This window comes from Phacochoerus africanus, chromosome 15, assembly GCF_016906955.1.
Source record: "Phacochoerus africanus isolate WHEZ1 chromosome 15, ROS_Pafr_v1, whole genome shotgun sequence".
NCBI classification, from domain to species: domain Eukaryota; kingdom Metazoa; phylum Chordata; class Mammalia; order Artiodactyla; family Suidae; genus Phacochoerus; species Phacochoerus africanus.
The window spans coordinates 20696492-20984849 of NC_062558.1; the positions used below are offsets into that span (position 1 = coordinate 20696492).

The 288358-nt window shown below is 46.5% G+C and overlaps 2 protein-coding genes and 1 pseudogene across 3 annotated transcripts in view; 2 read left to right on the plus strand and 1 right to left on the minus strand.

The window, feature by feature from the left end:
* The window catches only part of CBR4 (carbonyl reductase 4), a 20400-nt gene extending 15264 nt beyond the window's left edge, over window positions 1-5136 (plus strand). Inside the window, exon 5 of the mRNA XM_047761143.1 lies at window positions 3437-5136. Coding sequence (XP_047617099.1) covers window positions 3437-3615 — 179 coding nt within the window. The 3' untranslated portion in view covers window positions 3616-5136. The remainder of the gene's footprint in view (window positions 1-3436) is intronic.
* Window positions 5137-41151: 36015 nt separating this feature from the next.
* Window positions 41152-231800, minus strand: PALLD (palladin, cytoskeletal associated protein). Of its 2 annotated transcripts, XM_047761258.1 has the most exons (20): window positions 231734-231800; window positions 230353-230458; window positions 227205-227279; window positions 223097-223238; window positions 222579-222602; window positions 211964-212083; window positions 208544-208886; window positions 81256-81771; window positions 74019-74154; window positions 70361-70459; window positions 69289-69339; window positions 67944-68165; window positions 62283-62432; window positions 52938-53032; window positions 51371-51503; window positions 45797-46004; window positions 44737-44902; window positions 44237-44370; window positions 44038-44082; window positions 43060-43146 (listed from the first exon to the last, which is right to left on the minus strand). In XM_047761258.1, the coding sequence occupies exons 1-19, from the start codon at window positions 231739-231741 to the stop codon at window positions 44069-44071; spliced, it is 2742 nt and encodes a 913-aa protein (XP_047617214.1). In that variant the 5' UTR covers window positions 231742-231800; the 3' UTR covers window positions 43060-43146; window positions 44038-44068. The 2 variants fall into 2 exon arrangements, with proteins under 2 accessions (XP_047617215.1, XP_047617214.1); XM_047761259.1 differs by lacking the exons at window positions 44038-44082; window positions 208544-208886; window positions 211964-212083; ... (3 more) ...; window positions 230353-230458; window positions 231734-231800 and adding an exon at window positions 120022-120101 and having other exon boundaries at window positions 41152-43146.
* LOC125116229 (cytochrome c-like) lies at window positions 160509-160827 on the plus strand (annotated as a pseudogene).
* Window positions 231801-288358: the final 56558 nt, after the last annotated feature.

Below are 288358 nucleotides of genomic sequence, written 5' to 3' on the forward strand. Positions count from 1 at the left end.
GCTTGCAGAAGCTTGGCAGCTCCTCAGAGCAGATGTTACCCTGTGAGAGCAGGCAAATAGCTAGACATGAGCAGAGGCATGGACCACAAATGTGCACCAGGCTCTGGAGGGGGCTGGCTGAATGTCAAGCAGCAGACGCTGGCCACCAAAGTTGGCAGCCAGACGTGGTCCCACCACCGTGAGTCCAACGCAGTGACACAGGATCATTTCTTCCCTCGCCACCCTCAGGGGTATCTGAGCCCTATCCTCGACCCACACCACGGCTCAGGACAACTCTGGATACTTAACCCACCGAGTACGGCCAGGGATTGAACTCACATTCTCATAGATACTAGTTGGGCTCATTACTACTGAGCCACAATGGGAACTCCCTCTCTTTTTTTAATTGAAGTATAGTTGATTTACAATATTGTATTAGTTTCCAGTGTACCGCAAAGTGATTCAGTTATACATCATATATATATATAGTCTTTTCCATTATAGATTATTCCAAGATACTGAATATAGTTTCCTGTGCTCTATATTAGGTCCTGTTTGTTTTGTTATTTAAGGGTAAAATGCATCATTGATTTCCTGCTGAGAGTTGTTAGTGGGGAAATAAAATTTTTATGCCTATTTTGCTAGAATTCAAAATGAGCTTAGAGTAAACAATTGTATCATGAACCCTTTGAGAATATAACAATGAATATTTAAGTGTTAGACCCACAGTGTATTTATTCAACATTGCAAACCTGTGGGGTGAATTTTCTTCCTCATTTACTTTTTGAGGCGCCTTTGACAATTAAGTGTATGTGGAGGCTGGGAGTCTGGAGAGCCTGCGTGGTGCCTGTCCAGTACTGAGCCTGGGAGTGTTGCCATCTCTGGGTAGAGGGGGTCCCATTTGCAGCTTCTGGTGGCAAGGTTTCCTTGTGCGTGGGCTGTGCTGCTCCTTCCCATCATCCCTGTACTCCTTCCAGCCACCTCGCTGCTCCTGAGGATGGAAGGGAGTGAGGGGAATGTCGATGACTTGCTACATGATTGTGGCAGTATTTTACGGCAGGTGACACTGTATTTCAGAGTCTGAGCTCACAGTGGGACACAAGTGATCCCAGGTTGTTCTCTTGTTCTGGGCCCTCATTACAAACAGTCTGAACTTAGTACTGAGTCCTTTTTCTGTGACTTTTTATCTGAATACAAATATAATGTCTATCATAGACAGTTTGGAAATTACAGATAAGTGCAGAGAAGAGAGCAAACACCACATGTACTTCTTGAGTCTCATGATAATCACTGGTAGTATTTTGTGTGTATTTTTTTCAGTCATTGGTATGTATTCAGTTTTTTGTTTCCTTTTTGATAGTGGTATAATTCATTTGTAAGCTGCTTTTTGTATGCAAATATTATCTCTTTTAAGTGTCCTTCTGAAGCATCATTTTTTTCTTTTTTGGCTGCCCTGCAGCACATGGAGCTCCCAGGCTAGGGATCAGATCTAAACCCCAGTTGCACGTGCACAACAGCTGTGGCAAAGCTGGATCCTTTACCCACTGTGCTGGCCTGGGAATTGAACCTGCATCCCAGTGCTCCAGAGATGCCACCAATTCCATTGTGCCACAAGGGGAACTCCTGCAGCATCGTTTTTAATACTTGCCTGCCTGTTTTATCTATGGTGCGGATGTACCATGATTGATTGATTGGTTTTTGCTTTTTAGGGTCACACCTGTGGCATATGGAAGTTCCCAGCCTAGGGGTTGAATCGGAGCTACAGCTGCCAGCTTACACCACAGCCACAGCAACGCCAGATACTTAACCCAGGGGTTGAAAGCACATCCTCATGGATACTTACTAGTCGAGTTCATTACCACTGAGCCACAACAGGAACTCCCTATGATTTATTTATTTATTTAACTGTTCTTTATGAAAGACATTCCACTTGTTTCTCTCTCTCTCTCTTTTTTTTTTTTTGTTTTTTAGGGCTGCACCCACGGCATATGGAGGTTCCCAGGAGAGGGGTCTAATCCAAGCTGTAGCTGCCAGCCTACACCACAGCCACAGCAATGCCAGATCCAAGCCTCATCTGCAACCTACACCACAACTCATGGCAATCCCGGATCCTTAACCCACTGAGTGAGGCCAGGGATCAAACCTGCATCCTCATGGATACTAGTCAGATTCGTTTCCACTGAGCCATGGCAGGAACTCCTGTCTGCAATTTTTCCCTAATAGTTAAACTCTTACTGTCATAGAGGGAAAATTTATGATTATTTCTCATAAGACTTAAGAAACCAAAGATATGTATAAGTAAACCCCAAGGCAGAGAAAAAGGTAAACATTACACAGTATAGGACAATAAGCCAGGGGCCCAATGCTGATTCTTATCCAGTGTTCATCCTAGCGCTTTTAAAGACAGTGTATTGAGGTTGGTTTACAGTCTGAGTCATAAATGGTTTAACTGTGACATAAGCTATTTTGAAAGCTGTGTATTTGAGATCGTTTATTAAACTTTCACTTCGCAGGTCATGTCTAACTTTTAGTTCATGTGTTTTTCATGGCCTTAAAATTGTTCAAAATTTTCTTTTTGTAAACTTCTTGAGGATTAATTTGCCTTCTTTTTTTAAAGTCTAAGTAATTGAGTAGTATAGAGAATACTGATAGTAGATTTTATAGGTAGTATGTATATGTATGCTTCAGACTAACCTCATAAGATTTCCCTGGCATATATCTATGCTATGAATCCTTCAGCATGGCTGCCTAATTATTAGATAATTACTTTATAGGACAGGACCTCATTCTTGAGAACATGTTCTCTGCAAGCTTTATTCCATACCATTGCCGTGGTAATTCTTAATTTTCTCTGTATACTTGCATCGGGATTGGATAATTCTGTAGAATCTTTTTCCCTTATATGAATGTCAACACTGACCTTTCTAATCTTCAGCTATCTTAGCTACAGCAAAGGAAACTAATTTTTGTCAGAACTGCCAAATCAGGTCATGTGACCACATTGGTGATGGCTTCCTTCCCTGTGCCTCCTCCCCGCCCCCCACAAGTGCAACGGAATCTGTAGCTCTTTGTGTTTACAACCTCCATCAGGATATTCACCAGAATTCATTTTGTTGTAATTAGGGGTGCAAGTGAGGGTTTCCTCAGAACTTATAGGTTCCTTAAGGAATGGAATCTTTATTCATGTTTATATCTGCCCACTTATGTTGTCCTATGAGTTGGGCCAAATATTTGGGGGTTAAATATTTTAGAGTCTCATAAATGTTCATTGAGTTAAACTGAACAAGAAAATGAAGACTTGATTGCTAGTCACTTGATTGCTAGCAAAGCTCTGTATTTACTCAACAAAGCTTATTAATCACCTCAAAGTTTCAGGAGCAAATTCATTTTTATTTGAATTTGAGCAAGAGCCTTAGTGTCTGTTCTTTTCAACTAAAGACAAACATTTCTCTTTCAGGGTTTGTTCACACAGACATGACAAAAGACTTGAAGGAAGAACATTTAAAGTCAAATATCCCTCTTGGACGGTTCGGAGACCCCCTTGATGTGGCCCACGCGGTTCTGTTTCTCTTGGAGTCTCCGTACATCACGGGACATGCCCTAGTGGTGGATGGGGGGCTGCAGCTCACCATGTAGCCGGGGTCAAGGGCACACTCCGGCTGTGGATGGGACGGTCACACCTGCATGTGCTGATCAGACCTATTGATGTCCATCTTCCTGTGAGTATGTCTGTAGAGAGCCATGTCTGACCGCTTGTGCTTTCTTAATGATCTGTACCTTCTGGGCAGCAGTGTTAGTGTACTGTTGCCCTGGGTGTTGGCGGGGATTGGCTCTAGGATCCCCACAGTCATCACGTGATTCGGTCCTTATACAGAATGGCTACATAGTGTCTGAATATAACCTATGTATACTATAAATCATCAATAGATTACAGTGTAATACCTAATACGGTGTAAATGCTGTATAAGTAATTTTTGTTCAAATATTTTCTATCCATGGTTGGTTGAATCCATGGATGTGGAAGCCATGGATGCAGAGACTAACTGTGTAGACATTTGGCAAGTGATAAAACAGGTATTAATTTATGTATTTTGTTACAAAGTGGGAAAAATTATATGGTCTAGTTGTCATTAGTGTTTCACTGTATCAGATTGAAAACTGTAGAAGTTAAGCTTGACTTGAAAACTCTAGACGTTAAGTTAAACTTGTCAGAGTATTCACAGTTGAGAGTACCTTCACAACCCTGCTGGAGTTAAACACTCTTTCTTTTGCATTTACCTTGGATAGTCAGTTGTTAGACGGTTGAAAAAAAACCATTTCAGACGTTGGGTTGGGGGGGTGGTCTCGTGTCTTTGAGTGGCATTACTCCTCCTCAGTCATCTGGGCTGCATGATCTACAAATTCAAGTGTGAGCAGTTGACCCATCCTATAGTGTTTCTCAGAGATGGTAAGGATTAACCCTTAAGGCTTTACTGTCTGGTACAGTTACGAGCTGCATAGATTGCATCAACTTCAGAAGTAGAAGTGGTGGTGTTTTTTAAATGCACAAAACACTCAATTTAACAGGCAACTTAAAAATAGCATAACAAACAATTTTAAAAGTTAAGAGTATTTTGCAGTCATGGATAATGATTCTTACCTGAAATTTTAGAAAAATAATTACTTGTAAACATTCATAGATAAATATGCAATAACAAGGAGTTAAATGTCTTTACTTAGAAGGAACAATTAAAGCATTAGTCTTAAAAGAAAATGTTTGGGAATTCCTTTATGGCACAGTTAAGGGTCCGGCATTGTCACTGCTGTGGCATGGGTTCACTTCCTGGCCTGAGAACTTCCACTTGCTGAGGGTATAGCCAAAAAAGAAAAAAGAAAATGTTTCCCTCAGATTAGAGATAAAGATACAAACTGTGAATGAAACGACAAACGACATCTGTTTTGCATTGAACTCCTTGGTAGGGAATAGTGTGATATTTTAAGTGTCACTGGGTTCATGTTGATTTTTACCATTTAAAGATGTTTTAACTACTGCATTTTAAAAAGTAATCTTTTACAGTTTAATTGGAGCTGAACATGATTTTATATTGAAAGTGCAAAATTATGAATAGGTTATATTAAATATATGTAAAGTAATAAAAATGTAAAGTACTAAAGTCAGATCTGTGTTCTAACTCATGATTCCTGATTCCTTAAAGATCCTTTTAAATTTATCTTCAGAATAGTCTTTATTACCTAGAGAAGTCTTTAGGATGTGAGAAGGTCAAGTGTGAACAGATGAGTATTGTTAACCACTTGCCTACCAAGGGCACACATGGTGCTTCTTGAACGGGATCCATCAGCCGTCAGCAGCTCCAGCTGCTGGTGAGCAGGCAGCGGTGGGGATGGTTCCCAGTCCTGGCGTCCCGAGGGCGGGCAAGGAGGCCACTTCCCCAGCGCTGCCCCCCTGCGGGCCTTCGAGTGACCTTAACGTGCTGCCCCCACACCCCTGGTCTGCTGAAGTCATTCTGACGCTGACGGACTGGTGCTCAGAAGAAAGCAGGGCCTTCATGTGAACTTGTGATGCTGAGGTGGAGGTTCCAGGTGGGTTTAACCTTCAAGTGTAGGTATTTACGTGTTAAGAAACAACCCCCTTTTAAACCGCTCCACCCCCTGCAGCGTGGAATGTGGGGCAAAATCTAGACACAGGTCACCGCTCCCACTGCCTTCGTGGACTTGACACCCCCTGCTCTCATCCCAGTGCTGGAGCCACGTTGCCACTCCTGTTTGGAGAGTCAAGAAGGTAGGTGAATTTTTAGCAAGAAAACTCCCCAGCTGTTATCTGACTCTGAGGAGGCAATAGGCCAGCCTGTGTTGAGTACTTGGTTTACAGTTAAAGCCAGTGTGTTAACATTTTTCATGGAAAGTTTTTATATATTTCTTCCTTTCATAATTTTTCATGTTCAGTTTGTAAGAGGTTTGTGTTGTAAATTGGGGGGCAGTAATTTGTGCAGAGATGATTCCAGGGATACGCTTCTATTACCTAGAATAAGGAAGACCATTCTTGAGTTCTGGATACTCAAGAGTTAGGCCTTACTTTGCAGAAACATGTTCCAGGCTTTTAAGATGAAAATACGTGTAAGGTAGAAAGTCATACCACTGCCCCAACTTGACACACATTCTATACTTAATAATTTAAAAGTTTCTTTTATATTAATTTAATCTTCCAACTACATTGTAAGCTTCTGAGGGTAGAAACTGCTGTGCTTTCAATCCTGTAGTTAATTAACTCATCATACTGGTTGAATACCTAACCAGTGTCTTGTATTTCTTTTGACTCCTCCACCTTCCCCCCTCAGCTCAGCTCTGAAGGGGGGGTGGGGGACGACAGTCCAGAAATACGCCAATGAGTCATTGTGTGTGTTTAATTCAGGATCATCAGTCTGCATTTTGTTATAGTGTAGGGGGGGCATTGAAATATATCTGTTCTCAGTACATATCCTGGAATAGTCTGTGACTCACAGACTGGCCATTTATCTGTGACTTTGATGCTTGCTTTCATTCTGTAACTGAATTTGAAGTGCTAAGCCCGTCCACTATTTCCTCTTAGGCAACATGACTTACTGAGTAATTACCACCAGTTTAATTTGGAATCCTTGGACTAATCACCCAGACGGGGGTGGTATCTATCCCCTGTCTCTGGGCATTTTGTTGTGAGTCGGATGGGGTGAAGAAAATGTGGAGATGCTTTTAGGAAAAGCTTTCACCGATTGAGAGGGTTCATTACTTCATTAAGTATTTATTCATTCCTACTGAGGACCAGGTCGCGGGAGGCACAGTGGTGAGAAAAACAAGAAACGAAGCCAGGTTCCCTGGACTAATGGGGGCAGGCCGATTTTAAACCTGCGCCTCCGCGGAGGTGAGCACGGCAAGGAACGCTCCCTTACCATCGAATCCTCTCGCCGGGATTTGACCTGTTCTGGAAGGTTGGGAACGGCCCCTTGGAGGCAAGAAAGCTGAAGTCAAAGTGAAGCCTTCATTCAGAGGGAGTGGCTTGTGTGAAAACCTGGGGAGGGAGGATGATGGGTTCAGCTTTAAAAAGGCTGGACTGGGGTGTCTTAGAGATTCTTTAGAGGAGATCCCAAAGCAGTGAGTTAGGAACACCGGGGGCGGCCTGCGTCCTCTCCGTGGAGATGATAGCGGGTGGAGAACCCACCAGGTGAGGCTTTGCCAGGAGGAGCCGATGACGTCGGTGCAGATCCGGGCAGTTCTCGACAGTGCCAGGTGCCACCTGGGCGAGGGAGGCGGGGCTGGGGGCGCAGGCGAGCCCGGGAAGGGGCCTGAGAGCCGGCCCGCGGGTCAGGCTCGGCGGCAGGGAGGGAACCCGAGAGTCGGGTCCGGACGCCGCCGCCCAGATCTTTTCCTGGAGGCCTCGTCCTGACGTCCAGGAGGAGGACGCGCTGTGCGCGAGCACCTTCAGTCACTTAAACAGGAGTGGGTTCTGTGGGTTCAAGGGACAGACCCTTGAACAGCACGGGGGTTCACCCGCTTGTAACTGTGCCCCCAGTTCCTGCGAAATCGCGGATTCCAAGCACCGACCCGGTAGCGCTGGAGCATTTACTACTGAAAAGCACCTGTGCACAAGTGGGCCCGCCAAGTTCAACTGCGCTCTTCAAAGGTCCGCTAGAGACAAGTGGGGAATTTTCGGCCCTGGGATGTGACAGGGGTTCTTAAACATAACAAGAAAAGATTGGTTAAACTGACTATATTAAAATCAAGGCCCTTTATTCATCAGAAAACACCTTAAAATAGAAAAAAACTGATTATAAAGCTGATAATGGAGGGTTTTATGCAGCGTGGATAACTAATGAAGATGATCCAGAATATGTAATGAGCAATAAATCCGTAATAACCCCGTGGGAAAGTGGGCAAAAGATACAAAACCAGATATTTTAGAGAAGACAAAACAGCCAACGAATGCTGAACACCTGTTGAACCTAATTAGGAGAAGGCAAATCAAGACCACATTGAGATTTCATTTGACACTGGAGTGGCAAAAATCACCAAGTCTGGGAGTTCCAAGTGATTCAGGGCAGGGCTTCTCAAACTTCAATGTGAATCACTCAAAGAATTTCCAAAACTGCAGCTTCTGATATAGCAGATCCAGAGCTGGGCCTGGAGGCTGCATTTCTAATACATTGCTCAGTCGGCGCTGACTATCTGTGGACCACAGTTCCAGCTGCAGGTTGTGAGGGATGTAAATGAGCAGGCTCCCTTAGGCGTGGCATGGCAGTTGGGAGTAGAAATTGGTGCACAGATTGGAAAATAGGTAGAGAACGTGTACTGTTGAGCACACACCAGTAACCCTACCATTATCCCAAGTCCCTTCTTGCATGTGTACACCGGGAGACCTGTTAAGTCTTTGCCCAGGTCTTCTCCTTAGGGCCCGTGCCGTTTTTGCCTATTGGTCTTGCCCTGGCTGTGCTTTCATTCCCAGTTGCCAACCACTTTTTTCTCTTTGTTGACTGGCTGACCTAAGGCTGTGGGATACTCTCCCTGCCCAGAAGGCTAGATGTGCCTGGGAATTTATGTCTTCTGGGGGGGCACTCAGGGTCTGCCTAGTGTTGGGGGAGGGCATTACACTGGCACCCTTGTCCCTTGATGGGACAGCTTTGAGCTATGACCTACAGTTTCTCCAGAGTTCTCACAAAGGACTCAACCACAGTAACCTTTTTTTTCCCCCCCAGGTTGCTTAAATTTAATTAAAAAAAAAACAAAAACAGCAACATGATTTAATGCTTAATGTTTGCAAAGAAAATTTTACATGGATGCAAAACATAGTTATATGTGGGATCTTAATATTTACACAGATGTAACCCCTTTTCTGACTCCTGGCAGTTTACTACGTAGATTCCGCAGTAACCTTCTACAGGACTTTGCTTAGAATCACACCCTTGGTCTCCTTTATTGTCCCTTTCTGCCTCCCCACTCTGTACCTGGTGGTCCCTGGTCCCTCACTGGTCTGCCTGTCTTTCTCTTCCTCCCTTCCTCTCTCTTTTTTTCTCTCTCTCCCTCCTTCTCTTTTTCTGGAATACCGCTATTTATTGAGATGCTTCTTAAGCAAATTTTTGTAGTTTCATTGTACACGTCTTTCCACGTATTTGTTAATTCTGTCTCTAAGTATTGTGTGGGCTTTTTTGAGATTATAATCAATATGTGACATATTAGTTTGAGACTGCAACATATGGATTTGATATTGGTATATATTGCAAAAGATCACTTCAATAAGTCTAGTTAACCATCATCATCCAGTTGCAAAGTTTTTTTTTTTCTCATGAAGAAAACTTTTAAGATCTACTCTTTGGGCACCTCTTAAATATGCAACACAGGGTTATTAATTATAGCCACTACGCTGTGCATCACCTCTCCAGATTTTAATCATCAAGGAACTCTAAGTTTGTACCTTTGGCTCACATTCACCCATTTCATCTCTCCACCCCATGCGTCTGGCAACGACCAATCTGTTCCCTGTAGTAATGAGCTAGGGTGTTTGTTTTGTTTTAGGTTCAACATATAAGTGAGATCATATGGTGTGTGTCTTTTTCTAACTTAAATGATACACACATCACATTTTCTTTCTCTGTCACATCCGTCAACATCTTGGCTATTGTAAATAATGCTGCATTAGGCACAGGGTGCATATATCTTTTCAAGTTAGTGTTTTCATTTTCTTTAATACATATCCAGGAGTGGAATTGCTGGTCATATAGTAGTACTATTTTAGTTTTTTGAGGATCCTCCATACTGTTTTCTGTAGTGGCTGCACCAATTTGCACTCCCTTTAGCAATGCAAAAGGGATCTCTTTTCCCCACATCCTCACTGCTATTATTATTATTTTTTGATAATAGCCTTTCTAACAGGTGTGAGATGATATCATTTTGGTTTTGATTTATTTGCACTTTCCTGATGATTTGAGCAGTTTTTCATATACCTGCTGACCCTCTCTGTCTGTGCCTTCTTTGGAAAAATAACTATTCATATCCTCTGCCTGTTTTTAAATTACGTTGTTTGGGTTTTTTGGCTGTCGAGTTGTATGAATTCTTTATATTTTTTGGATATTAAGCCCTTACCAGATAGAAGGTTTGCAAAAATTTTACCCCATTTGGAAGGGTGCTTTTCCATTTTTGCTGATGGTTCCCTTTGCTGTGCAGAAGCTTCTTAGTTTGATGTTGTCCCACTTGGTTATTTCTGCTTTTGTTGCCATTTCCAAGAAAGCATCACCAAGACTAACATCAAGCAATTGCTGCCTATGTTTTCTTCTAGGAGTTTTTTTATTTCAGTTATTATTTTCAAGTCTTAAATCCATTTGGGGTTAGTTTTTGTGATTGGTATAAGACAGTGGTCCAGTTTGATTCTTTTGTGTGTGGCTGTCCACTTTTCCCAGCACCATGTTTTGAAGACATTGTCTTTTCCTCATTGCGTATTCTTGACTCTTTTGATGTAAATTAATTAACCATATATGTGTAGGTTTATTTATGGACTCTCTATTCTGTTCCATCATGCTATACGTATGTTTTTATGCCAACACCATACTGTTTTGACTACTATAGCTTTGCAACATAGTGTATAATAAGGGAGTATGATACCTCCAAGTTCTTCTTTTTCAGAGTTGCTTGGCTATTAATGGTCTTTTGTGGTTCCATACCAATTTTAGGATTTTTTGTTTTGTTTCTGTGAAAAATGCCATTACATTTTTTTTTTTTTTGGTCTTTTTAGGGCCACACCCGTGGCATATGGAGGCTCCCAGGCTATGGGTCCGATCAGAGCTGTAGCCACTGGCCTATGCCACAGCCACAGCAATGCCAGATCTGAGCCACATCTGAGAACTACACCACAGCTCACGGCAATGCTGGATCCTTAATCTACTGAGCGAGGCCAGGGATTGAACCTGCAACCTCATGGTTCCTAGTCCGATTTGTTTCTGCTGGGCCACAATGGGAACTCCCACCATTACAATTTTAACATGAATTGTACTGAATCTGTAGGTCACTTTGGGTAGTAATAGTAATTTTTGCTTTTTAAGGCCACACCCACAGCATATGGAGGTTCCCAGGCTAGGGGCCTAATTGGAGCTATAGCTGCTGACCTACACCACAGCCACAGCCATGCGAGATCCGAGCCACGTCTGTAACCTACACTATAGCTCATGGCAATGCTAGATCCTTAACACACTGAGTGAGGCCAGTATTGAACCTGCAACCTCATGGTTCCTAGTTGGATTCATTTCTGCTGGGCTATGCGGAAACTCCCAGGGTAGTAATTTTTAACAGTATTAATTCTTGGAGTTCCCATTGTGGCTCAGCAGGTTACACACCCGACTAGTATCCATGAAGATACAGGTTCTATCTCTGGATTCGCTTGGTGGGTTAAAGATTAAGCACTCTGTGGCTGTGGTGTGAGCCGGCAGCTGCAGCTCTAATTCGACCCCTAGCCTGGGAACTTCCATATGCCATGGGTACGGCCCTAAAGAGAAAAAAAAAAAAAAAAAACTAACTCTTAGAATATGCGATCATGGAATACTTTCCATTTATTTGTGTCTTATTTCTTTCATCAGTGTCTCATGGTTTTAAATATTCAGGTCTTTCACCTCCTTGGTTAAGTTTATTCTTAGGTATTTTATTATTTTGGTGCAATTGTAAATGGGAATGTTTTCTTAATTTCTCTTTTGGATAGTTCATTATTAGTGTGTAGAAATACAACAGATTTGTGTATATTAATTTTGTGCCCTGAAACTTTACCGAATTTGTTTATTAGTTCTAACAGTTTTTGGTGTGGTGGAGTCTTTAGGGTTTTCTCTATATAACATCATATCATCTTCAAATAGTCACCATTTTATTTCTTCCTTTATGATTTGAATACTTCTTATTTCTTTTTCTTAGTAATTCCTTTGGCTAGGGCTTCCAATACTGTGTTTAAGAAAGTGTTGAGAGTGGGCATCCTTGTCTTAATCCTGATCTTAGAGGGAAGGCTTTTCACCATTGAGTATGATGTTAACTGTGAGCTTTATTATATATTTGGCCTTTATTATGTTGAGATACCATCTCTCTGCACCCACTTTGTTGAATGCTTTTATCATAATAGGATGTTGAATGATTTTTCTGCATGTATTGAAATGGTCATAGAATTTTTATCCTTTGTTTTGTTAATGTAGTGTGTCACATTAATTTACTAGTGTCGAATTACCCTTGCATCCATGGATTATTCCTATTTGTTTTTGGTCATGCCCACAGGATGTAGAAGTTCTCAGGCCAAGGATCAAACCTGTGCCATAGCTATAATCAGAGCCACAGCAGTGACAATGCCAGATCCTTAACGCTGAGCCATGAGGGAACTCCTGGATTAAACCCCTTTGATCATGGTGTATGATCCTTGAAAAGGACAGCTGACCCTTCCTACTGTACTTTTTGAACTGTGTGTCCACTTACATGCAGATTTCTTTCAGTTAATACATGCACAGTCCTAGATTGGTTGAATCCATGGATGCAGAGGCACCAGTCAAGGGCCAAATGTAAAGTTAAACATGGGTTTTCAACTGCCTGGACAATCTGTGTTCTTATTCCCTGGGTTGTTAAAGTATCAACTGTGTTGCTGAATTTGGTTCACTAATATTTTGTTGAGGATTTCTGCATCAGTGTTCATCAGAGACATGAAGAATATTAGCCTGTAATTTTCCTTTCTTGTGGCATCCTTGTCTGGCTTTGATATCAGAGTAATGTGGGCAGTGATAAATGAGTTTGGAAGTATTCCCTCCTATCTTGTTTTTTGGAAGAGTTTGAGAAGGATTGGTACTATTTTTTTTAAATGTTTGGCAAAATTGACCAGTGAAATCATCTAGCCTTGACTTTTGTTGGAAGAGGTTTTAGATTACTGATTAAATCTCCTTACTAGTAATTGGTCTGTTCAGATTTTCTATTTCTTAATGATTCTGTCTTGACAGGTTATGTGTTTCCAGGAATTTATCCATTTCTTTTAGGTTGTCCAATTTGTTCCTGTATAATTGTTCCTAGTAATCTGTTATCCTGTGGTATCAGTTATAACATCTCTTTTATTTGTGATTTTATTTATATGAGTCCTCTCTGAGTCCTTTCTCCTGGTGAATCTAACTAAAGTTTGTCTATTTTGTTCATCTTTTCAAGTAACAAGCTCTTAGTTTCATTGATCTATAGTTGGCAGAACCATTGCATTGGTTCTTTGACCTATGGAATAAGAGCCATCATGATAGGAAAAGATGAGTGGAAACCAATGAAACTTCTACACAAGACCAGAGATCAGAAGGAATACTATATCTTGGTTAGCTGGTAGAGATTAATGTCAGTCTCAAAGACTGACTGGTAGAGGGTGGTGATTCCTATTGTATCTTTTTTTTAATTAGTGAGATTATCCCTGCAAAGGACTAATGAACTATGGTAGGGACTGGTGAGCTATTACGCAACAGTAGAACAAATAATTTCCTGGCCACAGCTGCTGTATCAGATGCTAAGTCTTTCCCGATTAGATCAGTACAGCCTATGACACTTCTATGCAACCTTTGACAAAGGAGTATGCCTTCTTTAAGTAAATGTCATGGAGGAGGATCAGAAGCAGTTCACACACACTGAGAAGGGACCAAGATGCACATCTATGGTCTTGCCCTAGGGCTGAATCACCTCTCCTTCCCTCTGACGCTGTGTAAACCAAAGGACCTTGACTGTCTGAACATTCAGCATCGCACTCTACTGCTTATCATTTAGTTGACAATGCACTGTACCCCCTTCCCCATTGTATTTTCATCACGTTGGTCAGTCTGGCAAAACTACAAATTAACGTCATCAGCTCTTGGATTTTCTCTGTGCTTGTACCAAAAAAGCTAAAGGCTGTGTTAAAGTAATATACAAGGGCAAACTGACTTTATGCTGAACATATGACTGTCATCCTCAAATGGTGACTTTATTTTCTCTGTAGAGGCTAAGGAATTGGCTCCTAGGGGGATGGCACTAGGGTTTGAGGAGAGTAGAGGAGGAGTGAATTTGTTGTTACGGAGGGTGAGGACGTGCGGTGAGTAGAGGAAGGTTGTAACTTTGCCAGATAGTATTGAGGGCCATCTCTGAAGACGAGCTACTATCACAGTTGAGGCGCGGAATAGCTATAATTATTTTCCCTCCAAATTTTCATTCTGGAGTTAATAAATGCTTTGTTTTATATGAACTTTTTTTTTTTTTTAGTTTGAAATGTGTCCATAGAGATTCTACCTCCAGGGAGTGCCCATCGTGGCTCAGTGGTTAACGAATCCGACTAGGAACCATGAGGTTTGGTCCCTGCTCTTGCTCAGTGGGTTAACGATCCGGCGTTACCGTGAGCAGTGGTGTAGGTTGCAGACGCAGCTCGGATCCCGCGTTGCTGTGGCTCTGGCTTAGGCCAGTGGCTATAGCTCCGATTAGACCCCTAGCCTGGGAACCTCCATATGCCGCGAGAGCGGCCCAAAGAAATGGCAAAAAGACGACAAAAAAAAAAAAAAAAGATTCTACCTCCAAACTCTTAGGTAGGACTCCAAAACTCCTCTGAATGGAGTAGAGCATGGTCTATCAACTTTTGTTTGTTTACATACCTTTCCTGTTCCTACCCCCCCAACCCCCGCAAATCCACCTGCTCCAATCTGGACTAGGTCCTTTTTAATGTGCTGTTCAACTTTCAAACTAAAACTTTACCTTACCACAATCCTAGACATTTTTGATTTATTCCTAGGTATCAGAGGTTTCTGGTTGTTCTCCAAAGTCCATTTCCCACCTTCTTTCATAATAATTTTTAGTTTGACTCATGAACTTCTACAATAAAAACTACATTTCCCCAAATGCCTTGCTGCTAGGTATGGCCATGTGATTAAATTCTGGCCAATAAAATGTAAGCTTAAGTGTCTAGTTCACTGTAACCCTGGTAACACAGTGATGGACTCAGATGCACAATAAATATTTGTTGACTTTCTAAATCACTATGTTTCTTATGCTTGGGAGCGCCTTCAGCTCCTGACAGCTTTTCCAGCTGATTGAAACTTTACTTTTCAAGGCTGCTCACCATTTCTTCCAAGAAGTTTCCTGTGTCCCCACTACTCTCTCATTAGCATCATTTCTTACTTTAATGTTTAATGTTTTATTTCTAAGTTTTGGGAGTTATAATTGATAATCATTTTCTTAATGACAGTGGTATCTGCTGTAATGGCTGGGTGGTTTGATAAGAAAAGCATCGGGTACTGTTCTATGACATTTTTAGCACCGCCTACAACAAAAAGCTGATAAAAGAAAGAAGATCCTCTGGCTTGCAGGAAGGAAAGTACTTGTATTAATTTAATCTTTACTTGTCTCTATTGGATTGCATGTTTAGATTAAGAGTTTTCTTAACTTTTTATTTCTCATTGCCTTGCCCAATATCTGTCATGAGAAAATTGATTGACTTAGACAAAACTGAATTCTATGGGTGATGATTAGGTTAGATGAGTATTGGGAATCTTTTCAATATTTAAGGTTACTGATTTCCTGGAAGAAAAAGCAATCAAAGATTAACAAAATTCCACAACTATGACTATCAGTGAAGGTTTTTGTGGAGGGTGAAATGAGATGTTCAAGTCATCTGATTTATTTTATTTTATTTTATTTTTGCTTTTTAGGGCCATACTTGTGGCATATGGAGGTTCCCAGGCTAGAGGTCTAATCAGAGCTACAGCTGCTGGCCCATGCCACAGCCATAGCAACACCAGATCTGAGTCGCATCTGTAGCCTACACCACAGCACACAGTAACGCTAGATCCTTAACCCAGTGAGCAAGGCCAGGGATCAAATCCGCAACCTCATGGTTCCTAGTCATATTCGTCTCCACTGCATCACGACAGGAACTCTCAAGTCATCTGCTTTAAAATTCACAAATGACAACAAATAGAAAAGTTTAGCAAAGGGCCACAGTAAAGTTGGAGTGAAGGAAAGAGAGAGAGAGTCTGAGATCACACATGTTGACCCCACCTAGTTCCCTTAGTAGCCTGAGTTTTCATCTTGATTGGAAACATACAGGTTATGAGCAGCATGATTTCTGTTTATTCACAAAATATTAACCCTGCTCTGTATCTCTGAGTGCATCTGAGTGTGAGGGCTTGTTCCACAGTGGGGCTGCTATGTGGATATTGTTATATGTATCACTCTACTCCCCTTGTGTGAGGGGTCATTCAGAGGCAAACATTTGTTGCACTTTTTTTTTTTTCGTCTTTTTAGGGCTGCACCTGTGGCATACGGAGCTTCCCAGGCTAGGGATCTAATTGGAGCTGCAGCTGCTGGCCTACACCAGAGCCACAGCAACCCCAGATTGAAGCTGTGACTGCGACCTACACCACAGCTCAGGGCAACACCGGATCCTTAACCCACTGAGTGAGGCCAGAGATTGAACCTGCAACCTCATGGTTCCTAGTCGGATTCATTTCCTCTGCGCCACGATGGGAACACCTAGAGGCAAATATTTGTGCCTTTAGGCCACCAAGAGAGCAATGAGCCAGCAGCAGCTTTCCCACAGTTTCCTAGAGTGATTCATGGCCATCATCCCCTTGCCTGTTGGTCTCTTGTGCTGAGCCCAGATGAACCCTTCGGTTATTTCAGTTCCACAGGTCTTGTGCCCTTGGCCTGGGCTTGTGGTCTGCCTTGACCAGTCACATGTAGACACGAGACGTCCTTCCGAGGCTGCCCCTGACCTTCGATACCTAGTGAGGGTGGCGGGGTCAGGGCTGGGGCTTGTCCCCACAGATCCTCCAGGTGCGGCCAGCCACGGCGGCCATGCTCTGCATTCCAGCTTCCACACCTGGAGAAACAGCACATCCATCCTGTGAGAAACACACCTGAGAGCCGCCAATGAGCAAACATAACCGTACAGATGCGTTCTCCATCCTGCAAAGAACATCTCCTGTTCAAAGCTCCAGAAATAGCGTTTTTATGCTTCAGTGTGTAAATCTAGTTTTCATCTGTATCATTTACATATCAACATGATTTGGAAAAGCACTTCCTGTTCCTTGGAGGGAAACACTGTAGTCCCAGATTCACTTGGTAGTAGCCTCCTTCTTTCTTTCTTTCTTTCTTTTTTTTTTTTTTCATTTCTGGCTGCCTTATTTCCAGTGAACATATCTTGTTTTTTTCAGAATTAGGCATTCTATGTCTGCTCCCCACCGAGGGAGAAGAGGATTTACCCCTCCTTGACCCGAACTCCACCCCCGTGACATGTGAGCACACTCCCCATCCCCCACCCCCAGTAGACTGAGGTCATGAGCAGCAATTACATCATTATAACTGTATGAACATGATTCTCAGCTGAGCTATGTCCTATCAATGGCCACTTTTCCTTTCCCACCCAACGTATTATTTTCCCTGGAATCGATAATGTTGTTTGTTCATTTGTTTAGTTTTCTTCGTCACCATCAGCACTCACTAACACCAAACCTTTCCCAGTCCTGTGAATATCCTTGGTATCTGCAGAAACACTGGGTAAGTTTATCAACTTCAAGTGTTCCATGAATTTTTCCAGATCTGATCTGTTTCAGTCTTGACTGCTTTTCTTTCAATCCACTGTTGTCCTGGGATCTTGCCTCAAGATCATCTTACAGATTCTCTTTGCCTCTCCTGACATGGATCTCATGTCACCCCTTTTTAATTGAATTTTTAAATTGAATTATAGTGGATTTACAAGGTTATGTTAATTTCTGCTGTACAGCAAAGTGACTCAAATATATATATAAATACATTCTTTTTAATGTTATTTTTCATTATGTTTTATCCCAGGATATTGAATATAGTTCCCTCTGCTGTGCGGTACGACTGTGTTGTTTATCCATCCTATATATACTAGTTTGTACCTGCTAATCCCAAACTCCTAGTCCATCCTCCCCACTCCCGCTTGGCAACAAGTCTGTTCTCTGTGTTTGTGAATCTTTTTTCTTAGATGAATTCATTTGTGCCATATTTTAGATTCCACATATAAGTGATATATGATATTTGTCCTTCTCTGACTTAATTCACTTAGGATTATGATAATCTCTAGTTGCTTTAATATTGTTGTAAATGCATTATTTTATTCTTTTTTATGGCTGAGTAGTATTCCATTATGTATATGTACCACCTCTTAATCCATTCATCTCTTGATAGACATTTAGGTTGTTTCCATGTCTTAGCTATTGTGGATAGTGCTGCAGTGTACATAGGAGTGTATGTATCTTTTTGAATTAAAGTTTTGTCTGGATATATGCCCTGGAGTTGGATTGCTGGATCACCTAGAACGTATGCACTATTTTTTGAGGAGCTTTTTCTTTTTTAATTTAATTTTTAATTAAGTATAGTTGATTTACAAGGTTCTGTTAATTACTGCTGTACAGCAAATTGATTCAGTTTTTAAAGAACTTCCATAATGTTGTCCATAATGGCTGCACCAATTTACATTCCTACCAACAGTATAGGAGAGTCCCCTTTCTCCACATCCTCTCTAGCATTTATTACTTGTTGTAGACTTTTTAATTAATTTTTTTGTTATTACTCAATAAATTTATCACACTTGTAGTTGTACAATGATCATCACAATCCAATTTCACAGGATTTCCATCCCACAACCCAAGCACAAACCCCAACCCCCCAAACTGCCTTCTCTAGAGACTATAAGTTTTTCAGTCTGTGAGTCAGTATGTATTCTGCAAAGAAGTTCTGTCTGTCCTTTTTTCAGATTCCACATGTCAGTGAAAGCATTGGATGTTGGTGTCTCATTGTATGGCTGACTTCACTTAGCATGATAGTTTCTAGCTCTATCCATGTTGCTAAAAATGCTGGTATTTCATTCCTTTTAATGGCTGAGTAATATTCTGTTGTGTATATGTACCACATCTTCTGGATCCACTCCTCTGTCGATGGACATTTAGGCTGTTTCCATGTCTTGGCTATTATAAATGGTGCTGCAATGAACATCGGAGTACGTGTGTCTTTGCGAGTCATGGTTTCTCTGGATAGATGCCCAGGAGTGGCATTGCTGGATCAAATGGTGGCTCTATTTTTAGTTTTCTAAGGAATCTCCATACTGCTTTCCACAGTGGTTGCACCAATTTACAACCCCACCAACAGTGTACTAGGGTTCCTTTTTCTCCACCCCCTCTCCAGCACTTATTGTTTGTAGACTTTTGGATGATGGCCATTCTGGCTGGTGTAAGGTGGTACCTCAGAGTGGTTTTGATTTACATTTCTCTAAGAATGAGTGACGCTGAACATCTTTTCATGTGTTTTTTGGCCATCTGTATGTCTTCTTTGGAGAACTGTCTGTTTAGATCTTCTGCCCATTTTTGGATGGGTTTTTTTTGTTTGTTTGTTTGTTTGTTTTGGTATGGAACTGCAGAAGTTCTTTATAAATTTTGGAGATGAATCCCTTGTCAGTCGATTCACTTGCAAAGATTTTCTCCCATTCTGTGGGTTGTCTTTTTGTGTTGTTGAGGGTTTCCTTTGCTGTGCAGAAACTTTGAAGTTTGAGTAGGTCCCATTTGTTTATTTTTCTTTTTATTTTCAATACTCTGATAGGTGGATCTGAGAAGATGTTGCCATTGTTTATGTCAGAGCATGTTTGGCCTATGCTTTCCTCTAGGAGTTTGATAGTGTCTGGTCTTATATCTAGGTCTTTCATCCATTTTCAGTTTATTTTTGTGTATGGTGTTAGGGAGTGTTCTAATTTCGTTATTTCCCATGTGGCTGTCCAGTTTTCCCAGCAGCACTTATTGAACAAGCTGTCTTTTCTCCATTGTATATTCTTGCCTCCTTTGTCATAGATGAGTTAGCTGTAGGTGCATGGGTTTAATTCTGGGCTTTCTATTCTGTTCCACTGATGTATATATCTGTCTTTGTGCCAGTACCATGCGGTTTTGATGATTGTTGCTTTGTAGTATAGTCTGAAGTGAGGGAGCCTGATTCCCCCAGCTCCATTTTTCTTTTTCAGGATGTCTTTGGATATTCTGGGTCTTTTGTGCTCCCAAAAAAACTTTAAAATATTGTTTTCCAGTTCTGTGAAAAATGTCCTTGATGATTTGATAGGGATTGCATTGAATCTGTAGATTGCCGTGGGTAGTATAGTCATTTTGATAATATTAACTCTTTCAATCCACGAGCATGGTATGTCTTTCCATCTATTTGTGTCATCTTTGATTTCTTTCATCAGTGTCTTACAGTTTTCAGAGTATAGGTCTTTTGTCTCTTAAGGTAGGTTTACTCCTAAGCATTTTATTCTGTTGGATGTGATGGCAAACAGGATTGCTTCCCTAATTTCTCTTTCTGATCTTTCATTGTTAGTATATAGAAATGCCATTGATTTCTGTGTATTAATTTTGTATCCTGCAACTTTGCCAAATTCATGGATGAGCTCTAACAGTTTTCTGATAGAGTCTTTTGGATTCTCTAGGTGTAGTGTCATGTCATCTGCAAATAGTGATAGTTTTACTTCTTCCTTTCCAATTTGGATTCCTTTTATCTCTTTTACTTCTCTGATTTCCACGGCTAGGACTTCCAAAACTATGTTGAAGAGTAGTGGTGAGAGTGGACATCCTTGTCTTGTTCCGGATCTCAGTGGGAATTCTTTCAGCTTTTCACCATTGAGAATGATGTTTGCTGTGGGTTTGTCATATATGGCCTTTATTATGTTGAGGTAGTTTTCCTCTGTGCCCACTTTCTGAAGGGTTTTTATCAGAAATGGGTGTTGGATTTTGTGAAAGGCTTTTTCTGCATCTATTGAGAGGATCGTATGGTTTTTCTTCTTCAGTTTGTTAATGTGGTGTATCATACTGATGGATTTGCAGATATTGAAGAACCCTTGCATCCCTGGGATAAATCCCACTTGATCATGATGTACACTCCTTTTAATATATTGTTGGATGTGGTTTGCTAGTATTTTGTTGAGGATTTTTGCATCGATGTTCTTCAGTGAAATTGGTGTGTAGTTTTCTTTTGTTGTGGTATCTTTGTCTGGTTTTGGTATCAGGGTGATGGTGGCCTCATGGAATGAGTTTGGGAGTATCCCTTCCTCTGCAGTTTTTTGAAGTAGTTTCAGAAGGAGAGGTGTTAGCTCTTCTCTAAATGTTTGATAGACTTCGCCTGTGAAGCCATCTGATCCTGGACTTTTGTTTGTTGGAAGTTTTTAAATCACAGTTTCAATTTCAGTTCTTGTGATGGGTCCATTCATCTTTTCTATTTCATCTTGGCTTAGTCTTGGAAGAGTGTACTTTTCTAAGAATTTGTCCATTTCTTCTAGGTTTTCCGTTTTATTGGCATATATTTGCATATGGTAGTCCCTTATGATCCTTTGTGTTTATATGATATTTTTTGTTACTTCTCCTTTTTCATTTCCAGTTTTATTGATTTGAGTCCTCTCTCTTTTTTTTCTTGATAAGTCTGGCTAAGGGTTTATCAATTTTATTGATCTTTTCAAAGAACAAGCTTTTCATTTCATTGATCTTTTCTATGGTTTTCTTTGTTCCTATTTCATTGATTTCTGCTCTGATCTTTATGATATCTTTCCTTCTACTAACTTTAGGTCTTGTCTGTTCTCTTCTCGAGCTACTTTGGATGTAAAGTTAGCTTGTTTATTTGAGCTTTTTCTTGTTTCCTGAGGTGGGCTTGTATTGCTATAAACTTTCCTCTCAGAATGGCTTTTGCTGCATCCCATAGGTTTTGGAGTGTGGTATCTTTGTTGTCATTTGCTTCTAGGTATTTTTTAATTTCCTCTTTGATTTCTTCAGTGATCCATTGGTTGTTTAGTAGCATGTTGTTGAGTCTCTATGTGTTTGTGTTTCTTGCAGTTTTTTTTCTTGTTATTGGTTTCCAGTCATATAGTGTTGTGGTCGGAAAAGATGCTTGATATGATTTCAATTTTCTTAAAGTTATCGAGGTTGGATTTGTAGCCCAGGATGTGATCAATCTTAGAGAATGTTCCATGTGCACTTGAGAAGAATGTGTATTCTGTTGCTTTTGGATGGAATGTCCTATAAATATCTATTAAGTCCATCTGGTTTAATGCTTCATTCATGGCCTGTCTTTCCTTATTGATTTTCTGTCTGGTTGATCTGTCCGTTGCTGTAAGTGGGGTGTTAAAGTCCCCCACTATGATTGTGTTATTGTCGATTTCTCCTTTTAAGGTTGTTAGCAGTTGCCTTATATATTGTGGTGAACCTGTGTTGGGTGCATAGATATTTAAAATTGTTATAACATCTTCTTGGATTGATCCTATGATCATTATGTAATGTCCTTCTTTGTCCCTGAAAATATTCTTCATTTTAAAGTCTATTTTGTCTGATAAGGGTATTACTACTCCAGCTTTCTTTTGATCCCTGCTTGCATGAAATATGTTCTTCCATCCTCTCACTTTAAATTTGTATGTGTCCCTAGAAGTGAAGTGGGTCTCTTGAAGACAGCATATATATGGGTCTTGCTTTTGTATCCATTCAACCAGTCTATGCCTTTTGGTTGGGGCATTTAGTCCATTAACATTTAAGGTAATTATTGATATGTATGTTCTTATTGCCATTTTATTAATGGCTTCGGATTTGTTTCTGTTGCTCTTTTCCCTTCTTTTCTTTTTCTCTCCTCTTGTGGTTTGATGACTATCTTTTGTGTTGTATTTGAGTTGATTTTTCTTATTTGTGTATCAATTGTAGATTTTTGGTTTGCAGGTATTCTGAAGTTTTGATATAAAGGTCTATATGTATATGAGATTGTTTTAAGTTGTTGTTCTCTTAACTGCAAGTTCATCTCCAGTGTCCTGCATTTGTACCCACCTCTTCTCATGATTTCTGATTTTGGTGGCATAATTGTGTATGGATGATTTCGTATCTTTATATATACCTTTACTGGTGAGCCTTGTCATTTGTGGTATTTTTGTTTCCTGTTGCTGTCTTTTCTTTTCTGCCTAGAGAAGTTCCTTTAGTATTTGTCATAAAGCTGGTTTAGTGTTGCTGAATTCTCTTAGCTTTTGCTTCTTTGTGAAGCTTTTGATTTCTCCTTCAAATCTGAATGAGAGCCTTGCTGGGTTCAGTAATCTTGGTTGGAGTTTTTTCCCCTTTATCACATTAAGTATATCATGCCACTCCCTTCTGGCCTGCAGAGTTTCTGCTGAAAAATCTGCTGATAACCTTATTGGGGTTCTCTCGTATGTTATTTGTTTCTTTTCCCTAGCTGCTTTCAAGATTTTCTCTTTGTCTTTAATTTTGGTCAATTTGATTAATATGTGTCTCAGTGTATTCCTCCTTGGGTTTATTTTTTATGGTTCTCATTGTGCTTCCTGGATTTGAGTGAGTGTTTCCTTTCCCATGTTGGGGAAGTTTTTGGCTATTATCTCTTGGAATGTTTTTTCTGTCCCCTTCTCTCTCTCTTCTCCTTCTGGAATCCCTATAATATGGATGTTGGTGCATTTAACGTTGTCACAGAGTTCTCTCAGACTCTCTTCATTTGCTTTCAATCTTTTTTTCTCTTTTCTGTTCTGCATCCATAATTTCTACTAATCTGTCCTCCACTTTGCTTATTCGTTCTTCTGCCTCCTGTATTCTGCTGTTAGCTGCTTCTAGTGAATTTTTTATTTCAGTTATTGTATTTTGCATCTCTTCTTGTTTAAGTTTTATATCTTTTATCTCTTTGCTCAGAGTTTCCTGTAAGTTATCCATCTTTGCCTCCAGTTTATTTCCAATGTCTTGCATCATCTTCAGCATCAACAGTCCAAAGTCTTTTTCCTGGAGGCTGAGAATCTCCAGATCACTTAGCTGTTTTTCTTTTCTTTCTCCCTCATCTGAGTTATAGTTCTCTGTCTTTTCATTTTTATAGGTTTTTGGTGTGGTGACCTTTTTACAGATAGTAGAGTTGAACCTCTCTTACTTCTGGTGTCTGCCCCCTTGTGGCTGAAGTTGGTATAGGGCTTGCTATAGGCTTCCTGATGGGAGGAGCTGATGCCTGCCTACTGGTAGGTAGAGCTGTTTCCTATCCCTCTGGTGGGTGGGGCTTTGTCTCTGGATAGGATTAGAGGCCGCTGTGTGCCTGAGGGGTCTTTAGGTAGCCTGTTTACTGAGGGGCAGGGCTGTGATCCCACCTGGATTGTTGTTTTCCCTGGGGCTTCTCAGGGCTGACTGATGGCTGGGGCCAGATTTTCCCGAAATGGCCCCCTCTAGAGAAAGGAACACTGCTGAATATTCCCGAGAGCTTTGCTTCCAATGTCCTTCCCTCACAACAAGGCACATTCACCCCTGTTTTCCTAGGATGTCCTCCAAGAACTGCAGTCAGGTTTGACCCAGATTCCTATGGAGACTTTGCTTTGCCCTGGGACCCAGTGCACATGAAAATCTGTGTGTGCCTTTTAAGAATGGGGTCTCCATTTCCCCCAGTCCCATGGAGCTTCTGTGCACAAGCCCCACTAGCATTCAATGCCAGATAGTCCAGGGGCTCTTTCTCCCAGTGCCAGATCACCACACATGAGAGTTTGATGTGGGGCTCAGAACTCTCATTCCTGTAGGTGAGTCTCTGTGAACCAGTTAGTTTCCAGTCTGTGGGGCTTCCCACCAGGGAGGTATGGGATGGCTTATGTCACATAATCGCCCCTCCTACCTCTTCATGTGGCCTCCTCTTTGTCTTCTGGAGTAGGATATCTTTTTTAAGGTTTCTGGTCCATTTGATTGAAGATTGCTCAGCCTTTAGTTGTGAATTTTGTTGTTTTTAGGAGAGAAGTTGAGCCCCAGTCTTTCTATTCTGCCATCTTAATCCCATCTCCTCTGTTGTAGACTTTGGATGATGGCCATTCTGACTGTATGAGTTTTGACTTGCATTTCTCTAATAATTAGTGATGATGAGCAATTTTTTTCTCATGTGCTTACTGACCATTTTTATGTCTTCTTTGGAGAAATGTCTGTTTAGGTCTTCTGCCCATTTTTTCGATTGGATTGTTTGTTTGTTTTGTTGTTGCTGAGTTGTATGAGATATTTGTATATTTTGGAGAGTAAGCCCTCATTGGTTGCATCATTTGCAACTATCTTCTCCCTTTCAATAGGTGTCTGATTTTTTTTGTCTTTTTAGGCATACACCTGCAGCATTAGGAAGTTCCAAGGCTAAGGGTCCAATTGGAGCTACAGCTGCCAGCCTATACCACAGCCACAGCAACACCAGATCCGAGCCGCATCTGTGGCCTACACCACAACTCATAGCAATGCCAGATCCTTAATACACTGAGCAAGGCCAGAGATTGAACCTGCATCCTCTCAGATGGGTTCATTACCACTGAGCCACAGTGGGAACTCCAGTCTTTTTTTTTTTTAAATGGTTTCCTTTGCTGTGAAAAACTTTATATTTGATGAGGCCCCTTGTATTTATTTTTGGTTTCATTTCTATTGCCTTGGGAGACTGACACAAGAAAGCGTTAATAATCATTTATATCAGAATGTTTTGCCTACTTTCTCTTCTAGAGTTTCATGGTGTCATGTCTTATATTTAGGTCTTTAAGTCTTTTTTTTTTCTTTTTATGGCTGCACCTGTGGCATATGGAAGTTTCTAGACTAGAGGCTGAATCAGAGCTGCACCTTTGGCCTATGTCACAGCCACAGCAGCACTGGATATCAGCTGTATCTGTGACCTACACCATAGCTTATGGACAGTGCCAGATCCTTAGCCCACTGAGTGAGGCCAGGGATCAAAACTGCATCCTCACAGAGACAACGTTGAGTCCTTAACCCACTGAGACACAATGGGAACGCTAATCTTTAAGTCATTTTGAGTTTATTTTTTGTATGGCATGAGGGTATGTTCTAGTTTCATTGATTTACATGCAGCTGTCCAGTTTTCCCAGCACCACTTGCTGAAGAAACTTTTTTCTTATATTATTGCTTCCTTTGTTGAAGATTAATTAATCTTCTATGTCTAGGCTTATTTCTGGGCTCTCCATTCTGTTTTATTGATCCAAATGTCTGTTTTTATACCAGAACCACACTGTCTTGATTACTGTAGCTTTGTAGTATTGTCTGAAGTCTACGAGAGTGATGCTTCTAGCTTTTGTTTTGTTTTGTTTTGTTTTGTTTTTTCCTTAGGATTGCTTTGGCAATTCTGGGTCTTATTTTGTTCCATATAAATTTTAGGATTACTTGTTCCAGTTCTGTGAAAAATGTCCTGGGTAATATGATAAGACTGGCATTAAATCTGTAGGTTGCTCTGAGTAGCATGGCCATTTTAACAGTAGTATTCTTCCAATCCAAGCGCATGGGATATCTTTTAATTTTTTGAATCATTAAATTTCCTTTATTAGCGTTTTACAGTTTTCAGCATTTAAGCCTTTTACCTTCTTGGTCAAGTTTATTTCCAAGTATTATTTTTTTTTAGATGCGATTTTAAAAAGGATTTATTTTACATTCCCTTCCTGATATTTCATTGCTAGTGTAAAAAATTTTTGTGAATTAACCCTGTATCCTGCTACCTTGCTGAATTCATTTATCAGTTCTAGTAGTTTTTGTGTGTCATCTGCATATAATGACAGTTTACCTCTTCCCTTTCAATCTGGATCGCTTTTATTTCTTTTTCTTGTCTGATTGCTGTGGCTAGGACTTCCAATACTGTGTTGAATAGAAGTGGTGAGAGCACCATCCTTGAATTATTCCAGAACTTAGTGGGAAGTTTTTCAGCTTTTCACCATTATTACATTGGCTAAGTTTGTCTTAAATGGCTTTTTACTATGTCGAAGTATATTCCCTCCATACCCACTTTGATAACAGTTTTTATCATGAATAGATGTTGAATTTTGTCAAATGCTTTTTCTCCATCTATTGAGATGATCATGTGGTTTTTGTCTTTTCTGTTTGTTAATGTGATTTATCATACCGATTGATTTGCATATGTTGAACCAGCCGTGTGAACTTGAGATGAGTCCCATTTGGTTGTGGTTTGTGATCTTTTTTGTGTAGTTGGATTTGGTTTGCTAGTATTTTCTTAAGAATTTTTGTGTCTACAAAGTCAGAAATATAGATCAGTGGAACAGGATAGAAAGCCCAGAATTAAACCCACTCACCTACAGGCAACTAATCTATGACAAAGGAGGCAAGAATATACAATGGAGAAAGGACAGCTTGTTCAATAAGTGCTGCTGGGAAAACTGGACAGCCACATGGGAAATAAAGAAATTAGAACACTCCCTAACACCATACACAAAAATAAACTGAAAATGGATGAAAGACCTAGATATAAGACCAGACACTATCAAACTCCTAGAGGAAAGCATAGGCCAAACATGCTCTGACATAAACAATGGCAACATCTTCTCAGATCCACCTATCAGAGTATTGAAAATAAAAAGAAAAATAAACAAATGGGACCTACTCAAACTTCAAAGTTTCTGCACAGCAAAGGAAACCCTCAACAACACAAAAAGACAACCCACAGAATGGGAGAAAATCTTTGCAAGTGAATCGACTGACAAGGGATTCATCTCCAAAATTTATAAAGAACTTCTGCAGTTCCATACCAAAACAAACAAACAAACAAACAAAAAAAAACCCATCCAAAAATGGGCAGAAGATCTAAACAGACAGTTCTCCAAAGAAGACATACAGATGGCCAAAAAACACATGAAAAGATGTTCAGCGTCACTCATTCTTAGAGAAATGTAAATCAAAACCACTCTGAGGTACCACCTTACACCAGCCAGAATGGCCATCATCCAAAAGTCTAAACAATAAGTGCTGGAGAGGGGGTGGAGAAAAAGGAACCCTAGTACACTGTTGGTGGGGTTGTAAATTGGTGCAACCACTGTGGAAAGCAGTATGGAGATTCCTTAGAAAACTAAAAATAGAGCCACCATTTGATCCAGCAATGCCACTCCTGGGCATCTACCCTGAGAAAACCATGACTCGCAAAGACACATGTACTCCAATGTTCATTGCAGCACCATTTATAATAGCCAAGACATGGAAACAGCCTAAATGTCCATCGACAGAGGAGTGGATCCAGAAGATGTGGTACATATACACAACGGAATATTACTCAGCCATTAAAAAGAACAAAATACCAGCATTTTTAGCAACATGGATAGACCTAGAAACTATCATGCTAAGTGAAGTCAGCCATACAATGAGACACCAACATCCAGTGCTTTCACTGACATGTGGAATCTGAAAAAAGGACAGACAGAACTTCTTTGCAGAACAGATACTAACTCACACACATTGAAAAACTTATGGTCTCTGGAGGAGATAGTTTGGGTGGTGGGGGGATGTGCCTGGGATCTTTATGATTTCCTTCCTTCTGCTGACTTTAGGTTTTGTTTGTTCTTTTTCTACTACTTTAGGTGGTGTCTTAGGTTGTATATTTGAGATTTTTCTTGTTTTTTTGAGAAAGGTTCACATCACTATGTACTTCCTTCTAAGAACTGCTTTTGCTACATCCCATAGATTTTGTATGGTTAAGTTTTCACTGTCGTTTGTCTATCTTTAAATTTCCTTTTTGATTTCCTCCTTGACCCATTGGCTTTTTAGTAGCATGTTGTTTTAGTCTTCATGTAATTGTTTTTGGTTTTTTTCTCATTTCTTTTCCTGTGGTTGTGGTCAGAAAAGATGCTTGAAGTAATTTTTATATTTTTAAATTTGTTGAGGTTAGTTTCGTGCCCTAGTATATAGTTAATACTAGAGGATGTTCCATGTGCACTGGAAATCAATGTGTATTCTGGGTTTTTTGGATGTACTGTCCTGAGAATATCAATTTAGCCTAATTTTATATCATATCATTTAGGATTCTGTTGCCTTATTGATTTTCTGTCTAGAAGATCTCCCCATTGATGTGAGTGAAGTATTTACAGTTTCCTACTACTATTTTATTCCCATCAGTTTCTCTCTTTATGTCTATAAGTATTTGTTTTTTGAGTGCTTTTCTGTCTAGAAGATCTCCCCATTGATGTGAGTGAAGTATTTACAGTTTCCTACTACTATTTTATTCCCATCAGTTTCTCTCTTTATGTCTATAAGTATTTGTTATTTTCTTTGAGTGCTCCTATATTAGGGGCATATATATTGATGAGTGTAAAAATCCTCCCCTTGTATTAATACTTTCATCATTATATAGTATTTTTCTTTATGGTTTTTGTTTTAAAGTATATTTTGTCTGATATGAGGATTGCACACCCACACTTTCTTGTTATTTTTGTTTTCATGAAATATTCTTTTTCTATGCTCTCACTTTCAATCTATGTGTGTCCTTTGCTCTACAGTGGGTCTCTTGTAGGCAGAATGATGTAGACTCTTGTTTTTTTTTAACCCAATCTGCCACTCTATGTCTTTTGCTTGGAGCATTTAGTCCATTGACATTTAACATATTTATTTAAAAATCTGTATTTAATGCCATTTTATTTCATTTTATTTTATTTTTATTTTTAAAATTATTTTTTCCACTGCACAGCATGAGGACCAAGTTACACATACATGTATACATATTTTTTCCTCCCACTGTTGTGTTGTGATGTAAATATCTAGACATAGTTCTCAATGCTACACAGCAGCATCTCATTGTAAATCTATTCCAAGAGCAATAGTTTGCATCCATTAACTCCAAGCTCCTGATCCCTCCCACTCCCTCCCTCTGCCCCCAGGCAGCCACAAGTCTATTCTCCAAGTCTATGATTTTCTTTTCTGTGGAAAAGTTCATTTGTGCTATATATTAGATTCCAGTTATAAGTGATATCATATGGTATTTGTCTTTGTCTTTCTGACTCATTTCACTCAGAATGAGAGTCTCTAGTTCCATCCATGTTGCTGAAAATGGCATTATGTCATTCTTTTTTATGGCTGAGTAGTATTCCATTGTGTATATATACCACATCTTCCGAATCCACTCATCTGTCGATGGACATTTGGGTTGTTTCCATGTCTTGGCTATTGTGAATAGTGCTGCAATGAACATGCGGGTGCATGTGTCTTTTTTAAGGAGAGTTTTGTCCAGATATATGCCCAAGAATGGGATTGCTGGGTGATATGGTAGTTCCATGTATAGATTTCTAAAGTGCCTCCATACTCTTCTCCATAGTGGCTGTACCAGCTTACATTCCCACCAACAGTGCAGGAGGGTTCCCTTTACTCCACAACCCCTCCAGCACTTATTTGTGGACTTATTAATGATGGGCATTCTGACTGGTGTGAGGTGGTATCTCATGGTAGTTTTGATTTGCATTTCTCTAATAATGAGGGATGTTGAGCATTTTTTCATTTGCTTGTTGGCCATCTGTATATCTTCCTTGGAGAAATGTTCTTTCAGGTCTTTTGCCCATTTTTCCACTGGGTGGTTGGCTTTTTTGCTTTTAAGTTGTTTAAGTTGCTTGTATATCCTAGAGATTAAGCCCTTGTCCATTGCATCATTTGAAACTATTTTCTCCCATTCTGTAAGTTGTCTTTTTGTTTTCTTTTTGGTTTCCTTTGCTGTGCAAAAGCTTGTCAGTTTGATTAGGTCCCTTTGATTTATTTTTGCTCTTATTTCTGTTGCCTTGGGAGAATGACCTGAGATGATATTCATGAGGTTGATGTCAGAGAATGTTTTGCCTATGTTCTCTTCCAGGAGTTTGATGGTGTCTTGCCTTATATTTAAGTCTTCAAGCCATTTTGAGTTTATTTTCATGCATGGTGTGAGGGTGCATTCTAGTTTCATTGCTTTGCATGCAGCTGTTCAGGTTTCCCAGCAATGCTTGCTGAAAAGACTGTGTTTTTCCCATTTTATGGTCTTGCCTCCTTTTGTCAAAGATTAATTGACCATAGGTGTCTGGGTTTATTTCTGGGTTTTCTATGCTGTTCCTTTGGTCTGTCTGTTTTGATACCAATACCACATTGTTTTGATGACTGTGGCTTTGTAATATTGCTTGAAGTCTGAGAGAGTTATGCCTCCTGCTTGGTTTTTTTCTCAGGATTGCTTTGGCGATTCTGGGTCTTTTGTTGTTCCATATAAATGTTTGGATTGTTTTTCCTAGTTCTGTGAAAAATGTCATGGGTAATTTGATAGGGATTGCATTGAATCTGTAGATTGCTTTGGATAGTATGTCAATTTTTACAATATTAATTTTTCCAATCTGTGAATGTGGAATATCTTTCCATTTCTTTACATCTTTAATTTCCTTTATGAATGTTTTATAGATCTTGGCATATAAGTTGTTTACCTCCTTGGTCAGGTGTATTCCCTGATTTTTCCAGTGCAATTTTAAAAGGTATTGTATTTTTGTATTCCTTTTCTAATATTTCATTGTTAGTCTACAGAAATGTGACTGATTTATGAATGTTAATCTTATATCCTGCTACTTTGCTGAATTTGTTAATCAGTTCAAGCAGTTTTTGGGTTGAGTCCTTAGGGTTTTCTATGTATAGTATGTCATCTGCATACAGTGACAGTTTTATCTCTTCTCTTCCTGTTTGGATGCCTTTCATTTCTTTTGTTTGTCTAATTGCTGTGGCTAGGACTTCCAAAACTATGTTGAATAGCAGTGGTGAGAGTGGGCATCCCTGTCTTTTTCCAGATTTGAGTGAGAAGGCTTTCAATTTTTCTTCATCGAGTATTATATTTATTGTGGGTTTTTCATAAGTGGCTTTGATTATGTTCAGGAATGTTCCCTCTATACCCACTTTGGTGAGAGTTTTGATCATGTATGGATGTTGGACTTTGTCAAGTGCTTTTTCTGCATCTATTGAGATGATCATATGGTTTTTGACATTTCTTTTGTTAATGTGGTGTATGACATTGATTGATTTGCATATGTCAAAACATCCTTGTGAACCTGGGATGAACCCCACCTGGTCATGGTGTATGATCTTTTTGATATGTTGTTGGAATTGGTTGGCTAAAATTTTGTTGAGAATTTTTGCATCGAAATTCATCAAAGATAATGGCTGATAGTTTTCTTTTTTGGTGGTATCTTTGTCTGGTTTTGGAATTAGGGCGATGGTGGTGTCATAAATGTCTTTGGGAGTGTTCCTCCTTCTTCAACCTTTTGAAAACGTTTAAGGAGGATGGGTATAAGTTCTTCTTTGTGTATTTGGTAGAATTCACCTGTGAAGCCATCTGGTCCTGGACTTTTATTTGTAGGGAGTGTTTTTATGATGCATTCAATTTCATTTCTAGTGATCATTCTGTTCAGTTGGTCTGTTTCTTCTTGATTTAGTTTTGACAGCCTGTAAGATTCTAGAAAGTTGTCCATTTCTTCCAGATTGTCAAATTTGTTGGCATATAGTTGTTCATAGTATTCTCTTATGGTTTTTTTTTTTTTTTTTCTGCAATGTCCATTGTGGTTTCTCCTTTTTCATTTCTAATTTTGTTTATTTGGGTTCTTTCTCTCCTCTTCTTAGTGAGTCTAACCAGGGATTTGTTTATTTTGTTTACCTTTTCAAAGAACCAGCTCTTGGTTTTATTAATTTTCTCTATTGTTTTTTGAATCTCTTTTATTGATTTCCTCTTTGATCTTTATAATTTCCTTCCTTCTGCTGACTTTAGGTCTTTTTTGTTCTTTTTCTAATTCATTTAGGTGGTGGGTTGTCAATTTGAGATCTCTCTTCTTTTTTGAGGAAGGCCTGTATTGCTATGAATTTCCCTCTGAGCACTGCTTTTGCAGCATTCCATAGATTTTGAGTGGTTGTTGTGCCTTCATTATCATTTGTCTCGAGGTATTTTTTGATTTCCTCCTTGATTTCCCCATTGACCCATTGGTTTTTTAGTAGCATGTTGTTTAGTCTCCATGTAGTAGGTTTTTCCTCATTTCTTTTCCTGTGGTTGATTTCTAGTCTCATACCATTGTGGTCAGAGAAGATACTTGAAATAATTTCTATGCTCCTAAATGTGTTGAGGTTAGCTTTATGCTCCAGTATGTGATCACTTCTTGAGAATGTTCCATGTCCACTCGAGAAGAATGTGTATTCTGATTTTTTTTGGATGTAGAGTCCTGAAGATGTCAATTAAGTCTAACTTTTCTATTGTTTCCTTTAGGATCTCTGTTGCTTTATTGGTTTTCTGTCTAGAGGATCTGTCCATTGATGTGAGTGGGGTGTTAAAATCTCCTACAATGATTGTATTCCCATCAATTTCTCCCTTTATGTCTGTTAATATCTGTTGTATGTATTTGGGTGCTCCTTATTTGGGGCATATATGTTGACGATAGCAATATACCCTTCTTGAATGGATCCTCTAATCATTAAGTAGTGTCCTTCTTTGTCTTTTGTTATGTCTTTTGTTTTAAAGTCTATTTGGTTTGATATGAATATTGCAACTCCTGCTTGCCTGTCATGTCCATTGGCATGAAATATTTTTTCCACCCCCTTACTTTCAATCTATATGTGTCCTTTGTCCTAAGATGAGTTTCTTGTAGGCTGCAGATTGAAGGTTTTTGCTTTTTTGTCCAATCATCTGCTCTATGTCTTTTGATTGGAGCATTCAGTCCATTGACATTTAAGGTGATAATTGATAGATGATTATTTATTGCCATTTTAAACCTCATTTTCCAGTTGATTCTATGATTCTCCATTTTTTCTTTTTTTGGTTGGATGATCTCCAATTATTTTCTGCTTGAGTGTTTTTCTTTTCATTTTTTGTGAATGTAATGTTTGGTTTTGATTTGTTGTTGCCCTGTTTTTTAAGTATGTTAACCCCTTCCTATAATTGTATGTTTTAGCCTTTTTTTAAAAAAAAGAAGAAAATTAAAAAAATAATCTATTGGGAGTTCCCGTTGCAGCTCAGTGGTTAGCAAATCCGACTAGGAACCATGAGGTTGTGGGTTCGATCACTGGCCTTGCTCAGTGGGTTAGGGATCTTATGTTGCCATGAGCTATGGTGTAAGTTGCAGATGTGGCTCGGATCCTGTGTTGCTATGTCTCTGGCATAGGCCGGTGGCTATAGCTCTGATTAGACCCCTAGCCTGGGAACCTCCACATGCTGCAGGAACAGCCCCAGAAAAGGCAAAAAAATAATAATAATAATAATCTATTTATTTCCTTACTTCCCTTGCCCACATTTTATGATTTTGATGTCTCTTTTTTTCTTTTTATTTTGTTTTAAACATGTTCATGATTAGATCTGTATGCTGGCTTATTTGGCTGCTCTGATTGTGGTTTCCTCCATCCTAGTTCTTCTTCTCCCTCCCCCCTTTTTTTTGATTTAGAGAAGTCCTTTCAATATTTCTTTTAGAATGGATTTTTAATTGCTTTATTCTTTTTGCTTTTGTTTGTTGGAAAAAAATTTTATTTTCTCTTCTATTTTAAATGATATTCTTGCTGGATAAAGTATTCTAGGTTGCATATTTTTTCCTCTCAGCACTTTAAATATCTCTTGCCATTCTCTCTTGGCCTGTAGTTTCTGTAGAGAAATTATCTGGTAGCCTTATGGGGGCTCCCGTATAAGTGATGCTTTGCTTTTCTCTTGCTGTCTTTAGGATCTTCTCCTTATATTTAATGCCATTTTAAACCTTGTTTTCCAGTCGATTCTACATTTTTTCTTTTTCTTTTTTTTTTTTTCTTTTTCTTTTTTTGGCTGTATGGCTGTACCTGTGATGTGTGGAAGTTCCTTGGCCAGGGACTGAATCCACACCATAGCAACCCAAGCTGCTACAGCAACAATGCCAGATCCTTAACCCACTGTGCCACTAGGGAATGCCTCTTTATCTTTTTGTGGTTTGATGATAACATTTTATGCTTCTCTTATTTTTTTTTAAAGTGAATCTGTTGTATGCTTTTGATTTTCGATTACCCTGTTTTTCAATATGTTAACCCCTTCCTATATCTTCTTGCTTTAGACTGATTGTCATAGAGGCTCAAACACAAGACTACATTTAAAAAAATAATCTGCATTTTCTTACTCTCCTCCACATTTTATGATTTTGATGTCCTCTTTCATATCTTTGTTTATCTTTTTGCTGTTCCTTGTGTTTATCATTGCTTTCACAATATACATATTCTTTTTGATCTGTATACTGGCTTATTTAAATGATTTACTTTCCAATTACAATTTCCTCTTTCTTATAGATTCTTATTTCTTTGCTTCTTTTCCATTTAGAGGAAAATTTTCAGTACTTCCCTTAGGGTAATTTTAGTATTGCTATATTCTTTTAGTTTTTGCTCCTCTAAGAAATTCTTTTTTTTTTTTCTTAATGACTACACCTGTGGCATATGGAAGTTCCCAGGCTAGGGGTTGAATTGGAGCTGCAACTGTGGACTATGCCATAACCATGGCCATACTTGATTTGAGCTGTATTTGTGACCTATGCCATAGCTCGCAACAACACCAGATCCTTAACCCACTAAATGAGGCCAGTGATCAAACCCACATCCTCACAGAGACAATGGTGTATCCTTAACCTGCTCAGCCACAATGGGAACTACAAGAAATTCTTTACCTCTCCTTCTATTCTAAATGATAATCTTGCTGAGTATTCTGGGCTACAGATTTTTTCCTTTGGAGACTTTGAAAATATTTTACCACTCCCTTCTGGCCTGTAGCATTTCTGTAGAGAAATCATCTGATAGCCTTATGAGGGTTCCTTTGTGATTAACTCTTATGATATTAGCTGTGGGCTTGTCATATATGGCTTTTATTTTGTTGAGGTACATTCTCTCTATACTCATTTAAAAAAAATAAGTCATGAATTGGAGTTCCCACTGTGGCACAGTGATTGAAAATCCAACAGCAGCAGCTTGGGTTGCTGTGGGGGCCTGGGTTTAGTCCCCAGCCCACCACAGTAGGTCAAAGGATATGGTGTTGCTGAAGCTGTGGCTCAGATTCAATCCCTGGCCTGGGAATTTCCATATGCCATGAGTGCGGCCATAAAAAAAAAATCATAAATAGATGTTGAATTCTTTCAAATGCTTTTTCTGCATCTATTGAGATAATCATATAACTTTAAATCTTCATTTTGTTAATGTAGTGTATTACATTGATTAACTTATGCATGTTGAACCACTTGCATCCCTGGAATAAATCCCACTTGATTATGTTCTATGATCATTTTAATGTATTGTTGAAATCATTTGCTAATATTTTGTTGAGAGTTTTTTCGTCTATGTTCACCAGGGATATTTTGCCTATAATTTTCTCTTCTTGTGGTGTCTTTGTCTGGTTTTGGTTGTGGATAATGCTGGCCTTGTAAAATGAGATGGAAATATTCCCTTCCCTTCTGTTTTTTGGGAAGAGTTGGAAACGAATTGTAGTAATTCTTTAAATGTTTGGTAGAATTCACCATTTAATCCACCTATTCCTGGAATTTTGTTTGTTGAGGGGTTTTTGATTACTGATTTAATCTCTTTACTAATAATTTTTCTGTTCAGGTCTTTGTGATTCAGTCCTGATAGATTGTACATTTCTAGGAATTTATCCATTTCTTCTAGGTTGTCCAATTTTTTGGGTGTATAATTGTTCCTAGTAATCTCTTATGATCCTTTGATTTTCTACAGCATTAGTTGTAATGTCTCCTCTTTAGTTTTATTTATTTATTTATTTATTTATTTATTTATTTTATTTATTTATGGCTGCACCCAAGGCATATGGAATTTCCAGGCTAGGGGTCGAATCGGAGCTGCAACTGCTGGCTTATGCCACAACCATAGCAACATTGGATCTACACTGCATCTGCAATGTACACCACAGCTTGCAGTAATGCCAGATCCTTAACCTATGGAGTGAGGTCAGGGATCAAACTCACATCTTCATGGAGATTATGTTGGATTCTTAACCCATTGAGCCCAAAGGGAACTCCTGTTTTTGGTTTTATTTATGAGTCCTCTTTCTTTTTTCCTTGGTGCGTCTAGCTAAAGTGTTTTTTTGTTTTGTTTATCTTTGCTTATCTTTCCAATAAAAAAAGCTGTTTCATTGATCTTTTCCATTTTCTTCTTAGGCTCTATTTCCTTTATTTCAGCTTGAATCTTTTGTTATTTCCTTCCTTTTCCTAACTTGGGGCTACATTTGGTCTTCTTTTTCTAGTCCCTTCAGGTGTAAAGTTAGGTTTTGGGGGGGAGCTGTTTCTTATTTCTTAATGTAGGCATTAATTGCTTTGAACTTCCCAGTTAGAACTGCTTTTGCTGTGTCCCATATATTTTGATATGTTGTGTTTCCATTTTCATTTATCCTAAAGTACATCTTGAATTCAGTATCATGTTGTTTAATCTACACATATTTGTGAATTTTCCAGTTTTCTTTTAATTGCTTTCTAATTTCATATGACTGTGGTCAGAAAAGATGCTTGATATGATTCCAGTCCTCTTAAATTTATGAAGATGTCTTTTGTCACCTAACATATGATCTACCCTGGAGAATTTTACAATGAACCTAAGAATGTGTATTCTGTTGCTTTTGGATAGAATGTTCTATATATAAGTTCAAGTGATCTAATGTGTCATTTAAGGCCAATATTTTCTTACTGATACTCTGGATGATCTATCCTTTGATATAGGTGGTTATTAAAGTCCCCTACTCTTATTGCTGCATATTTTTCCTTTATATCTGTTAATATTTGTTTTATATATTTGTGTACTTATGTTGCTGCATATATATTTACAAATGTTATATCTTGTTGGACTGACCCCTTTATTAGTATGTAATGACCTTCTTTGTCTCTTATTACAATCTTTGTCTTAAAATCTATTTTGTCTAATCAAAGTATAGCTATTCCAGCTTTCTTTTGTTTTTTCATATACATGAAATATCTTTTTCCATCCCTTCACTTTCAGTCTATGTGTGTCCTTACATCTGAAGTGAGTCTCTTAGAGCCAGCATATAGATGGGTCCTGTTATTTTCATTTGGTTATACCATGCCTTTTGATTGGAGAATTTAGCCTATTTACATTTAAAGTAATTATTGATATATATGTTCTTAACTACCATTTTGTTTGTTCTGGTTGTTTTAAATTGACCTGTTTTCTTCTTGCCCTCTTCTTTTGTGATTTGATGATTTCTGTATTGTTGTGCTTAGATTCTTTTCTCTTCATCTTTTGCATACTACTATAGGTTTTTGCTTTGTGGGTACCACAAGGCTTGCATAAGATGTTATATTTCTCATTCTGTTTTAAGTTGATAACACATTAAGTTTAAATTCATTTTAAAGCTCTAGATTTTTACTCTCTCTCACCTATTTTGTGTCTGCATTCTTATGGACACTATATTGGGTTCTTAACCTGCTAAGCTACAACAAGAACTCCTATTAGTTATTTTACTCTTTTTTGTCTTTTAATCTTTATACTAGCTTTATAAGTGATCGACTCACCAAGTTTACTATATACTTACCTTTACCAGTGAAATATGTACTTCATTATATTTCCTTACTAATTAGCATCCTTTGTTGTCACCCAAGGAAGTCCCCTTAGCATTTCTTGTAAGGCTGGCTTAGTGGTGATAAACTCCCATTAGCTTTTGCTTGTCTGGAAGACTCTCTCTCTCTCTCTCAATTCTGAATGGCACCTTTGCCAGGTAGAGTATTACTGACAGTTGTTGTTTTTAAATTTCCTTCAGCAATTTGTATATATCATGCCATTCCCTCTGGCTTGCACTTTCTGGTGAAAAACATACTAATAGTCTTACAGAGTTTCCCTTGCATGTAGCAAGTTGTTTTTCTGTTGCTGTGTTTAAGATTCTCTCCTTGTGTTTATTTTTTTGACATTTTATTCATCATGTGTCTTGTTGTGGGCGTTGGGGGGGTCATCTTATTTGGAAATCTCTGAGCTTCTTGGACCTAGATGTCACTTTCCTCCCCCAGGTTAGGGAAATTTTCAGCCATTATTGCTTCAAATAAATTTTCTGCCCATTTCTCTCTTCTCTTCCCTGTGATGTGAATGTTGGTTGACATGATGTTGTCCCATACATCCCTGAAGCTATTTCACTGTTATTTTTTTCTTTCTGTTGTTCAATTGGTGCTTTCTCTGCCCTGTCTTCAAGGGTACAGTCCTTTTCTCTGATTCATCTAGTCTGCTGTTGAATCCCTCTTTTGTATTTTTCAGTTCAATTTTTGGGTTCTTCAGCTCTATGACTTCTACTTGGCCCTTTTTTATTCTGTCTGTTGAAATTCTCCCTTCTTTCCTTCATTGTTCTGAGATGGTGAGTGTCCTTAAACTCTTTATCAGTTTAATCACTGGCCTCCATTTCATTAAGATCTTTTCCTGAGATTTTACTTTTTGTTTGAAATGGTTTCCTGTTTCATTTTCCTTGACATGCTGTTGGTTTCCGTGCATTACATGAAATAGTCCCCTCCCCCAGACTTGACGGAGTGACTTTGTTCAGCCCTGCCCTAGCTCTTGGCTGTCTCTCAAACCTTTGTGATAGGCAAGCAGCCTACTTTGTTTTCAGTGGCTCCTATGGATTGAGGATGTGCCAAAACCTGTCAGTATCTCAAAGGGGAGGATCTCAGCCCTCACCTGGATTCAGGCTGAGCTGCAGCCTCTAAAGTATGAAGATACACCTCTTCAGGGGAAGATGCATTAACGATATTTCTGTCTGCTAGCCCCTGCACTGAGCCCTGGGTTTATCTATTTAAGACCTGTTTGCACCTGTTCTATTGAGCCTGTGAATATAGGCTTGCTGACCACCAGGGCAAGGTTATCAAGGGATGTGTCCTGTGACTGGCAGCCACACAACTGGCTGCCAGCATGTGCCCAGCTCCTTAGAGACACCACTGACCTGGGCAGAGGGAGAGCTCCATGATGCTGCCTGCCAGCCTCCCTCTGGAGGACCCTGTAGTCAGCCCCCTGGATGTGTGTTTAACTGGAAGCCTGCCCCTAAGGCCACAGCTGTGAAGACACTCACCTTCTTTCTCAGAAGACTGGGGTTATTCCATCTACTTTCTCTGTGCTGTGCCCTTGGGGGTATCAGGTTAAGAACTGTTTGTCCATTACAGTGTTACAGGACTTGCACACATAAGCTCCAGTGGCCACCAAAGCCAGACCATCAAGGAATGTCCCTTGGGCAGCAGGTGCAAATCCTGGGCCCCAGACCAGTTCATAGACTTTTGGGAGACACTGGCAATCGAGAGTAAGAGGGAGAGTATGAAGATAGCACCTGCCCTTGGAGGATCCTGGAGAGCCTAGTGCACATTAAGCTAGGTATCTGTGCCTCTGGCTGAACACAAGGTTCTAATGTGAGTAAATAAATCTCTTTCACAGAGAGCCTGAGAGTGTCCAGTCAGCTGCCTCTGTGTGGGGCTCAGGGTGGACAAGCCCTTCAAATCTACTTCTCAGTGCCCTACACTGTGTGTCTCATGGATGGAAGCCCAATGGCTTTCAAGCTACATATTTTGGGGGCTGGTCTCAGAGGCAGGTCTTAAAAGTTGGGGTCCCAATGTGGGGTTCACACCCTCCACTCAACAGGGAGAAGTTTGGAGTTGTGTGTCCGTCCTGACTGTGGGTCGCCATGTTGGGCAGTGGGGTTAATGATGAGGCTGTTGCTCAACCCTCCTACCCATTTCAATGTGGGTTTTTTCTCATTTACCAGTCAAGTACAAGTCACACAACTAGTTGCTGGGTTACTTTCAGAGGAAATCCTTCTTTCTGTATGTAGTTGAGGATTTGGTGCATTTGTAGGACTTTGAGCTGAGCTGTGTCCAAGATCTCATATTGACATGTTGAGTCAGAACCCTGTACACCTAACTCCTAAAAGAAGGGATATGGTTTGTGATCACAGGACACTTTGTTGTGGAGATCACAGGAACCAGTTACTGCACACACACAATAAACTGATGTGGCAGGTGGAGACTTGAGACAGGTCTCGACAACCCCACCTCCTGGGGTGCACACATCTCCACTACATGCAGACCTAGGGTACGCATGGAAGGGACTGTGCTGATCCCGAAGCAGGACATCCCCTAAAAGGGATGAGGTTCTTCTTGACCAGCCAAAGCCTGAGAAGGATCTGTCCCCTTCTCAGAGACCCCATTGAGGGAGATCTCATTGCTGGTTTTGACAATGGAGGGGACAAAGTGGCAAGGGGTGCAGGTGGCCAGGAGGGGCACTCGGCTCCTACTGAGACCTCATCTGGCAGCTATGAGGAGCTGAGTTCTTTCCTGGGCACCTGTGCACAGGTGAGAACACACCAGTGGGCACAGTGGTTTTAGTCTGTACCAATTTATTACAGCAGCAATAGAAAACAAAAATGACTGAATACGCTGCTTCACAAATTTGCCACTATTCTGTTAAATATTTATTGATGTTAAATCCACATTACACCAGCACAACAATCCAAAGTAGTAAGATAATACTTTTTTTTATAAATATAACATGAAAGGTGGCAAAATGATGCTACTTAATCCCAAAACCAGCAAATTAGCAAAAAGTCACATTCAGAAAAATTTGGCAAGTAAGATAAATTCTACAATAGAGAAAGGTCCAGGAAAGAGTTGGCACGTGTCCAAAACCTCACGGAAGCAATGCACGCAGGTGTGGTTGGAGAACCTGGGCCCCTGTGGAGCCTGGGGCACCGGAGCTCAAGCCTGTCAGCTAAGGCGTGGTTGGTTGGTGCTCATACAAGTAGTCATATAGAATACACAGGGTGGCACACAGATACAAAAGCATTAAAAATACTACGTATCGAACTGAGTAACTGAGCTAAGAGAGTTCAACATTTTCATTATAAATAATGGAAGATTATGTGTTTTGCGTAAGGAATACAGTGTGTTCGCTTCGTAGCAAAGTACCATTAAAGACTCATGTTTTAGAATAGCAGGCCAAATTGCTTTTTCCCCTTTTTAAGTTTCTTGGTTCCGACTTAAAAACCCTCAAGTCTGGTCAGAATCCACTCCATGTGGCTGACGAAGAACCACAGGCATCGAAAAGCAGTCTTGGCCGAGATGCCTGCACCAAGTCCTTGGAACCCAGCACCTTAAGGCAAAGGTCTCATGGCAGCAGGGAAGTGAACCAGCTTTCCCCCTGTACCTTGACACCAACCTGCTTCTGTCTCCCTAAGTCTACATTCGCCCCAAGCAGACCAGAGCCCACCCGCTGTTTCTGATCCGTGACAACCTCACAGCTCAGCCTTATGTTCAACTTGCGCTTCGCACCTAAAACCTCCAGCGACAGCCCCAGCTCAGACGCTGCAGCGTCCGGAGCACAAGCTTCTTCCTGGCTGACCCTTGGTTCCCTGATTGGGGACCGGCAGTGGCGGCTCACCTGTGCTTTGATGAGTTTTGAAGAAAACCGAAGAAAAGCCTGGCCTTTACCACCTCCTGCTGTCCTGCTTTCATCTCAGCGAGCACAGTCTCAGTGCCGGTTGCATTTCCCTCCCCTCCTCTCTGCTCCTTCCAAACCCCTTTCCTCTGCACGCTACTCACCTTGGTCACTTGGGTGGTTTGGATGCGCTTTGTGGAATGGACTGTGATTTAGTTCTGCTCTGTACGGAGTACTTTGTAGGTGTATTTGTACTAGAATATGGTTTGTCAGTAAGCTTCCTACCAAGGTAACAGAAAAAGCAACTACTACACACAAAGAAAAAAAAGGTTAGGAACTAAGATGTTAACCTTGTTAGAAAACTCTCGACGTGAATAAAACTTGAAGGCAGGTGGGTGCTTCCGTCCGACTTAGTAGACAATGATTTGTAAAGATGAGGCGTCTGCTTGGAATTCTGGGTGGCGCCCTCCCCGCCTCCCATCCCACGTGGGAGCACCCGCTCTGCCGGCAGCACCTGCGCGAGTGGTGAAGGCACTTGTGACCAGGCAGCTGTGGTGACCTGTGTTCCTTCAGCACTCTGGCATCTCAGACCCTGTAATCACAGCAATCCCCAAAGTTTACACCTGGCTGCTCAGTGTGAGTTCTCTGTGCAAGAGTGCACTGCCTCTGTGCCGCCTGCGCCACCTCTTTGATTGGTTTACCGGGAAGAAAAGTGGGATTCGGGTGTTGTTTTATGTCTTAAGAGTCAAAGGTGCGTTTCTGCCTTTCCCGTAATAGGACGGAGGAGAACGCTGGTCAAGGCCACGGCTGGTGCAGTGTCTCGGCTCTGGTGAGAAACGGGGTTACAGGTCCTCACTCTCCACCAGGCCCGGGCTCAGCGTCAGGTGGGATGGGCTGGCTTCGGGCTGGAAGGCGGCTCTGATGTCCAGGCCCTGGTCCGAGAGCGCGGCGTAGCGGCTGGCCGAGGGCCGCACCCGCTTCGGCTTCGTACTTGGCGGTGGCTGCTGCCACTGGGCTGCAAGACACAAGGGGATGTCATTCGGTTAAGGTGACCTGAATCAGGATGTTACAGCAGCTGCCATGCACCAGTCCCCCAGGACTGAACAGGTACATGGCAGGCGTCCTAAAATGTAACAATTGTACCCTATGGGTCTAACATCTGTTCAGGACAGTGGGACCAGCAGCTGGTGTATAAAAAGATGTGCAGTTTAGCTGCATTTCACAATCAGCACTCTCTGCAGCAAGGTAACCCTTTGAAATGGTCAAGAAGCTTCCTAATTCTCCCTTCCCGCCTCTTTAAAAACAGTCAAAGCCAGAATGTTTAAATGCCACAGCATCACAGTGGCCAGGTGTTCTGGACCGATGTCCTAACACCGATGGGGTGAAAGGAACTGGGCCCTAGGGAAGGCCGAGGCCACTCATTTCTTAAAGAACCTCACCAAGTTCTTTCTTATGTTGGAAATCAGTTCTGCATTTTCCTAGTGGTCTCCTAGTCACTAGATCCATCACACACTGCTATTGGGCTAATGTGTTAATGTCAAGGGGAATGATTCTCTTTAAATCTAGGAGCATGTACACAAATACATGGACAAAAACACTACAGACCTACTGCTGACTGCTTCACATGTGTTAACAAAAAGCACTAAGCCACGGGCAGTACGCATCTAGGATCGCTTTCACACGTCTACTGTGAATTCAGACACTGTCACAGGATGGGAACTTAGGAAGAAATGTTAAAAGGCCGTCATTTGCACAGCACAGTAACAAAATCTGAAAAGTACGTGGTTAGGCCTTGGCCTAGTGTTAACTCCTAAGGGTGCTGGGGTAAGAAAGCCACAGCAGAGGAGCCGCAGTAAGAGAAATCCACATGCACATTTTGCTAAAAATGCAAAGTTCTGAATGATACTTGGGCACTGTCCTCCTGGCGAGGGTCACTGTTAATGCTGAGAAACTATAAACAGAAAGAGAAAGAGCAGGTGAAATTTCTGGCAAATGAAACGATGGTTGTTTATAAGATCAAGTCAAAGTAACATGACTTGTGGTGCTGACGCCTAATTTTCGTAACGAGAAGAAGCGGGGTGCAGGGCAGAGAGAGCGGCACTCACTGTACACGTCCAGCCGGGCTGTGCAGGACACGATCCCCGCCTCGTTCTTGGCCGACACCGTGTACCAGCCGGCGTCGTCCTTGCTGGCTCCCTGGATGAGCAGACACACGTAGCCGTGGCTGTCCTGGTGCATGCTGCGTGAGAGGGTGGGGCTCAGGACCGGCTCTGGACACGCGGCACGGCCACTGTGAGGCCAGGGGATGTTGGGCGGGCAGTGGGCAGAAGACCTATTTATTCTAGAGAAGCTGCCACCAGCGCTGGGGCGGGTGTGGAAGGAATCTGAGTCCTTCTTGCGGGGGGGTGTTGGTCTGCCCTCCCAAACCCCTGGGCGGGCTCTACCTTTCCATCCACGAGAGAGCCCAACCCTCAAACGCCTGTGGCTTCGGGAAGGGGCGGGGCCTTCTCCAAGCGCAGGCGCATGTGGGGGACGCTGCCCAGGAGGCTGGCGCTAAGTGCCCCAGGCCCCGCGCCTGATCCCAGCGGCACCAGAGGGCTCTTACCTCACTCGGTCGGTGCTGTGAGTGAGCGATTCGTTTTCTTTCTTCCAGAAGATCTGCGGTGGCGGTGCCCCCGCCACCCGGCACTCCAGGCGCACCGGGTACCCGTCGGCCACACCCGTGTTCTGCAGCTTCTCCAGAAACACGGGGGGCTTGTGTGCCTCCTTAGCTGTGGAAACAGAGACCATGACCTGTGACGGATGGAGGACCCAGTGCTTCTAGAGCTTTCCTGACACCACAGTTACTTCGGGTGGCAGGATACGTGTCCTCTTTTGTGAACACTGCCCGGTGCTTCCCGCCTGTACCCTCCCTGCGCTGTCGCTGTCACTTCTTCAAGGAACTTGGTGGCTCCACAGTGGAGCCTGGCCCTCAGCTCACTGCAGGGACCCTGGGAAAGCCCTTCATCTAATTTCTACCCCAGATGCTGTGAGGACCATGTGACAGAGCAGCTGGAGCCTCTGCAAGTCGTGGTGAGAAGTAAACGTTAGTTTTTTTCATATTAGAACAGATAACACTGTCCGTCTCCCCACACTCAACTCCTAACGATCCTATCAACCTCTCTAAAAACACATTTTCTGTATTAACAAAGGGTAAAAACAAACTTATTCTGTTAGGCTAATTTTCTAAAGGTATTGTTATATGTATAATCAAGTCAAAAGCAAATCTGAGTTTAATTTGTCTTTGACATTGGGGGTAGATGACAAAGTTTCAGTTGTGAACTGTGAACCACCGCCCACTACTTTAAAACTAGGTACAGTGTGGAACTTTGTGCATAAGCGACTTGGTTCCTGGAGCCCGGGCTGCTGTTGCCCTCCACATGTAACCTTGGGGGCCTATGAGGTGGGAATCACCCAGAAAAACTGTGCAACAAACCCTTTTCTGTCAGCCAGGCTGATGGGGAAGGGCAGAGAAATCACCTCGGCGATGCTGAAAATAAAGCAGCGTTTCTGACTCGCCAGGTCCTAACTGGCTCGGCTGACAGTGGGGTCTCCTTTTCCAGTTGGTGTAGGTACCTTCCCCATGGGTTACCTGAGTCCCCTGGTGAGAGGACTTGGGGGCCTACCTGCAACCACAAGCTCCAGGCTGAAGGAGTTCTGTCCTGCCCGGTTGGTGGCCACGCAGGTGTAGATGCCAGCGTCCCGGGCCGAGACGGGCTCAATGATCAGCGAGTGCACCCCGTTCTCACGCACCAGCATCTTGTGGGCACTGTCCGGGCGGATGGGCTTTCCATCCAACTGCCAGCTGAGATCTGGGGTCGGCAGCCCACTGACCTACCCGGAAAGGAAGGGTGTGTGAGTTCCTGAGTGTGCAAACACAGCCAGGTTGTAAACGGCTGGACACTGGCACAAACCCCCGGCCCAACGCCTGGGCTCCTGGCATCAGTTCACGTTTCTCTTCATTGTTTAGCCTCTAGCTAGTGTCTCAGCACAGAAAGCTCCACTTCTGAACATTTCTTACAGGGCAACCCAGAAAAAGCCAAGTGGGCATTAAATTCATTTCTCACCATCCCTGCTCACCAGTGCCATGAAGGTTACAGGGTGCTGTCAGCCCAGGGCTCTGAGCCCTTTGGAGAAAAAGATGTCCAACCGTAACAGTAAGACCCATGCGTGCTAAGTCCCCTGTCCAAGCTGTCGCGGCTGTGGACACATTAGTAACTGTGCCCATTAACACATGGGGTTGCTACTACTTCACGGTCCTTGAGACTAAGTATCAGGAGTGATGCAAGATTACCCAGAAACCTCTCTCAATTAGTCAGCATCTCTATGGAAACATCTCAAATCTCCAGACCATGACAGTTATGCAGACCAGAGATGCGGCAGGAGCACTTTTAACCACTAAAAGCATACTGTGCCATGAAGGTGGAGTGGCTGCCATCTGTCAGCTCTCTGTATTTGAGCCCTGGATTCTGAGAGGGAAGAAAAGCCAGTTAAGGAAGGCCTCTTTGCTCCATCCCAGACACGCCAGAGGGAAATTACAGCCAAACAGATGCAGTGGGACTGTAAACCCATTCTTTGGAAGAAGCAGCTCTGCCAAAATCAGCCAGAGAACTAAATCCCATTCCTGCTGCATGATGTTCATTTATATGGCCCGGAGGGTGCCTCCCTCACACAACAGCAAAGGCCGGGAGAGTTTAAGGGAAACAATTTAGTCAGCTTAAATCACTAGTACAAAGAGGCCAGGCGCTCTGCTCCCCGATCCACCCTCTGCCACTCCCTGTGCCACCACCAGTCTGAGGAAGGGGTTAGGCGCTCTTGCCCAGGCTGCACGCCTGTCCCCTTCAACAGGTGGATCCTGGACATGTGTGTAGGAGGGGGATGCCCCGTGCACCCTCTGGCCACCTGAGCTGCAGTCATGGGGTCAGCGGACAGGGCTCTGCCTGGTCAGGCAGAGGGAGAGGCCGGTCCTACTATGCTTTCCAAGTCCTGCTAAGAGAGCCTCAGCTCAGGAACTGAGGGTCTCTGTAAGCAGATCCTAAGTTAGCAGGTGGATGCTCCTTGCTGCCATGGAAACAGGAGGAGGGAGAACAGCAGACTTAGGACTGTCCAGGGCAGTCAGTGTCCAGAAGCACACCAGAGATCATCAGGGCTGCTTTATGGGGAGAACCTAGTTGCTGCCTTAGGGACTGGCTTATTTTCATGATTTTTTTTTCCTCTAAAAGCCTACAGATACTGGTAATTTTTTTTCCCCTAAACTGGGTAGCATTCCATCTGTCCATGTGACAAGATTTTCCCCACTTTACTGAGGCCTGATCATAACAGTTATGAAATCAACAGATTACTTTTTGTTTCCAATATTCTTTTAAAGGCAGGCATTTCAAGAGAGTTGTGTCACTTGTGGTAAAACAAAGTGCAATGATTTCTGTCTTAAATTATGATCATAAGCAGAGCCAATATTATGGTGAATCTATCTCTATATAGCCACCATCTCTGTTCACTCTGTTTTGTAATTTTTAAATTTTAAAATAGATCCCAGACTTTACATAATAAAGTATCATTCTAAAAAACAGATTTCCATACATAATCACAGTTTCCTTTTTACACATAATTAAATCAATAATAATTCATTTATATCATCCAACAATCCATTTAAATAAAATTTCCCGTTGACTCAAATGTCATTTTACAGATGATCTGTATGATTTCTTAGTTACAGACCCAAAATAAATACACACATTATAAATATATACATGCTGAAACTCAATCAGCATACTTATAAAAAGAATTATGCTGGGAGATAAAGGATCTTTGTTAATTCATTTATCCTTTTATACCTTCCTGCAAGCCCATGTTTAATCCTGAGTGCCTTTCATCTGGGTTCTGCAATCCCAGGGAGAACCAGCAGAGGGAGCCCAAATAATTAAAAAAAAAAATTGCATTTCAGAACTACAATTTAAAATTAATGTCAATAACATTCTTTGAAGCCAGCAAACTCTAATGCTCAAACCAGACAAAGACACTATCAAAAAAGAAAATTATAGGCCAATATCTTTGATGAATATAGGCACAAAAATTCTCAACAAAATTTTAGCCAACCAAATCCAACAACATATAAAAAAGATCATACACCACAACCAAGTGGGATTCATCCCAAGTTCAAAAGGATGGTTTAACATATGCGAATCAACCAATTTCATACACCATATTAACAAGAGAAAAGTCAAAAACCACATGATCATCTGAATAGATGCAGAAAAAGCATTTGACAAAATCCAACATCCATTCATGACAAAAACTCTTACTAAAGTAGGTATAGAGGGAACATACCTTAACATAATAAAAGCCATTTATGACAAACCCACAGCCAACATAACACTCAATGAAGGAAAGCTGAAAGCCTTCCTGCTAAAAGCTGGAGTAAGACAAAGATGCCCACTCTCACCACTTTTATTAAACATAGTATAGGAAGTCCTAGCCACAGCAATCTGACAAACAAAAGAAATAAACGGTATCCAAATAGGGGTAAAATTGTCACTATATGCAGATGACATGATACTCTATATAGAAAACCCAAGGACTCCACACAAAAACTATTGGAACTGATCAATGGATTCAACAAAGTAGCAAGATACAGGATTAACATTCAGAAATTGGTTGCATTTCTGTATACTAACGATGAAATATTAGAAAAGAAATATAAAAGTACCTTTTTAAAATTGCACCTTAAAAATTAAAAACCTAGGAATAAGCTTAACCAATGAGGTGAAGGAATTCTACTCTGAGAACTATAAAACATTAATCAAGGAAATTAAATAGGATTCAAAGAAATGGAAAGATACTCCATGCTCCTGGACTGGAAGAATTAACATCATTACAATGGCCATACTACCCAAAGCAATCTACAGATTCAGTGCAATCCCTATCAAATTACCCATGACATTTTTCACAGAACTAGAACAAAACAATTCAAAAATTTATATGGAACCATAAATGACCCAGAATTTCCAAAGCAATCCTGAGGGGGAAAAAACTAAGCAGGAGGCATAACTCTCTCAGACTTCAGACAATATTACAAAGCTACAGTAATCAGGACAGTGTGGTACTGGTACCAAAACAGACACACAGATCAATGGAACAATAGAAAATCCAGAAATAAACCCAGACACCTATGGTCAATCTTTGACAAAGGTGGCAAGAACATAAAATGGGAAAAAAAACCAGTCTCTTCAGCAAGTGGTGCTGGGAAAACTGGATAGCTGGATGTACACCAATGAAACTAGAACACACCCTCACACCATGCACAAAAATTAACTCAAAATGGCTTAAAGACTTAAACATAAGATAAGATACCATAAAACTCCTAGAAGAGAACACAGGCAAAACATTCTCTGACATCAACCATACAAATATTTTCTTAGGTCAGTCTCCCAAGGCAATAGAAATAAAAACAAAAATAAACCAATGGGACCTTACAAGCTTTTGCACGCAAAGGAAACCACTTAAAAAAAAAAAAAAAAAAAGACAACCCATGGAATGGGAGAAAATAGCTGCAAATGATTGATGTATTGGACAAGGGCTTAATCTCCAAAATATATAACAACAAAAAACCCCAAACAATCCAATTGAAAAATGGGAAGTACACCTAAATAGACATTTCTCCAAAGACATACAGATGGCCAAGAGGCACATGAGAAAATGCTCAGCATCACTAATTATGAGAGGAATGCAAATCAAAACTACAATAAGGTACCACCTCATACCAGTCAGAATGGCCATCATTAATAACTCTACAAATAGCAAATATTGGAGAGGGTGTGGAGAAAAGGGAACCCTCCTACACTGTTGGTGGGAAAGTAAACTGGTACAACCACTATGGAAAACAGTATGGAAGTTCCTTGGAAAACTAAATATAGAACTACCGTATGATTCAGCAATCCCTTTCCCTGGCATATATCCAAACAAAGCTTTCACTGAAAAAGATACAATGTTCACTGCAGCACTATTCACAATAGCCAAGACATAGAAACAACATAAACGTCCATGTACAGATGAATGGATTAAAAAGATCTGATACATATACACAATGGAATACTACTTAGCCATAAAAAGAACAAAATAATGCCATTTGCAGCAATATGCATGCAACTAGAGATTCTCATAGTAAGTGACATAAGTCAGGAAGAGAAAGACATACCATATGATATCACTTATATGTGGAACCTAAAATATGGCACAGATGGACTTATCTACTGAAAAGAAACAGACTCACATTCATAGGGAACAAACCTGTGGTTGCCAAGGGGGAGGGAGTGGGATGGACTGGGAGTTTGGGGTTAGTGGATGCAAACTATTTAGAATGGATGAGCAATGTGGCCCTGCTGTACAGCACAGGGAATTATAGCCAATCACTTGTGATAGAACATGATAGAATATGAGAAAAAAAGAGGTATATATATATGTATACCTGGGTTACTTTGCTGTACAGCAGAAACTGACAGAACATTGTAAATCAACTATAATGAAAAATTTAAAAAATAAATAAAAAATGTAAGATGAAGAATTATACAGTAAAAAAAATCAAATTAAGATCAATAAATAATGGGGCAAAAACATGAAACAATCAAAAACATTTCAGAGCAGTGGTTCCTACACATTTTTGGCCTCGAGGTCCTTTGGGAAGCTCATGGCGGCTGTATCATGTGGTTTCAGACCCGCTCACTCCAGGACAGGATTAGGAAGCCGTGTTGTAAAGCAGATGAAGGAAAGTGCTGCGTTGACGGCTCTTAGAAACAGGAAAGAGGAGGACTTAGCGAGCAGATGTGGACACAAAGCTTGTATGAAAACAGAATAAATATCCACTAATTAAGATCAGGCCATAGGACAGATCCACCGCAGTTATTATGTCCACAAAAAGGAAGACTTACAGGGACAAGACCTGCCAGTGACTTTCTGGGGTTCTAGGTAAAAATACACCTGATAAAAATTTAAAAGGAAAAAAAAATAAATAAAAATAAAAATTTAAAAGGAAAGGCAAAGAATGACTTGGACCATATATAAGCATGCAGTACGTGTCATTTTTTTTTCCCCCTCTTCTGCTGGAAATCATGATTAAGATGTAACTGTACATAACCTCCCCAAAAGGACCTAAAGGGAAATAGCAGAAAGGAGGCACCAGAGGTGCAGCATCAATAGACTCTGACCTTGCAGTCCATCCGGCAGAGTTTTCCCTCCTGGACGGTCAAGTCCCCAGGTGCCTGCAGGAAGTGAGGTCTGAAGAATCGCTCTTGAATGGGTTCACTTTCATCCGCACTGTCCCTGGATCTGGAACGAGGCCTTTGGACAAGACAGGAAATCAACAGGTGGGAAGGTGTAGAGTGTGGGGAGAGGCAGGACGACACACAGGTAGGTATGTATTTCTAGGTTCTAGGTCACCTGTTTTTTAGAATACAGGCCGTAATAATATAAGCTCCTTACCTGATTCCTAATCCCCAGGTTTATACCATAAAAAAAGTAGGTGAAGCAAAATCTTGTTTCATTTGTAAGTTTATTATGAATTTACTAGTCTGCTACTTGCAGATCTTAAACATTTCTCCTTATAAATCATGAAAGGGGAAATGGGGAAAATGGAGTACTTATAGTAACCTATCTCTTTCCTAAATAAATATTTTTAAAGCTGGATGAGAAGTAGCAGCAGCTGTTGCTCATTTATTATCCCAAATTTCTCATCAGAAATTATTGTAACTCTCCACTGTGATTATAAATATGCAGGAAATTAAAACTTCTTACATTCTGTAAAAAATTAATATCCTTCTAATAAAAATTCCTTTTTATATTAACCAGGAGAACAAATCACATTTTTAGGCAGGATTTTTTTTTTTCTGCATCCATTATTTATATGCCTAAGCACAGTATTTTTTGCTTTAAAATAAAACTGCAAATCTCCCAGATTCTGTGCCTCTCTCTTGCTTCTGAGTGTGTGGCCAGAGGCACCTTTAAGAGCCAAATGATTTAATGACTGCAGGGAAGATTGAAGAAAACAGCGGGAGATGCTGCACACAAATTCTGCAGTGATTGCAGAATAAAAAAGTAAGTTTAAAAACACTCAACTAGAGACCACAGGAGCAAAGCAAATGAAAGATTAGCATGAAAGGCTAATAAATGGTCATCCTTTCCACAGGGTTCATGCTACTCCAGTGCAGATCTGATTTACAAGCACAGCACTCTCCCAGGACACAGTGACCCTGAGAAAAGTGGGAGAAAATGCAGGCATAGGGACCTGCTGTGGCCTAGCTCACAGCCATGGAGACAGGTGCTGCGGACATCTACCCGATGCTTCTGAAGCCAAGTGCATCACTGAGCACTAACACCCCAGCCCCCAGTCTCAGTGGACTCAGGCCCAACAGCATCCCCAACACAGGTCTGACCATGAGACCACCGTCTAAAGCAAACAGCTGAACAAAAGCAGCAGGCAGTTGCTTAGAGAGGTGTGGCTGGGTGCTAGGGACCACTGGCCAGCGCATCTGCAGTGACACGGCCCCACACATTCCTCATGGATTCCAGGGTGTGGCACTCAGCCAGTGTTTCCAGATCCCCCCAATACCATGCCATACCCCAGACCCCTCACGCCCCAAGTTGCAAAGGATCCACAGGCTCACAGAGCGTCCTGCTCTGCCCTCCAGGTCCGAGCTCTCCTGGGGTCTTTCCTGAACCCTGACAGACGGGGACACATGGTACCAATAAGACAACAGTGACCCTGCGTGCACGTACCTTCTGCCGTGAGGGTGGCCTGCGGGCGAGCGGGGGCTGCGGCCCCTCTGGTTCACCGCCTGCACCATCAGCCGTCCCGTGCAGCTGCTGCGGCCCTGTGGGCAGAGAGGAGGATGAGCCAAGCCCAGATCCCTCCATGGCCCCTACCCCTCAGGGGCCACTCTGCAGCTGACCCAAGAGCCCCTTTGGCGGCACCTCCCCAGGCCAACCCTCAGCGAATGCAGGTGATGGTGACGAGGGCCTCCTCTGAGCCCTTCAATAAATGCTGCTGCTTTATCCTGGACGGATGTAAAACCACAGCCCTTGACAAATTAACTGTAACCTGCCCAGGTCTTCCTGACCCTGAACTTGGTGTGAAGCCCAGCAGGGGGCAGTATATCCCATGCCAATTCTACTGTCATGGTCAGGTATCTACTGCTTGAAGCTAACTCTGAAACCAGACCAGGTGATTTTTAGTTTCTTTCTAGTCACATATTGATTAAAGGTCACTGATATCCCTTCCAAACCTCTGCATTAAGGGCTGCCAGGTAAAAAAATAAGCTTCCATATGAAGTGTGACAAGGCGCCTGATGACCACGAGGTAGCTTATTCCCACACAATGAGCATATTTGATATTTAAAATCCAGAAGCAGTTAAATGCCTGAAACATGAGGTCCTATGACAAGGGCCTATTTAGTGAAAAATTGTGTATTTCCTCTCTTTTAAAAATTTTTTACTTGAAGTAAAGCTGGATTGGCTTACAGCCACCCCGCCAAACACACCCTACCTCGTCTGAAGTATAGTTGACTTAACAATGTTACAGTAGTTTCTGGTGTAAAAGAGTGAGTCAGGAGTTCCCGTCGTGGCGCAGTGGTTAACGAATCCGACTAGGAACCATGAGGTTGCAGGTTCGGTCCCTGCCCTTGCTCAGTGGGTTAACGATCCGGCGTTGCCGTGAGCTGTGGTGTAGGTTGCAGACGCGGCTCGGATCCCGCGTTGCTGTGGCTCTGGCGTAGGCCGGTGGCTACAGCTCCGATTCAACCCCTAGCCTGGGAACCTCCATATGCCGAGGGAGCGGCCCAAGAAATAGCAACAACAACAACAACAACAACAAAAAAGACAAAAAAAAGAAAAAAAAAAGAGTCAGTATTTCTACAGATTATACGCCATATATAAAGTTACCATAAAAGTTGCTTTCCTTACTATTTGCTTTGCTCGTTCAGCAAATAATTTTAATTGGGAGAGATTAAAATATATTTACATAATTTGGGTAGATTTTTCCTTTGTGGTATAAAATCCACAAAGGAGGTTAAAATGAATCATTATGTGGTTAGAATAAGGTCTAAGTCAAGTTCAACCTTTAACCCTGAATTTGGGGAAGCAGATCTTGGCTGCTTAAAAAAAAAAAAAAAAAAAAAAAAGCAACCTGGAATGAGGGTTTTTTTTTCCTTTTCTTTTTACGGCTGCACCTGAAGCATATGGAAGTTCCCAGGCTAGGGGTTGAATGAAGCAGTAGCTGTGTCTGTGATTTACTCTGCAGCTCACTGTAACACCAGACCCTTAACCCACTGAGTGAGGCCAGGGATTGAACCCGCATCATCATGGATACTAGTCAGGTTCTTAGCCCACTGAGCCACAACGGAAACTCCTTGATTTGCTCAAGCCTTGTTTTTCCTTTGGTCAAAGCTGCAGCATCATACCTCACAAGGATGCTGCTGAGATTAAAAGATATAAGCTACAATGCTCTTGGAAATATCAAATGTACCCAATGCCACACTGGTGCTGCTGGTACTGTGTTGCTATGGGTCTGACACCAGGTGGGCACAGGTGATTTTTAGGTGCCCAGCCCCATGGCTGACTCCAGTGTAATTTTCTTTTTTTTTTTTTTGTCTTTTTGCCTTTTCTTGGGCCGCTCCCGTGGCACATGGAGGTTCCCAGGCTAGGGGTCTAATTGGAGCTGTACCGCCGGCCTACGCCAGAGCCACAGCAATGCAGGATCCGAGCCGCGTCTGCAACCTACACCACAGCTCACGGCAACGCCCGATTGTTAACCCGCTGAGCGAGGGCAGGGATCGAACCCGAAACCTCATGGTTCCTAGTCGGATTTGTTAACCACTGCGCCATGACGGGAACTCCTCCAGTGTAATTTTCAAGTAGACATATTTTGCCTGCAGTTTGCTCTTACCTTGTCTGATTCCTTCAAAGAGCTCTGTGACTGGCATCCCCTCTGCCCTTGGTTCTGGCCCTGCCAGTGGAATGACTGAGGGCAGGTAACAGACTCCCAAGGGAGGGTCCTCATTCGTGAAACAGGACCCTCCTGATCACCTGGGGGAGGGGCTCTCAGGGTGACTAAATGGGCTAAAAGTGCTTGGTCCTGTGTCTGGCACATAATAAATGCTCAGAGGATTACGTTATTACAGCACTGGATACAGATGTCATTGTAACAACAACCAGATGGATACGAACTGTTTTCTCGATGCAATTTTTTTCACACGTAATGGAGTTTTCTTCCTCTTTTTGGTATCAGGATGTAATTTACTCCAGAGGAAAAGCAAGGCACTCTTAACAGGAGGTGGGGTGTGCGATGAGCAGATCCGCCTTTTTGCCCCACACTGTGCAGGACACCACACACAGGCACATCCCTCACGTCTGTTACGTGATGGCCGTGCCTGAGGTCCAGCAGGAGTGTCCCACTGAACTCCAACCACCGCCCCTGCTGGGGACATACCCTGCCTTCTCTCCCTCTCTAAACAGGGTGAACAGGCTGGCAGGCAGCTCTGCATAGATGGCATGTTTCTGCCATGACTTCAGGGCTCTCAGTGCTACTCCTTAGAACCATATGGACAAATACCACCACAGGCTAGTTCCTGAACATCCCAAACTTAAAAAAAAAGGAGTATATATCACTCGTCACCTTTTTATTCCTGCACTATCCTTCACTTCTGAACAGAAAGGGGGACGGCCTAGAATTCAGAAGGGATAGTTGCTCATCTGATGATATACTATTATTGCCCAAATATATTCATAACCAGTAAGTGAACAGGAATATTTAGAAAGCATCTAAACTACATGTGTATAATTCTGACATTTTAAATCCAGAATTCAGTGAAGCATTTGTGAAAAGATGCCTCCAATATGCACAACTCAAAGTTCAGATTTTTAGGTCTGAACGTTTTCTGAGGAAGAGCATCCAAAATAAGCATTCAGCAATTTAAATCGAGAACCTAGGGGCCATAGTCAATCCGGCTCTGGGGCACCTTAACGCTCACTGTTCACTTCAACGGTCCCATTTCTTTTTGCTTTATTATCACTGTATGAAGGAATCATGGAAGCGAATGTCAGTGAAGCTTGGAAAAAGCCAGGAAACCTTACAATGCTGAAGCAAACACACCATTAACCGGCCTTTTAAATTTAACTCAGCTGTTTGCTGCTTTTCTGTTCCCAACCAGCCCATAGCATTTAAAACCACAGTACACAGTCCTAAAATTGAATCCTTAAAGTGGTTCTGTTACACCCAGTGCCTCAGGCGAGGCTGATTATTTACGTGGTGATTATTTACCTCCATCTCCCCATTTTTAAACCCTAACTCTCAGCTCTCTCAGGAAGGCCTGCCTCTGGTACACAATGCAATTCCAGGAAGCATCCAGCATCCAGCTGAGCACAGCAGCCGGTCCAAAACCCCAGTGCAAGACGGTAACCTAGCAATGAAGCAAAACAAGGCCAAACACGCACATTTAGATTCGGCTGTGTCTTAAAAGATGGGATTAGAGGCTGGAAGAGGCGGCGACTGTGGCCCTCACTTTGGCACAGATTTGGTGCAACGTGCACAACTCCTTGTTACTCCACCAAGCTGTGTGACTGCTTGTCTCTCGGGGTGACCCCCGGGGCAGCACTCGCCCAGTGCTGTGTTCTATCCCAAGAGGAAACTGGAGAGCCAACATTATCCAATGTGTTTCTTATTCCCCAAAGGCTAGCCCCTGGGGAAGAGTATCCTATAAAGTCATCTGCTGGCCATCAGGATCTCCCCCTCCCCTGCTTCTCGCCCCTTCTCTTGGCCGAAATCGGTAATGACGTCCCCTGCTCGGGAGAGTGTGCCATCTGCCTCTCATTACCGATTCCTTTCTTGTCAGCCTTTCCCCCTCTGCTGCGGGCATGGCACATCGTGGAGGCCAGTGTACCATCTCCCTCTCAAACCCAAATCCCTGTATGATGTGGGAACAAATTAAGGTACCAAAGAACATCAAGGAAGCTGGGGATCAGCACCAGCTGATGTTTCGCTTTTGGGATAAACATCTCTTGAAAAACTTAGCTTTTTACCTCTGAGAATTTCTTCAATGTCTACTTAGGTCATGCTTCTTTTAAATCATGTTTTAATTCACAAATTACAAGAATGGCAAAATCCTTTTATATACAACAACAGCTGTTAATAAAGTTGAGATTACGAAGTGTTAAATGTTTCTCTGACTTCTTATAGCAACAAGTGATAACCCACACCAAGAATTGGGTAGAGGAGTTCCTGTCGTGGCTCAGTGGTTAATGAATCCGACTAGGAACCATGAAGTTGTGGGTTCGATCCCTGGCCTTGCTCAGTGGGTTAAAGATCCAGCGTTGCCATGAGCTGTGGTGTAGGTTGAAGATGCAGCTCGGATCCGCATTGCTGTGGCTCTGGTGTAGGCCAACGGCTACAGCTCCGATTCAACCCCTAGCCTGGGAACATCCATATGCCGCGGGAGCAGCCCAAGAAAAGGCAAAAAGACAAAAAAAAAAAAAGAATTGGGTGGAGAAATGGGCTGCTGCTGCTTATGGGGTTTAAATGTCACTCTGTCACACAGCACTATTTACAGCAGCCAAGACATGGCAGCAACCTATGTGTCTACTGACAGATGAATGGATTAAGATGTGGTACATAATACAATGAAATACTACTCAGCCATAATAAAAAAGAACAAAATGATGTTGTCTGCACCAACACAGATGGACCTAGAGATTATCATACTAAGTGAAGTAAGTCAGAAAGACCTATCATATGATTATCACTTACATGTGGAATATTAAAAAATTATACAAATGAACTTAACAAAACAGACTCACAGATTTAAAAATCAAACTAATGGTTATCAAAGGTGAAACATAGGAGAGAGGGATAAATTAGGAGTCTAGGATTAACATATACATACTACTATATATAAAATAGACAACCAACAAGCACCTGCTGTACAGCACAGGGAACTCTGCTCAATATCTTGCAATAATCTATAAGGGGAAAGAATCTGAAAAAGAATGAATATATGTATATGTATAACTGAATCATTTTGCTGTACATCTGGAACTAACACAACATTGTAAAATTACACTTCAATAGAAAGAAAAGAAAGCGAAAGAAAAGAAATCAGCGAAAATAATTTGCACTTACTGAAAGCATGCTATGTGCCAGGTAAACTGAGCACTTTACACGCATCATTTATTTATATATATATATTTTATTTTTAGTCTTTTTGACTTTTCTTGAGCAGCTTCCGCGGCATATGGAGGTTCCCAGGCTAGGGGTCTAATCCAAGCTGTAGCCACCGGCCTACGCCAGAGCCACAGCAATGCAGGATCTGAGCCGCGTCTGTGACCCACACCACAGCTCACGGCAACGCCGGATCCTTAACCCACTGAGCAAGGCCAGGGATCGAACCTGCAACCTCATGGTTCCTAGTTGGATTCGTTAACCACTGCACCATGATGGGAACTCCTACATGCATCATTTAAATCCTGGTTATTATTCTCATTTCACAGCAAGGGAGCAGGCACAGAGGTTAAGGACTTGCTAAAGGCCACGCAGCCAGAACCCAACTCAGACCTGCCTGAGGCCAGGCCCACGCTCCTCGCCCCTGAACTGCACCCTGCACTTTTCTGAATCATTGCTACTAGTCACAACTCTGGCTTTGTTGTGTCATTTCTGCCTTTTGGTTGTGTCCCTTCCTCCTTTCTGGGTTTCCATGGGGCATCGTCGGCCCTCCTTCTGGTTTGTCAAGGGTTTAATTAAAAGCCAGCACCACCACCCTGGGGGCCACCTGCCCCGAGCACAGGTCCCCCCTCCTTATGGAAAAATCCTTCACCTGAAGAAGACTGGAAGAGACTCAAAAGTGTAGCTTTATGTTTACATTCTTTTGTTCTATTAGGTTGCGTGTTCCAACGATAGTTTAAAATATCCTCTAGGAAAAATGCCTTGAAATGCACAGCAGGGTCCCAGGACTGGTGAGCCTGTACAGGACACAAGGAATTCTAGCTCCATAACCTACCCTAGCCTTTCTTGGGCACGAGAGGAATAAACGACCCAAAAGAAGAAAATTTCTGGACTTTGTTCAAGTTCGCCACTGTTTTTTTAAGAGGCAGAAAACTAAAAACTGACATTTGTTAGTAACAGTCTAGGAAACATACTGAAAATGCAATAAAGACAGACGAACAAAGCCATTGACAAGGGATTTATCTTCAAAATATACAAACATCTCATACAGGATCATATATATATATACATATAAATTAAAAACTAGGCAGAAGTGCTAAATAGACATTTCTCCAAAAAAGACAGACACATGGCTAAGAAGGACATGAAATGATGTTCAACATCACTAATTATTAGAGAAATGCAAATCAAAACTACAACAAGGTACCAACTCACACCCACCAGAGTGGCCATCATTAAACAACTACACACAATAAATGTTGGAGAGGGTGTGGAGAAAAGGGAACCCTCCTGCACTGTTGGTGGGAATGTAAGTTGGTACAACCACTATGGAGAACAGCAAGGAGGGTTCTCAAGAAACTAAATATAGAACTATCATAAGATCTGCCAATACCACTCCTGGGCATATATATAGAGAAAACCACAATTCGAAAAGATAGATGCACCCCAATGTTCACTGCAGTACTATTTACAGTAGTAGTCAAGGCATGGGAACAATCTAAATGTCCATCAAAAGAGGAATGGATAAAGAAGATGTGGTACATATATACAATGGAATATTAGTCATTAAAAAAGAACAAAATATTGCAATTTGTAGCAACATGGATGGATCTAGAGATTATTATAATAAGTGAAGTAAGTTTGAGAAAGACAAACAGCATAGGACATCACTTAAATGTAGAATATAAAAAATGATGCAAATGAACTTATTTACACAACAGATACAAACTCAAAGACTTCAAAACCAACCTTATGGTTACCAGAGGAGGAAGGTGGGGGAGGCTAGGGACGGATTGGGGGTTTGTACACAGCATGTACACACTATAGTATATGGAATGGATGGTCAACAGGGACTTGCTGTACAGCACAGGGAACAACTCTATCCAATATTCCACAATAACTTATATGGGAAAAGAATCGGAAAAAGAAAAGATATGTGTATATGTATAACTGAATCACTTCGCTGTATAGCAGAAATTATCACATTGTAAGTCAAGTATACTTCAATAAAACTTTAAAAAATGGAAACAAAAAAAAATTTCCACTTTTGTTCCATCAAATATACCAGACATGAACACAAATAAGAATTAAAATGTAATTTGTTAGTAAAGCTTGTGATTTTGACTACTCTTTTGTTTTTTTTAGGGCCACACCCACGGCATATGGATGGAGGTTCCCAGGCTAGAGGTCCAATCAGAGCTGGAGCCACTGGCCTACACCAGAGCCTCAGCAATGCAGGATCCAAGCCACGTCTGCGACCTACACCATGGCTTATGGCAATGCCAGATCCTTAACTCCACAGAGTGAGGCCAGGGATCGAACCCTCATCTTCATGGATGCTAGTTGGGTTTGTTAACCACTGAGCCATGATGGGAACTCCTTGACTACTTTTCAATGTGCTGGTCATGTATTCACTGACTGAAAAATCAGACCCTCAAGAAGGATCATTAATGTAGAATGTTCATTGAAGAATCTGCTGTCCTGGATCACAACATGATTTTACCTGTGGTTGATTTCAGTTTCAGTCTAATCTTAATATCACTGCAGGAATATATCTCTACATGACAAATGTAATCTTAGGACAGGGTAAACATTGTACAAACTTTTAGAATTTTGTAAGCACAGCTAAAATTATTTATATTATTTTCTAACACAACATACACTTCAAAAGAAATAAGACATATGGAATGAAAGAGATAGATGAGAGATTTCTTAAAAAGATGACTTCTGGGCAATCTTGGTAATAAAACTGCTAATTTTTGCTTTCTTTTTTAAAGAAGTGTATTATTTACATAATGTCTGCAGATGTCGTAGAAATCAAATGCTGAGCTTCTAAGGTACAAAATCACTTCTTACACATTTTTGTGTCCTCTCTACCCCCCTCAGTGCCTAAAATACACAAGGTACTCCACAAAAAGGAATTTGCAGGATTGAAATGGGAACATGATAACCAGTAGTCACCTATTTAATTCTAAGTAGTCAACTATTTTTTTTTTTTGGACCCTAAATCTAAGGGCAAATACAAGAGAAAATGTTTGGATAGAAACAAACAAAAAATCATGAATGCTTTGTACATGTTCTATTGAAATTATAATTTGCCTACACTTACACATTACTTATTAAATTCCACTGAATTGTGTGTCTACTTCTTTTAAATATTTTATTTTACTTTTATTATTTTTTAAGGTTTTTTTTTTTTTTTTTTTAGGGCCACACCTGTGGCATGTGAAGTTCCCAGGTCAGGAGTCAAATGGGAGATGCCAGCCTACCCCACAGCCACAGCAATGCAGAATCCAAGCCACACCTGCAACTCACACCATAGCTTGCTACAATGCTGGATTCTTAACCCACTGAGCAAGGTCAAGGATCAAACCCAAATCCTCACAGACACTATGTTGGGTTCTTAACCCTCTACGTCACAACAGGAACTCCTTAAATTTTTTTTTTTTTTTTTAGTTTTTCTATCACAGCTTACACATATCCCTCACTCTCCCTTTTCCTTAAGACTTAACCCTATCTGAAATTATACTGATTATGCATTTGTTTAATGGCTTATCTTCTGTCTTGGAACCTTATCCTCACCAACACTGCAGCCTTATCGCCCACATGAGAGGTATATACATATTTCAATATTTACAGAGCACATCTGCACTGGAATTATTCACACGGACAAACATCTAATGGCATACATAAATATTCATGAAAGAAAGAATGTTTCTATCCTGGGAAACCAAGCTGGATGGGGAATTTGGGAAAACAATTTCAAGTCAAAAAAGCATGATCCCATTGTACACCTATAAGTGTAATAAAATTCATTAAGTAATTAAAAGGAAAAAGCATAATCCCCTTTAACTGAACAGGAAATGCCTGCAAGCCCTGAGCACAGGCCTGAGGCCGTCCCCATGCTTCCCTACCTGAGGGTTCGAGGCCATGATCGTGTAGTTCCCGTCGTCATCCAAGGTGGAGGCCGCCATGTGCAGAGAGCAGGTCCCATCGGGGTCGCTCTGGATGATGTAGTGATTGTTCCTGGGAGAGACCTGCTTTCCATCTTTAAACCAGTAGATCTGGGGGAAGATAGAGAGGGATGGAGATGGAGATGAGGGCTGATCTGCTCATTTCAGGGGCTGCTCTGAGCTCTTGGTATAAAAGGTGAGACAGGACACCTGAGCAGCACCTTGATTTCTGAGTGAAAAGGTAGGTAACAAACAAGTCTAATTCTCTTTTAGTTTCAGAAATCACATTACCCTCTTTTTATTTTTAACAAGTTGTATATAAGTAGGCATTTGCATTCACCAATTATTTATATGGAGGAAGATGGTGATGATTTCTGAGCTGGTACCACACACAGTTCTGTTTTTGCTTCTATTTTCTTTCTTTCTTTCTCTTTTTGGTGTGTGTCTGTCTTCTTAGGGCCACACTTGTGGCATATGGAAGTTCCCAGGCTATGGGGAGAATCAGAGCTGAAGCCACTGGCCTATACCATGGACCACAGCAATGCTAATCTGAGCCACATCCGTGACCTACACTGCAACTCACGGCAATGTCAGATCCTTAACCCACTGGGATCAAACCTGCCTCCTCGTGGATACTAGTCGGGTTCGTTACCACTGAGTCACAATGGGAACAACTTTTTTTGCTTCTATTTTCAAATTTCCTGAATAAAAATTTATTACTTGTACTATAAAGATAAAAAGGTCATTTTAGATGACAAAACCAGACCCAAACTCCAACCATTCCTCTGAACTGTATCAAACAGAACAGAGTGTGAGGAGGGGGAAGAGGTGAAGGTGGGGGTGGGAGGTGTTACTGCTTTAATTTTGGGCTGAGGAGCACAAGATGGAAGGTTACAGTTTGTCAGCTCTCCCCACTATTTTAGAGGAAACAAGTAGTATTTAGACGTATAATAATTTTCAAAGATTTTAACTTAGGATGATAGAAAACGGAATGTGAAAAACAAAGTAAAAATAAAACTTGACTAAATAAAAATTTCTAAATGGTCAGTCCCTTCTTCTATGGGTGCTCCTTCCCTCCCTCACCCTTAAATAAGATCCCAGGTGTGTGGGCCTCTCAGGGTCTGGTCACTATTTCTGACTTGGTCATGAGCCGCACAGTTGAAGCTGGGCCATGGTGATGGGTCACAGAGCCAGCAGCCTAACACATCTGGGATGCTGAATCGGCCCCTCTATACTCACCATCAGGAGGGAAATAAATTCCCCTACTTAAGCCATAGTAGTTTTGCTCCCTGCAACCCAAAGCATTCCTAACTGGTTCCCAACAGAAGAAATTCACTTCAGAGCCTGCAGTTTTAAAATAAACTTCTTCCTGCATATAAGTCCATATGCAAGTTGAGGCCACAGCTGGCCTTCAAATCCCCCTGCCTGTCAAAGCCTCTGAATCTGAAAAATCTTTTTTAAAACTTTCATCTCTAAGTTAGGAAAAGGCTAGAAACAGCACAAAATAAATGCACGAACGATCAGGATCTGACCATTGTAACTTTTCCTATGCTTAGTTTTCAATTAGCTCCATGTGTATAGGAACTATATTTTCAATCTTCACAACCTAAAAAGCCATCATCAAATAAACTAATACCTCCAAGTCCTATAAGTTAAGTTATACAAAGTGTGATGCTACATAATTATTACACCCTCAGTGGGTGGCTTACTTCTGATGGAACAAAGAAGCTATGATTAGATTTAATTTCCCCCTTTTGCATTCTTGCCACTCTGCCAGCTCTTTAGAACTCTTTCTTTCCTTTAATCGTAGTTTTCACCTCTTTTATATGTGGAAAACAACTTTCAAGAGAGAATTAAGAGACAGTTCCAAAATTTTACCAAGACTGCTAATGGACAGAGAGAGGGAGGGTATGAGAGATGAAAACAGGGTGAGTTAGAAATTCTTTTCAATCTTCTCATGTCTCAATTGAACAAGTATGTCAAGGCCAGAATAAAAAATGTTTTATAAAACATAAGCTAAAAAAAAGATGTGTATTTTTAAACATGACGAATATCCCATGTACTAAAAATCCTAGAACATGCACATGAGAAACAGTTTTCAATAAACCAGGAGGGAAGAAAAAGAATGGCAGTCAGGAAAACAAAAGAAGAAAATCTAGCAACAGAAAGTTCTGAAAAAGCCTTTTACAGCTGTGAAACATTTATGGTCATGCTAGAAAAAGCAGTCATGGCAAAACAATAACCCACCTTTCCAGGGAACAAAGTTCTTTAAGAGCAAGAATCAACAGTCTTAGAGCTTGATCAGTGATTTTGCCCTGAGTAAGGTTTAAAAAGAACATGAGGTCTTTTTTGACCCCAAATAGCCAAAACAATCTTGAGAAAGTAAAACAGCTGGAGGAATCAGGCTCCCTGCCTTCAGACTATACTACAAAGCTAAAATCATCAAAACAGTATGGTACTGGCATAGAACCAGAAATATAGATCAAGGGAACAGGACAGAAAGCCAAGAAATAAACCCACGCACCTATGGTCAACCAACCTACGACAAAGGAGGCGAGGATATACAATGGAGAAAAGACAGTCTCTTCAATAAGTGGTGCTAGGAAATTTGGACAGCTACATGTAAAAGAATGAAATTAGAACACTCTCTAACATCATACACAAAAATAAACTCAATGGATTAAAGACCTAAATGTAAGATCAGATACTGTAAAAGCATTAAGAGGAAAACACAGGCAGAACATCCTTTGACATAAGCCACAGCAATACAGTTTTGGATACACCTCCTAGAATAATGAAAATAAAAACAAAAATAAACAGATGAGACCTGATTAACACAGCAAAGGAAACCATAAAAAATAAAAAGACAACTCACAGAATGGGAGAAAATCTTTGCAAATGAAGCGGCTGACAAAGAATTAATCTCCAAAATCATACAAACACCTCATACAGCTGTATATAAAAAAACCAAACAACCCAATCAAAAAATAGTCAAAAGATCTAAATAGAGATAGCCAAAAAAATACATGAAAAGATGCTCATCATCACTAAGTATTAGAGAAATGCAAATCAAAACTACAATGAAGTATCACCTCACACCAGTCAGAATGGCTATCATCAGAAAGATTATAAACAATAAATGCTGGAGAGAGTGTGGAGAAAAGGGAACCTTCTTACACTGTTGGTGGGAATCTAAGTTGGTGCAACCACTGTGGACAACAGTATGGAGATTCCTCAGAGAACTAAATATAGAACTACCATATGATCTAGCAATCCCACTCCTGGGCATCTATCCAGACAAAACTTTAATTCAAAAAGATACATGCACCCCTATGTTCACTGCAGCATATTTCACAATATCCAAGACATGGAAGCAACCTACATGTCCACCAACAGATGAATGGATTAGGAAGATGTGGTACATATACACAATGGAATACTACTCAGCCATAAAATGAATGAAATAATGGCATTTATAGCAACATGAATGGACCTAGACATTATCATCCTAAGTGAAGTAAGATAAAGACAAATACCATATCCAATCACTTAAATGTGGAATCTAATAAAAAATGACACAAAAGAACTTATGAAACAGAAGCAGACCCAAAGACACAGAAAACAGACTTATGGTTACCAAAGGGGGAAATGCTGGGAGGAGGGATAAATTAGGAGTTTGGGATTAACTCATACACACCACTATATATAAAGGCTTAACCAACACTGACAAACTGTACAGCACAGGGAAATCTCCTTAATACTCTGGAATAATCTATATGGGGAAGAATCTGAAGAATGGATACATGTATGTGTATAACTGAATCACTCCTATACACCTGAAACTAACACAACACTGTAAGTCAATTATATTCTAATAAAATTAAAAAAAAAAAAAAGCTCCAAAGACTTGAAAAGAACCTATGAAGAGAGGTTTAAATCCAAATTTCAGAGTAAGGTGAAAAAACAACAAAAAGTGGGGTCTTTTTGTGAATATTTTGTGAGCTATAATTTCCTGCTACCATCCTTTGACATAAGCCACAGCAATACAGTTTTGGATCCACCTCCAACTGATGAATGGAAGTGGATCCACTTCCATTCATCAGTTGCAAGTTTATCTTCTAAACTTTATTTAAGCATAGTTGATTGAAGTATAGCGGATTTACAATGCTGTGTTCATTGCAAGGTTATTTTCAATACATGCATTGGATAGCATGCTTGTGAACACACACCAATTACCCAATTATGTCAAGACAATACTGAAGTTTGTTCTAACAACAGTTTATTTTCGAAGTGTCATTTTGTTAGGAGGTGGCCATGGGTCTGCAAATCTAAGACTGCTACTTTTTTCTGACTGTAGGGTTGGACTTTTCTTTTAGGGAAAGAATATGGCAGTAAGACTTTCCTTACTGTGAAAATAAAACAATGGATGAAGGCACAGGGCAGGAGCACGGGGAAGTTTCTGGTGAGGTCACAGCGCTGCCCTTCTCTCATCCCACCCCTTCCCACTCCAGCACTTTTGCACCAACCACTGTTTAGATTCTAGGTCCAGGGAGTGTTTTTCAGGTCTGTAATGTGGACCTGACATGAGCCTGGTCGTTGGTCCTGCTCTTTCATTCAAGTGTCTGTGCCTTTTGAAACTGTTTCCATCACTTTAAACACAGTTATCTGATTCCTCCAGATGGCTCCATCCCATGCAGCACAGAGCTGCTGTCCTCCTGGATACTCACAGCCTGGGCGTTTTTCTTGTGAACTCACTTCTCCTTCCTCTCAACCCGCAGGCATCTGACAGGCCCCAGTGGGGAAGTGTTCTACAGGACAGTTTTCCCTTGCTTCTGCCAGAAAGCTTAGGATTTTAACCATCCTGGACTACATTTCACATTAATGTCTCTGCTTTGGGCTCTGTATCCTGTGATGTGTAAAGGAGGAGCTTTGATTTCTCATGGACACCATGGTGTAGTCCTGTTTGCTAGTCTCACTTTCAAGAGTGGGTCACCCCCACCCAGGACCCCATGTGCCTGTAGGAACAGGGCTCCCGCTGGGCCAGCCTCGTCCTCCTACCAGGACCCTCCCTCATGTATTCCCACTCCACCGCCTCTGTAAATACAGGAGCCTTGGTTTTGTAGATCAAAGACCTGAAGTTTCCATTATCAACTCTCTACAGTACAGACCATGGGGTTCAAGTTCAAGCCTGGCCACTCACAGCTCTCCGACCCCGGAAAGTTGATTAACCTCCCTGAGCTCAGCTACTCACCTGCAAATTGGGTGAAATATCATATGAATAAATGATGTGGGGTATATGCCAAGCTCCTTGTCCATCACTGAATTGTTGTTATTCTCCCGGTCTCGTCTGTTCTGTTCAGTTCGGTTCCTCTATTCTGTTCTACTCTATTCTACTCTGTCCCATCCTATCCTATCCTATCCTGCTCTATTCGTCTACCCACCCCAGCCCCCGCTGGTCTTCACTGCCTCCTGAAGATGCCCATGCACTTTCCTCAAACGCTATAGGTCAAAGGTTCCAAGAAGGGCAGCCTGTACCTCTCCCACCCTGCACACATGCTGAATGTTGGAAGCCAAACTCCTCCTCAGGAAACCTAACATTTAAGAAGCCACGTTTCAACTCACCTTCGGCTTTGGACTCCCAGTCACTCTGCACATGAAAGTCACCGGCATCCCCTCAAAGACCTTGTAATGCTTCAGCTTCACCTCGAAGAACGGAGCCGCGCTGCTCTCCACAGACACGTCCCCCCAGGGGACTTCATCCCCTGATTCATCCACAGGGGACCTTTCCAGCCTGTACTCGATCTCGCTGATGAGTCTCTGTTCACAGCTGGAGACCTTGTACTCCTGCATCAGACATAAGGGCCATGTTACCACCCTGGGTCCAGGTGGCACTAAGTGTCCCCTGAGTCCTACCCCATCCAGGGAGGCACCTGGAGGCGGCAATACTTTTACCACAGAGCTAGGGAATATGTCTGAGCCTAACTCAGCTCCACATAAAACAAAGGACGTTTGGAAGCGAGGGTGTATGGCGTTTCAAACTCTCTTCAGGTCTTAGCATCCAAAAACCCACAAAAAACTACAGAGATGAATTGCCTCCTTTTCTCTTGGGATAGGGAGAAGACAGAAGAAGGCGACAGTCATTCCTAAACTGCTGATAAAAACAGATGATGATGGCACAGGGATTTCTCTGTCTGGTAAAAAGGCTGAGGTGGGTGGGCGCCTCCTCGGGAGGGAAGCAGCTGCAACACCTCCACCTTTTTGCCCAACTGATGAAGGAGCTGTGGCACCTGGTCCCCCCACTTCACAGCTACCCCTGCTCAGCCTCGACCCCTCAGCTCTGCGGCTCCGAGCAACTGCCTTCACTCTCTTCCCAAGGAGGAGAGAGATGACAGCCGCTCGAATGGTTGAGACAACAGGAGTGTCATCAGCATCCTCTGGTGACTTGGCTGGAGCCTGCAGGTCTCTTGCAGACAAAGTACAGTGCAGACAGGGCAGCCCTTTAGCACACCGTCTCTAACGTTAAATAAAAATGGTTTTAACAAGGTTTCCTCTTGAGTTGCTCAATCTTTAAGAAACAGGCTGCTGGCTCGAGGTTAGAAATAAGACAGTAGGATAAAACTGCAAAAAATACACAAGTTGTTTTGTCTGATTACCATCAGATCAATCAGTTTAAGAATGAGCACTGTCTCCCCCAGAAAGGTTTAACAATGAGAAACTTCTCACAATTTAAAATTCAGAGTAAAGTCCACTAATGACAGAATCAAATTCAAGTTTGTGAATAAATGACATGAAAAAAATCACACTGCAGTCATTCTGTTCACCTGAGAGTAAATGAAAACAGATACACCGGTCTAAGGACTTATAGTTAATGTACAGCAGTAAATGCAGCTACACAGATAAACAAGGACGAACAGGTGGAAACAGAGAGGGGGGAAGGCTGGGAAGAGAAGAAAGGCGAAAGCTTGACCTTTTGACCATCCAGAGGATCCCCCACAGAAGCATGAGGAGACCCAGGGCCCTGTAACGGTAGAAGAAAAAGAAGTGAAGCCAGTATCACAAACAGGATGAAACTATCAAGATTTCTAGATTTCTCTCTATGTGGAACGTTTGCGGTAGCAATATTGAACACAGAAAACCTTTCAGATTTTGAACACCAACTCATGTCTCAAAAGACACGAGAAAGAGTTTCCTTGATCCTTTAAACCTGTGTTAATGGAGTTCCTGTCGTGGCTCAGTGGTTAAAGAATCTGACCAGGAACCATGGGGTTGCGGGTTCGATCCCTGGCCTTGCTCAGTGGGTTAAGGATCCGGCGTTGCCGTGAGCTGTGGTGTAGGTCGAAGACACGGCTCGGATCTGGTGTTGCTGTGGCTCTGGTGTAGGCTGGCAGCTGTAGCTCCTATTAGACCCCTAGCCTGGGAACCTCCATATGCCGCAGGGTGCAGCTCTAGAAAAGACAAAACAAAACAAAAAAAACACCTGTGTTAAAAAGCTTTCTTTTATCTTAGAATTACATCTGGAGTCTCCAAGCAGAAGCAGCAGAGATGATAAAAACACCTGTCAAATCCACAAAGGGACTTTTTTTTTTTGGTGTTAGCAGGGGGAACAAACAGCATTTTCAGTTTTCTGCGGATTGGTAATGAATAACTGTCTGCAGGGGGATAAAAGTCCCTTCCGTACACAGACGTTCCCAACCTAGACGAGATATTAGGAGTGTAACTGGAAACACTGACTAGTTACTTTAGTTTTGGTGAAAGGATATTTCTCCCCACAGACGTATTTGCAGTAAAGCACAGGACAGGAGAGGCAGAGATGTTTGAAAGGAGGGCAGATAATCCATAAGATGAAAAGAGCAGGGTCACTGACCGAAATCATGCCCTCAGCCTAGTACGTGCTGGAGAAACGGCGGCTGGCAGCTGGCTGAGGACTGTCACGCTCTCTCTCCTGACCCGCCCTCTGCTTCCTAAGAGCCCAGCCCAGGTCCCCAGAGCACAAGCAGCGAGGACCGAGCAATGGCCGTGCTGGGAGCCCAGGGACGTACCTGGCTGGCCGGCCCCTCCTCCGGCTCCTGTGCACTGAGGACAGTGGCGCTATCAGCACCCAGCAGCCGCCGTGCCATCCGCTCCTCGTAGGTCAGCCTCTGCACAAAGCAGTCACAGGGAGTCAGAGAAACCACGGGGACCCAGCGCCTCCAGACAAAGAACCCAATGTGCCCGGCATGTCACTGACGGCTCCCGCTCTGCTATCAGATGCCTGGGCCCACAGGAGCCTGTTCCATCCCTGTTCACTTGCCCTCACCGGCCCTGCTGCTCCCCACAGCCTGACCCCATGTCAGGGGACAGGGTGACTGACTGAGATCCATCAGCTGACGGACACAGACTGAAGGTGAGACAGCAAGGACATGGCAGAAATCAGACAGGTGCATGTCACATACACAGCCCTAACATAAATGGGCAAAGGCATTTAAATCGCAAAATGTTTTCCAAAGGGCAATGTTATTTTGGGCACCCCAGGCCTCGGAACAGCCTGGTTGACCAAGGCTGAGGGAGTTGAGCCCACGGGAAGCCATGGTCCTCTGTGCTAGGAGCCCTTCCCGGGTCTGCAGGACCGACGGGAATGCACAAAGGGCCTGGCATGGGGGCCAGGGCAGTTGCCACCAACCTGGGACCCACAGCTGGGGATCCCACCAGGGCAGACTGCTTGCAGAGAAGGCAGTGGTGCTTCTGCATCTGGCAGCCAGTGCTTTGGGCCAGAACACAAAGAAATGCCCGTGTTTGTGCTCTGTCCCCTGGGCTGACTGCTGCTCCTGACTACTGGTTCTAAATGACCACTGGCCCAGGGGGGCATTTTCAAAACAAGCATTTAATTCAAAACAGAGAGTAATTAGTAAGGCAGAATTAAAAAACAAAAACAAAACCTGCAGACATTATTTCAGATGAACGTCCAAACTCCTGAATGGAGACACAAATTCTACTGGAAACTCTCTAATCAGGAAAATATGTTGGGTAAATTTACAATTTCCAGTAATTGCTGGTTCCAGTCCCAGCTGAAACCGGGAAGAGAAATTGGATACGTGTCAAATGACAGAGATCTAAAGTGCCAATTATTTCATTTCATGAAGGGACTGCAGATGAGCAGAGGTGGAGGTGGGTGTCTGCTTCATAGAAGGTCTTGGTCCTGCATGTTGTTATTTAAATTATTTTTCTCATGTATGTTTAAAAAAATCCTGCAGTTCCCATTGTGGCTCAGTGGGTTATGGACCCAACGTTGTCTCCATGAGGATGCGGGTTCCATTTCTGGCCTTGCTCAGTGGGTTAAGGATCAGTGTTGCCACAAGCTGAGACGAGGCTCAGATTTTGGGTTGCTGTGGCTGTGGTGTAGGCTGGCAGCTGCAGCTCCGATTCGACCCATAGCCTCGGAACTTCCATATGCCATGGGTATAGCCCTAAAAAGAAAAAAAACCCCTGAATTCAATTTTTGGGTTTTTTTATGGCCACACCAGTGGCATATGGAAGTCGCAGGCCAGGGACTAAATCCAAGCTGCAGCTGCAACTTCTGCCACACCTGTGGCAATGCTACATCCTTAACCCACTGCTCTGGGCCAGGGATTGAACCTGAGCCTCCACAAGACAGATTCTTAACCCAGTGTGACTGGCAAATTACCATGTCAATTAAACCTGAATTGAATTTTCAGAATTTTATATTTTTAAAATTTTTTTTTTTTTGGTCTTTTTAGGGCTGAATCTATGGCATATGGAGGTTCTTAGGCTAGGAGTCAAATTGGAGCTGTCACCCCTGGCTACGCCACAACCACAGCAATGCCGGATCTGAGCCTCGTCTGTGACCTACACCACAGCTCATGGCAATGCTGGATCCTTAAACCACCAAGCGAGGTCAGGGATTGAACCCGAGTCCTCAAGTATACTAGTCAGGTTTGTCAACCACCACAGCTCATGACAATGCTGGATCCTTAAACCACCAAGCGAGGTCAGGGATTGAACCCGAGTCCTCAAGTATACTAGTCAGGTTTGTCAACCACCACAGCTCATGACAATGCTGGATCCTTAAACCACCAAGCGAGGTCAGGGATTGAACCCGAGTCCTCAAGTATACTAGTCAGGTTTGTCAACCACTGACCCAAGACAGGAACTCCTTAGAGAGAATTTTAAATACCTGCTCTCCTAAAAGCTGCATGTGTGACCTAAGCTGCAGCTTGCAGCAACACTGGATCCTTAACCCACTGAGCAAGGCCGGTGACCGAACCCACATCCTCACAGAGACATCATAGGTCCTTAATCTGCTGAGCCACATCAGAACTCTAGAAAACTTTTTAACCAAAAGCTAGTCCATAACAGATATTTAAACAAATAACCAAAAACAAAAAAGAAACCTGGAGAGATGCCTTTACCTGGCTTGAAAAAGTTCCCATAAGTATTTCTTTTAATCTTTCAAAGACTTTGGTTGATAGAACAAGGGAAAACTTCCAAAATATGTCCATTTACATATGCCATCACTTATTTCAGGGAGAAAACATTTTCCCTTTGTGAAAATCTCTTCTCAGTGAATACCTAACACAAAATCTTGTTAGAATTTTAATCGCCCTGAGCTCAGACCAGGACGCCCTAATAATTAAAATCAGCAGCCAACACCCCTCTAGTCCCCACCTCTCCCACCACACGTGGGCTGCGCTCGCATTTTTATCTATCAATGCCTTATAATTAAAATTCCTACAACACTTAATTAGCATAGAGGCTTTCTCTTCTGAAAAAAAGTATCTAAGGCAGATTTACACAAAGAGGTCCTTTTCAGTTTCTATTTAAGAATCAGGCAAATCTTCCCACAATAAAGCACCACGGGCTCCGTTCCCAGACCTGAGAAATCTTATTCACTAGTCTTGCGTTTCCCGTCCCCTTAATGTACTCTTATGTAATAAGAAAAGGGTCAGGAAAAACCAAAAAGCAAACAAAAACAACTGATGAGGCAACACTTCGGCCCACTGGAGGAAACACCTGTATGTTTTCACCAGATCTGCTCAGGGACTTAATATTGCTGCAGCCTCAACACAGAGCAACTGTCTTCTGAGTTAGTGGGTCTGTCCTGAAGGCCGGGAGCCAGCACATGAGCAGCCCTGCTCCCAGGCTGCAGATCAGCATCTCCTAACCATCCAGGCTCCAGCTACGGTCCCCTAAGTAAAGATGCCTCATGTGCAGAAGTGGTACGAGCCAGAGAACCCAGGTTCTGCTTTCTGAACATTAATTCTAGTTTGCTGCTTCAGGCAGAGACACATCACCAAGGGCACTCCTCTCCCTCCCACGGCCCCCCAGTGGGATTTGCTCCTTTCTCTCCAAGGTCGAGGTTACAGTTCTTTGCTGGTTCTACTTCTCCCATCCTTACCCTTCCTCCCTACTTCCTCGCCAGCCTGCTATGGTTGCTCCAGGAACCAAAGAAGGGAGCAAGAGGCAGCTTCCTCCCCCACCCCTCCAGGATCCCAACAGAGAGGAGTTGAGAGGACAGGTCCCAGGGCCTCGAGCTGGTGAGGGAGGCAGGGCTCAGTGCACAGCCTCAGCCCTCCCAGCCCTCCCCCTAGACCGGCTGCCCCCTTGTCTCCCCCACTCTTGTACCAGATGCCTCCCAGTCCCCACAATCCCCCTGGCCTCCTACTGGCTGCCCCCCCCAGCCCCCCACCTCCACCCCCATACCGGCTGCCCATTGTTAAGCAGGTCCTCCTTAAAGCGCAGCTTCCGTTCTAAGTCCTGGATGACGGCGTCCTTGGAGCCCTGGATCTCCTCGTCGGAGGCCATCCTGGTGGTCCTGCTTGCCTTCTTGGGAAATGCCCTGCAGGTGAGCACAGGCAGGTCAGGGGCAGGAGATGGGGCAGGGCGGCACATCCCAGCCCAGCACTCAGTGTTGAGGGAGCACCGCTCACCCTGGGGACCCCCTTGTCCCACACTGATGGGACTTGATCCTCAGGGAGAGTCCACCGCCACCTTGGGGGTACATCCCAGGTTGTGATGAACGCTGGGGCCAGGGATGTGGCAATGTGTGCTTTGCACCCAGGCCTGGGTTTCTGCCTTGAGTGAGGTTTGTGCCTCTGGGCAGGTCTGTGAACACATCTCACCAGTAGGTTTTACGATATCTGAGACCCCAAGAGGCCTTCAGAGAACAGACGTCACACTGTCATCAACTCAGCCCCCGGTCCTCAGTTTATTCAAGAGGGAATCTCCCCCTCCCTCATCCTCTTCTCTCCAGATCTGGGGACGGGGATGACAACCAGGCTGCAGGCCCGATCTGGTGATGGAAGCAGCTTGCTGCGCATCTTCCTTCTCTCCCTCACAGGGCTGTGAGTAAAGGTGAGTGAGAAACTACAGCCTCGGAGGATGGGACAAATGAAAGGCTCACAGCACCGAGGCTGAAGTTCAAAGACATAACGTCAAGTTAAAGAGGGAGTTACAGAAGAATGCACATGCCACACTTCCACTACGAAACAGGCAAAGCTCAACAGTCTCCCGCGGGGCAGTGGTCCTCAAAAGGAGGGTGGGCAGACAAGCAGCATCAGCCTCACCCGGTCCCTACTCCTCCACCCACTGAGTCAGAAACTGTGTTCACATGCCCGCCCAGTGATTCTGATGCAGATGAAAATCTGAGCAACCAACTCAGGGAAAGAGAGGCACACAAACTATAAAGAGAAGTAAAGGGTGACCCACTCAGAAATTCAGGGCAGTAGTCACCTCCAAGCGGAATGGACGCAATTGGGGACAGTCGAAGGTACTAGAAACAGGTGAGACTTTCGCCTTAGGATTATTCTTTATGCTCTACATGTACTCTGCATATACTTCCTTTTTTGTACTGTTTATTTTATGATAAAACTTTTCTAAGTTAGCAAAAGTTGACTTTACTGGGAATATGTTAAGGCATCAATGCCTGACCCCCTCTGCTGACGTGGCAGAGAGCCCCGGTGAAGCCAGGCATGTAAATAAACACAGGAGCACCAAACCTTCTGCTTCTCCCATTGCACCAGCCTCATCCCATCAGTACCCCATCAGCGATACAGGAGGCCACGCCCCCTCTGCCTGCCAATCTCTCCTCCTCAGGTGGACCCCATGAACCCCACCCCTGGGGCAGGGGGGTGCTGGCTGACCCATCAGTCTGCGAGTCTGAGATCCCAGTCTGGCAGTGTCAGCAGAGCCCTGGCTGGACATTGGCCAAGGAGACCAGGGGGTGGGGGAGGGAGGGATTGGGGGCGAGTGCTCTCCTTGAAGGTCTCCCGTCTATGGAAAGAAGAAACGCCCCTCTTCCTTCACTGGGGGCCACTATCATACATGAAATGCCCAAACCTTGGCACCCGCCCTGTGACCCTGAGGGGAAGAGCCCACAACAGGCCCATGGTGACTGCCCGGGAAGACCAGGGATCCTGGGTGCCTGAGGACCCTGACACACACTGACCGCCTGACCCAGCGTGGGTGATGTCCATCAGGAAACCCCGGGCATTTAAGCTGCTGGTTGAGTCTCCTGACACCCGGAGTGGGAAGGTCCGAGTTAACTGCTTTACCACCTCCTTCCTCTCTGGTCACTGCCCTGACATCCCAGTTGGATGACAGCAGACATCGGTGTTACAGAAATGAAGTACTGTGTTTTCCTGTGTTTGGCTGGTCAAACCTGGAGCTGCCTCTTGCCTGCTGGGGGCAGACCTATGTTCAGAGCTGGGCCACGAACTGAGACCTACTGACACCAAGAGCCAGAGGAGCCACGGTCAATGACCTTGGTCTTCAGTACCCGGCGTCCTTTAAGGAGGACATACACGGTCAGCGGTGGATGTCCCAGCCAGGCCGCCCCTCACCTGTTCTCAGCCTCCAGTTCTCTGTCCCCTTGAGAAGGGGGCTCTGAGTAAGCCCACCCGCTTCCCCACCATGCCCTGTTCTCTTTACTGCCTCTCCTCACGTGCCTCTTTGTTAATCACACACTGGTCAGAGGGCAGACCCCAAATAGTGGCTGTGGTACCTCCCATGAGGACCCCTCCCCACTGGTCCTCTCAAGAAGGAACGTGGCGCTGGCCCCTCGGGGAGAGAGGCCAGGGTATGGCCCGCTGTCACCGAGTTGAATGCAGAGCCTGTTCTTTCTTGCTGAGAGCACCTTATTTGGAGTACTTACTAATGCAACTCAGAAAAGTCGAAGACGTCGTGTTAAAAACTGAGTGGAGTAAGGCTTAGCACATGAGGTTAGAGCAACCAAGACAGAGCACTTGGAAGGGGAGGCCCTGCAAAGAAAAGTGCTTACAGGTTTTTGAGGCACAGTTTTGGCAACTGAGGGCTCTTCTACGTGATGGATCCTGTGTTGGAGTTTGATGCAAATAGCTATGGTCTGGCCCCAAGTGGCACCTACTTTTGATGAATGAAGCACAACTCGTCAAGAATCAAGAGCACCTGCTGACACAGAGATGCTCTCCCTCATCATGGTTTCGTACAATTAAAACAAATAAGACTTTTTTCAAAGTACACTTCTAAACTCTTTACAAACCAGAACTCTTCACAAAAATCCATATTCAGCACACCTTGACCACTGGACCTCCACGCATGCTTCATGCATAGGCTCAGCCCCACACAAGCTTCCTGCCTGCCCGCTCCAGCTCTAAATAGTCATGTGGTCAGGGGTAAAACAGCTCACACACACACGCACACAGTCAAATCTTCCTGATTCAACCACACAAATCCCAGGGAATTTCCCCTTTTTTTCCTTGGCTGCTGAACGACCTTGAAAGTTCTCCTCCCTTGAGGGGTGGCTCCGGGTCAATGCCATCCATAAGTCTCAAAGGCTCAGCTGGGAGCACAATGTGTCTGAGCTGGTCCTGGGCCTGTCTGGGGACTGGAGAATTTTTACACTAAGATCCCCGTATTCTCCTCTTCCCCTATTCAGCAAAACTGAATGGAAACCAAATTCCACAGAGGTACAGAGTGAACAAAATCATCAACACACTGGCCTGGAAGTACCCCTCACCTCCAAGAGACAGACCCAGAAATCAATGTCTAAAAGAGCCAAAGAGACACAAACTGAGTTTCTGTGCATCAATGCTACTATTTTCATGGAATTTTATTAGGAAGCCCAAGCTGTTGGTGCACAGGTGGGTCCCTGAAGCTCACACTGAAAGGAAAGCAGGAAACTTCCTGATAAGGTGACGCTCTCCTCACATTGCCTGCCGGGCCCTGGCACGCATTCGTGCACTGTATCCAAGAGTGCACCACGCGTGGGGTCGCCCAGGACTGAGTGTGGGGTCCCAGCTGCTCCTGGGGCTCACATCTCAACAGAATCCTCACCAGACATCCCACCTGCTACTTCTGGGAAATTCTGGGCCAGGATCAGATGCACACTTTTGTGAAATCCTCTAGGAAACTGGACCCCAAAGAGCCCAACAGTGGAGCCTTACCTCTAACGGGGGCTGACAAGGCCCACCTTCGTTTCCTGTGGCAAGGTCCAAGGCAGCCTGTCTTTCCTATTAGTTACCGTCTCACCACAGTCTCAACTTGAAAACCTCTAAAGTACAATGAAATCTGTTGCAGACTTTTCCTTAAGACTTGGAGGATTTTGTATGCAGTTTTCTTCAGTCAAGAAACCAGACATCAGATTGGTTAGCGATCAGCCCAGGCAGCAGGCCAAGGCAAGGCCCTCCTGCTCAGACTAACTGACAGATCCTGGGAGACCCTCCGCCTCCTGAGGTCTCTTACCTTGAAGCAGAATGATGATGCTGTCTTCACCTACCTGTCTCTTATAAATTAGGGGGAAAAGAGCAGGACAGTGAGACATTGTCTGTCAAGAGGCAAGAGTCTGCAGAATGAAAGCTCCTGTTATCACATCTGCATCAAAGCTCTTGCTGACACAAGCATTCACTTCCAACAAACACAGCTAACCCTACTTACTACAAAGAGGCAATTAAGAGCATCATAGTGCTGGGCTCTGCAGTGCCCGAGAGCCGATTCTAGAAGCCTGAGGGTGGTGAGAAATGCTGGGCCCACCACGCCAGGTGGCTCTCAGGTGGGATCTGAGACCTGGCCCAGCTGCTCGGGGGCCAGCAGAGGAAGAGCTGCCACCCTCTCCTAGGGGCCTTCAAGTCCCTGGGACCCCCACCATCTCTAGGGTAGACTCTGGGCAGGGGGCGGATAGCAGACGTGGAAGAGGCGGTACAGAGGCAGGGAGCACACTAGCTTCCTCCTAAGGCGTCTGCTCACTGCTCCCATCGGCAAGAAGGGTCAACTGGACATTTGCGTCTGTCGCCAGCTTTGAGCAGGGCAGTGTGACCCCCACAGCCTGGGGGCTGGGGGGGGAGGGGAGAGACAGCCTCTGAAGGGGGAGAGGCACTGGGGGAGCTAGGTGCACAAAAGTTCCCCCAACCCCCTCCATAGCCAAGGGGTGGTGCTGCAGGGCCACGTCCTGTGCCTTCTTTTCTGCTCCCCAACTTGTCTGCTCTGTGCAGACATGAGGAACAAGCCTCACCTCCACAGACTACTGAGATCCTCCCCTACAGAAGAAAACAGGACACGACAGAGATACTGACAATACAACCACCAGTACTGCAACTGAGGATTAAGGAAACAGAGATTTGGGAGTTCCCACTGTGGCACAACAGGTTAAGGATCCGACTGCAGTGGCTTGGTTCAGGTTTGATCCCCGGCCTGGGTGCAGTGGATTAAAGGATTTGGCATTGCCGTAGCTGCAGCTCAGATTCGATTCCTGACCCAGAAACTTTCATGAGCCATGGGTGAGGAAGGAAGCGAGAGAGGGAGGGAGGAAAGCAACGAAAAAGGAGACATCTGAAATTTCTATTTCAGATTATGGTAAAACATCAGACAAAAACAGAACCAAAAAAAAAAAAAAAAAACAGAATACCCAACTGGTACTTGACATTTATGGCAAAATAGTCCAACCAGAGAAGTAACATGTAAGTGAAACAGTTTGCTGTCACCACCACCACTTGTGCCCAATAAAATAGAAATAAATAATTTGAAAGATTCAAGAATCTGGCAGTTCCTGCAAGTTGAAGAATGCCAAGTGGTCATGGTAGCCCTGAATGGGACACTCAGTCTTTGGCAGATTATCTGAATTATTATGATGGATAAATAGCTTTTTTGGTTTTAATTCAGAATGCAAACGAGTGATTCCAGAATATGCCGGAGGAAAAAATGTTTTAAAAGTCACATGTATCAAACCAAAAAAAAGAATTCTTCAAGTGTGTGTGTGATTGAGCAACAGGGAAAATTTTTGAAGACGCAGGGGTAACCACATTGCAGTGGCCTCTGGATTGGCACAGAGCTTGAAGTCTGGGGTTGCCACTGAACCTTGGTGTCAAAGCCACAAAATCAGCCTGAGTTTTCTGTTAACTTTTGAGAAATGGTAGGAGCTACTGGATTATTCTGTGGTAACAATTATAAAATATTTTGACTCCGTAAATGAGTGACTCTGATAGATGCTGACAAGAAGCAAATGCTTCTACGACTTGAGGTAATAAGCCCTTAACACTGCTTAAAAGAATTGCAAAGAGCAGAATAAACTGCTGTTTCTTTTCTTTCTCCTTTCTTTCTTTTTTTTTTTTTTGCTCTTTTTAGGGCCACATCTGTGGCATATAGAAGTTCCCAGGCTAGGGGTCGAATCCGAGCTGTACCAGCTAGCCTACACCACAGCCAGAGCAACGCCAGATCCAAGCTGTGTCTGCAACCTACACCACAGCTCAGAGCAAAGCCCGATCCTTAACCCACTGAGCGAGGCCAGGAATTAAACCTGCATCCTCACGATTACTAGTCAGATTCGTTTCTGCTGAGCCATGACAGGAACTCCTAAACTGCTGTTTCTAGTTAAGATGATAAAAGGTATGATGCCGAAAGTCTGACAGACTCATCTTTGATCAAATTCCAAATGAGAAATTCTAGGCAGAGGACTTACATGGTACGCACCTTCCTGGGGACCCATTTCACGATAAGACGACAGAAAGTGTCCCTAACATCCCCCACTTTCTGAATCTCTCCTAAATTAGCTTCTTTGTGCAAAATAATCCTCTAATCCTCAAATGAAAGTGCAAACAGAAAAGGATGGAGGGAGACAAAGGTTTTCTCTTTCAAGAAAAGCCCGTTACCACATCATTTCTGTCCAGACCCTATTCCCTTATTTGATTTAGTTACGTATGCATTTCACAGCTTTTTCCAATAAAGGTTTGAGAAGACGCTGTATTTCAAACAGAAATAGCCGGCACTCAGAGAAAGTTCCTAATAAAACAGGGCACGCTTAGCTGTGGACTAACAGTGGCCCTCATCTCGAAGACGGCACAAGTCCACCCCAGGATGGAAAACGTTCTTATCAATGAAAATACCCGGAATTCTAAGGTCTTCTCACTTCTATTCCAGTACCAAACGCTACTTGGGGTTTCCTTCTTTTCTCTCCAAACAATATTGGGATTCTGGCAAGCTCTGAAGCACCATTTCAACAGGAAGGGTTTGAGATAAGGGAACTGGCCTGATCTCTGCCAGCACAACTTTCTGAATTCTTCAGTAAAAGGCTTGTGTGCCAGCTCTTACTCGTTACACTTCCACAAGGCCCCCCAGACACCTGGCCCAAAGGTGTCTTTTGAAGGCTTTCCTGTCATTTGGGAAGGACATCTTACTTATCCTCATAGAATTTCTATGGGAAGATTTCAGAGCTGCCTCCGCATCAATGTGACAGGAGGAGCCACTGGGAAAGAGGATCCTGAAATCCCTGGAGGGATCATAGCTGACAAGGGACTGGGCCTCACTTACCTGCCTCAAAGTGAAGCCTCTTACAAATCTGTTCCCTTCCGTATAAGCTCACTTCTGGATTCCCGTGGAGACTACAACCCAGATCAGTGCTCCCCTAGCCCCGACCCCCCTCCCAGCTGCTGTACCCCTCCCACTCTGATGGGGGTGGGGAGCAGGCACTCACGCGGCGGGGGCGGCACGTGGCAGGCCGAGCGCCGAGACTGTGGTCGGGACGGTGGCGGCGGCGGGCGGTGAGGGCAGCAGGGCACAGAGCAACGCTGCGGGCGCCGGGCCCGGGCCCGACCGGGCGGCGCGGGGCGTGGGGCCCGGGCCGGGCGGAGGCGGTGGCGGCGGCGGCGGGAACACGTCGGGCCCTGGGGCTACCGCGGTGGGGCTCAGCGGCGGAGGTGGCGGCGGGAGCGCGCTCCATGGCGCCTCGGGCTCGGGAGGCGGCGCGCGTCCGGCGGGGGGCGTTGGGGATGCAGGGGAGCCGGGGCTCAGGCTCTGCGCCGCGATGAACTGCTTGGGGCGCGCATAGCTGAACGAGCCGGAGGCCTGCATGGCGCGCGCGGGCCGGGCGGCGAGCGCGCTCATGGGCTCCGGGCGCGCCGGCTCCGGGGACGCGGGCGGCGAGGGGCGCGCGCGGGCCTCGCGCTCCAGGCGGATCTGCTGCTGCAACTGCTGGATCTTCAGTGCGTCCCTGCAGGGAGAAAAGGGACAACTTCAGACAGGCGGGACAGGGCGGGGAGGGACAGCGGGCCACCCCTCCCCGCGCCCAGCGCTGCGCGTATCTCCAGGTGCGATCCGATCCACCTCCGACCCGAGGTGGGTCAAGCCCGCTGACAAATTCCAGGGTGGGCCGTATTTCACCGAACAGAGACGGAAGTACTAAGAGAAGAACTTCCGATACAGGCTCCCGGTCCGCCCATCTGTAGATAATTTTTGGAAAAATTCCATCACAACGGAAAAGTTAAAATGAAGAAACATTTAAGATATTTTTGGCATGTTTAGGTTAATCCTATTTCACTGCTGTCACTCTGTACTCAATAAATACCAGCGGAGCTGACTTTAGGGGGATGACCCACTTTAATTTCTGCCTGTCTTCCCTAAAAAAACATTTGCAAAATTTACTATGCCCAAATTTTCAGTGGTAAACCCTGAACTACCAGTTATTTATACGAACTTTAACACAGACATTTGGTGCTGTATCTGAAACATGGAAACGACATCCATCTTTCACATGCAGGGGTTCAGTAAGCAATGACGAATTACAACACTGCAGTTTTAATTCTTATATTTTCCATCAAGAAAAGACAGTTTGAATTTCAATTTCTGATGATGTTGGTAAGCAACTAGCAATCAGCAAAAACCTTACTCTTCTTGTACTCAAAAGCTTTTGTATTTAGCTCAGTTTTAAATACAAGATGTTTTCCTTTTTGCACATCAGATAGTGAGTGACCCACAGCTGTAAAAAAGTTCAATGGAAAGTGGCAATAAAACAAGCAAATAAAATAGGAGCAATCCAAGAAGAGGCAAAGCTATGCTCCTAACTTTAAACCTTTTTTAAAAAGGAAAAAAAAACAAAAAAACAAAAAAACAAAACCCCCAAGACTTTCTTCTCCATAGGTATTTAATCTTCAAATTTAAAGCCATAAAACGAATTGGAGCTGCTGATAGAAAGAAAAAAAAAAGGTTCAGATCTGTTATCAAGTCTCATTAGATATGGCAACCTCAGTCAGGGAATTCTGAATTCCTTCCCATGTCCTTGATTCCATGCTGCAACTGTTTGGTAAGTGATTACATTTAAGTCCATGAAAAGACACTTCCTCAGGAAGTGAAAAGTGTAAGAGAAGATGGCTGCACACATGTAGTCCCTGCTAAGTGCCCAAGATTCCAACAGCAATGAACTCTCTGAGGTCCTCTGGAGCAGCCATACCCCTGCCAGGATCTGCCAGACACCACAGTTCCAGACATCTGTGTGGCTTGGGTGGACTGCCCAGCAGACGTACTCCCACCTTCACTATTTACAATGGGCCCAGGAACAGGACTCATAAACAGCACCCACAGCATTCTCGTTCGATCCCCAATGCTCCTTTCTGACCTCCTGCCTTTAGTTTACCTTATTTCCTAGCTGTCGCAAAATACACCTTATCCCTGGGACGTTTACCCCAACCTTCAGCGGACTTGCATGTGCACCAGGACTCGGGGTGATCTGCATGCCCAGAGCCTCAGCTGTACCTCATGGTACTTCAAACTTGGCCTGATTCCCTGTGCGTGGGGGGTCCCTCGGCCCCAGGAGGAAGGATGGCTGCTGAGATGCGCGTCTGCAGGGAAGCCCTGACCACCACTCTGTTGGTCTCAGCTTTGTCCACAGGGTCAAGCTACTCATTTGGGCATTAAAAAAACCACTGAGTTTGCTAACCCAAGAAGGTTTCAAACAGCAGAGATGCTACTCTTAGTAATAAGTGACAGTTCAAGAAGCTAATGTAGCATTTTACAAGAAATGGGTTGGCATTCTACAAATTGTTACAAGTATATGTGACTCCCAGAACCAGCTACTGTTTCCACTCCCCCCTCTTTCTAAGCTGGGGGCGGAATGCAAGGGGAGGGGAGGGCCCAACAGTTACTGTGAACCTTAAAGTGACTGACTTGATTTCTGTATGAATCTTAACATTTCAAAAAACACCTGAGTGAAATGGCTGACATATGGGTTCAGAGATGATGAAGTGCGAAAGTCCAAGTCACTTTCTTAGTCCTTATGAAGTTACTTTCACAAAAGTTGATTTACACCAGATAAAAAAGCAAAGGGGATGAAAGGTCCCGTAAAGACAAGATTGCTTGTGGACTTTGGCAGTTACTTAGAGTTATTTGCTACACTGACACTGGTCTTAGAGATGTTTTCCTGGATCTGACCCCACAGTAAGGGAAACAAAAGCAAGAACAAACAAGTGGTATACCTCAAACTAAAAAGCTTCTGCACAGCACAGGAAACTAGCATGGCAATGAAAAGGTCCCCGACTGACTGGGAGAAGATATGTGTAAATCATGTATCCCATAAGGCCTTAATCACCAAACTATGTAAAGAATTCAGCCAACTCAACAACGAAAACCAAACAACCCAATTAAAAACCGGGCAGAGGCTCTGAATAGACATTTTTCCCAAAGAGAAATGCAGATGGTCCACAGGAATGGGAGAAGATGCTCAGCATTGCTGATTGTCGAGGACATGCAAACCAGAACCACGGGGAGATGCCACCTCACACCGCTCAGAGTGGCTGTTACCAAAAGGACCAGAGATAACCAACAAGTGTTGGAAAGGATGTTGCAAGAAGGGAAAGTTTCTGTTGGCAGGAATGTAAATCGGTAGAGTCACTATGGTAAACAGTAACACTGTCCCTCAAAAATTAAAAACAGGCTGTACAGTAGAAAATTGACAGAACATCGTAAACCAGCTATAATGAAAAAAATAAAAATCATTATATAAAAAATAAACAAAATTAGGAGTTCCCGTCATGGCTCAGTGGTTAGTGAATCCGACTAGGAACCATGAGGTTGTGGGTTCGATCCCTGGCGTCGCTCGGTGGGTTAAGGATCCAGCATTGCCATGGTTGTGGTGTAGGTTGCAGATGCAGCCCGGATCTGGCCTGGTTGTGGCTATGGTGTAGGACAGCGGCTACAGCTCCAGTTCAACCTCTAGCCTGGGAACCTCCATATGCTGCCAGTGTGGCCCTAAAAAAGACAAAAGACAAGAATTACAGTTCACCATCTTTCTGCAGAGTGATCACCAGCACACATCTAGTTACTGAACATTCATCACCACACAGCTGACCACTTCACCACCTCAACTCACCCCAGACCCTTCCCCTCTGGTAGCCACAAGTATGTATCTGCATTTTCTGTTTGTTCATTGGTTTTTTTAGATTCCGCATATGAGTAAAATCACATGGTATCCGTCTTTGACTTACTTCACTTAGTATAACACTCAAGGTCTATCCATCTTGTCACAAGTGGCAAGATTTCTTGCTGTTTTTATGGCTGAGTAATATTCCATTGTGTGGAATATACACACATGATGGAATATTATATATACATATATATCACATCTTTATCCATTCACCTATTGATGGACATTTAGGTTGATTCCATATTCATAAATAGTGCTGCAATAAACATAAGGGGGCATATCTTTCTGAATTAGTGTTTTCATTTTCTTCAGATACATACCAATGATTGGGGTTGTTAGATCCTATGGTAGTTCCATTTTTAATTTTGTTTGTTTGCTTGTTTATTTATTTATTTATTTTTGTCTTTTTGCCTTTTCTAGGGTCGCTCCCACGGCATATGGAGGTTCCCAGGCTAAGGGTCTAATTGGAGCTGTGGCCGCCAGCCTACGCCAGAGCCACAGCAACGCAGATCCGAGCCGCATCTGCAACCTACACCACAGCTCACGGCAACGCCAGATCCTTAACCCACCGAGCAACGCCAGGGATCGAACCCGTGTCCTCATGGTTCCTAGTCAGATTCGTTTCCACTGAGCCAGGATGGGAACTCCTGAACTGTTGTTCTTTACACCTGAAACTCACATAATGAAAATAAAATATTTGCTATTCATAAAATACCTTTAAGAAAGTTATTTCTTATAAAAACTCGTCACTTTTTTGGTTTTCCCATTCTTTCTGCTATCCTTTCTCTGAAAATGAAACAAGAACATGAAGCTAACCTGAATGTCTTGGAGACACTGTGAAAGGTTGGAAAGTCAGGTTAAGAGTCCCCAGCCCCAAGCAGGACAATGAGGTCATCTGCCAAAGCTGCCTCCATTCAGCCCTTCCCAACTCCTTTTCTCCTCTCCCCACCACACCCCCAATTCAAAAGGTCTAAGAAACTCCCTCCTCTCACTCCTTCAATTCTTAAGGTTTCGATACATGAGGAAATGAGCTGGCTAGACTTTTTGTTGTGTATCTGTCACAGCCCTTTTACCAAAGGGAGAAGTGGTGACACGCTCAAGGTCACAGAACAAGAACCTGCAGAACCAGGCAGGCCAACCTAAGAGAGCCCTGAGCTCCAATGTGATTTCTACCCAGTGTGTCATCATCTTTCCCTCTGGGGACCCTTCACTGCCATGTCTCCTTGTGCCACAGCACCCAGGCCTGTAGGTCTGAATCCTTTAGGTCAGGGATTTCATGCTTACACAGTGGAGATATCAGACTTTGAACTTGATTCTTTCCAGGGTGAAATGGTGCAAAGAAGGAAGATCTTGGCAGCCCAGGACGGGAACAGGTGAAGACTGACTTGGGGACCCCTTCTCTGTGACAGGACATCACAGGTGCCCATCTGCTCAGCACCTGGCTTGGCACAGCTCTTAGCAAGAAGAGTTTTACAGAGAGTCGCAGGGGAAAAATTGTTTTTTTCTCTCTCTCTTTTTATTTTATGGCCACACCCTCAGCACATGGAAGTTCCCAGACTAGGGGTCAAATTGGAGCTGCAGCTGCCACAGCCATGGCAACACCAGATCCTTAACCCAATGAGCAAGACCAGGGATCGAACCCACATCCTCATGGGATGCTGTGTTGGGTTCTTAACCCACCGAGCTACAACAGGCACTCTGGAGGGGAAGATTTAAGTTTGACAGGGATAAAGAGAGAGTGTTGTAGGAACCATTTTAGTTTCCAATTCACTCATCTCTCCTGCCACTGGATTACAGCAGCCTGGGGAGACCAGCCCACCAGGCAGTGCGGGGCAGGGACACAGGCTGGCCTCACAGGAGGCAGCAGGAGATGGTGAATGCTGTTCCCAAGGTGAGCTCACCAAATGTCCCACAGAAGAGCACAACCACATCTGTCATCTCAGCTAGTTTACAGAGCAGACCCTAATGGGGGGTCATTTTCTTCCTACAGAGACCTGTGCTCTCTGCAGGAGCCGGCAGGGTGACAGTAGTAGGTGTGGAGAGAGGGCTGGAGACTTGGCGGAAGGCGGAACCAGCTCCTTACCTTCCACTCACAAAGCCACAGGGGAGGGAGGCAGGGCAGACCTCCCCCCAGGCGGGGGCAACACAGGACCACAGTGCTGCGAGGGTGGTGAGGGGGCAAGTCAGGGCAGAGCCTGGATGTGAAAGCCACGGGCTCCATCTTCCCACCCAAAGTGCTCAGTAAACAGAACAGGCTTATTATGATGTGAGTTGTTATTACTGCAGATCACGTCTCTGGAGATCAGCAGCCCAGGCTCAAAATAAGTGATGTGAAAGTCAACTTCAGAGAACAGCTTTTATGTGACTTGGAAACCCCTGGTATATCCCTCTGAGCAATGTCTGGTCTGCACGTGCTTGTACTGATAGAGACGGAGCAATTAGAACTGTCTGGGAAGACCCTGGGGATTATGAAGCTGGAAAACATTTGTGCTTTCAGATCAAATATGCTGTGGCTTATAGATTTTTCTTTCCCTTTTTATCGTGTGATACAGAAGCCTGTGCACAATGGGTTACATCTCTAACGAAGCACTGTGAGGGCAGGGCTGTGACTTGTGTCCTCACACCGCCCACTGCACTAACAGGGTGGACACCACCGGCCAGGACCCCCTCCTACTAATTCCTGGTGGCTGGTGGGATGGCCTGCCACCGTCAGTATGGCTGTCCTACAACAGGGCCCCCCTGCCCGCCCACCCAGGGCTGCGGGTCCCAACTTTACATGAAGGTGAGTGAGTCAGGGGCAGGGCTGGGTGTCCCACTGTGGGTCCTCTCTGGCTGGGGCAGACTTGGCATCCTGTCAGAGCACTGTCAACAGGTGACTTCTCAGAGCTCACAGAGCAGAAGGACATAAACTTCCCCAAGGGCTTCTGTGCAGATGGCTAATGACGTTCTAGCCATGGCTTTATTGTATCAGCCTCTGCACTCTTGCTCCAGTGAGTTCTGCTGTCACAGAAACTACCCATGTGGGCTACTGCCCCTTGAGAAAGGTGTCAGCTCACACCTGGGCAGGGCATTTCCACCACCGTGGGCTGACAGGAGCCCAATGAGAAGGCACTGCGGTGCTTTTAGGGGAGATTAAAATGCAAGTGTAACTATGAATTTAAATGGCTTTTAGGAGGAAGTTCCCTGTGGCAAAGATCCAATGTGGCTGCAACTGAGGCACAGGTTTGATTCCTGGCCTGGGAACTTCCATATGCTGCAGGTACAACCATGGTGGGAAAAAATAAATAAATAAATAAATAAAATAAAAGGCTTTCAGTTTCCAAAACATGACCCCCACCCCCCACGCGGAGAGTCTGTGCACCTGATTTGGGTGTGTGGGCCAAGCTCCGGGCAGCAGTGACCTATACCAGTGCCCAGTTTCCATTTTCTTGGCTTATCAGTCCCAAATCACGACAAGCCTCTACTCTCCCTGATACCAGGCTTCCCAGGTACTTCCCATCCTAAGAAGACCCCAGGTCACCTACGGCAGCTCCCTTCTTCCCACTCCTGCAGAGTTTGCAGCCCCCCCCCCCCCATCAAAGCCTGAGCTGTTTCCCACCCCGGTGGCAGGTCTAGACATGTCCAGGGATGGGGGCATGGAGGCCATGCTGTTTCTGGAGGAGATGAAGCCTTGGGCTGTGAAGGGCAGTACGTTTTCACAGAAGGAAGTAGCCCCAGTAGGCAGAGGACTGAACAAGCCCTTTTTTAGGACCACAGCTCCTGGGACCCCATGAGCAGGTGGCACCGTCTTCATCACCCGCCCTCTTCTCTGTATCTACATCTACTCCTGTCCTGGCCACAGCAGGAGTGTGTGCATCACTGGTGGCCTCAGACGCCATTCGAGGACAAACATGACCTGGCCAGGCCATTAGGAGTTTCCCATGTGGAGGGTGACACCTTGTCCTCCAACAGCCAAGTGATTACAGGGACGGGCCCCAGCATGAAGGCTGCCAGGGGAGGCATCCCAATGGGGCCAGTGCAGAAAAAGAGCCCTCTCCCGTCCCCGCTGGGAGAAAAGACTGGAAGATGGACACTCACCCCTGCCCAGGATGCTTCTTAGCCCCTGGGCCACACACCTGCAGACCAATTCCCTCAGAACAGGTACAGCACAGCTGCCCCACTCCTCCTTTTGGGCTTAAGTTACTCCAATGCTCTCTACACTTCAAAGAAAGTGGCCATGGAGACCAACCAGCCTGGCGTCCTCACTGTACAGATTATGGACCCACAGGAGAGAAAGGAACTGCACCAGCTTCTCCAGCTGCTCAGCACAGAGGCCTGACCAGAGCATCCTGCTGCCGAGACAAGATGAAAATGAACCCAGTTGTGCTGCATGAAGTTGATAGACTAGTAAGTGGATGGATGCACATATTATTCATGAAGTTGTGGAAGAAACCATCAGAGGGTCTGGAAGCAAAAGGTCAATAGCGCTTCCCTCTGCAGACAAAGCTGGTAGAGGGGAGGTCTGCTATGTCTGCGTTTTCTAGTCTTCTACATGAGCGGTCTGAATGTTTTCTAACCTTGTGCACATTTAATTGTAATCATAAAATATATACAAAATTCTTAAAACATATAAAACTTCAAAAGCATGTATTTTAAAGAAGTTTACATCACCAAAAAAGATACAGAGTGGGTGTCTCGGCAGCTGCACCTCTGGAAGCCTAAGGTCATCCGTTCCGCAGCCTGACGTCACAGGGGCAGCCCCAGCTCAGAGCACGTGCTGGGTCACAACTGTTTCTGCTGCAGCTGGCACCTCTCACGTTACTGCTAGTGCCAGCGGCTACCAGGATGCACCTGCTCTGCTCTAGTACCACCATAAGGCTGTAAGTGCTGAGTCTAAATTAACTCAATCTATGAACCCCCCCCCTTTTTTTCTTCTTTTTTCTTTTTAGGGCTGCAGGTGTGGCATATGGAAGTTCCCAGGCTAGAGGTTGAATCGGTGCTACAGCTGCTGGCCTACACCACAGCCACAGCAACGCCAGATCTGAGCCACGTCTTCGACCTACACCACAGTTCACAGCAATGCTGGACCCACTGAGCAAGGCCAGGGATTTAACCTACCTCCTCATGGATACTAGTTGGGTTCTTAACCTGCTGAGCCACCCTGGGAACCCTTACAGGCCTCTTTTATTATCTCCACTTTATAGATGGGAAAAGAGACACAAAAATCCATGGAGTTGACTGCTCCAGGTCACACAGCTGAAAATCAGTCAGAGTGATACATGACCTCCCTCATCAAGGTGGTGGATCTACCAGGATGCCACGTGCACTGGGTTCTTCCAGCCAAAGAGGATCTCCTGATGTGGGTTTGAAAGTGGGTGTGAATTTGGTCATTCTTACCCCTTTGTTCCCCTGCTACTGAGGCACAGACATTGCCATGGAGCCCCCAATGGCTACTCAGAGAGGCAGCTGCTATGCCTGAAGACAGCCCGTGCATAAAACGGAATGATGACATCCAAGTAGATATGTTCACGTCTCATGTGCCAGGCTTTACAACTTCTGTTCACTGGAGAAACTATAAGAACATACACAGCAACCTGAAGGAGTTAGTTCTGAAACTAAGAAATTAATTTGCTCCCAGAATTTCTTATTTCTGTACTTGCATCACCGACCAGTGTATGTTACACTGACAGACACCCAGGCTCAGTCTTTACTAACCAATCATCTCAGCCTCGACAAGCCAGACATCAGCTATTTACAGCTCGACGTTCCTAAATGCCATACAGGGACAGGAAGGTGAGGCGAAGGGGGAAGGATGCTCAGGGCTTACTTCTAAGGTCAAAAGTGAATCCAAACTTCCGAGAACATTCACAAGACATGTCACATGACAGTCATAACCCTACCATGATGTTTTTCATGGCATAGAAGCTTCCACACACTTCCTCATTCTGCCCCTCACTGTGCTCTCTGAAGAAGATGCACCTTATAGAAAAAAATAAAGAAGTTCGAGAAGAATAATATCTTAAATAATTGGAACGGAATCCTTAAGATGGCTTGGTTTCTGAAATTGGACAACCTCTTTGGGCACCTCCACTGCTGGGCTACTTGGGGCATCTCCAGCAGAGGTGACTGGGCCACCAGTGATTTGTGTGGCCTTGACCCAGAAGTTGGAGCTGCCTCCTATCTGTGAAACAGAAAGTTGGACTGTTTTAAAGACGTCCCTTTAAATATGTTTAACAGTTCTTCTAGGTATAAAATGTACTCTCTAGTCTTTCAAAATGGACCATCTGAGTATTACTAATTTGTTATGTGACTCCATCTCCTGAGAGACTGCATCACTAAAAAGGCTGGATTTTTAAAAAATTGTATTTTTTACATGCTGCCGAACAACAGTAATCTACAAAGATGACTTTGGAATTTCTATGGATGCAGGCCCATCAATGAAGAACCAAACAAAATTCCTCAATAAAGAATAACCTGCCAGTACCATCTTCTCCACATTTCAGCATCCCCAGGGTAAACGTGCAGTTGGACCTGCATCCTCAGCCTGGTAGTTCCCCTCCCAAGGGCCACAGTCACTAGGTCACTAGTTGAAATGTTAATGGCTGAAGGTTCACTGTGTGGATGCAGCCCCACCTGAGAATCCAACTCCAACCCCAGCCGCTCATCCAAGAGGGAAAATGTTCTTGAAAAAACTCAAAAATGGGAGTTCCCATTGTGGCACAGTGGTTTACGAATCTGACTAGGAACCATGACGTTGCGGGTTTGGTCCCTGGCCTTGCTCAGTGGGTTGAGGATCCAGCGTTGCCGTGAGCTGTGGTGTAGGTTGCAGATGCGGCTCGGATCTGGTGTTGCTGTGGCTCTGGCGTAGGCCGGTGGCTACAGCTCCGATTCAACCCCTAGCCTGGGAACCTCCATATGCCGCGGGAGCAGCCCTAGAAAAGGTAAAAGGACAAAAAAAAAAAAAAAGAAAAAAAGCAAAACAAAAACTCAAAAATGCTTTCTGGCAAGCTCAGGAGATGTGGCTTAGCGGCCTGAATGCAGAGGCTTGTGACCGTGGAAAGAATCGTCCATGTGAAGTGGCTTTGACCCTTCTTACTTTGACTGGCTGACTGTGACATTCCTTAGAGGTTGGAGGATGAGAGGGAAGATGGTGTGGTGCGGCCCGCCCCCTACCACCCAAGAGGCAGACCCCACCCTTCCAGCAGTAGGGGAGGTGTACACAGATGTGCCTGGGGAAGAACTGTAGTAAGTGAGGCTGCTCCCTTCCTGAGAAATGACTAAAACCACTCCAATAATTCTTAGATAAAAACCCAATTTTTTAAGGCAATTACTCTTAAGGGAAAAAATGAGAGAAATTTGTTATAGCTGCAAGAAGTTTCCAATAGGGCCACATACAGCGGTGAATATCCAAGTCATTCATGTGGTATTTTCGATAATATGGTATTTAGGATCATCTCCAAGACAATAAAGCCCTGCAACATCTTGAAATGCCTTTTGAAAGGAGAAAACTTTATAGTATGTACAGCTGTTGCATTGAGTTTATTTTACTGCACCTTATTATAATTTTTTTCCGAAACAAAGAGATACTGAAGTTTGTGGTACACACTGGGGTTTATGCTTTTTTTTTCCCCCTTTCTGGCCACCCCACAGCATATGGAGTTCCTGGGCCAGGGGTCAGATCCGATTCACAGTTGCAACCTAGGCCACAGCTGTGGCAACAATGGATCCATAACCACTGTGCTGGGCCGGGGATCAAACCTGTGTCCCGGTGCCCCAGAGACACCACCACTCCCTTTGCGCCACAGCAGGATTATGATTATACTGTAACATTTTATACATTATGGGCCCCTCATTTAGGGAAACAGTATATACACCTGGATGTGTTATTTTTCCTTTCTACAATTCAAAACAAACAATGGAAAAAGCCACTTCAGTGAGTGAGTGCAGTGTCTGATGTGTACAGATAGTGATGGGATGCTCGGATGGAGGGAGCCTGCTCTGGGTGGCCTTGTCCAGTAGAGTGAGGACCAGTTCATGCAGGACCAGGACTGCCTGCCAGAGCCTAGGCAGTAACTAGGTTTTCTCGCACCAGCCTTTCACGGAAGCTGAAGTATGGACTTCGTCCACGAAAAGGCTTTCACTAACAATCAAGCCAAAAAGTCATTTCTTAACAAGAATACACACAAACATGCCAAAGAACGCAGGAAATGGACTAAGGGAACAGGGTCCAGTTCAGTCTGCTTCCATCGAGGGCCACCTCCTCCCTGATGTGGGGGTGAGGCCCGCTTAGGAGCAATGGAGAGCCAGCCAAGTGGCCAGCAGTCTTCATTCTGGTGACACAGCACATTGTGTGTGTGTGTGTGTGTGTGTGTGTGTGTGTGTGTGTGTGTGTGTGTGTGTGGCGCACATACCCACACATGGGACTAGATACAATACTATCAGCATAATGCATATTTTCAGGTTTAAATATAACATTATTGTCTAAAGACTAGAGTATTGAGTAAAATTGATGCAGAATACACTGAATTAACTTCGATTCCTAACCTGACCTTTTAGGTATCTCTCTTGATTGTGGCTACCAGTAAAGAAAATGACATGTGTTGTTACCTTAGAAGCATAAGCAATTCACACCAAGGAACCAAGACTAATATGTATTTTTGTTGTTAATGCCTTCTGGATAAACTCAGATTAATATAATAGTTAGAAGTACAGAAACATTAAGTCTGAACTGACTAGTGACTTTTTTTCTCGCTGTGGACACTTTTTGATCTATAAAATATGTCCTAAGACATTAAAGTCACTTACGATCTATGTTAATAACCTAATAGACAAAATTTTAGCAAGAGCACCATGCTATCATCTTTTGAAAACTGCTGCCAGGTAGAGTCAGCCAGGCACTGGGCACTGGGCAGGTGGGCCCTGCATCCCACAAGGTCTCCAGGGGTAGAGCCCTCCTGGCCTACGTCCTTGTCTTCTTCGCATGAATGTGGGAGATGAGTCTGTCCTCCCCCTTCTCTCTCTGGACCTGCTGTGTGCAGGGCTGAAGTGGGGGGTGCCCTCTCCCCTCCGTCCTGGGAGCTGGGGTCTGCCCCGTGGGGCAGTATGAATTATGAAGCACCTGTGGACGATGGGTGAGCTGCTCAACCTGGGCCTTGGATCTCTGCCTCCTCACTTCATCACTCAAATGGTCCCAAACGTGAACAGGGAGGAGGGCAGCCCCTCAAATATACGTACACCACTGACGCATCTACGAGGTGGAAAGAACCTTAGACACCTGGGCCTGCTTGGGAGTAAATGACACGTGCATCCTCAAAGCAGCAGTCACCACTGGTTCAGATTCACAGAAGAGGCTAATCCCATCCTGGGAGAGGGCAGAGAAGATGTAGGTGGCCTGAGAGCGTCTCAACACAACAACGACAAAGCATCACGTATGCACACTGCTCTATATGGAATGGGTGAGTGACAAGGACCTGCTTACAGCATGGGGAAATCTACTCAACATCCTCTGGTGACCTACATGGGTAAAGAACCTAAAAAGGATGAATGTGTTTATGTACAACATTCACTTTGTGGCACATCAGAAACGAACACAACATTGTAAATCAACCACACTCCAATATATCTCAACAACAACCACCAAAGCTTTCAACAGCCCCACACCCTCAAGGAAGGCACCTGCAAGGCCCACTACTGCCAGTTCTACATCTCCCTTTGCAGGCAGGCCTCTCGAAAGCTAAGGAAGAGGAAGGCACCTCCACGCCATGCTCTCCCTATAGGACTCGGGGAAAAGGTTGTTCACCCACAGGCCACCAGGCCCAGGGCTGGTGTAGGACCCTTACCCACCCCCAAGGAAGGTTGTCTTCACCTCCCCTTTTAAATTCAGCTGATCTAAATACTTAGTTTAAATTCACCCTGACACATCTCGCTTGCAACATTTTTACTTTCTTACCCTGTAACAAAATACTGCCATCAGATTTCCATTAAAGTGGGTGAAAAAACAAGGCATCAACATAATCTTCTGGACCAACTTTTCTGACTTTTAGAATTAAAGTACAAGGATAGTTCCCAAAAATGGGTAGAGTCAACATAACAATACCTTTTCCCTTTAAAACTGAACTCATAATTATAACTAACAACTGCAGACATTGAGACACAAGATTTCTTTTTCTCTCTTTCGAAATGAAGTCCTATTTCTTAGAGTGACACAATAAAAACAAAAACCTCAAAACAAATCCTATTGGGTTTCCATCTATAAAAAAGACATAAACCCACAATTCACACCTTGTACAAACTTAACTCGAATGAATCTTCCACTTAAATGTGAACCTAAAAGTATACAATTTCAAGAAGGAATGTAAGAATAGCTTTGTGACCATAACTTAGGCAAGATAAAACACCAAAAAGCATGAGTCATTAAGGAAAAAATCGAAAACTTGTGGACTTTTAAAATTAAAAGCATTTGCCCTTCAAATTGCAAAAGACACAACAAGGATACTGTGAGAAGGATGTTTCCTCTCACCCCACTTGCCTCTCCAGCACCAATTGAACACCCCAGCCAGCTCCCGGTCCCTTCCAAGGCAGCTTGCTGCAAACAGCACACAGAAACGCACGATGCGGTGGTTCTACTGCTCTTCGGAATAAGATGTTTCTCACGCACAAACGTCTACATCGGATAGAGTAACTAGATTACTCAGTGCCGCACTTTGGCTGCCTCCACTGGTCATGCAGAGTGGAGACCAAATTCTTTGGAAGTGATGAGTTTCAATGTTTACTTAAGCAAATATGGAAAGGGAACAGATAGAAAAATTTACTTTGTGTGCACTGGTTAAAATATACACAAGATCTTTCCTAACTCTTTGGCCTCCCTGTATCATTTAGGCCCTACTTCATATTTTAGCCCTGTCAGCCGCTGTGCCCCAGGGGAGAGATGCTGTCATCTGGGGCCTGGTACCACAATAGTATGGGCAGCACACAGAAACCAGTGTGTGCAGCTGCTTCCATTTCTCTGGGTACCGGTGTCTTCAAATAATGAAATTCTTTTTCAAAGAAAAATGAAAATCCTTCTAGTTATTTGCTAATTAGAGAAAGTATCAGCCTCAGGCTGAACTACAAACTTCTCAACATTGCAGAGCCCAGTTCACTCCCCAAGACCCACCTCACACCCAAGAGAAGAAAAGAATGCCCCCCCCCACCCCCGCCACCCTGTGTTATGTCTTCACAGCCTTTACCACGGAGACAACCATGGGGATGCATCTTCTTACACTTTCTGCCTGAAGGCCAGCCCTCCCCCAACCCATGGTCCTCAGCAGATGCTTCTGCACCCAAGGAACTCCACTTCTCCTGCCGGTTTGGCTGCTCCACGCTTTGTGAGCTCGATGGCAGTTTCTAGATGTGAAAAGATGGGGACAGCCACTTAGAAGATTTCACATTTCCTCTGCCACCCCGAGCGGTGGCGTAACGGTCTGTGTGTTCCTCACGTACACCCTTGGGACCTGAGCTGTCTGCACATCATGGCCATGGGCCACATGGCTGGTCCAGCCTGAGACGCTGTGGGTATAAAACCCACCCTGATTCTGAAGATTCAGTTCAAAGAGAGTGTAAAAATGATCTCACTCATCACGTTTCTACTACACGCAGAAACAATATTTTTAATACATGGGGTTAAAGACAATGCATATTAAATTTAATGTCACTACTTCTTTTTCCTTTGGGGTATGACTGCTAAGAAATTACAGCTGTATATGTGGCCGGCCTCTGTGCTCTAGAGGCCTGCACCTTCTATCAAGGGGATTGTCTCTTTATCCTGGGAGAAGACTATGGGGTGGGTGGGGGAGACCCCTGATGGGTCTCAGGCGGCAGCCTGTGGGGTCTGAGGGCATGACCTCTGGTACACCAAGCCCAGGGTGGTGCACGTGGGGAGCCTAAGATCATGGCACAAAGCTGGCTCCCAAGTTCTTACGCATTTTCTAACATGTTTGCTGACTTCCCGGTAGGTAGTATCAGAAATTATTCTCAGACTGTGTTTCTCTACCGTCACTACTCTTCCAAGACACTGATGAAGCACACCTGTTTGCGGCCCCTTGCCACTGTCCCACCCCAGGACAGTGGAGCACCCCTCAGGCAGGAAGGGGGGACCCCACAACGTCACAGAGAGCCTTGCCCTGTTCTGATCACTCTGTGGGCCAAGGTTGCATAAGAAAGTCGGCCTTGCCAACAGCAGGGAGTGTGGGCACCACACAGTCACAGGAGGAGGCTGCAAGGGGACAGGCCCTGGCTAGAGGCTGTGTTTGTTAGAGAGAGAAATAGAGGTAACAGAGCAAAGCAAAAATGACACAACGTGTCAACAAGAGAAGGAACGACCAAGTCACAAAACCTAGGTTTTGTGTTTAAACAAGGCCACACATTTGATTTTCCTCCAATTTTTAATAATGTTTAAACAAACATCTTCAGGCAAAAGTACAAGAACAACAGCCTACTGCCCTGAAATGCACAGACTGTAACTGTATCTGGAGAAGGTTGAGGGGCTGGGGCAGCATCTAGATTGAATTGCCAACAAGCAGCTCCTCAAGTGATCTGACTTCTGAAAGATACACTTGCAGCTGCCTCTGGGCTGAAGTCCCTTCTGAAAGGTTAGTTAGCACAACCTTCTCAGCAGAGCTGACTCCAAACACTGTATCATGGAGCAAAGCTGCCATGTGAAAGAGAGACTGCACAGATACTTTCTTCCCACTCTGAGTAAAAGGGGAGATGTTAATATAGGTATTATTTGTGCTTGGTCAAACTTTATAAAAACAGATGCCAGGCAAAGCCTCTTACAGCCCACCGATGAGTGTACATGCAAAAAAAAAAAAAAAAAATGCCTCCTGGTGTTACTAAGGCAGTCTGGCTAAAAATAGCAAGCAGCCCCTCCCCTCCACACCCGCCCCCTTTGCAGCCCACTTTCCACTGGAATTTGGCCTGGCCCCCCTCCATGAACATTACATCATTCTTCCTTATTAGGAAAACTTCTTCAAATCTGACATTCTGCCCAAAACAATCATTGTTCTCAATGAGCAGTTCTAGAAGCAGAGCCGCTCTAATCAGAAGGTTGTCTAAACATCAGGGAAAATGTGGGCAACGTGCAGGCTCACTTCTACAAAGGTGTTTTAATTCTCTAAACAGTAGCACCATATCGGAAAGCATTAAGAAGGACCATTTAACGTTCCCCGAGGAAGGTACATTTAAAAAAACACATTTACTGTTGCTCAAATGTTTGCTTTCTTTATACTTCATGATATTTGCACATATTACAGCAAATAGAGGAGAAATCAGACATTTTTAGATACTGGATTTATCACAACTGCAGTATTGATTCTGACCAAAGATTTTGGTATCTGACCTTAAGATCACGATGTGAAAGTTAAGGAGCTAAGAAAGACCTCTCCTGCCACCCTCAAAATATCCTTTAACATTATGTCTGACTTTCTAGACAACTGTGGTTATCCTTTTGGCTCTGAGATATTACTATATGAACAGGTTAACCTGGCAACAGAAGCAAAAATAAACATGTGGGACTCTATCAAACTAAAAAGCTTCTGTAGCAAAGGAAACCATCAACAAAGTAAAAAGACAACCTATGAGTAGGAAGAAAATATTTGTAAATCATATATATATGAGGTTAATATCCAAAATATATAAAGAGGAGTTCCTGTCGTGGTGCAGTGGTTAACGAATCCAACTAGGAACCATGAGGTTGCGGGTTTGGTCCCTGCCCTTGCTCAGCGGGTTAAGGATCTGGTGTTGCTGTGAGCTGTGGTGTAGGTTGCAGACACGGCTCAGATCCTGCATTGCTATGGCTCTGGCGTAGGCTGGCAGCTATAGCTCTGATTAGACCCCTAGCCTGGGAACCTCCATATGCCGTGGGAGCGGCCCAAGAAATGGCAAAAAAACAAAAAGACAAAAAAAAAAATATATATATATATATATATCATACCACTCAGTTGGGGGAAAAAAAAACAGTCCAATTAAAAGAAGGCAGAGTAACTCAAAGAAACATTTCTCCAAACACATTCAAGTGGCCAACTGGCACATGGAAAAGGTGCTTGACACCACTAATCATTAGAGAAATGCAAATCAAAACCATGGTGAGATACCATCATGAATGGCCATGAATGGGAATGGCCATCATGAAAAAGGCTACAAATAACAAGTGTTGGCAAGGATGTGAAGAAAAGGGAACCCTTACGGTGTTGGTGGGAATGTGAATTGGTGTAGCCACTATGGAAAACAGTACAGAGTGTCCTCAGAAAATTAAAAATGGAACTACCATACAATCCAGCAATTCCATGCCTGGGTATTTATCTGAAGGAAATGAGAACACAAATTTGAAAAGATATATGCACCCCAACGTTTATTGTAGCACTATTTACAACTGCCAAGATATGGAAGCAATCTAAATGTCCATCAATAGATGAATGGATTGGAGTTCCCATAGTGGCACAGCAGAAATGAATCCGACTAGGAACCATGAGGTTGCAGGTTCGATCCCTGGCGTCGCTCAGTGGGTTAAGGATCTGGCGTTGCCGTGAGCTGTGGTGTAGGTCGCAGACTTGACTCGGATCCCGCGTTGCTGTGGCGAAGGCTGGTGGCTACAGCTCTAGCCTGGGAACTTCCATATGCCACGGATGCAGCCCTGAAAAGACAAAAAACAAACAAAAAAACAGATGAATGGATAAAGAAGATGTATACATAGATATATCCATATATCTATACACACACATACAGTGGAACAAAAGTCATAAGAAAGAATGAAATTTTGTCATCTTCAACACCATGAATGGACATGGAGGGCATTATGCTAAGTGAAATAAGTGAGTTAGAGAGAGACAAATACTGGACATTATCATTTATATGTGGAATCTAAAAAAGCCTCACGGAAACAGAACAGATTGGTGGTAGCCAAAGGTGGGAGTTGAGGGTATGGGAAATGGATGGTCAAAGGGCAAAAACTTCCAGTTAAAAGAGAAATAAGACATAGGGATGTCACGTACAATATGGTGATTACAGGGAGTTCCCTTCATGGCTCAATGGTTAACGAACCCAACTAGGATCCTTGAGGTTGCTGGTTCAATCCCCGGCCTCACTCAGTGGGTTAAGAATCTGGTGTTTCCATGAGCTGTGGTGTAGGTCACAAACGTGGCTCGGATCTGGCACTGCTGTGGCTGTGGTGTAGACCAGCAGCTATGGCTCTGATTCAACCCCTGGCCTGGGAACTTCCATATGCCCTGCGTGCAGCCCTAAAAAGCAAAATAAAAATTAAGAAAAAAAGGTAACCGCAACCTGTAGTACTGTGCTGTATATGTGAAAGTTGCTATGAGTAAAACTTAAAAGTTCTCATCATGAGAAAGTTTGTTACTGATAAATGTTAATTAAACTTATCATGGAGATCATTTCACAATATATATGTGCATCAAATCATCATACTGTTAGACATAAAACTAACATAATGTTATATGTCAATTATATCTCAAACTGGACAAAATAATATTTTAAAATGTTATATAATAAACTTATTCACAAAAAATAAGAGAAATAAGACATCTATACACACACATACAGTGGAACAAAACTGACTTAGACTTCTTGTTATTAAAGGTATGATTTATAAAGTTAAGATGTATGTGTAAAATAAAAATTAATGAAGGAAAACCTCTTCCTTAAGTTACCTTTCCATGAATATAAAAAGAGTTACTCATCAGTTGCAGATTCTATCTGATATGTGACTTTTCTTTCATCTTGACATAAGGACTAGTTTCATTAGAAAGAAGAAAGTTACCCAGAGTCCTAAGTGTAAGGTCCACAATGGTGCAGTGGTATTAAAGCAAACGCTACATCCTAAACCAGTTCATTTAGAAACAAAGAGTCAGAGAAGCAGGCCTGCTTGGGTACTGCGAGCCCCTCAGGATGTACGGACAGACAGACTGCTCGAGTTCTTCCCAGTCTCCATGGTAAGTTCAGCAGCTTACTACATGCTCATGCAAATGAGGAGTGAGGAAGGGCTTTTAGGAAGGCTGTGGGGAGGAGGGAGACAGGCCTGAGAGTGACAGTCCCAGGCTTGTACTTAGACATCGAGCTCATTACAGAACTTTTCTAACTTGAATGTTATCAAGGGAAAGGAAAGAAGACACCTGAATCTTTTCTGCTGAGGAGCTGGACGGTCCTTGTCGTTTCCAGGACGGCAGGTACTGGTACCCTGGGCAAGTGATTCCATTGAAGAACTCAAGGAGCCTTCCGTTCCTGGGAGTTTTTCCCACTAACTCTGACTGATTTGGGGTAGAGGTGGTGCATACTCCTCAGGAGGGAGGCTCTGGAGTGAGACTGCATGGATTAAATGACCGAGCATCCTTGACTGTGGAACCTTTCTAAGCCCTTTCCCTCATCATTCTTAGATGGGGGTTGTGACAGCACTTATGAGGGCAAAATGAGTTATGACATGTGAAATGTATACAGCAAAGCTTGAGCAAACCTAGAGAAGTGTAGCAATTAATATTCGGGATGACCATATAATTTAGTGTCAGTGTCCAAACATGGACCTTTTTGTCCAGGAAAGACACGAACTGGATGGGACCCTCCACCAGGGGCAGACTGATGGTCACCGCACTGACCCGGTCCCACAAGGCAGAGATGAACTGACTTAGAAAACTCACAAAATGTGAGCATCCTTAGCATCAGATAGTAAGATGAGAAGGAAGAATGCCTTAATTTAAAAAAAAAAAAATCATAAACTGTAGTTTAAAGTGTTCATGTTAAAACAGACCTAAGAGTTACATACTAGCCCTCCTCCTGCTGGACTCAGAACATTCCTTTTCAACATTATCGCCAATATACTGCAAAGATTAGTTTACATGATTTTAGTGATCTGGTCACTCTTCCTCAGAGCCCCTCCCCCCAGACATCAGGGCATCTGGGAGCCAGAGGGAGAGGAGGCATCAAAGAAAGAGGCAAAGGACAGCACATGTCCATGGTTGCAGGTGTGCTCCACATAGGTGCGGTTCTCCTGGGAACCAGGCTGCCTCCCTCCCACCCATGGGGCTGTCATCGTTGAAACGGAGAAAATACATCTGTTAAAAATGAGCTTGAGTGGAAAACATTCAGCTGGTGCCCTCCTCCCCCAGCAGCTCCCCTCACATAAGTTCCTTACTATATATAGTCGAGAGCAGGCACTGGGCCTGCCCTGGGCACAGGCTGGCCACCCCACCATCCCCCGCCAGAGGTGGCCATGCTGAGGGACAGCTGGGTGGCCAGGACCTTGAAACCCCTTCCCCTGTGTGATCACCTGGGGTCCTCGCTCCCCACCTACGAAACTGGCCTAAGGCCTGATGCTGACCTCACTCACTGCGCTGCCTGTGGAAATGCCAAGAACATCTGAGAAACATTTTTCGGCTCACTCAACAGTGGGTACCTGCCCCACCCCACCGCCCATCCATTCGAGACTGACATAAGAAAGAGCCAGAACTCTCATTTCCCTACAAGGGTCACAGACCACCCCACACCCCTGACCAGGCTGCCCCAGGGCAGGGCCACATCCGCTTTCTCTGCACTCTTTCACCTACGGCCCAGTTACTGCCTACAAGCAAGCCGACAGGCAGGAGACGCAGCATGAAGGACAGTTACTGGACACAAGACGAGTGCCAGGCACTGTCCTCTCTACACATGTACTTCCTTCCCTGACTACACAGATGGATCACATGGCCCGCGAGTGTACATGTTCCCTGTAGGACCCACCAGCTGCGTGAATGTGCACAGCTTACTCCACCCTTTGCACCTCAGTTTCCTCATGTGTAAGGGGAGGCGGCAGGACCTACATAACAGTAACAGCACAGGCACTCAGCTGTGCTGCTGGCTGTGGTCACCCTCTGTCCTCCAGTCAACGACACCATCACTGCTGTTCAAGTTAGCCCCCCCGGAGGTCACCCGTGCCTCGCCTTCCCGACCCCACCTAACCCACCACCCCCGCCTTCTCCATCCAGACCCCACCTAACCATCACCCTGCCTTCTCCTTCCCCACTGGTCTCCTCAGCAGCCTGGGAGTTTCTTAAATTGCATATGTCACCTTGGACTCTCTGACGAATACGCCCCCAAGGCTTCGCCTGCTCTCAGGACAAATCCCCAATTCCTCCAACCGGCCACCATTCTCCAGGCTCAGCCTCCTGATGGGTACCTGTCCCCACTCCCAGCTCCTAGGGAGCAGCCCTTCCTCGTCCTCCGAGCAGTGAGGACCTTCAGTCTCCTGCCCATAGCCCCGCCCAGGTGAGCGCTCCCCATCTGTCCTCTGTCAGGTCTCCGAGGGACAGTCGGTTGGCCAGGACCCCAAAACCCCAGCCCCCTTCAGGCCCCAACACTGCTGGGCCATCTCCTTCCTCCCCACCTACGACACTGGCCCTAGGCCCTGCTGCTGACCTCACTCACCGCGCTGCCGGAAGAACCGCCAAGAACATCTGGGAAGGTTCCTCCCACCTGGACCCTGGGGCTCTTTCAGCTCCTACGATATGAAGGCCAGGGGCTGGTGATGGCAGAGCGGGGAATGAGGGCTGATCCGGGGACACCTGGGTCTGGGGTGGCTCCCCCAGTGTGGCCCTGTCCTGACCTCGTTCTGGTCCACAACAGCTGGTACCAGACTCCAAGGCCACATCTTCCAGAGCCGCAGATCTTTACACACACAGAGAAGCCAGCAGTCACACCACACAGAAGAAGGTCCCTAGGCCACCATCTGTCAAGGTCTCTCTGGCTGAGCTATACCCCCTCCCCTCGTTTTCCCACCACTTATCATCTGGCTGTTCACGCAGCAATGTGGTCTTTTCTGTTTGTTCCCAAAAGACTAGAACTAGGAAAACTGATTTTCTGAATCCTAACAAGTAAATGGCTGTGTTTTTTGCAAAGCTGAACAGTGAATAAAAACTGAAGCAGAAGAAAAGGTGATTCCAGTACTAAGTCCCACCATCCGCCAGTACCAGCGGGTCAAGGCTGAGTGCTCCAGAGGCGCCTGCCAGGTTTCCTGACATTCACGCCCAGGAAGCCCTGGAGGGACTCTGGAACTTGGAGGCACTCTTAGTTCATCACGAAGTCCACAAAGCAGAGCAAATCTAAGTCTAGTGGCTTATGGCAAAATGTTAACACCCCTTGCAAAATAACCCCAAATTCACACTGATACTGTCTGACCCCCTTCATCCATTTCGTCAAGAGGTACTAACTTCCAGTTATAAAATAAGACCTGGGACACAGCGTACAGCGTGGTGACTACGGTTAATTATACTTTATTGTGTATCTGAAAGCTGCTAAGAGTGGATCTTAAAAGTTGCAGGCAAGAAAAAACATCTTTTTGTGACCGTGTGATGACGGATGTTCACTAGACTTACTGTGGTGGCTGTTTTACCTGCCCACTTGCACCTCTCACAAGTGTCCTATCTTAATAAATCTATTGCTTGCCTATCACTTTGTCTCTCACTGAATTCCTTCTAAGTGGAGGCATAAAGAACCTGAACCTCAGTAAGTCCAGACACCAGGTGAGTGACTCTAATTTAAATCTGTGGGTTCAAGTCCCAATCTGGGTTCTGGCTAGGTTCAGGACATTAGTGCTGTCAGTTTCAGTTTCACAACATGAACACACAAATATGGCATCACTGTGTTGTGCATGCAAAGTTAATATGTTATATGTCAGGTACACTCCAAAGCAAAGTTCAAGCTCAAAGAAGACAAGCGTCATAAGCACTGCTGAGTTTGGAGAAGGTCTTCTCCCCGTTCTGCCTTCCTGGCCGGGCTTCTGCTGCGTGCTGGGCCCTCAGTCTGGTGATGAGCAGACTAGGCACAGCTCTTGCCTTCCCAAAGCCACAGGGAGGCAACAAGCTTTGGCACGGCCCCAGAGAAGTTGGCGCTTCCCCACCCCATGTAACCCCACCATTGGCCACACCTCTGTTTCTTCTCTGTGGTTTGATTTGTTTAAATTTGGGTGGCATGGCATGTCCGATGTCAATCCCTCTGCACTCCTGCTCAGGAGGCATGGCGGGGGCACATCCCCTGCAGGTCCCCTGCCTCGATGGAGCCTCCGTACCTCGGCTGGAAGCAGTGATTTCCACATCAACCCCGCCACCAGCAGCATCAAGTCTGGAGGCAAAGCTCCATAGGACCTGGAGTAGGGGCTCCTTTGCTCGGCCCTAAACAGCAAGCTGGTACCTCCACCTCTCTGGAGACCTCAGCACATTCCCATGGGACACGACTGCTGAGTGGCTTTTTTTTTTTGTCTTTTGTTGTTGTTGTTGTTGCTATTTCTTGGGCCGCTCCCGCGGCATATGGAGATTCCCAGGCTAGAGGTCAAATTGGAGCTGTAGCCACCGGCCTACGCCAGAGCCACAGCAACTCGGGATCCGAGCCGCGTCTGCAACCTACACCACAGCTCACGGCAACGCCGGATCGTTAACCCACTGAGCAAGGGCAGGGACCGAACTCGTCACCTCATGGTTCCTAGTCGGATTCGTTAACCACTGTGCCACGACGGGAACTCCTGCTGAGTGGCTTTGACACTGGTTATCTTTCAAGACAGGGCTAGCATTTCGGGTTTCCACAAATGTCACCCAGGGGCTTATCCCACGGAAAGAGGAGTTGTAGTTTGTTCTGTTTTTTTTTTTAAACTGCTAGGATTCATGGTTTCAGGTAGACTACTTATTAAAGTGCAAAGGTATAAATCTTTGGGACAAACATGAAAAATCCACTGATTTTTTTTTCAATTAACTCAAGAGACTGGACAACTGTCCTATTAACTTATCAAAATTTTATCATGACTTCTTCTTCTGTTTGATAAATGCTGGTCACTTTAATTTATGGGGACTGGAGGGAAGAGGTATTCTGGGGACAGAGACTGGTCAGCAGCCTCTAAAGTAGAGAACGTCCTTGGTGAAAGGGCTCCTGGGAAGAGGGGGCGAGGGGATGGAACCGGGATGAACAGAGGGTGTAACTGAGGAAAGAGGCTGCAGGAAGCCTGGCCACCCCTCTGCAATCTGAGGGGGCCAGAGCCATGCCCTCTGCAGAGTTGCTGCTGGCCACGTGCGCCAGGCACCTCAACAGGACAGAGACAACAGGCAGAAGAAGGGGGCCGGGCACAATACCTGGCTGTGCCTAAACCCCAACAGGAGAGTTGATGCCATGAGAAACTACACTAGCTACAGAGGAGGCCAGCCTCTCCTATGGTGGCTGGATGGTCCAGGCTTTTTAAACAGGTCTGGAGTGTGGGAGCCATTAGCCTCTTACCTTCTGAGCTCCTAGAGGAAGGGGTGGGGGAAGGTGCTGCCCCCCTTTGGGGTGAGGCTGCAGGCCCCCCAGGTTCCCCTCTACCCCTGTGGGCTGGCAGGCCACTTAATGTTAGGGCCCTGCCACCAAAGCTTCCTGGCTCTGTGGTCAAAGTGCTTTCTGCCTGAGGTCAAATCCTCTGTCTCTTATGACTTTCAGCCCCAGGGAGGATGAGGGGAGCTTATTAAACAAGCATACTGAACAACTGGAAGTTTATGCCTTGTATTTTGTTCCATCGGATTTAAGCAAATTCACTCATAAGTGGGCAAAATGAAAGAGAACAAACACAGCCCAAGTCTCTCTCTCTCTCTCTTTTTTTGGTGGGAATGTTGGTAGGGAGAAGAGGGGATGCAACTGAGGGCTTTGCGTAATCTGTGTGTACAGTGACATGCCAACCACACGGGGGTAGCACATGTGGTGACGCTCCAGCTCCATGTGGAGGACGTGCAGTGGCATGCCAGCTACACGTGGGCAATGTCAACACTGCCACTCATTTAACCTCTGCAAGCCTCAGCATCCCCTTCCTTAAAAGGAATAATAACAACGCGTCCTAATGCGACTTCCTGTCAGACTAAAGCAGAGCAGTGGACATAAAAGTATGATGTTAAATCTTAGTTTCCTTTCACTTTCTTTGCACATGGAAGTGCCCACACTAGGGAATTGGAGTTGTAGCTGCTGACCTACACCACAGCCACAGGCATGTGGGACCCTTAACCCACTGAGCGACGCCAGGGATCAAACTCCCATCCCTATGGACACTAGTTGGGTTCTTAACCTGCTAAGCCACAATGGGAACTCCTCTTTTCACTTTCCTCCAATATTCGAAAATGTGAACACTGATGTCAGTTTGCATTGAAATCCTGTCTAAGATCTAAAAATCGGGGAGAATTTCAGGCAGACTTTTGAACGCAGACCTCCGCAGGTCTGTCAGTGAACCTGTTGTGGCCACAGAAATTGTCAGGGGTGGGAGGGACCGTCCCTCCTAGTCCCCTCTCCTCCATGGCCACACTGCCAAAGTAGTGCAGACACTCCAAGCGCGTACTCCTCTTGGCTGGCCAAGGCTGATCTAGCTCCCGAAGAGCAAACAGAATGCGCCAAGCACTTGGCGCAAACCTACCCCAGCTCAGCCAGGGAGCCACCATGGCAAAGGAAGGACACTGGCACAGGTCAGTACTGTAGCCAGTGCTGCATGGCTGCCCAGGAAAGTGGGATGGGCCGGACCTCCCCACATTCAGGTGCTGCATCAGCACTTTGCACTTGGAGGAAAACCTCTCACACCTACAGGATGGGCTGCAAGTTCACCTCCCTGTCTCTGAGGGTGGGTGGTGGCCTCTTGGCATTTCAGGAGAAAGGCCATGTGTGTCTGCAGGGAACTCAGGTGTTCATCACACCACTGAGCAGGTGCAGAAGGAACGAGTCAACATACTTCTTGATTAAGAGCTCCGAGTGGCTGTGGACATGGAAAAAGTTCAAAAATGAAATATATGCATAAAGCTGAATCTTTCATTACTTGGCCAAAGACTAGGATTCAGGATATTGCATAAAATCAGATAATTTATCATTCAGGACATTTCAGATGAAACACATCTTGTGAATCCAAGCCTTTCCTTCCCACTATTTAGGGCACAAAATCAAAGTTCGCTCTGCTTGAAGGTTTGATTTCTACCGGTATTTAGAGCTCAGAACTCAAACGAACATAGTTCTAGGTTTGACAACTACCCTGACATTCTGTTCACAGTACTGTCTTCTTTCATATCCTGAGTGTGGCTACATCTTGTGCAAAATATTTTATTTCAGGTGATGGTGTAAGAACCTTTCTTTTGTGTGTGTGGGGGGGGGGGTGGAGAGGAGAAGGAGACGGGAGGAGGAGGGAGAGGGAGAGAGAGACTGACTGACTGACTAATTGACAGATTCCAAGTACAGCCGTGCCCGAGTTGCAGCACATCCTGGCTGGGTTGAGAGCCAGTGAATTACAGTTTCTGCTCCACAGCCCTGATCTCTAGTCTCCAGCCATGAGGACAAGACCATTCAAGCCCTAAAATGTGCAAATGTCCAGCTTTCATTATTGGTCTTAGAAGCCACAAGGACAGGCCCTAAGACAATGTGGCAGCTCTCATCTGTGGGGGTGACCCTGGATTGACAATTTACAGCATGAAACCCCCTTCATTGAGATTCCCTCTCACTCTTTGGCTGGGGGCGGGGGTCTCTTCTTACTTCTCTGTCACAACCTGGGGGCTGCTTTCCAGCCTTAGCCCCTCTGGGCTCAGTTTCCTTGCAAGCAAAATTCATAGATTCGGTACATTCCGGCTCTGAAATTTGGAGGTGCTCTGCCATCGGGCAGTGCAAACCAATCCTCAGGAGCACAAGGGGAAACAGGAGATGAGGCACCCAGTGAGACCCACTGCTAATTAGCAGTCTCATCAATGTTCCTGGGACTTCATCTCTTCCTCTTTTTTTTTTTTTTTAAAGGAAGAAACATTCATCATGGAAAAGTCAAGTCTCAAGGAGTCAAAGCACCAGGACAGTAAAGTAAAAGTGAAGGTTCTTCCCCAAACTAGCCATCCTTAGAGCCACGCCCCCAGCAAATACACTGTTGGTGTTCCAGAACTCCTTTCCTGAGTGTGCCGGCACATATAACACACATATGTTCATGGGCTGGGGTCTCACTGTTCACAGCCACCAGGTCACACAGGCGTCTCTGCCTCGGTCAAGTTGCATCCTCAACAACGGTCACAGTCCCCCTGTGCCAGCCCCACGGCCGGGCCATACCCCATGCTATTAACTAGAGGCATCTCCTCAGGGCCTCTCAGCGCAAACATGGCAGCAACCTGAGCTTTGTACGACTTGCCCTGACCTGGAGTTTTCTGTGGGAAAAAATTTCTAGAAATTATTGGGTCAAAGGGTGTGTGAATCTTACATTAACTGAGTGCAACCACACCACCGTGGAGAAGATCTTATGACCTCATCTTTATCTGAAAAAGGAGGAGAGAACAGAGGACCCTTTGCCAATCATTCTCTAACTGAACATTCAATTCAACTCGCTTAGGAACTTCTGACACTGAATGGAAGGGGCAGGGGGTGGCTCTGAGCTCCAGGCACCTTTCAGCGGGTCCACTGATTGCAAGTCCTGCCCTCAGTGGCAAGTACTGAAACCTTGTTTTGCTTTGGTCTTCGTTGCCAAATAACACTTTTCTCCTTGGCCATACTGCTAGCCTGAAATGAAAGCACTGCTTTTTCTAGAAGTGGGCAAGAAACGCCCTCCTGGCATCTGCTACAGTCACTTTCAAACCTCACTTACTTAAGAGCCAGTGTAGTCCCTCCCAGCCATGGTTCCCACACGTCAGGGCAGTTGTCAACCGGAGCCTGAAAAAGCACACTGCCGGGCTCCACCCTCAGAGTTCCAGATTCAGAAGGTCTGAGACAGGGCGGAGAATTTGAGCCTCTACTGGTTTCCTGGGTGAAGCGGATGCTGCCAGTGTGGGGCCCCCGGCCTTTCGGAAACTCCATGATGATGCAGCATCAAAGTGCAGCTGAAAGACCACTGCCTTGCTCTGGGTAGACTGCGGTTTACACGATTCTGAACGACGGTCGCCTTTGTGACTATAATAAATCTTCTTTCGGTTACATGTTACATGACGGTGGGCAGAGCAAGCCACAGGTCAGGTCCCCAGTCGGCTCTGACGCCCCACAGCCAGGCCCCCAAGAGGAACGGGTATTGAAATCCATGCAAGATAATTTCACCTCTTTCTCCCTCTGATGAAGCAAAGTCTTTGCTGATTAGATGGTGAAGGTATTGACACTGATGGCTTCTACGTCATTGAAGGCCCTGAGCGGAGGATAATCACCAGGCACTTTTGCCCTCTTAATTGACACACATCAGACCCACACATTCCGATCTCAGTTACATAAGCTCTGAAAGCAAACAGGAAAAAACAGATGACAAACTTGAATCTTTGCTCTGACTGTGCAGAGTGGATCTAGAGTCCCTGCTGACATATTTCCTGCGCTAGGTCTGACGTCCAAGAATGAGAGAAGTTATCCAGTGTAATGAGTGCAGAGGTGAGAGACAAGTTCATGTTTACACGTTCAGGTCAGTACAGCGACTTCTGCTGGAGGAGAGATGGCAGCTCACAGAACAATCGTTTAGAGAAGAGAGGTCAGGAGCTCCCGCTGTGGTGCAAGGGGATTGGCAGCGTCTTGGGAGCCCTGGGGTGCGGGTTCCATCCCTGGTCTGGCACAGTGGGTTAAGGATCCGGCATTGCTACAGCTGTGGCTTAGTTGAGGCTGTGGCTCGGATCTGATCTCTGGCCTGGGAGCTCCAAATGCCGGGAGTGGCCAAAAAAAATCCCCCAAATCAAACCAAACCAAACCGAGAGGGCAGAGCCCCATGCGTACCATGAGGCAGGGGTGCTTCACGGTCAGCTGCGCACACTGGGTTCATGGTGCGTCTTAAGAGCCGAAGTCACGTTAGAGCAGATGGTTTACTGATGAAATTTCATGGCTGAAAAGCAGTAGGTGAGGGAGAGAAGGACGGGGGGGGCGGGGGGCGCAAAGACAATGTTCTCCAAACAGCCATGTAGCAACTCCGCCTGCAGGAAGAGGAAGCTCCAACTTCACTCACCAGCTATAAAGCCTCAGGCCCCCTTTACAGCTCTGAAGGTGGCTTGTTTCATCCATCAGTGCCACCAAGACGAGCAGGGCCAGCCTGAGCCCTGGGAGGCAATGTCACACTTATGTCTAAGACCAAGGCTCTGCTCCCACCAAGGCTTCCTTGGCCTTGATGAGTCAAGTTCTTCATTTGAATAAATCTTTCTTCTTAAAAAACATTTAAAAAAAATCATTTTAGAGCTTTTAAGCTCTGGACAACCTATCTTATGTGCAATCAAAATCAGACAATGCTACTGAAAAAAGTACAAAGGGGTGAGGAAGAAGTGACAAGCAGGTCCTAAAATTTTAAAGCATCCACAAGACCCCTCAGATGACAAGACACAGAAAGTGTTCTGGTTGATCTACGAACACAGCCCTTCAGACAAAGAGCCATCTTCGTGTTTTCCAGGAGTTTCTAGGTGGGAGAGTCTTGCCAGGGTGTCCTCAATCCTGCCCTGCGGGCCCCCTCCAGCCAAGACCCTGGACACCCAGAGTCCTTCACACTGTGTCCCCTGTCCACCCTGCATCACTTTATCAAACTTCTCTGCTATCAGGCCTTGCTGGCTGTCCCCTGAAGCTTCCCCTCCCTCAGGAGAGCTGTCACCCCCCTCCTCCAGGATCTTTGCATCGTCTACTTCAACCACAGGCCTGACCAGCTCCCTCCTTGCTCCTCTGTGCATCCAGGGACCTGCAAGTGTCCCCTGAGCCAGTTGAGTGTGTGCTGAGCCAATGGGCTAATGAGTGTGAGCATGACTGTGTGCTGAGCCAATGGGTGACACTGATTTGTGCACTTGCTTTTCAAAGCACAAGGAAAGATTTCCAAGGATGTCCTTCTCCAGCTGTAACTGTAATATCTGGAAACCATCTTTTCTTTATTAGGAAGTTGGCAGGGCAGACAGGCTGTGGGCTGTTACAGCTCTGTTTCCTGGGGCCCAACTGTCTCCCTCACGTAGCCTAATCAATCTGAGATAACCCCACAATTCCCCAGGCTAAAGAGTACCACAGCCATGCGGGTCCCACATGGTGAGGACAGGCGGTGGGATGAACCCAGAGTGTGGCGGGCTTGGGTGAGCTCCAAACTGCCCGCCTTCCTGGAAGTCCTCTCCTTCGCCAGGTAAGCTTTCTTCCTTCTGGAGAAAGGAGATTATTATATAATTTTTAAAAGGATAAGCAGTGGTTTCACAGGACTGTTGTGAGATTCAATATGGAATGGATGGGAGTTCCCTGGTGATCCAGTGGGTTAAGAATCCTATGCTTGGAGTTCCTGTCGTGGCACAGTGGTTAACGAATCCGACTAGGAACCATGAGGTTGGGGGTTCCATCCCTGGCGTTGCCGTAAGCTGTGGTGTAGGTTGCAGACGCGGCTTGGATCTGGTGTTGCTGTGGCTATGGTGTAGGCCGGCAGCTACAGCTCCAATTAGACCCCTAGCCTGGGAACCTCCATATGCCACAAGAGTGGCCGTAGAAAAGACAAAAAAAAAAAAGAAGAATCCTATGCTGTCACTGCTGTGGCGTGGGTTTGATCCTTGGCCTGGGAACTTCCACATGCCATGGGTGTGGCCAAAAAAATAAATAAAAAAAAAAAAAGTATGTAAAACACTTTGAAAATGAGTAGTGTCCCTAAATATGTGCTGAATAAAAAAACAATTCATCTGAACTCGGGTCAAGAAAAAGGAACAGCAGCAACATTTCCAGCACACCGGATGGTGAGGGTTAATTCCTAAAGGAGACGGAGCTGCAGTTTTCTGGAGGAATTGTTGTCTAAGAAAAACAAAAGGTGGTGCTTTCTGACCAACAGCATGGCAGGGCCAGATATGGCCCCTCTGCGCGACGACCGCTGAGGCACTAACAGAACTGTCTGAACGCCCAGCCCAGCCACGGTGCCCCCTCCGCCACCGCCTCCTGCACTTGCACAACCGCCCGGGGGGATCCACTTAAGCTGCAAGGACTCCTGAGGCAGCAGGAGGGGGACCAACTTGGCAGGTGTGAGGATCAGCAGGAAAGCAGATTTCGGCAACATCTTTCAGGCCAGGAAGTGGCTGGGGTGCTCGGCCTGGGCCTGCTGCCCGTGACATCATCTCAGCCTCCGCTCCCGCCCCACGCAGGCCTCTGCACTCATCCCAGTTTCCAGCCCTGCTGCGTCTCCCAAAGCCTAATATGGAAGGAAGGCCTCTGAGTCACAGGCTGGGCCTCCTCGGTTGTTAAAATAGCAGAAGCGTTTACTAATGTACACCTGGAGGCTGTCACACGGACCAGGGCGGACTTTCCCACTTAGCATCCCTGTTACCTGCAACAACCGCTCCAACTCTGACCACAGGACTCTAAGGTCCATACCGGTGGTGTTAAATCTGGTTACCCTGCGTTCTAAGATGTGAGAAGACTGAAAAGCAAGTGTAAACTTCAAATGCTCTTTTTAAACCATGTAAACTTTTTTCTTACTTGAGCTAAACAGGGACGATCAACCTCTGACCAGGTAAAACCAGTGATTCTGCCAACTTTCTCCGGCAACCCACCTTAGAGGTGACACCAATTCATGAACTATCCTGTGTTTCCTAAATTATACTACATCAAAAGACAGAAATTAGCATAAACCACTGGGAAAGGTTTGGCAGTCGGTCTTTATCTTTGCTCTGGCCCCGCAGCCAGAATTCTCTTTTGGCAAAGCCACGGTGGCCAAGCTTAGAAGCTGGAGTGAGGTCAGATGACACAATAGGTTTCCCTGGTCCCCATGTCGTGTGATAGACACACTCAGCTAACACAACTACACGTTTGTTTCTTCTCCGCTAGCATCATTTTGGGGGGAATGGGCACGGGGGGTTTTTGTGAGGCTTGTATTTCTAACATGGTTTTGCTGAGGATGCACAGGCTTACAGTCTGAACTAGAATGTGGCCCTTCCTGCCTTCGTTTTACTTCTCCCAGACCAGGGGACCACGTCCCACAGAACCTCTGTCCTAAGTATGTCAGCCCGACTCCCTGAGAACAGGAGGTGAGGAAGGAGGCCAAACCCCTCCTAACTCAGCTCACCTCGCCTGGTCCCTTCCTTTACGGGGGCAACAGACACCCAGGGGCAATGCAGTAGCCTGAGAAAGTAGGCTCGGGGTGACGGCCACTTCCTTGGCTAGTTCAGAAAATAAAAGAAGGCAGTCAAGAGCCACAGGCTGGCAAGTCAAAGACGCAGGTCTCAACCTTCCCACATCATCATCCCAAGAAATCTACACCAGATGCAGGTTCCCGGGTGGACACAGCCAACATCAGCTGTGTGTCAGCCTCACCAGAAGGTGACCCAGAGGTTCAGCCCAGCCCCATGCTTCTGTACTACTGCCACCCCTCAAATGTTGCAATGCCCTCAGGAGGCTCCTCAGTCAGAACTTCCACTGATACCTGTTGTCCGTAAAAGTGATTGGGATTTTCTTTAATGAAAATTGCAGAAGGGATGCTGTCTCTGAAACCAGACCTAATTACAGTGACGAAAGGATGAACTCAGAAGAGAACCCAAAGCCATTTTGTAAGAGACTCAAACCCAAGGGTCAGAGCAGAGCCAACTCCACAACCAAACTTGGTTTTCAGACATTCAGTCTTCACTACATCCTTTGCTAGGCAAGTGACTGAATATTAACAATGTGCTGGATGACCCTGTAATTGCACACAAACTATTGCATATGAGGTAGATGAGCAACAATGTCCTACCGTACAGCACAGGAAACATCTTCAGCATCCTGTGATAAACCATCATGGACAAGAATATGAAAAATGATACCTATACACATACACATAAATGAATCACTTTGCTGTACACCAGGAACACAACACTGTAAATCAACTATACTTCAATTAAAATGCATGTAATTATTTTGCTTATTTAAAACTGGTTACAGGGAACCAGTAACCACTACATTACATAGGCTGTGACACTATTCACTATCAGTGTAATTCTGCAAGGTATCCTAATTACAGACTGAAGTAGAGGACTACAGAAAAGTGAAACTACTGGCCACAAGAACATTTAGCAACAACTTAGGAGTCCAATTGGACTGACCTATTTTACTTTCAGATTGGTATTTAGCTGAGTAAGGAGACAAAATCAAAATGATGGGGTTAGAAAGCCAATAAACACACAGGTCGCCTGAAGCTGAGGTGAAGAGGCCTTGGCGAGCCCGCCTGGGAGCACAGCATCAGAGACGCGGAGCAGCCAGAGGTGCGGGCACTTGGCGGCCGCCCCTGGGGCTGGACTGTCCCTGCAGGTGATGAGTCTGGAGAGGCCAAGGCAATGCAATCAGACACCTCCAGTGGGATCACTTCCCCAAGGAAACTGGCTTCAGGATTGAAACCCTTAGCATTACCCTTATCAACTTTTCCTCCTGAACTTGTCACGGGTGTCCCCCCACTTGACTCTGCCAGATTTGCCATCTGTGCAAAAGCTGCTGGAAAACCCTGCAGTTGCCCTGGGCACATGTTGCCACGGGTAATATCACCTGCCCTTGGAGGAGACGCCCCAGGTGCTGCAGGGAAGACCCCAGTCCTCCTGCAACTGCACCTGTGGGGAATCAAGACCAAGTGCATGCTCTATACTTTCAACCTATTCAGTGGAGCCAGGATGCCTGCCTGGCTCAGCCTCCCGCTGGGACCAGCCAAGGTCCCGGATTGTAACACGAACAAGGGCTTGGCCTCATACACCGCACGAGTCTCACACTCTCGACCTTGACATGCCTGTAATGGGCCCACACTGGGGCTTTTCTCAATGTCTAAATACAGAATCATTCCAGGTGACCCTAAGCAAGGATGCCACACTGGGTAGAGAAAAGTTCAGAGCAGGGAAGAGATTAACAGTGATCAGGGCGGCAAGTGTGGAATGAGATTTCTGAGTCAGTGTGCAGGGCATCTGTTGTCACAGCCCCTCAGCACCTCAGCAGACACTGACCACCAGCTACTAAGCACAGGGCTCTGCTCCAGGTAAGAGACACACAAAGGGACAGCAGAGGCCCCTGGCCTCAGGAGGGGAGCCAGAGAATGGAGTTCTGGGGTCCAGGGCACAGAGAACATTGTCAGAACTGGACCCCAGGAGACCCTGTGTGCACAACCCCCAGCCAGGTACAGATTCCCCACCCCACAGGGGGACTATGAAATAAAACGCGTATCTGTGTACTTTCTTTTCCCTTTAGGGTTTAAATAAAGAGAAGGTGGGGTCCGTGTTGCCACAATTAAGTGCTCTCCAAAAAAAAAAAAAAAAATCAAGCTGGAGCTCTGAGAGCCTTTTCGCATGAGACCACATTATACAATAGTGGCTGTTCTGTGGCACTATTAATAAAGGACCCAGCTACAACTTCTGGGCTGTCCTGGGAACCCAACCACAAAGTGAGGCATAGCTTCAATAAAAGAGTGTTCAGAGTTCCCAGGGACGGACTTGCAAATGTACACTCAAAACCCAGCTGACCCAAAAGTGGGGCGTGTTGGTCCTTGGCACGTCCAGCAGCTTCACTAAGGTGGCGCAGAGGTCACGAAGAGGAGTTTCCTGCACAATGGGCCAGCAGTCCCTCCATCCACAGGGATGGCGCTGGTCCCCTTCCTGTGACACCAGGAAACTTGGGGAACACATCGCGCCCTACAGGGCCCAGGGAGGGACAGCTACATAATTGGGTTCCTTCTTCCCTCCTGCCCATCACTGCATCTTCAGTCTATTCTTTTACTTGGTTTCATGTATCTTCTTATGAATCTCTTTTTAACATTTCCATATGGGGAAAAAAAAAAAAATAGGAAAGTTTTGCCACAAGCCAAAAAGAGAGAAATGGTTATTTGCTCCTTTCTTCTGGCTGACACATTTTGTCTGCAAATGACAGCTTCTCCCTCAGGAGGAAATCTTTTCCATCAAATAAGTCTTTCCTGGGAGTTCCTACTGTGGCTCAGTGGGTTAAGAACCCAGCTAGTATCCATGAGGATGCAGGTTTGACCCTTGGCCTCGCTCAGCGGGTTAAGGATCTGCTGTTGCCATGAGCTGCGCTGAAGGTCACAGATGCAGCTCGGATCTGGCGTTGCTGTGGCTCTGGAGTAGGCTTCCAGGTGTAGCTCCAATTCCACCCCCTAGCCCAGGAACTTTCACGTGCTGCAGGTGCAGCCCTAAAAAGAAAAAAAAAGAGAAAAAAAAAAAAAGAAAAAATAAGCTTTTCCACCTCCTCAAAGCGCAGGCCAAACTGAAAGCCACCACCTTGGCTTCCTGCCGAGGGCACCGGTAGGTACTCAGAGCTGCCATGAAGGAAGCCCACGTCTCAGCCTGTCCCCTGCTCCTTGTACCCGAATACAAGTAAAAGAGGCTCCTTGTACAAGTAAAAGAGGCTCGTTTAACTGGAATGGCTCGTTTTAGCAAATGCAGTCCTCCCTAAAGCACAGAGAGGCAAGCAGCTCTGGAAGAATGTGCCTTCAGTGGTCAGCGGGCAGAAGGCGGTCCGGGGCTGGTTTCAGAGTATGTGCCTCCTTCCTCACACCCAGGCCTGCCTTCCTCCCTTCACTTTCCCCCACACCTCTCCTCAGGAACCAGCTACTGCTCTCCACTCATAAAATCCCCTTCAAGGTGGCCTTTCCCACCTACCGTCTCCAATTCTTCACCCTTTGACATAACCTGACACAGAGCTTCCTTCCTTGCCAAACAAATCCTTTAAGGGAGCACAGCCTCGCAGGGATTTTCTTCGCAGAGTCAGCAGTGTGGGAGACAGAAAGAGGAGGCTTCGCTCACCCACCAGAGGATCCTTTAAAATAGGGTAGCGTTCCACTTCCGTGTCTCAGAAGAACCGCTGTGGACTGAGCTCATGTGTCCGAAGCAGGAATACAGGCAAAGGAAAACGCAGTGCTTCTTCAACAGATTTCTCAAATGTGTATTCACCGTCTGCCTCCCCCTTTACCAGAAGGGAAAACTACTATGCCAGAGAAGGAACAGGAAGCAATGTGAGCAGTACCGTGAACCTCCATCACCTAATGTTTACTTGAATCTTCTAAAATAAACAGTGAAAAAGGAAACACATTTTGATAGGAAAGTGTTTATGTGGAAATGTACACAAAAGAGAAGGCAATGTCTAAAACGTATCTCTACGGTTCGCAATGATTGTGAAAGAAATGTGGAAAGCGGGGGAAGAAAACCAACAATTGTTTGGATGATCAATAAGTGTGTGAACAAATTGATCACATCCTCTTGAAATAATGACCCCAGCGCCTTGAAGAGTGTAGACGCCTTGTTAACTTCCAGGAAACGCTTTGTTTCAGTAATACTGAGTGGCTGCAAATACACTAGCACATCAGTTCTGCTATAGTCTGGGGGACCTATTTTGGGGGAAAAAAAAGGAACTAGTCTTAAAAGTAGTACAAATATTATACAGCTCTTCAGAAAACAATGTTAGATCAACTGCAATGCAGTGTGGTAAGTGGCATTCAACTTTTACTGTCGTCCTATAAAGTTTTAAAAGTCAAATTAAACCCAGAGCCCCCAAGCATGTCAGGGCTGATAAAACTAGGACACTCACCTATTGTTTCCTAGGTCGGTGCCCTCACCTGGGACATAATGGGTGCAGTTATTATCCCACTCCCAGTAAGTAGGCTACTGGACTATATCAGCTGTCAGCATGTTATGATTCACGGGTTTCACAGCCACCAAAAACAAAGCTATGTTACTTTCAACCACCTACCGGTGCTCTTCACCCAGAGCACCCAGTGTTCACACAGCCAGGGAGACAGTATGCCAGTATGACTGGCACACGCCATTACCCACAGGCCTGGTTTCTTACTAAAGGTGGTGTGGGCACAACAGCCCGCCCCACTCCTTATTCTAAAGGCAAAGAGTAGCGTATCACATGTATTTTACTTTACATAAAACAAACAGAATAAAAAATATAGCACGGGAATTAGCTGGAGGATGTGCTGATTATAATGACCACACCGCTCTTCACTACGTGAGATACACCCACTGCTAAGAATGGAAGGACCACGGAACTTCCTCTCTCCATGCAGGACTCGTCCAATCACTCCACGGAACGCGGACCCCACCTCAAACTCAGCCGCAGCAACCCCCAAGAGCAGACCAGGAAAAAAAGTAAAATCCACTCAAAGCTCTTAGCACTAAAGCAAAGTCCGCCAGATCTTGAGAGGAAAAAGTCCTTTACCATCAGGGATGCAAAAACATAGGAAAAAGCTGATGCCTTTTCAGGGGGAGCTTGCGAGCAACTCTTCCGCCCTGCCCCCATCCGACCCCGACCCCAACCCCAACTCCCAGGACGACCCTCATTCCGACAGTGCCTTCATAACACCAACCAAAAAAACGTGCTGGGGAGAGCTTGGTGGGAGCCCTGTGTAGCCTGGGGGCGGGGGCGGGGAGCTGGGGGCGGCTTTCCAGCGCCGGGCACCCAGCAGCCGAGGCTTCCCGCCTCCCCAGCAAGGGTCTAAACCCTCTGCCCCTCCTTGTGGGTCCCTGGGACCGCAGGTCACAGCCTCGTATGCCTCGGCTCCTGGGGGTCCGGGTGAGACCAGCTCCACGCGTAGAGCACCAGTCTGGGCTGGGTCCGCGGAGGCGCGAGCTCCGGGAAGAAGGAGCCCGGGGCCCGGACCGCAGTACGTATACCCCTCATCTCCGGGTGCAGGGGGCCTCGTTCCCGGCTCCGGGGCCGGCACACCCGCCGCCCCTAGGAGAAACGAGACCCAGGTCGCGAATCCGCAGCCGCGGTGGGCGTTGCCCGAGGGCCTCCGGGCTCCGCGCCCCCATCTCAGCGCACAGGGCCTCCCGACCCGGCTACCCCAGACCAGCGCCCCCAGTGCGCGAGGGCTTTCATCAAATTGGCGCCCCGGAGCCGGGGAGGAGGGCGGCTGCAGGATGAGGTCACTCCGTCCCCGCCTCCACCCTGCCCCGCAGCTCTCCCCCAGCGAGCGCGGCTGCCGGGGGGCGAGGGCGGTCTGGCCTGCGGCAGCTCAGCCTTTCCGACCCCGACCCGATCAGAGGCACCCAAGGCTCCTCTGGAACCGACATCGCCGCACCGCGCTCCGACTACAGGGCAGAGAAGGCTCCACCCGGGCCAGAGTCTCTGGGCTGCAGCCCGCCGTCTCTCACACTCACCCCTACGCCACCCTACCTGCAGTCCCGACCCGGTCCAGCAGCTCCTGGACCCTCCGCGGGCGGGACTCGGTGCCCCGGCTACTCGAGAGGCCGGACGCCCCGCCCGCGCGCCGGGGCAATAAGAGTCCGCGCGCCGCGGGGGCGGGGCGGAGGCGGGCCGGGCTCGGGGGAGGGTGGGGGAGGGGCGAGGCCGAGGGCAGGTTGGGCTCGCGCCCCCGCCCTGTCTCCGGGGTTGCAGCCCCTTCCCGGGGCTGCCCTGGGCTTTTCCGGAACTTCCAGGAAGGATGGATAATGAGAAAGAATTTAACTTTTATCCTTTTTTAAAAGGCCAGTAGGGATGTTGGCCGCAAGTTGGGTGATTTGCCCCGGGGCTTGATTTTCTCCTTTCTGGAGGAGGGAGGAGCGTGCGATATTTCTGCTCCAGGGCAGCGTTCCAGGGCCTGGGATGCGCCCGGCGAAGGGCTGGGAGGCCCTAGGGAGCAGCTGTGGGCTCAGGGCTGGGATGGTGAGGACCGGGGTCCAGCTCCTGCGCGCCGCTTGCATAACTCGGCCTGCGGGTTGTAGGCACCGTCAGAAAGATTACACACAGCACTTAAACCCAAAGGCTCAAGTGATCATGCGGGATGCTTCTTTCTGTTTTTAAGAAAGGGAGAGGATAATTTCTCGATTTCCTCTAATGCGTTTACTCTGTTCAGCGTATCAGTGAGTAACTAAATTTGGGCGCCCTTGGGGTAAGGCGTGGAAGGCCGTCCGGTTTAGCAGCATCTAAGGAACGTGGTCCCTATCCTCTGCTCTCTTCTCTCCTGAACTTCTAGAGGCCCTGAGTCACTTGTTTTAACCCACAGCATGGGAGTTTCTGTAGAACTGTTTTCAAGGAGGAAATGAACTCATTTTTTAAAGAATTGAATTCTTATGTAAAAATGTGACACTGTGGGTTGAACCCTGAATCTAGGTGGACAGCTTCTCGCCTATCTCAGCTCTAGACGCCCCTGGCCCTGGACACATCCTCCACATCCTCTAGCAGTTGGATTGGTAGTTAGTTCCGGCCTGTTCCTCCTACATAGCCTGCGCTCCTTGACCATTGAGGCCAATTGGCTTTTACACACGACGAACAGTTCACACTTATTGCACACCCAGCGTCGTGCCTGGCCCTTTCTATAAAAAGATCACCAAGTGCGCATTAATACCATCTGGGTTTGAGTGTCAGTGGGCATGTTATACAGCCTAGCAATTCTGTCCCATTTTCATTATTAACATCAACCAATAGGGATTTGGGGTTCACAGCCCTGAGACAGAGACCAGACTTCTCTCTCTCTCCCTGAAATAGCTCTAATAATTTTGAGATTAAAAATGATGTCTGTAATGGAGTTCCGGTCATGGCTCAGCAGAAACGAATCTGACTAGTGTGCTCATGCAGGTTCAATCCCTGGCTTCTCACTCAGTGGGTTAAGGATCCAGCATTGCCATGACCTGTGGTATAGGCTGCAGACGCAGCTCAGATCCTGAGTGGCTGTGGCTGTGGTGCAGGCCGGCAGCTACAGCTCAGATTCCCTTAGCTTGGGAACTTCAATATGCCGCAGGTGAGGCCCTAAAAAAAAAAGATATCTGTAAAAGACTCCAACAAAGTAGATGTTTCCCTGTGGGTCAAACAAACACTGTTAACAGCCTTCACTGTCGTCTTCTGTATGTGCATCTCAACACATTCAACACATGGATTAGACCTTGGTTTACATGATGATTCTGTAACTACTTCTTTTTCAACCTAGAATATACTGTAACCATCCTTCCAGGCCTAATGGGAGGCATTATTCTCTTAATTTCTGAGAGTGAGATGGGTAAAAGCTCACTACGTTATTGTTTCACTTTGCCTTTCTCTGAATGTTTGGTGTGCTGTTCCTGCCCAGGCGGTAGGAATGACATCATTGGTGTATCCCAGGGTTTTCGCCAAGGCTGCAGCTGACAATCTGAAACAGGATTTAGGACTTAGTGGTTTGTGCCATTAACCTTGGAAGTCTGGAGTTTTTTAATTTTTCATAATTATGGGATTAATTTGATGAATTTTAAAGTTATAGTTCTTAAATGTTGTGATTTTATGGTTTAGGAGTCCATTTTCAACATAAGCACAGAAAGACCAAAACAGCTAAGGCTGCGTTCCCACCACCTCAAGCGGTTACCCATCTTGGGAAGGCATGTAGGACAGACTAGACGGACTGGGTTGGGGAGGAGCAGAGAGCACACGATTGCCCTACTCTGCAGAGGCTGTAAAAGCGGGACAAACAGGACACCTGCCATCACTGCCTTCCTCCTGGGACAGGATCAAGAATGCAGGCAGCTTCCACTTCTCAGAATTCACATCCATGAAAATTTCAGAACTGGTGCAAAACACTGGGTCCTTTAATGATTTCAACTTTGCTTTTTTTTTTTGTCTTTTTGCCTTTTCTAGGGCCACTTCCCGAGGCATATGGAGGTTCCCAGGCTAGCGGTCTAATCAGAGCTGTTGCCACCAGCCTATACCAGAGCCACAGCAATGTGAGATCCGAGCCTCATCTGCAACCTACACCAGAGCTCACGGCAACACCACCGGATCCTTGACCCACTGAGCAAGGCCAGGGATCAAACCTGCAACTGCATGGTTCTAGTTGGATTCGTTAACCACTGCGCCACAAAGGGAACTCCAATGCTTTCAACTTTTCAAGCTTTCCTGCCTGCAGTTGGTAAGGAGTGGGTATATCTTAGCTATCACCCAGGTATATGACTCCCAGATTGGTGATAACTGTTATTAGTCCTGATAGGAATACCTGCCAAGCTTGAGAAAGAGTCCCCTTGTGCACACTGAAGATTCTGACCAGCAGCCTTCTCCGATTTTCTCCTCTCTCTTCCTTCCCTAAAACTTAAAGCACTGTGGTTTGAAGGCAACAGGAAAGGTGCCTTAAAAGGAAAGTTGGAGAACACATCTACATCCACTCTCCTGGGGGTGGCACTTTGGAGTCCCTCTGGCCCCCAAGAGTGCCTGGCAGAGTCTGTTTTAGGGTTTCTATCTCCAGGGTCACTTTAGCACACTTTGATTCAAAGACCTATGGCTTCAAGTGTGCAAATTTAATCTGGGATTGTCTAATTGGAGAGGGTTGTGGAGAGGGTGACATAAATCTTTCAAATCATTCCTCTTTTCTCCTTTTCATAGTCTCATGAAAAGGGTGGAACATAGTTGGTTAGAAGCTAAAGCAATAGCTAAAGACAACTAAAAACAAATCGTGTTCAGTGAGCAAACAAAATCCTTGCAGTGGCACCAACTCAGAGATATTCTATAGATGGGGACATATAGGTGTAACTGCCAGCAGGTACTATGTGGCACCAACCTCAAGCATGCTCAGCATCGGTGATGCTGTCTTATAGAGTGGATGCAACTAGCAAATTAGATCTACGTCTTCTCACCAAATGCCCACTAGAAAAACTACCACTGCAAGCCTCCAGCGCCCAACCATGCTTTTCTAACATGTAAAGCCAAAATCTATATTTGACTTTCTTGTATTTACATATACCAGTAAAAGAATGTTGGAATATCTTCAGGCATTTTGCTTAGAATAATATTTTGATGAAAGTTACCAAAACCTTGAGATTTTCTCAGAAGAATCCTGGCCCCTGGGCTGGCTGGCACATTTTCTATGGGGAAGGTTCTGCTATGTATTTCCTTGGAGTGATGGATGGTATATATAACAGCTATTCTGATAGCAATTCAGCATAAGGGTCTATTTCCGCTCACTTCTGGTGCTTTGATATGATTTTTTTAAAAAACCTCTTGAGTTAGTTCTTGCTGTATTTTTTAAAGGTACACAGACTTGGCTGAATGGCCTATTTCTTCAGGCCATAGAGATTACTTTTGCAAGGAATCCCAACCACATTCAGCCAACACGAACAGGACATGGAAAATAGAGCAGTTATAGATTTTACCTGATATTGGTTCCAACTGATATTATTTTGTGGAAAATCTTTCTGAGAGTAGAGTGTTTAAGATCAGCCTTCATTCCATGCACAGTTAACATGAGCACCTTTAAGAAATCTTGGACCACTATGCATTTGCAGCATTTTATAAGAAACACATCTGTTTCTGTATCAACAATTACCGAACTATTTTAACCAAAGTGAGAAGTCTTCAAAAACAGGGTCTTCTTAAGAATCTAAGCCCCGTGAGTTATCTGACTATGAATACAGACTCTGGGGAGGTGGGATGCGGTGCGGGCGGCGGGGGTGGAGGGAGGGTACAAATGAAGGACAAGTCATACTTTCAACATAAAAACAGAGTAATGTTCCACTGGCCAAGATCGCTTTCTGGCTTTCTGGTTTGTATATAATTTTTTACCAAGGGAAGGGAGGAAGGCTAAGGGACAAACAAATGGGACTGTTTGTACTTGTGTAAATGTGACTAAGACCCAGTGGGCAGTAAATACTGAGTGAGAGGGGACATGGTCATCAAGAGTGCTGCAGTCAAGGACGGCAAAGAAAGATCATAACGCTGAGAATAGAAGACTAGACTGAGTTTGCAGGAGCAAAGCTGGCTTTGAACCTGGAGACAACTCCAAGAGCATCAGAGATTCAAGCTGGCGAGGTCTGAGGAGGAAGAGGGCCTGAAACGGCATGGGCTCTGGAGCCAGACAGCCGGGGAGGGGGTCTCTCCAAGGCTGTTCCTGTGACCCGGATCCACTGAGCTCTGTTCTCATTTGTAAAGTGGAAGGAAGGCATTTCCCTTGGCCTGCCCTGGAGAACAGAGACCCCACGCTGCCCGTGCACTTCTGCCCACAGTGCTCAGGACATGGCAGGTGGGCTTGGTTTCCCTTCTATTTAATGAGTACATTTACATCCTTTTAGTATCTCAAGAATTGGGGGGGGCCTGCCCACACCCGCAGCATATAGAAGTTCCCAGGCTAGAGGTCCAAATCGGAGCTGCAGCTGCCAACCTATACCACAGCCACAGTAACGCCAAATCCGAGCTGCATCTGCAACCTACACCACAGCTCACGACAATGCCAGATCCTTAACCCACTGAACAAGGTTGGGGGTTGAACTGCATCCTTATGGATATCTAGTTGGGTTCATTACCACAGAGACACAAGAGGAACTCCCTCAAGAATTTTTTTGTTTACAAAACAGAGTATTTACTTAGGAACAGAGTAAAAAGTAATAATTTGACATGATGCTGGTCCTTTCACACACAGTCACCCATTTGATCTGCCTGTCCTATCCTTGAGAGGTATGGCTGTTTACTGGAGGCCAGTGAGCACAGAAAGTTTAGATAACCTGCCCGAGAATGCAGAGCTGGTCAGGGGAGGAGCAGCAGCATCAGTGGGTAACTCCAGAACCGAAACTCCAGGGGTTCTAACTTTGCAAGGAAAAACACGTATGTGTGGAAATTCCATTAACTATCTCAGGACACTGGGATCGCCATTTGTGAATCAGTACCTTATCGTCGCCAAGCTTTAAGTGCGTGACGACGTCTGCTTGACCTGAAACAGTGAAGGCAGCTCTGAACACGTCTGGCTCTGTCTACAAAAGGATCTGACTCATTGCTGAGAATCTTCTTCCAAGTCAAGTGAGCTGTGCTGGCCCGGATGGAATCAGCACAGATTCCATGTGGATTGCTGAAGGGCAGAGTGAAAAGTTGGATTTGCCTTTTTCTGTGACTCCTGAGAGTAAGTGGTGAAATGTGTCTGTCACTTGGCTGGTTAGTCTGACTCTATCCTGCACAGGAAAAACCCTGAGCTGTGCCTATAAATGTCGAGACCGACAATGGACACAATATCACATTTTATATTAACCACAGTTCATGGAGTTATGGGTGAGATGTGTCTCACTGCTACTACCCCTGGTGACACCCCAGACAGAATCTTGTGCTGTGCTTTTTAGAGTCCTTTGGATGCCTCGAAAACATGTGGACCAAGTCAGTGTTTGACTGCTGCTCCCAGAAATTCAGGTCATCAAACACCCTGGGTGGTGTAGCTGCCGTGGGTGGTGCCGTGGGGCCCAGGGACTCCAACAGGGTACAGGTGGGGCCATGGGCACAGGCAGGGCACGGGTGACTTCCCTTAGCCCAGAACCCTCCCTCCACCAAATCCTCACTTCCTAAACCCGAATATCCATCCACTGCTTGAATTAATAAACTAATCCTCTGGCTCAAATTAATGGGATTATGTTATCTGGACTACTTAATTTTTTTTCCCCTTAGGAAAATGCGTAGGGATTTGCTTAGGTGCTGCAGGAAGGTTTTCTAGCAGTGAAATCCAATTACTAAGAGAATTATTGAGATTATTTTATGGCATAGATCTTTGACACAGTAAAATGTGCAAACCTAGACTCTGGTACTGATAGGGATTGAGGAGAGAAAGAGAGAGAGAGAACGAGAAAAGGTGGCGGGGGCGGGGGAGAGGGAGAGAGAGAGAGAGGGAGAGAGAGAGAGAGACAGGGAGAGAGAGGGAGAGACAGGGAGAAAGAGGGAGAGAGAGGGAGAGAGGGAGGGGGGGGGGAGTGTAAAATATTCCAGTTATGGTTTCTTTAAACATAGAAATTTAATGAATGCCTTTTATGTCAGAAACCCCCTGATTGTATATCCTAAGATACACAGAGGAAATATTTGGTAACATCAGTAACTAAAGAAATAAATTTATCTGATACAGAGCTTATGGAATTGATGATGAAGACGGTTGAGTTAATAATATCGATACTGCCTGTTATGCACTATTAGGTGTGTTATACTATGTCGCCCCCATTACAATGAAGTAATAACTAGATTTCCAGAGGGGGGAAAAAAAAATCAAAACTTTTACCTAAGATTCCATTAGCTGCAGAGACTTCCTGTTGTTCTAATGAAGGCAGATCATTGTTCTTATATCCATAATCATATCTGTCTTTTTGTTTATAGTAATCTTAGAAAGTTAACTGATTTCGAGGTAATTTGGTCATTTTTATGGGATGATATCAAGAAACTCTTCAAATTAAACTGTATTCAAGAATGGACGGCCCAGCAGTGTTTTCAGATGGCCCTGTCTTTTATGTCATGAATTGCGATGAAATATATCACAGGAAGGGTCTGCAGAGAGAAGACTGCACCGAGAGAAATCTGAGTTGAGGACACCAGGGTTAAAGTTGTCGTTTCTGAGCCAGGCTGACAAAGTGAAATTCGGAAAGTTTTCAGGACTTGGAGAACAGACTTGTGGTTGCCAAGGGGAAGGGGGAGGAAGTGCGATAGACTGGAAACCTGGGGTTAACACATGCAAGGTATTGCCTTTGGAATGGATAAGCAAGGAGATCCTGCTGTATAGCACTGGGAACTATATCTAGTCCCTTATGATGGAGCATGATAATGTGAGAAAAAGAATGTATATATGTATGTGTGACTGGGTCACCCTGCTGTACAGTAGAAAATTGACAGAACACTGTAAACCAGGTATAATGGAAAAAAATAGAAATCCTTTACAGTAAAAAAAAAAGGAAGACAGCAGCCACGAATAAAGACTAACTTCAGCCCTGCCTCCTTCAAGCCTCTGCCCAGCATGACCTCAGTTGAAAGAAAGTCTCCCAGGAGATGAACGTGTCGGCTCCGGGTCTGGACGTGTTTCAGCCACAGCTGCTCTGAGCTCATGAACGGACAGGCAGCGTGAGATTCCACCTTTGCCTGTGGGCGGCGGGGCAGAACCTGGCCTGAACTTGGTGCCACTGTTCCCTGGCTCGCGTGTGACCTCGTCATTGTCCCAGCAATGGGCAAAGTGGCCTCACATTCGCTTCTCAGTTGGGCTCCACTGCGGAGCACCAGGCGCATTAATTCTGGAGGTGCCCCCCGCCCTGGGCTGGCCCAGCCCAGGTCACTCTGGAGAAAGGGGTAGCCCAGCCTCAAGCCACCCGGTGCTCACAGAGAAGCACCAGGAAAAAGAGATGGGAAAGGGGGCGGGCTTTGAGCTCCAGCCTGGGTGGCTGTGGTGGCAGAGGCGGGACTCTGCCTGCAGGCAGGGGCAGGCCCTCCTCCTCCCCAGGCAGCTGCTGTGGCTTGTGCCCATGCGCTTTTGGCAGCCCACACAAATTTTTAAATTTTAAATATTTTTAAACTCAGGAGGAAAAAATGAGTATAAATGATTATTACAATGATAACTAGATAATAATGAATCCAGCCTGGATTACAGGCATCTTTATGCCAATGCTGCTCAAAAATGTAATTCTAGGAGTTCCCTGGTGGCTCAACAGGTTAAGGATCTGGCATTGTCACTGCTATGGCAAGGATGACTGCTGTGGTATGGTCTGATACCTGACCCTGAAACTTCCACATGCCCCAAGGGTGGTCAAATATGTATACATATTTACACCCACACACATATATATATACACACACTTGCATATAATTCTATCTTATGTGTACATACATAATTCTTATATAGTATAATTCTTAATATATTATATATTAATATATAATTCTTAATATATTACGTAATTCTTTTTTTTTTTTTTGGTCTTTGGTCTTTTTAGGGCCGCACCTGCGGCATACGGAGGTTCCCAGGCCAGGGGTCAAATCGGAGCTGTAGCTGCCAGCCTACACCACAGCCACAGCAACACCAGATCTGAGCTGCATCCGAGACCCACTCCACAGCTCACAGCAACGCTGGATCCTAAACTCATTGAGTGATGCCAGGGGTCGAACCTGTAACCCCCCATGGTTCCCAGTCGGACTCGTCTCCACTGTGCCACAGTGGAACTCCCATATAATTCTTAATATATCACAATTCTTATACATAATATTTTTAATGGAGAAAGGGACCCATAGATGCAGAGGTGTGTGGGGTCCAGGGAAGTCCCAACACAGTGTTCTCTGAGCCCTGGACACCATGCTTTCACTAGCTGTAGAGCAAGTCTGCCCTCTCACCTCCATTCAGGGCTATATTCTGTGTGAACCCAAGTCAGTAGGTGTCACAAGTTTTTAAAGGAAGAAAACAGGTCTTGTGTCCTTAAGCTCTTTATCATCTAAGCCAAGAGACAGAGTCAGCTGTTAAGAACAGGTGCTTTGCAGTGGCTCATTCATTTGGATGTTTCTTCTACAAGTTAATTACTCATAACTCCCTCGTGAGCTAAATGCACAGCTGGGAAAATAAAACTGCCCGCTGAGAGTGAGTGGCACAGAGTGAAGCGCAATCCCCAGTTCACTGGGACACCCTTAAAAGGTGTAATGAGAATCCTGATGCACTTACAAGCTGGCCTTCTCCCGGTCTGAAGGGTGAACCCAGGCCAGGCTGAGGGCAGCACAAGGGACCTGCATGTGGTCCCCACGTCTGCCAGACCCTCAACACATCCTGGGTGAATGACCTCATCCACAGAATGCTCTGCCTTTCTCTTTTTTCTTCCTTTCGTCCTTCCTTTCTTTCTTTTAATACATAATATGTGTATATATTTTACATATGCTCATGGATGTACATACCCATATATACATACACTCACATAATACCTATCTATACAGGCAGATCTCAGACACTGTGGCTTCAGTTCCAGACCACGGCAACAAAGTGAATATGGCGAATAAAGCGAGTCACACAAACTTTTTGGTTTCCCGAGGCATTGAACAGTTATGTTTACACTATATTGCAGTCTATTGAGTGTGCAATAGCATTGCATCTAAAAAAGCAATGTGCATACCTTAACTTAAAAGTACTGCAGTTCCTGTCATGGCTCGGTGGTAACAAACCTGACTAGGATACATGAGGATATGGGTTCAATCCCTGACTTCACTCAGTGGGTTAAGGATCCAGAGCTGTGGTGTACGTCACAGATTCAGCTTAGATCTGGCATTGTTGTAGCTATGGCATAGGCTGGCAGCTGTAGCTCCAATGTGACCCCCAACCTGGGAACTTCCATATGCCGCATGTGTGGTCCTAAAAAGCAAAAAAAAAAAAAGTGCTGTAGGAGTTCCCTGGTGGCTCAGTGGGGTTAAGGATCTGGCATTGTCACTGCTGTGGCACAGGTTCAACCCCTGGCCAGGGAACTTCCACGCTGCAAGCATGGCCAAAAAATATACTTTATTACTAAAAAAGCTAATCATCATCTGACAATGCAGCATTGCCACAAACCTTCAATCGTTAAAAATGCACTCTCTGTGAAGCACAGTAAAGCACAGCACAATAAAACGAGGTCTGCCTGTACATACAAAACATTTTACCAAAGGGGATACATGACCCCAAAACATAGTATCCTATGGCTGTAAATTGCAGAGAAACATGTAATCAATTTGACTCACCAGGCAATGTGTGGCAGAGGGCTGGCTTTGGCACTTCCACCTCCAGTGCCAGCTTCGGCACTGCTTGGCTCAAAGACAAGAGCTTCAAACAGGCAAATTTAATCTGAGATGAATAGGATCCCTCTTCCACCAGTTTGGGGAGGGGGATGGAATGAGTGTAGGTAATTTCTTCAAAGGATTCCTTTACGTGGAGATTCTGCTAAATCCCCTTGACGACGGGGGCTTGAGGAAGCAGGCAGAGGCTGGAGCCTGCCCACCTGGACCCCACCTCATCCTGTAAGTTACAGAGTGATGTTTATGGGCGCAGCTGTTCAGAACCTGGATGTCATGGGCAAGCAGAGCATCTGAGCTGCCAAGCCTTTGTTCCTACTGATGTGGACGGACCAAGAAAATATAGAAGCAGTCATTACTCTCCAATTCTATGTGGAGGCCCTCACTTCATACAGGGCCTCACCAGATCCCTTCATTGATAACAGACCTAATACTTCACAGTTTTTATGTCTGTCTCCCACGGTTTTATTTATGCAGGTAGTTTCTGGCACTGTTTCTGCAGTTATCATTCTTATATTCAAACAGAAATTACCATCAGATACCTGGCTTCTTGAAGACATCCTTTAATTTTCTCAATTAGAGTGGAAGTTCTTTCTTGTACATGTTTTCAAGACAAACATCAGCTACCTGTGATGTGTAATTGAGCCCTCCCGAGCCTCCACTGCATGTCCTCTGCATGAGGCTCACATTTCAGAGCCTGTGCTCTGTGTCTAAATCCAGCATTGTCACTCACTCAGCGTGTCTCTGAGCTGATTGTGGAACCTCTCTGAGCCTCAGTTTCCCCCTCTGTGAAGTGGGAAGAGAAGTGCTGCCCATGCCTTGGGGTGCCGTGAGGATCCAGGGAGACACCGTCGGTCACCAGTCACCAGGCACAGGGCCCAGGGCTTGGCTGCCAACACCGGGGTTATCAATCCTAGTGTCATTACCGAGGGGCACGGCCACTCGGGGCCAGCCAAGACTTTACGCTCTAAATGAGTAACTGGATGAAACCAGCTGCTGAGGACTGATAGTAGCCGTGTGGGTCAGCACAGGGTGGGACAAAGAAGGAAGGGCAGGGAGCCTTGACAGTGACCCGCCCTTCAGGGACATAGGCTGCACCCATGCCAGGGGCTGCCTCCTCCTCAAACACGCTGTGCGGCCTCACAGAGTTTGCTTCGAGTCCTGCATCCCGGGTTCAAGCTGCCCCACTGGAAAGTTGGATGAGATTTGCGTCCAACTTTCCTAGTGATTGAGGAGTTATGCTAAGTCGTCCTGGGAAATTCCACCAAGTATCTTTTTTCTTTTCTTTTCTTTTCTTTTGTCCTTTTGGCTTTTCTAGGGCCGCTCCCGCGGCATATGGAGGTTCCCAGGCTAGGGGTCTAATTGGAGCTATTGCTGCCGGCCACAGCCACAGCTCACAGCAACGCCAGATACAAGCTACATCTGCAACCTACACCACAGCTCACGGCAATGCCCGATCCTTAAACCACTGAGCAAGGCCAGGGATTGGACCTGCAGCCTCATGGTTCCTAGTCGGATTCATTAACCACTGAGCCACGATGGGAACTCCCCCCACCAAGTATCTTTATGCCTCTGCCTCTCTGCTTTTTGACACGAGGGCATGTGAACGATGGAAGCATTGTTCTAAGTCTCAATCAGCTTTTCCCTGTAAATAGAATAATTCAAACGAGCTGACCTGTGCACAGCACGTTCTCATCGCTCAATGTCTGTACAACTACCTTCGGCAGCAGAGCGATGGTCCAGCCCGAGACACTGAAAGACTGAACAAACGGGTCCTCTGGCTGAAGGCAGGTGTTGAGATCCCCCTGTGCTGGGTCCTGCATCCTCTCCCCTGCCCTTTAAGCTGGGGGCAGCTGGTGATGCTGAGAAAGCCTGGACTGACTGCCAGCCTCCGGTGACCCCTCATTAACCAGGTCTCGGAGAAATGCTAGGGAGACTCTGCAGTGACATTTCCTTTGTTTTTCTCTCAGAGAACTCCTGCTGGCTCTGGTGTGTGTGTGTGCGTATGCGTGTGTGTGTGTGTGTGTGTGTGTGTAACTGACATATTATTAATAAGCAGAAATCATAGTTCTCATCATAAAGCCTGTTACAATATCATTAAGGACACAAACAGAACTTTGTGAGTTTTATTTGCTGTACAGATAAACTCTGAAACCAAAGTTCTTTCTTAGCCTGGAAACCACCTCTTAGTTTTTTTGTTTTGTTTTGTTTTGTTTTTTAATTGTGAAAACACAATAAAGGCAAGAAAAGTGTATTTATATTCATAATATATTAACACTAATATTTTCTCCATCTTTTTTCATTTTGGTCATTTTTTCATTTTTTCAGTTCTTTCTTAGCTGGAAACCACCTCTTAGTTTTTTTTTTTTTTTTTTTTTAATTGTGAAAACACAATAAAGGCAAGAAAAGTGTATTTCTATTCATAATATATTAACACTAATATTTTCTCCATCTTTTTTCATTTTGGTCGTGTCTGTGGCATATGAAGTTCCCCTGGCAAGGGACTCCAGGTCGGTTTTGTGGCACAAAAAGGTGTTTCTCACTCTGTTTAGGAGGGACCTAGAATTCCTCTTCCAAACCTCCACTGTCCTCCACCCACACTACAAAAAAAGTGTCAAAATAAAATCACTGTCCGTTCATATTACTAAGTAACAAAGATCACTGAGTACTTTGGAGGGTCTGGGAGCTGGGGTTGAGATTCGCAAGGCACTGATGACTTCTCTGCATAATTTCCTTCTCTGACATCTTGAGTAACCACCAGCACGCTCCCATCAGATAGCATGGCTAAGGGACGTTTCCCTATAGTGTGAGAGGTTAGCTTTTCTCAAAGACTGGGTTGCGGTTCAGTGTTCAGGGCACGTCTGAAAATGGGAGTCCAGACAGCTTAGCGGCTTCTTGAAAACATTCATCCTCCTCAGCTCAGAGTTTCCTAATTTATAGGTAAAAGGAATGCCACAGTGCGCTCCTAACGCATTTTTCCACGTTTAACAAGAGAATGTTTATTATTATCTCAGTTGCTCAATGCATTTCTGAACATCTCTCAGACCTGGTCCAGGAGGGGATAGATACAACTTGACTTTCTCACTCCTGCTGAAAGACCCCAGATCCTGTTTTCCCCTGTACTGTGGGTAAGCAAGCGAAGCAAAAATCCTTGGACGTTTTCCTTAGCTTATTTTTACTCTCCCAGATTGCCTCGAATCCCACTAGCTTCTATTCTGAAATCCTGCAGTGCCGACTTCCTTATTTGGTTGCTGGAGCCGCTCTTTGTCTGGGTCAAACATTCTGCTAAGCTTGCAGCCTCCCTTTAAACACCCCCCCACCAGCCCCCGCCTACAGCTCCCCCCCCCCCCACACGCACACACACTCACACACTTGGGAGGGAGGCGGCTCCAGCAGGTCCCTCTGACTCAGCCTCCTCCGCCTCACAAGCCAACCGGCCCATCACTTATGCCCTTTTAAGGAGCGCCTTTGGGAAGTCGTAAGGGGCCAGAGCACTTCCAGCTGTTGGGAAAGACGTCTGGGCTGCACACATGCAGAATCGCCGCAAGGCCTGTGCCCCACGCCAGTGCCCTCCTTGTGTGGCAGGGTGGGCATCCAAAAAGGACAGAAGCCCTGGAAACTCTAGGCTGCCTCACCCGTGGTTACCTGACTCCTCAGGGCCCTGGCATGGAATCTGGCCCATAGGTGGAGTGGTTTGGTTTTGTTTCCAACCCCAACCTCCTCCCTTACAGAGGAGGGAGCCCAGGCCCAGGTGGCCACGCCGGGTCCCCAGCACCCCATCCGCTCTGCTCTCTGGGTTGATAAGGGCAGAGGGGTGTCTTCTGGTTTCTGTGCTCAGGCACAGCTCTCTGCATTCCCTGTGTAAGAAGGACTCTGCCAGGGCCCATCCCGTAATACATATAAACAACGGAGAAATTCCTCAGGCCAGCACACAGCCTTTTGGTTCCTGGAACAAAGCGGATGGTGGTATTTATTATGTCAAATAAACACATCACCCACACTCCAAAAGGAAACCTGAAACAATCAGCTGAACAAAGCACTTCTCAAGGTTTTAATCCGTTTGCAATTAGCTCTTGTCTGACTGAGAAATTAAGACGGAGCTATTTTCCCAGACAGAGGACCTGAGGGATTAAAGAGCCGCAGCCTGTTCCCAGCGCTTGCTCTGAAAAGGTGTCAGAGCTCGCCTCCAAAGGAGAGGAATATAAACATACAGGATATCCTATCACCTCCTATTATTTCTCATTTAGCGCCGAAAATAGTCTGTACTTTCCTTTGTCCTCTGTGCTGTCCGAGCCCTGACTTTGCCAGGCCTTGGGCTCGATGCTGTAACCAGCCTTCAGAGTTACTATCCTCACCATCACAAGGAGCAGATCGAATTCCACAGAAAGCACATTTCTCCCTGCCTCATGACCGCGCAGTCAGTTCTGCTTGTTTTGATCGCCATGGCGACCAGGGTGGAAAGAACCTCCAGCCTCGCAGAATTCCCAAGGAGTATCACCCTCTTCTGCTAGAGCCGTCTCAGACTGGCCTGGATGAATTTCTGTTGCTGGGAGTCCTAATCTGCCTGGGAGAGAGGCAGCGGAGGGACGACACACACACACTTCCCCGCATCTCCATTGCTTGCAACCTCAAGGAATCGGATCGGACATGCCTGGAACATGGCTTGTGAGCTCAAACTTGCCCAGATGTACAGCAGAGGACGTCGTGACCCTGTTATACTGTATTCTACCATGGAAACTCCACAGCTCCCCTCAAAGGAAATGGATGTATGTCGGCAGTCATGAATCACTCACAAGCACATGTCCAGGGAAAGGGATTCTGTGAAAACCTGTTTCTGAGTTTTAAAAATCAAGGTTAACATTTGTGCTTCCATCTTGCTGTCATTGAGAAGAAAGGTGGTAGTAGCAGCCACTAAAAGGTGAAACAATGCATTGTTTTAGGGCAGGAAAAGGTTAAACTGAGAAAATTTGACCATGATTTGGGAAACACCAGCACTCTTCACTTTTGGCCCAGGGTTCTTGGAAGCACCAAGAAACTCACCCATGGAATTCCCTGGTGGGGCAGGTTCACTCCCCAGCCCAGGAACTTCTGTATGCTGTGGGCATAGCCGAAGGCAGGCAGGCAGGAAGGAAGGAAGGAAGGAAGAAACCAGCCCAGGACAGGGCTTTCAGATCTGTTCCCTGGCCAGTTTTGCTACCAAGCAGCTGTGTCACTTTGGACTAACTCATTTCATGCCTATGAACCTTACTTTCCATATATCTGAAATGCAGACATCATCTTAAATCTGAATCCCTATGTGGTTAGAGTTCCACATTCCCCAAAGCCAGCAGAAATAGCATATTTGCTCAAGCAGACCTTACGGGCTATTATGTAATTGACTTCCACCCCTGCTGCCCCTGCTCTGCTGGTTGACAAATTTGGTAAATAAGTGGAGGAATGTGAAATATGAGTTCTTAGTTAAAAAAAAAATCAGAACTATTAGATTAAAACAATTTGTAATAATTTCCCTAAGCCTAAACGCCTCCACTCTTAGAAGGAGAAAGATGATTGGTTCTTCTGCTTTTGATCTGTGGTCTTTGCAGTGGAGACCCCCAGATTCAGCAGACACTCAGCCTGACTCCTGCATCCTTTCCCTGAGGCTGTACTTTCTGAGGCTGCTCTGCAACTTCTCAAACTGGGGGCAAAACCTGTTCTTGATGGACTCCAAGGACATGTTTTGGTCGCTGCTTCGGCCCCCACTCTCCCAACTGGATCCAGAGGTCACTGTGGCTGCTTCTTCCTGGGCTGCAACCCCAAGGCACCACCCGCATCTCACACTGACTCCAGACACCATGCAGGGCAAGGTGGGCGCCAGAGTGGGCTGGGGTGCAGACACGGGAGGAAGTTGTGAGGCGCACGCACTGCATCCTAACAAGAGCTTTAAGAAGCAGACAGGAGGAGTTGGTTTCCCTGTTGGAGAGTCAATATGTGATATTCCTCAGGTTTACCTGTTAAAATGTATCTGATGATGTGGCAATTTCCCCCTCCTCCTCCTCTTCCTCCTCCTTCTCCTTAGTAGGTGGTAAGGGCCTCCTCTGAAGCAGGGGATGCTCAGAAACAGCCCTTCTCTCACATCCCTGCCTCTCATGATGGCATCAGAAGAGCCATGACTCGGAAGGGAGAGGATGACTAAATTCTGCGATTCCAGCAAAATCGCTAACAGTTTCATCATGGCAGTCCTTTCCACAGGCTTGACTCTACACTCAGAGTGGAATTCTTTTGAGGAAAAAAATGCATCATTTGGACCTTCCAACATGAGGCAGGAAATAGATTCCAATTTTTTTTTTTTTTCTCAGAATGAATGCCTTTTTCAAAAGAAAAGCCATCCACACTAAGCTCCGGGCACATGGGCTTTCTGTGCCGGCATTCCAGCTCTGATGTGCAGCCCTGCCAGGCTCACATTCTTTTCCTGGCCAGGCCTTTGCCACTGAGAGGTTGGGGCTGGGAGCCGCACACTTTCAGGCCTGGCTCTCATCTCCACGCCTGTGTTGACACCATAGGCTCTGATGGGGGAGAAGGAAGAGGGTGCATACGCTTCCCTTCGTTTGTTTCAAGTGCAAAGACACACACACACTTCTTATCAGGCAACTGCAAGCAGACGGGCATCACTGACGCTAAACGCCAGTCAGGGAGGCCTGACTGTGGTTGTTCCGCGCTCTTCACTGAATGTCTTTACGTTAAACTGCTGTTAGGGAGAAGCGCCCCCTGAGATGGGAAAGCCTTGCACGGCAGCAGGCAGGAGAGCCCCCCTGTGCCCCCCCCCATTTCTAGCAGCACTTGGCTGTGACTCACTGCTGTCCTGGATGTGTTCCTGCTGAAAGCCCAGCCGAACTCTGTCCCCCAGAGGCTGCCCCGCTGCCCCGGAGTCCATGCAACAGTCTGGGGCTGACCACTGGGGGCCCCGGGACACATGTCCTTTGCGCTGTGACCCATAGGCTGACAACCCTTGTGCTGTGGTAAATCAGGCCTGGCCCCTGGGCAGGGGTGTGAGCTGTGCCCAGGAGGTGGGGGAGCCTCCCGTGGCTGTTAACTGGCTTCGGGCCGCAGTCTGAGGGTGGCCTCTCTGAACCAATCCCACCTTCATCTCAACAACTAGAGAAGGGAAGTTCCATACAGTCAAGCCCGTCGCGTCTGGGCCGTCGTCCTCCTGCAGAAGTCGCTGCCCCTGCATGCTCTGATGTCCTTCCCCAGCCTCGGCCTCTTCTGTGCTGTGTCATGAACTCCTGAGGCAGCCCCACGGCACCGGCCCTTCCGGGCCCGTCGGCAGAGCATGAGGAGCGGATCCAGGTGTGACTGTCCCATCCCCTCTCTATTCTGTGTGGGTTTTCATGCCCTCGGCTCACCCCTGACACCCCGCACAGGCCTTCTCCCCTGGAGCCGCCTCACGTTCCCTGTCTCCCGATTCTCTTCGTTCAGTGAACATTTTTGGAATAGCGATTAGTTAAAAGACACTTCCCCATCGACGGATGACAGCAGAGGACCAAGATGTCGACCTTCCCCTGCAGGCAGGCGCAGCCACAACTCCACGAAACAGGTGCAGGCTGCGGCCAAGGGGACGGCATCTTCCTGGGGCCCACACGGTGCGGGAGAACCTGTGGGACCCGGAGACAGGCGGGGAGGCCACGACACTCCACACATCCAGGCGGCCTGGGTCTCTTCCTCGCTCAGACAGGGGGAGGGGGACACAGCCAAGTCCTTAAAAGTTCCCTCCAGCGATGGTTGCTCTCGGTCCCTTTCTCGCTGTCCTCAAGCCCCCAGGTCTTGGCCCGCTGCTTGCCATCTCTTCCATCTCAGAGGTCTCCCCACTTTCCCGTCTCCACTTCCGACTCAGGAGGGGATGTGCATCCACCCTCTAGAGCACGAGCCAGGCCCAGCGGGAGCTCAAGGCCCACTCCTGCTAGGCCCCCTGGGGGTTCCACTGCCACCCCTCTTCTCCCTGAACCTCCCCCCAGCCTCCTCCTGTCTACAGGCTCCTGACAAATGGCTCTCATCCCAGGACATCTTCCAAGGCCCTTTGTTGATCAGGAGGCATCATTTCTTTCCTTCTGTCACCAAATGCTGGAAAAGCAGAGCCTTCTCATTCTCTTCTTCTGCTCAGGCCTGCATGGTCTCACTCCTCTTCCTGCCCTGTACTCTCCCTGGCCCTCAGAGGTCCTCGGTGGTCCCCGAAACTCCCATTGCTCCCCAGTGCTGTTCAGCCCTCAGCCCCCAGGCCCAGCCCGGCCCTCCTTGCGGGCTGACCTCTACCACTGGCCACCGTGCTGCTCTGCGGGCCTCTCTCCCGCCTCCCTGGCTATTCCTGTATGGTCTGTCCAGCGACGCCATTGTTGGGTCGTCTGACCCTTAGCTATAGGCACTTCTCAGGGTCTGTCCTCCCCCCTCCCCCACACCTCCCACAGGGTACTTCTCACACCCCAGGAGTGCAGGAGGCAGTAGGCTCCATCTTTAGTCTCAACCTCCCTTCTCAGCTCCAGAAACGTCTTTCTAATCACCTATTGAGATACGCCCAGGAGCACCTGGAGCCCAGAATGGACCTCGTCCTTCCCAGGTTCCATGCCAAGGGGCCAGGTTCAGATGCCCATCACCTCCCATTTGTACCACTGATTCGCCTCCTAACTTTTGTCTCCACTACATTCTCTATGTAGCTAGATTCCCAAAACCCAAGTCTTATTTTAGAACTTCTCTCTCATATAATAGAGCTGGCTAGGTATCTCGATCCTTCCCTGAGAACAATAAAAAATGCAGGATAAATTACGAGATTATTTTCTAACACACTAAAGCCCTGTCAAAAGGTACAGATTTATAAGGGTGAGAACACAGAGTGGGAGCAGAGCTCTGAAAGCTGCTTCGCCCTGAGGGAACTTTCCAGAAGCTAGAGATTGGGCTTCAGTTTTCATGACCTCATAAAAACCAGAGACAGAAGAAGAAACCCCAGGCTGGCTTAAGGTGAGGTGTGTAACAACCACAGACCCTTATGCAGAAAGCTGAGACCCCTCACGGAAAGGCCCTCAGTGTTCAGGGTGGGCCAGACCTTAGAGCCGACCCCGTCCAGGTATGCACCTGGGTCACTGCCAAGGAAGTTCCCTAGTTCCAGAAGAGCAGGGGAGAGAAACGGTCCAGAGGAGGAGAAACCACAAGTGACCTTTTCGGCAGATGAACAACCCAGATTGCCACCACCAGGACAATTAAAAACAAGGAAACAAAACACCCCCCCAGGCCTTGAATGTAGCTCAAGGCAACCCCAGACCAGTGATTTCTTCAGACATCTGGCAGAGCAGACATTCTGCAAGAAGCCACCTTCATCACAGGCCTCCAGGAATCCTCAAAACAGCTTCCAAGGGTTACCAGTGTCTTCCAGTAAAAAAGTAGTAAGTAAGTAAAACCACCAAGGATGCACAGAAAAAAGGCTTCACAAGCAAGAACCAGGAGAAATAACCGAAGAAACAGACCCACAAACCCTTCCAATACAGGAACGTGTTAGATACAGGTCGTATGAAAATAGCATCATGTTTAAAGAAATGAGACACATTTAAAAACATTTCCTCGTCCAAAGCCCTTAGTTGCTTGCCATGGCAAGTGCTTAAAATCTCAGCCTGCTCCTGACCTGAAATTCCTCTGGCTGTGCCTCCCCCAGCGCAGCTATTCAACTCTTAACACCTGGCTCAAAAATCACACCTCTTCCATGACGTCCTCTCAAATCTGCCCAGAAGGAATTAAGGTATTTTCTCCTATTTTCTCCCAAGCACACTGCAGTTTAGTGTAGGCATGTCATGTTACAGAATGTTCTGTTTTCCTCACTGGACTGTAAGCTCTTGAAAAGCTAAAACTTCTCTTAACAGCAACGATAACAAAAAGCTCTGACTGTGTCACAGCACCCAGCTTGGAGCTTTCCATACAATCAAAACTGATGAGCATTTGCTGAGTTCGGTTCAGTGGAAAATCCCTCAGCACCCTGAAGCCTCTGGCTCTGGGATTTCTCAGCACAAACTAACACTCTGGTGCTCAAGATTTTCACTGGCCCGAGTCTCACTGCAAAGCCTTTGGTCTCCTCTCTGCCTCTGGTGCAGTCCATGCGCCCCCCCCCTTTTGTTTTGTTTTGTTTTGCTTTTTAGGGCTGCACCAGCAGCATATGGAGGTTCCCAGGCGGAGCTGTAGCTGCTGGCCTATACCACAGCCACAGCAACTTGGGATCTGAGCCGTGTCTGCGACCTACACCACAGCTCATGGCACCGCCGGATCCTTAAACCACTGAGCAAGGGCAGGGACCGAACCTACAGCCTCAGGGTTCCTAGTTGGATTTGTTTCCACTGCACCATGATGGGAACTCCCATGCCCATTTTTAATTCCCACTCCACCTCAGCTATTTCCCCTCTTGGAAGCTCCTCCTTCCCTCTGCTCCTGGAAATGCTGTCTCACTCATTTTGTTTCTGAATCTTGTCCTGTGCTGTCCTGCACTACACGGTAGGTAAGCCGCTGAGCTCAGTACCACAGCCTGTGCATCCCGATCCCCAGGACCCAGCGCAGCTCAGGGAGGTGTTCACATGTGTGTGGAGAAGTAAGGAAGACTGGTGTGGCCCCCAAGGAGAACGGTGTGGCGTTTCCTTAGGAAAAAACTAAATATAGAGTTACCACATGATCCAACAATCCCCCTCCTGGGCATATATCTGGAGAAACCACAATTCAAAAAGACACATATCTGCCTCTATTTATCCCTCATGCAGGACTCTTGCCATGAAGAGAACAGTTCCTTTCAGTACGCACTTGGATTTGATGTTGGGGGCTGTAAAGGACAATGTTGACCTCGTAACAACCTGCAGAAATCTAAGCTCTACGCTTCCTCAGTAAGAGGGCAGGTGGGGTCTATGCCTCTGAAGAAATGTGCCCTGACGGTTTAACCATGGCTGCTCCCTAACTTAAAGTGGAGATGGCTGGTTACGCAGTTCCAAATCCACATTTGTCTTCACTGAGGACCAGAAAAACCACATACGATCAGAGCCATGGAATTTCACAGAGAAGGGCTTCGGTCACCTTCGCAGGGCATTTTTTCGTTTTCCCCCTTAGGGCTGCATCCATAGCACATGGAAGTTCCCAGGCTAGGGGTCGGTGGAACTGGAGCTTGCAGCTGCTGGCCTACAACACAGCCACAGCAACGCCAGATCCAAGGCACATTTGTGACCTACACCATAGCTCGCAGCAACGCTGGATACTTTACCCACTGAGCGAGGCCAGGGATCCAACCAGCAACCTCATGGATACTAGTCGGGTTCTTAACCTGCTGAGCCACAATGGGAACTCATCTGCAGACTGTTTTCATGTGACCATAAACTGAAAGATGATGGTCTTGCAATTCTGAATATTGTTCTGGAGAACAATGCATCTGTGGACCCTGGGCTTGTCTCTAGATAGTTCCAGACAAGAGGTAACTGGGCTCTGGATGGCAGCAGCTCCTGTCCTGGGTGCCTCACCTGGGCTGTGCAGCTCGACGCCTTCCTTTCTGTGCTCAGGTATTTCCGATCTGCTTTACTAAGAAGTAAGATGCTTCCTTCCTGACTTTTACCAGAAACTGCAGGCTGAATTTTGGGTCCTGTGTGAAGCACTGCTCTCAGGGGCGCTACGTGTATCACTAACAGACATGGTTCCCACACATGATGAATAACTGAATAAGCCGGGCCTGTTCACAGCAGCAACAGCTCCACCCTGAACATGGAAAAGAACTTTACCAGCAGCGACATGTGTGGACAGTGTTCCCAGGAGTCCCTAGGTCTCAGGGAAACAGCTCCAGAGAAGCAGGCCTGGCCCCACAAGACTGCCCACCCTGTGCCAAGGCTCTCCCACCAGGCCAAGGTCAGTGGGGGGCTCCCTCCCCCTGCCCTGCCCTGAACAATCCCGTCCAGAAGCTGATCTACAACCTCCCCAACCACAGCCCTGAGCAATCCCCAAAGAAAACCTGAAGAACTCCTGGCAGGTCTCCAGCCGGTGTAAGGAGTTCAGAGCTCCAGGAGACCCAGCGTGGTTCGTGGGTTACAGAGGTTCCTGCAGACCCTCACAGGTGAGCACGGTTGTGTTGGTTTGTGTTGCTCAAACAATGAGCTTTTGTTCTCTGAGAATCTAGAATTTGGACTTCGCAATATTTACGACTTAGGTAAGTGACAGACTCCCAGGAGGGACCACCACTGCTGCAGGCTGTCAAATGCATCCCCGGCGGAGAGGGATGAGGGGACACAGGGTCTGGGCTGAGGCTGCTGGGGGTCTCCAGCCAGGTCACGTCACCCAGTTCCTTTTACAGTTAGAATTCCCACAAAGGGGCCAGAACAGGGCACCGCTGGCACTGCCTAGATCCTCCCTCTCCTTGAAGCCAAGGCTTCATCTGCTCAGAGGGACCCGGTTCACAGCTAGTGGCGTTCTTGGGTGTCAGCAGGTGGGGTGCTGGCGGGAGCACTGGGCCTCGTCAACACAGGACAGGTGTTCTAGCCCCTGGTCCTCTCCTAAGGGTGTGAATTCGCAGAGTAGTGACTTTGGGACATGCAGGGGCAGCGTGCTCTCTCCTTCTGGCTTTTAAGAAATTCTTTGAGTTCCCGTAGTGGCTCAGTGGTTAACGAACTGACTAGTATCCGTGAGCACCTGGGTTCAATCCCTGGCCTTGCTCAGTGGGTTAAGGATTGGGTGTTGCCATGAGCTGTGGTGTAGGTCACAGATGCAGCTCGTATCTGGCACTACTGTGGCTGTGGCGTAGGCCGGTAGCTGCAGCTCCGATTCGACCCTTCGCCTGGGAACCTCCATATATGTGGGTGTGGCCCTAAAAAGACAAAAGACAAGAAAGAAAGAAAGAAAGAAAGAAAGAAAGAAAGAAAGAAAGAAAGAAAGAAAGAAAGAAAGAAAGAAAGAAAGAAAGAAAGAAAGAAAGAAAAGAATTCTTAAACACTTTTTTTTCTATCTGGATCTTGTTTTGTTGTTTTTTTTTCTTGGCCTCACCCACAGTATAGGGAAGTCTCAGGTTAGGGATTGAAACTGAGCTGCTGCAGAGACAATGCCAGATCCTTAACCTGCTATGCCACAGTGGGAATTTCTGTATGCTTTTTTTTTTTTTTTTTTTCTAAAAACATTTACAGCATAATGAAGTATCAGAAAGCCAACACTCATGTTTACTGACCATTTGAAGCCCTCTTTGGTGAAGTGGTTGTTCAAATCTTTCACTTAAACTTTTTTTTTTTTTATTTGCCTGATTGCATTTTCTCTTACCAATTTGTATGAATTTTGTTTCTTTGCAGGAATTCTTTATTTCGTAATCTGTGTTTTCAGGTAGAGGACCAGGTGAAATATGAGTTGAAAATATTCTCCAGACCAGAGACGAACCTGGGCTGCAGCAGTGAAAGCACAGCATCCTAACCACTAGGCCATCAGGGAACTCCCAAGAGTTTTTTTTTTTTTTATTTTAATGAATTTAAATGTATCAAATTTTTGCCTTTATGTCTTATTTAGTCCATCTGGAATTCATTTTTGTATATGGTACACAGAAGAAATTGATTAAAAAAAAATAGAAGCAGGAGTTCCTATTGTGGTTCAGTGGGTTAAGGACACAATGTTGTCTCTGTGAGGATGTGGGTTCCATCCCTGGCCTCGCTCATTGGGTTAAGGATCTGGTGTTGCTGTAAGCTGCGGCACAAGTTGCAGACATGGCTTGGATCCAGTGTTGCTGTGGCTGTGGTGTAGGCCTCAGCTGCAGCTCTGATTCAACCCCTACCCTGAGAATTTCCATATGCCACAGATGCGGCCATAAAAGAAAAAAAATAGAAGCATGAAATTAATGCCTACTATTTATAAAAAGAGGAACTTTTAGAGGTAATGTTTTGCATTTGCTTCCTGGCTCTGCTAAGAGGCAAATGGACTGTGTGCCTTGTTTAAGGACAGCAGAGTGTCAATCTGTCACTGCCCTTGGGAAGTAAGAACATATATGTCAAAGGCCCCACATAGGGAATGTTGCCAAGGGTACACAGGTGCATAAATCACACTCATGCACAAATTACACAAATGCCTGAAAATTTACGGGCAGTTTTTGGAAAGTTACACAGGAAACAGCTATAGAAGTTCCCTGTGGGGGATATATTTTTTGAATTTTGTGCCTGGGAGTGGGGGAATAATATGATGTTTAAGACAAATCACCAGAGTCCTTTAGTGAGAAGATAGCATCAGATACACTGACATTTATTTACGTGTGCTCTTTCAGGAATCTATCATCACAGACATGCTGATCTGCATTTATTTCACGTGTGCTTTTTCCACAAACACAAAATACTGGTTAGTTAAGAAGAGGAAGCTACACTGGATGCCAGTGTCCTCAATCTTCCTTGAATTCCAAAAGCTATTCCCAAATTCATATTTGAGTAAGAGATGGGGGAGCACAAGGAATGAAGGGTTTGCCTACAAGGTCAAGGTAAGTGGGTAGCATGATTTACAGATTTGTGTTAGATGTTTTTTGACATTAAGAGGCTTTGGTAATCTTTCAATCAACAACCCTGGTTTAAGCAAAGAACAAAGATTCTCTCTTTTCCTTCCTTCTGCATTTTTGGCCGAACAATTTAGCTGCACAAAGAACTAACTGTGATTTCCTTTTACCCTTTAACAGATGGATCATTTTATTTCAAGTTTGAACAATGAACAGAAAGGAGTTACTTTAGGTAATACAGTTGCAGCCGATAAGTCAGAGTATATACACTTTTTAAGAGGTTGAAACATTTCAGCAGATATTTGCTATTGTGATTTAGCAGAATAAGGTCAGTATATATAGGATGGTCCCATCCTTAAAAATAACTACATTTAGGCACTTGTGCACTGTTAAAAAGTTAACAGTGATTACCTTTATAGACATAGATTAGAAGGCATTTATAGTCCCCCCCCCTTTTTTTTTTTGTCTTTTTAGGGCCGCACACACGGCATATGGAAGTTCCCAGGCTAGGGGTCTAATCGGAGCTATAGCCGCCAGCCTACACCACAGCCACAGCAACACCAGATCCAAGCTGCATCTGCAACCTACACCACAGCTCACAGCAACACCGGATCCTTAACCCACTGAATGAGGCCAGGGATCGAACCTGCAACCTCACGGTTCCTAGTCGGATTTGCTTCCACTGTGCCACAACAGGAACTCTATAATTTTCTTTTTTGTGCTTTTAAGTTTCTGCATCTATATCACTATCCATAGGTAGATATTATAGTAGAAGCAACACAACAGTTTTAACAAAGCCTAAAGTTCTGTTCATAAGGAGCTTTAGTTTCTAATATTCTTAAAACAAATGAGGGATTCCTCCTGCCTTACTGTATTTTGGCAACTCAGAAAATGGCTTTGCAAACTTTTAAGTTCCAAACCAACTTTCCAAAAAAGAAAACTTTCATGTAAAGCTTTTATTCCTTTCAATGTAGATTAAATTTCTTCTAACAGCATCTTGATTCAGAGGAGTTCAGCAGTTAGCAACCCTCACTTTTACCTGGGGCCACATATAAGTGAGTGAAGGTTTTCTAGCACAAGAACACATTTTGAAGTGTACTATCAAAATTGAATGATAGAGATTATTCTGGAACATGCCCCACAGCACCTGCATTTGCAAATATTAGACCTCTGACTCTCCTGCAGTCATGATGAAGCAGGTGGCCGGGCAGCCTTTTCAGGAAAATACGGTGAATTTGTCTGTGTACGATTCTAAACTTGCACCCTTAACCAAAGTGTCTTTGGTTCTGACTTTTACGACACTGAACTCAAGAAAAAATAGCCAGATTGGGATTAGAAGGAAAGCTTCTTGTCTAACTCAACATGTTGCAAAATTCCAGGAGAGATGTACTGACTGTGGGATTAATAGGTAGGACCAAGCTCTGCACTGGAGACGGGTGGCGGGGGGCGGGGAGGGGGGGGTTGGTGGGAAGCTGGTGAACCCAGCAGTAAGACAACATCAACGAGACAACTCTGATGGCAGCTAATACCCAGAACACGACTGTGTGTTCGGTTGTTAATTTGGTCTGATTTTATTACCTTTTTCCTCATGAGCTAACCTGAAGAGCAGTTTCCCTTGCCATGGAAACTGGCCATTCTCTCTGAGTCTCCAACTTCCAAGCCTTCTCCCCAGGGTAAAGCTGAGACACCAAGCCAGGGCTCCTACCTCCGGTTTCTTTTCCTCAAGGCACTTGCTCTTTTGCAAGGAGAAAATGCCTACAATTTCCCTGGTTATGAGGTTGCCTCAAAGTAGCATTAACTCAAGGTGATCTGATCAACTCCTACATTAGGAATTAAACCCCTTCCTGGAAAGGATGATGGTGAACAGACAGATGAGTCGTTCTGTTTATCCTGCTCGGTTGTCTGGTGGTCTAAACATACAAAGTTTTTGGATGAGTCACAAATTTTGCTCCAGAGAACGTGGTAAAGATGGTAAGAAGTCAAGGATGGGATCAGTGTGGCGTACACGTAGGGATCCTTCCTCCCTCCCTTCCTCCGTCTCTTCCCTCCCTCCCTTCCTCTCGCAGCCCTGTGGCACATGGAGTTCCTGGGCCAGGGATCACTCAGATCTGACCCACATGTGAGACCTACACCGCAGCTGCAGCAACACTGTATCTCTAACCCACCGTGCAAGGCCGGGGATCAAACAGGTGCAAAAACGCCACAGATCCCGTTGCACCACGGCAGGAACTCCCAGATGCATGGATTTCAAAACAAGCATACGCACCTCCCCAAATATCCGAAAGTCATCTGATTATCTCTTTTTTCCTTTGCTCATCCGACTAGGTCTTCTTCAAGATAAGGAATTTTTCAGAGAGAAAAATGTGAAGAATCCTCAGGAATTTGGCCAGGTCACACTGACATCCCTCTATAACTGGGTCACATTTTTGTAAGGAAAGTGAAGAGATAACCCGAGCTTATCTTAGTGAGTTTCCTGGGAAGTAAAGTTTTCTCCTTGAAGGGACCCCCTTGCTTTTCTGGAACAGGCCGGCTGCCCATACCACACCCACAGGAAAAGGTTCCTGCAGAACAAGAAGGACTGGGCGCCTCCATTTCTACGACAGGGAAAGTAAGCCATGTTTTCTGTAACAGACTTACTGTCACACTCAAAAGGTGGAAGGCTGTCCCTTCAACGTGGTCAAACCACATTTTTATGGGAAATTCTGCGATCTCACTCCCAGCATGCGACTCTTTTGAAACTTCAAATACCAGACTGTAGTCTTACAAATATGCAGGAGATAAGCCACTTGAAAGCCCACCAGCCACCACTGGTTTTCCTCTTGCAGATGGAATCTCCACTCACTGCACAGACATTTAGGAGCTGAGGCTGTGGCACAGGCCCAGGTCTAGCGGGGTCCCATCCAGCCTGGCGGATGTCTTGATAACCAGGAACAGAGGCACGTCTCGCTCATGGGACATCCATTAACTCCCCGAAAACCCCTCGCAGGACAAGCAAAGCAGGACCTAACCTCTGATGGGACATCACCGTGGTACCCCCTCTGCTGCCCCTCACAGGGTTGGGGCCTCAGCTCTTATTCTTGAGAAAGGATCAGGGGAAAGCATCCCACAGCCCATGTCCCCCACAGGCCACCTGAATTCGCTGCAGAGGCTGGGCCAGCACAGCTTGGACCCTCCCCGCAGGCGTCCAACACACACCCTGTCTTACTTGCTACGCCAACTCAGGGGAATGGTTGCAGGGTGAAACCTCCGACCCTGGCAGCAGCATCCTGGTAGCTTCCAAACGCTACCATCGTAAACAGTAACAGAATTATTATTATTATTATTTTTTGTCTCTCTTTTTAGGGCCACACCCACGGCACATGGAGATTCCCAGGCTAGGGGTCGAATGGGAGCTGAAGCTGCCGGCCTACGTCAGAGCCACAGCAACGCAGGATCCGAGCCACATCTGCAACCTACACCACAGCTCAAGGCAACTCCAGATCCTTATTAACTCACTGAGTGAGGCCAGGGATCAAACCCGAAACTTCATGGTTCCTAGTCAGATTCGGTTCTGCTGCGCCACGACGGGAATGCCATCAGAGGTATTTTTAATCACAACACACACACACCACACACTGACTTACTTATTTTAAAGCAAGAGTGTCACAAAGCAGAACCTGTCTTGAGATCTGCATTCTCCATTTTTCTATGCTTTTTTTTTTTCACTTAAAAATTGCCACTTGAGAACCTTTAAACTGATTTCACAATAAATAGGGGTTATAAAGAACATTCCATGGACTTTATTTCTCAAACCATGATGACGCTCTGTAGGGACTTGATGAGATCGAAAGGAAAACTGCACGGGATGGGCAGGGTGGCTGACACCCACTGAGCATTCACTACCTGCCATGGGGTCACACGTGCCTCCACCTTCCTACAGGATGGTGAATGGCCAATCTTCCAGCTTTGGTTTTGAACAATAAAACACATGCTGGGGATGCGCACAGCCTGCAGGCAAGTGCTGACCCAACTCACCTAGCCCAAAAAAGGCCAGGAAAACCTGCTCTGCCTCCTTCCCTCTCTGGCTCCTCCAGTTAAGGAAGGAGTCAGGCCTAAAGCTACGCAGGGCTGACTTCTGCCTTGAAGCTCAGTGAGAGAGAAGGGCTGGACAAACGCCTCTGGGGCTCCCAGCTGCTGACCACTGGGCCAGTCTGTGAGTCCCCTCAGGCCACCTGGGGCTGGCAGCAGAGACTCCTGGGTCATCAGGAAAGGAGCCCCACTCAGAGAAGGAGGTGCTCTGAGAAGGTGCCTGGTGGAGGGGTCCAGAGGAGGGGGACCACATGCCATCAGAGGGGAGCACCCCACCCTGCCTTCCCCCTGCAGGTGCCCAGGCAGGATGGCCTTGCTCAGAACAGGACTGTAAGAGACAGGACTCTAATTACTCTAAGGAGAAGAGAAAAATAATCTGAAAGCTACCAGAAAGTGCTGAAGTTCTCTGGAATATCCTCCCCCAAACCCCCCTCCACCCCCATACAGGGGAGGAATGGAGCAGCAGAGCAAGGCCTACCGCTGGGGTGGAAAAAGTCAGTGACAGCCTTGCAGGAGAGAACACATCACACCTTCAACCCCTGGACGTTGCTGGCACAAGTGCTTTGCTACTCTTTTTTTTTTTTTTTTTGGTCTTTTTAGGGCTGCATCTACAGCATATGAAGTTTCCAGGCTAAGGATAGAACCAGAGCGGCAGCTGCCGGGCTACACCACAGCCACGGCAATGCGAGATCCTTAACCCACTGAATGAGGCCAGGGATTGAACCCTCATTCTCATGGGTACTATGTCAGGTTCTTAACCTGCTGAGCCACAATAGGCACTCCCAGAACTCCTAAATTCCTTTTTTTTTTTTTTTTTCGGTCTTTTTGTCTTTTGAGGGCCGCGCCTGTGGCATATGGAGATTCCCAGGCTAGGGGTCTAATCAGAGCTACAGCTGCTGGCCTATGCCACAGCCATAGCAATGCCAGATCCAAGCTGCGTCTGCAACCTACACCACAGCTCATGGCAATGCTGGATCCTTAACCCACTGAGCAACGCCAGGGATCGAACCCGCGGCCTCATGGTTCCTAGTTGGATTCATTTCCGCTGTGCCACAATGGGAACTCCTTTTTTTATTTTTTGTAAATTCTTAAATTAAAAAAAAAAACTAAACAGTGTTCTTGCTGTGGCACAGTGGGTTAAGAATCCGACTGCAGTGGCTCAGGTTACTGCAGAGGCTTGGGTTTGATCCCAGCCCCAGAGAAGTGGGTTAAAGGATCCAGTGTTGCCACAGCTGTGGCTCAGAGTCAATCCCTGGCCTGGGAACTTCCATATGATGTGGGTTAAGCCACAAAATTAAAAAAAAAAAAAGATAAAAAGAATGAAACCCAGGAAATCATAGGATTTTGAGGCTCCTTCATGACTAGTCCTCACAAAACTGGAAAGAGCAGGTCCAGGGTTATTTTACAAATTCCTGCTTTTGCCCTTAGCCAGGGCTCCCGCCCATAATAATATACTCAAATATCATTCGAATTCATCTTTGAATTATCGCTTAAATTTACATACTGCAAAAATCATGCCTCTCAAGGCAGACAGCATTCACTTGATGAGAAAGTTGTGTTTTATATAACAGTTTTAATGGGACACAAGTCGAGTTTTAACACCCTCAGCAGGAGAATTAAAACCACCAGCAATGAATGAGGCTCCTGTGTCCCACGTCCTCCCCATTCTGAGGCGGCGTCTGGGATTGTGGCCACCGTGACTGGCACAGAGGTGCAGCGCTGCCATTTAGTCTGCATGTCCTGATGACCTCTGAATCACACGAGAATAAACTGGGTGGGAAGAAAAGGAATACCTGGGGGGTGTGGGTATTTTCACACCTGTACTAACTGATGTGAACAGACTATTTATTTTTATCACTTCTGTAGTTGTATAATGATCATCACAATCCAATTTCACAGGATTTCCATCCCACAACCCCAGCACATCCCCCCAACCCCCCAAACTGTCTCCTCTGGAGACCGTAAGTTTTTCAATGTCTCTGAGTCAGCATCTGTGATGTGAACAGACTTTAAAGGTGCAATAATGAAAACAGTGTGATACTAGATTCGCATAGGCTCTCAGCGGTCTGTGGCTCCTCTGAGGCCAGATGCTGAATCTCAATGTGGAAATGAACATGCACGTTCCTTTTTCTCCAGGATGACGGAGGTCTGCAGGGGGCGGCCTGGGCTCACCACCTATTCACCCCCCCGCCCCCCTCAGTGCTGTGTGCCCTGCACACAGAACCTACTCATCATGTCTATAACCATCTGGGTTTCTGAGGCTTGGATGTCGGGCCTGGCTGACCCTGGAGTCACGGCCTCTCCCAGGGCCAGTCCTTCCTACAGACAGTAAGTGGCTCCTTTCACATGAAATTAAGGGCTCCTCACCCTTTGTGGGGCCCTCACATGCGGGGCCACTGTCCACCTGATCTAATGCCCAGAGCCAGGCAGTGACAACAGGGCAGCTCTGAGCCCAGAGCCGCTGTCCCCATCACAGCAGCCTCGGCCCCCCCCCCCCCACCCCCCTCTCCTTCCTGCAGAGACCAGGTGACGGCCACCACTTACATATCCCCCCCCCAACACACACACCCCTGGCCATGGTGCAGCGACCAACCTCCCTGCTCTGGGGATCGGGGAGTAATAACAGCTTCAGCGGTGGTGGCCTCCTGCTCCGTGGGCCTCACACACCTGATTTTAACACCTGCTTTTCAATAAAGCATACGGCTTTGTCACTTTACAGTTACTTATTAACTGAACATTTATCTTTCCTGCACTTTTTGTGGGCATGATTTCTTCCTCATTAAAAAAGTAAACAAATCTTCTACTTAAAAAAGTAAGGCTGCAGTGAAGCACAAAGAAGGTAGTATAGTAAATACTTGTTCTATGTTCTGCTTTTCTCGATATTTTCCTGAGGAAGATCGAGTTGGATTGCATTGTGAGGAACGTGGGGAAATTCCTGGGCTATGATGTTCTCCTTAGGCTGCTACTCACAGGAAAGGTGGGAAGCAGGGCATGTCAGGGTCTGCCCAGGGAGCGAGTAGTATTTGTAGTTGAAAGCCAACAGGCACATGAAAAAATGCTCAACACCACTAGTTCTTAGAGAAATACAAGTCAAAACTACAAGGAGGTATCACCTCACACAGGTCAGAATGGCCATCATTAATAAACCTACAAATAATGAATGCTGGAGAGGGTGTGGAAAAAAGGGAACCCTCCTACACTGGTAGTTGGAATGTCAATTGGTACAACCACTATAGAGAACAGTAAGGGGGTACCTCAAAAAACTAAATATAGAACTACCATATGATCAAGCAATTCCCACTCCTGGGCATATATCCAGACCAAGCTTTCATTCAGAATGATACATGCACTCCTATGTTCATTGCAGCACTATTCACAATAGCCGAGACATGGAAATAACCTAAATGTCTACTGACAGATGAATGGATTAAGAACATGTGGTACATATACACAATGGAATACTACTCAGCCATAAAAAAGAACAAATTAATGCCATTTGCAGCAACATGGATGGAACTAGAGATTCTCATACTAAGCGAAGTAAGTCAGAGAAAGATAAATATCATATGATATCACTTATATGTGGAATCTAAAATATGGCATAGATGAACCTACCTACAAAACAGAAACACACTCACAGACATAGAGAACAGAGTTGTATTACCAAGGGGAAGGGGGAGGGATGGATGGGGAGTTTGGGGTTAGTAGAAGCAAACTATTACATTTAGAATGGATAAGCAACGAGGTTCTACTGTACAGCACAGGAAACTCTATCCAATCTCTTGAGATAGAACATGATGGAAGATAATATAAGAAAAGGAATGTATATATACATATGACTGGGTCATTGCTGTACAGCAGAAACTGCCACAACATTGTAAATCAACTACACTTCAATTAAAAAAGAAAACTCACTGATATGTGGGGGACTGTTTACTACTCAGCAAACCCCAGCAGAAGTCAGCTCCTAATAAAGATGCCATATTAGTTACAGTTTAACAGAATCTAACATGTTTTTGGTTGGTTGTATGTTTGTTTTTAGGGGTGCAGACATAGCATATGGAAGTTCCCAGGCTAGGGGTTGTTGGTTTTTTTTTTGCTTTTTAGGTCTGCACCAGAGGTATATGGAGGTTCCCAGGATAGGGGTCCAATCGGAGCTACAACTGCCAGCCTACACAGCCGCAGCAATGCAGGATCCGAGCTGCATCTATGACCTACACCACAGCTCACGGCAACCCCAGATCCTTAACCCACTGAGCGAGGCCAGGGAGCAAACCTGCAACCTCATGGTTCTTAGTCAGATTTTCTGCTCTGCCACAAGGGGAACTCCAGGACCAAACATGTTTTAAATAAACTTTTTTCTGTTTTTGTAAACCTCAAGCCTCATTTACAATCATTTCAAATCAACATTTAACCAAATCATGCCTACACACACACACACACACACACACACACGAGAATGTAAATGGGCTGATTTGGCCCTTTGATAGCTGCTCTCTGGAACAAGGGCTGACACACTGAAACTCTTAAAAGCTTATCACTTAGAGAGTTTACAGTGATAAAAAAGTAACCAACTACCAAGAAGCATTGGAATTCTTCATAAAGGAAGAGAAAAATTGTGAAAGGTCCAGGAGAACTTGCTGTGATGAGGTCACTGTTCTTAACACACCAGCCACTCTGGTGGCCACTGGACACAGGTGACCACCGAGCCTTCGAAATGTGGCTGGAGTGACTGAGGAACTGAATTTCTAATTTAATTTAATTTACATTTAAAGAGCCACACATGGTTAGTGTCCCTGTATTGAACAACACAAGTTTAGGACAGTTTTGAATCACCCCTCTGCTCTTGAAAAAACATGATGGCACTTCTGGAGAAACTGCCAATATTATCAATCAAGATGGTAGGTATGGAGTTTCCATGATGGCTCAGCGGAAACCAACCTGACTAGTATCCATGAGGATGTGGGTTCCATGCCTGACCCTGCTCAGTGTGTTAAGGATCCGGCTTTGCTGTGAGCTGTGGTGTAGGTCACAGGTATGGCTTGGATCCCAAGTTGCTGTGGCTGTGGTGTAGGCCGATTTGACTGAAGCTGAAGCTCCGATTTGACTCCTAGCCTGGGAAGTTCCACTTGCCTCAGGTGTGTCCCTGAAAGACAAAAAAAGGGGGCTGGTGGTAAGTTTTCTCTCCTGACCTCTCCGGTTCTAGGGAAGACTGAAACAGAAAGCTTGAGCCGTGAAAAACATCCTAGCAATTTAACCTCAGGATTCTTACCAGGCGTGTAATACCTGACCTACTCATCTACACCACAGTTCACTGCAATGCTGGATCCTTAACCTACTGAGCAGGGCCAGGGATAGAACCCACATCCCTCATGGATACTAGTCAGTTCTTAACCCACTGAGCCACAGTGGGAACTCCTCATAGTAGGTTCTTAATAGAGATTCATGGAAAAAGGAATAAATATGTTCATGAATGAATTGATAGACAACTTATTTCACTCCCTGACTGGGGGAAAAATCGGATGGCGAAGGGTAAAGACTCTTTGAAATTTGGAGGCATTATATCTCACCTTTTTATCGCTCATCTTTTGACCCAGGTATTTAATCAGATACATGTAACATGGAGTTGGATGGATGGAAAGAAAGTTAGCCAGGCAGACAGACTGACAGGTAATTAGTGTGATGCATGCACCTTGGGAAAGATGCTCCAGTGAAACCGCAGAGCCAGCTCAAACTGGCCCCATCCCGTTTCTAACAACACACCAAGTCCTGTTTTCAGAGACAATGGAACAAAGCTGCCTGTCAGCAGCCGAAGTGGATTCAAGAGGAGAAGACCTCAAACAGCGCTGGGAACCAAAGGGCACAGGCAGGACAGCCAGCTGCCCCAGGAGTTTTTCAGAAGCCAAGGGTCCTGTCCAGGAAGATGATGATGAAGCCCGGACCATGGCTCACCCTAAATGGCCTCTAGTGACACCTGCCAGTGCTTCACACTCACCCTCCTCTCCAACCCAGGAAGGGTCTGGTGGAACCCCAGATGGGGGCAGGCCTGACTTTGTCCCTTGGTCCCTATTGGGTTTGGTGGAACCCCAGATGGAGGGGGGCAGGCCTGACTTTGTCCCTGAGTCCCTGCTGGGTCTGGTGGAACCCCAGATGGGGCAGACCTGGCCTCACCCCCAGCTCCCTGCCGGGTGTCCTCACCATCAAGTGTTTACTTCTTAGAGTGGGTGCCTTGGTGTTGGCTCCCTGCTGGAGGCCAGGCATCCCTGCTCCGTGACACAAGTGTTCACCTCCTGGGGCCCCTCCATCTCCCTCCGGGACCTGATTAAAGGCTGCAGCTGGGACCTTCCTTGTTCTAACACCTACATTGTTTTTTCCTGCTTGAGGAATCAGGTGGTGCATTTTATGCAACAATTTTAAAATTACACCTGTCAGTTTTCAAAACCCTCAAAGGGAAGATAAAACCCGCCCGCACCATCACTGCCTGGGGTAACCACGGCCGTGACTTGTCGTCTACCCAGCCCTCTGGTTCTTTTGCTGATGATATACATGTGTGCCTCTAACACTTTCAAATAGTCTAAAATTAAAACTGGATTGTACTTAATAGTTATATTTAATCTGTTCTTCAAACTCTGCAGTATTGGTGCACCTATTTCTAGGCCCCTCAGTATGACTCCACCCCACTATTTTAATAATTTTTATTGGCCTCCCAGTACCCACTGCCCACAATATTCATGAGCGTCACCACCCCAGCTCTCCTGACCTGTGCACTTTTCCATATAGCTTTCTGATGCTACTTCAACAACTTTATTTTAAAACTCCACATAAATCTTAGACTTGTGGTTGCCAAGTGGTGGAGGGGGGAACTGGGGGAGGAAAGGATTGGGAGTTTGGGGTTAGCAGATGCAAGCTAGTATTTAAAGGATGTTTAAGTATCAAGGACCCACCGTACAGCACAGGGAACCACATTCAATATCCTGGGTTAAACCATAATGAAAAAGAATATGAAAAAGAAAAAAATATATATATAGCTGAGTCACTTTGCTGTACACCTGAAACTAACACGACATTGTAAATCAACCACACTCTAATACAATAAAATTAAAAAACTCTACATAAATCTCTACAATTTATCAGAATTGATTCTGCTCTCCCTCCACACCCCACTTTGTTTCAGAACCCACAGGATGAATGCTAGATCTTAGCTATGTCAGCGTCTTTCCTGGAGACGAATGACCTCAGTTTTGAGAGTGAAATCCTGGGGGAGGGTAGGATGCAGGGCCTAGGAAGCAACTGAGGTCTCTGAGCCTGGAGGCGGGATCTGGGGGGGGCATCTGGGAGACAGATTCATCCTTGAAGCCAGCACGTGAACTTCTAGAAGGCTCCTGAAGGGTTTCCTGCAGAATACAGGGAACCTCCGCATTCAAGAGTCAAGTCCACATTGCTCACGCTACTTCTGGAATCACTGTTTGGCTCTAACCCTGAACGTTTTGAGTTCCTTAGCATGAAAAAGTACTTTCCCCTGGGTTAATTCAGTGATTGGCCATGCGGAAAGGGGTCTGAAGTTGCAGTCTGCTCCCGCGGAGGCACCAGCTCTGCCCCAAATCTAGAAGCGGGACTTGAACCACTCCACCTTCCGGACAAACAGCAGCTCCTGGTCCTGTACATGCGCGCAGGCGCAGATGCGCACAGAACCCCTGAGAGGATGCAGACCCACGGCCGGCTGATGGATCCAAGAGGCTGCTAAGTGATTCCACGCTAGCAGTTCCAAGTTAAAGCACACGAATCACCGCCAGGGCCTCATTATGTTTCACTTCAAACAACCTTTCTTAAAAAAAAGAAAAAAAAAAGCAAGAGGGAGACAAGAGCCTCATTAAAAGGGAGACACTGGCACATGCCCCAGGGCTGGGCCGAGCCCCCAGCCGCAGCATCGCTCAGCCGACGTGGGAGGGGCACCTGGGCCAGGACCAGACCCACCTGGCAGCGTGGCCTGCCTTGCGGGTCTGCTCAGGACGAGGTTCGGAGAGCCCTGCCTTCTGGAAGGCCAGGGAACCCGGGTCCCCTTTCCCCTCCAAATTCGGGCGATGTGTGGATGTGAGAATGACGTCGACACCCAGTGCCCTGGACTTCCCCCTGCCAGCCCCCCGTCTCTGCGCTCGGTGGTCACCTCTGTGCCCATGGGTCCGGGCCTCAGTCTCCAGCCCCTTCTCGGAGCCGGGCGTCTCCGTCAGTGGTCAGTGTTTGCATCCGTCCTCCAGCACCTTCCTCGCCTCATCCCGCCAGATAGAAACATCCCTCCCGCTGGCTTTCCGATACCTGCGGGGCCCAGGAGGCTGGAACCCGTGAGCGCCTTTTACCTCTCTCCACCCCATTCACCCTTAGGGCCAGGGGACAATCACAGATGTGATTTGGACATTTGCTCTAATGGGGAGTTCCCGTGTACTCTGAGAAGCAGGAATTTCCTGAAAATCCTGCAGGAGCCTTCTAGAAGTTCAAACTGGATTCAGGGATGGCCCTTGTTCTCAGAGCAGTGGACACTGCAGATTCTCTCTCTCTCTTTTTTTAAAGGGACTCACCTGAGGGATATGGAAATTCCAAAGCTAGGGGTTAAATTGGAGCTGTAACTGCGGGGCTAAGCCACAGCCACAGTAACGTGGGATCCCAGACGCATCAGCGACCCACAGCACAGCTCATGTAGCGGGATCCCTAACCCACTGTGTGAGGACAGGGATCGAACCAGCGTCCTCATGGATACTAGTCAGGTTCATTAGCACTGAGCCACAATGGGAACCCTCATTTTTTTCTGCCTTTGACACTGCAGATTCTTGACCAAACTGTGTGATCGAAGTGTTTTTGGAAAATTATTCCATCCTCCATCAAACTCCATCTTATCCTATTTTCTTAAGTAACCATTCCCTCCACCTCCAGCACTAGGTAATCTGATACACGCTTTGACGTTTCTTACGTGCCAGGAACTGGTGCAAGTGTCTCACCAAGGTTAGCTTTCTTATCCTCCTGACAGTCCTGTCGGGAACCCACTGTCACTGCCCACCCAGGGTGAAGGCTCCAGGACACCTTCTGGGTCTGCTCCTCCCCTCTACCCTCTGCGTGACGCCTGCTTGACTTTGCCTTGTTCCTTGATGGTCTCATTTCTCCAATGTCACTGTAAGCTCCTTGGGGTCAGAGGTCACTGGAATATCCTTTCACCCTTCTCTAGTACTGAGTACAAATACTGCTGGCTCTCAGTAACTGCTACTTAATGAAATCAAAATGATAAATATTGCCATCAGCCAAGAAAGCAGAAGAAAATTACCTAAGGTATTTTTGCTTTTTTGCAGGTCTCACAAGTATACATGGTTCTCTGTCCACTGGGAACAGCACATGACACATATCTGTGGGTAGAAACACTGTTTCCTGGTTTTCTCCAGACCTGGGGTCACCAGACACATCCACCCTACTGTCTGCTTTCACAGATGGTTTTATTGGCACAGCCACGCCCACTGATGTTGGTCTTGTCTGATGCTGTCCCATCCCAAGCGCAGCTGAGTATTTGCCATGGAGACCACATGGCCTGCAAAACCCCAAATATTTACTCTTCTGCCCTTCAGAAACAAAGTTTCTCAATCCCTGTTACAGACATGAGGAGACAAAGCATCTGAATAGGAAACATTTTTGGTTGTTGTTTTTATTTTTAATTTGAATTTCCTTTATTAATTTTCTTGACACTATCTGTCCACTTTTTTTTTTCTTTTTACTGATGCACCTGCAGCATAGGAACGTCCCCAGGCTGGGGATCAAATCAGAGCTGCAGATGCCGGCTTACACCACAGCCACAGCAACATCAGATCGGAGCTGTGTCTTCCACCTACACTGCAGCTCGAGGCAACTCCAGATCCTTCACCCACCGAGCAAGGCAAGGGATTGAACTTCATCCTCATGGATACTAGTCAGGTTCTTAACCAACCGAGACACAGTGGAAACTCCTACCTGTATACTTTTAAAATTAAACATCTACCTATGGTTTGGGATCAGAACCCAAGCAAATGTAATTCACTCTGCATCACAACAGAGTGTTTCAAGTGTGCTCAAGGTGAGCTGGCCAGGGTGATGGGCACTGAAAACTTACTTTTTCTCGGTGTGCCACTGTAATCTACATCTTTGGACTAGTCACACAGTCGTACAAAACCTAAAGTCCCAGTGACTGTGAGCAGTCTGGGTAAATTTGCTTTTTGTCACCTGAATTTTCTGAGCTGGCAGAGTTGGGAAGAGAGTTGGTGATAAAAGCAGGTCATCCCCAGGTGTCATCCCTGGTTCAGAAGATGGAGGCAGCATTTAGCCCCAACAGCTGCTCTGAGGCAGTGACAGGGATAGTGGGCCTTTGTGTTACCCACAGTCAATCATGCAAAGCCATCAGGTGATGAATTAAAATCACACAAGTTCAATGTAGCGGTGGGATGATGTCCAACTTTCACTTCAACTTTTTTGGGTCCAGCCCACTCTCAGCTTCTGGGAACCACAGCTCTCACTTCTGATCCTCTTCCCAGAATCTGCTTAGTACCCAGTTCCCTGAGGATGCATGGCCCCAACAGCCCTCGAGAGCTCTAACTCTGACTGACGCCCGGTAGTGGGTCTCCACTGCCTGCTGATAGATCCCCTTGAGGCTGACAGCCTGCTCGGATCCCTCTGAGCTCCAGCAGCTCCTGCCCCAGGCTCCTGGCTCCAGCTAGGTCTGTGGCCTCCTGTCCATGACAGCTGGAGGTGCCCGGGGGAGGCAGGGGGTGGGAGTATAGTCAGCATGAGAAGGCGCTACTCTGTGCAGAGAGGGATGGGGAAGCTCAACAGACAGACGCATCAAACCACACCAAGAAGTCATAGTACAAGACACCACTAGAAGCAATTATAGCCAATAAAATGGCCGACCTAGAAGAAATAGACGAGCTCTTACAAAGGTACAACCTACCAAGACTGAACCATTCAGAAAAGTGAACAGACCAATCAGAAGTACTGAAATGGAAACGATGATTAAAAACTTCTAAAAAACAGGAGTTCTCGTTGTGGTGCAGCAGAAACAAATCCAACTAGGAACCAGCAGGTTGCGGGTTCGATCCCTGGCCTCTCTTTCAGTGGGTTAAGGATCTGGTGTTGCTGTGAGCTGAGCTGTGGTGTAGGTTGCAGACGCAGCTCGGATCTGGCGTTGCTGTGGCTGTGGCATAGGCAGGCAGCTGTGAGTGCAGCCCTAAAAAGCAAAACAAACAAACAAACCAAAACCCAAAAAAAAAAAACCCCAAAAAAAACCTTCTAAAAAACAAAAGTCCAGGACCTGATGGTTTTACAAGCAAATTCTATCAAACATTCAGAGAAGAGTTAACATCTATTCTTCTGAAATTCTTCCAAAAATTTGCAGAGGAAGCAATACTCCCAGACTCATTCTATGAAGCTACCACCACCCTGGTAACAAACATGACAAAAATACCACAATAAAAGCAAATTATAGGCACGTGGGGCCATCAGAGGGCAGAGCTAGTTCGGTTGCACCGACGCCGGTACATAGGCGAGGATACATAGTCCTTGGACCTAGAAAGTGGGACGTCCAGCCTGTGAGTGGTGGTTTGTTTGCTGAGCTTGGCGAAAGAACGATTTTAAAATGGGTGATGTTGTGAAGGGCAAGAAGATTTTTGTTCAGATATGCACCCAGGGCCATACTGTAGAAAAGGGAGGCAAGCACAAGACTGGTCCAAACCTCCATGGTCTCTTTGGGCGGAAGACAGGTCAGGCTCCTGGATTCTCTTACACAGATGCCAACAAGAATATCACCTGGGGAGAGGAGACACTGATGGAGTACCTGGAGAATCCCAAGAAGTACATCCCTGGAACAAAAATGATCTTCCTGGCATTAAGAAGAAGGGAGAAAGGGAAGACTTGATAGCTTATCTCAAAAAAGCTACTAATGAGTAAAAGTTGGCCACCGCCTTATTTATTATAAGACCGAAATGTCTCATGACTTTTATATGTGTACCATATTTAAACTGATCTCATACTCTAGAATTCAGATCATGTATGGCTGATGGAATGTTTCTGTTGAATGGTCCTGATTTAAATAAGATCGGTTGGTGGCTAAATGAAAAAAAAAAAAAAAAAAAAAAAGCAAATTATAGGCCAATATCACCGATGAACATAGATGCAAAAATCCTCAACAAAATACAAGCAAACCAAATCCAACAATATATTGAAAGGATCATACACTATGATTAAGTGGGATTTATCTTAGGGATGCAAGGATTTTTCAATATCCACATATCAATCAGTGTGATATTCCACATTAACAAATTGAAGAATAAAACCCATATGATCATCTCAATAGATGCAGAAAAAGCTTTTGGCAAAATTCAACACCAATTTCTGATAGAAGCTCTCCAGAAGGTGAGCAGAGAGGGAATCTACCTCAAACATAATAAAGGCCATATATTACAAACTCACAGCTAACTTCATTTTCGATGGTGAAAAGCTGAAAGCATTTCTGCTAAGATCAGGAACAAGACAAGGATGTCCACTTTCACTATTTTTATTCAACATAGTTTTGGAAGTCCTAGCCACAGCAATCAGAGAAGAAGAAATAAAAAGAATCCAAACTGGAAAGAAGTAAATCTATCACTGTCTGCAGCTGATATGATACTATACCTAGAAAACCCTAAAGACGCTACCAGAAAACAGTTAGAGCCCACCAATAAATTTGGTAAAGTTTCAGGATACAAAATTAATACACAGAAATCGACTGCATGTCTATATACTAACAGTAAAAGATCAGAGAGAGAAGTTAGGAAAACGATCCCATTTACCATCACATTAGAAAGAATAAAATACCTGAGAATAAACCTACCTAAGGAGACAAAAGACCTGTACTCTGAAAACTACTATGTGGTCCATTAAACTCCAAAGAAATCACAGAATCTCATAATATATGTTCACAGTTGTCTCAGAATCTGTAAAATAGATGAAAGGGGGGTGTGAGCAGATACTGGAATTGAATGTATACTTCTAAACTGTAAAACCAGGCAAGGAGGAATTAAAGAAGACTAACGAATGGAGAGACTTTATTCAGGAGTCAGAAGACTCAAGATTTGAAAGGTCAACCCTCCTCCTCAAGCTCATCTACAGACTCAACACAACCTCAGTTCAACCCCCGGCCGGCTTCTTAATAGGAATCGACAAGTCGCTTCTAAAATCCATATGGAAATGCAAAGGACCTGAATAGTCCAAACAGTTGTGAAATAGTGGGAATGTGAAGGGCAATGTGATCTGTTTCAGAATGTGCTCCTAAAGCATCAGCAGTCAAAACAGCGTGGGACTGACAAAAAGACAGAGACTAATGGGACAGAGGAGAGACCAGGACCAGAGCCACATCCATGGACAACGACATGAGATTCAGTGACAAAGGCGATTCAGCAGAGAAAGGATAATCATTTCAACAAATGGTGCTGGATATTCATACACACACACACACAAAGAGAGCTTCAATCTGTATAACATATGCAAAAATTAACTCAAAATAGATTGCAGATCTAAAGCCACAACATAAAACTATAATACGTATGCCTGAAGGAAAACATAGGAGAAAATCTTTGTGAGCTTGGATCAGGCAAGATTTTCTTAGATGTAACATCAAAAGCATGATCCATAAAAGAAGTCGTATACATTTGAATTCATTAAGATTAAAGACTTCAGCTGTCATTATTGGGAGAATTAAAAGATAATCCAAAGACAAGGAGAAAATATTTTGCAAAGCATGTATCTGATAAAGGACTTGTATCTAGGATATATAAATAATGTAATAAGAAACTCGATAATAAGAAAATAATGAGAAAACAAACAATCCAGTTAGAAAATAGGCAACCTGGAGTTCTCGTTGTGGCTCAGTGGAAATGAATCTGACTAGCATCCTTGAGGATGCAGGTTCGACACCTGGCCTGGCTCAGTGGGTTAAGGATCTGGCGTTGCTGTGAGCCGTGGTGTAGGTTGCAGACTTGGCTGTGATGTAGGCCAGCAGCTGCAGCTCCAATTCAACCCCTAGCCTGGGAACCTCCATATGCTGCAGGTGCAGCCTTAAAAAGACCCCCCCACCAAAAAAAAAGGCAGTCTGAACAGATATGTTACTAAGAAAGATATGTGGATGCAAATACACATGTGAAAAGACGCTCTGTCATTAGTAACTAGGGAAATGCCAATTAAAACCACCGTGAAATGCCACTACGTACCTATTAAAATGATTAAAATTAAGAAAAACTGGATGATGTGAAATACAGGTTAGGATGTGGAAGAACTATAATGTTCACGCACCAATTGTAAAAGTAAGATGACTTACCATTTTGGAAAACAATTTGGTAGTTTTTTAAAAAGTTAAACATTCACCTACCACATAAGCTAGCGGTTGCACTCCTAGGTTTTTATCCAAGAAAAGTGTAAATTGATCCAAAACCTTGTACACAAGCAGCTTTATTTTAATAATAAAAAACTGGAAACTATGTAAATATTTGTCAACAACTGCATGCATGACAAATTGTGACATATATGTCACATATAAGATATATCACACATATCGTATGTATGTGTGTACAGATTATATAGATACCGTTATATGTACGTAAAGTTCAATTCATCAGTAAAAAGAAATATACAATTATACATGCAAAGTGCATGAAATTTAAAATAATTATGCTGATATATACACACACATATATGTATCACTATGTGTATGTAAAGTTCAATTAATAAAATAAAATATACTATTATACATGCAATATGCATGAAATTTAAAATAATTATGCTGAGTGAAAGAAGCCAGATTAAAAAAAAGAGTACATATTGTATTACTGAGTTTATAGAAATCTCTGTAAAATGGAGTTGAATCTGCAGTGACAGAAAGCAGACCAGTGGTTTTTTGAGAGAATCAGGGCTGGGGCGAGGGGTTCCCTAGGGGTGGAAAGAAATTTTTAAGAATGACAGGGTGGGAGTTCCCACTGTGGCAAAGTGGGTTAAGAATCCCTCTACAGTAGTCCCCAGCTGGGAAACTTCTGCCTACTGTAGGCATGGCCACCAAAAAAAAAAAAAAAAAAAAGATGGGGTATTTGCTGTCTTTTTTTTCTTTGTCCTTTGAGGGCTGCACCCACAGCATATGGAGGTTCCTAGGCTAGGGGTTGAATTGGAACTGTAGCCACCAGCCTACACCACAACCCCAGCAATACCAGATCCAAGCTGTGTCTTTGACCTACACTACAGCTCATGGCAACACTGGATCCTAAACCCACTGAGCGAGGCCAGGGATCGAACCTGCGTCCTCATGGTTCCTAGTCAGATTTGTTTCCACTGGGCCATGACAGGACCTCCTTGCTGTATTGATTGTGCTAATGATTCCCGGGGTAAATATACACCTTAAAACCTACTTAATTGTATCTGTTAAGCATGCTCTATTTATTAGCTGTCAAATCTAAAAAATGTCAAAAATTAACAAAATGAAAACAATCCACCAGGATGTGAATAATCTAAGAGCAATGAGATCACTTTTTGGGGTGGCAGGGAAGTGGGGCGACCACATGGCAAGAACTTTCTTGACCTGAGTGGGGACACTGGAATGCTTGAGTTACAGTTACCCCTTATCTATGAACTCAACATGCATTCAAAGTAGACCATGACTATTTTTTATAATTAATAAGCCATATATTTGTTTTGGGTGGTTTTCTGTTATCTGCGTTTTATTTTACAAAAAAAAAAAAAAGTTAAGAACATAGTGACTTGAGAGGAAGAGAAGCATAAAAGTCACCCAGCTGGCAACAGGCACATTTCCAGCTTTTATCCCCAAGGCTCCACAGGACTGAGGAAAAGGAAACTGGAATGATGGGTGGTCCAGCTGAGATGAAGTTAAGTAGATGTGTTCAAGGCTGAGCCCTTAATGACCATTTCCTCGGTGTGAGGGGGGTTCAGTACATGTTGTGGGAGGTGGGTGTGTCCCCGTGACCTCCCGGACCAGAGATGGGACAGGCAGCAAGTGGGGCTTTACAAGAAGGAAGGGTGAGGGCAAAGGTGAGCCAGAAACCCACCAGTGTGTGACCAGCCAGTCACATTGTGAGTCCATCCCCTAGATCTGCAGGTCACTCTCCTCACTGGTAACACGGAGACCCTGGGTGAAATTTTGTGAGACTTAAGAAACAGGTGTCTGGCACCTAGAGATGGTGCCTGCAGAAAGCAGGTTGTTAATATCATAACTGAATTTGAAACTCACGAACTTCAAATCTTAGCAGTTAAATCAATGGTTTAAAAAGATCCTGTTGCATTCTGCCTCTGTCTAGGGCTCACTGTGATAGGAACCTGCCAGAAGCTCCTGCCAGGAAATCCCGTTAGGGTGTGTTTCCACTGGCGCTTCTCCAGACAGAGGGCAGGCTGGGCGTGCACGGCAAAGTCACACCCCCTCACAATGGGCTTCTGGGACTTGGATCAGAGCAGTTCCAAGTTCATTTGTTACTGCTCTTTTACTTTATTTTTTGTAAGAATTTTTTTTTAATTGTACAATTACAATATTAGGTAAGTTACAGGTGTACAACAGTGATTCACAATTTTTAAAGGTTATCTTCCACACATAGTTATTGTAAAATATTGGCTATATTCCCACGTTGTAAAATGTATCCTTGTAGCTTATTTAATACAACACAGTTTGTACCTCTTACTCCCAACCCTTCTATTACTGCTGTTATTCTGTTACTGCTATTTTCTTTCTTTTTCTTTTTTTTTTGTCTTTTTAGGGCCGTGCCCACGGCATATGGAGGTTCCCAGGCTAGGCATCCAATCAGAGCTGTAACCACCGGCCACAGCCACAGCCACAGCAACGCGGGATCCGAGCCGAGTCTGCGACCTACACTGCAGCTCACGGCAATGCCGGATCCTTAACACACTGAGTGAGGCCAGGGATCAAATCCGCAACCTCATGGTTCCTAGTCGGATTCACTTCCGCTGCTCCACAACGAGAACTCCTGTTACTGCTATTTTCAAATGACCCTCTTAGGCTGTAAATTCTTAGGCAATAGTGACCCTCAAGGAAGAATGAGAGCCCACCTGATGTTCCGCTGGCAGACCCTACACCCAGGGGTGCACACTCCCACCAAGGGTCTCGTGTTCCAGCTGTCCCCACACTTTCTTTTTGGGGGTACAGTCCTTATTAGTCTTTTATTAATTCCTTTATTCATCACTTGCTATGGTTACTGGGCACCAGTTGTGCTGGGCCCTGGAAACACAGGGCCAGGGGGGATGCCCAATTTGGAGGCCTCCCCATCAGTGTCTGTACAGGACACACATAGCCTGCATCAGGCACAGGACAAAGGACCGCTCTGTCTTGCGGGCTTCCCACAGACAAAGTCATGGCCAGCCCCCCTCTGTGGGTCACTGCTTCGAGGGGCCCTGGTTTCATGGTCAGTCTGCTGCTCTATGTGTCTTTGGGGAGGAAGCTTAGCAATGATGAGCCCTTCTCTGCCCACTGAGACTTGACACATCCTTGTAAGGAGAGCTGCAGGCTTGAGGCTGCTAACCGAGGGCCACAAACTCCCCGCAGCCCATCCCTGCTCTCAGGGGAAGGGACACAGATGTCTCTGCTCCAAACACCCCTGGACTAGGTGTGAGCAACAGCGTCTGAGTGTTACCAATCCTTGGACTAGGTATGAGTGTTACCAGCAGGGGCCTGACTCTACAAAAGGGTTCGGGAATCCAGGCCATGAGGGAGGTGAGGGAACCACTGACTGGTCCTCCTCCAACACTCCCCGACCGCCATCTCCCCCAAACTGCAGAGGCAGCAGGAGCAGACTGGGGACCGACTGCCCTGTCAGATGTCACCAGTGCTCTGCACACAGGAGACTGTGGGGGCCATGTCTGGGAGACAACGTGTGCTGATGTCCCTGGTCTGTGGGTCACTGAGGTCAGAGGACATTCATATCGGGGTTTAAATGAGACAGCACCTGCTCCTCCCCTGAGCTCAGCCTCCTCTCTCAGCTTGCAGCCTCCTCCAGGCCTTCTGCCTCCCCCACCCCAGATCTGTGAGTCGCCAGGGAAGGGCCCCCAAGGCCATATCAGGCCATGCATCACAGGGGTGGCTTCTCAAGAGAAGCAGATGTGAGAGGCTTCCTTCCCATCCTGGCTCCGCATTCAGGCTGGAGCGACGCCATCTGGGGCCCTGAGAGGGTCACAGCAGAACTGCAGCCACAGGCGCACAGGGGACCCGGCCCAGCTCAACTCCAGCCTCTGGCTTGGACACGAGCCGGACTGCCTCCCAGACCCAGGGGTGCCCCTGGACCCTACACCTAGCCCCAGCCTCACAGCTCTGCCTTCGAGGGCAGCAAGCCTGCAAAGCCCAGGGTCCTCCCCGCTTGCTGAGGATGGCACGAGAAAGCAAACCATCCCCATGGCTTTCATGCATCTCTGCATTCTGGACGGACACGTGCATGTCCACGCGCCCCCAGGACGAAGCATGCTTGAAAATCTGGTTTATATGAGCAAGAACAGCTCATCACTCACACTAAACACACATTCAAGCTAGCTGCCTGGCTGCTACTATTTTTATATGAATGTAGCCTGTGCTCTCCAAAGAAATATCAAACCTGTGCTACGCATTCCCGATGAAAACAATTTTAATAAATAGAACGTATGCACGTGAATCATGAACAGACGAGAGTATAAATGTTTGTAAGAAACTTTCCTGAAACCCTTTGAGTCTATCAAATAAGCTCTTCATTTCCTGCTATGATTAACCTTGACCTTTATCTCAACATCCAATTAGCCCTTCTTAGAGCAAAGCATCCAGGTACAGGTGATTAACCTGAACATCAGAGAGGAGCCTCTGCCAGCAGAGGGGCTGCCTGAGCCCTTCCTTTTTTGACAAGGTTTTCAGACACTGCAGTTTGGCAAACAAGACTCTCTGCCCATGGCCATGTGGCTCCCGGGTGGAACTCTCCCTTAGATGGCACAGCCAACTCTGTACTCTAACGTGTCGTGAAAGACATGCATCCAAGATAAGCAGGGATACAGATGAAGGAACAGTCAGTTCTGTGATGAAATGGGGATGGGAGAGGAAGTCAGGCAGGCTTCTCGGAGGAGGTCATATGTGAGGTGTGTCTTGAAGGGTGAATAGGAGTTTTCTGAAAGGGCGATTGGGAGAGATGGGAAAGGTTCTAAGATATGAGGGCCCGTGTGACAGTCTGAACTGTGGAGGGGGTGGGTGATGCTGGGCGATGGTCGGGACGAGGCTGGGAAGCTGGACTGCTGTAGGATGAAAACCGCCTGGGACTCAGGGCTTCTGCCGTGGGTTTGAAGATGATCAGAAGGGAAGTGACCCGGTCATCAGATACAGGGAGTGAGATAAACACCAGAATGTGGAGAAAGCTGTGCATGTTGATAGTTTTGTTAAAAATAATTTTATGAAGTGACAAAAGTTAACCATGTTATCTCTGGGTACTTCCGTTTTGGAAGCTATTTTTTAGCTTTTCACATGACCAGGAGTATATGTTACCCATACGATGGAAAGGAGAAAATCATTAAATGTGCAAGCAGAGTGGGGGAAGCAACCAAAGGGTGGTTTGCAGGCCTGCGAACCATGAATGCGGTCCATGCCAAGTGGTGGCCGGGCGGCTGAGACCCTGTGATAAGTACAGACTCAGTAACAGTGAGCACGGGGTCCAGATGGGGGCCCTGAGCCTCTCATGTTCTTTGCATCACTTCCTGTGTGTCACACCTGGTTTGGGGACCATAGGTTAAAGAGCTGAAGCTGAGTTTGGTTGGTCAGAGGAGAAGTCATTGGAAAGCACATCATAAAAGGAAGATTTGTGACATCCTGAGATGTTTACCCTGAAGACAAAAGAGCAAACAGGGTTCAAGGCCATGTTCAAATACTTGGTGAGCTTCCATGGCAACAAGATAAGCCCGTTCTCTGCCAGAACTGACACCAACGCTGGAACTCAGAGGAAGGCCACTTTCGGCCGGACACAGGAGAAACAGCATTACAATCACAAGATTACCTCAAGGAGAGAGGGAGGTCATACCCACAGCCTCAGTGTGGACAAAAGTGACTCATTTTGAGGCCCAGTGGCTTGTCCCCACGACCCCTCAGCTGGTCAGTAGGAGGGCCAGGGCCAAACCACATCTCATGCCTCAAGACTACCACTCTCCTCCTCACCCCCTTCAAGGCCTCTTGCACCCACAGATGCCCAGGAGGCAGCTCTGCTCCCTCAGAAGGTGGGCTCCCAGGCTGCCGGTGTGTCCACACACAGACTGAGTGACACCTGCCAGGGGCATCTTCAGGGAACGTCTGTCATAGAGGGATGGACCAGCTGTGTCCACGCACAGGCTGGGTGACACCTGCTGGGGGTCTCCAGGGAACGTATGTCACAGAGGGAAGACTGACCTCCTGTCAGGGGCACCCCCAGGGAACGTCTGTCACAGGCAGATGGACCAGCTGTGCCCACGCACAGGCTGGGTGACAGTGGCCGGGGGCGCCCCCAGGGAACATCTGTCACAGCGGGACAGACCATGTGTGTCCATGCACAGGCTGAGTGACCTCCTGCCAGGGGTGTCCCCAGGGAACGTCTCTGACAGCAGGATGGATAACCTCTGAGGTGCTTCCCAGCCTGTGCTGCTCTGGTGGGAATTCTGGAAGTAACTGGGAGGAGGGTGGCACTGAGGGTCTCTAACAATCATTAAAGAGAAGTCCAGAGGCTTAGGAACAGTGGTTGGTATGCAAAGAGAAGGGAGTCAGCGTCCTAGGAGGCTGTTCCTCACCAGGCCCATCACGGTTGTTATTAGTCAGATCACTCTGGTACCTGCCCCCTAACATTTGCCAGGAGTGGGGGCGGGGGGTGCGTTGGGTGGAGAGCAAACTGTCTTCTGCTTTGACCCCTACTCTGCCAACCAGAAAGCGTGACATGTCCACGGACAGGGCCGAGTGGTGGTCATGGTGTGTGGTCATGGTGGAGCGCCACCTGGAAATCACAGATTATTCAAACACTGCAGGCACTTCCATTCACTTCGAAACGAGCCAAGAAAAGACTTGCTCTCCCCTCCCCCCAGCCCCGGTCCCACCCTTAAGAAAAACCCACACACCCTTCAGTAATTCAGCTTTTTCGTTTGGCTCACAATCATAGGAAAAGGGCTGAATTGCTTAGCTCACCAGCAGCACATCCAGACCCTGAATCTCCACTTAAAAGACGGGACAGCCCAGGATTTCCCTCATTACCAGTGAAGTGTAGATGACAAGTTCATTAATTAAAGCTATTTTCTGGCTCCTGGTGTGTCTGTTCTCCAGGAAAGAGATTAAGATCTTGGTGCAGAGTCAGCTGGCCCCGAAGTCATGTCCCTGAGCATGTGACTACGTTCATCTCGGGCAGGTTGTTAAAGAGATGCTACCGGAGACGACCGCATCTTCACTCCGGTCACGCTGTGCCCTGAGCCACCCTTCTGACGCGAGGGTCCTTGGGTGAAGCGCCTTGTGCATCCCCGTCCTCCTTCCCCTGTCCCTGTTACATGCAGCTGGTCCTGATCTCGAGTCCCGGGGAGGCTGCTGGTTCCTGAAATCCCTTCCCCTCCCTCCTCTGGCCATCCCCTAGTGTCCACGAGGAGCACCTGCCACCGGTCAGCTGCCATTCTGTGTTTCACACACTGACTCCTGTGCCTGTCCCTCTTGCCCTCATCTTGTAGGCGACGGGAACCACTCACCCAGGGCAGTGCTGCTAAGTGCTGGGGGTGAAATCCAAACAAGCTTTTCCGGACCACGCCCGTCACTGTACCAGAGGACCAGGAGGGGCTGCCTGTGTGGAGAGTGGGCTTCCTCCCTGTCACACTGGACACTGGATCGAGGACAGGGTATAAACCCCGTTCCAAATGAGGAAAGGTTGTCAGACGGGAAAGTGAGGCTGGAAGTGAAGGAAACTCCGGGGAGCGTAGTGGAGAGACGGGCTGGGGGAGGCTCAGGGGACCCAAAGGCAGGCTGGAGAGAAAGGGGCTGGATTCAGGCTGCACGGGGCTCAGAGAAGCTGGACGGGAGACTTGCCCAACACGTGGGCACCAGCGATAAGGCTTGGAGTAAACATTCTGAGGGGTATTTTTGGATCCAGAAAAATAAGTACAAAATGTTCCTAAGGCGAATTCCTGCTATAACGCGGGGGTTAAGAACCTGGCATTGCCACACGGTGGTGTAGATCTTCTGGTTCCTGGCCCGGGAATTTCCTTATGTCATGGGGGTAGCCAAAAATAAAAATGTTCCCAAGGGCCAAGATGTAGAGGGAGGCTTTTGTGGCCTAGAGGTGATATGTGTAGAAAATATATTTTATATTATATATCATGTACAATATAGGTAAATGAGCTCCAAAAAAAACAAAACAAAAAAAAAAGAGGAAGAATGGGTCTTACACACCATCCTATTGCGCACTCCCCCATTCACTCACTCACCTGTTTACTCTCTGCCTTACCCGCCAGCACCTTTCCTGTAAGCAAGTGGTTGAATCAAAAAGTCCACCTCGAACCCTCTATTATTTAAACAGCCTGGAGGCAGATGTACCTTCAAATTGTACTGTAGCCCCTATTCCATGGGTGCCTTGAGGTTACAGGATGGCTCTGAACCTCAGTCTCCTTGCAAATGAAGAGGAGATAAAAAGTCTACGTGGCTGGGTCCTCTTGAGAATTAAATGACCACAAAGTGGAGGCTACAGAGCTGAGCGCCTGTGCATGACCGGTCCTCCACTGTGTCTGGAGAGGGGTGGGGGGGTCTCAGGTGCATAGAAAGACATTGGGATACTTAACTGTGCACGTTACATCAAAGCAGTCATGGAGTCCAAGCTCTGAGATTAAACAGATGTCAACATCTTTGCAGAAAAAGTGGCGATTTTTGGCATGTCTTATGTTCAAGATGTGAAAGCGATCAGTGAATCTTAGCATTTACATTATGAAGCAATTTAAAGAGCTGGCATTAGTGAGCTTATTGTGATTGAGGCTCAGGTTGTTCTCAATGTTTATGATGCTTGTGAAATGAATTTCTAATGACTCCTCAAAAGCAGACTTGTCTTTCCTTCTTTCCCTAAAGACGAAAAGTGGGGAAATAAGACCTTAAGTTTAGAGAATGGAATAAGAGAGCAGTGCAAAGTAATAAGGTCTAAACACAGTTCATTAGGAAGGAATGTCTAGAATTGTAACCCTTGGGGTCCAGGATGGGGGAGAAACAGAAAACCACGTCCGCTGGGGACATGAGGGCAGTGTTTCCTCGGGCCATGGTCCAAGAAGGAGGCCACATGTGACACTGTAATTCATGTACATCAGTGAATATAATCTCGACTGGAAAGAAGGAATCTCGAGGTTTTAGATGCAGACAGAGGGGAGGATGGGGAGTGTTCCTACAGACTGGCGCAGGCCCCAGGGTTTCAGGGGGGTGGGGCGACCTTCCAGGAGGGCAAAGGCTGCTGCTGAGAGCAGACGGCGAGGTCTTTGGAAAACACCATGGGAAAACACAGTCCACGGATACGTGTGTCCTAAAGCTCCTCTGTGTGGAAAGCAGACACCCCTCCAACCAGGCTCTTGTCTACACGTGGACCACTGAGAGGTTTCTGGTTCAGGTTCAGGTTCACTTTTGTGACTTTGGATGTCCAACCCTTTCTTTGGTTGAAAGAATGAGAATAAGAAATGCGTCTGATCACATTTTACACGCCACGCTGCCCGCTCCCCTCCTGGCAATTCCTGTTGCCCCGTGGAGGCTGAGCCACCCACACGTCCCAGGAGGCACAGACCCCACTGGGTAGCAAGGAAATTATTTAACGTCATAAGAAAAACAAGGCATGCATGTTCTGGGGTTCAATGTCAATAGCCAGGCCTTCTCCTGGCCTCCCACACTGGGCAATGGGTTTCCAGCCCCCATCGTGGGGCAGCAAGAATTTCCCTGCACGTTCCTGAGCGGGGCATCTTCTTCCTTTGCCCTGTATTCCTGGGCTTCCTCTCCTCACAGCCTCACAGGAAGACAGAGGGACAGGTTGCAGGGGTGGGTGCCTGAGACAGAGCATTTACCCCAGAGACAGAATTAACCTAGAATTAGCCTGGAAAAGCCTACTTTGAAGGAAGGGACACAGTTACCTGGAACAGGTAAGCTCAGGTCTTCCTTCCTACCAAGCAGAGCAAGTTGGGTTCACAGGCTGTAAATAAAGGTACTTTTCTGAGTGGGGTTGCATTTTAAAACTTCCCGCCTACGAATATTCAGTGTGTTGTTGAACTGGAGTCTGGAGAAAAGATAAGGCTGGAGGGTCAGCGGTTTGTACACTTTTAATCTAGGAAATGCATTTGCACAGCCTCAGCCCATGGATCTGCAAGCTAACGTTTATTTTTGGTGAGAGAAACCATGGACTGTGACTGCATAAGTAGGGGATGTGGGAGGGAAAAAAAACCATTTTAAAACCTTTTAAATTTACTGTTCATGGTTACAAGTTTCCTTAGGAGACATAATATTTTTTTTTCTCTCGACTAAAAAAATAATTTGGACTAACCTCAAAAAGCTGGGTTTAATGTTTCTCATTCTGTTCCCAAGCAGACTAAAATACCATGGAGTCCACATCCACTGGGAGAAGTTTAGGCCTCAGCAAGTTTGCATGGTTCAGGCTGAAGAACTTGCCCACCTAGCCTGGGGTAGCCCTGGAAAAAGAGGAGCCACCGGGAGCAAGACCAGAGCAAGCAGACAGCCGTGTCCCCATCACCTCTGATCTGCAAGAGGAAGCATCCTGGGAACAGCTATAGAAACATGAGTAGGCCAACATCCCATCAGTGTCTCAGATGCTCATTCAAGTGCTCCGATGTAACTGTGCTTGAGCCCAAGGACTGGAGTTGCAGACACACTTGAAATAAGATGAAGGCAGGAAGGCATCATCAGGGTAGCTGATCCAAGACTGAAACTCACAGCTGAGTTAATGCATTTAAAAGTGTTTTAAATGGTCCACATGACTACAAACATTTTGTGAGAGGGCCCTGTAAATTCTAAAGTGGTCCGATCCTGTCACTCTGAGGTTCACTTCTATTATCTCTGCCATGAGCGGCTACAACAGGCCAAGGTCGCTGATTCCACAGCCCCCCGGCTGGAAGGATGTCAGGGCTTGGAGTCTAAGTACAGACGCTCCAGGTCTGTCCTGAGTCTTCCTTCTTTTGGTCAGAAGATGCTCATGATGTTTGTCTGAATCAGGAACCTGTCTATAAGTAAGCTAATGAATGTACATTGTTCTCATAATAAAATATTCAAATCACGGGCACCTGATGCAAATGACGTGGAGGTGGATGTGGTCCCTGGGCAGCAAGGATGTGTCACATCTGGGCCACCAGCACAGGGGCAGCTCCTCTCCCCAGGACACCCTGGAACAAACCCAGGCCCCGTTTCTGATGAGCTCTGTGGGACAGGCTCTCCTTTCTCCCTGAGACACCTTCCTCCCTTGGCTCTGGTTTCTGAGTATCCTGTCTCCCTGGGTCCCCTGGTTCCTCCAGACCTCCCGATGCTGGCGATGGGGTGTCCTTTCTCACTGGGGTTCCTTATCCCTCTCCAGACCTCCCGATGCTGGGGGTGAGGTGTCCTGTCTCACTGGGGTCCCCCATCCCCTCCAGAGTTCCAATGCAGATGGGCCCTCCATTTGCTCCACACCCTTAGGAGACGACGCACAGTCTCACAGCCTCACAGCCTCATACACCCCCTGTTTGGTGTTTCAGATTATAGCTCTAGATCAACATTTTTTGGTTTGTATTTCAACTTGCCGTGTGGAAATCTATAACAAAGGGAACAGGGCCAAGACAGAACACTCACTTCTCCCCTCCCCAAACGTTCTCCCTCACCCTCAGCATGTCCACCAACACCCACATTCCCCAGCTCTCAGACCCAACCCTGGAGGCGGGCTCCCTCACGTCCCCAATGCACTCATTTCCTGTGTATCATGAATCTGCTGTAGGTTAACCAGCCCAAACTGGCCATATCACCCTCCCCAGCCATCGCGATTTTTTGCCTGATCTATAACAATCTACCTAGTCCTGCTTTTTCTCTTTGTGATGGTGCCAGAGAGACATTTTATTTTTATTTTCTATTTTTTATGGTCACACCAGCAGCATATGGAAATTCTGGGGCCAGGGATAGAATTTGAGCCACAGCTTCAACCTACACCACAGCCACAGCAATGCTGGATCCTAACCTACTGTGCCAGGTTAGGGCTCAAACCCTCACCTCCACAGAGACCTGAGTCATTGCAGTCAGGTTCTTAACCCACTGTGCCACAGTGAGAACTCCCCAGGCATTTTAAAACAAAGTGAGATCATATGACTGCCCTGCTGACAGTGCTCCTGTAGCTGCCCATCATTCTTTGAGCAAACATCCAACCCTCACTGGCCCTGTTACTCCCCCGTTCCATCACATCGCAACCCCCCCCATCACCTCTGCCCTCTCGCTCTAAGCCCCATCTGGTGGTTCTCACCTGGACCTTTAAACTTGGGCTTTCCCTGGGGGGGGGATATTCTCTCCTGAGATGTTTGTGTGGTTTGCCCTTATTATGTCAGCCAAGTCACGAAAGGACATTGTTTAGTACTTGCTCATCTGCTGACTGTCTAAAGTGTGAGGTTCCTGAGGGCCCAGGCCTGGCACGGTTCCATGCCTGCAGCCTAGCGAGGTGCTTCCCGTTTGAGCCTCTGTCAGTGCAGACATCCTCTCCCTGGATGTCTGCACGCAGCTTCTGGATGGAGGATGGACAGTGAGAGCCACACATGGACAGAGGGCTGTGGGGGGAGGCAGCTGGTGCTGAGGCACGCCGTGATATTGTGGTTAAATCTTGATTTTTGAGTCTATCTAAAATCACACAACTGTTGTTCTTCAGGCTGTTCCCATGTAAAAATCATCACCATGTAATAAGCTTAAAAAGCCCCAGAATGGAAAATAACAGTCAGCATAACTTAACAGTATTTGGAAAGTAATATCTGGAAAACCGCAATCATGATTTTATCTCGGATTTGTTTTGAAAGACATTAATAGTCGTTTTACTGCAAAACACTGAGGAATTTGCATTCAGATCAGCTCATTTGAACGAACATCGATCCAAACATTACTTTGGACCTAGGAAGTAAATCCTATGACAAATGAAAGTAAACTACAAGGTATGCCTGTGCATGGTCTTAACCGACTTGAGTGAGGAGGACAAAAACTATGACAACACAGAAAGGGACAGCGCCCATCATTTGCCCAGAGACGTTAGCTGTGGATGAGGTTCTCAAAAGTAGATCAGCCGTGGCTTCTTACAAGTCTGGTCTGCTTCTCAGCTCCCTCTCACAACCAAGAGGAAAAGTACCAGGTATCCTTCTTACATTTATACAGGAGACAATCACTACAGGCTGTGAGCATTCAAGGGAGGCAAAATTCTCACTGAACTAAAAAAGCTTTCAACTTCTACATACTTAACTGATTTTTTTTTCTTTTCAAATATTTGTATTCTTGTTTCCTAGTGTCTATATATTGTATAGGATGTATCTGGTGTGCATTTTCTCACCACTTACTGGCTTAAAGCAAAACCATGAACATTTATCATCTCATCCTTTCTGCGGGGCTGGAAGCTGACAGCAGTCCATCTAGTTGGTGCTACTGCAGCAGCTCACGAAGCTGAGTCACGAAGCTGGCGGGGCTGTGGTCACCCGGCCTGGACTGTGGCCGGAGGGTCTCCTTCCGAGGTGGCTCGCTCTCGTGGCTGGCAGATTGGTCCTAGGATATGCTGGGAGGCCCGTGTCCCTGTCCATGCGGCCTCTGCACAGGGCTGTTGAGTACCCTTGGGAGATGCAGCCTGGCACTGAGGGGCCAAGCAGGAGGCCAGCCTCAGAGGGGGTGGACTGTCACCTCTACTAGAGCCTGGTGACATGGGCCACCTCTGAGTGGATGTGGGAGGTGACAGAAAAGCATGGTCCCAGGAGGCAGGGCTCATGGGTGTCAGTCTTGAATGCTTCTGGGAACTCATTCCTCTCAAATCCCTTCCAACTGGGAGGGAGGAAATAATGGGGGGGAGTGGGAGAGGTGGGGGGAGAGGGAAGAAGAGGGAGGGAGAGAAAGGGGGAGAGGGAGGGAGAGAGGTAGAGGGAGAAAGGCAAACAAAGAGAGAGAGGGAGAGAGAGGGAGGTAGAGAGAGAGGGATAAAGGGAGAAGAGGAGGGAGGAGGGGAGAGGGAGAGGGGGAGGGAAGGAAGGAGGGAGATGGGAGGTTGCTGCTAGAAATGCTCAGGTATCCCGAATTGGGGCCAAAATGGTCTCTCAGAGGCTAAGAGAATGAACTACATGCAGGCTTCCTCCTGGCTCTCAGCATGCATGACAAGCTGGGGATTAGGTTGGGATATTTAGAGGGAGGGAAGAGTTTCAGTGGTCAAGGCGTGGCCGTGCATCCCCCAAGGATAAGAGATGAGATATTCTCAATTTCAACTCCTGGTCAAAACTCCAGCTTGCCTGCCCACTTTCCCCACTGTGGCACCAACACACTATTCATGCATTTCAGGGTTTTTATCCTCAACAAAAGCTCCAGTCTTGAGTTTAGACACCTTCTCCCTCTCCTCATCCACTTTCTTCTCTGTTTTCTCTCTCCCTCTAAATTCCTCCTCTACCGTGTTTTGTAACTATTTATACTTTTCCTTTTAAAGGAATTTAGATACTGAGAGCAATAACGACCAGAATATACTGGGAATTTAAGCAAGTTTTGCAGTCATTCAGTAGCTGTGAGTTACAGTCATCAGAGGACAGAAATGGCAATAAATGACCGTATTTTCTAAGCACTCAGGTGCTACTGTGGTCATTGACAGTCACCAGCGCTCGTTTATAAGCATCTCATTGGCCTGTGTGTGAAAATGGGAGGGTAAAGTGCAGCACAATCCCACCCAGTCTCAGAGCCGAGAGCTGAGTAGCAAACAGAAGATGCAGACCGAGAGTCACCTGGGCGCCCACACTGAATCCCACTTGGACACATTCCTCCATCAGAGGGAAAAGCACGGACATCTGCCTTTTTATTAGGAAGGTTATGGGAACTGACTGGACCCAGGAAAAGCGAGGGCTCCGGGCTGTTGGGTCTGGGATGGCCGGGTGAGCCCCTGCACTTGGCGGCGTTGTGGGGCGATGGGGCGGTGTCCATCTGCAAATGCAGCAGCCTGACTCTGCTCCTGTGCCCTGTGTCTGCCTCGGCTCTGGGGACTAGCCAGCTCTGGCTGCTGTAAGGCTGGGTTTCCTGGGCCTGTCCCCCACCCGACACTCCTCCAACCCAGAAGCAGCACCACAGGGGAGGGCTGGAAGACAACGAAGTCTGTTTTCATGTCCACAGGGCGGGGCTGGAACCCTCGCGCCTGCCCTTGTGAGCACCAAGCAGCCTGGCTAGAATGCAAATGCTTCCCTGATACTTATTAATTCATGGCTCTGCTAAGGAAATAGAGGTTTAGAGACAGTGAGTATGGTGCCCGAGGCCACACACGGCCAGGAGTGGAGAAGCCAAGCCAAGCTCAGGGGTGTCGGACCCCAAAGCTGGTCCACCTGCTATTAGCCCTCAGGTGGTACCTTACAGGGGATAGATTTCCGTAAGTCCACACACTGCAACAAGCAGACTGCTTTCATAATTCACCAGAGCTTCGGACTGGTGTATATTATTTTATATCATACATCAACTATTACATATTCTGGAGCGGCTCTAAAGATATAAAATGGGATGTCACTGATGTAACATCTATCTGTTGAGTTTCCCTTAAGTCCAGTCACTGAGGCTTTTTTTTTTTTTTGGTCCTTTTAGGCTGCACCCGTGGCATACGGAGCTTCCTAGGCTAGGGGTCAAATCAGCTACAGCTGCTGGCCTACGCCACAGCCACAGCAACACAGGATCTGAGCTGTGTCTGCAGCCAGCACCACAGCTCATGGATCCTTAACCCACTAAGTGATGCCAGGGATCGAACCTGCAGCTTTATGGATCCTAGTTGGGTTCACTACTGATGAGCCATGACGGGAATGCTACTTTTTTTTCTTTTGTGGCCATACCCATGGCATATGGAAGTTCCTGGGCCAGGGATCAAAGCTACGCCACAGAAATGACAATGCTGGATCCTTAATCCACTGAGCCACCAGGAAGTTCCTGTTAAGGATTTGAAGTATTCACTCCTGTACTGCTCCAAACTTAGGATCACCCGGTAAACAACACACAGCTGGTCCCCACCCCGAGTTCCTGAGTCAGCAGATTTGGGTTGAGCCTATGAACCTGCATTTTGGTGTCAATTTATATCTCTAAAGAAAAAGCACTACAATACATAATTTTCAAATACAGTATCATCTAAAATACTGCAGCTTTCATTTCAACATTAAGCTAACATTTTCTCCTGAACCTCTATTCATCATCTATATTTCTCTTTTCCAAAGAAACAATTACAAATAAATTTAGAGAACAGATGCATGGGACTATGAGATGGGAATTGATGGGAAAAGGGATCTGGCTATTCCCATCATTTGAGTCATGACCATGTGGTAAAGACTCCGAAATTGTGCTAAAACATTCATTCATTTTCTGTGACAAAAATAATTATTCTCATTCTAGCATCTTTCAAAATGCTGGCCTTCCTTTAATGATGTTTACAGTATCTCAGCTACAAGAGGTCATGTTCTCGCAAAAGCTCAAACCCGTCTTGGGCAAGCTGCTTGGCCCCCTGAAACCAGGGGACGGACACGATGACCAGCTGTCCTGCTACTTCCTCCCATGGCGGCTGAATCTCCCTCTTCTCTGCAGATGGGATCACGAGACCTGAATCTCCTTGGACTGTTGTAGACTTGCAGGTGCTATCTTGCAGTCACGGTGTGTGTCTGAATTTCTGACTTGAACATGTGGCTGTCACGGTTACATTTTCAGTGGTGAGAATAACACCCACGGCTGGAACTAGGCTGCATGTCCTTTGCCTCTGTCATCGTCTCTCCATTTCTATGCCCATGCTGAGAGCTGCACATGCTCATGTGCAGGTGGGAAAACTGACTCTCAGGCTGAAGGCCAACCAGCCTCTGCCATTCTCAACCCCAGGTAGCATCCTGGGCAGGACATCCTCTCTGTGGCACTGACTTGTCCACTGTCTGCGTGGCTGGTGCGAGTGGGGCACCAGGACCCCTGCACAGCAGAGGACAAGAAACCCCGGGCCCAAAGAGAAGGAGGTATCAGCTCGCCGTGTGCCACCGAGCACCATCCGTGCACCCTTCTCCATCTGCACATGGAGTCCAACTGGACCTTCTGGCCCCTCAGCTCAGGCCTCTGCTCCTGTCTGCTTCCAACCCTGGTTCCCGATGGCAGGCTTCCCACTGTCACACTATCTCTGGACACCTCTCCAGCCTGGACCCGGCTCTGGACCTTGCAGGTTCCTCCTCAGAGAAAGTAAGTCCCTTTCCTGAGACCCTCTCCACGTCATCCAGAATTAATGGCGCTTGGCTGTCAGCCACTGCCTCCACCTCCCTTGACTGTGTCCTTCTTGCGTCAGCGTCCTTACAACTAATGTTTGCAAGGTGCTGTCGTTTTGGCCTCTTGGTATCCAATTTGTTTCTTCCTATTTTAGGAAGACTGTTTTTTAGAGCAGTTTTAGTTTCGCAGCAAGAATGAGCAGAAGGTACAGAGAGTTTCCTGCCCCCTGCCCCGCGCCACCCCCATGCACAGCCTCCCCCACCATCAGCATCCCCACTGGGTGGTGTGTTTGTGACACCCGATGAACCTGCCTTGACACATCAGCATCACCAGAAGTCCACAGTTTACTTTGGGGCTCACTCCTGGTGCTGCATACATGGCTTTGGACACATTTAGGATGACACGGAGTGACCACTATGGTATGGTACAGAGCAGTTTCACTGCCCTAAAGTCCTCTGTGCTCTGCCTAATCATTTTTCCCTCCCCCTTAGCCCCTGGCAACCACTGATCTCTTCCTGTCTCTGTAGATCTGTCACAGAGTTGGAATCATACAGTACATACTTTTTCAGACTCCCTTCTTGTTACGGGGAAGAACAAATTTGACTCTTTATTGGATTTGTTTCTTTTACTTTAACCTTTGTTTCCTGTTGCTTTTGCTACGAGTTAAGAATGTTGCCTGTAATCTGAAATATATAGGAAAATCCATTCTGAAGGCTCTGACCTTTAAAGGTATAACACTTTTCCATTCATACAGAGGTTCAAAAGTCGAAGAACAGAGACATTTGTCTTGAGGGAAATTCATAGGAACACGGCAACCTGACCTATGTGGATAGCTGCAAGAACAAAGGATTCCAGCACGAAGACTGCAACAACCAAACACACCTTCTCCCCTTTTAGTATTAAAAAAAGCCTGAATTCTAACCCAGGGAAGATGTTTTGGGGGACACCAGGTCACTAAATTCTTGGTCTGCTGGCTTCCCAAATAAAGTCACTGTCCTTGCCCCAACAACTCATCTCCCAATTTACTGGCATGTTCTGTGGTAAGCAGTACGAGCTTGAACTCAGTAACACGCATTTAAGGTTCCTCCAGGTCTTTTCATGGCTTCATAGCTCACTTCTTTTTAGCCCTGAATACTATTCCATTGTCTAGATGTACCAGTTAATTAATTTTAGGAGTTAATGACTAAGCCATTAAAATAATAACTTTCACAAGATCCATTGGTTCATAATATTTTTCTGCCCTGGAGAAAGAATTGCTGGAATTCTCCTAGAGATGGAGAAAGGCTAGGTTACCCGTCCCCATATTTACTGAGCCCTGCTCTGTGCTAAGCACCGTGAATGCTGGGAACACATGCCCTCAGGACTTCATCTTTTGTGTTGTGGGTTTTCTTTCTCAGGTTTAACTGCAAATGCTGGGCTTTCAAGCCCTTCCTCTTGATGGAAGGAATAGCATGACTAGGGTACTCGGATACTCCAAGCAGACTTCTTAGAATTTGCAGGTGCATACCATGTACTCAGAGGGGGAAGGAAGAAAATGAGGACACAGGGTCAGAGAATAGATGCAAGCTGGTGAGAGAAGAGAGAAAAGTCATGAGAACAGGGACATATTGCTGGCCAGAATGCAGTAGGGACACCAACCTGATTTTATTTTGGACCCATGATTTCCTGACCTTAGTGTAGTTAAGATGAGGGAAAACCTAAGGAAAGAACCTGAGCATTCCTGAGCACATGGAGCAGCCCTCTTCTTTTCTCCTGCACATAGGACTCAACATTTCCCCAAAGGTAACACCTTCCTCAGACTGTTCAGAGCCACATGAAATCAGCCCAGGCTACAGCCAGAATGATCGTCGCCCCCTTTCCCTCCACATGATTGTAACAGGGAGGAACAAACCTGACTCTGTATTAGATCAGTTCCTTTTCCTTTAACTTTAACCTTTGTCCTCTGTCACCTGTGCTTAGTCATCCTGGCTCTGCACCTTTCGCATAAGGATGCTGCCTAGGGCCTGAATTATACAGGACAGCCTATTCTTAAGGCTATGACCTTTATGAGTGTTACATTTTTAGCTGCAAAGCTGCAGAACAGAATAACATTTGTTTTGTTGAAGGTTTGCAGGAACATCTTGACCTGACCTGACCTACGTGGACAGCAGCACCCAAGAAATTTGCAACAACCAACCTTACCCCTCCCTCACCAGCCTTTACAAGGGCTTTGCTGAAAGGCTTCAGGGAGTTCAGTAACAGTAGTTCTTACATCAATAAGGCTTTTACTACCAACCAAAACAGTCGCTTGAAATTTCGTAAGCAGAATGTACTCAATTTTAAAAGTTGACTATGACAGTAATGGAATGAAAATAGTAAGTAGAAGAGAATTTTCTTTTTGGCCCCACCCATAGCATGTGGAAGTTTCCAGGCCAGGGATTAAACCTACACCACAGCAGTGACAGTGCTGAGTCCTTGACCTACTGAGCCACCAGGGAACTCGCAGAGAACACTTTAATACATACTTCTTGATACACTGGAAAACCTGCTTTTAAAAAGAAAGGTTATTGGAATTCCCATTAGTGGCGCAGCAGAAACGAATCCGACTAGAAACCATGAGGTTGAGGGTTCGATCCATGGCTTCACTCAGTGGGTTAAGGACCTGGTGTTGCTGTGAGCTGTGGCATACGCTGGCAACTATAGCTTGATCAGATCCCTAGCCTGGGAACCTCCATATGCCACGAGGGCAGCCCTCCAAAAGTAAACAAATAAAGAGAAATGTTTTTAAACTATAACAATGTAACCACATAGAAACACATAACCAAAACAAAATTGAGGTTATCATTTTGGTTCTCTGTTTAAGTATTACATCTTTTTTAAAAAACAATGTATCATTATTTTTCTGCATTTCACAGTCTCTCATGATATCACCTCTGTCCTTTAACAAGCATAGAGTGAGGTACCCCAAATAGTATTAAGTATACAAAGGGGAGTCAAGGGAATGTAGTAAAAGAAATGTTGAACCAGGATACCTGGGTTCTGGGCCCTCGCTTTGATGGTGATGATGATGATGATGATAAAAATGGTGAGGGTGAGGATCATTATGACATTATCCATTTTTAGTCACTTACTGAGTGCCAGGCATGATGCTAAAGGCTTTACCTGAATGTTCTCCAATGTTTTCATCTCAATAGCCCTATAAGTGCTACTATTATTTTCTAGATAACACTGAAGCTCTAAGAGGGTGAGGGGTTTGTTTAAGGTCACAGCCAGAAGAAGGAGGTGTCAGGGTTCTCGCTGAAGCCTGCCCCCAAAATCTGGACCGCCCTCTTCATCACCACAAATGCTCATCTGCCAAGTCACTTATGATCAGTGGTCTCATCTTGTCTCCTAGAAAAACGGAGGCGTTGGAACAAGTGACCTCAGAGATCCCCCCCACACATCCTTTTATTAGGGCTGCACCTGCGGCATATGGAAGTTCCCAGGCTCGGGGTCAAATGGGAGCTGCACCTGGGGCCTATGCCACAGCCAGGGCAACACTGGATTTGAGTGGCATCTGCAACCAATGTCATAGCTTGTGGCAATGCTGGATCCTTAACCTACTGAGAGGTCAGGGGTTGAACCTCCATCTTCAAGGAGACAACATCAGGTCCTTAACCCGCTGAGCCACGGTGGGAATTCCTCAGAGGTTCTTTTTCTTTAAAGTTGTCTGACCTTTTTGGTCCCTTCCTGGCAGACCGTGAGACTGGGGTCCTATTTTTCCCAGGGCTTTATCTTGACTCTGTTTTGTTTTGTTCTATACCCTTGAGAAGTTTGGGGAATCTGTCTGTAACCCTGAAACGCTGGTGGCCATGTGTGCGTGAAGAGCTGATGTGACAGCTGATGAGACATGCTCTCGTATCTCCTAGTCTCTAACCCTAAGTAGGCCGACCCAGCACAGTGATGGAAGCAGGAAGGAGAGGCCTGGAAGGGTCATCCCATCCCCCTTTCCTGGATGTGTCAGTCAGTCACCCTTACCCCTTGGGGGGGCTTCCCTGAGGTCATCTGGGGAGGGAACTTCTGGTCATAGGCGAACTAGATGACCAAGGCCACTGCCACTGAGGGGAGTCCTCTGGGCTTTCACGGGGTGTTGGGGGGATGCTGGCTGCTGGCTTCTGGCTGCTCCTCTGCCCTGCTCTGCCAGGAGAACAAGGGTAGAGACCACTGAAGAGCTGCCAGACTAGTTTTCCTTGGGGACCCCCTCTATTTGGAGCAAAGACTTTTCAGACAAAAGAATCAACTGTCCATCTGCTTCATTTGGAAATGTCCAAATTCCCCCTATTTGTGTCGTGCTTGTTTTGGAAAATCTAGATGTCGGCAGATATACGGAGGGCTCCTGAAGAGTGTTTTGAAAAGACTGCAAAACTGAACCACAGCGAAAGTCCAACTGAAGCCAGCTTTATTTGGGCTCCCTGCCAGGCCTGAACAAACAAAACAGGCAGAAAGCAAACAAGGGCTGTGAGGCAGAGGTCCCGTCAGCGACCTCATTCAAACTCTTTCTGTACAGCAGGGCCTGAGGGACCTTCTCCAACCCAAGTTCTGTTTAACCCAAGCTGCTCACAAACCTAAGGTCATGCATGGCTTGCTCACTAGGAACTGAATCAGACAGCAGAATCTTTCATGGCAAGTTGAGTGAAATTTTGAGCAAAGCAAAGACTTTTCACAGGTCTGTGTGACGACAGGACAAGAAACATCATCACTAAAGTCTTTACCCAAATCTACAGTATCCCCAATAAAAAAAATCTCCAGTGAGGTCCTGCTGTACAGTCCAGGGAACTATATCCAGTCTCTTGTGATAAAACATGATAGAAGACAGCATAAGAAAAAGAATGTATGACTGGGTCACTATGCTGTACAGCAGAAGTTGACACAACACTGTAAATCAACCATACTCTAATAACAATTTTTTTAATTAAGGAAAAAAAATCTCCAATGTAAGTGAACTGAATTCAATTTCTGTCCTAGTGCTGCTTCCTGGGTATTAAGAGACGGTTGATGCCTCCACAGATGAGCTATTCCTCCAGAAGGCGACTTAATCCAGCATCCAATAGAAAAATGCTGCCTGGTGTGACCATAAAGGTAACCCATCCATTAAACCCATGGATATTTATTGAGCGTTTCTTGTGGGCCAGGCTGGAGTAGGGCTGGGTCAAAGCTAAGAACACAGGCCACCTGGTGTCCGAGCGCCTCTGGTCTTGCGGGAAGACCACCCTCAAGAAGTAAGGTATAGGGGGTTCTCAGGGATGAAGCCCTCAGTCCAGGGGGCAGCCCTGAGCCATCCTGAGCCTCCTGGATGGCGGGGCATGGGGTGGACGTGGCAGGCAGCTGAAGAAGCCCAGGTAGGAAGGCTAGGGTCCAGCGGGAGCACTAGAGTCACTGAGAATGGGAAGCTGAGAGGGAGCCGGTTAAGGCGTCCTTTGCTGTTTAAAGGAAATCCAACTACACACCATACAGACTTAAATTGTTTTCTCATTTTGTAGGAAACAGGAACCAACAGTAACTATCCACCGGGGTTTCCAATGAGCATGTGCAGGGCTGGCACAGTGAAGCAGGGGGATTCCAGCTAAGTGCAAACAAACCCATGGTTTCAGCTGACCTGGGCAGCCGGCCGGAGCTTTCCAAGGACTAAACACGATGGACAAACCCCCACCACTGATTTTCTCACACCACAGCTGCGAACCCCCCCTCCTCCCCAACACAGGTTAGTGTCTGGAGCATCAGGAAGGCTCAGGAGAAAGGACAGCTGGGTCAAGCATGTCCCCAGAACATCATGCATGTGGCCTTCCAGCCCAATGAAGCATTTATGACTCGGAACTTCTCAATGCCACTGTAATACTTTAGACACACAGTCCTTCTAAAAAAGAATAGATGTGTGTAGACATGTAACTAAATTACTGAGCTGTGGCTGTGGTGCAGGCCAGCAGCTAAAACTCCAATTCGACCCCTAGCCTGGGAAACTCCATATGCTGTGGGTACGGCCCTAAAAGGCCTAAATAAATAAATAAATAAAAATGATGACATTGTGAATCAACTATTCTTCGTTAAAAGTTTAAAAAATGGAAACAAACAGATACACAGTCTTCTCCACCAAGTGGCTTTTTCCTTCTCCAGGCCAAGTTTGACCTCAACACTGAGCCAGAGGTCAGAAAGCTAGGGTCACCACCTCCACAGGAGAAGCGGGAGCAGGGGCTGGGTCAGATAAGGAAGTTGGACCTGCTCCAGGGATGCTGGGTACGGACCTCAAAGAGGAGATGGGACTTGTAACAACTGCCGGGCTGACGCACAGAAGACGTGACCCACACGTGATTAGCACCCACTGATTCTGCTGCAGAGAAGAGTCAGGAGCACAGAACCCACCGCGGCTCAGACACCCTGGGGCAGCTCAGACACCGAGGACCAGCTTAGGCTCACGTCCTCTCAGGAAGCGGGTCTCTGGGCCCTGGCTTTGGGGTTCTCCCTCTGGCCAATGGAAGAATGAAGTCAGTGCTGTCAGGTCTGTTTTCTCCACTCTTGCTCCCCCTCTGGGAGGCGTCCCACATGAGTTTTCTCGGATCGCTGGGCCCTAGCAGAGAGGCACTGTGTTCCAGGCTTTGATAGGGTGTGCTGCTCACCCCACCACCAGCCCTCAATGCAATTCTTCTTCTTTTTTTTTTTTTTTTTCGGTCTTTCTGTCTTTTTAGGGCTGCACCTGCGGCATATGGAGGTTCCCAGGCTAGGGGTCCAATCAGAGCTGCAGCTGCTGGCCTATGCCAGAGCCACAGCAACTTCTGTGACCTACATCACAGTTCATGGCAACACTGGATCCTTAATCCACTGAGCGAGGCCAGGGATCGAACCCTAAACCTCATGGTTCCTAGTCGGATTCGTTTTCGCTACGCCATGACGGGAATGTCTCAATGCAATTATTCTTATCAAAGATCGCACACCACTTAAAGGCAAGGAAGGGGTCTTTTAGAACTTGACTTCTTCATGAGCCCCGAAGACTGCCACCTCTACAACATACATCAAGTCCAATAAGAATAGTTTTCTGAAGTGCTTCCTATTCTTTTGAAAATTCTTTCCATTTTTGGCATCTTAGAAATATGACAGTGGCATCAGTTTGCATAGAGCTCCCCTCCGCCCAGGGTTTCATTTGTGCAGACATGATGCCCATGGGAAATGTTTGAGACTTGGGATGAAGTTAACTGAGGCCACGTGACACTTAACATTCTTCTCCATTAAATAAAGGTCACTTCCTTCAAGATACTATTTTGAGCAAATAAGATTCCGCGATTCGGCAAGACCGAAGCTAATTAAACAGCACAGCAAAATGGAAAACAGATGTCACAGAACGTTTAAAAAAATTTTAATGACATTCCACCCGTTTTCTGAAACTCATTTGTAGCTGAGCTCACGCCCCACCCTGAAGTTCATGAGTTGTTTGAAGGGGAGGTTTCGTATCAATTTCATGTCATTGGTGGTAGAAAAGCCACTCAAGGGAGGTGGGGAGGGGTCTTGCAGGATATTTTCTGCACAACCTGACCAGTTTGGCTTCAACTCTTGAACTCTTTTAAATAAATGTTTTCTGTCTTTCAAAATAACTTTCCATCCCAACAACTCTGGCTCCAGCATTTTACGGTCCTTCCTGGCCGTCTTGTGCCCAATTATCCCAAATGCACCTGCCAGGTTGACTAAGAAACTTAATATCTGCCAGTTCAAGCTCAGGAAAGAATCACAGCATGATGACATTTCTTGGAGAAGAAAGTCATAGTTAACAAGCAGAAACATCCATGATTCGCATTTTCATGTAATTTTTTGACATTATATCCACAATTCAAAATTGCAAAGTTTTACTGAAACGATTAAAATTTCAAATTAGACTGAAGGGGTGAAACAGGTTTATTTTTTTCAAACCCACACTCACACTCACAGAAGGAAACACAGACATGCAGGGGGCTGACTAGGCACATCAGAGTCGCTTCACTATTTCTCTTCTAGATTCATCTTTTCAAACATCTTTGAGGACGTTTCCCAGGGCTTGAGGCCCCCTGATGATTATGGATGAGTATGTTCTGAGCAGTGTTACACACTGGAGATGCTCTGTGCATGGGGCTTGTCCACCCTCTGCGAACTTGTGGGCCATTTCTCATATCTTCCTGATCTGGCGATTCATGGGGAGCAGGTGCTGCCACCTGCTGTTTACATAACATCCCCTGTGACCTCCACCTAGGAGCTGCTTTCCATGAATCCAGATCTCTGCCCATCAGGCAGGAGGACGCAGGTAAACACTGCAAGAGACCCAGAGGGGGTTCTGGTTTCAGCACCAAGAACACAGCCCAGGGACAAGGCTTGGTGGGGGGAGGAGACACACATTCTGGGGACGCCACTCACTTGTGGCTCAGCTGACATCAAAATGGGCCATTTTCACTGCCTGGACTTTATGCTTGAAAGTCTTCTCATTTTCTAAGCCTTATAATGTAAACTGTTTGTCCAATAAACTTTTACTTTTTTGTCTTTTTAGGGCCGCACCTGCAGCATATGGAAGTTCCCAGGCTAGGGGTTGAGTCGGGGCTGCAGCTGCCGGCCTATACCATAGCCACAGCAATGCCAGATCCAAGCTGCGTCTGCAACCTACACTACAGCTCACGGCGATGCTGGATCCTTAACCCACTGAGTGAGGCCAGAGATTGAGCCCACATCCTCATGGATGCTAGTGGGTTCCTTACTGCTAAGCTGCAATGGGAACTCATCCAATAAATATTTTGCTTCTTCATTTTGCCATTTGCAACTTGTAGTCATCTCAGTATTACATATGGAAGCAAAAAAGTAGAATGATGACCATGAGAGTAACTGATGTGCTGTCCCTGGGGCAGTGTGACCATGTGGGGTCACCGAGGACAAATCGGGGGTTGGGGACATGAGGCAGAGGGATCAGTTTGGATGAAATGAGACATCCAGGCCCGCGTCAGATGGGGCAGCAGGACCGGTGTGGTGGGGACACAGATGAGAGAAACAACTGAACCCACTGTGGGCCTGGGTGCAGTGCCTCACCGTGAGTCCACATGTGTACCTTTCACCCCACGGTCACGTCACTGCCCTAAGTGCATGTCTTCCAAGGATGTGATTGTGGCTTTAGAAAGCAACACTGGCAGCATCCATTCCAAGCCTGCCCCCCTAGCAAGTTAGGCTCTCCTTTTCAATCCAGTTCCTGGCCACAAATCAATGAAAAATACACAAGGACATGGCAGTGAAAGTTGAGGACCAGGACAAAGGTCGTGTGGCGTAGAAGTGAGGGGAGTGTCAGATGCCTTCCAGGCCTGAAATTCATGCACTGCCCCAGGAAGCAGGCTCGCGGCCGGGACACAGAGCCGGCAGCTGCTGCAGCCAGAACCGAGGTCTGAGCCCCCCTACCCCGCCAAGAGGTTCTGAGTAAAGCACGGGCACATCAAGACTGCCCACACTTATGGAAAGAACGAGAACCTCACCGGGGAATGCAGAGGAGGTCGAGGAAACAAAACATCGAGCTTTCCTCTCATCACCTTGTCAGAAAAGGAATTTCTCTTAGAAAAAAAGCTTGGCATCTGCGATCTGTGTGACCCCTGAAGGACAGTGAACATGCTGCACATAAAAAGAACCATTTCCAAACTCCTTGTTAGCAACAGAGCCAAGATTTCTGCTAATGGGCCCAAATGTTGCAAGTGTGTTTTCTTTAGTTTCTCACCCACAGATGTCTTCTCCATCTGGCACTCAAAAATATTGTTACTCAAAGACAATTTTATTTTAAAAAATCAGGCTCCAAATACGTTTGCTATCAACATCTCTGAGTTATCTGAAGTGTGAGCATTTTGTAAATTAGCCTCCGTGCCATGACTGTGGGATAATGACAAGAACACCACATGTCTGCCCTACTCTGTTCACAAGTCAGATGAAATCGGCTGTTTGAGGGCCAGGAGACTGGCATTTTCCTTTGTCTAGATCCTCGGCAGCAAGCAGAGCAAACCCAGGCATCCACCTGCAGGCTGCGTTCTGCTCCGGAAGCTGCTTTGGAGGGAACTTGGTTTCAGAAGAATCCACACGTGCAAACTACCGCCTTCACCGACTCCGATGAGGCTTTGAGCATCTCCCTCCCACTGCTCCTGACCGACCCTCCCCGCAGCCCCTGTGATTGCTTCTCACCTCTGGTGTTTCTCCCACAACCGTCTTCACCACTTGTCAGCATATTTTGGACACTGGGGTCACTAGCAATTGGAGGCTCAGGCTTGAGGGCCAGTGTTTAGGGACATTCTTAAACATGTTGTGGCCGGCGGCCTTCTGCTTTTGTTAGCTCCCTCACAGCCATCCTGCTCCCCCCTTGTCAACTTTCCCGTAATGGATGGAGGTACCCTGCAGACCAGGACTGGCCTCCGGGGTCAGGGGTGTTCACCCCCCGCTGCCAGAGCCTCACTTTTTCTGGGAAAGAGAAATGGACCTGAGACACAGTTGTGGCCAATGACACTCGAGGGAGAGGATTTTCTTCTGAGTGAACAAAACAGCCTCACAAGGCTCTCGGCCTCTGCACCATCCTTCCTGCCTCGGATACCATGGTGCAGACTCGAGTGAATGAGTCCAGGGATCAAACCCACATCCTCATGGATACTGGTCGGGTTCTTAAGTGACTGGGCCACAATAAGAACTCCTGAAACATTCACTTTTAAAGAAGACTGTGTTCCTTGAGGCTGATCTTTAACAACTGCTGCAGCAGCCTGTCTGTGATGAAGGCTAGTGTAGGCTGAAGACAGACGTGAAAAGATGTGAGACAGTGGTTCCTGGGGTGGAAAGAGGCTCAGACCAGAAACACTTTCCATCGAGAGAAAAGGAGACTGGCAACTGTGGACAATCTCTAGCTGCAGGTACCCTCTGCCTCACACCCACCCCAAACCTAAGACAGAAATGATGGAGGACACACAGAGATTACTGCCGAGACACCCCCTGTGGGGTGTCTGCTCAGTCAAACCACTGAGCTTGGCCTGACCCGATGGCATGTGCTTCTTCCCACCGGCCAAACACAGAGACCCTCTGAGCTCGCCAAGAAACCAGTCCCAGGACTTTGACCATCAATGCTGAACCTTAACATAGTCAATTCTGGTTTTAGAAATAAATGAGTTGCTGTAGTGAGTTAGATGTCCTAATTAAGATTTCAATTTGAATACTAGGTACAACTTCAAAAAGGTTTCCAGAGCTCATAATTCTTCTAAGGATAAAACTGATACCTCAGGTAACCAGGATTTGAGAATTTTTTCTAACAATGATAATTACTGGTAAACACATTCCACTTTTCATGAGTTTCTAATGACTAAGCACATTAACATTTTGTAATTAATATGATGACAAAATTATAATCACCATGTTGGTCCTATTTTTTTCAACACATCTCAGCAATTAAAAAAAAATGAATTGGAATTCCCATCATGGCGCAGTGGAAAAGAATCTGACTAGTAACCATGAGGTTGTGGGTTCAATCCCTGACCTTATTCAGTGGGTTAAGGATCTGGCGTTGCTGTGGCTGCAGGGTAGGCTAGTGGCTACAGCTCCAATTCGACCCCTAGCCTGGGAACCTCCATATGCCACGAGTGGGACCCTACAAAAGCAAAACAAAACAAAAACAAAAACATAGATCAATGGAACAGAATAGAAAGCCCAGAAACAAACCCACATACTATGGTCAATTAATCTATTACAAAGGAGGCAAGACTATATGATGGAGAAAAGACAGTTTGCTGAGAAAACTGTAAATGAATGAAATTAGAACTTTTCTCACACCATATGCAAAAATAAACTCAAGATGGATGAAAGACATAGATGTAAGACCAGAAATCATAAAACTCTTAGAAGAAACACAGGAAGTACACTCTTTGACATACATCATAGTAATGTTTTTTAGAGCTGTCTCCCAAGGCAAAGGAAATTAAGGAAAAATAAACAAATTGAACCTAATTAAACTTAAAAGTATTTGCACAGCAAAGGAAACCATCAACAGAATGAAAAGACAACATACTGAGTGGGAGAAAACATTTGCAAATGATATGACTGATAAGTGGTTAGTATCCAAAACATATGAACAGCTCATACAACTCAACATCAAAAAAGCAAACAACCCGATTAAAAAATGGGCAGAAGATCTGAACAGACATTTTTCCAAGAAGACATACAAAAGGCCAACAGGCACATGCAAAAACGCTCAACATCACTAATTATCAAGGAAATGCATATCAAAATAACAATGACACCACACACCTGTCAGTGTGGCCATCATCGAAAAGACCACAAACAACTAATGTTTGTGAGGATGTAAGAAAAAGGTTTCCTTGTGCACTATTGGTAGGAATATAAACTTGTGCAGCCACTGTGAAAAACAGTACAGGGGTTTCTCAACAAACTAAAAATAGAACTACTATATGACCAGCAATGACCATTCCTGCGTCTTTATCCAAAGAAAAGAAAACCACTAATTCGAAAAGATAATGTGCACCCCAAAGTTCTCAGCAACGTTAATTACAAGAGCCAGGACATAGAAGCAACCTAAGTGTCCATCAACAGAGAAATGGATAAAGAAGATGAGGTACATGTATACAGTGGAATACTACTCGGCTATAAAAAGAATGAAATTCTGACATTTGCAGCAACATGGATAAACTTGGAGGGCATTATGCTAAGTGAAATAAGTCAGATGGGGAAAGACAAATACTGTATGACATCATCTATATGTGGAATCTAACGGATAAAAAGCAAATGAATATAACAAAACAGCCTCATACATATAGAGAATAAACTAGCGGTTATCCAGGGGGAAAGAGAAAATAAAGCCTGGGTATGGCAGGGTGGCCTCTTACAAATGCTCCAATGATTCATGTGGGTCACTTGTACAGAGTCGCTGAAATAATTTCTCTGTGACTTAAGGAATTCTTTATTTTGAAAGGTCACACCAATGTGACATAGGTCCAGGTAAACAGTTATGTAAATAGCAGCAATAAGACTTCCTGGAGGAAAACATGTCCAAAATGCCTACTTACTCTAAGTGAAGGATGACAGTAACTGCTTCTATTGGAATGATTATCCGCCCTACATCTTGTCTGTGTCAGGGGGGCAGTGCCCGGAGCCCAGTGGAGACTCTCAGCTTATGACTGGTAGAGTGGTTTTTTTCATCCCTGTAAATTCCACGATAATCCTCTGTTTCTCCTTCAGACAATGTTTTGAGTACACATTGATCCTCAACATGAGCCGTAAATGAACAAGACACGTTCACGCCACAGGAAACCATCAACAAAATGAAAAACCAACCACCAAATTGGAGAAAACGTTTGCAAAGGATATGACCGTGAAGCAGTTAATACCCAAAATATATAAACAGCTCACTGGACTCAACAACAAAAAACCAACCTGATTAAAAACTGGGCAGAGGACCTCAATAGACATTTTTCCAAAGAAGCCATATAGATGGCCAACAGGCATATGAAAAAATGTTCAACACTGTTAATTATAAGAGGAACGCAAAGCAAAACCGCAATGAGATGTCACTCACACCAGTCAGCAAGGCCATCATCAAAAAGACCACAAAAATGTTGGTGAGGCTGTGGAGAAAGGGGAACCCTCACACGCTGTTGGTGGGCATGTAAACTGGTGTAGCCACTACATAAAACAGTATGGCGTTTCCTCAAAAACTAAAAATAGAACTGCCAAATGATCCAGCAATTCCACTCCTGGGTATTTACCCAAAGAAAACAAAAATACTAATTCAAAAAAAATCTATGAGATACCTTAGAAATCTATACATAGAACTTCCATATGACCCCGCAATCCCACTCTTGGGCATCTATCCGGACAAAACTCTACTTAAAAGAGACACGTGCACCCGCATGTTCATTGCAGCACTATTCACAATAGCCAGGACATGGAAACAACCCAAATGTCCATCGACAGATGATTGCATTCGGAAGATGTGGTATATATACACAATGGAATACTACTCAGCCATAACAAAGAATGACATAATGCCATTTGCAGCAACATGGATGGAACTAGAGAATCTCATCCTGAGTGAAATGAGCCAGAAAGACAAAGACAAATACCATATGATATCACTCATAACTGGAATCTAATATCCAGCACAAATGAACATCTCCTCAGAAAAGAAAATCATGGACTTGGAGAAGAGACTTGTGGCTGCCTGATGGGAGGGGGAGGGAGTGGGAGGGATCGGGAGCTTGGGCTTATCAGACACAACTTAGAATAGATTTACAAGGAGATCCTGCTGAATAGCATTGAGAACTTTGTCTAGATACTCATGTTGCAACAGAAGAAAGGCTGGGGGAAAAATGTAATTGTAATGTATACATGTAAGGATAACCTGACCCCCTTGCTGTACAGTGGGAAAATAAAAAAAAAAAAGAAAATTGACAGAACACTGTAAACCAACTGTAATAGAAAAAATAAAAATCATTAAAAAAAAAATCTATGCACCCCAATGTTCACTGCAGCACTATTTATAGTAGCCAAGACATGGAAGCAACCTAAGTGTCTGCTGATGGACGAATGGATAAAGAAATAACGAAGATTGTTCTCTCTCTCTCCCTGAACACAGACACAGACACACACACACACAAATACTATTCGGACATAAAAGAAGACAATCCTGCCATTTTGACAACACAAACTGAACTTCAGGGCATTTTGGCACATGAGGGACCCAGAAAGACAAGTACTGTACAATCTCAACCCACAAAACCCAAAAACCTGAACTCGTAGACACAGAGACTAGACTGGTGGTCACCAGAGTCTGGAGGTGGTGGGGTTAGCAGAACCAGTAAAGGGGGTCCACAGGTACAAACTTCCAGTTAGAAGATAAGTCAGTCCTGGGCCATCAAGTATAGGCTAGTGACTGCAGTTAACAACACTCAACACTGCTAAGAGAGTAAATCTTCAATGTCCTCATCACATGGACGAAAGCATGTAACTCTGTGGGGTAATGGAAGTTAAGTGGACTTTTACTGTGCTGTGGTGACTATTTCACTATGCACACGTGTACCAGAAACACTGTGCTGCAGCATTTGATAAGTCAATTATAACTGGTGAGATACATAAATTATAACTCCACTAAATATTTAATAAAAAAGACCAAGAAAGTTGATGCTTATAAATTTCATGTGAAAACAGATCATGCGGGAAATAACTCGATCTGAGAATAAATCTAGACTAAATGATAGATGGCTCAATAACCGAGAGGCACACCAGTCAGCTACAAGAGCAGGAGTCTTTTCTCGTATCATCCTAAATTCATTTGTTCTAGACCACTTGGAGGGTACGCTGCAGGCTGATAAGGATCTGGGAGAAAGCGAGGAATTGGAAACTATAACTTGTCCATCTAGAGCTACTCACAGTGTTGGGGCAACTTCTGGTCACTTTTTGGAGGTCAAGCGCTTAAGGAAAGGGCCAGCCGGCTCAGGCCAACCTCCTACCAGACCCACGACACAGGCCAGCCTCACCACATGGCCTCCCCAAACACTCCCAGTTGGGAGCTGTTTCTGATCCCCCTGTCTGTTGGCTTGAACCCTGGGCAGCCCCTCATCCCCCCAGTTCAGCTTTATCCTCTTAGGGACTGTGCTGGATCCAGCAGGGCCTGCATCCTTGCCACTGGCATCCATCCCCTGCAGGTCTGAGGATAGTGGAGGAGCGGTGGCCTTGGATGCAGAGCAAAGGTGGGGCCTGCCAGCCGGGCACCAGGCTCTAGAATACATGTCCTTGGCACCCTCCCTTGTCCTGACTGAAAGAACCAAGGACAGCATTGAAAAGATGCGGCTTCCTCATTTCACCCCAGGTCCAGTTGCAGCAGGAATCCCACTTTACTTGGATTGCATCATACGGAACAGAACACTGCTTCACAAAAGCAGCCTGGGCCTTTGCTATGATGCGAAACACCATCTGACCTCAGGGTGACCCGGGGGTCAGGGTCCTCAGTGGACATAAGGACATCAACTTTTAAAGTAATGGGCCCTTTTGGGGCCATCAATCTGCTTTTAGAAACCTCCCTGCCATTTTTTGCTAAAAATAAAAAATTCTTTATTAGATTTCTCTCTAATACAGTAGCTGTTTAGTATTAGATTGTTCTAGTCATGGCAAGACTGAGATAATCCTGCTTTGTAAAGGCAGAATCATTAGAACACACAGGAAGGGAGAACCCTGATGTTTTTCTAGAAGCCTCTTCATGAAACCCTTTCCTCTCTGTCAGATCACTTTTTTTTTTGTCTTTTGTCTCTTTTTTTTTTGTTGTTGTTGTTGTTGTTGTTGCTATTTCTTGGGCCGCTCCTGCGGCATATGGAGGTTCCCAGGCTAGGGGTCGAATCGGAGCTGTAGCCACCGGCCTACGCCAGAGCCACAGCAACGCGGGATCCGAGCTGCGTCTGCAACCCGCACCACAGCTCACGGCAACGCCGGATCGTTAACCCACTGAGCAAGGGCAGGGACCGAACTCGCAACCTCATGGTTCCTAGTCGGATTCGTTAACCACTGCGCCACGACGGGAACTCCCAGATCACTTTTTGACAGAACAGAAGTCAATATGACCACTTCATGTCTGGTTTAGGGGATGCCCTTTGAAGAAGGAACAGTGAAGGAGATGAGCGGACCAGGCAGGGTACACACGCACCCAGAGCAAGACTGCAACCCTGCAGCCAAAATGATTTGGAAGCCCAGGCTCAAAACCCCATTTTAGAAATGACAAAAGACATTTTTACTTTGCATTGTATTCAGGCCGTATTTAATGGCTTTTTTTTTTTTTTTTTTGCTACAAATGTTATATTGCACATAATGATACATTCCTGAAACCAGATGGCAGAGAACTATTTTCCAACAAAGAAACAAGGACACGAAAATATGTGTGGTCTTCCCAGAAACCTTTCACAACCTTCACATGGAACGGCAATTTCTAGGAAAGCAGAGAGTCTGAAATGATGGCGGAGGGATGTAATTACCCGTACATGACCAACTTAGAAATTCTCTGAGCAGAAAGGACCTCTGGGCTAGTCCTGTTCCTTTTGGCTCCTGACGTGAACGGTGAAGTAAAAATATTCAGATGGGACGTTGGTGACTCCACATACCATGAGGCTAAGAGCTGGAGGGCCTCGAATGGCGCTTCGCGCTGCGGACACACCGCCACTCTGCTGAAAGGACAAGCCAGGCCCCCAGGGCAACGTGGACGGAGCAGCCCAGGGCAAGTGCTCACCAGGGTTTCTGCGTGGAGCTGGGTCAGAAAAGCAGGCTCCAGCCAAAGTGGGAGAGGGACGGAGTCATCACCTCCACGTCCTATTGACTAAGGCACTTCCCTCGGCATTACCAGGAACCTTGACAGTCAAGGTCATCCTTATACAACAGCTCACCCTCGTGGGAACCTCTACACCCGGCAGGCAGGGGATGTGAACCTGGTACAGCGAAGGTGGAGGTTCTGATTTCAATTAGTTTAGTTCCTTTTGAATAATGGTGCAAAAATGTGGGTCCCTTTATGCATGAGGACCCAGCCAATGTGTTTTGTGAAAAGTCTACGTATTTTATCCAATTAGTTTAATCTGTACCTCATTCTTAAAACCCAGGGAAAGACTAACTCCCTTGCCACATGTGGAAAAGGTTTTCCAAAAACAGTGTTGATTGCAGTGCTCCCCACAAGGCTTGTGTGATCATAACTTTAGTCAAGGGGGGAAATGGTCGTTCTTTGGTTTGTTGAGAACGTACAGTCTGTTCTCACACATGTAAGAGGAACCAATTCGAATAAACCCCCTGCTATGAAAGTTCTCACCATTAGGTGATGTCTTGGTTTAAAAGAAGATCTTACACTCTCACAGAAAAAGAAAAGAAAAACAAAAAAATCAATGCTGAAAAATTGGCACCCTCAGGGATTTCAGCCTCCAGTAGACAGAACTAAATTCCCTAGTAGTAAAAGCTGTAGATACAGACTGAAATTCAGTTTCTATGATTTAGAGACTCATTAGCTGAGAAGGACTGTTTTAAAATAGCTGAATCTAGGAAGCAGGCTTCTTCGATAAAAGCCCAGCTCCAGGTCCTATTCTGTTTGTGTGTTTGTTTGCTTTTTAGGGCTGTTCCTGAGGCACATGGAGGTTCCCAGGCTAGGGGTCTAATCGGAGCTACAGCTGCTGGCCTACACCACAGCCACAGCAACACAGGATTTGAGCCGCGTCTGCAACCTACAGCACAGCCCATGGCAACGCCAGATCCTTAACCCACTGAGCGAGGCCAGGGATCGAACCCGCAACCTCACGGTTCCTAGTTGGATTCGTTTCCACTGCACCATGATGGGAACTCCTTCAGGTCCTCTTTAGATGGAAGAAGTTAGTGGCTACAGCATGGACCATAGAGCTATGGAGCAAAGGAGATAAGTAGGGGCAAAAAAAGAGTATGATTGTACCGGAAATGTCTCCTTGGGCTTTCAACTACCAACACCCTGGTCACTCCTGGCAGAAACCAGCCGGTGGTGCCAGGACACTATGACACGATGCCCTCCCACCTGCCTCCTCAAGGGCAAACCTGTGTCCTCAGCTCGCCTCCTGGTCTTCCTTCTCCACCCGTCGCAGGGCCCCTTTCCTGTGGGGTTACCTATGGGGTTATCTGTGGGATTATCCATAGGAGTCTTTGTTTCCACCCAACGTCCCTGCCTCCTCAAACACTTTCATTGGAAATGCTTATCTTTTTAGGCCCACACCCGCAGTGTATGGAAGTTCCCAGGTCAAGGGTCAAACTGGAGCTGCAGCTGCAGGCCTACACCATAGCCACAGCAACTCGAGATCCTTAACCTACTGAGCAAGGCCAGGAACCAAACCCGCATCCTCACGTAGACAAGGTTGGATTCTTAACCCGCTGAGCCACAATGGGAACTCTGGAAATGCTCATTCTGATGGAACTCTGGTTCCTGCTGAGGATGTTACTAATACCTGCGTGCCCTCCTCTGAGCCAGGAGAGTTCCAGGTGGCCCTGTGCTCCTCACCCACCCTTAGGACAGTTCTGCCATCACCCCTGGACAGCTGCCTCTCCCAAAGTCCACGAGCTCTGCCCATCCCCACACCCACTTCCCTGCTTGTCACCCACCACCCTGGCCACTCCCTACTTTGCTTGTCAGCTCACTGCCCAGCATTTCGTTTCCTGCCACCCCCTTTGGCCACCATCCACATATGCGTCCCTGCTGACATCTCCACTTCAGGGCCCCCTGACCACCTCCTTCGCTCCTGTGACCATAACCTCCACCTACACCGTTCGCTCAAACAAACGTTCCTGGAATTCCTCTAGTGCTCAGAAGTTCCTTCCTCTTTGAGAGTTCAAATGTTCTGCGTCCTGGCTCGGATCATAACACGGTCCCCTTTCACATTTTCCTACTTACCCTCCCTTTGGGTCTTTGTCATCCCTGGTGTAACTCCCATTTTCTCAGTCCCATCTCTTTCCCCCTTGAGCCCTGATCCAGCTTAATCCGCTTCCCCTTCTGACTGTACAGCTGGTGGTGCTGGTTGGGTGGTGGCGCTGTGGTCCTGATTCCACCTCCAGAGGGCTGATCGAAGCTGAAACCCGGTGCTGAGAACACGCATGCTCACCGAGTCCAGTGACGGTCACAGCCTGATTTCAAACGGGGGCTCACTATTTCCAGGAAACACACAGGCCCTTCCCTGAATTCCCCATCAGCTCACCGCTCTCACCCGCCGTTTCTGCTCTTCAGCCCCAGACACCACGGCCCTCCTTCCTTTCTCGGCAGATGCCTTCACCCCGTATTTTGCTGACCCGTCGTTATTTGACTTGCAACCTCATTTTTCTTCATGGATCTTCTCTCCCTCACCACTGTTTTCAGGTAGAAGGTTTCCACCAACTTTCCGGGGAAGGCCTGGTATGGAGTATACATGAAATGCTGGTCTTTTAAACTTGGCAGGGGAGTTCCTGTTGTGGCTCAATGGAAACGAATCTGACTAGTATCCATGAGGACGCGAGTTCGATCCCTGGCTTCATTCAGTGGGTTAAGGATCCAGTGTTGCTGTGAGTTGTGGTGTAGGTCACAGATGTGGCTCGGACTTGGCATTGCTGTGGCTATGGAGTAGGCCAGCGGCTGCAGCTCCAGTTTAACTCCTAGCCTTGGAACTTCCACATGCCCTGGGTATGGCCCTAAAAAGACAAATATATATATATATATTTGGCTGGAGTTCCCACTGTGGCACAGTGGGTTAAGAATCCAAGTGCAGTGGCTTGGGTCACTGTGGAGGTGCAGGTTTGGTCCCTGGCCAGGCATAGTGGATTAAAAAATCTGGTGTTGCTACAGCTGTAGCTCAGGTTTAGTCCCTGGCCTGGGAACTTCTATATGCCATGGGTGCAGTCATAAAAAAAATTAAGACATTTGGCTTATTTGTGGCTTTAAAATGAAACATTATCTGACTTTGTTGCTCTTCTCCTGACACCTGATGCCACTGGAGGAGGGGTTCATATTGTAGGGGGAGATGGGAGCAGTCAGTAGGTGTGGACAAGCAAAGTCACTCCAGAACACAGGAGTTTTCCGGGGAGGGCTTTTCAGGATGGGGTGGAAAAGCCCAGACGGAACCCCAGGGGCATTAAGGAGAGGGGGAGGCGGGGCCAGGAGGGGAGGGGAGAGCTCTCAGACCCAGAACCTTCTGCCTCCAGCTGTGCCCAGAGCCAGTGGTGGTTCCTGAGGGGAGGCTGAATGGGGCAGGGCGAGGGTGGGGGGAGACAAGATCAACAGGACTAATTTCTTTTAAAATAACAGCTTGTAACCATAAAAGTGAGAAACCTGATTGCCGAAAAGTTGGAAAATCAAGTCAACAAGAAAGCATAACCGTTCAGGATACCATCACTCAGACAGCCAATGGTAACATTTGGTGTATTTCCTTCTAATACCTAACAAACACTTTAGTTGGTTAAACTAGTTCATTGTTTTCATGAAGTTAGTACGCAGATCATTTTGTTTCTAGCATTTTTTGGTGGGCACTCTATTGTTAACATTTTGACACCAGATTCACGGCATTATCTCTGGGCATATAGTTCATAATGTGGCTCTGAGCTGAGTCTCCCACCCACACCCCCTTAAAAATAAAAGGTTTCCTCTCTAGCAGGAACCACACTTCCCAACTCACTGTGTAAGCACTGAGGGGCCTCGCACACACCGCGGAAAGATGAGGGCACAGTGAAGGGAGAGTGCACAATTGTGTGCGTTTTCTCAGAAAGCAACTACGATGTGAGACGGACGCGTGGCATTTCCGACGGGTGCTTCAAATGTACGTGGAGTATCTGCAAGTATTTCCATCTGGATTTCAGACACCAAATAAGACGACCAGCCACAAAAAGAAGGACTCAACCTTCTTCTGGAAATGGAATTAAAACATCACATTCGCCAAGAGGCAAGCATAGCAAAGCACTCTTATCCTAGTGCCCAAGCATGTGACTCTGTGTCAGAGCCAATATTTCTGTGAAAAAATTAGGAGGCAAGGCTACATCGAAATGTTATTCCTTCATGAAAAGCTTCAGACTTCAGGAAGTTCCCTGATTGCACTTTCCATTTCAGGGAGGGGTGGCCTCAAAGTGATCCAACATCAACACTGTTCCTGCAAAGTCATCACACCACATTCAGGAAGGGCCCACGTCCACACAACTGAGTGCTTCAGAATTAGGAACACAGTCTCGTAGACACGTCAGTGAAGGCGTGCCTGTGGTTTTGTAATAACAAGCTGAAGACACTGAGTTTGGCCCCATTTTTGGGTCCTAATATTATCTGGAAAACCCTCTGGTTTGTACTTTCACTGTTCCTGAACGGCTTGGTTATCTGACTAGACTCATCAGATAATGAAAGCCACTCAACCAGAAATGGAAGTGGGTGACTGCCACGTTCTCATAATCAAAAGCACAACAATAAATGAATAAAGAAGACGTGGTACATATACACAATGGAATACTACTTAGCCATAATAAAGAATGAAATCATGCCATTTGCAGCAACACGGATGGACCTAGAGATTATCGTACTGAGTGGACTAAGTCAGAAAGAGAAAGAAAAATACCATATGATACTACTTACATGCGGAATCTGAGATACGGCACAAATGAACCTTTCCACAGAACAGAAGCAAACACGCAGGCAACAACAAATTTATGGTTGCCAAGGCGGAGGGGTCAGAGAGCGGACAGAGGGGGAGCTGGGGGTTAGTAGATGCAAACTATCACATTTCAGATGGATAAGCAACGAGGTCCTGCTGTACAGCACAGGGAACCATGTCCAATCTCTTGGGATAGACCATGATGGAAGATAATGTAAGAAAAAGAATGTGTATATATGTATGACTGGGTCATTTTGCTGCACAACAGAAATGGACATGACACCGTAAATCAACTACACCTTGATAAAAAAAAAAATAAAGGAAATAATAAAGTTAAAAAAAAAAAAGACGAAGCACCGCGTCTTATCTTCCAAGCATCAGACTGAGAAGAGGAGGCACTCTGACTGCACGGAGTCTAATTCAGGGACTGGTCATCCTACGTGTCTGCGTGATATGGAAGGAGGTGAGGAATGAATGTGTGTTCTTGCTGTGTGGTCGTGTGAGCATCGGTCATAACTCACTCCACCGTGATGCCGCTGTCCTCTTCCTGTCGGTGACCTAAGCTCCTCCAGTTGGTGACCTAAGCTCTGGTGTCACCCAATGCTTCAGAAGCTCATGGATGAGGGAGTGACACGAGGGCTGGATTTTCAGCACATGTGTGTGGATTTAAGGACCTCTTCACGACGGCTGGGAAGGACAGCTCTTTGACCTTGGTTTCCTATTCTTCCCCAAATTGTTCTTCTTATCTTCTGCCTTGCGTGGGTGTGTTTGGATCCACTGGGTAAGGCTTAACCCAGGACAGAGCCTAGGAGACCCTTTGTATTCTGATGTCAAACAGTAACAGAGTGACATCTCGAACCCCAACCAGCAGAGGTTAAAGGACAGAAAACGCCCAACGTTCCCGGTTACAATGACCAAGCCGCACCCCTGGGCTTGGGCTGCGTCCAGCACAAACAGGACAGGGAGGGAGTGGCCCAGAAGCCCTCAGGCCCGTATCGCATGTCTGCATCTGAAGGGTCACACACCTTGAAAGCAGTTTGATTGTCCTCGGGCAGCAGGGAGCCCAGGGACGTCCTAGAGAGTGAAAACGTCCCCTGTCCTTCCAGACGGCTCATTTCCAGTGTGACGTTTAAAAACCCCATCCAGCGGGATTCTTATTCAATCCTTCGTATTCCTCCAGCGTACGGGAGGGATGGTATCAAGTGGGCAAGTACAGTAAAGTGGGGGCCCCGGGAGAGGGGGGGTTGGAGAGTCAAAACCCTGCGGTGTATCTGGGTCAAAGTCAACAGCACCAAGGGGCTGTCTAACCGTGGGAGAGCCTCTCTTCCTCTTTGCGGGTCTGTTCCGGGACATTTACCACTGGTCAGGCCCTGACCCAGGACAGGGTGAAAGGGCGTTGAAGGACAGTCAGGCCTTTCATTATAACAGTGGGGAAAGTGTCGCACAAACCCCCACACAAGTAGACCAGCAACGAGCAGGAATGACTCCGTGAAGGCCCCTCTGCCCTGGGGATCAAGGAAGGTGGCTGTGGTCAGTGGAGATGGGGATGAAAGGAGGAGCTGGCCCTCAGCAGCCCACAGGACAGCTGGGGAGCGAACATTCCAGACCTGGGAATGACCTGTGTCCCCTCGCGCTTCAGGTGTGGAGGGGCCACGAGGACCTTCCAGAGCCGGCGAGCCTGGTCCCTCCTCGGGTCCCCTGCAGGAGGTCTGGCACCCCCTCCTGTGCCCCCACGGCCCTCACCTCATCCTCTGGTCTCCCAGGGTCACGGCTGCCCTTGACCTCACAGAAGTCAGCCCAGAATTGGATGAGGCTGCAGTGGAGCCTGACAGGGGCTGTGAGCCAACAGGACCTAACCCCTTGGTGGGACACACATGGCTGGGAGACCCAGCATCGCAGGGGCAGGAGGGGACGCAGGTGGTGAGGGGTAGCTCCTGAAGAAGCCTGATCCAGCCTGAAGCCATCAGTCCTCAGGTGGCAAGTCTGAGTTCTCCTTAGAGGTGGAGAAGGAGAGTGGTGAGACGTCCACGCCTCACTTGGCCTTGATCAGCTGGAGAACCTGTTGTGAGTGACTCACACCCTCCTCCCAGCCTGAGGGCGAGGGTGTGTTACGGGCACCAGTGTAACAACGACGCAGCGCTTCACCTGCTGACCTGTCTTGTGTCTGGCGGGGAACCAGCTCACGGCCTCACCCCAGTCACCTCCTCTTCCACAAGACAGAGGAAGAGCATCAAAAGAGAAGTAAGTGGGGTTTGAGGACCGCAGGCTGGTCCTTCTCCCTGGTTCGGCTCACTAGGGAAGAGCTCGGGGACAGCAGGAGCTGGCTTTCCACCTGCCCTGCAGGTTGCCTGCAAACCCTAGCTCCAAAGGTTCTTTCCAGCGAGGATATGGAGGGAGTTGGGCATTTACTTTGCAGAGTGCAGGTGGCATGAGCGCTCCTTGCTGAGCCCTGAATGGGGACAGCAATGTGGTACATGGTTCACAGGCCATGTGCCTCTTCCCTCTTCCTCTTCTCTGGTAAGAACTATGCCGTAAGCAACACATGGCTTCTCCTCTCTGCATAGCGATGGACAACAGTGGGCATCAGACACAAGTGACTCTCACTGGTGAATTCTCTCTGCATGGATCCCATGTGCATCTCTGGTCCATAGCAAGTGACTGGCATGCCACAGCCACTGTGTGTGGCCTCTGGAACTCACTGAACGGCCCATATTCAATCACGTTTGACACATCTGAGGGGCAATGTCTGAACCAAGGCACCGAGAGGCAAGGGAACAGGAGTGGACGTGAAGCCCCCACCCCCTGACCCAGGCCAGGCTGCCCCCTGCCACTGTCAGGTGTGCAGCTGTGGCTGGAGGCTGGGACAGTGCCAGGACCCTGGGTGGGGATTCCTGCTGGAGGACCTTGCTGGAGAAAAGAATTCGGGACATTTCTATCCTTTCATTTTAGTCTTTGATTTTTTTTTTTCCTTCCCATGATCAGTATTGAGCTTTTTGAGAGAAAAAAATGCAAAGAGATTTTCCTTCTGAAAATGATATTCTTTTTAGGAATCTAACAAGTCAGGTACCTTTTCCAGGTTCATTTATTACCAGAGTAAATATTTAAATTCTTATTTTTTGTCCCCTCCTAACCGTTACCTATTTGTTTGTTTACAAAGTATTCAGATGAAAGACAAGCCATAAAGCCCCAGATAGAAGCCTCTCCCTTCATGGAAAGGAGTAAAATCAAGGGCTGAGGAAAAAAGATTCCAGTGAACTACAGTTTTTCCTCTGCCAACCATAAGACACAAACCTTCATTTCCCCGCTCTGCCCAGTGGATGAAGACATGTATAAGCATTTTACTTGGTGGATACCTGTAGTCATCAATCATCAATACCTCTGATGCCACTCTACTTTATTAGCAGATGTCATTCAATGGAATTCCATTGTATCAATGGACACAACTTTTAAAACAATGAGAAAACCAAAGGGAATTTGTAGGGGTATAAATTGGGAGTTTGGAATTAATAGATACACACGACTATATACAAAATCGGTAAAAAGTGAGGACCTGCTGTACAGCACAGGGAACTTTACTGAAGATCTTGTAATAACCTATAAGGAAAAATAATCTGAAAAGAAATAATGTATGTATGTGTGTGCAACTGAATCGCTTTTCTGTAAAGTTGAAACTAACACAACACTGTAAATGAACTGTACTTCAATAACCAACCAACCAACAACACAAGGGGCAAACCTCTTCAGAAAAGACCTCTGTAATAGAGAAAGGGGTAGAAGACCTCGTACTGAACCGTGACCTCAGGACATCCAGGGTGCTTGGAAGAGGGGAAGCAGAGAGTACTAATTTTGTCTCTCCTCCTGTATTGTTTGAATTGTCACATCAAGCACGCACTTACTTTGTAATGAAAACAAAATCTAAAAAAGTATTATAATTCATAAGAAAAATGTAAAATTGGTACACATTTGGAAAGTGTCATATTATTTCCTACCAAGGAACTGGCTGGTCATTATATATCACGAGAACCATTAAGCGATGCTCTAAGGATATCTTCTTTTTTTTTTTTTTTTTTGGTCTTTTTGTCTATCTTAGGGCTGCACCAGAGGCATATGGAGGTCCCAAGGTTAGGGGTCCAAGCAGAGTTGTAGCTGACAGCCTACATACAGCACAGCTCAGAGCAACTCCGGATCCTTAACTAACTGAGCCAGGGATTGAACCCACGTCCTCATGGTTGCTATTCGGGTTCGTTAACCACTGAGCCAGGACGGGAACTCCTCTAAGGATATCTTTAAACACATAAAGATTTGACAAAAGAGGGCAGTGGGAAAACCCAGCCCCAGCAATGTTATTTCTAAGCCCTGAGGTTTCCCTCATTTCCACATGAAGGGAATTTAAACATTCAAGTCCACCTTCCCTATACTTTATACTGAAAATCTGACTAATAAGCAAATCATGATGTCACTCTTCAAACATGTGCTTGAGCTACTCATCCGCTTAAAAACCACAAAAGTGTTTTGTCTGCCTTTTGTAGAGATGCCGAGATCGCCCCCCCCCCACCTCACTTGGAGCCGAGTTAAAAGCCACTGAAAGTCTCAAGATAAGCAGGGCTGTAAATGCCTGTGGAAGCCCCTCCTGTTTGCTCTCCTGTGATTTGTACTCAGTCATGAGCCCTGGGGCAGGTACACTTCATTCCCACTCAGCAGACAGACCACCCTTCCTCCCAGGACAGCAGGTCCCTGGTTTCGTTATAAGCACTGCAAATACAGAATCTAGATGCAAAGATAAGAGCAGTCAGCAGAGACAATTAATTAATTCAATGGGTTGGAGCTAAGAGTACAAATCTATTCTCAGGCTGTCACTTTGGGGTTCCTTTGACCTGCCCAGAGCCTCAGAGGAGCTGGAGTCTGGGGAGAAAACATTCACTGCTGCACACAGACCTGGCAGCCTTGCTGCCCCCAAACCTGGGTGGGTACAGAGTGGCATGCAGGTGGGAAAGAGAGATTTCTGAAACTGCCACACAGGATGGTCCAGAAGTTCCTTTTTATAAAACCGCCTGCTCATGTGTTAACTTAAGGTATTTTTGTTTGGCTAATTTGTTATTTGATTAGCCTAACAATGTTCGTGAAGCTGCCTAATGATAAAATGATGTATGGATGTAAGATGCTATTCTAATCTGAATATCTTATATAGTCTAGGATGTGTGCATATCCTATGCATTCTAACCAAGGAGCTAATGGTGGGAGATGAAAGCAGATTGTTCTGTACCAGGGAGGCAGAGCGAGGTCTGTCCTGAAGCCGTCCTTCCTGCTCCAAGCACAAATGTCAGACATTGCAGGGAATCACAGGGGCTTTCCCAGATCCCAGAGAATTCATTCAAGGAAATGTGGAGGGTATGTGCACACCAGGACGGCGATGCAACGTTGGCTCTGCTGTGATGGAACCTTTCCAGTGGACTGAGTTCTGCTCCTCTGACCATAACGGCTCCATCCTAACCACTTGCCCTGGTATGGCACCAACAGAAACAGCGCTCACATTATCACCCTAGCGAGATAATGGGAATCCAACACGAAGGTGGTACCCGCAGGATCCAAGGCCTGGCGGGTTGGGCTGCCAAGGGTGCTCTTCCTCCGTACCAGCCAGCTCCCTCTGAGTCCATCTCTGCCCCAGGTTCTGCACACGACAGCGCCATCCTCAGCTTTCAGGCTTCCCATGCTTATCTATGCCGGATTTCCTGACCAATTCTTAAATTTAAACCACTTGGAAATGCTCTGAACAGAGTGCTGGAAGTAGGTCCATTCCCCAGCCTGTCTGCGGAGAGGCTACATCCTTGCGACATTGTGCGAGGCCACGCTGGGCACAGACACTGTCACAGCTGACAACAGTCACAGCTCTTAGCAAAAGGCGCATTGAACCAAGCTTCTCATTTACTTTCTCTAGTTTGGGGCATCTTTTATATTTTCGAAGGACCCACTCGTAGCAAGGTCACACCAGCTGGTGACAACCTGCCTGCAGCAGGGGTCACGTGCCCCCAGCTGAGTCCAGGCAAAATGCTTTCCAGGACAGGACTCCGCAGGAGTCTGGGAAGTATGATAAGGCCCCGCGGGAGTACTCACAGTTTTGGCTTGGCCAGCAGAGGAGGTGGTTCCTTTGTGGGCGACAGCAGGGCGGGTGGTGGTGGCAGGGGTTCCCCTCCATCAGCCTTGCCGTTCACCAGCCCATTCATGCCGTGGCCGTGGCTGGCATGGACTCCGTTGGGCTCCCTCTCGGTGGGACTGAACGGAAGGGCCACTGGACTCAGTCCTAATGTAGGGCTGTTCCCCGGCTGGATCTCAGCGGGTTCCTTTGAAGCCAGCTCGAAGGGGCTGGTCTCCCAGACTGGAGGGGGCGGCGGGAAGGGCTGGAAGTGGCCCGTGCTGGCCTCTCCTGCTGAGTCGTAGCCGCAGGTTTCTGTGCTGGCTGAGGGAGGGGACGGGAAGGAGGCAGTGAGGTGCAACTAGCAACAGCCCCTTTCTACTGTCCTGGGTGGTCTGGGAAGCCCAGTGCGCTGTTGACTGGAAGGGGCAAGGCTGGCAGAGCGCCGGGTCCCCCACCCCCCGCTTGATTCCGTTGCACCTGTTTCATCTCCCGAGGGGCCCACCAGCAGGAGACCAGCTACCAATTCATGAACAAATTTCAAACAAGAGCTAAAGATAGAACTTCATAAAAAACGAAAACCCAGGGGGAGTTCTTGTCATGGCTCAGTGGTTAACAAACCCAACTAGGATCCATGAGGATGCGGGTCTGATCCCTGGCCTCGCTCAGTGGGTTAAGGATCCAGCGTTGCTGTGAGCTGTGGTGTGGGTCGAAGACGTGGCTTGGATCCCACGTTGCTATGGCTCTGGTGTAGGCCGACAGCTATAGCTGTGATTGGACCCCTAACCTGGGAACCTCCTTATGCCGTGGGTGTGGTCCCAAAAAGACCAAAAAAAAAAAAAATCACAACACAAATAGCATTGACTAATGACATTTTGTCCTCTCATATTCAGCCACAGATCCGACCGAACACCCTACCCTTTCTTTGCTGATTAGCTTTGGCTGTAGAGGTTTCACATGCCAGACAATAGATGCTCCCTCCCTCCTTCATCCCAAGCCCAGAGAAGCTCTGAGTCCTAGTGAAATGTCTCACCCTCTCACACTTAAGTTGTTCCAGTTCTGAGTGTCACAGCAGACACTCAGCCGTGACTGCTGCGTGTGGCTCTCAGCAGACAGAAAGCATCTCGAGAAAGAGAGGGGGTCCTCGCATTCCTCACCCTGCCTTGCGCCCCGCAGAGCTCCTGGAATGTACTACAAAGATGCTTAACTGGGGTAAACGGAAGGCTCAAAAATAGCTCTTGATTATGTTGGGCCTAGAGGAGATTTATCTGGGATGAAAATGGGAAATAGCGTGTGTCGATTTCTGCCACAGAGGTGAGAGCCCAGAGCTCAGGCCACGGGGCTGGGGACACCTGCATGCCTGCTGTGGGACTGCCTTCAACTAAATCAAAACACCAGGGTCTTTGCCCTGGCACCGATCACGACCCTGCTGTTTCCTGTCAGCCCTTGAGCCCTCACTCTGACCTGACATCTCCTACTTCCCCCATCCCTAAACCAGTTTTGTCTGTGTCTCTGCTGCCCCCTAGCAATGTGTTCTTAGGCTTCTAGAGGAGTCAATCTGCCCTTGGGCTGCGTCTTCAGCCCAGGACTGAAGTCCACTGTGTTATGTGCCGGGTGTTTTAGAAACCATGGTAAAATAAACAGGAGAGATAAGCAATCAAGACAAAGTGAAGCTAACTAACAATAGCAGAAAAAGTTAACTGAAGGTCAAAGAAATAATGGGAAAGAACTGGTTCATGCTGCTCCTCCATTGCTAAGTTTCTGAGGTTAGAGATGGGTATTTTATTTATTTATTTATTTATTTTATTTTTTGGCTTTTTAGGGCCACACTGGCGGCACATGGAGTTTCCCAGGCTAGAGGTCGAATTGGAGCTACGGCTGCTAGCCTACACCAGAGCCACAGCTACGCCAGATCCGAGCTGCGTCTGTGATCTACACCATAGCTCACGGCAACGCCAGATCCTTAACCCACTGAGCGAGGCCAGGGATCAAACCCGAATCCTCATAGATACTAGACGGATTCATTTCCACTGCACCATAACAGGAACTCCTGTGATGGATAAAAATCCTAAAAAAGGAGCCGCTTTTCTAGAGAGAAGATTTTGGGACATCTGTGATTCTGAGCCACTACCGTGGATGTCTGGACGGTTGTTGGCTGCAAGAAGGGAGAGTGGGCTGCGAGTGGGCTCCGGGTGGAGGGTGTGGAGCTCCCAGTGGAGGGGATGGGGCTCCAGGTGGAGGGAGTGGGGCAGAGTCCAGCTTCAGAGTGGTGCAGGGCCCCTGATGCTCCTGGTAGAGAAGGTAGGAAACCCTTGCTCTCAGCCTTATTCCTGGTCCCTGTGTGAAGAGAGGTTTCTGCCTCTTTACAACTGGGCACAGGAGTCACAAACTCAGACCCTTTATCCTTCATCTTGTACATTTTGCTGCATTATGCCTCTTAGGTGGTATTCTTTTCTTTTTTCTTTTGCAGTCACACCCTCTACATATGGAAGTTCCCAGTCTAGGAGTCAAATCACCACAGCCAAAGCAACGCTGGATCCGAGCCACATCTGAGACCTACACCACAGCTCATGGCAATGCCGCATCCTTAACCCACTGAGTGAGGGCCAGGGGTCGAACCTGCATCCTCATGGAGACTATGTTGGGTTCATAACCCACTGAGCCACAACAGAACTCCCTTTTTTTTTTTAAATGTTTTATTTATTTTTATTTATTTATTTAGTCTTTTTGCCTTTTCTAGGGCTACTCCTATGGCCTATGGAGGTTCCCAGGTGAGGGGTCTAATCGGAGCTGTAGCCGCCAGCCTACACCAGAGCTACAGCAACTCGAGATCTGAGCCCCAGCTGTGACCTACACCACAGCTCACAGCAACGCCGGATCCTTAACCCACTGAGCAAGGCCAGGGACCGAACCCACAACCTCCTGTTTCCTAGTTGGATTTGTTTCTGCTGTGCCACGACGGGAACTCCTAAGACTGGTATTTTGAATGTTGGTTTTAACTACACAACACCTTGCTTTAGTCTCTCCGATGAGTCTACTCTCAATGACATTTGGCTTCTATGTATGATCTTACAGTCTCTCTGGGTTTATCTTGAGGATTAAACCATGACTGATGGCCCCAGGAATCAGCCCTCCCATCAGCACTAGTGTGGGGAGACTGGGGGCGGGGGAGGACCTTGGGAGCTGCCTGATCGTCCCCAGGACAGAATCAGCAGGACTGGATAACCGCCCACTGTGTCTGCAGCTATACTGTCATCACCTTGTGCTTCATCTCACTTCCACTCCCGCCCCCAGCCTCCTGTTTCCTGATGAGACCCTGCTTGTTAGGTGACCCTGAAGCAAAGCATTTCTAAGGCTGAGCATCCCTGAGCGGTGTTCCAGGTGGGAAACCCCAGTTTTACCTGAAGTGACCAGCAGCTGTGCGGTGCTGGTGACTGTCCCATAGTCATTGCTGGCAGAGCAGGTGAAAACCCCCGCATCCTCGGGAAACGTCTCTGCGATGACGAGGGTGCAGATCTCCTCTGGAAGGAAGACAGGGAGTAACGCAGGGTAACCCAGGAAGGCGAAACCCTGCCTTTCCAAACCAGACAAGGGTGGGTTCTGAACACCCCTCCGACATCCCCCCGGGGGGTGACACAAGCTATGTGCTGAAATTCCGAGCAGACGCATCTGCTCTAACCGGGGCAAACCCGGATTTACATGGGTAACGCGTGGCAGAATTCTCTGGCTTTCCTGGTGTTTACCGAGGTGGAAAACACAGCCAGTTGGGCTCAATATCACCAGAGCATTTACTTCCAAGTGCTGCAGTGTTGATGACAATGGCAGGACAGATCTGTTTATTTGAATCCTGAACCTAGGTTAAATACTGTGTTTTATAACTTCAAGAATGGATTTCCATAAATCATGGTCAAGCCAAGACCACATCCTGTAAAGCGGCAGCTGTGGTGTGAGGAGGAGGGAGACTGGGAGCTCTGTCTGCTCACCTAGGGCTCCATCAGGTCAGTGCAGAAAACACCCTACTCAACGTGCCCATGCGGGTGGTGGGGGCTGGGAGACCCCACCAACACTGGTGTGGCTGGGAAGGGCGATGGATATTCTTGCTATTTTGATATTTTTAAATCAGTGATTTTTAATTTAAAAGATAAAGAAGGCATTCCCGTTGTGGCTCAGTGGGTTAAGAACCTAACATAGTGTTCATGAGGATTTGGGTTCGGTCCCTGGCCTTGCTCAGTGGGTTAAGGATCTGGCATTGCCATGAGCTGTGGTGCAGGTCAAAGCTGCAGCTCAGATCTGGGGTTACTGTGGCTGTGGTGATGAAAAGGCCACCTGGGAAAGCCAAGGCTTGAGATCCATTTAAAGCACAGTGTTATGCCATCATTATTGACGAAAAGCCTCACTGACCGGATAACAGAGAGCACGAGGGAGGAGCCCCTACATTTTCTGATGGCACAGCACACAGTTCTCAGCTTCCCAGCCAAGGAGGCAGACAGAAAGTGGTGTGGAAACATGCCACGTCGGAGCTGCACATAAGACTAATCATGGGGAAAGTGAGACATATCTAGAAATGGGGGACATATCTAGGGATGGGGACTTTGCAAACTGAATACATATGGTTGCGGGATGAGTTAAAAGTGCACTTGAGGAGATCCTGTCGTGGCTCAGTGGTTAGCGAACCTGACTAGCACCCGTGAGGGTGCGGGTTCGATCCCTGGCCTCGCTCAGTGGGTTAAGGATCTGGCGTTGCTGTGAGCTGTGGTGTAGGTCACAGCTGGGGCTCAGATCTCAAGTTGCTGTGGCTTTGTTGTAGCCTGGCGGCCACAGCTCCGATTGGACCCCTAGCCCGGGAACCTCCATATGCCATGGGTGTGGCCCTAAAAGACAAAAAGACAAAAAAAAAAAAAGTGCACTTGACCAGAGGAAGGGACGCGAAATGCAGGATGTTAGCACTGTTAGGACTGTACAGGGGCTAGCCCCTCACTCCCTCGGGTGAGGTCCAAAGGGATCCTCTCAAGGTCACAATTAACTGATGTTGGGGCCACAGTGCAGGAGGATACTCTCTGTCTCCCATGAGCTCCTTTCTCCTAGAGCACAAGGCCTCCGGGCTGGTCCAGAACAAGGGGAACCTAATGTGAAATGAAGCAATCAAAGATTTTGGATAGGAAACAAGGAGTTTCCTGCAGCTGAGCAGGATCCTAGAAACCCATCTGCATGAGGAGGCAAACTTGTATCCCTAGGATACAAAATGTGGGAAGCATATAAGCACAGCCTGGTTCTGGGTGCAGGGGGTTAAAAAAAGATCCAGTGTTGCCACAGCTGAGGCTCAGATTCATTCCCTGGCCTAGGAACTTCCATTTGCTGTGGGTGTGGCCATAAAAAAAAAAAAAAAAGGTTATGCCATTTGAAGAAAACCTGAATTTGTTTATATAGTTGCCCTTTCTAATCCAGAAGGCCCTTTTGAGAATGAAAAGACCACATCTTTCAAATCTGATTGAACCAACTCCATTGTCTCTGAATTTGGGGGACACTGCTATTGCATAAAATGAGGTATATTCATGTACAGATCGGATGACCGCCTGGACATAACAGTTTACAGCTGGAACAAAAAAATAAGGAAAAAGAAAGCACTGTGTGTTCTTTGGGTGGTCTTCAGACACTGCCATGTCTCAGGGATTTTACTAGATCAAACTGTAGTTGCAAAGTCCCCAAGGTTGTTCTGCTTTGCCTCTCTTGGGAAATGCCATCTGAAATTGACAAGAGGCTCACGTTTTGCTGTGAGAAAGGGGCAGCTCAGCTCTATGAGGCCGACATACAGGCTGAAGACAGCCACAAGGGTGTGAGCTGAGCCTGGCTGCAGCACTGAGCTCTTGTCTGCAGCATCTTATGTGAACAAAGCCCTAAGACATCTGTAAAGTACATTTTGGAGAGGAATGGGAAGCAGGAAATGACTGCTTGTGTTAAGTAAAGGGAGTCAGAGGCTAACTCATTTGTATTAAAAAACTGTCCTTTTAAAAAGATGGAAAAAGTTAAAGTTACTAATAACTCTAATTATGATCCATTTTCATCTAATTTTCCTAAGTGGAAAGTTTTGATTTGAGGGCATATAATAAATGACTAAATTGGAAACTATTTTCGCTGATGGTAAATTGTTTCTTTCTTTCTTTCTTTTTTTTTTACAGTTACCTAAAAATTACTTAATCACATAAATATCTTTCAGAGGTTAACCCCGAATTTCATTTAAGTTCTTGGACACATTTAACTCTTGGTTAAATACAAATGAAACCATTTTGTTTGCAGAAACATAAAATGATGAGGCAGCAAGGATAGTATTACGAAGTCCTCTGGGTAATGGTGGGGGGACGTTTTCATAAATGTCTTCCTTCACAGCTTTTTTTTCTTCCTTTGGGGTTCAGCCTAACTAAAAAGCATCCAGCATTTACCTTCCAAACCACATGGTTTGGCCGACACAACTAATAAAAAAGGACTCCGGGCTAAAATCAGCAAGATGAGACTCAGTGTGGGTAACTGTAAGGCTTGTATAAACTTTTATAAAGGATTTCAAAAAATTGCAAACTGTATCATATAGAGGGAAGGGAATTTAAAGTGCAGTTTATGGAGTAATAATGAAACAAACCGCTGGGTGCCCATTAGTAAGTCTAGGAAATAAACTATGACTAGCACTTTAGAAATGCCCCAATACCCTTCCCAACTGACCTCCCCTTTAGAGATAATAGCTCTGATTTTCTCTCTTTCTTTTCTTTTTTTTTTTTTTTTTTTTGCTTTTTTAGGGCAGCATCCGTGGAATATGGAGGTTCCCAGGCTAGGGGTCTAATCGGAGCTGTAGCTGCCGGCCCACGCCAGAGCCATAGCAACTGCAGATCCGAGCCTCATCTGCGAACTATACCGCAGCTCATGGCAACATGGATCCTTAACCCACTGAATTGGGCCAGGGATCGAACCCGCAACCTCATGGTTACCAGTCGGATTCATTTCTGTTGCACCACAACTGGAAGTCCTGATTTTCTTTACATGGTTACCATATGAGGGTGTATACTTTAAGTATGTGTTCCTTCGCTGTAAAACATTGACTAATAAGCGCTTTTCATGTCCTGTAAAGAAAAGGCAACCCTATCACTGTGAGAAAAAAGTGCAACTTTCCTGTGAGTTTGCAAAAGCCCATGCGGGTGGGGGGACAAGACCACAGGGTTTCCTGGGGAACATGGGGCTCACCGGGTGGGGGCCATCTGGAGGGGCTAAGTGTGGGCAGCCAGTGGGAGAGCTGGTGGTTTCTCTGTCTCCCATTTTCTGTTCTGCTTTGGCTGTACCCACGGCCTGTGGAAGTTCCTGGGGCAGGGATCAAACCTGAGCCACAGCAGTGACAACGGTGGGTCCTTAACCAGCTGAGCCACAGGAACTCCTTCTATTTTCTGTTTTTAAGTTCAATACGGCCAACTTTCAGATCATAGCATCTGCCAAATCAGAGCCCTTCCCTGGGTGGTGACACCAGCGCTCCCAACGGACTCCGTAGGAGTGATGGGGTGGGGGTGAGGGGCAGGCAGAAATGCGGGCTGGGGTCAGCTTACCCCCGCCCCGACTGTGGTCAGGGCAGATATGGGCAATGGCCCTGAGCTCTGAGTGACTGAGCCTGGCCATGTCTATCTCTGTCACACCCCGATGCCTAGCCTGCCACTCGGTGCCAGGGCCTCTGCCTGCATTTGCTCTCCTTTGGCCCCCTTTCTTGCTCTTGCAGGATGAATTCTTGCCACAGGGGTGCACATCCCACAGAGAGGTCATGAACAAGAACCTGGCGACCTTGCAAGTCTGGAAAACCTTGACCCCATCTTCGTGAAGAGTTGGAGACTTGGCTCCGTGTAGAGTTCCAGGTGGCAGGTAATTCCCGACGGAATGTGGAAGGCTCTTCGTCAGCAGCTTTGTGTTTAGTGAGCCCGCCGGGACTCCCAGGTTCTGACCCTGCTGCTTGGTTTCGGCCAGATGCTCCTGGCCCAGGAGAATCACCTCGCCATCCTGCACAGTGTGATCTTCATGTGATACCTTGAATCTGTCCTTCAAGTGTCCTTCGAGTGCAAGTGGTTCACCATACCCTTGCAATCTGGAAATGGGCAGCCTTCAGTTTGGGGAATTGAAAAGTTATTCCACTGGTCATCTCGCCCCTTGGTCCTCTCCTCTGGGAACCCAGATGCACATGCAGGGTGAGCGGTGATCCGACATCCAGTTTTCCTACCTTCTCACCCTTACCTCCCTGCTCTTTGTCTTTTGCTTCTACTGTGTGGAGACTTCCTTAACTTTTTCTTTTTTTGGCTTTTTAGGGCTGCTCCCACAGCATATGGAGGTTCCCCGGCCAGGGGTCCAATCAGAGCTACAGCTGCCAGCCTATACTACAGCCACAACAATGCGGGATCTGAGCTGTGTCTGTGACCTATACCACAGCTCACAGCAACTCCGGATCCTTAACCCACTGAGCCAGGCCAGGAATCGAACCCGCAACCTCATGGTTCCTAGTCGGATTCATTTCAGCTGCGCCACGATGGGAACTCCTTCCTCAACTTTTATTTCCGCTATTTTTCATTCTAGGAGTTCCCTGTTTTCTGAACATTCCTCCCTCTTCCTCTGATACTCTTCCTTGTTCGATGCACACATTTTCCCATCTCTCTGGTGAGAGCGCTGCTTTGCTTTCACATCTTCTTCTCTCTGCAAGTCTGCTTCCTCTCAGCTGCTATCTGGAGAGTCTCCCATTTCTCTGTATCAGCGTGACAGAGGCTTCTTCAGGGCCCTTGGCCTCTTCTCTGCCATGGTTCTGAGCTGAGCGCAGGCTCAGGGCAGCAGAGAGCAGCGGGTCACTCTGGCCTTCCCGGCGGAACAGAGGTGGTCTGCCCTCGGTGCTGCAGACCCTCCTGTGTCATCCTGGATGGGTTTTCTCTCTTGGAATGTTCAGACTGCTCAGGAAGGAGCCCGCCTGCCTCTGCCAGGCCAGCCATCTAGGGGCTAGTGCGGGAGGGGGTGGCGCAGAGGCATTCAGCTCTCAGGATTCCAAGAGCATCCAGTTTTACTTCTTTTTAAAATTTTATTTTTATGGCCTCACCTGCAGCATATGGAAGTTCTTGGGCCAAGGGTCAAATCAGAGCTGCAGCTGCCAGTCTATACCACAGCCATAGCAACCCTGGATCCGAGCTGCCTCTGAGACCTATGCTGCAGGTAGCGGCAATGCCAGATCCTTAACCCGCTGATTGAGGCCAGGGATTGAACCTGCGTCCTCACAGACATTACGTCAGGTTCTTAACCCACTAAGCCACAACAGGAGCTCCACGCAGCTTTACTTCTGGAGCACTGAGTCTACCCTTCTCTCCCCAGAGATGAAACCAAACTTTCTTGGTCCATGAGATGCTAAGTATCTCAGTAATTCTGTATGTGCTCCTAAAAGCCAAAACATACACTGAAGTGCCTTGTTTGCTAAGTAGTTCTTTCCAAAGAACGTCATAATATTCAGGTCTAACAAGGTAGTTATTGTTTTAAAAAATACATGTAAATTGAAGGTAAAATAATCAATATTTGATTCTTAAATCACCACAACCGCTTACTAATGGATGTGTGTGTCCGTCGGGCAATGCACAACCCTTCTTGGAGTCGGACTACACAAGGCCAGCCTCCTTTTATGGTCCAGACCAACTTTCATGTGGTATTTGCTTTTTACCACACACATGCCAATAACTCAGTTTCGCAAAGATATGATGCATAGGAGAAAATGCAGAGAGCGAACGTTGAAATGCAGAACTACTTCAACCCAGCAGTTGCATCTGTCTGATGTCAAGTAAGTCTCATGGTGTTTTTCAAAAATTTCCAACATCCCCAGCAGCTCTGCCAGCTGGTGTGGCACCCAGGGTGCCTTGGCACACAGTCTGGGAACCTCAGGCTTCATCGAACCCACTCTTGTTTCATCCGCCATCTTCACCTTGGAGGTACAGCCGAACACCCTCATGTTGCCCTCCTGTAACTCGGCACCTCAGTACATTTAACAAAATATAATTCACTTCATCCTGTGACTCATGGGATTAGGCCATGGATCCAACTATTTGGATCTAGGATGGGGGCAGGTTGGCAGAGATGCCCCTAAAAGTGGGGGGCACACACTTTTCCATGCCCAGTTCCCCAGCCAGGGAGACTGTATTTTCCACTGTGCAGGCATGAGACAAAGCTACAGAAGTAACTCAATAGTGTGTGTGGCTGTATCTGGACAGCTGAGTCAGGGGCTGAGCGCTAACAGCCGTCACGGTCTTCTGCCCCCTCCCTCCAGCTGCTCTTTGAAGGATTCAATCAGGGTAAAGTCAGAAGGTTGGAGAAAGAGACTCGAGCAGGTACCACGGCAGACGGCTGTGGGTTTTGAGGAAACGGACTGCTCTGGATGGAGTGGACTGGCTGAGTAGTACAGGCTGACTTCTGTCTAGACGAGGAGGGAGTGGGAAACACATTAGACAGAGACAGCTCAGGGGTGACGAGAAAAGCCTGTTTTCACTGCACAAATGCTTTGGGAGGGGATCTGCCATTTCCTTCTTTATCTGCACATCTAATTCCCGATGGGCCTTGTCTAGGCACTGGCGAGTTTCCATTTTATTTCCGGAGCTTTAAAACCACTTACACATGAATAAGAAAAAGGAAGGAGAGAGAAAAGAAGAAAAAAAGATCTGCAGATAAGTGAGGGGTTGAGGAAGGGAGAGGCGGTGAGGCCGGCCTGTGAGGAGAGGGCAGTAAAGCCCACATGCTCAGATACGTCCTGAATTTCAAAGCCACTTACGTTTCAGCATTGGGAGACCATTCCTGACACCATCCTATAACATTTATCTCTTGCCTCAGCTGCCCTGCCATCATGTCTATTTTCCTTTCCCCTGAACAGCAGCTGGAAACCAGCTTCAGAAAAGCCAGCTCCCTCATACACTGTATAAGGCCGAGCAGTCCTGAGGTCCATCTAGCGGATGCAACGTTGGGTCATTTAGGGAAAGTAAACCGTTCAACACAGGTTTTGTTTTTTTCCCCTGGAGGCATCCATGGTCACCGTCCAGCCCAAGGTTAGAAAGCAGTCTCCTATGAGCAAAGGAATCATATTCCCACCTGGTTTTGTCAGGCAAGCCAGAACACTGTTTAACTACAAATACGCGTTACTCTTTGCCGGTTCTGAGGTTCTTACTCATAACAACTCACTTAAGCACTCACTTGAATAGTCGTTCATGCGTGGATTTTATGCAGCTCTACGTGCCAAGTGTGGATTTCCTGAAGCAGAGCACATTAGCGCTCCTCGACGAAAGAAACAAGCAATTCCCGTCGTGTAGTGGAGAATACAATTGTGCAGAAATGATCAGAGGTTGGGGTAGACTAGTCACGCTCTGTTTTTCATAGCTCCTGACACTACACATGTTTTGCTTGTATTGACAGATTTGCTTGAAATATTGCTTGACCAAGGAATACCTGTTTTCAGCAAACGCTATTATTGTGGTTGGGAAGGAGGAGTCTGTTTTCTTAAATGCTTTCAGGTTGAACTGAAGCGAAAAGGAAAAGAAGGCACCCCAGCGCCAGGGTACACAGTTGACAAGGACGCCTTCTACATTCTGCTCTCCTTTGCCTGGTTTTAACCCAAAAGACATTGAAGAACATTCTCAAGATCGGATCACTCCATGGAGCTGCTGAGGGCTGGTTTTATGACAAATTCATAATCAAAACTATATTCTAGGAGTTCCCTTCGTGGCTCAGAGGTTACCAAACCTGACTAGGATTGAGGAGGACGTGGATTCAATCCCTGGCCTTGCTCAGTGGGTTAAGGATCCGGCGTTGCCGTGAGCTGCGGTGTAGTCTGCAGACATGGCTCGGATTCTGCGTTGCTGTGACTGTGGCACAGGCCAGCAGCTGTAGCTCTGATTCGACCCCTAGTTTGGGAACATCCACATGCCCCACGTGCGGCTGAAAAAGAAAACAACAACAAAAAACTGTATTCTAAATGCAAAACAGCAAACACGACTGAGGCACGGATGTGGTGTGTGGGGTGGGAGGTGGGAGGAGTTTCTATCTGCCCCACTCACCCAAACATATCCCTTCCTAGTTGGTATACTGAGTGCTTTCATTTTTCAAACAGATAATGTACTCAGAAACTAAACTGTGCAGTGTCTAACCAGTGTTTTGAATTTTAAGATGATGCTTGGTTTATGATTTCCCAACACAGATCCCAGGAGACACTAAATAAATCATTGTCACCTATGGAGGTGTTGACAGTGGATAAAAAAATGACGAGAAAAGAGTCTCATGAATTCAAACAGAATCCAAAAGGCAACATCAAAAGCAGTCTTAATCCATTCCATCAGGAATGCTTTTAGAACTTTTGGCCCAAGATTTTAGTTTTATTTGTACATAAAGCATCAAAAGAGATAACTTGCTCCATGAATTTGTTCACATGTACTTTCTTGTAGATAAAAGAAGATATTTGGTTCTTACTTTTCTATTTTTCTTATTTTCTCTTTCTTTTTCTTTCTCTCCTTCTCCATCTAGCCAGTGTATTTAAAATAACAACGTAAGAGATGTGCCTTCAGCCCTACAGGAGTTCCACAACAGCTCCTGTAGGAGACTGAGTAGAAGTTCCATGGATCAGGGAACATTATGCAACTTGGAGGGGGGGGCCCTCCAAAGTGCATAACTCGGAAGTTCCCAGGCCAGGACTGAACCGGAGCCACAGTAGTGAAAATGCTGTGAAATGCCTTAACCTGGTGAGCCACCAGGGAACTCCCATCATGCAATTTTAAACAAAGACATGTCACAGGCAGTTGTGTAGTTTCAGAGTTTGGAAAGTGACCACAGCATCTGACACAGTGACAGCACCAGGTGGGCAGCATGCTCCGGGATGACTCAGGACCAGAAAGCAAACCTTGCCACAGCACGCCCTCCCTGCCCACCAGCTTCCTGGGCCAGGTTTGCTGGGACCAGTGTTGGCATCTTCTCATTTTGAGGTTTGACTGAGAAAATTATGCAGGAGGGTCCCTCCCCCACCTCACTGCCCCCTTCCTCACTGTCACCCTGTGTTCCACCTTGCCACCCCCTTCCTCGCTGTTACCCTGTGTCCCACTGAGTGGGATAGGACCTCAGTAGGACCACAGTCTGCTTTCCAGACCAGTGCTGAGATCTGAGAAGTTCAGGACTGACCGCAGACTCTCTGACGGGGAGCTGCCAACCTCCCCAGGGACGGCCAGCGGCAGGCAGGCTCCTGAGAGATATGGAGGGTCCATGCGATACTGAACAGAGGCTCACCTTGCTTCACTTTGGCAAGAAGTGACTGAAACCTGTGTCTTTACTGATGGGAAAAATCCTAAGAAAGCAATCTTCGAGGAGGATGTACTATGAAATACCTGGACAAAAATGTCTGTTTCTCTTATAAACATGGTGTTGGTCTACCAGGAGCCCTAACTATAGGAGAAGTTTGGGGGAGGGGGGCAATGCGCATCTGGATCACATGCTCTGGGCCCAGGGGCACAAGACCTTTGTTCTTGCTCTCAGCACAGTAAACGTTTATGGCCCAGGGCACATAAATGAGAGGCGCCTGCCCGGTGGTCGGTCGTCTCTGCTGACAAGTTCGGGCTGCTCTTGTGTGAGATGCGTTTCCAGGCGGGAGTCTAGTTGTTGGTGGCCTTTGGTCAGTAGAAGTATTTCTACCAGAATTTTAGGAGGATGTTTTTTCATCTTTAGCTCAGTTTGCATTCTGAGTATAAAAGACGACAGTTTGAAAAGCTTCAAGTCACTGAGCTTGACCTGCTTGTCTGAATGGAACCTCATGTTTTACTAATAAAGAAGTTGATGTAAATTGCAGTGTGCAGACCAGCGATAAAGAAGATATTGTCTGTAAGGGGGGTTTCACATTTCCAGGGAACTGCAAAAACATTGTTCTGCTGATGGGTTTAAAACAGAAACAAAGAACTATTGAAACCAAAGAGACACATTACCAGAGAGAAAAAAAAAGGCAAGGCTTCTTACCAGGTTCAGCCGTGGATCGAGGTTCTGTTTCCCACAGGAGGAAAAAAATAAAACAGAGCATTAGAGTGGGGTCCTGTTCATCACAAACCTACCCATCTTTTCCTGTTCCCTCGTCTAGGACGGACGTGTTTGCAGAATCGCTGCAAACTCCACAATAAAAAAGAGAGAGGTGGTAGTGGATCAACTTATAGTCCTACGAATAAACATGAATGCCTGTAACAGCTTCTACTAGGAAATTTTAAACTGCAGCTAGTAGAAGGGCTTTCAGGAGGCTGTGGACCTCTTGAGATTATTGGTTCGTCTTGGAATGCAAATGTCCAGGTGCCCTTTTTCTGAAGGAAGAACGGATAACTTCCAACCGCGTGCCTCAGGGTCCCCAGCCAGCAGGGCGGCTTTGGAGTGTGCCCCCCACACCCCCACCTTGAGGACAGAAGTCCTCAGGGCATCGCACTGTAGTGACTGCGCCCTCGCTGGCTCTCCCGGAGCATGAGACAAGCGGGCGCGGGCCCCTGCCTTACTTTTCTGTAGGATCCGGAAATCTGGAGAGTCCTGGATTTCACTGCCCTGTCGGAACCACCGCACCTGCAGCGGGGGCGCGCCTCGGACCCGGCACTCCAGCACCACCACCTGGCCCTCGGTCGCCGCGATGCTCTGCAGCTCCTGGAAGGCAGGGACATGCCGTCAGACCACTCCGCAGCCGCGTCGGCTCCTGACACGGAGCGGACCTTCCCAGCCTTAGAGCCCATCCCACCTCTAAGCCCACAAAATGAAGTTATCAGCAAGGCTGAGCAAGGGCCCGCGGAGGCGCTGGGCCCATCCTGCAAGTTTACGGCTCTAGTGTTTACGGAGTTTTCCATTAACAACTGTCACCTTCCTGTGTCTACCCTGAAGAGTGAGCTGGCAGAGGGCAAACTTCTTAAAACTGCTACACTCCGCCTGCGTGTAGATCCCCGGGGAACGGACAGGAAGGGAAGGAAATCTTGTCTTCCAAGCCCAGACCTTTCCTCCAGGCCCCCCCCCCTCTGCCCACCAGCTTTCTGAGCCAGGTTTGCTGGGACCAGGGTTGGCATCTTCTCATTTTGAGGTTTGACTGAGATAATGAAGCAGGAGCATCCCTCCCCCACCTCGCCGCCCCCTTCCTAGCTGTCACTCTGTGCCTCTGCCTTGCCACCCCCTCTCTCGATGTCACTTTTTGCCCCCGACCTCAGTGCCTCCCCACTGCACCTCTAGACCAGTAACCTTTTACAACTCAACAGACTAGAAGTTCATTTGGCCTCACAAATGCAAAGAGGTAAATAAAGCTTGTAAGATGACTATTAAATACCGGAGGATAACAGAGGCCTCCCTCCTCCGGAATTACTCAGCGACAGGCCCATTTACATTTTTTGATTCTTTAGACTTCCGACTCCAGAGTAACGTATCTGATAGGCACGTAGAACTTTTAACCTAAGTCAAACATGACGAAGTCATGCAGCTATCATAGAGCAAGAGCAAGCACATTCATGTTAGGATGTGTGTCTTTTTTTTCTGTCTTGTTTTCTATTTTACCTTCTTACAAAGAGACAGCAAATGGAGTGCTGGGAAAAACAGATCCTGTAGCAACTGGCGAGCCATGAGTGCACTCCAGCTGTATGGAAAACCTCAAAGCTGAGGACGTGGGCAGAAACAGAGAAGTCCAGGGCGAAGTCTGGGGAGGCATTTGGTAGGAATTTTGATGGCTGAGAAGGTCTTTTTTCAAATGAGAAGATTAAGATTTTCTGAGTGCATTCTTACTCTGCCGTTATTTTCAAATGTAGAAAAATGTCGGGTTTTAAATAGACTTTTGCTTTCTTTCTTTCTTTAAAAACTGGAGTATAGTTGGTTTTTCTTTTTCTTTCTTTCTTTCTTTTTTTTTTTGTCTTTTTGCCATTTCTTGGGCCGCTTCCTTGGCATATGGGAGGTTCCCAGGCTAGGGGTCTAATCGGGCTATAGCCACCGGCCTACACCAGAGCCACAGCAACACGGGATCTGAGCCGTGTCTGCGACCTACACCACAGCTCACGGCAACGCCGGATCCTTAAACCACTGAGCAAGGGCAGGGATCAAACCCGCAACCTCATGGTTCCTAGTCGGATTCGCCAACCACTGCACCATGATGGGAACTCCCTATAGTTGGTTTTTCAATGTCATGTGTCAGGTGTTTGGCACAGCAATTCATTTATACCGAATCTATCTATCTCTATATCTATTCTCTTTTTTAGATTTTTTTCCCTTATAGGTTATTCCAAAATATTAAGTATAGTTCCCCGTGTGACTTTGACCTTCCGAATGGTCCAGAAAGAGCTAATTTAGTGGATCAGCAGGAAAGGGGTGGCTCAGGGGTCCAGCTTGTGTGGACTGATGATTAAATGCCTCGGGCACGTCTGCGAAGCATTCGAGGTCCATCCAGATGGTGCACAAATATTCTTCAGGTGTGAGATTTCATACAGCAGGGGGGAATTCTGGTTTTACTCAGAGGATTATGCATTTTGTCCAAGCATGGGAAGAAGTGGGAGGCAGAGGACGGGTGACGCCAAGAACTTTCAGAGTTGGAGTCCAAAGTCATTCGGGGATGGCCCCAGCTCCTCCTGGAGCAGCTGGTTTTCACAACAGAAGCTGCTATCCCCATGGCTCGCTGGACAGAATACGGGGCAGGGTTGGGGAGGAGCCAGAGGGAGGCCGAGCCATCTCCAGAGGCTGACCTTGGTGGTCTGGCTCATCCACTGGGCAGAGTCTGGGCATCTTTTGTTGTTAGGCCCTCTGGGCACTGGGGTTCCTTGGAGGGTCTGACTGTCTGGGAAGAGGCACCATTGGGACAGACTGCTCCCCTGGCCTCACATGTGGCCCTGGGACCCGCGTCCCAATGTCCCCACAGCTCTGAGGCCCCAGCTCAGCCCCAGGGAAAGCTGGGACCCTGCCAGAGCTGTGTGAGATGGAGGCAGAGCCCTCCCCCACAGCACAGACTTGATAAGCCTCAGCCGTGAGGTGGGGGTGGGGGGGCATGGGCATCAACTGTGTCCCAGAAATAACGCAGCAGGTAAGAGATTTCCTGGCCAATTGCACGAAGCTATTTGTATAAAGCTCATAAACTACAGGTAAGTGTTTGGAGCCCAACCCTCTGTAAACAGTTCCTGCTCTAAGCACCTAAGGATGACCTCATAGGCTATGATTATGCTACCAGCGTCGTTGGTGGGTTTTACATGTCTTCTTTCTTCTTGGGTATTTTATCCTGGGTGGGGGGGATGTTTAAGGTTGTTGACAACCACTATCATTTACTGCCTCTGTCCTCCAGTAAATACTGTCTAGGAAAAACAGCATTAAACAGCTCTTTAATAAAGCTGGAGCTGGGCGGGCTTAGCAGAATCGTTTCCCACATGAAGACCAAGCATGTGCTCTTGTGCTTGTCTGAGCAGATGACTGACGGATTTATAGAGATTTCTTTCACCTTCATCTCTAGTTACTTGGAATGGATTTTGTGAAAAGTGTGAGGTTGGGGTCCACCTCTGCTGAGGACCGCTCAGCCCAGTAAGCCTCAGTTACCATGGTGCTGGGGTGTCTTGGGGACACTCGCTGGGCCCTGTCCATTGGTCTGGTCTGGAGCCAGCACTGCTCTCCTGGTGCTCTGGCCTTGGAAGTCTTGACACCTCCGCCTTCTCCTGAGGGAGGGCCTTGCTGCTCTCACCACGTTTTCCTCCACAAAACATTTAGGGTCCAACTGCCAAGTTCAACATCAAACAAGGAACCTGCTGAAATCTGAGCTGGATTTGCATCAAACTTACGGACTGATCTGGGGTCTTGACCTCTGAAGGTGTGCCAGTGCACAGGTGCGTATCATCATTTATCTCTGCTTTTTAACATGTCTTTCAATAAAATTTATAATTTTCTCAAAATTGGGGGCAGGGAGACAGAGAAGAAATACTACATGGGATCATTTCTTTTTCTTTCTTTTTTTTTTTTTTTAGGGCCGCACCTGTGGTATATGGTGGTTTCCAGGCTAGGGGTTAAATTGGATGTGTAGCTGCTAGCCTAGGCCACAGCCACAGCAATGAGGAATCCGAGCCATGTCTGCGACCTACACCACAGCTCATGGTAACACCAGATCCTTAACCCACTGAGGAAGGACAGGGATCAAACCCGCATCCTCATGGTTGCTAATCAGGTTCGTTAACCACTGAGCCCTGATGGGAACTCCAACATGGGACCATTTCCAAGCTGAACAGTTGGCCCATGAAATGCATGTTATCAACTTGGCCATGCAAAGCACCAATGCCAACTGTGAATTAGTCAGTTTTTGTAAGATGTATTTTATAAGGCTTGCCCATTCTCCCAGTTCCCTACCCAGCATTTTGTCTTGTTTTTTTTGCATATCCCCCCCTCTATTTTGAACCCTATCAGGCTGAATGTGACGGTGCACACACTTCACAACCCCTCACAAGATTACAATCCTGCAGCAGCTGTGAGATGAGTATCCATTTAGCCCCAAAGGCAACCCTGATAAAGCCTGCTGATCCACTCCTTTTAATTTTTAAAGACTTGACATGAAGCCACATGGGAATGGAATTTAAGATTCAGACTAAATCCCCAGAAAGAGACCCGAAGAGATCAAACCTTGGTGAAGACGGGAGGGAGGCAGGCAGCTGCAGGTCCATCTGGCCGGCAGAGGTACGAGGTGGGGCTGGGGGCCTGGAAAGCAAAGCACATGGATCAAACTCTAACATACAAATGCTGACAGATGGGCTCCAGGGACCTGGTGTTATTGGGATGGCGCCCATGAAGGACACTAAAGGGGGACCGCACAGCCACCCCCTCCCACCCCAGCACACATACCCTCTATCCTCATCTCACACCTGTCCTCTGTTCAAAAGGCTAGTCAAGGCCCTCAGGGACCCACGTGCTTCTATAGGCTATGATCCAGTGGGTTCCTGTGTGTAGCACTTCCACAAGGGTCTTTTTCTGTTTTATTTTGAAATACAGGCTGTACTCACTGAATGCAAAGCATATGCTACTGGTTATCAAACATCTACCTATCTCATTTTTAATCTGAATCCTTTTTGATGTACAGATTCCAAAAGAAAAAAAAAAGGAAAAAATACGGTATTTTTTCCTTTTTTTTTTTTTTTTTTTAGGGCTGCATTTGTGGCGCATGGAAGTTCCCAGGTTAGGGGTCGAATTGGAGCTATAGCTGCCAGCCTACACCATAGCCACAGCAATGCCAGATCTGAGCTGCATCTGTGACCTACACCACAGCTCATGGCAATGCTGGGCCCCTTAACCCACTGAGCGAGGCCAGGGATTGAATCTGCATCTTCATGGATATTAGTTGGGCTTGTTACCACTGAACAACAATGGGAACCTTCCAGTATCTTTTTCTTGATGTGCAAAAGGCAAAGGTGCTGAAACACCACCTCACTTTGGGGAAGGGTAAGGATTTCATAATGAATGGAAAGCACTTCTTTGAGTCTGATTATTTATTTTCAAACAATCTGGATTGATTCATTTTTACATAAGTGATTGCCAGCTTCCTAGCCCAAGATGATGGTGACCTCATGGTATGTGTGTAAATATAGCCTTCCCTCAGTATCCCTGGGGTCCTGGGACCAGAGCCCCAGGGACACCAAAATCCAGGGATGCTGAAGACCTTATGTAAAATGCACAACAAGCATGTTTCTACTCTCAAGTGGCGGAATCTGCGGATGTGCTGCCACGGATCTGGGGGCGGCTGTGGACCACGGGGCAATGCCGGGAAAGCTGGTCGTCATGGAGATGCTTGGCCTTCCTCACCCTCTCTGGACACTCTGGGCTGGCCTGTGGTTCAGGAGGCCTGGGTCTCACGGTCTTTTCTTGCCTAAAGCGTGTGTGATCACTTGTGTGGCATTTACCCTGTGCCAGGCACTGTCCTGAGTCTGTGAAGGAGAACTCATTGGACCCCCATGATACCCTGAGATGCATGATCTCACTGTCAAAGTTTCACAGATGCAGAAATGGCACAGAGAGGTCAGGTCACCTGCTCAAGGGCCGCTGGTTAGTCAGTGGTGAGGCTGGGATTCACACTGGCAGCCCTGGGGTTGTCCTTGCCATGTAGCTGGTGTCATATTGCCCAGCACATCAACAGCATTTCTCTGTGCACCTCCTTCTCCCAACTGTAAAAGTGAGGTCTATTCCCTTCCACTTGGTGTTCCTGACACATTTAAACCATTTCTCTATGTACTGTTCACACTGTGTTTTTCTGTCCTGAGGCTGCCCTGTGACACCTCAATATAGTCATGTTCAAGAAGTGCTACATGTGTACATTTCCTGTTCCCCACTCAGAGTTTATAAACTTTGGGAATGGAGCCACTGATATTTTTTTCTGCCATGAAATGCCTAGCACGGGGCTAAGCATTCATGAAATATTCACTAGTATGTAATTATCAAACACCAAACAAGGCCACTGCCTTAGCCAGAATGATTTTTATGAATCCTGGTTCAGGGGTTTAGAGGAAATATCTACTATACATGCTGTGTCTGAGTAACTCGTACTGGTTGGTGCTTCTCAAGTTTATGAGCACAGATGTGTCTTCTGCGCACCTACTTGACACAGAGCCTGTCACACCCTGCACTTTCTAAGGTACCTTTGGGAGCTCAGTAACTGGTACACACACTCATGTACTATGGGAGCTCAGTAGCTGGAGGACACACCCGTGGACCTAGGGGAGCTCAGTAGCTGGAAGACAGGCCAGTAGGGGTCAAGGGTGAGCTCATATTCTGATAGTGCTGGGTTAAAAACGCTCATCACAGCACAAAGGCCAGGTATCATGTTTGATTTAGAAACATTTAGATTTTAATTTTTTTTTTTATGGCCACACTTGTGTCATATGGAAGTTCATAGGCTAAGGGTTGAATTGGAGCTGCAGTTGCTGGCCTCCACCACAGCCATAGCCACACCAGATCTGAACTGCCTCTGTGACCTACACAGTAATTCATGGCAATGCCGGATCCTTAACCCACTGAGCAAGGCCAGGGATCAAACCCACATCCTCATGGACACCAGTTGGGTTCTTAACGTGCTGAGCCACAAAGGGAACGCCCTAGATTTTATTTATTTTTTGTTAAAAATACTTCATGTTGTTCGTGTTTGCAAAGTAAACTTATGTAATTATTTTCCAGGAGTTTGTACTGCTGTTTCCTCTTGGCTAATGCAGTCTTGCGATGAAATAAATGCAGGATAAAAATTCGTGGTGATGGGGGTCTGGGATGGAAATGCACAAAACTGGGTTGTGGTGGTCACTGTGCAACTATAAATGTAATAAAATCCACTAAGAAAAAAGAAAAGAAAATGCATGGTGAAGGGATGTAATGAATTTTTTCCCGTATTATCTGCTTAGCTCTTTGAGGATGGGAAAGCTTTTGTCAGTATGTGGACTTTTCTTCTACTTTGTTTTCAATGAGCTAATGAATTTTCTAAATGGAAATGGGCACAGATGTGGGGGAAAATCAAACAGTGACAGCTAAAACAGAGCCCAGATTATTGGCTGCTAGAAAGACAGGTTCCCAAAGGAAATGCAATGTTCATTAATCGGTGCTGTGTCTTTGACTAAAAATTATGTTTAGTGCATTAAAAGGAAGAACTTTACCTACCATTTTCTTTTCTCCCAGTTGTGTTTCCACTTAGAGAATATTTTAAGGGAGGGCTAGTTAGAAGCAAAGCTAAATTCTTTGACCCAAGAAGTCTGCTAATGAGCTTGACTCCTTTTGGGCTGTGGTCAAGCACACACACCTGCTGAACGGGGACAGACAGTGGCTGAATCACGGCGGTGGTCACCCCTGTCTTGGGAGACGATGATCCTATCGTCAAGGAAACGGAAGTTGTTTTCTTCTGAGCTCTGAAAGATAAGGAATCAAGTGCTCAGTCAGAATTTTTTCGGCACGAAATACTCCTCGAAATATTTCCACACAATAGCCCAGTGTCTGTGGATAATCAACTGGCTGCCACTGTCAGTGTTTCACAAACGGGGACCCACCACCGCAGTGAGAATAGTAGTTGTCAGTATATGCACAGAATGACCCCAACAGACACAGGCAAAGTCAACACATAGATGAAAGAAGAGCAGCTCATGTAACCATGTATCTCAGGTCTTACCTGAGAACCCAAAACACTGAACTTGAAACTCCTAAGAGAAAAGAAAAGCCTTGGAAAAAGCCCAGGCTCTAGCAATAAGCAGATAGCTGACACATTTAGGGTCTGGGCTCCGTATTTAATCTGAAGGTCTGGGTGTCTGTTTTAAGTCTACCAGCTGTTTTTTGTTCTAGCTTCTCACATGTGTAAGGCTGATAGCACCTTAAGATTTTTGTCTTCTCGGTCCATAAAAGCTAGTGAGGTGGGGAGAAAGGTTAAGAAGAGTTTCAAGGCCTAGTTTCACTAAGTTAAAATCTAAAGCTGTGTAACCTCCAGCAAGTAAGGTCACTTCACTAAACCAGGGATCCTTATCTGAACACAGAGGTGTCAGAGCATACGATCTTACCCAAGTCCCTCTAGCGTTAATATTCACTGGTTATTTGATTCTGGATGGATGCAACTGTTATTATGTATATGCCAGCAAATCAAAGACATTTATTGGCACCATCTGAACATTCATGGAATTTTCCAAAGAATTCTGGTAGATTTTATTTTATTTATGCGAAATAATTAAAAGGCTAACATTTTACTAAAAATGCATATATATATATAGGAAAAACTAAATTTTAAGACTTTCATGACAAGATCTAACTGGAAATAAACTTTATCCAAATGTACACCTATTTCTGGCCTAATTAGATATTTTCTAATTTGCGTGAATAAATTGGTCATCTCATGTTTTTAGTAATGATTTAAGTAATTTTCCCTCAATGTGACCATTCTTTTCCTATACTTATAACCAGTTCATTGTCTTGAAACTAACATTGTGGATGGTTAGATTTTGGCAGACCGATGATGAAACACAGGCTTCAATGTTGGAATTCGTAAGTTAAAACTGGGTCCAGGTTCAAATAATTGATCTTTGATTGACATCAGCTGACCTTTCCCTTCAGCGCCCAATACAAGTGGCGTCACACACTGTCACAGTCCACCATTCTGTTGACATTCTTTGCTTACAGTTGACGGAATTGTAGGCACTTACTGTGGCATGGCTCCAGGTTTTGACTTGAAAGCTACACTTTCACTGTCAGAATCGGATGAACTGGCACCTGAGTTAAAAATAATAATAAAGAGGTTAAGTAGGATCTAAAACTGCTTCAAAGGTAATGCTCAAAGGTAATGCTCATTATTTCCAAACAATGACAGGCAAAGTCTTATTCTGAAATACAGAATGGTTCAGATCATTTTATTTGTTTTTTCAGATAATCATTGAAAAGAAGAACTACCTGGGAGTTCCAATTGTGGCATAAGGGAAAGGAATCTGACTAGTATCCATGGATGCAGGTTCGATTCCTGGTCTCACTCAGTGGGTCAGAGATCCAGCGTTGCCTTGAGCTGTGGTGTAGGCTGACAGCTGTGGCTCTGATTCAATCCCTGACCTTAGAACTTCCATATGCTGTGGGTGTGGGCTTAAAAAGAAAAAAAAAAAAAAAAAGAAAGAAAAAAAAAAGAAAAAAAAAGAAAAAAAAAGAACTACCCAAGAAAAGCCTTTTTCAAAGCAATATGTGTGTAATGTCATTTATTGTTAGTTTCATTTTAATCACTTTGGGCATTAAACCATACTTTTAAAGGGCTTATAAATGATGAAATAAATATGTGTCTGTGTATAAAACCTCCATGGTGCAGATTACCCATATCTTCATTGCTCATTAATTGGGAGATGCTTTTGGATTCTTTGATAAAGTGGAACTTGACCGTGGCTTCCTTCATGAACATGATTGTCTCTAATTTTGGATCACGCCCTCCCAAATTTATTTGCTTTATTACTATTTCAAAATTCAGGGTCACCTTGTCAGATTTTTAGTCTGAATGCAAACTGTCCTTATATACTAATGCTCATATATTTTGTGACAAGAGATTTAAGTGACATTTAAAATAACTGTGATGCTTTGGGAGTTCCCGTAGAGGCTCAGTGGGCTAAGAACTCGACTGATATCCATGAGGACGTGGGTTCAATCCCTGGCCTAGCTCGGTGGGTTAAGGATCTGGTGTTGCCGTGAGCTGTGGTGTAAGTCACAGATGTAGCTCAGATCCCATGTTGCTGTGGCTGTGGTGTAAGCTGGCAGCTTCAGCTACAATTCGACCTGTAGCCTGGGGACCTCTGTATGTCATAGGTGCATCCCCCCCACCCCCCAAAAAAAGACTAAAATAAAATAACTGTGATCGTTAGAAGTATATTCTTGATGCCTCTTCTATGAGCCATATTCAACTTGTTATTTAAATTATCTATTTAAAATCTCTTAAAATAATACATGTTATAGGAAAGTAACCAAGCAGCACAGAATTGTGTATATAATAGTGAACACCAGTAGGCACTTTCCTTGACCCCATTCTGCACATGCTAACAGTCTGCCCTATACTTTTCAGATAAACTGAATTTATTAATAAACATACTGTGGTCCCTCATTATGAGAGGAAGGTGTGGGCTACACTCAAGTGTATGCCTGAAACCTCAGGCAGAACCAAATCCTATAAATGCTATTCTTCTTACACCTACACACCTAAGATAAAGTTTAATGTGTTAATTAGGCACAGTAGGAGTTTAACAATAACATAATAAAATAGAACAAATATAACCACATAATTATATTACGATTATAACAATTATAAAAAAGTTATGTGAATGTGGTCTCTCCCTCTCAAAGTATCTTATTGTACAAATCTAATGCCTCTTCTTTCTTAACTAAGCCCTGGTTATGCATCGTGGGTGTAATTTTTAGAGCTTGAGGTGTACGACAAAACTAATAGGAATTTCCTTTTCCTTCTTTCCAACTTCACAGGTGGAAGGTTTGTGTTGCCATGGATCTTGGCAACCTTTGCACACAGGTTTTTCCCTTCTTTCATCTCTCACTTAAAGGAAGCACCGTGTGGTTTCTCTTTGGCACATCCTGATCCACAGCACCACTGCCCTGGGCTTTGGGGCCGGTTTTAATAAGATAAGGGTCATTGAACAGGTGCCTAGGAACACCTTGGGAGTCACCTGACAGCCAAGGTGCCATTGGGTGACCCCCCCCCCCCGCCCCCCGTGCAGGACACATGGACAGAAGGATGCTTCATCTCCCAGGTGGTCGGAGCCCAGGCAAAAGATTCTACCACATTGCTCAGAATGTGAAAAATTCAAAACCTACCCATGATTTATTTCTGGAATTTTCCACTTATTTCCCACTGCAGTTGACTGGCAAATGCAACCATGGAAAGTGAAACCTCAGATTGGCGACTGTATATTTATGTACATATCTGTTCCAGCGCAATCACACAGTGTGTGCTCTTTGCAATTAGCTGTATTTGCCTGTTGACACTTTGGGAATTTCCACCTTTCCTGAATTCTGTCGTACGGCTGTCTGGTGCCCCTTCCTGTGACTGCTCTCCGCCTTGGTTTTCCAGCTCTTACCAATGCTGGACGTCCTGCGTAGGAAACCGCGGGATGTTTGCTGTCCTTCCTATTTATTTCTGCAGGGACACCCTAGACCTGGACCCTCACAGCACAGACCCACCTTGTCCTTCCAACTTTCTCAAAATTTGTTTTCATCTGTGTTAGGTTAATTTTCCTACATCACACCTTTCCTTTTTAAAAAACAAACAAACAAACAAACAAACCTTAGATGACCTATGAGTTTCTGCTCAGTAAATTAAAAGATTGCTATTTCCTGGCTCTTGTGATTTCCAACTGATTTTCTGCTCCATCTGCCAGCACCGCCTGTCCTCCTGCATCCTGCGAAAGGCTGAGGGCTGAGCCAGCTGCGTGCGCACCTGCCATGTAACGAGGGTGCCGTGGTGAGGAACACACACACCCTGCCTTTGGGGGGCTCCCATTCTTTGGGGACACAGACAGGGACCAATAAACACACGACATGGTGGTGAGAGATGCGGGGCCAGGAGAGTAGGTGCTCCCATGAAGTAGGCTTTGGATAAAGGTGCGGAGATGCTGAGAGCCCTGCCTGGCCTCACCCTGCATCTGAAGCTTTAGTTACGTGGTTCACTCTCTGGGAAGCCTCCTCAGGAAATAACATTAAAGATCATGTTGTACATGTTCAAGGCCTCCAGAGCTGGACCCTGAAACGGGTTTCTGAGGCAGGGAAGTATTTCCCCTTATTATAGGAAAGTAAGTATATCTTCTGTATTTTGCAGTTAAGCTTAAGTTCTTTTTTTTTTTGTCTTTTTGCCTTTTCTTGAGCCACTCCTGCGGCATATGGAGGTTCCCAGGCTAGGGGTCTAATCGGAGCTGCAGCCACCGGCCTACGCCAGAGCCACAGCAACTCGGGATCCGAGGTACGTCTGCAACCTACACCACAGCTCACGGCAACGCCGGATCCTTAACCCACTGAGCAAGGGCAGGGACCGAACCCGCAACCTCATGGTTCCTAGTCGGATTCGTTAACCACTGCGCCACGACGGGGAAACTCCTCTTTGGTATCTTTATAACACTTTATATATTTCTATTATTGTCACTGAGCAGGACCCCGGGAGGCCTTCCCAGGATGGACCCCCACTCACATCCTCCTCTTGCCTTTTTGTCTCTAGAAAAACTTTAGTCAAATAATCAACTTAATTAGAGAAGTAAGAAAATCCAGAGAAAAAGGGAAACAGTCAAGCAAGACAAGATAATAATAGTTTAGCCATTCAACAAAGTCAAGGACCTTTAGTTAGTTCTTCTTCAAAGACTATAGATACTATTCTGAGCCATGTCCTTGGAGCTGTTTGGCAGGTGCTGAAGCCCCACTGGGTGGGAGAAGTCAACTGGATGCTGCCCACAACCACGTACACCCCAGACCAGCTGGAACCAGAAGGTTGATGACGCTGACTCCCAATAACCTCACCACCCACCAATCAGGAGAATGTCCACGAGCTGACCATGCGCTGTTCCTCCAAGACTAGAAGACTCCTCGCTGCCCCCTCCAAGGGGGGCAGAGTCCTTGAGACACTAGCCTGCTGTGTCCCCTCTTTGCCTGGCCATTCAAGCTCCTTTTTCTATTTCCTCCAACTCTGTCTCCATGTTTCTATTTGGCATCTGTGTGCAGAGGCAGCTGAGATTTCGGCAACTTTATATCACCTAAAATATCACTTACTTTCATTTTTTTTTGTCTTTTGTCTTTTGTCTGTTGTTGTTGTTGTTGTTGCTATTTCTTGGGCCGCTCCAGCGGCATATGGAGATTCCCAGGCTAGGGGTTGAATCGGAGCTGTAGCCACCGGCCTACGCCAGAGCCACAGCAACACGGGATCCGAGCCGCGTCTGCAACCTACACCACAGCTCACGGCAACGCTGGATCCTTAACCCACTGAGCAAGGGCAGGGACCGAACCCGCAACCTCATGGTTCCTAGTCGGATTCGTTAACCACTGCGCCACGACGGGAACTCCTCAATTTTTTTTTTTTAAATCTGTCCATCTCTGCTCATATGTTGGGAGATCCTTGACAGCAAGGCTATCTCCATTGCATTTGTACCCACACTGCCTGGCACAAAGTGAGGCCTTGGAAAGAGGTGTTTAAGTGGGTATTAAGAGACTAGTACATAAACCTGACGTGATTTAACATCTGCAGTAGAGAAGCAATCCATGGAGTTCCTGCCATGGCTTAGTGGAAACGAATCTGACTAGCATCCATGAGGAGGCCGGTTTGATCCCTGGCCTCACTCAGTGGGTTGAGGATCTGGCGTTGCTGTGAGCTGTAGTGTCGGTCACAGACACGGCTCGGATCCTGTATTGCTGTGGCTGTGGTGTAGGCTAGTGGCTACAGCTCCAATTCAGCTCCTAGCCTGGGAACCTCCATATGCCTCGAGTGCGGCCCTAAAAACACAACAGAAAAACAAAAATTAAATTAAAAAAAAATTTAAAAGATGTACAACGAAAAGAGAAACACCTCAAGAGGTTCTATCTGGACTTGGTTTGGGGAGACAAATCCGGCTATCATTAGCAAACAGTTTTTTTTTTTTTTAATTCAAGTTTAACTTTCCTTCATTGTACTGAAAATGCTTCACAGCGTTTGCTCCACAGGCCACCCATGAGTTAAACTTTCTGCTAAGGCAGTAAATGTTCTTCTTTCCAACATTCCTTCCCGTTCATTTAGCACTTTGGAGTATGTATGACACAGAGGCTAAGGACACAGGCCCTGGAGCAGGATGGCCTGGGTTCAAGTCTTGGTGACTTTGAGCAAATCCTCTAACCTCTCCGGCGTGGCTTCACCTGCATACACAGGGCCCCTGATAACACCGAATAGGCTCACGCTGAGGCCTGAATGACTGCGTCTGCATGAGTGTGGAGGCCACGTAGCAGTTGTGACTGTCAGTACCAGAGGTCTGCTCTTATTTGCAGGACGAGGTTCCCTGAGGACCTCACAGAGGCTTTCGCAAACGCTGCAGGGAATCCTTTTGTTAAAAGCAAAGGCACGCACTTTCAGTAACAGTTACTTCTAGAACCAACTTTTTTGTTAGTTCTTATAGGGGCTGTAAATAATGGTTCGCATCTTGTTTTCTTCTGCTTTACAAAACAAAGAAATTGAGTGCTATTAAACAGTTAAAAATTAGTAAAAAGATGAAGTTTAAGGTAGTGGAGAGCTCAAGAATTTAAATTTTCTTTCCGTAGTCTAACTACTATTTTGAAATGTAAGCAATTACTAGGGGGCTCACCAGTTTATGGCTTTAGGGACAACAGAACACTGTGGTGTGTAAGACACTTGAAACTCAAATCATTGGTATTGATTCAAATGCAACAGTGACATAAACTACATAGTTAGATTTCAAGTTTTCTAATTCCCTCTAGGCTGAATCTTCTCAGTGAATTATCGGAGTTCCCATTGTGGCTAACAAACCTGACTAGTGTGCATGAGGACTCAGGTTGAACCCCTGGCCTTGCTCAGTGGGTCAGGGATCCGGCATTACAGTGAGCTGTGGGGTAGGTCGCAGATGTGGCTAGATTCCTGTGTTGCTGTGGCTATGGCGCAGGCCAGAAGCTGAACCTCTGATTAGACCTCTAGCCTGGGAACTTTCATATGCTGTGGGTGCAGCCCTAAAAAGAAAAAAAAAATTATGGAGTTCTTTGTGGCTCAGTGGGTTAAGGATCTGGTGTTGTCACTGCTGCAGCTCAGGTTGCTGCTAGGGTTCAGGTTCGATCCCTGGCCTAAGAATTTCCACATGCTGTGGGTATAGAAAATCCCCCGAAATGTTAGAACACTAATTATTAGAGAAATGCAACTCGAAACTACAATGAGGTACCACCTCACACCAGTCAGAATGGCCATCATTAGTAAGTCTATAAATAACAAATGCTGGAGAGGATGTGGAGAAAAGGGAACCCTCCTGCGCTGCTGGTGGGAATGTAAATTGGTACAACCACTATGGAGAACAGCATGGAGGTTCCTCAGAAAACTAAATATAGAACTACCCTATGATCCAGCAATCCCACTCCTGGGCATATATCCAGACAAAGCAGCCATTGAAAAAGATACACGCACCCCTATGTTCATTGCAGCACTATTCACAACAGCCAAGACATGAAAACAACCTAAATATCCATCAACAGAGGAATGGATTAAGAAGATGTGGTATATATACGTAATGGAATACTACTAAGCCATAAAAAAGAACAAAATAATGCCATTTGCAGCAACATGGATGGAAGTGGAGACTCTCATACTAAGTGAAGTAAGTCAGAAGAAGAAAGACAAATACCATATGATATCACTTACATCTGGAATCTAATATATGGCCCGAATGAACCTATCTACAGAAAAGAAACTCATGGACTTGGAGAACAGACTTGTGGTTGCCAAGAGGGAAGGAGAGGGAGAGGGAGTGGGATGGACTGGGAGTTTGGGGTCAGTAGATGCAAACTATTGCATTTGTAGTGGATAAGCAATGAGATCCTGCTATTTAGCCCATGGAACTATATCTGATCACTTGTGATGGAAAGGGATGGAGGATAATGTGAAAAAAAGAATATACATATATATGTGTGTGACTGGGTTACTTTACTGTACAGCATAAATTGACAAACCATTGTAAATCAACTATTAAATTTTTTTAAAAAAGAATTGTTAGAACTATAGAAATAGTCTACTCTGCCTACCCTCCTTTAATGCAACATAGATTCTTGAAATTTTTCACCGAGTGATTGCAAGTTCATGGTACATTTAGCAGGAATAGCAGTGTCTTAACAAAAGAGGAAAAAAATCCCAGAATTTAGTTAAAATGAGAACATTAAAAAATATTCAATCCACCTTCTCATGAATTATTTCCTAAATCATTTAAGTTCAAATTTGGTTGATAGATACAGTACTTCAAAATATCCCCATTCTTTATCCACCAGAGAAACCAAAAACAAGTTGGATACTTAGAATGTCATAAGTACATTCAAGTTAATGTAGCTGAAGTATTTTCAATGGAAAGGAACAAATGTTGAAATGAGATATCGCTGACATGTGCCCAAGTGTCAGATTTATTTATACAGCTTCCAGGATGACTGAGGTTAGACCCACAACATGTTTGTGCCCTGTGCGCTGGAGAAGCCCTGTGGGACCAGAGCCACAGGCCCCTGCCCACCCCACACCCTGCGTACCTTCAATGAACACCTCGGCGGATGTGGCGTCGGAGCCGCTGGGGTTGGTGGCCAGGCAGGTGTAGCGGCCCGTGTCGTCCTCAAAGGCCTCGGCTATGAGCAGCGTGTGCAGGTCGCCGTCCCCCTGGATCTGGATGTCAGGACTGTTGTGCAGTTCCTTCCCTTCACAGAACCATCTGTGCCACGAGGACGGCAGGGCAGGAGGGAGACAAAGAAAACAGGGTTGAACATCAGAAAGCGGACGTGAAAGGCGAGATGCTGTGGAATAGGATGCTTGTTTGATAAAAAAGGATCTGTGTCCGTGTTAGTGCCAGAAGCTCTGCATCTCAGATCAGGAAATGAATGGCTAGACGATACATGGGTTTCCTCTGTGAACACTTGGAACAGCGTGTCAACCTGGGAGAAAAGGACACGATCAAACTGGGGAAGACCATGTCACCAAAGGGACACGATCAAACTGGGGAAGACAGCACCAAAGGGACAGAAATCCAAAGAGTCCATAAAGACAGTTTATCACAAATGCCTCTTATGTCTATTACAGTTGTATTGCTTATTTGTATCTACAGAGGAATATGAGAGTAATATCGATATTATGCTCAAAATGCCTACTGTGTCAAGGGAGACTGGAGGTCATGGTGCAGACCCTGGGCGGCAGTGCTCTGCCAACCTGGCCAGCCAGGCAGGAACAGAGTCCATCCTTCCCCACCTCTGGTATCGAGAGAACTTTTGTGTGTGTGTGTCTTTTTAAGGCCACACCTGCGGCACATGGAGGTTTCCAGGCTAGGGGGCGAATGGGAGCTGTAGCCGCCAGCCCACACCACAGCCACAGCCATGCCAGATCTGAGCCGCGTCTGCAACCTACGCCACAGCTCACGGCAACGCTGGGTCCTCAGCACTCTGTCCCATCGTCCAGGACTGCAGTGTTGGAGGCAGCAGCTGGACTGTTGCCAGGTAGGCTCCTCACATCCTTTCTTTTATTCCTCGAGCACCTCAACCTCTCAACAGGATTTTTAACCAAAAAATGTGAAACTGTGCTAACCCCCGCCCCCATCACAGTGTGATTTCATTTTAAAGAAATACGAAGGAATGTGCCACCAGCAACAAAAAGGCCTGCGGTCTCAGGGACAGAACAGACCAGCTGGGTCTTAATCGGCACAGAGGGATTTTCCCCGAGTCCGTCCCTCCATAAAATTCTTTGGATTTGGCCCCCTCTTTTGAAAATATGGCACTGAGGCCTAGCCTTTTCTGCACTTAAATAGCAAAATATAGGTATCTGTTTATATTTAATCTGAAAATAAAGTCAATAAAACAAACGAGTTTGCTAGTAGAACATTAACTCCAGAAGCTATAATAAAAGAAAGTACGAGATACTTGGAAAAGAACAGATATGACTTTGGGAATTAAAAACATTTAAAAGTCTAGCCAACTGAGCATCTCCTCAATGTTATGCTTATCACTTTTGAAGCCACTGAAAAGGGCAGCGCTCTTGATTCTGGGCTGTTTCTGCGGTTTCCTTTGTTTTCATAAAGTCTTAGAGGATGTTCAGACTGAGAACCGTCCTCCAGTCCCTTCTCTGTTTTTTCTTTTTCTTTTTTTTTTGTCTTTTTAGGGCTGCACCTGGAGCTTCCCAGGCTAGGGGTTGAATCGGAGCTGCAGCTGCCGGCCTACACCACAGCCACAGCAACGCTGGATCCTTAGCGAGGCCAGGGTCCTGAGTCCTCATGGATATGAGTCTGGTTTGTTATCGCTGAGCCCTGATGGGAACTTCCCTTCTCTGTTTTTTCCATAATCACAGTCCAGATCTTCAACCTCGAGAGTAGATGGTGTCTTACATTTTACTTGATCTGAAGTCTTTTTAAATTTTTTAAAGATAAAAGTAAACATTATTTATGCAACAATGCCCAATAATGACACAGACTCACTGACAACTAACAAGGCAATACACGATCTGAGGTCCTCTGACGGGTCTCTTCATCCCAGCCAGCCAAGGAGTCTTTCTCATACTCTGTACCAGGTGAAAGCTCTCGAAACCCATTCTGATGCAAACCATTCCCCAAACCTCAGACCTGCCATGTCTGCTTTCCTCTAGCTTGAGCCTGACTTGATTTTTCTGCCACGTTCCTACACAAATGCTCCATTTCTGTCAAACGTGTGCATGGATTTACTGTTCCCTTTGCAGGCCTCATGTCCTACCTGCTCCCCGTGCCCATCTCGGGAGTTCTCCCCCACCCGCTGCATCAGTCCTGTCCCACCAGGAGCTGCTCTCCCCACAGCCCAGTGAAAGGCTCGTTCCACTGACTCAATTCTACCGCACACGCTTCCTGGGGTCTCCCATGCCGAAGGTGTTGCGTTCCAGGCTGGGCTGCTGGAAAGACTAAAGCCTGGTGGGCTGGAACCAGTGAGAGGTCTGTCTATCTGTCTGTCACCTGGAGTATTTTAATTTTCCATAAAAAAATAGGAAACAGAGGTAGAGGGAGAGGGATGGACTCGGAGTTAGGGGTTGGTAGATGCAAACTATGACATTTAGAATGAATAAGCAATGAGGTCCTATTGTACAGCACAGGGAACTATATCTAGTCCCCTGAGAGAGAACCAGATTAAAAATAATAAGAGAAAAGAATACACACACATATGTATGTATGACTGGGTCACTTTGCTGTACAGCAGAAATTGACATAACGCTGCAAATCAACTATAATTTTATTTATTATTTTTAATTTATTTTTTATTGTTATTTCCCCCAACACTTTTTTTTTCAACTGTACAGCATGGGGACCCAGTTACACATACATGTATATATAATTTTTTTTCCCATGGTTGTGCTGTGTTGTAAGTATCTAGACATAAAAAGATATGAACCAACTATCAGGGAAAAGGGCGATGCAATGTCTAAAAGAGGACAATTAATCGCCTTGGTTAGATGGGCACTTAGGGACACTTCTGCTGGCCTTCCTGGGCTGTGGCACTGTGACATTGGTCAGCACACCCCGCCTGCAGGTCACCTATCTCCCTGCAGCCCCTGAACAGAGAAGTGGGTTTTTTTTGTGTGTTTAAAGGTTAGGAAAAAAAATCACAAGAATAATGTTTTGTGACATAGGGAAATTGCACAAGGTCAGACTCCGAATCTGTAAATGAAGTTTTGGGATCGCGGTCGTGCCCTCCCGCTTCCCCAGGGTCTGTGGCTGCCTCTGAGCTACAGTGACAGCCGAGTGGATGTGACAGGCCGCAAGGCCCACAGACCCTGCAAGAGTTCCCGTCTGGACTTTACAGAAAAATGAGATTCTGGACCAGCAGCATCAGCGCCATTCGGGAGCTGGATAGAAATGCAGAATCCTAACCCTCATTCCCAAACCCACTACAATGGCCCAGATCTCTGATGATTCACATGCATGTAAGGGTGAAGAGAGCCGGTCTGTTCCAAGTGGACCATGCTAGGCTGCATCAGAGGCCCGGCCTTCCTGAGTACAGAGACTCCTTCTAGAAAAGACATTTCGCTGTCCCCCAGGTACTGCTTGTCTTTATTAGGAGGTGCGAGTAGAGCGAGGGCGTGGTGGAGAGGGAGCTGTGAGGAACATGCCGTGTGCCAAGGCAGAGTCCACTGGGTAGAAGTCCGCCTCAGCACACCTGGACCTTTTCCCAGTCCACTTCTAACACCTGCAAGCCATTTATTTCGTGGGCAGGCCCTCGACAGCATACTGGAAAATCAAATCCATCTCCAGACCCATTCTGTATTCCTGATTAATTTCAGCCTTCATCATACCTACTATAGAACGGTTAAAACCTGTAATCATACCTACTACAGAACAGTTAACCGCAATCTCACAGTTAGGATGAGGAGAGGCTGCAATAGCTGGGAACAGTGATAGTTCTTAAGGTCTTACTCGATTCAAATTAAGGGAAAGAGAATTAATATTTAGTAAATGCCGATCACACACCATGTGCTTTGCAAATATGGCCTCATTTTATTTCCCAACAACCCGTGAAGCAGTTGGCATCATATTCAAGATACAGGCAACTCCCACGTATCTAGACATGAAAAAGACCAGGGAAAATTAAATCCAGACAATCTTAACGTTTCATTTTCCTCAATGCTTTTAGTTTCATCTTTCATCAAGCTTTTTACTATGGTTATAAAAATGCTGTAACGAGGTCTCCTGGTTCTTCCTCTAATCTCTGGTGGGGCTGCCAATCTCTCGAGCTATGCAACTGCCACTCGACGGCAGCTGAGAAGCAAACCTTGCAAACCAGAGTGCGTGGTAAACCCCCCATCAAAAGAATGAAGAAGTGCTCATGTGTAGGAGTGATCAGACTGGCTGGCAGATTTTGAGGCCACAACAGGGTGTGAAAATAAGCTTGTATTAATTAGGAGTAAACTGGAAAGGGGTTAGGAGATACGGCCCTATTCACTCGTTCATTCATTCATTCAACCAACCACGTATTCACTTAGCGAGGGCTCAATGCTGCAAATCAGCCCAGGGACTGACCTGAGTACAGGTGCCTGCTCCTCTTGTGAGATTGGTAGTCGGAAAAACAGAGAAAAAAATCCCAACTACAGACACAAGGAAATGCTGACCACACCTAATCTGATGAAATTAGGTGTTTCCATCATGTGGAAGCATGCACTGCTTCAAAATCTTTAAAGATGGGTTTATAGCTTGGCACTCATAGATTCAGCTTGCTCTGGATGGCATATTTAGGTTGAAATCAGTTTATTAGAGAGAGGATAATGTTGATGCACATCATGAAGGTCGAGTTTTTCCTTTTGATTCATAAAGGATTATAACAATAGGAAAAAAGGATTATAGTATTTAAAGCTCTGTTAGATGACATATTTCCTTATATTGTCCCGTCCTGGATTTTGACATCGACATTATAATGTCGATGTCAAAATATATATATAGTTGCATAATGTCTTTGTTCCCCCTCAGGATTTTTCAAACATTCCAGCCTAAAAACGTGACAGTGCCAGAAATCCAAGTTTCATATTATGGCACAGCAGGATGTACAGGACTGAAATTCAAGAAGGTGTTTTAGAGAAAACGTCAGTATTTAATTGTTCACTTTCTACATTTCAAGGTGAGGTTAAATGTAACCATGGACTTGGTCTGAGTCTGGGGTCAGGGGCGGGAGGGATGGGGGGAAGTGCCCGAATCTGCCTGCAGCCCTGGACACTGTGTGGCTGGGGACAGACAAGGGGTCAGGAGACCAACTAAAAGCAGGGGCATCGAGGCTGCTTCTGAGCAGTGGCTGTCTTTTTTTTTTTTTTTTGGTCTTTTTAGGGCTGCATCTTCGGCATATGGAAATTCCAGGGCTAGGGGTTGAATTGGAGCTGCAGCTACCAGCCTACACCACAACCAGAGCAACGCCGGATCCAAGCCATGTCTGCGCTTACGCCGCAGCTTATGGCAACGCCGGATCCTTAACCCACTGAGTGGGGACCAGGGATCTAACCCATATCCTCATGGATTCTCATCGGATTTGATTTCACTGTGCCACAACAGGAACTCCTAGGCAGCAGCTGTCTTTGAAGGCCATTGGTGGTTTCTACTGGGCAGTGTCAGGCAGTTTTGTTTTTTTAATTAAAAATTTTTTAAATTATTGTTTATTTACAATGTGTGCCAATTTCTGCTATATAGCAAAATGACCCAGGTATGTGTGTGTATATATATATATTATATATGTATATATTTATTATTTTTCTCACATCGTCCGCCATCATTTTCCATCACAAGTGATTAGATAAGTTCCCTGTGCTATAGAGCAGGATCTCATTGCTCATCCACAGTGAGACAGTTGTATTGTTTACCTCCATGCTGTGGCCCTCCCTGTTTCCTGCCCTTGTGACCCTGACACCTGACACCAGGCTCAGAACTGCAGGCTGGAGCTGGGGTGCACGTCTGGAAAGGCTCAGAAGCTCTGTTTTCCAAGACAGGGGAATGGTGTTGATTTTCACAAGAACAAACTCAACTGCAACATGAGGGACTAACAAATCCACAGGCAAAGACAGCACGTCCTTCCTGCAAAGGCCAGTGGTAGTTCATGTTGAAAAATCACATATGGCACCACTCAGCTCCCAAGCTGGCTAGGAACAACTACTCTAATACTGTCACTTAAAAGGAAATCTGTATTTTGGGAATGACCGTTTCTTTTGGTATCCTTACTTTTTTTGAACCACGACTACGTGTCATGGAAATTTTCTGTGCTCTGTATTTTAAACATGTGGCTTTTAATATGAACCAATCCAACTTATAAAACTAACAAAGCATCATCAGGTTGTGGCTAACATTCTCTGACTCGCCTAAGGAAAATGGTAAATCTCAGAAGACAGTTAATTGAAACAATGAGGCCTTATTAAATAAAAACCTTTAAAAAACAATTGTGTTTTCATTTTCTCTCCCCCACCCCCTTTTTTTGGGGGGGGATGGGGCTGTACCCATGGCATATGGAAGTTCCCAGGCCAGGAATTGAATCTGAGCTGTACCTCCGGCAATGCTGGATCCTTAACCCACTGTGCCACAGCGGGAACACCCTCATATTCTCTTATGAGGCTGTTTCCTTAGGCTTATGGGGAAACTGAGGTATGTTCAAAGATTTCTATTTTGCTTCCCAGAAAATTCACCTTCAAGGATGTCTGTCACACAAAGGCAAATCCAGCCCACAGCTGCCCCTGCTGTGAAGCGCAAGCAGCCATGCGGCTTCATGGAGGCCGTGCTTGTAGAAAAAGAGGGAACTGGTTTCTTTAAAGCTAAAATCAAGGAAATAAAGGGTAGGAAGGCCCCAGCAACATCAGGGTTCTGCAATGGTTATGCTTTCCAGGTGCCCTCCCTCCCTCCCAAAGGCAGGGCAGTGCTCGGCCCTGAGCTGGATGGAGTAGCGCTGACATGACACAGGCAATGGGCATCCAAGAGGAACTCCGTGCGTGCCTGAGCTGTAGTCAGGCCCCGCAAATATCCCATCTCATACATTCTCAATTAAACACCAATTAATTTTTATGAGTAATTTTTGTCTTGTCACCAAAGATTTCTTAATTCTTTACATGTGTTTGCATGAACCACAAGACAACCATGTGTATTCTGTCGAGTGGATTTATAGGCAAACCAAAGTGAAATTAGTCCTTGGCTAAATTTACTGGGACTATAACTTCATGACTGCCTAGCTCGAGGGCCCATAGCTGGACCTGTGTGGGCGACAGATGTACTTTATCCTTATGGTCCAAAAGAGACCAATAAATAGATGGAATTTTGAAAATCAAAGCCTAGGAAATGGTAAAATAGATTTTGAAATGAAACCAGACTGACGTCTAACCATCTTCCCTCTAATCATCACTTCATCTCCTGGGACAGGACGATAAAATAGAAGGAACAGAGCAGTCCAGATGAAATGAACTTCAGAAATGACTTGACCTTATCTTGTTCTGACCTTGAGAGGTAGCCTCATATCTGGACACTGAGCAGGCAGATACTTAATCACTGTCCCCAAAACACAACTGTGAAAACAGGCCAGTGGAATCTACACCAAAGACGTGTGCTGCCAGAAGCTGTTAAAACCCTAGCTGCTTCCAATAGGTTCCACACTGGGGCCGGGGCTGGGTGTCTGCAGCCCGGTTCTGGTTTTGCCTGGTTCGGGGACCAGCTCGGCTGAACGAGACCCGGTCCTCTCTCTTTGGGGAAGGACTTCCTCATTGGCAAAGAATGAACCAGCCTGGCCTCTCCTCAAATGTATCCCTAGAAACCGGTTCTGCAGCAAGTGGGCAGATACTACTGGAGGAGGGTTCCATGGCCAAACGGGTTTATAGAGCACCGGGCTGAACAAAGTTAAACATCTGTCTTTTCTACAGAATGTCTAGAACTCAATGTACACTGCATTTCCAAGACAGAAAGATGGCAGGCACCATCCCGGGTCTGACCAGACCACAGAAACACGTGCTTGGAGAATCAGGTTGAAGGCTGGTGTATGCGGACACACTACCAGTTGAATTATCAATAAGAGCCCACCTGATTGACAATATCGACATTTTAATACCTGCCCACGCATTACGACCATTACCACCGCCTCCTATAGGGCTTGTCAGACATGCGCCAGATGCCCTGGGCTGCCATGCCCTTCAGTTAGACTTGGCACCTGAAACATACGGGCCAAGTGTGATTTAACAGGGTGCACTTAACTCTGATTTTCTTTGTCTTTTTGTCTTTGCTAGGGCCGCTCCCGCGGCACATGGAGGTTCCCAGGCTAGGGGTCTAATCGGAGCTACAGCAGCCAGCCTACATCATGGCCACAGCAACGCTGGATCTGAGCCGCGTCTGCAACCTACACCAGAGCTCACGACAATGCCAGATCCTTAACTCACGGAGCAAGGCCAGGGATGGAACCTGAAACCTCATGGTTCCTAGTTGGATTCGTTAACCACTGCGCCACAACGGGAACTCCAGCTCTGATTTTCTTAGGACTCAACATGAAATGCTGACTGCTAACCTCCCAAGCATCTCTGTTAACGCTAAGAACATTCTTTTCCTTTTTTTTTTTTTTTTGGTTGATAAGCTGCCATTTTGCCACAGCACAAAGTTACTGGCTTTCCCTTTTTGGAAAATGCTCAGGGTGACCATGTAATGTCCACATCAGGGCATTTCTAAGAGTGAAGGAGGCTACCGCTGACAGCTCCAGGAACACACGGGGACTGTGACTGACAAACCAGGACACGGAGACTTGGCGGCGAGGGCAACGAGAAAGAGTGACTTTGGCCTCTGAGGCTACTTTGACTCTGCAAGTGTGATTCATGCCCATGAGTGGACACAAGCAAGCCTCACAGTGCCTGGGGGGAGGAAGGCCCCCAAGCTCCTGTCACCCGCCCTCAGACTCCCAAGCTAGAAACTAGGTTCATTGTCAGCAATCGTCTACACAAGTACCAAACCAAGAGCATGACCTGACAAGCTGCTTCAGAGCCATTTGTGGTAAAAACGTGCTGGACGGGTCCCAGGCTTCCAAGCGCAGGCAAGGACAGGTCACCCAGGGGCCTGGGGACAGCAGAGGTGTGACTTAGCCACCCGATTGCTGCAGTTATGGCAGGTGATTAATCATTACCTATTGTTGCAGCCTGGGCTGTGTTCCAAAGGGGATAAACTGGGAGGGGTTTTATTAGAAGCACTGCCAGTCTTCTATGCTTTTGGAACTGTCCGCCCTATGCAATGACCAGGTCAGAACTGAAACCCAAAGGGACAACGGGCCGCCTCCTCGATGTCACAGAATGAAACCCACGCCGGACAGTGGGCCTGGCTCCTCCCAAGCTCCATTGTGACCTCTTTGTGCCTGACCAGCAGTGACACCCCCCCAGCAGGAGACACCCTTCCCCAACCATTTTCCTAGTTTAAGAGCCAGCCTTCTGGAGGAAGCAGAGGAGTGGGGTAGAGCGCCCTTTGTGGAAAAGTTGCATCTTTAGGGTGAAGGGGCTTCCTCCTCTGACCCCTCTCATCCCCAGGGGGCTTCAGCCACACAGGTGGGGTGGGGAGGCTTGGGCCCCACGTTGACCTCACAGTTGGGCCTCTTGGAGCATCCATGCGGCCGGTGTGGTCTTTGTAGAACTAGACACATGGAGAGCAGGGGAGCACGAGTGAAGGTCACTGCCTGCCCGTCAGTCACCTGTGTTTTGCAGGGAAGCACGTCCCAGAGAACCCGAGGCACAGCCTCGTCCCAACATGTCCTCTTGTCCCCTCCACAGGCTGCGGATGCCTGCCAGACGTGCTTGGGCCAGCCTGCCAGGGACACGTGAGATGTGAGACGTGAGACGCCATGGCAGGACATTGATGCTGCAGGTGGCACCTGGGATGGCACTTGCCACCCCGTCAACAGGACAGTGAGCCCCTGCTACACATTTATACACACACACACACACACAAACATGCCACATACACACACACAGCACATACACACAGACCACATACATACCACATACACACACGCACACACACCACATGCACACAGCAATAAACACACAGCACATACACACACACCACCTACACACACACCACCTACACACATACCACATACCACACACACCCAACATACACACAGCACACACACACATATAGCACATACACACCATGCACAACACATACACATCACACATGAACACCACACACCACACACACCACATACACAAACAACCAAAGACCACACACAAGCCCACACAACACACACACACCACACACACACACACACACACACACCACACACCACACACACCATACACACACACACACACACACCATGCACACTCCTGAATCAACAGTCAGGACACTCACCTGGAGCCAGGTTCTGGGAAGAGCCTCCCCTGCCCTGCAAGCCTGCTCTGGCTCAGGGTCTGGGTCTGGATCTGGGCCTGGGTATGCTTTGGGCTTTGCCAGGCAGTTCTCTGGGCAGAGCCCTCCTTCCAAGGGTCTGGGTGAATCTAGGCCTCCAGAAGCTGAGCCTCTGGCTGGATGGCCACCTGCAGGTGGGATGGGTGGGTGAGGCAGGACTGAGTGGGTGGCCATGCCCCTTTTTGTAGCTATTTGGATGAGGAGTAAAGGGGCACATCCCACAGCCGGTCCTTCAGAGCAGGTGACCTACGGGGCATGTCCTTCCAGTGGGCTCCGTTGGTAAGAAGTGCTAAAATTAATGTCATGATCTAATTCAGACTTCAATCCTTTTCTCTGAAAAATACTTGGACTTTCATGATGAACAAGCCCTCCTTTCTGACAGTTAGAGCCCCCGCCCTCATCATGCAGAGCTTATATCCCTCAGCCCAGAGCTATCGTGATCACGCAGCACACAGCAGTGAAAATCGGCCTCAGAGGTGCTTGAGGACTTGGCAAAAGACAAGACAAGACCCTCTAAAACCAGTATGTGGTGGGTGGGAGCAAGGCTTTAGCACTTATTTACCAGTTACAGAAAATGACAACAGTTCCTTTGTGTGCACAGCAAATAAAACTGTGTGGTTTTGTATTTAATTTTTTTTTTGTCTTTTTGCCCTTTCTAGGGCTGCTTCCGCGGCATATGGAGATTCCCAGGCTAGGGATCTAATTGGAGCCGTAGCCACCAGCCTACGCCAGAGCCAGAGCAATGCGGGATCTGAGCCGCGTCTGAAATCTACACCACAGCTCACGGCAACGACGGATCCTTAACCCACTGAGCAAGACCAGGGATCGAACCCGCAACCTCATGGTTCCTAGTCGGATTCGTTAACCACTGAGCCACGACGGGAACTCCTGTGGTTTTGTATTTTAAAAGTGGCACTGTTGATGATGGCCCTGTGTGTGCCTGTGCAGGCCCAGATGATGTCTTAAAACTCTGTCTTGTGGAGATTTTGGCTCTCAGAGCCCACATGTGTATCAGGACATCCAGAACCCGTGGCCCACCTGGGCCGCCCCTCTGTGGGGCTCCTAAGAGTTGCCTGGACCAGGAAGAGTGGCCATGAGCTCAGTCTGTCTTTTCAAGCCTGTGGACATTGCGAGAAAGCCCTCCCTTGCTGCCTGTTGTTCTGGAAACTCGGCAGCTAGGAAAATGAGATAACTGCACGCTGGAGAAAGATGCAGGGTCTGAGCAATATGGAAATGCCATGTCACACGCACGCCTCGGCCCGATTCCTTTGTTGAGAATGATCATGGTCTCCCTCCAATTTTACCATTCCATTGGTCCAGGTTTTCCAGGTTATATGATGTTGGGTTTAAAAATACTTGCCTGTGTACTAGGTTAGGTCAATTTTGAAGGATCTGAAGAAATTCCCTGCAGTTTCTTTGGCTAAAATGGTGCCATATGCCCAAAGATAAGTAGACAGAAAGGAGTGAGTGAATTCCTTGTCACGAGAACTATTGCAGATGGAGGAACAGTTGGCGGGGGCTTGTCCAGCAAGACCCAAGAGCTGGACAGAGAATTGATGCGAGACCGTGATGGCTGGGGTTTCAGCCTTTCTTTTCAAAGAATTGAGCGCTGATGAATGGAAGAGGGACAAAGGATCTAAGCCGGGTGTGCTGAATGCTGAAGAATGGCACAATCCTCTTAATTATCATGTGTTTAGGAGATTAGCCTAAATTAATCAAGGTAACAAGCTTCCCAGGGGCTTTTTAATGAGGATGGTTTATTGGGGACGTGTTAGCGGTTACATGGAACTTATATCCAGCACACAAAATGCTGCAACGTTTCCTTTTTGACAGTTCGTATCACACAATGTAATTTAAAAAAGCATTTCAAATCTTGTACAAAAACCAGGGTCAATAGGTTGATATTAGAATATTCCTTTTCAAAGAAAGGCTTTCAAAATTTAGTCATATTCATTATTAATTTGCTTTGTACTAAAGTTTCCAATTTTCCTTTGCCAAGGTCTGTGTTTTACTTTTACTTTACTTCCTTGATGCAGAACTTTGTCCTTTAAAAACGTTTGTGAGGAAACCACATGCTCAAATTCAAACCCAATGAGGCACAAGTGAATTTTTCCAAAGTGCATTTGAGCACTTTGAAGAGATTTTAAAATATTTGTCATGTAACTAAAGAATAATTTTCATGAAATTTATCTTGCAAATGTATTTTTATAGTTTTCTGAATATCCTACCCCTCCCATCACTTTCCCCATTGTTCTTATTTTTCCAACAGTCTTCTTGGAGAAGAATCATACCACCTGAAAAGGGAAGAAAAATCCTGACTTCTGCTTGGGATTGAACACAGGTGGAGGGGTCTGTATTCTCTGCAGAAGGAGCTCTCTGTCATGGTCCCACTGTGTGCATGTGTGCATGTGCGTGTGTGTGTGCATGTGTGCATGTGCGTGTGTGTGCACATGTGCGCGTGAGTGTCTTCACAAGCTCCCTGCTCCCATCAACACTGAAACTCCCCAGTCTTCCAGCTTCTCTGCCCCCTCACATGTTGTCTACTCTCAGTGCTAAGAGAAAACAACAAAACAAAAGGAAAACCAGCCCTTTGGGTGGTTAAGCAGAATCAATATTTTTGGCTTTTTCTTTTCGTTCAAAAGGAACTCTCCTGAAAAAGGGAACCCTTCTCCACTGTGGGTGGAAATGTAAATTGGTACAGCCACTATGGAAAACAGTATGGAGGCTCCTCAAAAAACTAAATATAGAATTATCATATGATCTCAGCAATCCCACTCCTAGGCATATATCTGGAGAAAATTTTAATTCAAAAGACACATGCACCCCTATATTCATTGCAGCACTATTCATAATAGCTAAAACATGGAAACGATCTAAATGTCCATCGACAGAGGAATGGATAAAGAAGATGTTCATATACACAGTGGAATACTACTCAGCCATAAAAAAGAATGAAATAATGCCATTTGCAGCAACATGGGTGGACCTAAAGATTGTCATACTAAATGAAGTAAGTCAGACAGAGAAAGACAAATATCATATGATATCACTTACATGTGGAATCTAAAATATAGCACGAATGAACCTATTTACAGAATAGAAATAGACTCACAGACATAGAGAACAGACCTGTGGTTGCCAAGGGGGAGGGGGTGGGGAGGAATGGATTGGGATTTTGGGATTAGCAGGTGCAAACTAGTATATATAGGATGGATAAACAACAAGGTCCTACTGTAGAGCACAGGGAACTATATTCAATATCCTGTGATCAACCATAATGGAAAAAATATAAAAAATAATGTGTGTGTGTATATATATATATATATGTATAACTGAGTCACTTTGCTATACAGCAGAAATTAATATAAGATGGTACATCAACTATATTTCAATAAAAATTTTTAGGAATAAAAGTAACTCTCCTGAATATAATGCAAAATGTGTATTTTTGCTCGATATGCATAATACACAGACATTCATCATCATGACGCCCATCCTTTCAGCTGACCCTCCTAACACTGAGGAGAGCAGTAGAAACTCCTCCCCCTTGTCCACCTCTTATTCCTCTAAAGCATCATTAGGATTCTAAGGAACTCAGCCCTAACATATTCAATAGCTCTAAAATTCTGGTAGGATTAGAAAGATTTTTGGCCAGTGACCAAAGAGTTAACCTTAGCCATCACAAAGAAAATGTTAAATCTGTTGCCAGGTCCTTTACTGCAATGTTAAAAGCTAAAAGAATGGCTTTGCCCAACACTCTGGAGCCCAATAATGTAGCTGTAACTAGTACACAGAGGAGCGGGGATGGTTCTAACACAGCTTGGACGTGATTTATTGATCCCTGCACCATCATCCTTCAGCATTACATAGAGCCAGAATTTATACATTGAGTCCCAACTTCGGGAAAAATGGACTTCACTCTTGAACCCTGGGCCTTCTTGCATCAATCTCCGAATTGCAATTAGGTCAGTTAAACATCCTTGGGGTGAGGGAATCTGGTTTTCTAAAGTCTGAACGGTTTTGTTTCATCTTTGGAAAGTCATGTGTAAGCACATTTATATATTTAGCAAATACTATCATCAGAATGTACACAGTCTGTGTGGGGCTTGTACTAGAATCAGACTGTGACACACAGGGTGTGCAGCTAGCAGAGGAGGAGCTGGCCGAGGCGGGGTGCAGGAGTTTTCCAGTTGGGAGTCATCAGAGCATTGAAAATGAATACATTAAAACCAGAAGCTAACACTCTTAAGCACTGAAAATTACTTTAACTAATAAGGTACTAGGAATTGGTGTAATCTTTTAAGAAGAGAATTTGGCAATACTAACATTTAGACAGGCCTGCATTCAATCCTGTGGTTGCATTTTTGGAAAGTCAGGCTCACACAAGGACCCAGGACACACAAAACATCTATATACATGGATGTTCACTTTAGCATTTTTTTTTTTTTAAGAAAAAGGAAATCACTTGCCCTAAATGTCCTTGAGAGAGGAAATGGCAATTCAACTTTGGTATCCCACACCATGCAGATTTGAAAAATATTGTTAGATGAAGCTGTCAAAAGTGCACCATCCAGGAGTTCCCTCTGTGGCACAGTGGGTTAAGGATTCTGTGTTGCTGCTGAATGGCATAGGTGGAAGCTGCAGCTCGGATTTGATCTCTGGCCCGGGAACTTCTATAAGTTGCATGCTCAGCCGGAAAAAAAAAGGTGTTTTGTCCAGTAAAAGCACAAAGGAGAGAGGGAACAGCAGATGTCTGGGGGTCAGAGGAGAAACTCATAGCTTTTCAGTTGAGTGGAGGGACCAAGGCTGAGGGAAGACACAGAGCTTTCATTTTGGAACTTCCTGTATGATTTTTTTTAACCATAAGCAAATATTCCTTGTACATGTTAGACTTACTAAAAATGTACAAAAAGGCAACCTAAAGAAAAAATATGGTGATATTAGAATACCCAATTGATGCAGCATTTTAAAAATGGAAAAGGAATCTATACATTTAGGGCAATGATGTCCTATGAAAGGAGACTTGCATTACTGTCTGTCATTTATTAACTCCTGCGGTCTTTAACCCATATTCTATTTGTCCCTACTCGTAAGGTTGTCAGGAGGATTAAACAAGGTAATGCATATCTAACCTTTGGTACAAGGCTGGATGCACTGTACTCAGAAAGCTTAGCCAGCTATTACAGCTGCTCACCAAAGCTAAGGGAACAGCCCCTTGTAGGGGTGCTGGAGGCAATTAAGAATATCTCTCCTTGCTCCTGTTTGAGCGCGCCTCCCACACCCGGCTTATATGCTGATGAGCTTGAAATATTTGCAGATATTCTTTGTGAAGCTTCCCACTGTTAGAAGGGCCACTGCACGCTTTCTAAAAACATGGTCCCAGTAAGAATTAAAGGGACCTGATTAAAGAAAACAAATGTTAGCATATTGTCCTAGACATTTAAGGAGAAGGACCTGAAACTGGATCTCCTGATGCAAAGGGATGCTAAAAAATTTCACACCAGCCAGGGGATTCTCTCACCTTGCATCTGAGGGGAGTTGGCGGAGGTGGCGGGGGGGGGGGGGGGGGCACATACCAAGTGCATCAGAAATGAACCTCTCTAGAATGTGGTGTGTAGGGGCTGAATTCTGTTATGTTTCCGTGACAACCAGGCAATAGTTTACAGGGAAATTCTTGGCTCTGCTGAGTCAATGTCCCAAGAACAGGATGCCTCTTACTCATGGGGATCACAGGGGTCTGTGTGGGCTCCAGGCGCCCGCGTCCTTTGGGTTGGACGGGCCTCGAGGAGAGCCTGGTCACCTGCAGCGTCACTCCAGGGACAGTGGGTGGGCCAGGGGCAACACGCACTCGGATGGAATAAAATATTTCCCGATGCGGCAACACCATCAGAGGACCATTAGGAAGGCACTGGGTCACTTCCTGCTACAACAGGGCACATGGTGCTTTTCAGTCAGTCTGTGTAAGAAGAAAGATGTCCGCACATAATGACGGCAGGTGTATTCACGAGATTCTCGGAGTGCCCCCTCCTTGGATGTGTCAGGATGAACCCGCACACCTCTCACCTTCTGGGCAAACAGAGTTTACACTTTCCTTCCTCAGAGCCTCACCTCCTATTCATTTACACCTGTAAGAACCAAAGGAGCTTTCACTTAGGGCTTCATGGAGCGTTCGAGTTCATTGCGACGGTGCCGTGGCCCCTTTTCTCCCTTTCATCTGACAGAGCGTTCTAATTTTTCTCTCTCAAGCTATAAAATAGCTGTTTCTAGTGAATGTGGACGGATTTCAAGGCTGAAGCTACTCTTACTGAATTAGGAGCCTTTCTCCAGCAGCTCCTGTAAACTCTTAGGTTCTCCTTTGTCTGGGATGCCGGAGGGTCTGGTGAGAAAAGGAGCAAAAGAGCTTATGGGATTGGCAGGTAGGGACTCTCAGGAGCATGTTAGCTCTTTATAAGAAGTAAACAAACCAGAAAGCAGGAGGGGGCTGTGTCAAACCACCGTCAGAAGCTGCTAGCAATGACCTGAGTGGATTGGGGCGGGGGTGGGGATGAGGGAAGGAAAAGCAGAGAAATAAAGAAAACATGCAATTTTGATTTGTAGATCAAGGTTCGGCACATGGAGGGAGTCCCTACACTGAGGGGTGCACTGGACAGAGTGGTTCCCCTGGGCTCTGGCTGCAGACCTGCCGGGTTTCCGAGAGTACCTGGGGCGTGCACCCCCACAGGCTCATTCAGGAGCCCTCTCTCCTGCTGGCTTATTATCCTTGGGACCTCGCGCTGCAGTTTGTTTTCCACATATCCTCAGAAACGTCTTTTTCTGCACTCTGAAGAAAAACATGAATAAATGTACCCCACAGTAAAAAGCGCACCGGAGAATCTGGTGTGTACTGGCCTCAGTGGGGCAGCCAAACCTGAAGACCTTAACTCAGTCTCCCAGGAAATATGTTAATTCTAACCTCTACGCTTTTCCTGGACCCTTCTGGGTTTAAGAGGCTACTGCAATGAATGTTCAGCTCTTCTTGAATGTGATGGTCAAGCAGAGCACCTCCAAGCTGCTTAAAGAAAGGAGGGGTGGAGTTTCCGTCATGGCACAACGGAAACAAATCTGACTAGGAACCATGAGATTGCAGATTTGATCCTTGGCCTCTCTCAGTGGGTTAAGGATCCGGCTTGCCGTGAGCTGTGGTGTAGGTTGCAGATGTGGCTCGGATCTGGCGTTGCTGTGGCTGTGGCTGTGGCCGGCAGCAACAGCTCCGATTAGACCCCTAGCCTGGGAACCTCCATATGCCACAGGTGCGGCCCTAAAAAGACAAAAGACCAAAAAAAAAAGAGAAAAAAAAGAAAGGAGTTACCAGAGAGAAGTGATATGTGTGTTCTTGAATGGCAGGCTCTCCAGTTTTGTTTTTCTTTGCTTTCCCAAACTTTCTGCTCCACACATTGAGAAGCAGACTATGTTTTCATAATACTTTAGGCATAAATATTCTTTTATGTGACATGAGCTTAAATGCCCTCGATTTTTTTTTTTTAGTAGTTTTCAGGACTGAGATCCTATCATATTTATACCTTCATGAGGAGAAGCTATCTGTGTTTTTAAATTGCACTGTTACCAGAAAAGTATAAATAAATGTTACATGTTATGTCTTTTTTTTTTTTCTTTTTAAGGCAGCACATGGGGCATATGGAAGTGCCTGGGCTAGGGGCTGAATCAGAGCTGCAGCTGATAGCCTACACCACAGCCACAGCAACGCTGGATCCTTAACCACTGAGGAAGGTCAGGAATCGAACCCGCATCCTCTTGAATGCTATATCGGATGGGATGTGACTCACATGGATGCTGCCCTTACCCTCTGAGACTTTGTGATGTAAGCATCACGGCTAAGACACTATTTACTTTTGGCCATTTCTAACCACTGCCTGGAGCTCTGGATGAACCTTACACTGCTGCTATCAGGGGAAGCAGTGGCCTTGGCTCCGTGGTGACGGTGGGCCAGGTCCTAACTCATTCTTAGAAGACTCGGGTCCACACTCACAAGGGATGCCTCGAGAACAGTTAAAACAGAGCTTGTTCTGGTGTTAGGATAGGTTCTGAGAGGACTGTTCCGGGGTGGGTGGTAGCATTGTAAGTAGTGACCCACGGGCTCTGGAAAGTCAGGAGGTGGTCCTGGGTGGCCTGGGTCTGTTGTGCTGAAGCCACCCCCCGCCCCCACAGGCGTAGTCCTTCTGTCACTGCAAGGGAGTTGGCTCCCTGCCCCATATCCTCAGAACAGCAAGAAGCACTAGAGGCTTGCTCCCTGGGGCATGGTCTCCTAGTTTGTAATAATTCCCTGTATTTGTTTAGTGCTTTCTTCCTCTCCCAGGAGCTGTCAGATTCTCGCATATGTTCCTTCAACAGTCCTCATGGCAGCTGCATGCCTGGGCTATGAGGGAATGGGTGCTGAGGGGCCAAGGTTGGTGCCACCCCCACCCCGCCCCCCACCAGCCCTGTGAGCAGGCCAAGCACACTGTAAAGATCTGCTTCACAGCCTCTCTGCACAGCATAAGCAGCTCTTTTACAAAACTTGCAAGAGGCCACAGAGATAACAGATGATGCTAACGGTACCAATAATGGCCCCATTCACTCTGCCAGGTACTTCCAGGTACTTCCTCCGTGCAGAACACACACAGTGGCTGAGGCCCCCCTGCAAGGCACGGGAGAGGACAACAGTTAGACCTGCTTAGAAGAGCAAGCTGAGGCCTCGGGATTTAGGGACGGTGCCAGGCACAAACAGCAAGTGGCCGGGTAGGGACCTCACCTCCAGGCCTTTGCGGAAAGGGGTCACACTCCCGACCCTGCTCTGCACAGCCCCTCCCCCATGAACCATGAGGAGGACCTCGCACTCAAGTCACAAATTCTGCGTGGGAAATTAAGCACAACTTAGGGATGCAGAGCACAGGGCAGGGGGCTGAGGAGGGGGAACAGTCAGAGGCACTTTTGACCATGCAAGTCAGGGGCTGAGCTATCCCCCCACCCATCCTCTGCAGGGACCCTGGGCCATCACTGCCACTTGGCACCACAGGGCACGAGAACACAGAGGCCAAGGAACCTGAACACCGGTATTTGGGGGAAGAGCCACAGTTAGAAGAAGAATCCGCCTGCTTCTCGCACATGTGCTGTTTTCCCAGGACTTCAGGCGATGCTCCTAAGAGAAGCAAACCCTCTCTGTGAAAAAGCAGCAGCAGTTTGGAGGTGAGGGCCAGTTCCCAGGAGCAAGGGCATCCAGCACCACGGGTCCCGTATGGCACCACCAGCAGCTCTTCCTCCAGCCCTTCTCATGCGCCATCACTGAGCGGAGGCCAAGTTGGCCGTGCTGGGTGACCTGCCAGGACAATGGGGCCATGGTCCGCCTGGCTTATAATGGACAGGATTCAGGGATGTGCCTGTCCAAGCTGCAGGGTGACTTGGCTCAGCGATGCTGCCGAGACGCCTACCTCCAAAGCGCTCCTGACTGTCACCCGGAGCAAGTGGCAGTGATTATGTGCTCACTGCCCTCCCTGGAGGCACCAGGTGGTTTTAAGAATGGCCCTAGAATCATGGGCTCTGTGTCAGGTCAGAATCCCGGCTCTGTCCTTCCTGCCATGGCCTCCAGTAGGCTCTGTGCTTTAATCCCTCATCTGTGAAACTGGAATAATGATGGTACCTCTGTGGTGGGTGGATTAGATTCGGGGGAAGGTACATGGAAAGAGGCTGCCGGTCAGGCCTTAATAAAGACTATTATCACTAAATGAAGACATTAGAGAAACCCCAAGGTAGACTCTGCCTATCCTTCCTGGTTTCAGAGAGATCACCTGCCACCTCCTCGTGGGAGTTCCCCTGTGCTGACACTCTTAACCAGCCCCCTTCCCACACATGCTCAGTGGTAGAGGGACATTTTGCTTTTTTTTTTTTTGTCTTTTCTCTTTTTGTTGTTGTTGTTGTTGCTATTTCTTGGGTCGCTCCCGCGGCATATGGAGGTTCCCAGGCTAGGGGTCGAATCGGAGCTGTAGCCACCGGCCTACGCCAGAGCCACAGCAACGCGGGATCCGAGCCGCGTCTGCAACCTACACCACAGCTCACGGCAACGCCGGATCGTCAACCCACTGAGCAAGGGCAGGGACCGAACCCGCAACCTCATGGTTCCTAGTCGGATTCGTTAACCACTGCGCCACGACGGGAACTCCCACATTTTGCTTTTTCGGCAGACAGTTTCAAAGCGCCCGGCAGGACACACTGGGTACTGATGCCTGGCTCAGGATCTCCTCGCGGTGATCATAAGGACCAGCACGTGTGTCCTGGAAACCGCGTGCAGCGAGTGAGTCCTGCACTCAAGATAAACAGCGGCAAGATCCAGCACAGGGACGCGGTGCTCCCATAACTGCTAACAGCACAAATGCCAGTTTCCAACGGCAAGTCCCGGGAGTTTAAGTATCAAAACCAAAGGGAAAAAAAACCCCCACATTTTCTTGTGTATTATCCTCAAGTCAGACAATCTGGGTACAAATTCCAGCCCAAAGCAATACTTCCACTGTGGTTAGCAAACCAGACTGCTTTTCCGTTTTGGTTTAACTTGACCTAATTAGGGACCGGGCGGGGAACTCTGCCAGAACGCGCTGAGATCCTTTAACAAGTCACCTTCCGTCCTCGCTTGCCAAGTCGTAACACAAAAGGTAACTGCTTGTTTCAGCAAAATGACAACTCCCACGGACAGATAAACTCCAGGGCTCTCAGGCTGGGCCCCACCAAGGCCCAAACGCCCTGTCCTGCAGCCCCAAGACCTCACTGTCTCAACAAGCTCTCACCTGCTCAAGGTAAGCAAGGTACTTGCCTGATAATCACTCAGGAGGCGCATGTTCGGAAGTTTCTTTCTTTCCTTTCCTTTTTTTTTTTTTTGTCTTTTTAGGGCTGCATATGGAGGTTCCCAGGCTAGGGGTCTAATTGGAGCTGCAGCTGCCGGCCTACGCCACAGCCACAGCAACTTGAGATCTGAGCTGAGTCTGTGACCTGCACCACAGCTCACAACAATGCCGGATCCTTAACCCACTGAGCAGGGCCAGGGATCGAACCCGCAACCTCGTGGTTCCTAGTCAGATTCGTATCTGCTGCGCCACGATAGGAACTCCTGGAAGTTTCTTTTCTGAGGGTCACAAGATGGCAGAGACCAAGGTAGGGGAAGCAGGGTGTCTCTTCTCTGCCTCCCGCTCTTTATTGTCAAGTACACATGATTTCCTGTGCCCCTCTCACTACCTGGATGTTTCCTAGGAAGTCTGGGGAGGGCCAGCCTGCCATGCAGGGGATGCTGCCCTAGGAACCTGGGAAGGGGGTAGGAAATGGGCAGTGAGTGGAACGGGACCCCCAAGCCTAGGAGGCACTGGGTTCCCCGGGTACTGTCAGGCCCGCTATGACCTGCTGTGACCCTGGAAACTCTTTTTTTCCTTGGGCCTCCATGCCCCCTGGATTACACCCACAGAAACAACACAGGCAGGAATCCCTGGAAGACTCCAGCCCAGAAGACCCAGCAACTCCTGTGCAGGTGGGCTTGCACCTGCAATTCCATGAGTGCAGAATCCTCTAGGGCCTGAGATAGAAAATGGGCCCTGCATGTAACCATCTGATGTCTCTCAGTGAGGGGTCATAGGCAGGGGCCATGGAAAGGAGCTGGGCGGTACCCACTGGGCTGTGGGTCCCAGATCGATGCAGACTGCACTGCCTGCACCCTGGTCACTGCTGGTGCACCAGGGTCCCAGGCTTGCAAAGGGCAGAGGAGTGCATGCTTGCTGAGTGGCAGGGCTGCAGGCCCCATGGCGTCTCTTGAGGGAGCTGGCTGGAGCGTTCCTCAGAGAGGGCTCTAAGGACATGCAGCTGGGCCCTGGACCAGAAGGCCCACTGGACCTACTGGAGGGACAGCCATCAGACAGCTTTCAGGACCCAGGGCCCAGATCCATCAAGTGGCTGAATCTGGAGAGGCTCCCGGGAGCTGGGCTTTCTGCCCTGGAGCTGCAGAGATGGATGAGGTCTGGGGCCTGAGCTTAACCCAGAGCTGAGTGGCGAGCTGAGAAAGGGTCTGTGGACGAGGGGCCAACAGGCAAAATGAAGGGGCCACACCCAGGAGGGAGCCCACGCTGGGCAGCTATGGTCCGGGGTGGGGTGGGGGAGCACCCTTCAAGCTGCAGTCTGGTTTCTGTGCATCCCTTTTGTCGAGGCCACAGGTGGATCTCCTGCACTGAGGGTCTAGAAAGGAGAATTGAAGGGAAGGGTTTCTGCTCTAGTGAAACCCCAGGAGGTCAGATATACTTGTTAAAATGCAGATTCCAAGGCCCCACCCATGCTTCATAAATCAACATGGCTTGGAGCCAGGGCCTTAGAATCTAGGGTGTGTGTGCATGTGTGTGTGCGTGTGTGTGTGTTTGTGTGTGTGTGTCTTTTGTTTTTTTATGGCCATACCAGTGGCACATGGAGGTTCCCAGGCTAGGGGTCCAATCAGAGCTGAAGCCGCTGGGCTACGCCACAGCCACAGCAATGTGGGATCTGAGCCACGTCTGTGACCTACACACCAGTTCATGGCAACACCAGATCCTTAAACCACTGAGTGAGGCCAGGGATCAAACCTAAGCCCATGGATGCTAGTCGGGTTCGCTAACCGCTGAGCCATGACGGGAACTCCTCGAAATCTGTATTTTTGACACAACCCACACCCTATCTGGGGGGCTTTTAGGAATCCTAAGGTTTTAAAACCACTGAAGTATGTTAAAGTGCAGGGAATTTAAAGACCAGGAACCTGGAGTTTCAAATGGGGGTGAGTGACCTTGGGAGTCAGTGGGCCTCCCTGGGCCTCAGCATCTTCATCTGTAAATGGGGCTAGTGCACTTCTTCATGAGGGATGTTTGAGCTCATGAGCCAAGTGAAAAGGTCTGTAAGTACCAAGTTTCTGAGCCAAAGCACAACCTTGGAGCCTTGCACCCCTGTTGCTGAGACAGCTCTGGGTCTGGGGGGCTGTCTCTGGAGGGACCAGTGGGACAGGCCTTGGCTCCGCACCTGCAAGTTCTCCAACAGGCTCTGATTGCTGGCTGTTGGAGGCCTGTGTTAGGATGGGCTCCACGCTTTTCAAAAGCTTGGATTCATGAGGGGCCCACTGGCTCAGGGGTCTGCCCCTATGGTGGGGGGGATCCTGAGGCCATGCAATGTGCTAAGCTACTTGGGACAGCAGCTAGGGTTGAGAATTAAGAAGTGGAAGAAAGGGATTAAGTCTGGATGGGGCTGGTGGTTGGGAGAAGTGGTCAGGAACAAAGGAAAAGCAGCTCACTAGGAAAAGCTGATCCACGGAGGAAATGATTCTTATCACAAACATGGGCTAAGCAACGTCCAGCCAAACAAGAATAACATGCGCAAAAGGCCAGCGTGAGAGCTGGTGGCCCCCTGAAGCCTGGTAGGAGGGAGCACGGGGCCCTCGGCACTTTTTCACACCTTGTGGGATGACTCTGTCCAGCTTTGGACCCCTCAGCTGAAGGGGCACAGAGCTTGGACACAGTTCAACAGAGAGAAACAAGGACGATGAAGAAGGAAAGAAAAAGAAAGAAAGAAAGAAAGAGAGAGAGAGAGAGAGAGAGAGAGAGAGAGAGAGAGGAAGGAAGGAAGGAAGGAAGGAAGGAAGGAAGGAAGGAAGGAGGGAAGAAAGAAAGAAAGAAAACGAACCAGAGAGAAACTGGTGGAGAACAGGGCTCGGAGAACAGAAGAGATCTGGCCTAGTCAACCTGGGGTGGGACGGGCAGATGGACCTCCCCCAGGCCCTGAGTGGTGGGGGAGGGGGACCAGGTGCCCCTCACGTCCTGAAGAGGTGGGCGCTGCAGGAGAACAGTGTTTGTGACCAACGTTGCTCTCATGGCAAAGGAAAGACCACTTTCTTTTTTTGTCTTTTTTTTTTTTTTTTTAAACCCACACCTGCCTATGGAAGTTCCCAGGTGAGGGGTCGAATCAGAGCCGTAGCCACTGGCCTATGCCACAGCCACATCAACATAGGATCTGAACCACGTCTGCGACCTACACCACAGCTCACGACAATGCCAGGTCCTTAACTCACTGAGGGAGGCCAGGGATGGAACCTTCACCTTATGGATACAAGTCAGATTCGTTTCTGCTGAGTCACGACAGGAACTCTGGAAGGACCCCTTTCTAAGCACCAGCCCGGGGCCACACCAGCCAGGCCGTGTGAGTGGGATGGAATGCCACTTCATGCCACTCTGAGGACAGTGCTGAGCGTATCCAGAGCAGCCCGGCTCTGCCTCAGAGCTGAGACTGGGTCCCAATCTCTACATTCATAACATAAAGTCATGGTACAGGGGCCCCCTCAGCCCTGAAACCTCTTGTTCTGTGGGGTTCAGGAGGTTGAACCTGAACGTGAGGCTGTATTAACACATCACATTTTTCCTTCCAAGAAAGTAAAAGCAGGACAGGTGCAGTGGGAGGGGGGCGGTGGCACCCTCAGGGCTTAGTGGGCCTGAGCCATGTGCTGGGGAGGAGGGGCCACTGTGAAGACGGCCATGGTCCCCTGGGGGATGACATGGTCCTGAGGGGAAGGTGGGGGGAGAAGGTGAGTCCCCTGGGGGTGGCCTGGTCCTGAGGGGAAGGTGTGGGGGAGAAGGTGAGTCCCCTGGGGGTGGCCTGGTCCTGGGCAGAAGGTGAGGGGAGAAGGCAGGCAGGCATGGGGTGGATGCGGGTCCCGGAGGCCGACACGTCGGCTGGATGTCATGAGGATGGAAGGAAAGGCTGCAGGTCAGGGCTGCAGCTGATGGGAGGAAGACCCAGCAAAGCCCAAGAACTTGGGTGGACCCTTGGCTGACAAGCTGCTCTAGGCACAGCCTGAATCCAAGAGGATGAGTCTGGGCTCAAGGGAAGGGCCCCGGCTCTCGGCCCAGGCTTTGGGAGGTGGGCTGCATTTCCATTTGCCTCTGCTACTTATTAGCCTGTGACCTTGGGCAGGATGCTTCTCCTTATCAGAACATAACAAAGCAGGATAACAGATCTACCGCATAATATTTTTTGTGGGGATTAAACATGATTATGTGCCTGACATACAGCAAGGACAGTAAGACTACTGTAAGGCTGATGTGGGCCTGGGGATGAAATTAAGGCCGAATAAAAAGAAACCACAGTGACTCATGAATCAGAGAAAGGACCCGGACCTCGGCTGCCTTGGTGGCCGGTTCCCCTGTGCTCCTCCCCCAAACCTGGGGCTGCTGAACTTTGCAGGGGGGACTGTTAGGACCCGGCCCCCATTTCAGAGACACTGAGGCCTTTAGCGACCCCAGGTGTGGGCTTAGCCTTTGGACTCCAAGGTGTTTGTTTTCCCCTCACAGGACAGAAATGGGAAGAATGTGGGAGCCAGTGGGTGTTTGAAAAGTACAAACCAATCAGCTGAGTAACGGGAATGTGATGGCAACCTTGCCACTCAGTCTGATGGGGGATGGCCCCTCCTCCTTGGACAGTGGCCAAGGACCACCTGGCGCTGGGAGGAGGACCTGGTTGGGCAGGTCCTGGCCCATGTCAGGATGAGGCCTGTCCTCCCAGGCCAAGGCAGGGCGCGCGCACAACTTTCTATGTCACATTCAAGGCATGAGGACCCCTCTGTGTCCTGACCCTGGGCTGCGTCATCGCTCCCTCCAGAGAACCGTGATGAGCCTGAGGTTCTTCCAGAGTCACCCTGCCCCCTTTCCCTCATAGCACAGTTACCCTCTCTGGCCCCGCCTCACAGGATTCCCTTCCAAGCACAGCATGTCTGTGACCTTTTCCTGCTGTGGAGACGAATCCTGGGACGCTGGCGTCTGCTGAGACAAGATGGGCCCGGAGCCCCTCGCTTCCCTTCTCTCTGGAATGCACTCAACACTCCTGCTCAGGATTGTGAAAAAATAAAGGGGTGTGTGTGTGTGACATTTTCTTTTCAAAATAGTTTAGATCGAGTCCTGCTGGAAGCGAGGAATATGACTAAATGATTTCTGAGACTCCCTTCCAGCCAGTGATTCATATCAGACACAGAATTCTAAGCTGGAATGGACCATTACATTCTGGGCCAAATGTCTCATTTTTGCAAATAAGGAAAGTGACGTCCACGGAGGTTAAGAGTGATGGAGGCTGTGTGCTACAGTGGGGAGAACACAGGATTTAAAGCTAGGAATTCTGTGTCTGAGGCCAGACTTCACCGGCCACCTGCTGTAAGACCTGGAGAGGTGAGAAGGACACACGCAGGATGTCCTTCCACGTGGCGTTCTGAGGACGGTGCAACATCGCCTTCACGAAGGACATGAGAAAACATCACAGACTGCTTTATCAAGCAGGCTGCGTGGTCAAGCAGCTTGTTCAAGGTCGCACCACGGCAAAACCAGAGAGGTTCAATAGCCATCACACAACGCTGCCTTTTTGAAGGACCACCAAAGCTCTAGTGATAAGATTTTCTCATAAAACCCTAATTTAATTTCCACATACTTTCCTTTAACCCCTTTGGTACACAGACTGGCGCAGATGGGCTGCAGCCTCCCTCTGCCCCAGGGTCATGGCACTCGGACCTCCGACTGAGAGCTGCCAAGGGACCCAGTACGTCTATGGCAAGATTTCCTGGAACTCCTCTAACCAGCTTCCTGGCCCCAGTGGACATGGAGGTGCTACCTGGTAGCTTTAACAGGTGGGCTGTTAGACTACAACTTATACCCTGAACACTGCAGTCGGATGAGAGGGAGGCACAAAGTTAAGTGAGCACAGGTCCTTTGAGTTCCCACTGGACAGACACTTGGGAACTGGATCAGCCGGCTGTAGGTGCTTGGCTTGCCAGTGTGGGATCGGCCACAGAGGCGATGAGGGGATGATGTGAGGAGGTGACACAGGCACCACTGAGGGCAGGGCTGCTGGGCCTTACGCCCTGCCACCACCGCTGGTGCACGGACAAAGCTGACGGTGCTTCACCTGCCCTGTCTCTGATCACAGGACACAATGGGTCCTAGCAGGTTAGCCAGTGCCACCTCTTCCACCCACCAGGAGGGGCGCAGATGCCTCTGTGCCGACAGCCTGGCTCTCTGGTCCGCGGGCTGAGGGACACCTGCCCTTCCCTAAGTGATCCCTCACACTTGACTCAGGGGGACCCCCTTCCTACAGCAGACAGCTGTCTCTTCTCCAACAACGCTCTGGGCCCTTGGAGAAACCCTGTCTTTCCTGCTTCCTTAAGCATGAAAAAATGTTTCAAATTTCAGGAATAATGGTGAGGTCAAGCCTACAATAAATAGAGAGTACAGCTCTTTGCTCGAAGCAATAAAAAAGGAAAAATGGGGAAAATCCTGTGAGCCAGTTCAGCCAACAATTTCCAAGTGAAAAAAAAGTCCCAGTTGGAGCCATGTGGTCTCAATAAAGTAGTAAAATATATTTTCTTTACCCTACACTTCATGTGCCCATAACCTTCCTTTTAAATCATCTCCAACCAGCCCCCAATCACCCTGACCGCAAATCACGCGGTGGCTTTGGTCTCCGGGCGGTGGAATGTGCTGGAGTGGACGGGGCGGCTACCCAGGGCGCTCAGGGGGACCCCGCAAACCCGCGGGCTGAGCGCGCATGACCTCAGAGCTCAGCCATCCAGGAAAGAATTGCAAGGGCTGCAGAAAAGCACAAGGCGCGCAAACCACAGCGGGCAGATAAAGCCAGGAACGGCCTTTCTTAGGAAAACATTCGCAAATACCACAGGCAGCTGGCAGAGACAGGTTTAATTACATTCACAGAAACCCATTGTATCCTCGGTCCCACAGTCCTGGAGCTGACCGGCAAATGGGGAGCCGGTCTAGGACAGGGGAGTGCAGGAGAGCACCCAGGTTGTCCTGAACCCCACAGATCCGGCCCAGCTGTGGAGCCCTGTGAGAGGCTTCAGAGGGGTTTCCGAGGGAGTGAACTAGACCTTACTAGTAACCCATCCTTCCATTTATAGCTGGAGCTTAAGAACAGCCCAAGGTGTGAGACATCAATTATTCAATTCATGATTAATTTAAGAGACACCAAGCTTATCCTTGGTGTAAACAAAACTGGAGCCATTGCCATCTGCCATCACATCAGAGGACCCAGTGCTATGTTTTGCAAGTGTCACATGAGATTCTGTTTGTTTATTTTTTTTAAAAAAACAACTGTTCAAAGAGTTAAGTATATCGACTTTGAAGGGGTGGTGAACATATTGAGTGTGCCTTTAGGCACCTCAGAGGAACAGAGTTCAACATGCATTGGAAAAGCATGATTAAAGCTCAAGGGAAAATACGGTCCAAATAAAAATGCTATTTTAAAAGAGTACTGAAGCATCATCTTACAATAATTGCTAAAGTGGGAGCTTGAAAAGAGGCTCTGCAGAATCTTTTATGAGACAAAAAGGATATGCCTGAAAAGTCCCACTGGCTTTTCTAATTTTAGCTCCGGAGAGCTATGGTTGCTGCTAATTCTGGTCTGTGATCTCACTTAATGAAGGGAGGTTTTCGGTAGCAAAAAGGAAAGAAAAAGGGCCAGTAAATCCATGCAACAAACACAGAAACAAACAACAAATGAAATACTAGTGACCAAAGCACGTCCCTAGAGGAACAGTGAAAAACTACACAGTTCTTAGCGGCACTAATGTCCAGTAGCTACAATCCTTTCAGAAACACGCTGTTTCACAGCCTGGTACCCTATCTCGCAATAATCTTCATCAGACACCCAAGGGTGACTGTCTGCTTTGGGCGAGGATGAGGGGAGGGTCCACATGCACCTTCATGGTATCTTCATGGAACTTCTAAAACAATGGCCGCAGAAGATACAAGGCTCCTGTGTCACTGAAAATAACCTGTTTGCCATTAGGTGGGCAACTATGAGCTAGGACCTGTGTTTTGAAGTCACTGCGTCCAACCTGTATTTCCCATGGATTTATCAGCAACAGAAATAAACCACGCCCACTGAGTCCAACTGGAAGTGTGAGAAGGGCCATGGAAAGGCTTTTCATCACGTGGGCAGAAATTCAAGGTAACCTACATGTTACCTGGATGTTAAAGGACATTCCAGAATCCCAATGGCTGTCTTCTTCATCGAAATGTTGAAAACAAGTTCCAACCCCCTCTCGGGGTGGGGGGGCTCCCCCACACTTGCCAAACACCCTCTGCAAGTCACCCTCTGTCAATCAATAGCCTACCTGCCTGTCAAGTGAGCAGTGACTTTAACATTCCTGGGAAGCCCAGGTGTCAGGGTCGTTAGGCTCATAGGGCAGGTAGATGGAAAATCTCTCTAAAAGTCACCTCTGGATTAGCTAAAGCCAAGAATTCCCCAATGGTGAGTACTTATAAAACTGTGACAGCAGTGCTTTCCATGAAAGCTCATGGGCAGCGGCGAGCTTCCTCTTGATCTTTCCGCGGTAGACAATCCCCAGGAGAGCACTTTTTCCTATTGGGTCCCGCCTGCCACTTGTTCCGCGACATCACGACCAACGGAAAACTAACCAAGACAGGATGTCCCGCGGGGCTTCCAGGAGAACAGGGTGCCGCATCTGACAGTCAGACAAAGGACTCCACTCAGGTGAAACCCAAGCAAACAACTTTCAGGCAATTGATGAGCACCAGAATGAAAGCGCCCACATTTCTCCTGGAAACATCACCGAACTCCCGCTGAGTGTTTCCAGCTAAGGTGCATTCAGCAACTGAGCAGCAGTTAGGCTCTCAGAGATGCTCGCTCTGGCAAAGTTTCCTTCTACTCAACCAGGGATGGAGCAGATTACAAAGAAATCACGACGCACAAACCCGGTTCAAACCGCTCCAGGCGTGTACATGCCTGAAAGAAAAGCTTCTCTCAAAGTGTCGTTTTAAATGGAAAAAAAAAAACTGGGAAGAAATTTAGCCTCTTGCCTCTCTCCCCTCCCCCACCCCAGTTCTAACACCAAAGAAGTTTCAAAAGCTGGAGCCGCCTCCCCTGCCCCCACATCCTCCACCCCAGCAGACGGTGAAGGAAGGAGAGAGCTGGGGACCACCTCTAGCCACCGCCTAGAGCGCTCACGGCACCCGGCACCCGCGTACCTTCGGTAATCTAGGCACCTGGGCACCCGCGTACCTGCCGGGGTCGCGGAACAGGCGGCCGCGAACCTGCGAGAAGGCGGCCCAGGGCCCTGCGCGCCCGCCGGGACCGCGGCACAGCGTGGATCGAACGCTTTCACTCACCAGGGGAGCGGCAAACACCCTCTGCCCCTACACCAGCTCGTCTCGGAATCTTTCAGGGCTCAGCTCTTTCCAGCTCGCAACGTCAGGCCTCTGGACTCATCTAGTTGGCGGAACAGCGGGAAGGAAACTAGCGCTCAGCCCAGCTGCCTGGAACCCCGCGCGCAGTCGGCAGGAGGGCTTCTCGGCGTCTTTGGCACCCTCGGCCTCCGGCGGAGGCGGGGGTCTGCTTGTAGAAGGGGGGCCAGGGAAGGGAGGGGGTGTGTCCTGAGGCCCGGGCGGGGAGGGGGTGTGTCTTGGATCTGGGGAGGGAAGGGGGTGTGTCTTAAATCTGGGGAGGGGAGGGGGTGTGTCCTGGGGGCAGCTGCTGGGGAGGGAAGGGGGCGTGCCCCGGGAGGCTGCTGGGGAGGGGAGGGATCTGGGGGTTGCTGGGAGGGGAGGGGTCTAGGGGTGCTGAGGAGGGGACGGACTCTCCTAGGGACCAAAGCCGCTAACTTTCAGAAAGGACGCTGAGAGGAGACAGAAGGCAAGGCATTTCCTAGTCGCAGGGGTATCCACCACCCGCTGAGTAGGTAATGAACAAGTTCCACCCAAGGCTTCTGAAGCATTTCTCGAAGACCAACGTCACGTCTCTCAAGACCCCTGAGGTGGTGGTGGTGGGGGGGGGGGATCCAGGCAGTGACTAGTCCCAATTCCTGTTCTTTATAAAAGAAACCACCTTCCAAAGCGATCTTCCTTCCGTTCCCTCCCATGGGGGTGTCTTCAGTTACAGTTTCCATCTGCCATTACTTCTCATGAATTAAATTGCTTCTCTGATGGTGCCTTACTGCAAAGCTATAAATTAATTACTGCGTCACCCACCAAGCCCCTCGGAAGAAGAATGCCAAGAATAAATCTGGGTTTTGTTCTTTTTTATGTTGAACAAGTCTGTCATTAATCAAGCCTTCCCACCCCCATCTAGCGAGCAGACCCAAGGCTGCGATGTGCACGTCTGGCCGTCCTACTGTCTCTCTCTACAGCGTTATGTCACAGTGACTCAGCCAACACACAGACGGATATTGTGGGAAAACAATAGGAGAGACAAGACCAACCGCTTACTAAAGACCTACTTACTCGCCAAATATAACCGGTTGCAGACACAGCCTCATTTTTAAACATTTTAAAAGATTATTTCACCACTTCTGGTGTTCCCCATCTTCAGGTCACAGAACTGCTTTTTGTTGGTCGGTCAGAGAGACAGAAAGCCAGGACTGCATTTGGAAATTTAAGGAAGAAATTCATAAGGGACCCACGAAGCTATTAATTTTAATGCAGCACATAAAATGTCAAAGGCATGGCAGATTCTTGAAGTCAATTAGCAACCTCTATCAGAAAGTGTGTTCCAGAAGTAGAATCATCTTGAAAGTTCCAAAACAGATAGTGTAAAAAATATTTTTTGAAATGAAAGTAAAATGTTGAGAGTTTAGTGCATATCTTTAGTTCATTTTTATTATCCTAAGGAAGTGATGGGTAAGGAAATACCAGAATTTTTTTCTTTCTTATTAAAGTCCCCCTTTTCTTGGAGAATCGATGTAAAGTTAATAAGGATAGGGTTGCTTTTCCAACAGGAAAGATTCCGGCAGGTTCAGGCCCTTTTTGGTGTGTGATTACGTCCATTCATTTTTTTTTTTTTTTTCCTCTGCACTGTTACTAGAGTCACTGAATAACAGAGTCAAAGGCTTCGTTCCCCTGGAAGCCGTCTCGGTGAAGCCAGTGGCCTTTCTGGGGGCTGGGGGCACTAATGTACATTTCAGGCCTTAACCACCTTCCTCATCTCCAGGAAGCAGAGTTAGAACAGTCTTTACCCTGTGAATTAGAAGATACACTGTGCTGGTGACAAAGTCCAGGCAAAAGCAGGAAGAACAGCTGCAGATGACGGGTGCATTCAGTGTGTGGTCGCCTGGGCAGACCCTGGGCAGTCCCTTCAGTCCCTCTGTTCATGCTGGACAGTTTAGGAGCCTGGCATGCATGAGACATCCACTTTGCAGAAATGCTTGGGTCAGAGAGGGCACCCCTCTTGGTGGCCAGTCTGCCTGTGGGTGAGACCAAGGCCATAGTGTTTACACAAGGAGGCCACCTGTGGGGCAGCTCCTTGTTCCAAACGTCCCTGGAGACTCTGCCCTCATGTGATTGCATCCACGTGGGCCCATCCCAGAGCTGGAAGATCTGTAGTTTCTTGGGTCAGGAGAGGCAGGGCGACTGTCTCCAGCGTGAGGTCTGTGGAACACCAGTCTCTGAAGGGTGTGGGGAGCTTGATGAAAATGCAAATTCCCCAGGCCCTACTAAGAACTGCTGAATCAGGACCTTTCTGTCTAAGGACCATGATGTCTGTGTGTGTGTGTGTGTGTGTGTGTGTGCGCGCGCATGCGTGCGTGCACGCACGTGCACATGCGTAATTGAATGTTTTGAATAAGAAATATTCACATAATTTAAATAAAGTTCCATCCATAGCAGTCTTCTTCCTACCAGTTTCCCATATGTCCAGTACAGGCCTCTCCTCAAAGATAACCACTGATACCAATTTTGTCCTGCAGACTTCCAGGTTTCTTTATATATATATATATGTCTGCAAATATTAATTCTTACTCTTTTTTATTTCTTTTTATTTCTTTTTTTTTGGTCTTTTTTGTCTTTTTTGTTGTTGTTGCTATTTCTTGGGCCGCTCCCGCGGCATATGGAGGTTCCCAGGCTAGGGGTTGAATCGGAGCTGTAGCCACCGGCCTACGCCAGAGCCACAGCAACGCGGGATCCGAGCCGCGTCTGCAAACTACACCACAGCTCACGGCAACGCTGGATCGTTAACCCACTGAGCAAGGGCAGGGACCGAACCCGCAACCTCATGGTTCCTAGTCGGATTCGTTAACCACTGCGCCACGACGGGAACTCCTTTTATTTCTTAAAAATAATGCAGAACAACTATTATCTTTAACTTGCTCTTTTGCTTAAATAGACTTGGGATCTTCTCTATATCATATGCTCAGTTATTCATTCCTTTGGGAACAAACACTTACTAAGCACCTACTGTATGCCAAGAATAGTTGCATGTTATGAGGATATGGAAAAGGATGCAATTGGTGAACATTTCTGCCACATGGCATTTATATCTGGGGTAGGGAGCATGAGGCAGACAATAAGTATAATAAAGTTGTACATTGTGTTGGAATATAATAAAAATAATTGAAAAAAGAGCAACATAATGGAGACCTTTTATGGGAATGCCATGTGGGGATTTTCATTTTAAATGGAATAGTTAGAGGTGGTCTTGTTGAGAAAGAGACATTGAAGCAGAGTTAATGGTGGTGAGGGATTGAGCTGTGAGGCTCTTTGGGGACCACAGGGCCCCAGGCACAGGCCCCCCACCAAGGTGGGGCTTGACCAGCGTGTTGGAGGAACAAGGGAAAGGCCACGTGGCTAGAGCTAGGTGAGGTCGAGGGGGTGGGAGAGGCATCAGGGGGCAGTGGGCAGATGTCAGAGGGTCTTCGGCAGAGGAGGGCCATGATACAATCTGCATACATATCAGTATTTAGAAGCCATGCTCATGTTTAATGTGGTATAGCGTTCACTTGGATAAATGTCACGTATTTTTAATCAGGACCCCAATGATAGACATTTGAGTTGCTTCCAATACTTTGCTATTAAACAATGTTACAAGCTCCTGCAGATGACATTTATACTTGCACAAATGTATCTAAGATGTTCGTTCCAAGTGGGATTACAGGGTTGTGCACTCCTGGTTTTGGTGGACACAGCCACGCTGTCCTTCAAGGGCCCAGAGCTGCCTCCCACAGGCCCCCGCCCCACAATGCTGGCCGCTGGTGGGCCTGGCTCCTCAGGCCGTGCCAGCAGAGGGCACCATTCAGGGTCGAGGTCTCGGCCAGCCTGATGGCTAAAGCCTGGCATGTGGTGGGTTTTTCCTGCCTTTCTCTGATTTTGAGTGAGGCTGAGCAACTTCTTCACGTGCCATGGCCTCGCCTTTTATATACTTTCCTCATATCCTGTTGGGTTCTCAAGTCTTTTTAGAGATTTCTTAAAACTCCATATATATGAAGGAGATTTTCCCTGAGTGTTATGAGCTAAAGGCTGCATTCACTTTAGGTATCGGCCTTTTGACAGGATGTAAGTACCATGTGTACAGGCAAACTTTTCTAAGGTTTATGTCGTCAGAGAAAGGATGGAGAAAGGCCTTCCCTAGAGTGTGTACTTAATGATTTTAGTTTTGATATCAAAATATTTGGTCTCTTTTTATTTTATCCTGGCTTAGCTGCTTTATTTTGCTCCAAGGAATGATCCAGTTGTCCCACTACTACTTAAAAAATAATTTAAAAGATGTTCACTTGTGGTTAAAGAAATAACATTACATGAACCACTTTTAGAAGTGTTAAGTATATTTACATTGTTGTGCAACAGATCTCTAGAATATGCTCATCATATAAAACTGACAGTCTATGCCCACTGAACAAAAATTCCCTACTCCCCCTCCCCTGAGAATCATTGTTCTACCTTCTGTCTCTGTGAATCTGACTACTTCATTTATTTTTTAAAATGATTTTTATTTTTTCCATCATAACTGGTTTGCAGTGTTCTGTCAGTTTTCTACTACACAGCAAGGTGACCCAGTCGCACATACTTATATACATTCTTTTTCTCACATTATCCTCCATCCTGCTCCATCACAAGTGATTAGATATAATTCCCAGTGCTATACAGCAGGATCTCATTGCTTATCCATTCCAGAGGCAATGGTTTACATCTATTAACCCCAGATTCCCAGTCTATCCCACTCCCTCCCCCTCCCCCTTGGCAACCACAAGTCTATTCTCCAAGTCCATGATTTTCTCTTCTGCGGAAAGGTTCATTTGTGCCGTATATTAGATTCCAGATATAAGTGATACCATATGGTATTTGTTGTTCTCTTTCTGATTTACTTCACTTAGTATGAGAGTCTCTAGTTCCATCCATGTTGCTGCAAATGGCATTATTTTATTCTTTTTTATGGCTGAATAGTATTCTATTGTGTTGAATCGGACTTTAGACACCCCATATAAGTGGAATCAGACAGTGTTCATCTTTCTATGACCGGTTTATTTCACTCCGAATAATGTACTCAAGGTTCATCCATGGGGTGACATGTGACAGGATTTCCTTCCCTTTAAAGGCTGAATAATGCTCCACCATATAGATGGACCACGTTTTCTTTATTCTTCTATCTATCCATAGACATCTGTGTTGCTTGCACCATTTGACTATTGTACATACTGCTGCTGTGAACATGGGTGTACAAATATCTACTTGAAGTCCTGCTTTCAATTCTTTTGGGTGTATACCCAGAAGTGGGATTGCTGCAATATATGGTAAGACTATTTTTGGTTTTTTGAGGAAATTTTATACTGTTTTCCATAGCAATTGCATCACTTTGTATTCCCATCAACAGTACATCTGAGATCCAATTTCTCCACATCCTTGCCACCATTTGTTATTTGCTATTTTTTTGATGATGGATGTCCTGATGGGTATGAGATGATATTGCATGGTGATTTTGATTTGAATTTCTCTAATCATGAATGATGTTGAACATCTTTTCATATGCTAGTTGGCTATTTGAATCATCTTTGGAGAAATGTCTATTTAAGTTCTTTTACTATTTATTTATTTATTTATTTATTTATTTATTCATTTATTTCTTTATTTCTTTATTTCTGTCTTTTTGCCATTTCTAGGGCCTGCTTCCCATGGCATATGGAGGGTCCCAGGCTAGGGGTCTAATTGGAGCTGTAGCCGCCGGCCTACGCCAGAGCCACAGCAACGCGGGATCCGAGCCGTGTCTGCAACCTACACCACAGCTCACGGCAACGCCGGATCCTTAACCCACTGAGCAAGGCCAGGGATCAAACCCTCAACCTCATGGTTCCTAGTCAGATTTGTTAACCACTGCGCCACGACGGGAACTCCCCCTTTTACCATTTTAAAATCATGTTATGTTTATTGTCATTGAGTGTAAGAATTCTCTGTATGTTCGGGATATTAACCCCTTATCAGATAATTGATTTGCAAATACTTTCTCCAATTTCACACACTGGTTTTTCACTCTGGATTGGATCCTTTGACGCACACAGAAGTTTAGAAGTTTGGCGTGGTCTCGCTTGTCTGTTTTTGTTTCTGTTGCCTGTGCTTTGCCCCATTTCCACTTTATGATAGTTATCTTTTACCTACAGTTTTGAGATGCCATTTTCATCATGCATTAAATTCCTGAATAGAGTTGGGTCTATTTCTGGATATCCTATTCTGTTTCCAGAGCTCCTTACTTAAGTCTCACCATCCCACTGTGATAGATTACTGAGGCATTCACTTTTTTTTTTTTTTTCTTTTTAGGGCTGCACCCATGGCATATGGAGGTTCCCAGGCTAGGGTCGAATCATAGCTACAGCTGCTGGCCTACACCACAGCCACAGCAACACGGGACCTGAGCCTCGTCTGTGCCCTACAACATAGCTCACGGCAACACTGGAGCCTTAACTCACTGAGCAAGGCCAGGGATCAAACCCACATCCTCTTGGATCCTAGTCAGATTTGTTAACTGCTGAAGCACGATGGGAATTCCCGAGGCTTTCACTTTTGATATCCAGTGAGGCTAATTCTCTTATGGCTCCTCCCTCTCAGAATTTTTTGTTCTAATTTATTTTCCCATATGAATTTTCAGGGTAAACAAATAATAACAATAGAAACACATAATATTTTTATAATTAGAATGAAATTTACATAATTAACAGAGGGGATCAACAGTTTTATGTTACCAAGTTTTCCTAGCTGAGAAAAAGGTAGATCTTTCCATTTGTTCAAACTTTGTGTCCTTCAGGAACGTGTTACAGTTTTCTTCATACACATCTTGCACATGTGTTACATTTATTTCTCAGTATTTTATCTCTTTACTACTATTATAAATGGGGTCTTTTCTCTCATTACATCTTCTTACTGGATATAATCAACACATTATAGTGTCTTCATTTTGTACCATTCTGTGTTATGAAGTTTTCTTATTGTGTATAGATATTTCCCAATGCTCTTGTACTTCTAACCATATAATAACATCCATCTAAAAAATAAAGATGAACTCTGCTTTCAATTTTTAATACTTTTAATTTCCGTCTTTTCTGATTTCATTGGTTATTAGATACAACGCTTTAAATGACAGTAGTGATAATAGACGTTTTTGCCTTATATTTGATTTTAATGGGGAAATGCCTCCAGGGATTTCCTCAGTAAGTGTGGGGTGTGCTTTGGACAGAGAATAACATATTTTATGATGCTAAGGAAATATTAATTTATTATTATTTTATTGAGGGCTTTTTTGGGTCAAGTATCATTATTGGCTTTGGTCCAAATGTCTTTTTTAAAAAGTATCTTTAGAAATGATCATATGGGAGTTCCCGTTGTGGCTCAGTGGTAACGAACCCGACTAGGATCCATGAGGATGTGGGTTCGATCCTGGCCTAGCTCAGTGGGTTAAGGATCCGGCATTGCCATGAGCTGAGGTGTAGGTTCACCAGCACAGCTTGGATCCCATGTTGCTGTGGCTGTGGTGTAGGCTGGTGGCTACAGCTCCGATTGGACCCCTAGTCTGGGAACTTCCATATGCTGCAAGTATGGTGCTAAAAAAGAACAAGAAAGAAAGAAAGAAATGATCATATAAATTTTCTCCTTAGATCTTTTTTTTATCTTTTTTTTGCCTTTTGTAGGGCCGCTCCCGCGACACATGGAGATTCCCAGGCTAGGGGTCTAATCGGTGCTGTAGCTACTGGCCTGCGCTAGAGCCACAGCAGCACGGGATCCAAGCTGTGTCTGCGACCTACACCACAGCTCACGGCAACGCCAGGATCCTTAACCCACTGAGCAAGGCCAGGGATTGAACCGGCAACCTCATGGTTCCTAGTCGGATTCGTTAACCACTGAGCCACGACAGGAACTCCAGTCACACACCTTAGATCTATTAATTTGATCAAATATAATACATTTCCTAGTAGTGCCTTCCTATACTATCCTTGCATTCCCGTAATGAATTCCACTTAGCCATGGCATTTTTTTGTACTTTTTTGGTTGCACTCTCAGTATGTGGAAGTTCCCAGGCCAGGGATAGAATCCAAGCTGCAGCTGTGACCTATGCCACAGCTGCAGCAATGCTGGATCCTTAACTGAACAGGACTGGGGACTGAACTGGTGCCACCACAGAAACAAGCCAGATCAGTAAGCCACTGTGCTATAGCAGGAACTCCATAGTCATTAAATTTTGATGTGCTGGTAGATGCCATTTGCTAATATTTTGTTTAGAATTTTTGCAAAGTTATTCATTGAGATTTTGGCAATTTTTTGGGTGCTATTACGTAGTGATCAAAGAGTATTACCTATAATGTTTCTATATTTTGGGATTGATTGACTTTCATTGTGGCCTAATTTATGGACAATCTTTATGCATGTTCCTTGGTCACTCAAAAAAAACAGTGCTGTCTATATTTTCAGGATGTAGACTTGAATAATGTATATTTCATTAGTGATGTTATATACGGCTTCTTTGAACTTCAAATATTTTGACTTGATTTATAATGGACAAGGGTTTTCATTTATGCATATTTCTCCTCGCATCTGCTGTAGTTTCTGCCCTATAAGGGTGGTTGCTATGTTGTTTGGTGAATATATATTCATAATTGACACAGAATCATTTTGAGTTTGTTTGTTTTTCTTTTTACGGCTGCACCTGCAGCATATGGAAGCTTCCAGGCTAGGGGCTGGGGGGTCGAATCAGAGCTACAGCTACAGGCCACAGCCACAGCCACAGCCATGGCAGATTCCAGCTGCATCCACCAACCTATGCTTCAGCTTGTGGCAATGCCAGATCCTTAATCCACTGAGCAAGGCCAGGGATTGAACCCACATCCTCAGGGACACTACTGGGTGTTTAACTTGCTGAGCCACAACAGGAACGCCTGTGTTTTGAGTTTTATTGTTTGGCATGACAAAGTGCCCCTTTTCTTGTTACATGTATTTGTTGGCTTGCATTGCACCTTGGTCAGGTCACAGCCTGACTTCACATTCAGTTCCCTTTGCCTGGTACGTCTCTCCTCTCTGCTTTCTGAGTCACTGTGATCTGTGTGTCTCATGGACAGGATTCCACTTGCGATACCATCCCCTGTCTCCAGCCTGCTCACTGCTTCCTGCACCTGCTGGCACCAAACGAGGGCTGTGGCTTTCCGTGCCTGCCCTCCAGGTGACCCTCATCCTCAGGGAGAGGACTTTTTCCCTGGTGCTTTGTGAGGTCCCTACAGATAGTCTGCTTACGAGTGTCCCCACATGCTGCTTCATGAACAAAATGCTTGCATCTGTCAGCAAGGCTCGTGATTCCAGTGTTGTTTACTCTAATAGAGCTCAGGTAGACATCGGCTTTTAGAATGATGATTTTGGCGGTGGGACAGTTGATGCCTCACTTGGGCAGCCTGACACACTATCCCTCTGACCCTCTGGACCACACTGAGTTTGCAGAGCAGGGATCCTGTGACACAGACTGGGAGGCTGGGGTCAGGTTTCTCAGGATGTTACTTCCTCCTCCTTTCCTACACAGGTAGGGGACAATACAGCCCTCAGGTCCACTGCAGAGGGGCCCATGTGTGGGGAGAGATGCTTGCCTGGGCCCCAAAGGCAGAGCTTCAGTTTATAAGAAGTGGGGTGATGGCAGGTTTAGCTCACTTCTGAAAGTGCTAATGTTGTTGAACCCTGGAGGGTTTCCTTAGTGGAACTGCTTTTCTGGGGAAACTTTAAAGTCAAAGAGATCCTTCTCTCGTGAGGACAGCATGGTGCAGGGCTGCCCCCGGCTCGGGGGTCTGGATAAACGGCAGTGTCTCCTCCTCCTCTGGAATGCTCAGATAGAACACTCCAGGTCCGGATGAGTCATTTTCAAACTTAGGCCCCAGAACTATGATCAGTCAGGAGATTGTACTCAATGATATGCAGATTTAAAGACACACAGTGGTGATGTGACTAGATGCTCCCTCATGAGAAAGCGAAGGCAGGACCCGGAATCTGCACAGCAGCGCTACTTGTCTTTCGGGCTTAGGGATGGAAGACTACAGTCAGCTTTGAATTGCCCTGTGTTAAAAGAAACACAAGAATGTCCACATTTCTCTTCCTGGGCGGAAAGAGAAAAGGTAAATGGGGAAACGTGTGGCAATCTTTCGCACCGAGACATGGAAGGATTGTGTTCCCTTCTGACCAGAAATTGCCAAGTTGTTTCCAGATTCAACATCTGAATCATGCCCGCTGGGGGGACACTGTTTGAGCAAGACGGGGATTCTGAACATTCTTGGAGGCCTCGTAAAAGCCCTGGAATGATGGCAAAGGCTTGTGTTGTGGTCACGTAAAGAAAAGCCCCCTCGTGATGGGATCGAGTTTGTGGGTTGTGTGTTTACAGTTTCAGCAGCAGAGGGGTGCGGAGCTTGGCATGGGAGCAGCTGGGAGGTGGGGCTGAGCCAGGGATGAGCCAAGTGGGGTGCCTGTGGGACCAGAGGACAGCATTTGAGGGCTGGGGGGTTGTTTACAAAGCAGACTCTTCCTCAGGCCCCAGGGTGTGGGAGTGGCTGGCAGGACACTTTGCCACCCTTGTCAGGGCATCGTGTCACCACGGGAGCTTGACCCCACGAAGGCTCTGAAAGCCCACTCAAGTCAACTCAGGGAGCCTGTGTTTGCAGGGCTGAAGGGTCCCTCTCTTTGCCTGCCCAGGACTCTGGGGCATGAATTTAGGGTGGTCAGCTCCTGGGAAACAAGGCGGGTCCAAGGCCACTGGAATTTTCAGCCAGGCCGCGCACCCACCACCTCATGGGATGACAGACCTCTGGTGCCACACTTGCCAAGAGGGGCTGGCAGGTGGCAGAAGAGATACTCCTTTCACCGCCTGTGAGATTTTTATGCAGTTAGGAGAGGGACTGAGACACCAAAACAAGGAAATAGGGAAATACCGTCTCTGCATAATTGCTAAAGTTGGACCTGGATTCCAGATAAAAAGGCATGTTTTCCTGAACAGCGGAGCATGATGTAAGCAAACGAGAGAACAGTGTCTTGTCCAGGTCCTAGGCCTGGGGGGGAGGGGGGAGGGTGGGAAGGCCGACGGGGGGAACAGGGGCCAGCATCCTGCCCCATCGTTCTGCTCTGAGCTCATGGCTGCTCCAGGTTGGGCCACAGCTCTTTACCTGGAGTCTAAGAAATTGCTCCCTCTCCCCAGAAATAAGCTTCCAACAGGTAATTGTAGGACAGTGACAGTGGCGGGTAAGCAAGCTGTGAGTCTTGTTGTGATGAGGGCAGTGTCACAAGACAGCGTTGCAGGCATGCCGTTAGCCACTCACTCAACCTAGCATTTACTCTGTTTATTGGGAACCAGCCTCTGCCCCATCATCAGAGCAAAGACCCAGGCCTCAATTTTCAGAGTTTAGCAGTGGCCAGGGAGGGGAAAAACACAAGCAAAATGAACCCACTGTGCCTTTGAAACAGCGGCAGAATAATTAAGTGTGTCCGTGCTGGTCTGAAGTGTGGTTCTCAAGCTGAGTGCATCCGAATCAAAGGAAGAAATGCAGGTTCCTGGGCCCACCCTGGGACTCAGAGGGTCAGGGCTGGGTCGGGGTGGGGAGGTGTCTTTAAACCAGTATCCTCTGTGAATAATGGAAATGCGGCTCAAAATCAACTCTGAGACTCAAGAGGCTAGAACATGATATGCCTCCCTTTTCTTATCTCCTTAGGGCCACACCCAGGCTTATGGAGGTTCCTTGGCTAGGGGTTGAATTGGAGCTGCAGCTGCCCGTCTACACCACAGCCCCATAGCAACGCAGCATCTGAACTGCATCTGTGCCCTACACCACATCTCACGGCAATGCCGGATCCTTAACCCACTGAGTGAGGCCTGGGATCGAACTCGCATCCTCACGGATACTCGTCAGGATGGTAACCTGCTGAGCCACAACAGGAACTCCTGCTAGCATGTTATTAAAGAAGAGGTGGGACGAAGGTAACACCAGGTGTGGGCTTCACACACACACACATACACACACACACACACACACACACACACACACACACACACACACGTCATTTACTTCTAATGCAGACCTGGGGGCAGGCACCCACACTTTAGCAGGGAGTCTGGTCACGGTCAGCAGCTGAGGTCTGCACTATTCTCCTGACCAGTGTGTGCCCTTCGTGAGATGGAGCGAGTTGGGGAAGACGAGGCGACATAGCTGGGGATGAGCCAATCCCTGCCCCGGCAACTCCCCAGCCTCTACGCAGCCCCCAGCGCTGTCCCCCAGCTGTAGAAGGACAGGCACATTACACCAGTGTCTCTAGGACCCTGCAGCTTACTGTTTTCACTGAGCTGTATAACTCAGACATCTTTCTGGGTGGGTTTCCTGATTTTTTGCCCGTTGGAAGACAGTTATTTTGGAACTGCCATTCTTGCAGCAAAGAACCAAAGTATCATTAATCAAGGGTGCTGACTGCATCGTTAGCTGGGGTGGTTTGTGGCTTGGAGTCTGCTGATTTTTGTCCTGTTCTGGGGCAGCTGTACATTTCACCAGCTTATCCTACTGGACATCAGCGCCACGAGCCGGGGAAGCACGTGGTGGGCCTACAGCTCAGCACCACCTGGGGGCCAAGACCTCACCCAGCCCACTGCCTCATCCCTAAGCCCCAGGGCCTTGGGTTACAGTGGAAGCTCAGGCTTTAGGATGCTGGCAGAAGAGGCCAGGGTGGCCCAGACTCCAGGATTCTGTTTAAGGAATCCACTAGTAGCAAGAACTTGCAGGTGTCAGGTGCATCCTGACCAGGCCTCAGACTTGTGTGTGTCAGATAACCCTGGGGCTTGTCATAAATCCTGCAGACTCTGCACTCACTCTCACCCCTTCTTAAGGCCTCACAGAGCTGAAATGATTCTAGGGAAAGATCTCCAGCATGGTGTGACAACCAGCAGATCCCAACCTTCTCCGACTCCACCACTGCCAGTCTGATCTACGTCCCAGACAACTGGAATTGTCACCTTAACTCACAGGTAGGGTTGGGTCACTCTGGTTCCCCCAAGAAAGTGGCTGCCTGTTGCAGTTACACTGAACACAAAGCCCTTTGAGTGCTCTCAGGACTTGGGGACTTGGGGACATGCTGCTTCTCTGGGCCCCATCTCTTCCTTTCCAGCCCCCATCCCCATCAACCCCCTTTCTGTTAGGGGCATCACCTTCTCCCCACCTCAAGTCTAAGGCTCTCGCCCAGGGTGGTCCAGGTCCCAGGCCACCCCTCCCACACCTCCACGCTGGGGCCTCTGCCTCCTTAAGACCTGCTCATGGGCCACTGGGCATCCAGGTGGCTGTGCTGGGTCACCGGTGAGATCCTCACCACTGTGCCTTGTGGACACCCGAACGTGGATGTGGGGCAATGTGTGCACAGGGTTTTCTGAGCAAGGATTTATGGGGACCTGAAAGACGGTGCAGTGGGACTCTGCTCAGTGTGACACTCATGAGTGAACACGTGCTTCACACTGACCAGGGTCTGCCTTGGAGGGAAGGACATGCTCGTGGCTGGGCCAAGGTGGCAGATAGCACGTCACCTGTCACTGGGGAGCCCAGTGTCACCTAGGATCCTAGTGTCACATGGAAGCCTGGTGTCACCTGGGAGCCTGGTGTCACATGGGAGCCCAGGGTCAATTGGGAGCCTAGTGTCACATGGGAGCCCAGTGTCATCCGGGAGCCTCACCATGGAGGGAGGGTGGCCCCCTCCCCAGCCACTCACACACCTTTTATTTGGAAGAGATTCTGCCTTTTCTCCTAATATATGAGTACGTCTGAACTTTCAAAACTTTTCATCTCACCCAATGAAAGAGTTAAAGAGTGACTGAGATGGGTGTTGACTACTTCTGAGAGGCATCCACATAGTTGGCGGGTCACCTGTAAGAACTGGCCAGCATGGCCTTGAAAAGCCAGCACCTGCACATGGAACCACTCAGGCTCTGACCCCCATCCTTCCAGGAGCTGGGTTGCCAGGCACAGGCAGACCTGCTTTAGAGCTGCTGCTCCCCAGGTGTGTGGCTTGTAGCCTGGATCCCCAGTACAACTGTTCACGCCCCCAGCCCTTTACATCTCACCAGCGTGCCACACGGTTTTCTCACTCCCACGTCCCACTGTCCTGCGAGGTGGCCATCCTGTTCTCCATCCCGAGGCTGGGGTGCCGCCCCTCCTAGAACCACCTTTTCTTCCCTAAGAACGATACACACTTTGCTGACGACCTGTTTGCGTTGCCATAGTAGGGACTTGAGGATCCCATTCAAACATCCCTCTTTCTCCCTCCAAAGCTCAACCCCTAATGGTGTTTATTTCTTAGGTTGGAAGAAAGTCACTCCTGGTGTTGGAGGGGGAGGGGACTTCACATCTACCCTTCCCGATGGTTTGCTTTGCTTCATACGGTTTCTAAAAATAACACTCGCAAGCACTATTGTTTCCTGAGGTAAGTTATGATTGATATGGCAGACTTCACATGTATCATTTAATTCTCATAATATCCTTGTGTAACCTTGTCAGGGTGGTTTTACAAGCCCCCTCTGCTTGTGTGCAGGACACTAGGGTCTGAAGGACATGTGTGGGGCCAGGACCCCCGCAGGGGGTCTGACACCTGTGGTTACCTCCTGGTCCCTGTCTTGGGCTCTGACGACCACATCAGGTTTTGGAGGCCCCCCCCCCACCCCTGCCCTGCCCTTGTAACCTTGATCAGCCCCTGTCCCTGCTTGGTGACCCTATAGCTGGGTGTCCAAACCGAGCGAACCTCTCTGAATCCTGCCCCCAAGTGGACTGCTTGCCTTTAGGGAACCAGCTCATCAGCATGGCACCAGAAGGCGCTAGGGTTCTGGGGACAGGGTGGGGCACAATGTGAAGGTAGGTGGTGTCTATGGTGACAGATTCCTAGGTCACAGAATCAAGGCTGACTCCTTGAAATACAGCCCACTTCAAATTCACAGCTGAAAGACGTAGGTAAAGAACAGCCAAAACATACCATAGCCAAAACCCACGGACTGTTAAGAAAAGTGGGAAAATGGTTAACAGGATCATTCCTTCTGTCACGATCACATCATAAATAACTTCCCCAGCTGGCAATGAACTCTTCCTCCAGGACCTGAAGGAGGGGCCTCATAAATGGCGGGGGTGTCCCTCCCTGTTTGACCCCAGGCAGTGACCATTGAGGGCTCCTGCGGGTATGTGTCTCAGAGCAAGTTGCTGGTGGGATTCAGAACAACTGATGTGCTTGCTTTGATGCCTGACACCTTGAGGATGATGCGAGAGGGTCAAGGCCCCTCCTCCGCCTGGCTGCTGCCACGTGGCCTTCGGATGTCACTACCCTCAGCCCCAGGGTTCTCCCTGGGGACGCTGTCCAGGCGGTGAGCTGTGCTTCTGACTATCCAAAGAGAGTGGCCATAAAAGCAAAACCTCACCCTGCGAGGGGGGTGAGCCCAGCCTCTGTGCTGCTGAAGAGCACCAGGAGTCACAGGAATTCCTGTTGCCGCCACAGGGCTGGAGCTGGACGCCAACCCTCAGAGCCCCACTCTGCTGCCTCCTTGTGAAACGTGAGGAGACTATCCCCACGACCCTAAAGTGTGTGTGGTTGGATCCTTATGAGGACAACTCACGTCCCTGCCCTGGCCCTGGGGTGAGGCTACAACCTCTGAAAGAGTAAAACTCATAGATCTATTCTCACCACGGTCTTACAGAGTGGCTGCGAAACTGAAGCATGAATAAGGTATCCATTCTCAATGTCTTTAATGTGAATTTTAAAAGTAATGTTTTATAAAAGCTTAAAAAAAAATGTACCATCCTCCCTAGGGGTCAGAGCAAAAGCACTCAAAAGATGCCTCACAGGAAGTATAAACCAATCCTCCCCTGCCCCAGCAGTACACCCTGGCCCCTCCCCCAATCATGTGACCCCCCCCAGGCCACCTGCCCCTTTGGTCCCTGCATCTGCCCAGCTGCGCCTGTGGGGCTGAGCAGTCTTGCTGACTGCTTGTCTTAGATACCTAGAGTCTGCTGGATTATCACTGCTGCTGCTTTCTGCTCCTGCATTCGGTTCCAGAGGATTCCAACAGCTCTTTGGAAGGGTACTGCCCCCACCCAGGTGATCCTGCGGGGTTTCAGAGGGACCAGCCTTTGGAAAAAGGGGCTGTTGTTAGAACTGATCTTGCTTCATTGTCCTTTTGGATCCTCTTCCAGCATTAGGCTCTTCTCTTATGACTAAAAAAAAAAAGCTAGTAGTGAACAATATACCACAGTCAGTGGACAGAGCAGGGGCCCGGCCACATCAAGGGAGTGTGGTGAGCAGAGAGGGTCCCTGTACAAAAGCAAAGGCAAAATGAGACCATTCCATAAACACTTGTAAAAGCATGTGTGGCACTTAGAGAGCTTTTTGCACCAGAGTTCCATTTGTTTATTGCTGCTTTATGGTTTTCCAAATCGGAGAAAACTATTTCAAACATGTATGATACACACATGGGTAATTTACAGAGAAGAGACCTTTGGCAGAAACTGCCTCCCCGTCCTGGGAGTGCTGCCATGCCTCCCTCCACCCTGCTGGGGTGTGTGGGGGCTTGGGCGCACGGTCACTGTCTCATTAATTCACTGCTATTATTACTTTAAAAAAAATTTTTGCTTTTTAGGGCTGCACCCGCGGCATATGGAAGTTCCCAGGCTAGGGGTTGAATCAGAGCTACAGCTGCTTCTCTATGCCACAGCCACAGCAACGACAGATCTGAGCCACATCTGCTACCTACACCACAGCTCACAGCAAGGCTTAACCCAATAAGGGAGGCCAGGGATTGAACCCGCATCCTCATGGATACCAGCTGGGTTCTTAACCTGCTGAGCCACAATGGGAACTCCCTATTATTACTTTTAAATGGGATTAACAGAGTCCACAGTGTTTTTGTCTGTTTGTTTTTTAGTAATAGTAAAGTCCAGGACTTTTAAGAAAAAATGATTCAGACCAATGCAGTGCTCACAGGATCGGATAAAAAGACAACCAGGAGTCAGAAACGAAGCCAAGAGGTAAAGAGACTTTTCATTTTCTTCTCAAACCAGAGGTTCTCAGCTGGGCCATGCAGGCACCATCCTCATGGCTTCACCTGATGGACATTACTCATGATGTTCCGCAGGCACGGAAGGAAGAGCTGACACCACATCCTCCAGCCCTTCAATGAACTCCCAGCTAGAACCAGGGGACCCCCCTGTTACATCTCAGGGCAGCTGGATGGGGCTGCAGGACTCGGGCTTTTCTGCACAATGCTGGCGTGGCCTCGTGGGACCCACATACTCTTTAGGCAGTGCCAAAATCAAGTTTTAAAATAATCTTTGGACAGATGCCCATGAGCGAGTTCAATCTGACTCTCCTGCTTTATTCCTAATGAGACCCGGTCTTTGCAGCCAGCATGGCAGGGGCACTGAGGCTCTCCTGGAGGTTGTGGGGTTGTCCCAGAGCCTTGTCATTTCTGACAACTTCACACCTGAGTGCATGCTGCATTGAGCTCATTGCTAAACCTGCCAGGGGAGCGAGGGCCTTCTCACCACCACCTTCCTCTCAAATATAAATGTGTTTGTTTCACAACCAGCCCCTGGCAGCCAAAACCTAAAAACCTGCATGCCTTTCTGGCACTATTGTCTGGAATTCAGGATGCAGTGCAATTAACTCTGGAGAGTGTTGACACACATCCAAAAAGATGAGGAAAAGATTATGTGGAGAGGTAAAGCTGCAGGCTTGGATTCTGAAAAGAGTTTTGGTGGGTGCTCTTTGATGCATCTCAGTCAGCAAAACCATCTGACGCCCCATCAAGACATTTCTTAGTGAGAATGCAACATCCCTGTTCATCTGGGGGCGGGGGGGGGGAGCTAGGGTGCCCAACACATCTGGGTCTGCCCCAAACCTTCCTGGTTTCAGCACCAAATGTCCTGCACCCCAGGAAACCTCTCTGTCCACGTCAAAACTGGGACATCCAGTTACCCTGCAAGGAATGTAGATGTAGGCATTTGAGATATAAGTGCACATGATGCATTTCAAAGAGCAGCATTAGAAATGACTCTTCTCATGGAAACAACCTAAATGTCCATCGACAGATGAATGGATTAAGAGGATATGGCATATATATATACCACGGAATACTACTCAGCCATAAGAAAGAAAAAATAATGCCATTTGCAGCAACATGGATGGAACTAGGGACTCTCATACTAAGTAAGTCAGAAAGAGAAAGACAAATACCATATCATATCACATATCTGGAATCTAATATATATCACAAATGAATATTTTCACAGGAAAGAAACTCTTGGACTTGGAGAACAGACTTCTGGTTGCCAAGGGGGAGGGAGTGGGAAGGACTGGGAATCTGGGGTTAGTAGATGCAAAGTATTGCCTGCCTTTGGAATGG

What these genes read in the sequence shown, in the direction of transcription:
- PALLD (XM_047761258.1), bottom strand. An exon ending in ACAGCTGCTGGTCACTTCAG is followed by an intron (nt 208,887 to 211,963) that starts GTAAAACTGGGG and finishes CCCCTCCCTCAG; the next exon opens with CCAGCACAGAAACCTGCGGC. An exon ending in CCACGTGCCGCCCCCGCCGC is followed by an intron (nt 74,155 to 81,255) that starts GTGAGTGCCTGC and finishes GCTCACCTGCAG; the next exon opens with GGCATTTCCCAAGAAGGCAA.